Below are 286,538 nucleotides of genomic sequence, written 5' to 3' on the forward strand. Positions count from 1 at the left end.
ATGCTGCAGGACCAGGAGACAACAAAGACAACAACGGTTGTGTTTTCACATGGAAGTTGTCTCTTAGAGAAAGGATAGAGCGAATTGCTGGATTTCATAATATTGCTGTAAGTGTGTCTGCAGTCCTGTAGGCTCTGGAGTTACTGCAAAAGAGGTCAGGATCTCAGTCCCCCAGAGCCCTTAGCTGTGATGTGACACTGCACCATCATCAGAGATAAGCTGCCATAGTTGTCTTTCTACCAGTCGTGCAACAACTGCTCCTCTTTCCTTCACTTTTTCTCAGCCTAACTGGTCCCAGGCCAGTGGAATATGTACAGTCTTCTTTATTGGTTCTTCTTGTCATAAATAAGCAGTTGATTCCGCTTTGCTGACAAAGGCCCACTGCTTCCCTGTGCAAGGGTACTGCTGCCATCCATCTGTACCTTCCAGTACCTGAAGGGGGCCTATAAGAAAGCTGGGGAGGGGCTGTTTGCAAGGGCATGTAGCGATAGGAGGAGGGGCAATGGTTTTAAACAAGAGCAGGGTAGGTTTAGATTAGACATTAGGAAGAAGTTCTTTACAATGAGGGTGGTGAGGCACTGGAACAGGTTGCCCAGAGAGGTGGTGGAGGCCCCATCCCTGGAGACATTCAAGGCCAGGCTTGATATGGGTCTGAGCAACCTGATCTAGTTAAAGGTGTCCTTGCTTACTGCAGGGGGGTTGGACTAGGTGACCTTTAAAGGTCCCTTCCAACCCAACACATTCTATGATTCTATGATCTGACTCTGTACAGACATGAAAGCTCGTTCAAGAGACTATTTGGCCTTGCCCATCAGCCCTGCAGAGGCAGGAGGTGCTGCCTTGCCAGGCACTCCTGCAAAAAGGCAGGGAGAGCTTCCACAGTGGCGTCTGGATTGACATGGTCTCTCCTGCCTCTCTACTGCGATGCCCCCTTCCAGTTAACCCGTCTGTGTCCCCACCTACTTCTGCTGCAGTAGCCAGTCTTAATTTCTTTATATGTTCTAGGGAACTTTTGGAGTTCGGCATTGACTTTATCTATAAGAGACACATAATGAGTTTGAATTACCATTGAGTTAGTTACATTATCATCCCTTTGGGCAGAGATTCCGTTAAAAATTAGATTGCCTCCAAAGGTGGGGTTTTTACCTCTAAAAAGATCAAGTGCAGACTGGCCTTCAGGAAGGAGACAAGCACTTTTTGCTTGGACATTGTAGTTTAAATAACCGTGTTAATGAAAGAGCTGTTCACTTTCCCTACCCATGGATATTCTTCCTGACTTTAAGCTGGCAGTATGCAGTTGCTGAAAGAAACGTGAATTTCTTCTTGATGACATTGCAGCTGTTTACAAGATAGGCTGTTTCCAGGTAGCTCAACATCCTGTCTTTTGTTGCCATGAACAAATGGTGCTGACACTTGTGCAGCTTTGATTGAACTTTCACAAAACCTGTCACTGTGGACGAGACCGCCTTTGACTTTTTTCTTTGTTTGTCAGCGATGCCTGCTTGTGGTTTTGCCTCCAGCTTATAGTATTTCCCTGGGTTTCAGTGGCCTCCACCCAAGTCTTACACCTTCCATGACCTAAGTTCAACTGCTGGCAATGCCTTCTGTGAGCCCATTGCTGCCAGCAAACCCTCCAAGCCTTCCATCTCCAATTCACTCTTCCATTTCTCATTCCTTTACTGGTACATTAGCTGTACCAGTAAAAATGGCCATATGTATTAGACTGCATGACATATGAGATGGCTAGAAGTAATGGCTTGACATCTTAAAGTTTCCTGCTTCCTTACCCTACACAGGATTTTCTCTATGCATGCACACCCACAAAGGCATGATTTTATTTGCATTTCTATAGCTGTCTGATAATCAACCCAGTCCATGGAAACTTCTTGCTAGTAAGCATATTACAGGGGCAATAGGAGTCCGATATTCTAAAGAGGATAAAGGCAAAAATGTAAAGTTATGTCAATAACAATTTGCCAGGAAATGAAATCGCACATAAAATGTTGAGAGGGAAATGGTAATAAATCCAGAATTTATTTTTTTTTCATTTGTGAAATATTCTCACGTATTCGTCTTGTCAGTTTTCCCTTCTCCATGAGGGTGAGAAAAATCCTTCTTTTAAAAAATTTCATTCTGCAAGTTTATTTTCAAAAAGGCTGCTGGCAGGTTGTCACAGAAGGGGAAGATTATGATTAACTGAAATGTCATCAGCCTGTTATTCTCCACAGAGGCGACATGAATGGGAATTAAGTAATGAACTTCTGCAAACGGATGATAGGACAAGTAACAGGCCGATTTCCCAGTTAATAAAGGGCTTTGAAGGAATGGAAACAGTGAGATTTTCCTTTTAACTTCTTACACCTCATCAACTCCTATTACCAAAAAAACCCAAAACTCTGTCTTGTCAAAAAGAAATCTCCAGTATCAGACAGAAAGGGAAAAGTGAATTCCTCTTTATTTAAACAAAAGTCTTGTATTTCTAAGCTTTGAGTTTTCTCTTAATATTGCTGTGGCATGCATGCTGCTGAGCTTTTTTCCAGCATTGCGTGATTAAATCTTTGCAACGGTAACTGATGCATTTTACTTCGCAGGACTAGCAGAATGCTGTTTAATTTTATCCCGTGGGAAGCTCATGCCTGATTCAATCAGGCATTCTTTAACTTTTGTTGTTGTTGTTTTATCAAAGGAAAGACAGAGCAGTACATGCTAGTCTATTATGTTACACGTTATAACTCGAGATGAGTTCAAGCCATAGAATCTGGATATGAATTTCAAATGCCCGATAGAATGAGAAAGGCCGTTTTCATTATGCTGATCTGGGTATATGGATGGTGTTTGAAGTGTTGGGGGGGTTCAGAGGTGAACTTTCCAGAACTGTCTGCCCTTCTTTATTGGAGAAGATACCAAACTTTGCAGATGCCGCAACAGAGGCAGTAATTCAGCCACGTCACACACAATGGGGGGAAAAGTCTCATCTCAGAGGGCAATAAAATTGCCTTCTGGCCAGCGGTTACCATGTCTTTGCAAGTCCTTGTTGGTGATTTAGTTCCTCTGTATGTGAAGGAGCAAACTGCCCTTCAAAACCCTTTGAAATCTCTGTCCTGTCTTGTGAGGGCTGAGGAGCCCTGTGGTGCGCGACAGCCTGGGTCCCTGTAACAGCCGTGTCTGCCAGGCACAGCAGCTTCACTGCACAGGAGGAGCGTTTATTCTGGCTGTGTGTTACAGGTGAAAACCTGTTGCCAATGTGGCAACAAAGCACTGGGCTGATGAAAAGGCTGCAAGGTCGATACCATGGGTAAGATTCCTTCTCTCATTCCTATCCTTTTATGGGCACGGGTTTGAACACACAGGCAGGAGAAACCATCTGCAAGACCACTGGTAGTGTTCTCAGGGTACAGTGTAGAACTCATACAGCTGATTCTTCTGACTGTCCCCATTTTCCTGCCCCTCCCAGGAAGGTGGTGAAGAAGAGGACTAGCTCATGCATGCTGTGCTTCTGATGGCATCCTTGCTGTGTTTTGCACCAGCACCACTTAGTGCACAGTCTTTTGGGAACCAGAGTGGATGAGTTCAGTGCAGATCAGCCATGCTGGGACAGGTCTGCAGTGGACAATCAGCTTCTCCTTGCCTTCCCTTGCTCCTTTTCTTGCTATTCTTTCCCTCATTGCTGGCTGAACCAATTGGGTTTCCATGTTGCTTTCTGTAAGACCTCCTTACGTTATACGGGAGGCAACTATTGCTGCTGCCTCCACTCCCCTGGAGAAACACCGAGCAGCCTGCAGGGACACAAGGAACCAGTTACAGCACAAAACAGGCAACCCCAGCCTGCAGCACCACTGGGTTACATTCGAGCTGCTCCAGGTAAGCTGGTGGTCCACACCTTACCTGGTGGTGCACCCTTGTGAGGGGCTCCACGCCTCCAGCATGTTGATGAAGAGACAGGGCTGATTAAATCACACATTTCAAAACCTTCAGCACAAAGTCCGAGGACACATTGCAGTTTTGTAATAAGAATGTAATATTTCTCCTCTCCAGTTCAAAGCACACATTTTTCCAAGATCACAAGTGGCCCTCTAGGTCAAAGGTGGTTCAGTGGTGACATCCGTTGACACAGTTAAGAGAATTTTGTCCTAATTACTTAATATAAAATGCTAGTAGTATTATTTTATATAATAAACTCTTATAATAACGCTCTCAAACCTTAATGGATTTAAGTGCCAAGATTCCATAAAAGGTCACTTTTTTCTGTTAGTTGCTTTCTTTTCTTCTAAGCTGTGGTAATTAGAATCTAAAGAAACTCTAAGCTGAATAGGGGAATTGAAATCTTACAATTTCTCACAATCACATATGTTAGTACTTTGAATAAGCCAAATCAATTTTTGACAATGTTGTCTTTGTGATCTCTCCAAAACGCCTTCCCATCCTTCCCCCAACCCTAGTGTAACTCTCTTCAAATATTTTCTTTTTTTTTTTCTTTTTTGTCTGATAAGTAATTTTACATTCATTGGCATTGCTTGCTTGTAATCAGAGAGCCATTCCAGCAGCCAGCAGATGTTTAGAGAGAGCGTCTGCCATTCTTATTTAAACCGGGGAGGGTTTGATCCCAGGAGATATCCTAGTGAAATCAATGGGATTGTCTGCAGCAAAAGAAATGCTCGGTGGTAAGATAGGTAGAACTGAGCTGCAGAGGTTTCAAGGGAATTAAGCAGGTATGCGGAAAGAATTGGCACAAGCTGATTTCAGAAGAGTAATTCACTCAGCGATATTGATGCAGGAGGGCATTTCAGATGTATGGTGGGATAAACTGAGCTACTGGCAACACTCACTCCTGCCTCCTTCCTGTGTGCTGCAATGAGAGCAAGACTGTTTCTGGACAAAGAGCTCCAGTTTCCTATTTCTGTTGCAGTTCCTGTAACACGACAAAGGATGCTATACCGTAAAGTAGTCTACAGCAAGGCCAGGTGTGGAGGTCGCAGTAAACAGGGCTGCATCTTTGTAGAAGAATGACAAGCTTAGACACTACTTTTATATCTTTACGTGATGGTGGATTCCATAACGGGGCTCCCAGCTAGCTGACAGCCACGTAGCTTCACACCTGTGGCTAATGTTCGTAATACGCAGCGCATTGCAAAGAGGTGCTTGTGTACTTTGGTTGTTGCTGAAATGCACAATGCAGTGGAAGGTTTTAAAGGTACCTCGCATAAACATCCAATGAGGGATTTCTCACTCGCACTAGTTGTGAAGATTCAAACAGCAGAGGAAATGAAACGCTATCTCCTTTAGAGACCCTGCTGAGATATATTTAAAGCCTCCACTAATACATTACACAGATGCCCATTCCAACAGTTTATAACAATCCTCTGTGGCCGATAGCACCGCTCTTCAGGAATGTGATGCCCACAAGAGGTTTTCTTTAAGATGAATGGGATTTCTGTTAATCCAACCTGATATTCAGAATATCTCATTTGCTGGTGGCATAATAGTACATGACAAAGATGCCAAATGAATAATCGCTGGGTAAATTTTACTATCACCAGGCTGTAATACACAGTTTCAAAACGTTGTTTATCCAAGTTTACTACTTTGCTTATTGACATCTTTTATTGTGATAACTGGACACTTGCTAGTCTTGCTTCTCCCTTCGAAGGTTGTTTTTGTCTTACTAGGTCTTACAAAATTTTCCAATCTGACTGTTCCCTTTCCTGCTTTCCCATATTGTTTTAAGCCATGGCATAAGATCACGTTATAGATGTGACTCCTTTAAACCCTGAACTGCCCGTTTTACAGCGCTCTGGTAATGTCATTTATTCCCACTTTTCAGGCTGTAGGAGCCACAGAGGCATCTTTGTGTGACTGACAATCAGGCCCCGTAAATCCAAGCATGAGATCCTCTTGGCTACGGCTGTGTTTTTAGGAGTTTGATAACAGAAATAACATTAAACAAAATGAACAAATATTGGCTCATCTAGCGTCACATCAGCAGTGCTTTGGGAAAGCAGGATGTTGGAGAGACTGAGTTTGAGAGTGGTGGGAAGCCAGGCTCATCAGGGAAGACAAGTGATTTAACATGGCCCTTCATGGTAAGCGCCTGCAGCTAGCTGATTGCTAAAGCAGCGTTGAGAGGATCTGTCGAGGAGATTACACAATCAACCAGGCCAGCTAGCAAAAAGTCTGCTGTGATGGCAACAGTTGCAGCAGTTTCCATTGGAAAAGAAGCTGATTCCTGCTAGTACTGCTCTTAGACCTCTGAAGATCACCTAGAGCATGCATTCTTTACCTTGTTTGTAAGCTTTTCGGGTTTGTTTTTTCGGTCAGTCCAAAGAAAGAGGAATTACACAAATTGTTGCTCCTCCACATGTCTCTGTCAGCAAGCCTCAAGTCGAGCCTTCCCATTGCAGCTTCATACAGTGACTTGAACCCTGAGCACATGAGCTGTAGGACAAATACTAAATTCTGTGGGGCTGCTAATAATTACAGTTAAGCATCTGTCTGTTCTGTGGGGAAAGAGATGGGAGAGGATATTCTATCACAAGAACTGATACTTGATCAGCCAACAGAGGTGGCTACTCTTTAGGTAGCATTCTTAAAATCAAATAACGGAAAACAAATTTTGCAGTAGCTGCACAGAATGCTATGCGCAGACGATGAGGCCAATCCATAAAAGCAGAGTTAATGACAATATTTGATTTTTTTTCAAATGTGACTTTTCAAACCACCAGCCATAAGAGATAATAACAGTCTCAAAAAATAGCAGATAAAGTGTGTTGTGTTTTTGCCTGGTCCTGGGCTTTGATGTTGGAGTGACTGGCAAGGGTTGCATACAGTTTAAATGAAATACCCTGACAGAAACAAGATTGGCTTCTGTGTATGTTCAACAGCAAGGTTACTTGTGTCATATAGCTTTACCATTTTACCTGCAAACCCTTCCACTGCCAATAAGAAATTACTGTAAATGGTAAAGGTGTGCCAAGAGCCACAAAGCACTGTACAAACCCGGTCCTGTTCCTGCCAGGGCTCAGACGAGTAGTGACTCCTGCTGAACCCAGCCGTCATGTGCATTAAGCTGTGACAGTTTGTGCATATTGACACAAAAAGGGCCCAGATCGATACAGCCACTTGCAAAATGAAGGGTATAGACTGATATGGAACTAATATTATACAATGTAAGAGAGGAAATTTGAGCCAAAGACATCTGTGAAAATACTGAAGAGAGTCGGAAGAGCTTTGGGAAGTTTAATATCCACACAGAACACAGCGCTACAGGTCTCATCTGGAAGATAACGTAAGGAATATTTCACTGTATGTGCTTGCATTAATTGCATGTTTGCATTTTTAAGAGGGCAGCAGGGACCTATTTAAAAGCAGACAGAAAAGAATCCTCCATCGGCAACCATATCTGTTTTCTAACCGAAGGCGTTTCTCTGACGTTAGAGCAGGAATGTGATTCCTATTAAACCAGCATAAATCTCCAAAACCCCTGTCAGTCAAATTTTATGCTGGTGATGGATTTCAGTGAACAACTTTTGTCTCCCTATTTCTTAGAGGTAATAAAGACAGATGAAAAAAAAAAATGCTGGAGGATTTGCAGCAGGAAAAACCTGCAAAATTATTGCATGTGCATTTTCAGTTGTGACGATCATGTACAATCATAAACTATCTGATTGCTTGCAAAAATATGCGCAGTGGTATTTGTTCTTTACATAATTGTTATATTTGTCTCATCAAGGCTTAAAATTACTAATATAAGCGAATTTTCAAGCTGTGACCCAGTAGAAAAATAAAGAATTTTTATGATATCTGTCAATAAGTTATAACGAATAGGTCATAGAGATGTGAAATAAAGAGGGGAAAGCAAATTAGAAAAGGGGGCAAAAAGTATTGGCACATGAAACTGATTTCTTGTAATTTTGAAAGTCCAATCTCAGTAAACACCATTGAAGTATCTAGGCAAGAAATACAAGCTAGGAGAAGTGCACTGCTGCGTTTACAGCTATTGCCTTCAATTTGGAGTGCATTGCCAACGACGCCACTTACAAGGAACTTTAATCTGCTTAAATACAGATTTTCTAATGACTACCCCAGGGCAACTACCACAGAGAATGGCCACATATAGGATGTCTAGACAACTAACGCTTACCTCATTTTTACAATATGCCTACATTTCTATTGAGTCTAGAGATCACAGGAGGCCAGAACATTAATGGATTAGTAACTTTTTTATTCCCCGTTTGTTTCGTGTGAGGGTTATGAATTGTTGCAGTGTTGAAATACAGTGACTTCAGGGGTTATCAACAGATGTCTCAGATTAATGAGTCATAGTTACTGTGATTCAACTAGGTTATGTTTTTTTACAGAAAAGAAACTAAGTCCACCACACAATGTCATAGAAGAACAACCGCTGCAAATTTAACTGAAATACCTCCCTCGCTGGGCAAGAATGGAAGCTCTGTATGTATTTCAAGTACAGAAATGAGCCATAAAAAATTAAAATTGGGAAAAGAAGGCAAAAATCATAAAACTTGTAAGGGAGATGTCAAGACAGGAAGTCCTGCAGTACATGTGCAGCATAGATCAGCAGACCCATCTGTGTCATTAGGTGACTTAAGGGACATAGCAACTGAAGGAGCATATATTAGTCTGCTAAATGGCATGTGAAATCCTGACCTTTTTTTTTTTTTTTTAAACACAAAAGCTTGAAATTTGGAAAAGAAGGATAATATTTTGTTGAAACTCAAAATACCTATAGAGCCAGTGCTGAAAATATTAGGTTTTCAGGCCATTCAAAGTGAGGGGAGATGTAAAGCCTGGAGATGGGGCGTGCAATGATGTCACTAGGATGTCTCATTAAAAAGACACACTTCAATTTTAATCCCAAGAGGGTTTTCAGAAAACTGAGAGAGAAACATAAGGATTTATTCACCAGAAACTGGGACAGGGAATTCTACAGTTATGACAACAGCCTGAAGTACAAGCAGGGCAGCTGCTCTAGACCAGAACTGCTAAGAATATCATGAACTCTTTCTACGAAATTTAATTGAGGGGAATATATACATACATACAAAATAGCCCTATTGATTGCTGAATAGGTTCTGTATGGCATTATGTAGGTCTTTTAACTTTTCTTGAGTGAAAATTGAAGATAACCTTTTCTACAGTTTAAAAACTTTTGACTCTCAAAGTCCATTGTTTTCCAGTTTTGAAAATTGAAAATATTTAAATACATTTATTCCCTGCTTCCACCGAAATGAAATGCACAGTTTGGCAGCAGGGCTTTGGCTGGCATTCTGATATAGTTCATTAGTCCTTTGGCAATTGCAGAAGATTTTTTCTTAAAACAGGGTCTCCAGGCAATTTTTTTTTCTCAGCTCCCTCCCCCAGATAATTGCGACAGGCCCCATTTTACAAGCTCCTGTGTGCTTTTTTCCTGAGGTTCTAATAACACTATGATTTGATAGTCTTGAAATGTTGTCGGTACCTCAGGCTCTCAAAGCCCAGTCTGGTATTCATACTCAACAAGCTCTGTAGCCACATCCATCTAAAGTTTACGCAAATACACTTGAGCTTCCTCCTGTAAATAATTTTTGTATGATTGTATAGGCAAATTTAAAAACCATTCAGCACTGAATGAACATTTGTATCGACAAACCAGATTTCTGTACTCTGAAACCACAATTTACAATAAAAAAAAATATTTTATTGATTCTGCTTGTGAAACTTCTGGGAAACTTGAACAAGGACGGATAGGCAAGGCTGCATATTTGACCGTGAGAAGAAACGGTTTATTAAGTAGCAAGAGGATCCCCCCAGAGAATTTTGTTTTCAGGCCACAGGATACTTTCAAAGCTTCCATGATTCAGCAGACGGAGGAGCTCTGGACTAGGCCAAACCCTTCTGTTTTTCACCTTAGCAGCAAAAATAAATCTATATCAGTGCACTTGTATTACTGAAAAGTAATACATCATACTTACATGCTCATTGATTTACTTTAAATAACTTCTTATTTTCTGCAATTATGCTGGCTATAGGTACAGGTTAATACAGGTGTTATTACAACAAACTAGTTAATACAAAGCTTGCAACACATATTTGTAACCTTACAGCATGCTGAGGAGTCTTATGGCGAAGAAGTTCTATGGTACAAGACAAAACTGCAATTCTCCCTTTTCATGTATTTCATATGAACTATAAACTGCAAAAAAGTGTATATACCTGGCACTTGTCTTTTACAGATCCCTGAGCTTATCCTTTAAAGATTACTTCAGTTTCCTGTTTGCTCTTAAATTGAATTACAATTGCAGTTGTAAGTTGAATTGCAATTGCAGTTCTAACGTACTCAGTGGAGGCTTCTTTGGCAGAATATCTGGAAGATAACTTCACAGCACCTGAAGCACACGCAACAAGTGAAGAGGAAAGTGGATACTGAGGTTTGGACTGCAAGAAGCGATCTTATGAGATGTTAGTTTATCAGTCTCTTCCAGGTAATCTTCTAAATCTGCAATGAGATTTTCAGACCGTGTGGAGCTAGGAAGGCCAACCGGAACCTAAGGATGCAAGAGTAATGGCTGAAGCAAAGTCCCCCTGTTTATGGAAACCCTATGGAATGGGTACGGGGGGAGAAGAAATTCTGATATTTCCCCACCACCACCATATCTTTGTGTTGACAGAGTGGACACAAGATGGAAAGGTCTTTTCCTAACAGAAAAGGTGGGATTCAAGCCTGAGAGCTACAGAAAAATCATAGTGACCCATGGTGATCCAGCATGAGCCATGTACAGCTGAGTAACTGAAGCAGCTATACCAAAATACAAGTACAGCTACTTAGCATAGCTTGCTTTGTTGACTTAATGTACCCTGTGAGTATAAATAGCCTTTTATAATATGCATAGTAACTATAGGTGGCTTAACCCTTTCAAAAAAGTGCAGAAAATAATTTCCTGTTTTAGCCACACTCCAGAATCTTTTCGTCAGTTTTTGGATTTCAAGAATTACAAAGTGGTTTTCCCTCTTCCTCCCGCCATATGAAATCTTCAGACAAACAACAGAATGACTAACACCCTTTGCTATGGAAAGAATGAAACTGAGTATTCAGAGAGTTGCCAAATGCAGAATAAACAAACTGATATAACAATTTCCCCCACTCTATCTATTATGGTGATCTCAGTTTGAGTTTCAACATCAGCAGAGAAATCTTCACACAGAGCAGATTTCCAAACGGATAACATCTCTTTAAATGTCATATTAGAAGAAGAAACTTACTCTACTGAAAAGTTGAAGCCACTGATACCACAACATTACCCTCACTTGGAAACAGTACTATCTCTTTCTCTGCAAAGTAATTGTTTCTTCCATAACGATTTAAGCCACGGAAGCCTGCGACTGCAATTTGTGATTCTAAGAGAGTTCTCGGAACATATCCCAGAACTCCCGGTGATTGGCAGCTCTGTAAAAAGTGATAGCTAGCCCAACTATCCATCAAACAAATGAGTGGTAAGTCATTTGGAATTTCTCCCAATGCTATTCAGTTTTCTGTAGAATTTAATTCTGTTGTGTGTAGGAGAGGTTTCCCAAAGGTTAATAACTGTGTCATTTTATATTTTGCTCAGAAAACTGAGAGCTAGAAAACCATATTTCAGGCTAATTGTGTATAAAATAGTTTAGAAAATAGTCACCTTGAATTATGGACATACAAAAATGAAATGTATCTGAAGGCTTTTTATTTTGTATTTTCTTCAGAATGAGCCATTCAAGTTTGTTTAAGAATTCTGCTTAAACTTACTAGACATCACTAAGGATACTGTTTTTTGTTTTCCTCTCTTTTTACATGAGTCTGCTATTAAAGCGCAAGATAAGACTAGGAGATACTTCCATTCCTTAGTACCCAGAACCTGGAATCCTTTGCTGAAGATAAATGCTTATTACAAGTAGAAAGGAAAGGTCACTCTTTCATTTTGAGATGTTGCCAGCAGAACAGGTGCTGCTCTTTTCTTCCTGGACAAAACTTGCCCAGGATATGGGGCATTAGGGTTACATTTCTCTCTGGACCTGATGAATCTCTAGCTACATCTCCCACTTCCCAGACACATGCCATAAGCATGCTGTTGTGAGCTGCTCTTGATAAGAATGTTCTGCATGACTTCTGCTGAAATTACGCCATTTCCTAGAAAGGAAGACAGGATTTCTGGTGCCAGAGAAAGAGCATAGAAGTTAGTCCTGAGACAGTGTCTTTGGACTATTTCTGATTATCATCCAGAATGCGTTCTTCATAAAAGATAGAAACAACCCTTGGAGCAAGAACCAACATACACTTCTTCCCTCCAGCTGACTTGTCTGAAATAGTACACTCATTTGCAGAATAAAATGGACCTCCTTCCCTAGTTACAAGCTGCTCAGCAAAGCTATGAAGAGGAATGCCAATTTAGATATTACATTTGAACTCAATGTGTGAGTGCCATCAGTGAAGAACAGTCCAGAGAAGCACAAAGAAGCAAGACCTCAGGGAAACAGGTGGTTAAGAAAGGAAGGGTTGGGAAAAGTTCAGTAGTCTCAAGGTAAAAGGGCAGCTGGGCTGTAATTGTGACCACTTCCACCCCTATCATGCTCTATTCCAGCTTCTGTGAATTTTCTCTTTAAGTCTAGTCCTTCAACCAAATTTTTTAACTAAAGTTTTTGTGCCACTCATGCTAAAGTTCAACAATCACTTCTACCCAGAGTAAGCAGACGCTACAATTGAGCATCTGGCTGCAAGCTAGTGGTATTCTTCCTGCTGGGTTAGTTTCTAGCTGCATCGGTCTCCTGAGTCAGTTGGCCATTGAGTCCCATGAACATCTGTGCAGCACAAAGGTTGGGGCAGCTCAGGGGCAGGAACCAGCAGCCAGGAGGGAGAAGGAGCAGGGCCTGGAGTAGACAGATCTACTTCCATTAGTAGTGCCTATGTATGCTGTCCTGAAGTGTCGCTAAAGCCACAGCTTTACTCCAGGGTGCCTGGGTTTGATCGGCAAAAGCATTGATAGAATCATAGAATGGTTTGGGTTGGAAGGGACCTTAAAGATCATCTTGTTCCAACCCCCCTGGCATGGGCAGGATTCATAAGTACAAGTGAATTCCTGGGGAGATGTGCTTCCTTGAAAAGACGAGCCATCCCTTGCTAACCATATTGGAAAACCAGGTGCTAGCTATTTGATCTGTAAAATGTGGTTAATAATATCACCTTACAGGAAAGGGGCAAAAATGCATATGTTGCTGTTTGTGAAACATTCTGTTCTGATGAACGCTCTAGATCAACCTAGTTGGCAACACAGGCAGTGGACAACAGTGTGCAGAAAGGAAGGTGTGGAGCTGTGCTCTGATTCACCAGGCTTCAGAGAAACTGAGGAGGAAGTTGTATAACCATGTAATTGCAATTTATATTATAGAGTGTGTGTGTCCAAGAAAACTGAAATAAAGTTATAAGCAGATGGCATTTGGCATTTATTACTTTGAGTGTTTGAATTTTCACCCCTAATCTTGGGGTGAAAGATGTGAGGGGAGCTTTGTGTTAAATACAGCCTACAAAAGCACTTTGGAATTCTGCTTATGTTGTTTTTAAATACTTGACTTGTATGATTTTATGACTGACACTGTACCGCATCGCTTGAAAATTTGAAACAGAAGAACCCTGTCTCCAAAAATGTCCCTTTTGCATTATCTTCTTCTGAGACAAGGAAAATTTCTAATTTTCCTTCACTTTTCTTGCACTTTCTCCTAAGCCTGTAGTACTACAACTACTAACACATAATGCTGAATTAGTGGGCATCGATCTAACCACATATGTCCTTGTTCCAGGTATTGAATTAAAAAGAAAAGATAACACCAAAATAACATTCTTAAGAATCCTGATGTGTATCCAAATAAAATGTGCTTGTTTTTTTTTTTAACATTAGTCAAGGTTATTAACTGTGCCTTTACTATTGAAAAGCCTTCTTGATTCATAAAGTAATGTCTATGTGCATTAGCGCCTCCATAAATGCAGACTTGAGACATGTTCTGAGTGTGTGTTTCGCAATTTCTTTTCTGATGATTATACAGCTGTCTAGGTAGTAAGTGGCTCCCATTAGTACAGTTTCTGGGCCTCTCTTCTCTATTCCAGTGGTTTGGCAGTCCACTGAATGCATAAGAATAACGCAGATACTTGTAAATTATGAGAAAGAGCCTACTGACTGCAGAGCAGGACAGACAGGCTTGGCAGGAGGAAACGGCAATGTGGATGGGTGCCTCTGTGAGCCCATGTACAGCTGAGAGGTCACAATTCTGGCCTGTCATACTTGACACTGATAATTTCATTTTGTACTTCCTACTTGAACAATCCCTTTGTACCAGCCTCGAGGCTCACCCACACAGTTTCTTCCATGCTGCTGCTTTGCTGCAAATGCCCCTGCATCCTTTCTTTCTTTTCAAATCCTTTTCAAGAGAAATTCTTCAATATTTCTACTAAGTTAAATATACCACAGTCAGAAACATTTCTTTGCATTTAGTAAAAAATACATTTTTTCACACTTCTAACTAATCATAGAATGGTTTGAGTTGGAAGGGACCTTAAAGATCACCTAGCTCCAACCTCCCTGCCCTGGGCAGGGACACCTCCCACTAGACCAGGCTGCTCAAAGCCCCATCCGGCCTGGCCTTGAACACTTCCACGGAACGGGCATCCACAACATCTCTGAGCAGCCTGTTCCAGTGTCTCACCACTCCCACAGTAAAGAATTTCTTCCTAATATCTAATCCAAATCTCCCCTCTTTCAGTTTAAAACCAAAACCCCTCGTCCTATCACTACGCTCCCTGATAAAAAGACCCTCCCCACATTTCCTGTAGGTGCCCTTTAAGTACTGAAAGGCCACTACAGAGTTTCTCTGGAGCCTTCTCTTCTCCAGGCTGAACAACCCTAAGTCTTTCAGCCTGTCTTCATAGGAGAGGTGCTCCACCCCTCTGATCATCTTCACGGCCCTCCTCAGGACTCACTGCAGCAGTTCCAGTCCTGGGGTCTCCAGAGCTGGATGCAGTACTCCAGGTGGGGTCTCACTAGAGCGGAGTAAAGGGGCAGAATCACCTCCATCGACCTGTTGGCCACGCTGCTTCTGATGCAGCCCAGGATACAGTTGGCTTTCTGCGCTGCGAGTGCACATTACCGGGTCATGCTGAGCTGCTGAGCTTCTCATCCACTAAGTCCTTCTCCTCAGAGCTGCTCTCAAGCCATTCTCCAGCTAGTCTGTATTTGTGCTTGGGATTGCCCTGACCCATGTGCAGGACCTTGCACTTGGCCTTGTTGAACTTCATGAGGTTCACACAGGCCCACCCCTCAAACTTGTCCAGGTCCCTCTGGATGGCATCCCTTCCCTCCAGTTTATCAACTGCACCACACAGCTTGGTGTCATCGGCAAACTTGCTGAGGATGCAATAAATCCCACTGTCCATGGCAACAACAAAGATGTTAAACAGCACTGACCCCAGTACCGACCCCTGAGGAACGCCACTTGTCACTGGTCACCACTTGGACATACTGTATAAAGTGTTTTTCTCATCTTGAGTTTTAATGACTTCAAATACTTTATGCCCAATTAGTAATTACCCATGCCAATTAAATGGAACAGACTCACTTCAGGGTGAATTCTTGTAAGCTGCAGAAAAGGTTGCTTTCAAATGCCTGTGAAGTCCCTTAGAGAGTTCAAAGTTGACTGTATGAGTTGCACAGAGTTATAACTGGTAAAGTCAGAGAGCGTTTATATCTACTTCATGTCAGAAAAGGTCTGTTAGTGAGTGAAAAAAGAACACAGCATTTATAGTTCACAAAACGCTGCCTTTCCTGCCAAAGCTGACTGAAGAAGGTGCCTCTTATTCCTGCCCCCAGTACCCCAAAGCAAAACTGGCCTTTCTTATGGCAATGTAACTGTTTATGTGTTATAAACCGGATCACTGAAATGATCCATATTAAAAACAATCCTCTAAAACCCCCAAGCCAATAATGCCGGAAAATACTCTAAGACCCTAAGACCTTCCCTGCACATACTGACTTCCTGGGACCATGAATGAAAATACAGAATTTTTCCATATCCTGCAACTCGTTGATGTTGGGCTCTGGCAAATTATCTCTACGTGAATTACCTCATCCATTTTTCTGGTGCATTGTATATCCAAATTGTAATGCTTCTTGGAAGGGTGCGCTGTCTACAAACTTTCACATGTTCATTGTTCATCAATGAATAAATTAAGTGCTCTGTTTCAGGGCGGTGCAGATTCTTAGTCAAATTTTCTCTGTGCTTCCAGGAGCTCCAGCCAGCCCTAATCAGAAACAGTCCCACTGCTTACCCTTTCATAACACCAAACCTTCAGAGAGCAACATAAATGTTAATTAATTTACACTCACCTCGCTCCTCTGAGGTAAATAACTGTATCATTTTCTCTTTCTGTTTAAAGGAGAATATTAAAACAGAAATGAAGTGACTTGCCTACGGTAACACAGCAAATTAGTGGCAGAAGGAGGGTTGGCATTCAGAAAGTCTTGGGGTTCTTGGGGCTTGTCTACACAGGGAATTGACTGGAACGCCGACTCTGCATTCTTCATTCTGTAACAGCTCGTCAAGCAGGGCCAATGTGTGAGAACTCTACCAAAAGGAAGAGAGTCCTTTTGTTCTGGAATTAATTGTGCACTATTGAGGCAAGGTAATTATTTTGGAATAAAACCCCTCTGTCCTTCTTATACTAGATCAGCCATCCTGATGACTTCCTTATATAGGTAGGAAGAAAACTCTAAATTCTCCTCCTCTTCCCCCCCCCCCCCCAACCTAGTTAATTATTGGTTAACTATAAAGGCTCCAAAATGTTTGTACTTCCACATAAAGAAAATAAACGAGTTCCGGATATCCTGAGACCTGTGAGAACAGGCATCGCTCCTGATTGCTGCTGCCCCCCTTAACCACAGCTCTAGATACCACGCGCAGGGAGAATGTGGTGAGAAGAGGGTCTCGGCTGTTCCTCATGCTGGCAGCCCCCACGCCAGGACCCCTGCACTACCAGATGTTGACCTTTTAGACCTGGGATTGAGGGAGAGAGGGCAGGCAGGGCCCCAGGGAGCAGGAGGCAGCTCCAGCCCTGGACCACAGCCAAGGGTGTGGGCCTCCAACCGCAGCCTCATCTCAGATAGCACGTAGGCTGGGCTGGCGCTTGGTGTCAGAGCCTCTCCCTCCCTGCGTGACCCTTCTGAGTATCTCCCTCATCTTATGATCTGGCACATCAGCAGTGTGTGAAGGAAGATCATAGAAACGGTTTGGGAATGTGCTAGCCTCATTAACCTCATTAAAGAGCTTGCAAGCCATGGCTTCACTATCTGAATTCTTCTGATGAAGACAAATTCAATAATGGCACACCACAGTCCCTGATGCCGCAGTCACATCCAGCACTGCTGTGTGCATATGCCTGAGGACTGTAAGCCTCTTTGGACTTCCCTTTGTAAGAGTGGGGCTAGAGCTGCCAATAAAAAACTTTTCACTCACATAAAATACGCCGAGCTTTTCAGATGACTGATAAAGGTATTTAAATACCTAAAATGTTCCTATTTGTTTTTCTAGATATTGCAAATTATCTTTTTTTCCATGCCAGAGCAGCACTGGGATTTGTTCTTCACCCATCCAGAAGTTCCTACTACTTAGCAAGTTGAGATAGGGAGGGTTTTCTTAACCCCATAACACCTGCTGGAGACATCACCTCAAGCTGGGGGACCCGTAAGAGAGTGATTGCTCTCTGGAAATCCACTCAGGATTTAAAAATCAGTACTAGAGATCCATTAGGAACATCTTCAGAACATGGTGAGCCTTTTGGATCTGTATGTAACTCTTGTTGGTCTTTGCTGTCCAGACATTCCTGGACACTGGATGGGGATGAAGCTAACATCTCGGCAGTGGAGCAGCTGCTCCCCACAGCTCGGTTGCTCTAGCTATCACCATGCCGCACGCTGCTGGAACGTGGCCAGCCCGAATCTGAGATGTTTTCTGGGGTGTCCTAATTTCAGAGACAGCTCAGGGGAAGCTTCAGCTACATTGGTTTAACCGAGATTGTTAATGTTCTGTCAAGCCAAGGATGATAACGACAAACAGCAGAGCATTCAGAAAGGGCTACCCACAGCTGATTGGCTTCAAAATGTTGGCCATTTGGAAACAGAGCAGTGTTCCTGCAGAACAAGGGGTGACGTGGATGTATGCTCATTTTTTTTCATGTGCCTACTCACATGGTTAATTTTTTTGTTGTCTGTGGTGGATATCTAGAGAGAGAATCCAATTTGATTTGGCAGTAAAAGAGCTCAATATATACTATCTGTATAGCACCAGAAGGTTTTGCCGGTGTGTCAGCAACTACAGTGACCATCTCCCTGTAGGTCTCCAGGCAGGAGGTTGGAATGGGATGCAATGATGAAAATGGGGGGGGGAGAAGCATTTTAATGCAGAAAGTTCTGAGAGGTGCAACAGAAAGGTGCATTGGGCATGCCCCAAGGAGTCTGTCTAGGCACCAACCCCACACATACCGGTCGCTGTTATGAGCGACCTTGGTCCTGTACCCCGCCGTCGACCCCGGGCCACGAGGCGGGCGGCCCATGGGCCGCCTTGAGCCCACGGTGGGCTGCCGCCGCCGCGGTCTCCCCCCGCCCTGCCGCCCTCCGGGGCAGACACGCACCGCATCGCAGCTGCCCGCCCAGCTCGACCCGCCGGTCTCCCGTGTCGCAGCGACCCGGAGGGTGAGGCGGCGAGGGGTGGCCGGAGCGGGACGCGACGGGACGGGCGCAGGCCGCGGCCGCCCGCTAGGCCCGGCGCTTGGCCGTTGCCATAGGAACGCGCGGAGGAGGCGGGGGGGCGCTCGCCCCCGCCCCTCGCCGCCGAAGCGCGGGCGGGCGGCGGGGCAGCCCTTCTCGCGAGAGCTCTGAGGCGGCGGGCGGAGCGGAGTAGACCGGAGCGGAGCGGGGTGAGCTCATCCCGGGCGCGGGCGGGGAGAGCCGCGCACAGCCTAGCCCGTCCGCCGGCAGCCGCCGCGGCAACTTTGTTGGGTGAGTTGCGAGCGGGAGCACCGAGCCGGGGTGGGCGGCGGGGCTGCGCTCCGTCCCCGCTTCCTTCCCGCCGCCGTGCCGCTGACCGAGGGGGTGAGTGAGTGAGGCGGTGGGTGGGTGGGTGTGCGTGGGGGGAACGGCCCCCTGCCCGGTAGCCGGGGCCGCCGCCCCGCAGTTAGCGGGGGCGAGGGGGAAGGCTGGCGGTCCGGGCGAAAGTGTCCCGGAGTCCTGCGCCTCCACCGGGCGGGGGGCGTCCGTTCCGTGCCTAGCCGCTTGCCCGGGGCCGCCCCCCCCTCGCCGCCTTGCCGGTAGCCCCGCTTCGGGCGCGGGTCCCCCTCCCCCGGAGCGAGCCGAGCCGGGTGCTATTTTCCGGATTTTGTGTCTTTTTCTCTACAGGGTAAGGCAGCCCCGAGCGGGAGCAGCGCGGCCGGCGACCCGGCGGAGGCGCGGACGGAGGGAGGCGGCGGCGGCCCGCTCCCCTCGGCTCCGCGCGGCGGCGGCAGCGGCTCCCCGCGCTGCCCGTCCCCGGCGGAGGCGGTCGCGCTCCCCCGCGGGCCCGGGAGCGGCCGGCGGCTCGCCCTCACGGCTCCCTAAATAACTTGTGTCTCGCTCGGCGCTGTAAGTTGTACTTCAGTCTTCTTCCCCCCCCACCCCCCTTTACTTTTTATAGCCGGCGAGGGTGTAGTCGTGCTGTTTTTTGTTTCGAGCCGGTGCGGAGACCACAGTAATGATAACAATTAGGTAATTTGGAGGCAGTGCCGGTGGGGATGTTCCGAATGCTCGGCTCATGAGAGAGGGGGTGGAGGAGGAAAAAAATGTTTGCGGATGGTTGATTTCTTCACTGGGAGTCCGGAAAAGTGGAAGAACAGGGAATGCCTGGATCTTGCAGGGAGGGAGGAGGAGATGGTGGTGGAGAAGCAAGGTAGGGTAGAAGAGAAGGGGATAACCTTCTTCAGCTGAGTTTGTTTTGCTCTTCCCCCATTTTCTGTTGCGTGAAGTCTTGATATTAACGTTCTCGTGGTATATTTAAAAATAACTATTATTTGCACTGGGTAACTGCGATGCAGCTGCAGTTCCTTTAATGAGGAATTCACCCATTCATGTCTGGTAAAGCGGTGATACAAGATGGGAATTGCTCAACTTAATGAAGATCTCCTTGTATAACCTTGACCACAACATCTGTATGTTTTAGATGGAGGAGGCATGTTTGTTACCAAAAGAAGAATACCGAGGCATTTTTTGGATATTATTGCTTATGAGATGGCTTTTAAAAATTTTGCCTGCAAAATCGCTTTCAAAAATTTTAGTGATGCTGCTTTAATGAACCCGTTACTGCATGCTGAATGAAGTGCATCTGTGAGCATGGAGTCTTAGTTGATAATACAATGCAAATTTGTTTTCTGAGTAAAGGTGTCAGATTTCATTAGGTTCCAGATCTGTATGGATGAACCAAGATTGGCGTTTTCTTTAGAAAGCAGTCCTTTCACGGTGGAATTTTGATTGAGGGTTGTTTTTTTTTTTTTTGCTTGTTAACTGTGAGAATTAAGCATTAGTTTCCTTAAATTAAAGGCAGAAACCAGTTTTGTAAAAGGGAAAGCAGTCTCTCCCTCTCAGTTTTTGCTTGTTGTACTGCAAGTACTAACTGGATAATAAGCATCTGTGTTTTCTCTGATGGAGAGTTTGGTCATTATTTATTTGGAAGCTGTTGCTGGGCTTGCCTCCCTTCCTCTTCAGCTGGAGTGGTGGGAGAGACAGGTGAAAGTACTAAGGTAGAAGTTTGTGGCAGCTGTAATTGCAGAGAGAGATCTGTAAGTTGTGTTTCACTGTCAAGGCTTTTATGCCTTAGGCCATCAGACACCATACTGGTTATTAATCCAGAAACAGTGTGGGAACTTCAGATTTATCTTTTTCTTAGTTATAAAAACACGTGTTCTATTTAAGTAAAGCTAAAAAGAAAAGCTTAATGATTGAATACCTTATGTAAATACTATGTTTCCTCTTTATTGATAGGTAACTAGGGACAGAAGACTGCCCCCCCCCCCCCCCCCCCATTTAAACAAGGTTTATTTATGGCCAGTTGATTAAAGGATGTGCACTTAGTTGCTCAACAGTGTATTAAGAAGGTATTACTGATGCTAATAAAATGCTTAGTTCTAGCATTGCTGCTTGGGATAGGCATACTTAGCTTTCAGTTGTGGTTCGTAAAACCTCTTAGATCATGAAGTCAGAAGCAAAATGGGATGTGAATTCTGACTATTGTAGGGCTGCAAAAAGTTGCTTGACTAAAAAGGCTAGCAAGTGTAGAGGTAGGCAGTGACACAGGATTATGAAAGGCAATAAAGAATAAAAACTTAATATGGGGACAAGTAATTAATATTGGCTTTTTTCTGTAATAAAATGATTGTCATTTCAGTCATAGATTATTGGTTCTAGGTTTGAAGAGCTTCTTCCCTCTTATCTTCATCCAAAATGTTATTTTAAGGTTTGGGATTAACTTTTGGATACCTATTCTTTTAAAAACCATGTCCAAATGCAGCCTCTCACCCCCCACTCCCAAGATTTTCAAGGAGACTTTTTTTTATCATGCTTATAAGCATTCTGCTGCTGCCTCGAGAGCATTTTGTTCTTATGTAGCTCTTTTTGTCCTCTCAGTTTGGTAAATGTGTCTCAGATATATCCTTTAAAATGTCTGTTTCAAAATGATTAATTCTGCTACTGAACACATTTTTTTATTTCTAAGGTAGGAGAAGAAAACTTAATTTTAAGAACATAAAATATTCCTCCTAGTTATTTTGAATTTTAGTAAGGTCATGTTCTTCCAGTTAAGGAGGATAACTTTGGAAATACACTGGGAAAACGGGAGGTAGGCTAGTTAGAGAAAGGGTTGAGGCCCAATTGAATTTCTTTTCTGTTCCTCTGTCTGCTTTGTCCTATAGTGTGTCTATTGTAGAGAAGAGAAAGGAACAGTTTTCTCCATATCAGTAGTTTAATCCCTTCAGCAAGGGGGTTGCTGCAAGCTATTGAGTTCTTGCTGCTACTGGTTAGAAATCCTGGATACCCTATGGGGTAAAGAAGCAGAGCTTCCGTCTTCATGAAAATTTCAGTCACACAAGTTGGTTTCCCTAATGCTGACATTTTCAGGGGTTTAAATTTATTCTCATTGACCCTACGTGGTGGCTAGTCGGCAGACAGTTTTGATCTCTTGTTTCCTTGGCTTTTTTAGCTTCGGGCAGATTCCTTTTATTCCTCAGCAGCTCCTTAATTTAAATATTTAAAAAGCCAATAAGGCATGATTTGATTATCTCTTAATATCTTCTTTTATCTTTGCTTTGTTTACTTCATTATCCATCTTTTAGATTTTTATTTTATTCACTTATTCTGAAACCCATTTGTTTAACTTATTAACAAGAAGTTTTGACAGAAATAATATTGCTTATTTCTTTTATCAGTGTAAATACCTGTGTTCTAAAATCTGCTAGGCTTTTATTGATTTGGCATGTAAAATAATGCATATGTTAAATGTCTTTCTGTAAGCGAGGGAAAAATGTATTCTTCTGTGTTTTATGTTTCCAGGGAGATAGGACTTTGGTGACTTGTTTTCAAGTATATCGCCCCTAAATAGAAACTTTTAAATAGTCTGAACTTTCTATTTCAATGAGTTCACTTTAATGTTGGAATGAGGATTCTCAAGCTGGAAAGTCCTGGAGCTGTGATTTGAAAGTGGGATTTTATGGGTCTATGAGAGTTGAGAGAGTTTATGGGTCTATTTAATGAACGCAAATCAGTGTTTTCTGGGAGCGTAACCTTACTAGCAATGGTTAACTGAAGACACAGTTGTAAACCTGCAGAATATGGCCATTGATGAGGCTGAGTGATAACTACTTTTGTGGTTTTGACTAATTATGATTTTTAATCCCTACACAGCTGGCAGCACAAGACTAACACAATCTGTAGCAGCTTCAGTGTTAGCTTTGGTAGTAGTTTTGCACTCTGAACTTTGGGAAACCCTTTAGGAGTTGCTGAGACACAAGAATTGCTTGGTTATTTAACTGTGGTTTTTAACATGAATCAGCAGATAGAATGGTTTTAGACATCCGTTTTTGCATATGTAAAGCTAAATTATGTCATTGTCTCAATCTCTTTAATTTTGAATTCTGTGGCACCAGTTTGCTGGGTGGGTTGTTTGATTTAGATTCTGCCACATGTCTTTTATGTTAAGTGGGACGAAGCACTTACAAGTCTTTGTTTTCTTTATGGAAGCATGTTTTAAAGAGCACTTCATTTGAATGTGGCGACATAACACTTTCCATAATCTTGATAGCTGGTGAATTGCATGATCGCTGAGTATTCCTCAGTGCTGTTTCAAAGTAAGAGGATCCTCTCTTGCAAACCCATGTTTGATTAGTACGATCAAAACCAATCGTGGCTTCATCTCTTAGTACTATTTAATCTTGTGTTGGATGCTGCAGTGTAAAAGCAGTAGCTCTTGTTCCCTGCACAGTGGATGGATGTCTGTTTTGAAGAAAGAGATCAAGTTCCTGATAAAGGCATGACTGTATAGAACAACTTTTTTGAATGTGGGTTATCTAAAAAGATAATACAGAAGGAAGAGTTATCACTGGGAATAGTGGCTCATGCTTAGGCCTGAGAGGCATTTGGAATTTTTTTGTTGATGTTTTAATACTCTTTTGCCTTTCGTCTTGGGCTCTGTAGAAAGGGAAGAATGCTTTCTTGAGATTGATGTTATTAAAGATTACTGAAATGTGTTTTGAAGACCCAATTTTTATTTCATAAGTTGTCAAAATTTAAATAAACTACTGGCATATAGGATATAATTATTTTAAAGTTGGATTGTTCTTCGTGATTCCTTATGGTTTACCTTCAGTGCTCGAAAACCTTTTGGTGGTGTTTCTCTCAATTTTTGTGTTGTTTGTTTACCTTTCGATGTAACAATTTTTTTACCTCAAAATACTCATTTAGACCTTGGAGAGACTGGTTTTTACTGCAGCTGTGAGAGAAACATGCTGATGTAAAAGTTAAGACTTTTATCTTGGTGAAGGCATTTCAAATTAACCCTGAAATATATCTTACTTTTTGTAATTGATGATGTAGTGGATTAAAAGCCCCAACTAGCCAAAATCAGCAGAAAACAAACTCTTATTGCAGGCTGTTAGAAAGCATGGGACAGAAGTTGAACATAACTTAGAGAAAAGTTGCCTGTTGAATATGCTTGGGAGGAGACTTAGTTACTTTCTAATGTACTTGGCTGTTTTTTTGTGAATTTTAGTGCTTACTTTTCTGGGTGGGGGAAATTGCCAAGCATCTTCCTTTGCTCTGTAGCCTGCTTTGCTGCCTGTCTCTGTGCAGTGGATGGTGGGGTTCCAGGAGGTGCCAAGGGCTGCTTTTGTAGCACAGCTCGCTTCTCGAGTCGTGATGCATTTTACAGCACCATCAGCTAAACCAATTGTCTTTCGACCTTTGAATTCAAATGACAGGCTTATTGTATGCTGATGTGATGTGAAATAGGATTAATACAGAACGTTTTTTTAATAGCGGCAGATATTATCTGCAAAACAACCGCTGTGGTAGCAGAACTTTTTGTATGCCAGTTGTTCACGTCAGCATCTCTGATAGCTATCTTGGGCTTTTTTGGTGGTGGTAGTACAGACTGTTCTCTCTAAGAGTTAACAAACGCTTTTAAACACCTACATTTGTTGATTTGATCAAAAGTTGCGTAGCCCCAAAAATGCTTTTACATGTCCTTGGGACTTTTTGAAGTGATTGAAATTGTATTTTTGTATTGTCTGGTTTGGTTCTTTTTTTTTTTTTTTGTCTCATAATAAGCTACTGGTCTTACTTCATGCTCACTCAAAATCGTAACTGTACTTCACACTATCATAGAAGTATTTGGTGCAGATCCGTGATGATTGGTGTTTTACATTATAATATATAATAATATAAGATTATAATTTTCTGATTTATAACTTTTTTTTTTTCTCCTTTCTTTCTGGTCCAAACAGTGCTTTTTTCCTTCATCTAATTTCAGCATTGCTGTCTATGTGCTTGGTGTTGTCACTTGGTCTTGCACTAGCAAATAATTTGGCAGAGTAGAAGTGGATCTCTGGCTGGAGGTGGGGGTGGCAAGTCTCCCGGATCTACACTGTTAGTATTTCAGTAATTTTACGTCAGACAGAATGTAGTCTGGTCTCCTAAACTGGATGTACCCGACACAGATGTGGTTTGTTGGTTTGGACCGTTATGGCCATTAAGGGTTGTGCCACATTTGGCGAACTTCTGTGGAGAGATTTCTAGCTTAATTTCCTCTAGGAGAAATCCAGTTTATGCACACCAAAACGACTATAAAAATTAAAATAAATCATTATGAGAATGGTTAAGCGTTGAACAGACCACCCCAGAGTGACTGGTAAATCTCCATCCTTGAGACTTCTGAAGCTTGACAGGACAAAGCCATGAGCAACTTGATGCAACATGGAAGTCAGCCCTGCTCGGAGCTGGAGGTTGGGCCCCTGAGTCAAGCTGCTCTGTGTTCTGCAGACTCAAAGGCCACTGCTTAAAAATCAAGACCATCCTTATACCAAATATATATATATATTTTTTTTTTTCAGTACTAATGTGAAACAGTTTTACTTTAGTATCCAGCCCATTACATGTCTTTTGCTTGGGTAGCTGCACTACCGGCGGTGTCAGTTTATCGCAGCTTCCTAGTGCTGGCTCTCAGGTTGCAAACCTGCAACAGGAAACTTGATTTCCTTTATCTGTGGGCATGCAAGAAAGTAGAAACACTTATTTATTTTCTCACAAGAGGCCAATGTAAGAGGAAACATACACATCTTGAATGTTTGTGTTTTGGCAGGGCCACAGACCTAATTTGCTCTTGCTGAAGAAACTGTGGCAAAAATCAGGCTTTTTTTTTTTTTACATTTCTGAAGCATAACATGGCTCTGTCTACATGTTTTGAAAAATAAAAAAAGAGACAATGGGTGATGAAACTCAAACTGCAGGCTTAAAGGTGTTACTGTTACACGAAAGTCATTATGGTTCTTATCTCTGAAGGACAAGCCTTCTCTCTTCACTTTCTGAATTACCAATCTGATTTAATTTTTTTTTAATGTTTGAAAATTAAAATGCTTGACATTACTTTGGGAATATTTTTGCATGTGTCAAATAGAAGACAATACCAGACCCCACCAGATAAATCTTAGAGGGCCTTCCCTGCTTCTGTTGGATGCAGTTGGGATTTCTACCACTCTGGTTTTTTTTCAAACTGGATTTTATGCTTTCATTCCATGCAGAAGGACTGCATAATTGTGCAGAAGAAAGTTATGGTTTAACGTTCTCATGCCTTGAAAATAAACATATCTTTATGAATGACATGATACTGGCACTGATCTCCTACTTTGTAAATGTATTTAAGAGCTTGTTGCATGAATCGTAATAAAATAATTCAAGAGATTGCACTGTATTGATTATACAGCAGCTGGAATAAAGAGTGAAACCTGATGCTTTCCCTCTGCTTTTGCTAAAGCAAACATTTAGAAGTGAGAAAAGAAGGGAGATACTTATGTAAAAGCTATTTAGATAGTTTGTCTTTTCCCTGGATGTTTTTTTTTCTTTACTCTTTCCCTTCTTCTGGAGCCTTTGAAGAAGGCAGTGTTGACAGAAAGTCAGTTTGTTTTAACCTTCCCCCGTTGACTTCTGCAGCATCTTGCAGGGTAGTCATCAATTCGTACTTGACATAACTCTGGAAACTCTCATGTGTCCCAAATCTAGTATTGCTTATTGTGTTGCCATACAGAGAGACCGTAGGAGAATCTTTGCTAGGATGCCTTTGTTAATATAAACAAAAGAAAAATGCTGATGTAATCTTAAAACATGCCATTCATTTGAAATTGGAAAGGCCTTTTTGGGATTTTGAGTTCTGTGGGTTTTTAGGGCTTGTCTGTGCAGTGAAATGAATGTCCATTAATACTCTGGAGTATTGCCTGCCCCTGACACTTCCACTTTGCAATCTGAACTGTGGGAGAAGCTCCATGGAATAATTTAAGAGCCCTAAGTTAATTCTTGCCTTATTATACAATTGCCTCCCTATCTAGGCAAAGCCAGAAGATCTGCAGAGCTACATAGCTTTGGTTTTTGTTTTTTTTTTTTTTTTTTTTTTATCATGTATTAAGATTGTCAGGACTTCCTCTATTTTAATCCTGTACTATTGTACTTCTATTTTTAGCCAGAAAGTTTTTAAGGTTAATTAATACACTAGATAACATTTGAGAACAGAAGAGATTATTCTGTCTCCAAACAACAGCATTAGAATTGGGTGTGAACATGCAACAGTGTGCTGTACGTTCCAGATCTAATCACTTGTGTATATAGTGTTGATGCAGTAAAGACTTTAAAATTTGTTGGTAATTTAAAGCACATCTTCAGTAAAACAAAGGTATGATAATATGCAGTAATTAAATGTTGCAAAGGGTGATCATCACTGTTATTTTAACAGAAGTTAGTCATTATCTGCTGATTGCTGGCATCATTAAATCTCAGTTTTTTAGTATGTAAGTCAGTGCTTACATACCTGAGCAGCTGAACTGAGGTTTTCCATTCTTGCATCGTTGAAGTATCTTTTTGTTCTTGGATCTTAAGTGTAATGACTTGCCTCAAACTGCCAACAACTTTATGCCTGCCAAGGGCAAAAGTGCAAATGTTGTGAATGTGCTCTTTAACTAAGAGATATAATGCATCTCTTCTGAAAATTGGGGCAGGGGGAACAGTCAATTCAATTCAGGACAATTTAGCAGTTGTGCCGAGCTGGCCACATGAAAAATAATTGTATGCAGGGTAAACATCGCCTGTTGTGGAGTATGAAATGCCCAGAGATGGAAAATGTCTGAAGTGCTGGGGGAGAGGGGAGACTTTTGCTGTTCCTTATTTTTTGTAAACCTGCACTTTGCTTAAAAAAAATCAAAACACAAACACACACAAAACCAAACAAAAAACCCCATGGAAAAAACCCCCAACAAAACTCAAAGCAATTTATAGTAGTTGCCAACTATTCCCAAATATGATGCAGTCTAACTTTAGGTGACAGGTTTCCTCAGGTTCTTGGGGCAGGGGATTAAGTGACTTGGGGCTAAATAAGACAGGCCTCACAAACTGATACAAGGAGAGAGATTAAAGAGCAGTTGAAGAGGGAATTTGCAGATAAAATCCTCATTTCATCTTTCCGTTACATGTAATAGGAAGAGGTAATCAAACTTGAAAAAATAATTGATGAAATGGAGAGTTAGTGGACAGATTTAAAATGAAGTAGCACTTTGATCACTTATTTGTTTGGAACAGTTTGGAAGGTAGTGTTGTGGCTTTAGGGAAGGCGGAGAGGGTAATAACAATAAGAATTTTTAGATCATTGACTTTTAGACAGAAAAAGTTAGGCTCAGATGAGGAGGGATTGTAAATGATTGCAGTGTTGTTTGCCTTGTGGTTGTCAGTTTTGCTAACGCGGAGGACTAAAAGATTTTTGGCAGAACAATAAGGTTCCATTTGATACGGCATTAAAGCGTCCAGAATAAGCATGACTGATACTTGCTTTTTGGTAGATAACAGTACTGAAAAAATAAATTTTTCAATGTTATGTTTAAATATTGTAGCTGAAACTGTATGAACAAATGAATCATATCTTCTTTTTCTCCCTCCTCTTTTTCCTGAGTGTTATAATTTAGAAAAAAAGGGTCCAAAGATGTCTGTGATTTTTCTAGCTTTAAAAGTGAGAGAAGAGTTTGAAGATGTATTTGAAGAGAGGTGGGAGAAGAATCAGCACAGCTATAAAGATGAAGATAAACGCTTAAAATTGTGGCTAGTTTCTTGAATTTGAATCCTGCTTTCCTCCAGTATGCCTAGCTTTTATTCCAGGTGTTGTCAGAAAGCATGGCTAGAATTAATTCTTACTTTAAACTTAGCTACACATTAGAACTTTATTGCTTGCAACAGATAAATTACATGAGGATAACATAGACAAGTGTACCTGACTGTGTGGTCTTTCATATTCACTTTTTTTTTATATCGGGAAGAGAAAGGCTTACGGAACAGTGCCGCTCTATTTCAGTAATGTTTTACAGGTGGCATTAAAAACTCTTGGCTCTGCGACAGTATGTGGGTGTTATGTGCTTGCAGGTAAAGTCATTTAATGTTATTGTTTAACAGTATTTTTGAAAATGAAGTAATTGTATGCATAGTATAATGCAAAATACCCTTAAATAGCGGTTGGTTTCTGCGTTGTGCTATTTTCTTTTTGCTGATAAAGGAGGTACAAAAACGTTTCCATGTTAGAGGCTCAGAGCAATTTTGCCAGGTAGAAAAATTGTCTTTCTAAAGGTGGTGAGTTTTTTCTTTGTGAATCTTGTGTTAGTGCTGAGTGACTGTTCTGTTTGCACCGAGTTTCTGACTTTAAAATGTTAATAGCCGTAGCGATCTTGTTTGCTGTAACCCCTTCTTTGTTGTCACATTGGTACTTAGCTGAGATGCCAAAAGCTCTTGAAATGCATGGAAACTTCAGTTAGCTTACTGAATACTGGCACCCTGGGTCACAAGGCAATGTGTTATGTTATCCCTGTGCTCAAAATTTGGAATTGAAGATCTAGGATGCTTTTGAAGTGCCACTGTTGTTCAGTTTATAACCTTGTTAATTAGTGTTGAATGTCATTAAGATGAACATATGCAAAATTGATAAAACTGCTTGTGAAAATGAGCTGTTGTCATTATCTCATTGAATAGTCGTACTGAAAAGTTGCTTAACTCTTCCCCAGAAGAACGATAATTGAGAAGGGCTTATGGTGTCCCCCTTGAGCTGTAGCTGCCCCTTGGAAACAGGTCACCTGGTCTCAGTTACCTCTTCTCTCTGAGATACTAGATGGTCAGAGACCTGGCTGCAGGAGGAGGGACTGCTTTAATAGCAGTGTACAGCTTTGAGACCACTCTTCTCTTGTGAATAAAATGCAGTTGTCCCAATCTCATGATTACATGTGAGGAGCAGGCTGTTGCTTCTGGTAAAGTTAATAGGATCTGATTTGCTCCTTTTCAGCATCTGAAAGGCTGCTGGAGAATAAATGGTATGTGTGGGGAAGATTCTGTAAATTGTTACTACTGGTGGCAGAAACAATTTTTGTGTGGAGTTTGATTCCTTACACACCCCCCAGCTCAGTTTTAGACCATACTACCTAACTTGATTTAAAAAAAAAAGGGGGAGGGGGGGAAGTGAATCAAGCAGGGTAATTGCAACATTGACAATAGGTAAGTATTTTATACTTGTGTCTATACTTTCATAGACTGGAAAGGGCCAGAGCCCTAATCTGACATGTTAGGTAAAATATGGGATCATCTGCATAGCTACTGTATTGCAGCATAGCTGCATGATAATTGTGCAGCTCTGCATTGAGTGCACTCTGCTTCACTCATTTATGGGTACTAATGAGACTGTATTTTGATGTGACATTACTGTAATATCAGTGCCTTGCATTCATTCATTAGTTTACCTCATTGACTTTGTGAAATAAGGAAATGTAGATGCCCTTGAGCGAGTAGTTTGAACACGTACATGAGAAATCTGTAATAGAGTTCAGAGCAGAAGCTGCCGTGGGCTTTAGATTTCATCTTACTATGGACGAATTTATTCATACCTAGCTGTAAAGCTGTACTGGAGACTCTTGAGCCAGCTCTGAGGCATCTAGTGTCTATGTCTGCACTTGTCTGCATCCCATTTTCTGCTCCGAAGTGTGGCTCTGCATGGCTCAAACCCCTACTACTTGCTGGGAACAGTCCCTAGCCCTGTAGTATCTCCTGTGCATCAATGTCTGTTAATAACCTTGAACAAAACCATGCTGAAGAATGGGATAACAGTTTACTGGCACAGACAGTTATGGATTAGTGCTCAGACCTGTGCCCTGGCTTTATTTTATTTGTTACTATAGCTTTAGCTCACAGTGACTACATGGTACAGTGCGACACTGTGCTGAGTTTGTAGCTTGCATCCGAATAGGATTTAATGGCAGTAGCATAGCATTGCATACGAGCTAACTAGCCTTCCTCCTTTGTAGGGTTTACCAAGCTCAGGGACAGCATTGTGCTAATGTGGCTGCCAGGGTTCTGGTGTTAGTCCAGCGGTTTTAGCTCAAAGGTCAGAAGATCAATGGTGCCAACATAATAGCTGGCATGCTACAAATTAAAGTAATACTGGAATAGAATGCTTTGGATTTTAATTGCTTATGTTAGTGAACTTTTGTGCATCTTGACTTGTAGCAATAGAGAAAATTGCAAAAAGAATAAAACAGACTGCACATGAAATGAGTAAATGAAATGTGTAGAAATTGTCAAATCTAACACCATTAAAATATATTTAAAAGCGTTCCTTTAAATCAGGATTAATATCTGGTGTGGACTCTCAAGTTGTGTTTAGGAAGGAAGAATTGTGTTCAGAAGTTACATGTGAGGTACCGCCTGGCTGTGCTTCAGAGAATGTGTCTGCTGCCACTGTGCCCTGTGAGAGTCGGCCGATGTGCCTCACATCGTCACTCCTACAAATTTTCCATTTTAGTTTTCGTCTGGTTCTAGCAAATGTGTGGATAGTGTTCTTTATCTCAGAGCTAGCTTGTGTGTCTGTGCTGCATGGCAGTCACTGCTGAGATTGCACAGTCACTGTATCCTAGATTTCTGATAACAGGTTTGAGGCAAGGTTGCCCTTGAAGCTTTTGGTTTCCTATGGAAACCAACTTGTGTGGTTATGCTCTTGTGTTTGCCTGCCTGTTGCTTTTCTCCTCTCTAACATTTCTTCCTTTTCCCCAATCTCCTAAGTATTTTTAATTCAGTGGCTGTTGTTCTAGCCCCTTATGCACATGTGGAGTCCAACAGGCTTTGTATAAAAAGACTGCTAGGTGGGTGAGATTGAGTCCCAGCAGTGGCAAGAGCTGCAGCATGCACAAAGATGTTAGTCACCAGAGAAGCTGTGTGGTAAACAGAATTGTATGGGAGAAACTTCAGCTGGAGCTATCAAATCTGGTCAAGTTTGAAAGAGGGAGATTTGAAAGTACCAGGTTTATTTAGTTCATGTAACTACTTGTTCTGTATGGATTTCTCTTAAGTCTTCCTTCCAAAAAATAAAGTGCAGAGACAAAATGCCATGGGAACTTGTAGTGATTAAACTGTAGTGATTAGAGTATTTAGACTGCTTAATAGTTTCTGCTGGTAAGTGTCCTATGAGCTCTATTCAAACCCCCCCAGCCCCCTGAATTGTTCATACTGCTATTGTGTGAGCTGTTTTTGTGGGAGTTTTTGGTGGAGGAAATCACTCTGTATCAGGCAAATGTCTTCCCCCCTCCAAGTATAACTGTTACTGATGAAGAATGGAACATTGGTTAGCAGTAGCCTTTTCATACCAGCTTTTCTCAAGAATAATGTTGTCCAAGTGCTACTCAGCTAGGTGAATGTTTTAAGGCCAGGCTCATCCCACAGACTTCTGCGAACACCTGAGATCCATCAGAGGAGCAGAGATGTGAATGGCATCCTGCCCTCTCACAGTCCTACCAAGTCAGTGTCACCAGATGCTCCTGGCTTCCTCTCAGCTGCCTGGTGCTTACTGGCAAATGTGTTGTAAGGCTTTATTGAAAGGAGGTGATGAGATGAGTATGAAATACTGTTTTGTTCTTGCTTTTGCTTGTTTGACCAGTTAAAACTTCAGCATTTTTCTTGTCCAAATTCTTCCTGTTCTATTTGAGAAGCCAAGCTGGTTCATTTGGTACCTGGTCAAGGGATGCAGAAGCTAATTGTTTCGAATGTCACTGGACAGGTGGCAGGGGAGACAATCCAAAGAGGATATCCTGACTTTGAGAAATGTATCTTCTGCACTTCTGATGCTTTTGAACATTGGATAATAAGGCTGCAGGTAAAGCAGGATTTGTAATGATTTATTTTAAACTTGGGATTGATTACAAAGTAGGTTTGCAACATGAGAACTATCCCTTTTTAGAGATGGAAACCTGAAGTGTTTATATGCATCTGAGAGGGGAATGTCTTTGAATAAGCTGCATATTGACCTCAGTTGTCTGTGACTGCAGCACCATGTGAAGCAGTAACTGGGCCAGACTCCTCTTCGTCCCTCTCAACCCTGCATTTCATCCTCTCGATCTGAGTAGCTGCCATATGATGTGCAATCTGGGCTCAGTAAACTGTCATTTCTCTTCCCGTTGCTCCTGAGAACAGAGATCTTTGATCCCTCTTCCCTTCAGGAGTTGAGAATACTAACCTCTTCACTTGCACCGACTATTTGCAAGGCCTAATACTAGACCGTAATGATTCATGAATTCTCTAGGATAAGAACTTCTCATTTTTTTTCAGTTGCCATGCCACAGTTTTGCAGTTCAGGTGATAGTAGGCTGTCAAAAAGTCTTAACCTTTTTCAGCATTCTGCATCAATTGGCACTGGTGTGTTGGGCTGTAGAGCTGCTTTGACACATAATGCTTTTAACTTTCCTCTTGATGAAGAGAGGAGAGAAAGATGGCACAGAAAGCTATGATAGTTGTTGGGAAGCATATGTAATAACGTATTCAAACTTACTTTAAGGTTAGAAAGTGCTACAAGCAGGGCTTTAGGACTCCAAATACTGGGTAAAAGGTACAGTGGTCATATGTGAAGTATTGATCTCAAACTATTCTCTTTGCTTTAATGAAAGCAAAAATAAAATACATACCAGGTAGCATCATGACTTATTTGCATTAAGCATTATTTATTTAGACAATTATGATTTTGTACTGGATTAGATATGCACTTCCCTGCGACTGAAACCAATTTAGTGTCATGTTCTGCCACACTTGATAAAATTTGTTCATGCGCCAAAGTCTCATTTGACTCAAACTTACCATGGTCGATGATGTGGCAGTGCAGAGATTTGCTGTTGATGGTTGTGAATTCAGCATTTCATCTTCTGTAACTGCCTGACAACTTTAGCTCTACAAATGTTTGAGAAAGTTTAATTTACAATTTTATTTGTAACTAGTAACTTAAAATACTATTTGTTTTTATTCAGTGTTTGAATGATTAAAGAGATGCTCTTTGCATGCATTGTACAACCACTATTGTCGAAGTTACAGAAGGATGCTTTTAGATGTGGTAAACGCTAATCTGCATTACATTTATCTTTGTTTTGTTCGTTATCCATTCTTAATGTTATGCCAAAATGAATGCCTATTTCTAATTTCGTAAACGGGGTGGAAAAATGTCCTAGTGAGGCAGATTCTTTCTTGAATTCCTTCAAAGTATTTTGATAGATATAGAGCCATAAATCTTTTTATCTTGAGAATGTTTAAAAAAAAAAAAAAGGAGGGGGACATTACAGGAAAAGACTTTAATGGGATCATAAATGTTCTATTTGGATCTGTCTTATTAGACGTGACTTGGAAATTGAATCTCCTTCTGAAGGCTTTTACATATTCAAAGTTCTCAATAATTGACCTGATTCTACTATGAGCTGCTATTTCTGTTTCAAGACAGGAATTGGTCTTATATTTTGAGGTCTTTTGACCTTTCTTTGGAAAAAGGGGAAACATATACTTCTAGGGTTGTGACTAAGTGTATTTTTTTTTATACTCAAAAAAATTCATGTAGGACAGTTTCCAACAGAATAGGAGATGCCAAGGTTCATAGGTAGTGTCATGGGTGCTACAGAATGTGCCTGAATTCATAGTGTCAAAAAGGGCAAGGTGAGGTGATTCAACTGTTGTAATGGTGGGAAACTTTTGACAAAATGGTTAAGGACATGGCTTCAGCTGATTTTTTTTTTTAATTGATGTGTGTCAGGAAAAATTCCATTTATTATCGTAGGCATTCCATTTAAACTCCTCCCCCCCTCCAATAGCAGCATTTATCAGCAGTGTTTAGAAAGAGATACTTGTTCCTTTTAGTGTTGGTTTTTTTTTTTTTCACGTGCAGTGAACTAGGAGTGTCTTCTGTTTACATCTTCCACAAGCTGAGGAGTCTTTCCTTGGCTTGATTATTGAATTTCAGTAGCTTAAAATTATGATATCATCATGTCTAAAGGCATCAAACAAAATACTATGCAAGTATAGCTCAGATTCTGCAGATGGATGTGGATATACAGACTCCCACGTTTTTATGGAGGCTAACCTTCACTGACTCTGCAGATTCAGTTACCTCAATGATTCTGTGTTCTTAGTTGACAGGGACCTCTGGAGATCCTCTAGTCCAACCCTGCTGCTCAAAGCAGGGTCAGCTAGAGCAGTTTCCTTGGGACATTGCTCAGTTGGCTTTTGAACATCTCTGAGGATGGAAACTCCACAGGCTGTCTGTGTGACCTGTTTCAGTGTTCAGTCACCTTTAAAGTAATTTTTTTTTTATGTTTACAGGATGTTTCTGATGTTTAACATGTTTTAGTTCTAGATATTTCTGGACAGTGCTTCAGCACAGTGTCTGTCAGGACTCAAGGGAAAAGATTCTCCAGGACATTATTCAGAAATTGTCTTTTATTGTTTGACTTCTGTTCTCTTTCTGTTTGTGAGCTACATAGCAACTGCAAGCTAACGCTACTCATTGGATCTCTCCATTAGATAAGGAATAGAATGACAAATTCACTTTTGGATCTACTAGTCTGATACAGCTCTCATCTAATGTGTTACGCTTTCTGAAAAGCTATTAAGGAACATCATCTATATCATAGATGTTTTGCTGGCCTGTAGAAGCAGGTGATGTAGTCCTTCTGCAAGTATGCTCAGAAATGTCCAGTATTCCTGTGGCAGGTTGACACACATGCTTTAGGTCTGAAACTGGCATTTAAAGTCTTAGTTTCGATGCATACATGTGAGTCAGAGTCTGCTAGAGGTCTTTTTTTCTCTTTTCTGGAAATGCAGCATCTTTTTTTGTATGAAAATGGTGGTAAAATGCATAGAAGACAGTTTACTGCTTAATCTTCATACCTTCAGAAAAGCTCAGTACTGTAGTCTGGACTGAACTTCTTCAGGGGAACTCAGAGTTGTGGACTGATTTAGGCTGAAAGATGGTCATCTGGTCCAACCCCCCACACTCAGCATGACCACCATAAATTGGAGGTGTACAATGATAGTGACTTTAGTTTTGTCTTTGCTATAATCTTCCTTTAGGTAGATGTAGAAAGCCAGAGGATCCACCAAGCGTTCTCCGGAGTAACAAACCCAGGTGTCTTAGCCTGTCCTTGTTCCTTGTGTACTTCAGCCCCCTAACCACTTGGTGGTCTCTTTGAACTTGCTTCAGCTCGTTCAGCTGAGGTCTCACTGGTGCCGTGTAGAGGTGTCACTTGCTGGGTTTATGCAGAGTACTGACAAGCACTGCAAGGCAAATACTGTAACTTAATCTTCCCTACAGCTTCCGACAGTGTATTTTCAGAAATGTCTATTTTTATTCTTAGACGCATGAGGAACCTTTGATCGAATCATTTTTTTAGCATATCACTGTTTCCAGAAAGACTAATTTACATTGTCTGGCTTGAAGTAGACTTTCTAATTTGTAGCCAAACTTGTTTCACGCAGCTGCAAATTTAATCAATATATTTCTCTGCTCATTGAAGTTGTGTTCGGTTTTGTTGTGGTTTTTTTTTCCTAAATTGAACTGGGTAGCTGCATATCGTTTTGGTTATCCTACTGATGTATTTTGCCTTGTGTGGCATGCTGTATTGGCTTATATTGTATTTCTTCAAGCCAGCCATGAAACAAACCATCGTGGTTGTCTGAGTGGAAAAAGTAGTTTTCTGCCCGCTTTGTTCTTAGTGTCAGCTTTCAATTTATAAATTACTGTTTGTTTGAGCCGCATGCAGGGATGCGCTTTGCACTAGATTTTAACGTGTCGTCGTTAAAATCAATAAAAGTAATGACTGAAAAAATGCATATGGGAGAAATGTGAAAGCGGACATTCTCTGAAACAGTGAGTAGGGGAACAAAGTGGTGGTGGGGAACAGAGAAGAGACAGTGAATATCTTCTTGTCCAGGGTTGCTCAATCTTCCACGTGGACCAATGAGAAAAGACACTTTGTCCTTGCTACTCCTATCTTTTACCGCATTGCTTGTGACATCTAGCAGGCTGTAGGGTGCTGCCAGAGCAGGAGCTGGCTGCGATAGAAGCTGTCCTGGCGCGGAGTCCAGGTCATCCAGAATTCAGACTCTTGGCTCAGGTTCAGACCTCTCCTATGGTAATGTTCTCAAGTCATATAACTTAGATTTTGGCTGAAGAGTAACTTTAGCTGAAACTTGCTGGGACCTGCACAACATTATATTTTGGCAACTGCAGAACTTGTGCCGTGGGCTGTCAGCAGGTTCGATCACTAGCTTTGTTTTTAAGATACCAAGTAGTGTTTCAGGACGTAAGGACAAGTGAGCTTGCAGCCTGTGCTTGTGACAGCTGTCTTGCCTTTCACCTCATGGGAAAAAATTTATCAGGCGTAATTATGTCTAATTGAGCCACTCTTGCGAATGTTACTTTTTTTCTGTTAATTTGATCAGTGGACACAGATAAGATAAAAATGTAAACAGTGCCTATTTGAATGGCTTCATGCTTCTTGGATCATTTAAATGATTATTTTAATCTGCCATGAAATTTTGTGGGTTGTCATGTGGAGTTTCAACTAACTCCAGTTTTCTACCTCTTAGAGTGTATTTTATTCGCATTAGGAAGGTTTGGTTTTTTTAACCACTTGTACAGGACAAACTTATTTTTCTAATGCACCTGCAGCTTGCTTTCTGTAGTCACAGGCGTGGGCTTTCTAAACTACAATTTGTTCTTTTAAAACAACTTGTAAAAGCCTGCACTGTTCGTGAGAGTGTTCCGTATTAAAACTGCAGTCAAAGCCTTGTCTAGTCTGTTTTTTTAAAACTGTCGGAGTAGTGCATGTCTACTTTGTTTTTTCTTAGTTTGCTTTCATATCAGCTTCAGGTGAACATTGACTTCCCCCCTCTTTGCTCTCTTCGTGTCACCCAAAGTAAAAGAACAGCTGTGGTGTTTATGGTTACAAGCTCCTTAAAGTTTGAAACTATTCAATGTGTTTATTGCAGAAACTTCACTTGTCAGGAGCTTCTAAAATAACACTGGAAGTAAAAAGGCTTATCAGCTAAGATGTTATTATAGCTAACGGTGGTACTTTCTGCTTTTTTGATGGATTTCATTTTTATTGCTTAGATTCCTAACCTTACTGTTGAAATAATATTTATAGTAGATGTGGGTCAACTAAAACTCACTAAACTTGTAGCAACCTACTTTTTGGTTCATACGTGTCATTCACAATCACAGAATGGTTTGTGTTGGAAAGGACTTTTAAAGATTATCTAGTCAGAAAGCAGTGCTGCATTTTAGGGTGGGGGGGTCTCTGCCTTAATTTATATGAAATAGGGGTGGCTTTTATACAAGAGGCTGTAGAGATGTTACTGTTTCTGGGTGAGGGTCTGTCTGGTGTCCTGGATGTCACAAAATATAAATGGTATTTGAATTTTGAGGAACGAGGGGTTGGGAGATGAAAATAAGAGGAAGGGAAATAAAACTGTTGTTACTTTAGACGTGAGTTTCCTTTGTGTGAACTGTTGTGTATGTGGAATTGCTTGTAGGACGGAGCTGAAGAAAATTGCAGTACGGTAAACTTGAATTATTTTTTCTTTTTTTGCCAATAAGTGCATTATTAAACATTTTTTTTATTGTTGCTGTTAAAACTGTTAGTGCCAAACTGTTAGAGTGACAAGAAATATTTATGACTTGTAGACTAAGCCAATCTGTAGTTGGGAGAAGGAGGTTTGCATATGAGTGGCACTTATTGTAAAACTGCTTTCTGTCATTGTTTTCTTCTATGACAGTGGTCTATACCAGATAAACATTTAGTATATGTCTTCATCAGAATATGTGAGTTAGGAAGTTGGCTCATTTTTGCTTTTGTTAAGAAGGTTGACTTTGAAGATCTTGCTGGCTGTACTTGCTTTTCAGTATATAGCAAACGCAGGTTTAATTATGGAAGCTAAACCTGCTTTAAAGCAACTGCAGCCAAGGTGAATGCAGTCCTGTGTCTCTTTAGTCTCTAGCTTCTCAACTGGCAAACTTAAAGAAATAATCTAGCAAATGTAAATTTGTTTTCGTTTTTTATTTCCATACCCTAAAAAAACCCAAACAACCCAACAAAAAACAAACCCTCAAAAAACCTGAAACACCACCCTACCCCCAAAAAAAAGCTGCCAGGAAAAAAGAGAAATTCCTGGTAAAATGCCTTTTCTACCTTGGCAACTGTGCAGCGTGGTAGTGCAGCTCTTCCCATGCCAATGTGCTTGTAGAAGGTTTGGTGTGTCTCTGTCTGACAGCACGTGCAGTGCTTTTCCCCAGGAGCAGCTGGAGAGCAGAGGCTCCCGGGCTGTCATACCCCTTGCACAAAAAGTAATGCATCAGCCTGGGCAGAACTGAATGCCTTCCCTGTACAGCATGCATGAAACTCTTAAGGAATGCCTGTTTTTAAAGGTTCTCACACTTGGATTGTAGATTTGTGTTCTTAGTTGCTTGTGACTTCATCTGACTGATCTAAAATTCCTTGAGAAAACAGGAGAATTGGTTTAGCGCTCAGGAGCGGAAGGTCCTTGTGGGGCACTAGTATTTTTTTCCAAAGGCAACATAAGGTTCTGTGGGCAGGTAGTCTGCATTGCTGATGCTTCTTTTTTTTTTTTTTTAAGTTGATGCTTTTGAAAAGTTGTGTAAGAGTTGCTTCAATTAATGAGTTTCATTCTTTTGACAATTATTTCCATTTTCACTGGTGGGAGAATACATAATACAGAGTACTAGCTTGATTAGTCTTTGTTTTCATGTGTTTTAGTAGATAAAACGGAGACTGTTCTTAAAAGCTAAATTCCACTTTGCATAAGTACATCCACACTAAGCAAATAGATCAAACGCTAATTAACTGAACCATTGGTTAACGAGCGCTGGAAGACAAGAGAAATTAATGGGCAGGAGTGATGTGCTGCTGTTGAACTCTATACCTGTACCAGGTTGTCTTTTGGTTGAGAGCCTTTACTAAGAAGAAATGCTACTGATTTGGCATACTGTTTTATAGTGTGATTGTACTGATCACCGCATCTTCTGAAAGATAAACCTTAACTCCAGCCTGGAAAAAGGAGAAGTAAAATATATTACAGAATATATTACAATATATTCTGATATTACAACATGTGTTCCAGGTGTAATCACACTTCCATATTTTTTAAATTGAGGCTAATAACAAATATTATTAATGCTTGTAATATTCGTACTTTAGTGTGATAATGGCTTTCAGTTAAGTTGTATGTAAGAAGCTTCTTGGCTGTATACATTTGCTGGGACATAAGCATTTCATTTTTTAGAATCTACTTGCAGTTCTGTTCATGTGTAAAGTAAGAGGGAAATTGATTTACAAAACTTGAAGTAGCCCTGTACATCTAAGGCTACTGCTGTACTGCTGCTGAGAGCCACAAAACTTATTTCTGCTAATAAACATTCGGATCTAGCAAGTTCTCCTGCCATCTTAAGATATCTATTCCTTTAGAAGAATCAAGTAGTTCAGAGCTGTGTTACTCCTGTGCTTGTTTAAGTTACTGTTATTACTATGGGATGCTAATGGGTGATGTTTTCAGCAGGCAACTGTTCAAACTGATTGTTCAGCTAAAGGATGATCTTGCCAAAAGGGCTCTTTGTCTTTTGAACAAATTGCACAAATTGATTCCTCTTCTATACCTAAAGGAATATCGAAGCATATGGTGCATCCATAATTGAACTTGCCACGTAGTCTTATTCGGTTTATCAGTTCACTCTGTGAATTCCTCATATGGTTACAACTGGGACTAAAAGTTTTCTTGATAAGGTTTTTACAGAAGAAGAGAACAAGTTTAGAATACTTACTTTGGAAAAAAAAGGTTATTTGGTTTTTTTTTGTGTGTTAGTGTTGTGACTCTGTTGCCATAAAATCCAACTTTTGATGTATTTTTAGGTGAAAACCACTCTTTGGACTTGACCAGATATTAACTCTGACAGGAATGAAAATCTGAAGATTTTTATGAACCTGCAGCTACCTAAAGGAATTGATAAGCACGGTAAGAACTGACTTGCATGAAACTTTCTTTTGTGGATATTTGGTTACTGTAATACAGAATGTGCCGCTTTCTGCTGTGTAAGTGGAAAGAACAAAGGAAATATGAAGGGTAAAGACAGCAGTCAAATTCAGTCTTTTTCCATTCCAGCATAAGGTGAAATATCATCGTTCTGAATGCTTAAACCTGGAAAATGGTAGTGGAAGACATAGAGTGCTTTCCACAGAACAGATAATATGGTGGCAGAACACTAAGCTTGTTGAAGAAAAGGAAGTGAAATTCTTGGCATCTGTTTGTTTTGAACTCTAATAAAGTCAAGTGCCGTGTTGGCTATGAAACCTGGGGAAAGCAGAGCATTTTTTAAACTGGTTTTAGTATATAGAGGTCATACCTATTACGGAGTAATAACTTCAGGAAGTTACTTTTTGTTTGAAATACCCTAAAATGCATTTCATTTGAATTTGAAAAGCTTTTTTTTTTTTTCCTTGTCAGATATTAGCTTTGCCAGATAATTTTTTGGCATGCAGTAAAAAGCTAACATTTTGAGGAGGCTTGAACAGAAGTGGGCTGAGAACGAAACCTCCCTTTTCTTTTGAAGAGCTATTCCAGAGTCTATAGTTAAACCATAGCTGTATTTTTCTGTGATACTTCTCATGACTTCATTAGCTTCATAGCTGCATGTGATTCATTGTAACAGTTTCTGACCTTTTGTTCTTGTGGGCTCTATGTTGTTAATGGACTCAAAAGTAGAATGACTTTTTAAAAAATAGATTGTAGGAATTTAAAAGGATCTTGGTGGACAGGAAGGATCATCCCATGGCAAAGTTGACTTAGTACAGTAACTTTAAAGCTCTTTTGTTTCTACCACAGGAAATGTAATTCCTGCAATGCTAATGGGGATTTGGCTTCATTTTTCTTTATAAACATGAAGAGTTTCTGTGCTTGACATGATGGAGCAGGGGAAAGTAATATGCCCGTGTGCAGGTGGATTTTTTCATGGTTCCTAAAACAAGGACAGCTGAAGGAAGAATAAAGGTGGTTTTAACATACACTGTGGTGTTACAGATAAACTAACGATAGTTTAGGTCCTCTTTGCTCCTTGCAGATTAGAAAATTATTGAAAATGTTAATAACTTCTTTCAGGAGTACTTAGAAATGACCTTCAGTGTAATGAGTTCAGATATTCTTCCCTAAAATGGTTTATACTTTGTCTTTAATTGCAGTTTGGGCTGGTTTTGATAGAAAGGTATTTTGTGAATTTTCAAAACTTTTTAGTAATTGCTACCTAATCTAAACTATACAGAGATATCCCCCATTAATTTATTGTGTTTCAAATGGGCCTCTTTCCTGAATGGTAGTGAGCCAGTCTCATGTGCCCAAAGGAGCAATGCGTGGTTAAGACAGAATATAGTTTTGGTGGTTTTTGTTGTTTTTTTTAATATGAAAGCTCTACACTCATATAAGCACCTAAGACTGAAATGTGCTTAAGTGCACGTTTTAGAGGCCAGGATTTCACTTGCTCTCCTTTGCAGTTTTGATTTTGAGATGTGTCTCCTGAATTTATTTGTTTGACAGTCTAGGAAAGGGACTCACAACATACTTAGTGATGAACTAGGGTGCCTTATGTGTCAGATCTACACCTGAAACTGCATTGTGACTGGCCTGTTTCACTGGCGGTGACAGCTTATGGAGTCCTTGCTTTCTGCTCTTGTCTAGATTTTGCTTCTGGGCCTCCCTCCCAGGTACGTCACTGCTGCGCAAGTCACTGAATCATTTTGCTGTCTCTTTACCCCCTCCACCTCGTACATGCTTGCACGATTGAGAAGGCAGTAGAGAGGCAAGAAGCTACACCAAAAGACTTGCTCATCAAACCACATCCTAAAAATAGTGTGGTAACTTTAGGTGTTTCTGGGTCTTTATATGTTGCCTTCTCTGAAAGACCAGCAAAGCTAGGAAATATATTTTTAAAGAGTAGCTAAGCAAACTGGAAAAGGAAGTCACTTATCTGAAAGTCTCAAAGCTAATATAACTTTTATTTGTAAAACAAAAAGAACATCGGTTGTAACAAATGCAACTTCGCAAGTGTAGTGCATCTGCTCTCTCATTCTGAGAGAATTCAGAGCCACGACAATTCTTCTGTACTTCTTTTGTTTTTATATCCTTCTGCAATGAGGTTGTTAATTGAGGCTGCTGTGGGTCATTTTTGGATGCTAGAAACTGGGATGAGACAAAGTCACTTTCTTTACACAAAATACAGCTGTTGGATGAGAATAATCTTGTTATGTTTTAAGCTGTACTTGAAATCTATAGGTGATAGATTCCTTAGTTCTCTTCTCTTTCTTTTTTTCTTCCCTGCGTTGGGGGTGCGTCACTCCTTTCATTTCAGTGTTCTGAGGTATTTATGAATTTTCTCTGTATTTCTGTAATGAAACTTACTGTTCTGCTTTTTTCTCTCCTCTTTCAAATTTATATTACAACAGCATAGGTATCAGTGCCAGCTCTGTGCCTGGCAGATTGCTTCTGTGAATGCATTCCAACAGGTGTGTTGTTTTTGTTTTCCTGGCATTTATTTTGCAATTTAGTATGAACATAATACTTTACATCTGTATTTCAGTCTAGTTCGAACAAGTTTAGCTCAAGTAGTGGTTGAGTTGTGGTTTTAATGGAATGGTTGTTTGGCAAGCTTCGTCTGTAAACACTGTGGTGCTTTCAGCACATAATATTTTGGGGCAGCCATAGCACAATTGCATAATCTTAAATTATGTGCTTTACAAATAAGAGGTGTTTGTAAGGATTGAATGCAAGCCTTGAGCAGTTGAAAATTTGGTGTGTGAAAAAGAATCTTAACTTCTTGTCAGTATCCCAGGCTTTATTTTAAACCTTTTCTTTTTCCATTACATGCATTGTTCAACCTAATATGAATCTTCTGAAGATACAGGAATGCGTGGGATTTGTTTCAGGTTTTGTAGGGCTTCCTTAATGAAGTATGTTGTTCAGCTTGGGTTGCTAGTCTGTAGTTTCAGGTGACTCATTTGTGACCCTTGTGACATTCCACACCCCTCCCCTGCCCCAAATGGTGGCTAGAAAACTTTGATTTAATAAGAAGTAGTTCTGGAAATGCTGAAGGAAATGCCAAATAGTGTATGTACTGAAAAATGAGAGAACAACACTTCTGGTAATCTGAAAGTGATTTAGATGCTTATTAATCAAAACTATTTTACATGTATCAGTTTTTGGGACTGTTAAATCTAAGTCTGAAATACTGCTAAAACTGTACCTAACAGTGCCCCTCCCCCCCCCCCCTTTTTTTTTTTAATATGAGCGGGAAAACTTAAGAAAACAGTATATTGCAGTAAGCAGCTATTTTTGCTGTGTTCTACTAGCTTCAGGACTACCAGCACTAGAGATGACACGTTTGGGGTGTTGTATTAAAAAGTGCCTGATCTTCAGTGGATGCACTTCTTGATTCAAACTATAATTCTGACCTTTATGTTGTCCTGTGGTCAGAACTATATATTGCGGAGAAGAAAATGCTCTTAAGTTTCTTGTTAAACTCTGGTTATCTTACTGAGATTTCATCAGTTGTTGTGTATCATGGATAATTATTTCTTGTTTGTTTTCGTGATTTTAGCTGTGTTGGGGTTTTTTTGGTGTTTTTTTTTTTTTTTATCCCCCCAAGGCCATAATTGCCCATAATTTTTGTTTGCATGGAAGCTGTGCTGTATCTGATTGTTTGTCACTTTCTCTAGTCCGTCTATTATCTTTTTGAACAATGTGAGTGACAAACAGTAGTCAAGAAGAACCGCAGTAATTGTATGTGGTGATGATTTCTGTTTTATTTTCCTTTCTAAAATATCCCAATTCTTTTGATGGTGTAAAGCTGATATTTTCAGTGAATTATGCATAGTGGCTTAAAATCTTTTTCTGAAGGGTTAACAACAAATATGAAACCTGTTAATACATAGATTCACTTGAGGTTATTTATCCCTTTCTATTGCATTTATTGCCAGTGGATTTCATCTAACACTTTATTTCACAATCAGCCCGTCACTGTGCAAACCTTCTGTGGCTATCCACAGTGACTTACAGATAATTTTGAATCTGAATCTCAACCTTTTTAACTTTGCAAAGTTTACAGAAGTTTCTGTGTCTGGCACTTTACTCCATGTTTATGAGCATAGGTTGAAGTGTAGATCCTTGAGAAAGGTTATCAGTGCATCATCCTCTTCCCTTCTTTTTTGCCCCCTTAGTCACTATTTTTAAAAACCTTATTGCTTCTGCTTTCCTCCCACTTTGTATTTGTTTATTGGTTATAATTTCCAAGTAATTTGTCGTGCTGTCATCCTATCAGAATTTGGTTTTTTTAAAACCCTTCAATGAGAGATCTTGCTGTTCTAAGCTTCCATGTATATTCTTGAACTGTTTGGATTTATTACATTGAATAGTTTTTATTGCCTCCCTGAGCAAATCCTAAATGATTGGACTTCTCCTTATGGAAATCAGTGCTTTACTATATAACTTATTGTGAAGAAATGATGATGTTTTCCTTTGAACAGGCAAACAAAGTAAGATGAATAATAAAGAGTGTCTCTAGCAGAGCCAAAAGGCACACCTTGTAGTTGTGGCAATGGCATGAGATAACTCTGAATGCGTTTTAACCTGTTGCATTGTGCTGCCTTAAACCCAAGCTGCTGCTGCACAGTAGAACTGGAAATATTTGTAAGACACGTGTTCCCTGCCAGTTGTGAGGCAACCACACCCCAACTTGTTTGCTACACTTAGGAAGGTGCATTTTTAATATATTGTAAACAGTTCCTCATGGTTGCTGTGTAATAAGAAGCTGATTTAATGAAGTTTTTGAAAGGAACAAGTACTGTAAATCTCAGCTTTACTTAACAGGTTCTTTTGTTTGAACACTTTAAACTGTTGAATAAAATATGCGACTGCAATTAAGTTTACCTGTGCAGGCAGTACTGGGATACAGCTGAGGCAGCTCGCTGTGCCTGTTTCTGGGCTCAGGTGGTGGGGAAGTCTCCCAGGGTGCCACCTTCCCTACACTTTCCTCCTCACCTTCTCCCCTGCTGGGAAATCAATGTGCTGCAAATACACAGATGTATTTTAGACCTATCAGCAACTCAGTGGCAGAGCTGTGCTACGTAGAGAGGTGGCTACTATGCATGCTCTGAGAGCCAGTGTGGTAGTGTGAAATATTCATTTGCACTAGATTTTGAGGATATCTGAGAGGCATCGTGTTAACATTCAGATAGCAAGGGGAAGATACTCAGAACAATTCTAGTCCGTTTGCCTCTGAGACTTCTAGATAACATACAAAATAGTAAATCTCTGGCTGGGCTCTGGGGTTGTAAAATGCCAAATATAATACTTGTGAAGCAGTACATGAATTAACTTGTTTCTGATAGTGTCTCAAGTGATATATGTTAATTCTAGAATGATATTCTAAAAAATCACATAATAATCCTAACGTAATTAGTGTTTCGTGGATGATAATGTTCCGTGTAAGCTCATTTTGCTTTTGAAAATTAACTGCAAGTACACTATGATGCTCTGTGATACTTACTTCTGAGGTAAGTGTGTTCTTTAGTATTGCAGAAAAAATTAACCTGAATACAAGATAAACCAAACAAATCTTCCAAAGTTTCATGTTGGTATCCACAAAGAGAAAATCCTCTTTTCTGACCTGTTCTTGGGCATGAAATCATATGAATAACAAGGACACTTACTGCTTTTAGTTGTACACAAAGAATGGTTTTTATTTTTCTGTGGCCAGTGGCTATATTGCTTTCTACCAAAGCATCTAGTCTTTTATTTCTAGGTACTTTTATAGTTAGAAAATAGCGCCTGATGGCGAAAATAGATAAGTGTTGTTCTCTCAAGCAACATAATTGTTGCTCAGGAATAGAATAAGTAGGTCTTTGAAATATAATAATGCTTCTCCTGTTGTTCTGTAGGTTCCTGTGGTATTTCTTTTGCCTTGAAATGAATTCATATTTCCCAAATCTTTGTTGCAGATAGCTAGCAAACATACATTTTTATTTTTGAAGTTCTTTGCTGTTTTAATGGATCAGCCAAACTTTGCTTTAATGGCAGCTCGAGTGCTAGAACACAAAATGACAGTTTCCATAAAAATGTGCCAGCTCGTAGAACTGATGTGAAGTGACCAAATGTGGGTCTGTCTGAAGCCTGAAGAAGATAGGAAGCTGCCTAACTGGACATGTTGTTCACCTGTGCACCTGAATGCCGCCCGTTTACCTGCTTTATGATTTGATTACTGCTTGTCCTTTACTACTTTTGATATTCCATACGCAGGTAGGTCCTGGGACTCTGCTGTAGTTCAACAACAGTTCTAAGAATCTGCCTCAGCTTTCATAGATGAGATGGTCTGCAGATAAATGATAAATCTATCGACAATACTTGAATATTTTAGTTTTATGAAAGTGGGGAAACAAAAACAACCAAAAAAAACACACCAAAAAACTTTCATAGGTAAATTTCCATAATTAAATACTAGCTCACTTGTATCTATCTTTTATTTTGAAATTGATGCTGGTAAGGTTCCTGTAAGATATTTATTGCCACTGACTTGCTCTGCTGATGCTAATTGTTAGTCGTGACAATTTGTGAATAGGGTGGTGACATGTAAACCGCAGACTGAGCATAAACTGCAAGTTGGCCGTAAGGAACTGAAAATAATCTGTGAATTAACTACTGCAAAGGACTGAAAATTATCTGTGAATTAACTACTTCACCCAGGAAGTTACTGGGAGGCAAAATGGTCCCTCCAAATTACCCGGCTGCAACTATTTGTTGAAACGGAGTAATTTTGGGTAATCTAGGAGAATATAAAATTTAGGAAGCTACATGCTGTGCCTGGATTTTGAGTAAAGCCCTACTATCATTGATGAATACTTACTGTATTTTTGTATGCAAAAAAAACCCCCCACCTTCTCCCCTGTTATAAAGAGCAGTACTACTTTCTACTATTTATTTCCTGTTAAATGTTGGGGGAGGAAGTAGGGAGTGTGATATGACTAACCTACATTAAAAATAACTAAACCCATAGTTGCATAGTGCTTCTTCACTGATAAAAGAACTGAAATGTATTTCTCTTTGTTGTACTTAGCTTAATGTAACTAAGTAATTACATTTCCGTTACACTTCTACAATAATGTTAGTTTTAAAACCAGAAGCAGTATTATCTCAGTACACTATGTTATTGTGTGTAATGGTTTATAATAATAAAACAAAATTCTAATTTTGAAACTATATTGAAGAAGACTTTTCTTAGTATTTGGAGTTTTGCGTGACAGTAAAGAAATTTTTGCAGACTTTTTGTACTTGAGGAAGATACTAGTTTATTAGTTAATATTTTGAAATGAATTCTGATAATCTGAGGCATCCCTGACACATTCAGGAAAACAAATAAATATAGTATATGCACATTTTAATTGTGGATGAGGTCAAGCCTCACTAGGTACCTGATCATGGTAGTTGACACTCTACAGGTTTTAGCATTGCAGTTGAATCTCTGTGGGCTGCCTGGTGCAGAACAGTGCATTTATTTAATGAATGGTTCTATTTCTGAACTTCCCTTGGCAAGTTGCAGTTGGCTAGTGAGGTTGAAAGATTTAGTCTAAGGATTTTTGTCTTCTAAAACTACATATTAAATTTTAGGGATAGCTTGTAAGATTCCGAAATTACGAAGTTAGTAAAACAGAAAATAATGTTTCTTCCTAAAGCATTTTTGAAGTAGTCCAATTGGGGAGTGGGGGGGAATTGTAAACATGTAAAAATCATAAAACCTGAAGCTGGCTAAGCATATATGGCCCTTCATCTCCACTGACAATCAGGAACAGGTCTGTTTGATATTTCAGGGTCTTATCTGTATACTGTACTAAAGCCTCCCGACTACTTAAGAACAGCAGCGTTGTATTCTCAGTTGTTTGGAAAGGTTTCATTATCAGATGAATTTAAAAGCAAAACTCTATTGCCATGACCGATTAATGTAGAACAGGGCTATACTGCCAAAGATTATTTCTGTTAGTTTTTTTGTTGTACTCCATAACAAGATATGTTGAGATCAGTACTGGTAATAAGAATTCCAATTTTAGATTTATTTCATTTTTCAGGCTTTGCATTTCTGAGGTGGGTGAATTTTTTATTTGAAACTTTAAATTGGTTGTAACATAACAGCCTCACAAAAAGTTTTTCTAATTTCTGAGGGGGAAGTTTCAAACATACCTTTTGATCTTGAGTATGCAAATAGTTGAATGATTATTATAGCCATTTTTATTTACAATTGTACATTTGCTCTGATTAGTGTCTTAACCTGTATTTGGCAAAATATAAGTTACTTTATTGTTGCCTTTTGTTAACAATGGCTTACTTCTTAAAAAAAAAATATAACCCATAAGCAGAAATCTGATCTCACAAAATAGTGTTACGACCTCTTAAGACGGCTTGTTGACACAACATAATTTCATGCACATATACAGATATTTACACAAGGAAATTTTGAGTTGATGAGAGTTCAATGTGGATGATGAGCAGAAGACTATTTTAATGTGTGGTACAGCTGGTGACCATGAACATGTGCTTTGAGCTGGTGTTTACTCCCCTGGTATGTAACTGCCGGCCTTCTCTTTGTGGCAGTCCTGTATTTAGCATGGTAATTTTTTTGCTTTGCAGCGTAGAGTAGGGGTAGAAGATCTTCTGGAGCCAAACAGTTTGATCCAGATTCAATTGGCTTATAGATGCATAAAAACCAGGTATGAATTTAAAACAGCAAAGTAGTAATGCAAAACAAGGTGAGAACTTGGTTCATGTGCTAAACATTATTCCACCATGGCCAGCTTCTACATTATTATAATCATGTATATTATTTTAAGCATATATAACCATGTATTTTATATATGTGTATATGCATATTTCAGAGTGCTTATGGTCTTCATACTCTAGAAAAGAGTTGCTGCATACTGTACCTATAAAATTTATTTACTCTCATGTCTGGTTAATGAGTCTATTTAATCAACAAAGTTCATTAGTTCCTGAAAATAGTATTTGTTTATAGAAATCTGAGAAGCAAAGTCCATCTAATAGCTTGAGCTGAGTTAAGCTTTCAGCTGCATGGAAATACTGGATTTCAGGGAATCATCTTTTGAGGAAGCAGGGAACAGAAGACAGTGCTTCTCTTACCATGTTTCCTTTAATGGTCCTGTCAGAAGTACGTTACTCTGCAAAAGATGAGCTGAGCTGAAAATCTTTTATCACTTACTATGCATTTGTAAGGGGAAAAAAAAATGCACAGACCTCTGGTGCTGCTGTTCTTATTCTTTTTATGAACCAATCTTCCTTTCTGCTCAAGATACAATTCCTCATCTGTTTCCAATGTCAAAGGATAGACAAAGAGCTTTGAAAGCAATAATTACTTAAAGGCATGTGAGAGAGAAATAACTTGCATTGGAATTGTCAGTCTATTTTTGTTCATGCTCTCCGTGAGTGGTTTTTGTATTTTCCCATGCTTTCGTGGTTTTTTTTCCAGTTAAAAATTTAGTGTGGGGTGACACGGACTCTAAATTTTTTTTCTTTTGAGTTACAAGGCCTTTGAAGACTTTATTACTCATCAAGTGAAATGAATTTTCAGAGTATGGATTCTGATGCTTGCATACATTTTATATACTAGGCTTCGCTTTGGGGTACTATTTTACTGGCATTGGTCACCACGTAGCACAGAGCTGCTCTGTGAGGAGCACTGACTTCTTTGTAGCCTGCCAAAAAGTGTATGTGGGTTGGCAGCATGAATGCCATCCTTTGGATGAAAATTTCTGATTCCAGAATTAAGCCACAAAGAGTGGATGGAAAAAACAACGATACTCAGTCTGTTATTTTTCTAAAAAACATTAAATAAGTTAGTCTTTCAGTGTAGAAATGCTGAAAAATAAAAGCCAGCAGTTGCTTGATGTTTCTTCACGTTTAGACACTTTAACATTTTCCAAAATACTTTGAAATTTGTGAGTGATTTCTTTCAAAAATAAAACAAGATTAAGCATTTCAGTAGTTTGCTGAGTAAGCAGGAAATTTTGAAAGTGAGTATTATTTGGTTCTATTAAGCTATTTGGCTGCTGTCTTTAAGTAGAATTTTAGTGTTGTTAGATGCTTTGCAATTCAGCATTTGGTTTGCTACCTCAAGAGGGAATAATACTAAGGTCGTGTTTTGTGGTAGTTGTATAAGGCACTTACAGTTTGTGAGCACAAAAGATGGGGTGAAAGGCAAATCATGTAACTTATTTCATGAATGCAATGGGATTTGAAATGTCTGAGAATATAATGTTTTCATTAAATATCCCATTTCCTACTACATAGTTTTCTAATACAGATTCTGATTTCCCTAGTGGAAATGCATTGTTCTGAAACCATGAGCAAAAAAAGTAGTTTAGCTAAAATGTGGCGAAGAGTCATAAAATTAAGTTTAAAAGCTGTATTGAAAATGAGATTCGATCTTTGTGGTAGGTTACAGAACTGATTCCAGACTTTCTCTAAATGTGCATCATGTTCAAAAGGCAACTCTCTCAGATTGTGCGGTTGGACAATGTTCTGTGTAGTTTTGGTTTCAGCCAAAAGTAATACAGGATCCCTTGCATCAGGTGAGGCATCACAATGGGAGCAACCTAAAATTGCACTGCCGCTACGTAATTTCTTTCTGCTGAAGCATTCTACTTACCTTTCTTGCAATAGCACAAATAGGTAGGCATGTAGACAGTGAATCACATCAGCTCATGGATCTGCACAGACTTTTTTTTTTTTTTTTTTTTTTTTTTTTGCTTCTTGGCCAGAGCAGCAAAGTGATCCAACTTGCTGCTTACCACATACTACTGTGGACACAAGGGAGGATTGAGGTTGTGTGGCTGAGATGCAGCATCTTCTGCCAAGCAGTGCAGTGTGAAACTTCAGTATTTTACTGCTTGTGGTGTCATAAAAATTTGCTTTTGCATATCTTCTTAATATAATAAAATAATCAAGCTATGTAAAAATTAAGCCTGAATAGCTGTTTTCCTTCCTTCCTTTTTCTCCTTTCTAAAAACAATCTGAGATATCGTCTGTAGTTTTGTTGCATCGACTTCCTTTCTGTGTCTCATCATGCTATTTCCAGAAAGCAGAGACCTATGATAGGTTGTGGGTTTTTTATTAAAAAAAATAAATCCATAAGACAAGAAAATGCTGTATTGGCTAATGGGACCTGTGCAATTAAAGTAAAAAAGTAAAAAGTTTTAGTGATAAGCACAACACGAGACATGTATTATTTTGTACAGTCTATTACAGTGTATTTTTGAGGGAATGTACTCAAGTAAAAGTCTGTAAAAGAATTGTATCAAATTTGTAATTGGTTTTTGAAAGGCACACAGCATTTCTGTGTATTTAATTCATTATTTTCTTTATATTCCTGTTTGGTATTTTGTTTTGCTTGCTATACGTCTGTAAAAGTCTGCTGTATCACGCCTTCACTAAACACTAAATGTTGCTTTTTATAAAATGCATTGTGTAACTTTGTTTGTTCCTTGGCTTTCTTATGGAAAGGATGTCCTGTATTTGTTTACATTTCTGGATTGTCATCAATTTTGTGAATGCCATTCCATTTAATATTCTCTTTTTATCTTACGATAAAAAGATTTGATGAGAGTGAGTTATTGGACTGTTCCTTATTACAGATGGCTTGAAATGAGAGCTAGAGGAAAAACTAGAAGTAAGCGTGAAGTTAGCAAATATTTCTGAAATGAGTAGTGTGTTAGACGGGGGGGTGGGGTGGGGAGGGAGAGTGTGATCGACTGCGGAAAGAAAGGTGTAAAGCAGACAAAAAGTCACAGCATGTAAGTGTTGTTAAGGGAAGGAGGGCCTTGTGTAGGAGGCTGATGTGACCTGGACAAGGAGGTGCGACAGTGTTGTGGTAATACTGGATGTGCATCCTCCTCCTTCCCTGTTTATACTTTAAAAAAAAAACAAAAAACGAAGAGCAATTGGGCTATTCAGTAGAGCTTCTTCTAAGCACCAAATACACTTATTTGCAAAGTAAGAATGGCAGAATGTCTCTGGGTTTGTGTCGGTTTCTCTATCCCTTGCTTCCAAGTGGGTGGTTATCAGGAAATCTTGCAGTCCTGTGTCTGGTAGAGATAAGAGTAAAGCATGAGTGCTGGGAAAGAGCTTAAGTCACTTACATGAAATGTAACTTAGATTTTGCTTTAGAAAAAATGGCCATATGCTGAAAAATGTCAACACATGTTCATAGAAATGAGTAATTATGAAGTGGAACATGACTTAGTCTCTTTTAATGTTCATATTCATTTCAAAAATATAAAATTACTTCTTCTAAAATAAATTGCTAAAGTTTGTGTGTCCAGCCCTGTAGATAATGAAATTTTGCAGTTGATACAGAGTAGCACATAAGACTAGAAACAGAAAAGATAGGGATGGATTTCTAAATGAATATGCTAAAAATAATTTTCCAGAGTGTAGACACAAGTGCTACTGTGAAGATGGTGCAGATGCTCATAATTGGATTATTGAACATCACGTATTCTTACCCTATTTTAAAAAATGGCAATGAAATGTGCTCAGTCACTGGTGTTGAATGCACTGTTGCGTTAGGAATTCACAGTTTTGTCTCTCAGTTTAGGAGGATCGAGGGCTTTAGTTTGTCACGAAGCTGAAAAGACTAAAGTGACTAAAGTGGTGGTGTGGGACAGACAGGGCTATATCCAGGGTTATCTGACCTCTGTGTTGGCATGGAAGGGCATTAGCTACTTCTCCCCTGCCTCCCCCCCCCCCGCCCCGTATTTGTAGCAAACAGTTTGCTGTCAAAGCTACTGCCTATTTTGGAACTGGGGGCAAAAGATTTGCCTTTGCCTAGTAGCTCACTCATGATTGAAAGTTTGTTTTTTCTACAGGTATTGGGAGACTCTACCTGTGAATAGATAAGGAGCAGTGAGGAGTGAAATAAAGATTGGATGCTTAGGCTTGTTCTGAGATGCTTGTGTTCATAAATGAGCTTCTTGTTTCCTTGGGTTCCTCATGTCTTATGTTTTAACTGCATTTCAATTTATTATAAAAAGTATTTCTAAACTTCCAGTTGGCATATTGCATCTTCAACTGCAATGCTAGCTATTTAATAATAGCTTGGACTGTAGCGTAGTGAATGTTGTAAATTTTATTATGCCTTTTTTGAAGTTTTATTAATTTGTTCACCTTTGTCAGGTCACCATAAAGAAAAGGGTGTTGCCTTTTAATTTTAAGTTTAATATCTGGTAAATTACTTTTGGGCATGTGGTTCTTTTTAAAGTATAAAACATTATAGAATGGTGAAAATGAGAGTTTGTCTATACAAAGCTTTATTAGAGACTACTTTCTGCCTGTCTTGAGAAAATTTTATGAAGGTGGGATGATGTGGTTTAAAGTGCTGGATACTTTCATTAGTGTTACCCTACAATTCCTCATCTTAGACCTTTGTGCAGATGAGAAAGATGTCTGCGCCTGTTGGTGCATGCCATCACAGTATGACTTCTCACGTTCTTGGAGAAAAAACGCCGCATCGAGACAGACCAAAGGTGTCTTTGAAAAAAGCTCTGTGCTCATCCCACCACCAAATAGTTCCCCCTCCCCATCTTCCCAATGTCAGCTGCAGGGATTGTGCGAGTGCTGTCTATCTAAGATAGGCTGGCTTGACTCTTTGCCTAACCTGTCTGGCTCATTTTGCCCTTAGTAGGTTAGGTCTCGCTCATGTCATCCTTGGCTGTAAGCAAGTGGTTTGGGATATTAATATCCCCAGCTAAACTGACTGGGTGCAAAACAAGTTTGCCTGGGACCTGGATTTGCACAGTGAAGTTAAGTTAGATTTTCCTTTTCTGCTTTGAGTAGATTCTTCTTTCAGTGCTTGCTCTGTAGGGCACAAGATGACAACCAAGGTTGCTTTTATTGTATGCAGAGGTGATAATAGCATGTCTAAGGAAGACAAAGGGCCTTGTTTTCAAAATACAACCTTTGTCTTCTACTGTTTTCACATGCAGGGGATGGATTTGATGTTCCCAATTATTCATTTTATGTAGTGTTAATTGATTTATATTAGAATGGTTCATGGAATAGTTTGGGTTGGACGGGACCTTTAAAGGGCCCAAATATTCATCAGAATATTGCTGAAATGGAGCCTGGGTATATGTTTGTTGTACAGGCACGTTTTCATTGTGGTATGCTTTCAAGGAAAGGAAGGGTCTGAAAGCTTAACCTGAAGGTAATGTCCTTTGTGGCATGTTCAGTTCTGACAAATCTTAATGTGCATTGCTGAGCTCGGGAGCTTGTTTTAGCCACACTGTTTTTTAGAAGCACTGTTGTTCAGATGCTTTGGTCCTAATACAAAGAAAACCCTGCAGCTTTCTTCAACAACAGTTTCTCTGCAGTTAGATAGGTCTGGTAAATAGTTTTAAAGTGTATGTTTAAATATGTGTAGTAAATGTTTTCAGAGCTCTCTGAGAGAGTCCAGGAAGAACACCCAGGTGAGTTCCGGGCAGCACAGCAGTGAGGAATGTATAACACAAGTTCTGGTTGAGACGTGGCATTGTCTTCAGTCAGGTCCCTGTCTGTGAGTCGTCTTTGTTTGGAAAGATGGAAAACTACTATTTCTTTTATAAGCCCTAACTAGATGTTTATGAAAAGCTTTGAGAAGCTTTTGATTAATGACTGTATGTAATATGTGATTATATCACACCAAATAATAGAGGGTAGGAGGAGGAAAATTTGCAATGTAATTCTTGCAGCATTGTGAAAACTTAAGGCTTTGTTCTTTTTCCAGTGCATTTAAACATCATTTCTTCTGCTGCTTCCCTCTAATCTTTAGCTCCTCCAAATCAATAACAAAACAAGAGAGAAGCCTATCTACCTTCAAAAAAAAAAAAAAAAAACCAAAAACAAAACCAAAAAAAAACCAAACCCAAAAGGAGGAAGAAAAAGGCCATATGTATGCAGTTTTGGCTATTTGGTTTTGGGTTTTTGTAATATTTAAACTGTTTTTGCTGTATTCTGCTATTACCAACATTTGCAGCTGGTATATAGCAACTCAGTCCATGAAAACTTGCTGCTTTTTTTTTTTTAAAGAGACCAGTAACTGGTGAAGTTGTTTGTTGTCAAGCTTTTCAGTACTAGTTGCTTAACTTCATACAACTGTAGAGCAGCACTCTGCTCCTCTAAGTTTAAAATTTGAGTGGATATTGGTTTTGAACCTCAGATGTTGATTTTCCCCACACTCCATTTTTTCTGATGTGCATTTAACATAGTAACCTCTTGGCTGTAGGTTTTTAGTCAGGTTTTGCCTTTAACCATGCACCCAGCTTTTTTTGCAACAGCAGTTCCTGAGCAGATTCATCTGAGGAGGTGTCCCTGGCAGCTGTGGATGACAATCTGGGCTGGGATTTGGTAGGAGACTTCTTGGAGGTGTGGTGGAAAGACTTGCTTGGGAGAGCCAAGGATGCTGCACTGCAGAAGCTGGCCAGCAGAGAAGTGGAGATGGCTGCTCTGCCATCTGTCACATGCCACGGGGCAGTGAAGTGTATTTGTTAAATGTGCCGCCTGAAATAAGAGCCCTAGGTGGAATTCTTCTTGAAGAATTTGTGTTTCTAATTTTTTTGGTATTTTGGAAAAAAAAAAAAAGAGGGAACCCAGTAGGTGCAAATAACATGCTAGAGGCAGAAGCCGGTGGGAGAAGTTAGAAACTTAACTACCAAGGTGCTGACCAGGGAGTACTTCTCTCAGCAAGACTTCTGCAAGAGAAATCACGGGTGGTTTGTCAGCTGAATGCAGGGGGCTAGCAAGCATTTAATGTGCATGGTAGCATTTTTTGTCAGTAGTAATGCTGGAATATGATGAAAAACTAATAATGGAGAATCATCACTTTTATGGGAGCTTACCTGTGGGAGGCTTGTGACAAACAGGAGACTTTCCTCTTCAGAAGTTTTGTCACCAGTGCAGTTTGAGAGAAGGAACGGGTTGCTTTGGTAGAAATACTAACTTACTCTCCAAAGGTCTTGTTTTTAATCTTTTTAAAAGCCTAAGTTTTTGCCACCGAACAATAAATTCTTGCTTTCTCCAGTGAATTTGCCTTTGTGTTTTTGAGAAACACACAGCAATATTACTTTTTATACTGTATTTAAACAATGTCTTTGTAGTGGGTGAAGAAATGAAGCAGCTCAAGTATATGAACCTCTTGAAAAAAAGAAAAGAAAACCCCAACCCAAACCCTTCAGCTTCTTCCTTGTCACAGTACAATTTTCTTTGTCTGAAGTGAAACACATTTTGGTTTAGCTGCTAAACATTCAGCTCCATTATAGTGGCACAGTTTCACAGACTGTTTCTCTGAGGGGGTTTGGGTAAGGGTAGAAATCCTGTAATATAAACATGTATTGTGGTTGAATTAGAGGCCAGAAGGCAGTTTTAGATTGTATTTTGGCCACGTGATTTAGTTCACAAAAATCTAAATTGCAGCATTAGACTTGGCATGTCTGCTTTCTTCAGAGTGTTAATAGCACTTAAAATTGTTAAAAATTAATTTAGCATGCAAGAGACACCATTTAGCTGGAAGAGACACCATTACACATTTTTCTGAAGGTAAGACTCCATTATGTTTTATGTATCTGGCAATACTTCTGCAGGCCTTTATCATATGAAAAAAATGTAAGACACCCTTCTGCTCGTGCAGAGAATATAAAAGTCAATACATAGAATGTGGAATAAACCTTTCTCTTAATATGGAAAATATGAGTGGTGAAGCAAGAATTTTCAAGTAGCTGCAAAAAATTAAATGGAAAATGCAACAGAAGGAGAAGAGTATGAGGAAAGTGGAGGTAAACTAGACTGTAAAGCTATAACTTGAACTGTTGTAAGGGAGGCTTTATTTTCTTTCTTTCAGGTTGTGACAACAGGGTAACAGCAGCAGCAGCAGGGTTTTCTCTTGAATGAACTCCAAACCTTCTTTAAAACCTGTCCATTTTATTAGTAACAGAGTGCCAAAACATGCTGTTTCTGCTATGCTAACATTCTTATTGCCTGCACGGTTAACAGGGGGTTATGGATTTCTTTCAGGTGGAGGTGAAAAAGGGTTCGAGGGTAGATTCACATTTTAATCTACTTAAAATTTATTCTTTGTTGCAGTAGGACGTGGACTGCTTTTTCGTAATGATCAGCACATTCAGCGTGGTGGACTCAGTCTACTCTTGGTAGAATTGAAAAGCAGAGTGATCTATTGTGAAAAAAATATATAGGTTTTCTATAGTAAGGAAATCTTGGTCAGTGTCAGGACAATGTTTATAGTAATTACAGAAAACAAAAGTCATATTCATTCTTGATGAAAGATTTGGCTGATATGCGGGAATTGTTGTATACAGAGACCAACAGTAATTACCAACTCATATTTCAAGACATTGTACAATTATCAGTGGTGCCAAAGTTCAGAGGCTGGTGGCCAAGAGACAATTAGAAGTTTATCACTTACCATTTCATTGGCTTAACTTTATACCTTCTTCCTGACTCTTGCTATTTTTTTTAAACAGTAATAAATTATGTGAAATTAAAATACTTTATCAACCTGTTCATTTGCATTGTAATTCTTGGCTTCCATGCTCCATGCTTTTTTTTCCTTTTCTGGGAAACAAAACCAAGGAAGTTTCCATATAAGCTTTATTTAGTTAACTAACAGAGATAGTGCTGTAATTTGTGTTGAATTTTGTCAATTAACATAGTCAATAATGCTTAAGTCTATCCGATGTTAACATAACAAAACAATTGTGTAGCACACTAAAACCAAATGAGTTGCAGTTATTTTCAGATGGGATAAGTCCAGGTTAAGGATAAGGAAGACAACGGACAGAAAATATGACATCACGTGAAAGGTATTCACAGTCTTAGCAACTTAAAATTGGCTTTGGAATATTTGCACTTTTTTCCCTTCATGAAGTTTAACATAAGCGACATATTTGATAAAGTGGTAGGAGAAAATGAACTCTGTGTGCATCAACTACTTGGTAAAAGACTATGAACTTCAGTTTGGGCAGTAGCTCTGTCTTGAGGCAACACTATACGACCAGGAAGCAAACCTAGGAAGATGCAACAGAAGGTTTAAAACTTCTTGTGTAATGATGAAAAGTCATAAGGTGTTTAAAATGGAATTGTTTACACTGAAAGGCATGCTTCCTTGTAAACTTGAGCAGTTTCATAGGCCAAAATTCATGTGTACCAAATAACACCAAACAAGCTTTTTAAAAATTAAATGTTTGTTAATGTTTAAGAACGGAATGTTAACAGGGAAAGATTAGCTTTCCCTCATGAGCAACGTGAGTGGTATTCATACAATTTTAATGCACAAATTTTCCTCTTCCTGTTAGAAACTTTCGTGGGCCCACTTGGAAAATTGTTACTTCTTTTTATTTTGTCTTGTAGTCTTTTGCCATTTTTTGAAATTGAAAGGTAATATTAATGTTGTCATCTTTTAAAAAATGAACCTCTTTTGATTAAACTCCAAGTCTGAAGTGCTAGTCAGTTGAAGCTACTGTCAGAACAAAAGCCTGAGACTCAGCAGAGCCTGGGAAACACTGTGTTTGTGCCCTCTGAAACAGAGTCAGGAACTTTTTGATTTTAAAGATAACCTATCAAAAAAACCCCGTGAAAGCTGGGCTTGTGCAGTTTTAACTTTCTGCTTTGAAAACCATTGCTGCTTGCTTTTTCATAAAGCCTTTTTTCCACCCCGTGTCTGTGAGCATTGTGTGTCTTGGTTCCCTTTTTCTTTAGGGTTTATGTGCTTTGTAGGGTCCGTTAGATTTTACTTGTAAGTGATATCAGAGGTGCCAATATATATCTATAAGTAACAAACCCCGTTATGAGAGAGTTGGAAAACCCCTCCATAACTGCTTCTCCAGTACCTCATCTTTCCTCCCGTCTCAGGGTGTTAGCCTGTGTCGGACTTGACACTGTGCAAATCAGCTAAGCCACAGAGAGGTAACCCAGAAGGACGGGGTGTGGAGGGGAAATAAGCTGTCTGTCAGGTTATGGCTTTGTGGCGATAGCGAACTGTTAGCTAATGTGACTTGAATTAATCTGACTTCATCCGTTTAGGGGTGTGTGTGTGTATTTAACTGATGATATTTCATTCAGATTGTTGTTATGTTTCTTTTTTAATGTCTTCTCCAAGAGAGGGTGGTAGAAATGAGTGCTGAAGAAACTGCGAGAGGAGGGAACCGTGCTTCTCTGTCATGACGGGAGCTTGAAAACTCCGGGATCCGGTGTTATCTCTATTTGCTTCAGTTGTTACGGTTCACAAATACCTGAATATTGCTAAATCTTGCTATTTTATTCAAGGAAATGACACCTGCTTTCATGGCAGCAGGGCCAGCAGATTATTTTGTGTGACTGAGATGGGGTGTGAAAACCACGCTGCAGCTGTATAACCATTAAGCTCTTTCACTATAGTACTTTGATTGCCTGCTGTTTCATGCTCTATCACTTGGCCAAATAACTGCTAGCTGGGCTTTACTTTTATGTCTTATTTGCCAGGCAATACAGCCTTATAGGGGAGGGCTGTGTGGGAGATGGCGGTGGGGAGGGGAAGTCTTTCTGGAGGTGAAATATATATATATATATATATATATATATATATATATATATATAAAAAAATAAAAGTTCAAAGAATCACTTTTTGTAAGCATAGGCTAATCTGTTATTTTCCCAGAGGGTAACCTGGCTTTCTGTAGTTAAATTGAGTTAGCCAACAGCATTTATGGGGATAAGATCAAAACAATATGGAAGTTATATAGCTCTTTTAAAAGGTTATTTTCTGATGCTCATCTTAAACTGTTGAAGCACATAGTCCTTTTTTTATTATTTTTTTGAGCCTCTTAAAAATACGTTCTCCCACTTCTGTCAAAGTTTGTGTATAAACAGTCCCCATGTGGAGTAAAAGCCTGAAAGATAAATAGGACAGCTGCTACTTATAGCAGAAGGGGAAAAAATGTGCTTTATGATTCTTGCATACATGTAAAAATTGGTTCACTGGGATTTTTCACTAATTAATTTTGTAAAGTAATTTGGCCTTTGGGATAATTTTAGGGGGTTGTAAATACTCAGCGTATTGGAGTTGAAAGAGTATTTTTCATGTGTTTGCAGAACTAATTCATTAAATGTTCTCCTGACAGTTAATTTTTCACATCATGAATGGTGGTCATAATCAATATATTGCCTTTCACAGCTGCTCTGCTGCACCCTTTTTTGGGGAAAAAAACCCTGCACCTGAGTTGGATTAATAGAGTTGAGTTGAGGCAGCTTTGCTGAGAAATTGTATACCAGTTATTGGGAAAGGAATACTTTTTTTCTTTTTTGCCTTTGTAAGAAAAGAATACAGTTCTGTTAATTGGATGGATGATGAAATAGCAGCTTTCTTGTTTCTTGGAAATAAAGGCTCCAATTTTGAATATTGGAACAGAGTTTGATTACAAGATCTGTTATAACTGATTAAAGGTGAGGTATTTGCATATAAAAAAACCCCTTAGCAACATCTGTTTTGCTAGAGAGGTTAGGAGGAGTCTGTGGTGCTCGACTGTGGTAGTTCCCAACAACAAAGCAGAATCATCTGAACTTTTTCTGTATTTCTTGTTCCCATTCTTTTTCAAACTACATATGTAGAAATAGATGCTGTCACTTCAGAGGACTTTTGGATGTATTGAATGCATTGCAGTCCTGCTGCATCTTTTCTTTTCAGGGGAAATGTTATCTTTGAAGAAGTTCACCTTCAGGCAGCGTGAGAAGTTGCATGGCATTTGATCTCATGGTGCCCCTGGACTGATATTCCTGTCTCCCTCCCCGCCCCTTCGATTAACTTTAGATGTAGTCAGGAGACATTAAGGACTTGAATGTTCTGCCTGAATGTTAGCAGCAATATTTGTCAGTATTTATCCAGGGGTCATACTTAAAGGGAAAATGAGGTCAACGACTGCTGCTGGTACGGGAACTGGGCTGTGAGCTGGGCTGCAGTGATGCTTAACAGCCAGGGCAGAGGATGGCAGTGTCCTGCAGTGTGGTCTCTTCAGGCAGTGGTGCTTGAGGAGCACCAGGTCACAGTGTGGTGAGGTGGCTCTCAGGGATGCCTTAAGTTAGCCCTGGGTAACTTCCTTTGGATTGCTGCTCCTGGTGTGATGACAAAGTCGGCCAGTTTTGATTTTTACCATCACCAAGCAAGGATGGGTGTAGTAGTTTGGCTTAGATTGGTGCAAAACACTCTGAGCATTGCTGGAGCGGAGGGCTTAAAAGCCCAAGGCTATGAATTTAGTCATCTGGAGCAGATTTCCTTCACCAGTGGGTAAGGTCTTTTTAAAGTCACTTCCAGAAAATGCTTTTGCCTGCTTGCGTTGCTGTGCCTGTGCCTGAGTCTGTTCTGGATCAGGTGTGTGTTACTAGGGAGACGATGAATTCCTGTGCTCTGACTGCATCAGCTTAAACCAACTGAAGCATAGGGATTTGCGTACTGCATAATTAAATGATAACTTTACAGAATTTATGCAGATCAGATAGAAACAAGCAATCCAAACAAGGCATTGCACAATAGAAAATGAACTTGTACATCCTTAACTATATGGCATCTTTCCCTCTGGCGGAGACAACACAGTTTCAGTATTAATTGCCTAATCCTCACAGTGCGACAAGTAGTTTAGGTAATTATCTCAGGAACTTTGTCTTTGTTTTTGCTGCACCTAATACAAAATAGGCCCTACTTTGATTTAATTTGTTATGCACTGTGGTAATAGAAGTATTTAATAGTGTTTAATTCTTACTATGTGTGCTTTAAAATCACAATCATGGGCAATTTTTATTCCCCTTGAGAAACATTTTGATACTCTTATTCCAGAAATCTATCCAGAAGTACTATGTTTCACAGTAAAATTAAACACCTTTGTTACACCCTGTATCTCATGTAGCTGCTGTTCCTAAGCATGGTGTTCACGTTCCTCAATCGCTCTGTGACTATTCAGACATAACTCCTTTACCCTGTACCGTCTAAATCATCTTGAGGGTGGTGGGTTTTTTTGTGTGAATCTGTATGGTATGGCACGACAAAGCATTAATTTACCGTCTGACTGGCTGAGGGCAAACTGCCTTTAGACAGTCAGGTGGCATAACTTGTTATGTGAGATTTTGTAGCTTACCAGAAGAGAGAATCGTGATGTGCTGTATTTATGCATGCCCACATCCTTCTTCTGGTGTTTGCCATTGTGATTATATAGTGCGTTTCTTGGGTTTCATCGTCACATTGAGGGGGAGTTGGAGCACTTCATTGCGGCTGGATGGATGTGAGTAATAGCCAAGCCTCTCTCAGGGAGGGACCTGCAAGCTGAGCTGCTCAAAGTTGAAAGCAAATCTTTCCTCTTATTTCTGAACTGACATCTGAAAGAAATAAGATTAGCTGGAGCTTCAGCCCCGTTTCATGGATTTTTTAAAAATAGAATGAATGAAGGAAATCCCTCCTTGAGCCAAGAGCTACATAAAAAGATTCCTCTCGCATAGCACATTATCCTTGCTCTTTCTATTCTCTGCTTTAAAGGTGAACACAGAAATGCTGAATGAAATAGCCATTTAATGTATTTTCCTCTCGTATCCATGGGAAGAAGAGTTTATACAGTAAAATTAACTTTTTACAAATAAGACATTGATTGGTTTCACTAATTCTTTTGAAATTGGAAAATAACAGTATATATTATTAAAAGAGGAACCGGTTGTGTTGATTAGGTGCTCAAAGAAGTGATAGCATGCTGTCTGGCTTCCAGAGGTGTGTAGGTGTGACCATGTCAACCGTAACTGCCAAGAGATATTCCAAAAGAAAGGAAAGCTGTTAAGCTGGAGAACAGTATTTAATTTGTCAGTAATTTTTTTTTGTTGGTATTTCTAGGGAGCTAATATTATGGGGGGAAAAAAACGTAGTCCAGGAAACACGTTGTACTCTGAAACTTTGAAACTTAAGTAATAAGAAAGAGCACATCCCCTTTGTGACCAGATGTGGGTGTCCAAGCCCAGATTCAAACCTTGGTTACAAGATGAAAGAATCTGTCTGTCTATAACGGAGGAGGTTTAATCATACCTTTACATCATTTCTGGAGACTGTCTTTTACAGGTGACTGAGGCAAAGCTCTGAAGTGTTCTGTTTAACTTGGGTATTGCAAAAGTTTCTATAATCCAGATTTTATAGATTTGTGGATACATGTTACGCTTATAATACTGGGCATTGTGTTCCCATCTATTCTTACAACTTTGGAAGCCAGAGATGCAGACAATAATTTTAAAGAGTTTCTGCTTGTAAATAAATCTTTAAATGTTATTTCATCATATTGTGGGTAAAATTACCCGTTTGATACAATACATTTTTTCATAAAAACAAGCTGTCTGGTGTTTAAAATAGTCCTCAGTTTTTGATATCCACCCCCCTCCTTTCCATAAGAGGTGTTTTCTGTCATTTTCCAAATGTGGGAGTTCTCAAACTGTTGATTCTTCCCTCTTTTCCGTGAGGTTCTTACTGTCAAGGTGTCTTGCAGTCCTTCATGTTAGTGTCAGACATGCCATTGAAAAAGAAATGTGCAAATTTTTTTATTATTATTTTTTTTCTTTAAGAAAATGCGTGCCAGTTGCAGGGTGTTCTAGTCAGCTTTTTGGATAAGATGCACCTTGAAATAAAGCCATTGCATTGGATTCCCCATTTTGGCAAAACTTCTTTCTAGGAAATACGCAGAAATCTTCAGGTTCTGAAGTGTGAATGAAAGCAATTGCAAATCACAGTTTCAGGCCTCTTTGCTGCCCTGTGGTATCCTTGTTACAGGATGTCCCTGCCTCTTGTGGAAACATGTCTTTGTACACTTGCATTTCAAAAATTTTTGGCTTGTTTTTGTTATGGATGGGCTGTATGGTTGGTCTGCAGATTATTTATCTGTGGGCTAAAGTTTGGTAATAACCACTGAAACACTCAAATACTTAGTCATGTGCTGGGGTTGGGGGCTTGACTGATCTGTTTGTTCACTGACAGTTTTGCAACAACTACAGTCATATGGTGTCTTCAAGACCAAAACACAAAAACTCCACCCCTCTTCTTTAGTATCTCCAAACTCAGTTTGTCTATATGCCTTAAAAGTTGGCCTTATTGTAGCTCCTTTTCCAAATGAGTTTGTTGCTTTTAAGCATTTTTTCATTCATTTTGTTGAAAGGCATGTCTTGTTGCTGTTTCCTCTGCCATTTACGTGTGCTTTTTTCTCCAGATACATGTTCTTACCATTTGTTATAAGTGATACAACAATGAAATAATATAGTTGGGAATAGAGACTGCTCTGGAAGGTTTCTTCAGAGGTGTGCAGAAAAGCACGCAAAAGAAGGAAAACTACAATACTGCAGCAGAATGGTCATAGTAGTGTGGGTATGAAAAAAATAGGTCGCATTTTAGGTTACTCCTAAATGGAGAAGAGCAGGATTTCTCAGAAATAGGGACAAAAATCCCAAGTGATACAGGAGTTTAAATCATCCATAGTGTGATGGTGTGTGGAAAGAAACTGAAGTTGGTGGAGGCTTCAAGCTAGTCTTCTGCACTAACTATCCTGCTTTTAGGATTATCACAGTCCAAATCTAATGGCTTATTTAAATTACCTGCATTTTTGTAGTTTGATCGCTAGAATTCCTATGTAGATACTGATTTAAGTATTTTGATGTGAAGGGTGTTGAAGGACCACAGCAGTCATCTTTTAACGTGTATTTGAATCTCCATATTGTGAGATACCGGTTTCCTTTTTAAAAGGAGATTGAAATACTGGCACTTGATATGTAGGCATGCGTTTATTTGTGGTCAAACAGGTATATTTATTCATCTGTCTAACCTGTTTGCTTTTTCTCATGAACAGGGAGGGAATTTGAAATGCACGACAATATCAAGGAACATGATGATTTCAGTGACTCATCTGTTTACTCTAAAACATACTGTGAATAGGTTCCGTGCTAACTGACAGGGCTATGACTTCAATGAAATTCTGGCGATTTGAATATCAAGGTCTGAATATACAAACCCAATTAATATGAGATTGGTCTGAGCGTGCTTTGCACTGTTGGGACCCCATAGAGGGAAGTTAGCCCAGTGCAGTTAGGAGTGCTCTCGCACCACTTCCTACAGCTCTGTCATTGCTCCAAAATCTTCTAAGGGTGAGGCAAGAAAATTGAATATGGCAGTCTCTGTTGCCTCATTTCTGTCCAACCACAACAATTTTGCTCTTGAATTTCAGATCAGAACTGCGACCATGGGGAGTGCCAGGTCTGACTGATGTGATGGACACACCCAGGGTGTATGCCAAGGGAGTATCAGGGGTTTGTAACTCCCGCTCATGATGTTTCATTAATTTATCTGAGTTAGACTAGAAGAGTATCTCCTAGCTCATCTGTTTTTACCCTTTGCTGCCTGGACTGTAGGACTGAAAAGGAACCTGTAGTTATCGTCTACAAATGCAAAATCTGGAATCAATTATTGGGGGGGGAAAAAACAAACCCAAAATATAATAAAAAAAACCCCACAAACCCAATCTGAAAATATTAGCTACAGCGGCATGCAGCTGAATCTTTTTTATGCGGGGCTGGGTGTAGCTGCCAGTGAGGAGAGAAGAGGGAGAGGTGCAGCTGTGCATACATGAGCCAGAGCAAATCACTGCCCTGGTGATCCCAGTGCGGCTGTGTTAGCCCTTCTTATGCCACACTGGTGGACCTATGCTTATCTCTGAACATACACCTGGGACCAATAGCAGCATGGCATCACGGAAAGTGGGCTTTTTATTGATAAATTTAATCTTTCTTGAGAGGCATGTGAAAGTTGTTCTCAAGCAATAAAGAGCGCTGCTCATTTTGTCTGGTATGGCTAGTGGATTTCTCAGTTCAACCAGGAGCGATTTGGATGGGGAAGTGATGAGATGTTCCTTGCTTCATTTGTTGGTTAACAGCTATAAAAGAGCCCTTTTATACTGGCAAAACAAGTTAGAAGGTTTCAGCCTCTCGTAAAAGGCCCAGCATACACTGGTTTTCAGACAGGGTGATATTTTCCTTGGACTGCACTGTAAATTATTCATTTTCAATTTGTTTACTTACTAATATTTTTTTTCCCCCCAAACCTAATCCTTGTAAAGGAAAAACTAGGCAATATGTCTGAGATGGTTTTGGGGTGGTCTTTTTTGGTCTGTGTTTGGTTTTTTTTGGTTGGTTGGTTTTTTGGGGGGTGGGGGTTGTACATTAAAAAATAGGATTGGGGATGGTATTTTCCACAAATGCTTTGGTTGAAGTAGCTAAAATCAGTGTATTGCATTTCTCTGTTAGTATTTCAAATTGGGAGGCAGATTATGTTTAAAAATACACCTTCAAGTAAAAACTTCGCATTCCCGCTCTAGGTTTAAAAAACAGAGTATAAGAAAATGGAAACGTAGGTTTTATGCTCAGTGTGTCTTCTTACAGATGTCTTCCGGCAGATTCATTGGTTTGAATCCTGCTACAGAACATTCAGATTTGGATAGACAACTGGTGCAGTCTTTTCCTGCTTACAGAATTGGGACATCCTGGGAATATTTTTTTTTTTATGTATTATATAGAGTTCATTAGTACTGAGGAATGGGTGATTGGGTATTCCATGATAGTGGTAATGCAGAAAGAACATTTCAGAGCAGTGGCTGTTGAGTTTCTTTCTTTATTCTTTGCACACCCTTGTTTATGCATTGCTGTTTACCTGAAATGGCTAATTTTGTGATTGTAACTCTCTCTGTCCTACAAATACAGTTTTGGCTGCATTTCTGATGATCCTTGTTGTCAGGTGGGACTAAATTCTATCGTCTTAGTACAATGTAAGCAATGTTGGAAAAAAGAAGAAAACTCACCATGAAAGTATCTGATTTTTAGCTATAAAATAGCAACTTTTTCTTTTTTCTTTGAGAATGGGCAGAATTTCCTGAGCAGAGTACCTGAAAGTTGTTCTGAATTCCTAATATTCTACAATATTCTAATTACCTAGGGCTTACTCAAAGCAAAGATGCTTTCCTTTGACCAAACAGGAAAAAAAATTGTTCACTTCTAAAATATTTTCCATTTTATACAGTTTAGCAAAAACTTTGTTTTACCTTAACAGTCAGTAGCAAAGCTTAACTGGAATTTGAAGCAGAGAATCGCTAGTACAAAGTATTAGTAAGGAATAAATGGATATGTTAAAGGTACTCCAGGCAACATCTGTGAACAGGTTTGCAAAATAAAACTTCATGCAAGTTTTCTCAAGTCAGGTATACATATTTTTGCTTATTGTCTGTTGATTTGCAGGTATTTTTTGGGAGGGGTTTAGGATTTTTTTTAGTTAGTGCATACTTTTATGTTCAAACCCCAATATGATAATTTTATGGTCACCTTTAATATTTGCTTCAAATGGATGAGCTAATTTGTCATACAAATGGATGAGCACGAGAATATTGAAATAACATGTTCTATTTTGGATCTCCCCCCTACCAGAACTGACTTGTTTTAAGATTGTGAAATCACTTAAAGTTTGGTTTTTGTCTAAGAAAAGGTATCTGCCCTGAGAATAACGTTAGTTCCTGATGGTAGCAACATGAGGGCACGTATTTAACTTGTGAACAGTCCAGTTAGCTTCAGCACGAATATTCCTGTAAGTAAAATTACTCATGAGCATTGCAGGAGTCCGTTGGCTTTTTTTAATCTGGATTTTGTAAAGTGGTAGTTTGTCGAGGGTTAAGTAGCATTGTTACCTAAGGTTTCATAGGCAGAAACTAACCTGAATTTTTCTTGTTTCTGGAAGCCAGTTTAGGAACTGTTAACACTTTGTGTTCTGTTCTGATTTTGAGACAGTAATGGAACTGTGAAGAGCAACTGGCAAACCTCTTGGAGCGCTGGATTCCCTTGTTGCAAAGCAGAGAAGTTATCTGTACCTGGAGCTTTTATTTAATCTGGGATAAGCCGAGTGACCAGTTCTACCAGCCACAAAAGCCAAAAACCTGCAGTAGTCTTTAATTTATATTCACACATGAATGCTGTGTAATTCTTGTTGTTTGCCTGTTCCAGAAGTTCAGTGCAAAGCTTCCTTCCTTATCCTTTTCTATTGAGACCTGGAAATCTAACCCTTTATAAAGGTCATGTGTTAAAAAAATGATGATTGTTTCTCAGGGTGTAACTCTTATGAGCGCTTTCTTTAAAAGCAGGAGGACTTATCTATGATTTAGTCTTCACACTTAGCTAGCAAGTAGCTGTCTCCACGTACTGTTTCACAACTTGCTCCAATTCAACCTGCTTTTTTTCAGGCTTGTCCCCTTTTCTCTGAGCTCAGAGTACGTTTTAAGGTGACAGCATTTATCATGTTACAAGTTGGAGGGAAAGAAAGATCAGACACTTTGTTCAAAAGGAGGTATTTATAGAAACATTGCAATGTACAAATACTCCATCTCTAAACTCTAGCATTCCCCTTGAGACTGGTAAGATTTTTTTCCTTGAGCTTGGTTTGCAGAATTGTTTCTTTGTAGTTTTTGTCTCTTTCGTCTGTTACATGTGTAAGTTTAAGTGTTTCCAAATTCCTGCTTGGTTTACAACGTGCCATTCCCAGCGGTGGCTTTGTTGGTAATGGCAAGATCATCATGTGGTAGGCATAAAGCTTCAGAGGCAACGCTGTCTGTGTTGTATGACTAGGAGTAATTTTGGTAAATGCAATCTTTGCCTTGCTGCGGATGTGTAAAGCCAGGCAGGGTGGTGTGCCTGGTAACATGAGATTCTAGTTGAGTAAAGTATATGTAAAGTTGCCTGTAACTTTACTTTTTAACTAATGTTGTCTACCGGAGTTGCCCAATTACCTCTGCATTATTAGAAACAATACTTTTGTTTGCTTTGTTTGTCCAAATCTACAGGCTTTAATGTATTCATACCTTATACATTCAGTTCTGGTATTCTCTCTAGATGTGACAACAAGCTATGGGACTTGCCAAGTTCACCAAATCCAGTACTTGCTGCTATGATTTCAGTGTTTTGGTTTGGTGCTAGGATTTGTCTGCTTACTCATGGGAGAAAAGACCATGATCACCAGCTATTGTAATGCCTTTTTGTTTGGAGTTAGGAATTTTACCTCTTTTTTTTTACCTGCATGGCAAAAGGATGTATTTTGAATTGCTGTGTTTTTTAAATTTCTGGTTACAGGTTAGAATGACACAATGAGCCTGGTCCTAAAATAATCTTGTGTGACTTCTGGTTGATATTTAGCCTTTTTCCCCTACAGTGACAGTAATGCCTGTATGTATGCACATATTTGAGTAAAACTGATTGGATTGGATTGCATGAGAATTCAAATAATTATTTCCCTTCTTTCACCTCCCCAGAAGGAAAAAGAGTCAATATAAATGAGCCATGGCAGTGTCCTGCAATGCCCTCCAAAATCAGTCACTCATTGATTGTTTCTATTTTTATTTTGTCGGTTAAAAGGAAGATGACAGTGTGCATTTTATTTACATTTTAGGAAGTCTGTTAAAATGAGAAATGAGCATGGATTTAAGTCAACGTAATGTAGATTTGGTTACATGAAAAAAAATCTGGGGAAGAAAAGCCTCTTTATTTATAAATATTTTCTTTGGATGTGAGAAATAGCATGATGTAGAAAGAAGCTTGATTTTGTTGGTGGTGAACTGATAGTTGACCAGCCTGTAGTTTGAAAGGTGGTGAGAGTAGCTTGGTTACTATAAATGACTCGAGCAGCAACAGCCACGTGGATTGCAGTAGGGTGCAAATGAGAGCTGTGAATGAAATGTCTGGGGCACCTGAAATGCAAATATCCACCGCTTCTGGACTGACTTATCAGTGTCTTGTGCGTGAATATATTTATATGTGGGCTTGCAAATGTAAGCAAAAGGTATCTGAAAGAAACATCGTTTTTCCAGCCCAGTGAAATTGGAGAGTGCTCTTCCCACAAGGCGGACTGAGTGCTTCACCTCCAGCCGCAGCTGAGACCACAGGTGAGCTGCAGCTTCTGTCTTCCCATGAGGGCCAATCATTCTTCTTGCCAAAAGTGTGCAGCCGGAAGATCATACATGGATCTCTTTGGCAAAGTTTCCGTTTGAGTTTACAAAGTTCATCTGGTATCTTCTTGTGCATTGTATAGGTCCTTAATCTTAACTCCCAGCATTTTTTGCCCTTAAAACAGAACAAAGCAAATGCTTGTTTCATCATCAAGCACCGGATGTGAAACATTCGGAAAAAGGTGTTAAAAGTATAAGCAACAAAATAAGAAAAACTTGAAGATTTGAGAGACAACTTGTTTTATATATGCTATAGTCTCTGCACCTAAAAAAAACTGTTGTTTTTTTTTCTTGATCACTCTGGATTTGTAACTTTTATCACAATGGTGAGATATTTTAGTATCTTCAATGCCCTGTTTCTACATAGATCACTTCTTTAAAGTAGCTCTCATGTTAATACGGCCCCAAAGTGTCCCTCCTATCCAAATGATATACAATCCCTGCCTGTTCCCTGGAATCCAGTCCTCTGTTATGGCCAGACCTGCTGGAATAAGATGCTATGAGCACCTAACATTGGAGTAAGGTAATGCAGGAGCTTGAAGGTTTTTTTTCTGAGACCTGTTAGCTTGCATGATAACTTATTCCTTGGGAGACTCCTTTCTATGTAAGAAAGAGCCTCCTATGTTTCCAGATCTTTCCCTGTGACTGCATCTAATATAAGAAATATGGTGTTTTCTTCACTTGCATGGTGTTTGTGTTGTCCTGGTATGTCTCTTGTTCTTCTGAAGCATCAATAATTCACTTAACCTATCATGTTCTCTTTCGGTACATGTGTTGGTCAGTACGTGTCCTTCAGATACCTACATACAAGTTCTCAAGTATAAGTAATGGTTCTTACAGATGTGAGTTGTCTATTGAGGGTACTTACAGAATGTTTTCAAATACTTGTTAAACACAATCCTGTATTGTTATAACTTTGAAATATGCAAACATGCTTTTTTGATTATTTTTTTGTTTTGTTTTCTGCATACCTGATTTTATCTTTCTTCATTTGCCATTCTTTTTAGGATCTATCATTCTCGCTAGGAGCACAGATGAGTACAGAACTGTACAGATGTCTCTGTGTATATATCTTGATCCGTGGAACAGATTTCATATTTTCTGGTTCCCTGATAAAGTGCATCTGCTGCTTAGGTGGCCTTCTGTATCTTTGTTACTGCAGCAGCTATGCTCTCAATTCTTTATATTTCAAGGCTTAAAATTTACAGATTAATTTGCTTCCCTTTGAAAAGCCAAGACACTCTTTAAAAGATGTAACTTGCTGTCAGTAACTGCAGAGCTAACGATGTCTTCTAGATACTAGGGCGTTGAGATGATGTGACTTGCGTGGAAACTTTCTTTTAAGAGCTGTGTATCTTCACGTGGGAGCCTGCAAGTCATCTACCTGTTTCATCTGTCGGTCGCTGCTGAAATTGGTGATAGCATACTGTTCAGAAGCAAATTGCAATTCATTGACATCATGTGTATTCTTTTTCCACCTTCTTCCTCCCCCCATACAGTATCAAGTCACTGCATAACATTATTAATTTATGGCCTCTTCAGGGCATAGTAGTCATTTGATAAGATCTGCTTTGGTCTACAGGGAAATTACTGGTATTCCAATCAGTAAGAATGATACCCAGTGAAAAGTACACTAGTTATCCTTGCTAGGTCACAGACAATTAAAAATCCTTAATACTCTTTTGATTTCCCTTGTTTTAAAAACATGAATTTGTTCTCTAGAGCAAAATATATGAGATATTTATAATTAGTATGGTGTATATGTGTGACAATTATGTTTATAATCCAGTTTGAAAGTTGCTGAACCTGTCAATTATCGTTATTTTATGGCTTTCTATAGATGGTATTTTTCTTTTAGAAGTGTATAAGTTTAGAAGTTATTTAGTAGTTTCTTTGTAAATATATATTAATATAATCAATACAAAAATGTACAACAATATTTTATTAATATTGGGGGTGGTTTTAGGAGATAAAATACAGTTTAACATCTTTAAAAAGTGAAAGTCTTTAGTAGAGGTTTTTGTGAGCTGTCACTTTGTGGACAGTCAGCTCAATGTATAGTAAGTCTTAGTTCATATATTGCAGGACTTGGATCTACTGATTTAAAGAAGAAAAAAAAAAAAAAGATGCCCGGGGGCGGGTGGGGAATTCGATTATTACACTATCTCAAATCTGAGAAATGCTTGCTTACCCTTTATAACCAGTATTGCCATCCCCCCTCCTGAAGTTTTGACTAGCTATGTCTGTAGTAATTGTTTCATGTGGATCGTAGTCCTCTTGACCTCTGTGAGATGTACTTTTATTAGGCTGTGGTTGGATGGCTGTGTGTTGGGTGTGCTGAGTTAGGCCCTGGTGTACCTGGTGGTGTGATGGAAGAGGATCTTGTTTAAAAGCCCAGATCCAATTTTCTTGTTTAGGGATTCTTAGGCGTAAGATAATAAAAATTCTCAACAGGAACAGAAGCTTGGGAAAATGACTTGTGGAAATTTAGATGATTAATACTGTAGCCCCCTGGGCAATTTGAATCCAGCCTGAATTGACTCAGTTACTGCCAAAAACTGTCGTTTTGTACTCCCCCTAGCCTCTTGCTAGCATGGGCATTCTGTTAGCCACTCAGTGAACGTGGCTGGAAACTGCCTTGTGTTAAAGCTAACCTGACAAAGGTGGCATTTCAGCTTCCAGTTGAGTTGGCTCTCTTGATGTGGCTCACCATGTCACCAGCTGGTTTTGGTTGCCCGTAAAAAGGCTGAGAGAGTGGGAAAAGCCAAGACTTCTTTCCTTTGCAGCTCCCACTTTGCTCCAGACTAATGTAAGCATGGAATTAGAGTCTGACAGCTTAACCCTGAAGGGCAAAACTAGGGTTTGGCATGCCACTTGGATGCTTGTGTTCAAGTGCTTTTTTTGGGGAAGTGCATCCTTTTGGGGAGTCAGGCCTTAGTGTGTGGTGGTGTGTGAGGTTTTTTGTTTTGTTTTTTTAAAAGATGGTTCTTTTCCATTAGTGAGTAATTGGAGGACTAGCTGAAATCTTGTTAAAATGCACAAATAGCACAAAGTGGAGTATGATCCCCTAACGATGACAATTATCTTGCATGTGTGGAAGTGTATGGTATTGGGCTGTGGGTTGGCTGCCTTGGGGGGAGCCTGAAGTGGGGCTGGGTGTCCCCAGTGGGAGACCATCTGACCCTCAGCTTGCTTACCTTGGTTATACCTCTCGTAAATGGAATAATTCTTCTTATTTCACGAAGTGTCATAAGGAAGGAATGCTTGAAGATTCAAGCAAGTTATATACGTAGAATATGGATTAGTCCTGGCCTGTAACGTTGAACAATGTCTTCCGTAACCCATGCAAATCCAGTATGCTATTATAGCTTTTGTTTTGCTGTGATTAGTGTTACGAAGTTTATGCAGCTCTGACTGTAACCTGCTAAATAAGTTTGCCAAGCTTTCTGTCTTCAAAAAAAACAACAGGGTGTTTAATCAAAATTGCACTATGAAGACAACCGGGAATTCATAAGTATTTTGTTCTTAAACCCTGAAGTCATTGGGGACTGTTAACTCCAAGAGTATTGTTGAAACTTACTCTGAATTAAAGTGGTGCTTAAATACAACAGAGATTGAGTGAAGGTTGTATTTTGGGTGATGTAGACCCAAATAGGTGTAAGACGACAGCTTTGCAGATGTGAGTGCAGGAGCACTATTTTCCAATTATTTTTTAATTAAATTTTTTGAATGCATTACACATTCAGTACTTGGATTGCTAAAAGGCATTGTCAAATGTTTTTATTAAGGCACCAGCCTCTTTAACCTATGAAGGTTGGTTGATAAACATCCTCTATTACTATAAACATCCTCTTGACCATCTGCCAACTAAGGCCTGAAAGGAAGGAGGAGGAAGGTAGGACCTTTTACTCGAGAGCTTGTTTTAAGGCAGATAGCCCATTATGTATGTATTTTACAAAGAAACAGATGGTTTGTGAAATGAACCTAACAAAAATACAGCAGCAAAAAAATCCCCTTTGTGAGTCCTGCAGTGTGGTATTTGTGCTGTGAATATAAGCGTGATTAAGAGACTATTAACAGCTGTAGTTAAAGGTGAGTTGTTTGAAAGCCCTAGGTTGTATTTCTCAAATGTAAGAACATACTTACAAACTTTCTGAAGTCCACCAAAAAATCTGAAAAAAGAGAGTAAGCTTCAGCCAGTAATTTCTTAAAGTGAGGGGTTTGGCACCTTACAGGTTCTCCCATTTCTTCCCCTTTACTTCTAGATCTAGGCACATTTGTTGGCAAATTAGTGAATGTGAATCAGAAAAATTAAGTGTAAACACAGCAGACACATGCTGGTAGACAATTTCTTAGAGCAGAGTTCCTATAATATTCTCTCAATAGCTAGATCTATTTTGCGTTCAGCAACATACAGCCAAATTAGTCTTCTGTTACACTAGGCGTGTTTTTTTTTCTTGGTGTGAACTGACTTGGAATAGAGTTTACCTTGGTTTTGCTTAGAGGGTAAGGTCACCCCAGGCCTCACGGGTGTCTCTGGCCCTTCCTCTCCCTGTCTGCTGCAGGGAGGAAGGCTTTCAGGACTTGTGCTAATTGGTGAAGGGGTTTTTGTTGTTGTTTTAAGTTACCTTTGTTTTGAAGGGGTATTTTGTTTTAGTTATATTGACGTTCTTTAATTACCTCTGATAATTACCTCTGAAGCTCATAATTACAGCTACTTCTTTTTCCTGAAATGGTTCTTTCATATGGACTCTAATAGTTTTCCTCTAATTACTGTGCACAGTTAGTAAAGACTTGATTGGCAACATATTAAGATTTATTTTCTGTAACTTGTATAACACAGAACTAAGCCACATGCTTGAGTGAGAAGAGCGGCAAAGCGTCGAATCTGTGAGCACACACTAGCCTGGTGGCATTCTTTGGGGTAAGGTAGTTTTCCTTCAGGGCCTTGTGCTGTGTTGATATTCCTGTCCTCTCCTTAGCGAAACCATGTTTGCAGCCTGCTGCCCAGCACAGAGATGACAAGGAGCATTCTTTTGGGGAAAAGCAAACACTTCTGCCTGGAAAAGTGCGCTCAAGTAACAGTTGGGTTTTTGGGTGAGGCTCATGATATGAGAGGTTTTCACGTGTTGAGTCGAGATATGAGGAAAGGAACCCTTACCAGTGCTTTGCTGACACCAAAGTATTTCAGAAAGCCAGGAAGATGTGAGGAATGCTTATGATCAAGGTATTTTTGTGTATGAAAACACTTTTGTGTATGAGACCTGTTGTGATGTAAGGAAAGAACTGAGTGAGAAGCATGATAGGAGCCTGTTCTGCTCTGGAGAAAACTTTGTGTTATTATTGGCTGCTTTTCTAGGGTATTTTACCAGCTATTTTGGGTAAGCAGTGGGCAACTAATCTATCTGGAGATAATGTTTCAGAAATTCTTAGAAATGTGTTAAAAAATCTATGCATCTCGAGAGTGCTGTGTGCATGTGATGACTGCAGTCCTGTGCAGAGTATGGGTTTGCTTCCCTGTGGTCTCATCCCTGTGCAGCAGAGTGCTGTTTTCTTAATGCTTTGGCTTTATGTTCTTGTAGTGGTTGAGATACTGGCGATGGGGAAGTCCATTTGGGTCACCATCTTACAAAGTATGTCGTACCCTCTAAAATATCATAAAAAATACATATCTTTAGATTTGGAAATGTTCCCTTGTCAGGAAAAAACCTTTCTGTTTACTGAGTCAAAACTACCACTCCTAATTATTCTGTACCCGAATAATGAAGTGATATATGGGATGGGGGATCTCTATTCTGAATTTCAAATACCTTTCTATGTAACATGCCATTAATACTGTATTTTCCAAATACTTAAAACTGGACGGCAAATTGTTCTTGAATGTAATTGCTAGATAACCATTTGTGACCTTTCTAAAAACTAGTTCAGCAGAGCAGTTCCTCATACGAATTACGAGATTGCTTGCCATAGGTCAGGAGAAGGTCCATTAACAGAGTGCACCAGTCTGGGCTGATTTGATTTGTCTCCCATCTATGGGACATCAGGACTGCAGAAGCTCATCTTCAATTCCCCTTACATCAGTCATGCTAAAAAAGGAAACTGTGCCGTGTGTGGAAACTAGATCTGCTGTGTATTTTTCAAATGCTTCTGCTGAATCTCTTGGAGTAAGAGTCAAGCTATATCCAAACCTAGCTTCGGAGTGTATTGACAGATTTTAAGCTTGCTTGTATGTGGTAAAATTAATATTTTAGCTAAAGTTCAGGTGTTTTGTTCCTCAAAATTGATCAGTAGTTGTCTGGGGTAACTGATAAAGCCAGTAGGATGAGATCTTTTCTTCGTGTGTCTCGCAGCTCAGCCCTCTGTCTTGGTAATCATTGTTGTAGCAATATTGGATAGGATCTGTATTTTCATAGCAGAATTGGAATTTTCCTCCTTGGAAGCTCAGGGTGCGGAGTTGTGGCCATGCCAGCCTGACACGAGCCCGTGCAGCCCCTGGAAGGGCACATCTTGCTTCTGTCCTCCCCCTGCTCCAACTGGGCTGCTTCTCCCTACCTCCTCCAGCTACAGCTGTGCGCAGCTGCAGGGGGGCTGAAGTGAGGGGTTGATCCAGCTGAAAGGTAACACTTCCAAAAAAGGGAGGGAGAGAGTTCTCCCCCTCCATTGGCGTGTGCATGCTTTATAATGGGTTGGACTGGCCCCGTATGGCCTTAGTAGGATGTTTCTGAACTCAGCTGCCGCTTATGGTATGTCTGGTTTTTTATAAGCAGGATTTGTTAAAGTTTGCTTGTGCCCCACGTCCCTGCTCTAGATTGTTTGAATTCCATGTGATGCATTACTGATGTTTTCTTTCCCATGCTTTTCCTAATCCCATCAGGAGCTAACCATCATGCATTTGTAGTGATGCCACTGTCATGTTGTTAGGATTGGGTGCAATCATTTAAGGCCTGCCTTAGGCTCTTCATAGACACTGCCAGTGGACGTTAAGGATCATATAATAATCTTATATACATGGGCGGGGGAGGGGGAGGAATAATCTGCTGGTGGTTAATTCAAATAGCCACAATGCAGCTGAGATGGTCTTTTCTCTAAAGTATTTTCCTATTTGTGGAACAGTTTGAAGTTTTGTGTGTTATGAAGACAGTACATTTTTAAGCTAATCTTGAAATTTAAAAATTTTAAATAAAATTTGCTGGTTTTGACTGCAGGCATCCATGCAAGTTTTTTTTCCTAGATAGGAATAATGTGGACAGTATCTCAGAGTGATTACTTGTCACTGAGTTTGTTCTTATTTAAGAGAATAACCATATTTTTTTCTTACTAAATACTTGTACGCATTCAAAGGAACAACATGTGTTGTGGAGTCCATAACATCTAGCTAATAGAGCTGATTTCTAGCTCTCCTGTTAGTACAGCTCACTGAGCTGTGCAACACTTCAGTTGTCTGATAGGAACAGACAGATATTTTTATGAAAAGCTAAAGAACAGTCTGTTAATTTTTTCCCTCAAGATTTATGGTCACTTTTTATTTTTACATTCAGCTGGTGGAATGTAAACCTTTGCAGGCATGTTTATTTGAATGAATCACTGCAACAGGCTTTTCTCAAGGCTTTTATTTAGAAGAGTAGTCATGTTCTGCCCTAAAGGATATAAGGAAGCAGGTGAAGAATTGATTTGTTCCTCTGTATTCTTGACTGTGATGGACAATGACTCAAATGGACTAGAGCACAAGATGCTATTTAGATTGTGAAATTGCTGAAAAAGAAATGATCATTAGTCATGGGTAGAGGTTTTGTGCTTATGTTACTAATTCTTTTATATTTGAATTTTTTAGTCTGGCATAAGATTAGAGATTTTTCTTCTCTTTAATGTAAATCTCTGGTGTACACAGTGTATTTGATTAAGAAACAGACATGGATAGCGGGTGCTTCTGGGTGGTGGGCGAGTAGGGTGCTTCTGCTGAGGCTGAGATGAGCTGCCAAGAGCACAGTGGCTGCCTCCTGGAGGAGTGCTGCTGCTGGTGGAGGTGTCATGCTGCTTCCACAGGGTTTCTGTGGCTTGGGGAGCGGGGGGGGTGGGGGGTGGTGGATATTAAATTATTTACTGGCCTCTCTAATTGCCAGTGTTACGCCTCCCCCCACGCCTTTTTTAGCTTCTGCAATTTTGGTAACTACTGATGAATTACATTGGCCTGATGCTGCAGGTTTGCAGTTACTAACATTCGTGAACCTTTCCTTAGAGTATCTGTTTGTAAAGTAAAAATAAACTCAGTTTTCTGCATTTAAAGAAACAAAAACTGCAACAAAATCTACATTATCACCTTTATGCTACGGCATTACATTAAGTCACTATTTTGCTTCTCTTCTACATCTAGGTTATGTTTTTGCCCCAGTACTAATGAATACTCACTGAGGTGTAAAATCTCAATTTGTGTCTAGCTTTTTGGTATTCCTGTTGAGATCGTGAGTTGCTCAACAATGGATTTTTCTCTGTATCCAAGGGTGTTAGTTACAAAGTGTTTTAACTCTAGCACTTGTAGATAAACAAATAAGGTATTTTAGCTCCCTACCTCTGCCAAGAATAATAGCAAAAAATCCTATCTTCCTTCTGTACACATCCCCTAACTTGGGTTCAATCTTAAATCTTGTAATTATTTATTTACCTTCTGACCGTGGTACTTTTAATGATGATGCATCCAGTATCAGGGTCTGTGTCAAGGTGGTATGTATCCTATGACACTCTGGCCATAATTGCTTTGACAAAGGCAGTTTTTCTTAAGATTTTTGAGTATCTGTCAAACATACTCCAGAAATTAATTTAAAATACACAAAGTAATCTGCCTGAAGTAATTTCTTAGTGCTTCTTGCACAAAAAAAAAGCATGAAAAGTTCATATTTGTGAATTCATGCTTCTGTATGTTTCCTGACAAGTAAGAGAAGCCTATGCTGAGCGCCAGGCATTCAAAATCACTTTATTTTTAACAACAGAAGAAAAGGTGTGAACCAGATTCTCAGCTATATCTGGTCAGCTTGGGTGCAAATGGTTCTGTAATAGTGAGACCACCTTAAGAATAGTGTTTGAATAATTATGTAGTACACTCTGGACTGGGTAGTTTTTCTGGCCTTGAGTTGGGCAGTTGAAGCTGGGCATAGACTTTCATGAGTCCTTAATAGTTAGCTATATTAATGGTCTCTGGATTCATGAGGTACTTTCTTGTATTTCTCTTTTGGTTTGGGTTATTAAAAGTAGTATGTTCAGAGTGTTCTGTAACTCTCTTCCCTTCCTTCCCGTGGGCACTGTGTTCCCAAAATATTAAATCTCATTTTACTAGTGAAACTGTGGCAACTTTGGAATGGACAAGAATGATGGCAGATTCCAAAACTTCTGTTCAGATAAAAATCTGTTGTTGAAGAGTCTGCCTCTGTTCATAGCTGGACACAGAAGGCTGGAGCACCTCTGCTATGAGGACGGACTGAGAGAGCTGGGGTTGTACAGTCTGGAGAAGAGAAGGCTCCAGGGAGACCTTATAGTGGCCTACCAGTATCTTAAGGGGGCCTACAAGGAAGCTGGTGAAGGGACTTTTTAGAATGTCGGGCAATGGCAGGACTAGAGGGAATGGATTAAAACTAGAGATGGGTCGATTCAGACTGGACGTTAGGAAGAAGTTCTTCACCATGAGGGTGGTGAGACACTGGCACAGGTTGCCCAGAGAGGTGGTGGAAGCCCCATCCCTGGAAGTGTTCAAGGCCAGGCTGGATGGGGCTTTGAGCAGCCTGGTCTAGTGGGAGGTGTCCCTGCCCAGGGCAGGGGGGTTGGAACTAGATGATCTTTAAGGTCCCTTCCAAACCCTAACAATTCTATGATTCTATGTAGTTTGATGAGACAAGTTACATTAGCATTGAATTTTCTTTATTGTGTGTAATTTTGCTAATATTCTTGGAAATGCAAAAGTAGCTGGTTGTGCTGCAACTCAAATATTTTCCTCATTTGAAAATGAATATAAAATCTAATTTGTTTTTCCTTCACCCACTCTCCTCAGAGATCTATCAAATTACCCTCTGTTTTAGATTCAAGCTCTTCATGGAAATTAATCATTCTGACCCCTGTGAAGTAAATATTATTTTCATTAATGGGAAAATTGCAGAACAGACAAGTAAAATTGCTTATTTGAATTATGCAGAGCTGTTAGACTTGTGGTCAGATCACTAGACTGTGCCTGTTTTCAATAATTTCTTTACAAAACTTTTTTATGTAAGCTGTAATAATATTGATGCTGTCTAAACAGACAGAAAAATGCTGGTTTTGTTTCCTGAAGAGTTGCGTGACCAAGAGGATAAGACTGTGAACTATTGTTTACAGAACAGTGTATCTTGAAATGCGGATAAATGAGCTATCTACTGAGAAGAGTACAAAACCGTTTGTAATTTTCCTGGGAAAACAGGCAAAGAACCCTTTTAAATTTTATCTTAACCTGGCAAAGAGTGTGAAGCTCCTTGAATGGGCAGAGAAACCCCCACTCTAATGGAAATTACCAGGTCTGCCATGTGAGTCAAATGGGGGTGGAGACATAGCGTGCTTGTGTTTTATGGAAGAATGCATTATCAGTTCCCATGAAATGCAAGCAAAACAGGGACTTCTGCACTGAAAATGGAAACCTTGCGTGCAGGAGGGGAGAATACCTTGAATTACTTTTCTCTTCTTCAGTAAGATGGAAATAATGAGTTCCTCTTAATCCGAAAGGTGGCATGGATGAATGTGTTCTTTTCCTTGAAGAAAGGCTGGTAACATAGGAAAGCAGAAGTTTGGTTACATATGCAAAAAACTTTCTAGCTGAAGAATTGTCTTTTTATCATAGTTGAATTTTAAATTAGGAATAGAAGAAGATATGATTTATGGAGTGTGAAACTTCTTAGAGATGACTCTGATTTTCAGTTTGACACCGTTTCAAAGCTTTTGAAGACTGAATAAATTCTCAATGGAGTGGAATTTTTCATATGCTCTTGGATTTTTTGAAAATATAGTGATGTAGTTAATGCCTCTTTTAATGAATTTTATGGGCAGTATACATCGATACAACTTTTATTGTGAAGCTTCCTTTTGTAGCAGAGGTATGGTGTACATTTCTGTTGTGCTGTGAAGGGGGGATTGGAGGCTTAGAGAAGTGGTGCTCACAGAACATATGCAGTTAACCAAAATCTGCATTTGGATATTCCTGGCTTAAACACCTTTTGTGGTAAAGGGTAAAAGAGTGGAGTTTCTGCAATATGCCAGTATATTTTGAAAGACTGGGGAACTTTGATTTCATGTTTTGTTTGTTGACAGATGTTGGTACAGGCCAATGGAAACCCACTGGATCAGTGTGTGCAAGTGCCCTTCAGTAACGGCGCTTCATGGCTTTTAGTTTGTGCACTGTTAGGCAGTTCTCTGCCTTCTTGTTTAGGGCGTCTAATTTGTCTAGCAAATGTATCGTTGCTTACATTTTGTGTATTATCAGTTCATCAAAGTGCTGATGAAAGCCTTCATATAAAGAGAAGTTGTTGTGGCCATTGGCTAGAAGTTGGAAGAGTAATACTTCTGACTGACAATTGGCTGCTGGATGACCTTGAACAACAACTTTTCTTTCTTTTGCCTTGATTTCCCTTTATTTGTATTTGGTTTAATGATATTTACCTTATCTGCAAAGCACTGTGAACCCTTATCAGTGGAAAGCTTCCTAGCAGCGGCATATCCTCTATGATGCTTCCTCTGTTTCCAATGACAGGCAGCTTTAAAATTCCAAATGCAGAAGTCAGTCAAGACGCCAGCTCAGTTTTTCATTTCTTTTAACAGCAGTCAAATAGATTGAAATTACATATGAAACAGGGAAGGGAATAGAAAAAGATTGAGCTTTCAAATTGTGAATTTGAATATTCTTTGCTAAATTTGCCCTTTATCCTTGCTCCTCCAGTATTTTCTGCCATACACAGATTATTAGTTCTTTGCTTGACAGCAGTAACTTCTTCGATGGTAGAAAATGCGGTCGTCTTATAGCTTAGCTGTGACAGAGAGCTAGGCTGAAAAACAAACAATAAAAGAACTTTTCCGAAGAGAAAAACATAACTTTTAAAGAAGGAATATTGGACAGCAAAAAGGATGGGTCACTACTTTCTGTAAGGGGGGAGGGGGGAAGTGGACTTTGTCTGCATTTGTTGTTGGTTTTCTCCATTTCGAACTTAAGTATTTGCATTCCTTACTGTAAAGTGCTTACTGTTGCCAGGAATAACTCCGAAGTTCACATTTTCATGGTTGTGCTCTATAAATTCTCTGATGTTTCACTTCGGTTAGTTCAGCACTGGACAAAAGCATTAGCTCATGGATGAGAAGCTTTTCCCAGTCAGCAGTATCTTCTTGGTACAGGTATTTTACTTACAGGATGTGGAATCATATTAAAGGTAAACATAAAGCCATTTATATGCCATTACAGTCATATGCTGCGTGGCTAGAAAAACTGGCCTCAGTGTGAAAGTGCGTAAGCCGTGCTAGTTTTGAATAATAAGGAAAGGTTATGGCTTACTGCACTAAAATGATGATGTGAACATCAGAAGAAGCCTTTTTAGGTGAAATGAAAGTAAATGAAATCTTATTCAATTACCCCTTTTGAGAAAAATGTTAAGTATTACAGTAATTGACTCCTGTTGACAGGGGAGCAAAAGAGTTAATAAATTAAGTGCAATGTTACTAATTTTGATTGATACTGTGTAATTACGATGTCAAAGGTATTTGAATTTGTCTCATGCTGTAAATCTGCATCAAACTTCTAGCTTATCCTTGATGAGAGCAAAAAAACCAACACAAAATGAGAAAATCCAGACGCGCCCCCCTGTCTGAGCTGAATCTCCCTTAATTCAAAAATTGAAGTATAATTCAATTTCAGATCTCTTTTTCCATACTACTATTTTACAAAAAGGTATGAGAAGGTAAAAAGGTTTCACTAGTTCAGCTTTCTTCCTTGTTAGTAGCTTATCTCTGAGAAATTCATGAAGGTTTAGTGTCTGAAAAGGAAAAGGTAAATATTCTCTTTGAATTTTGATGTTAGCAGCAACAGAGAATCTCCTGACAGCCCTCCGTGCTCTTCTAGGGTTTTTTCTTTCCTAATAGCCTTAGTCTGACTGGAGGTTTTAGAGTTTGACAGTAAAAGGTAGCCTTCCAAACTACCTTGAGCTGTTCTGTTCTCGCTAAGAAGAAATAAAACTTAATTTTACCTAAAAGTGAAATTTATGGAAGAATACAAGAGATCAGATTATTCTGGCAGTAACTCTTGAAGCAAATGTTCTTTAGCTTGACAAGCCGAACATGAAAGGATATGCTTTATTAGGATGCAAATTCTATGTATGTGATTCATTTGTTGTGTAGTATTTTCATGCGTTTTTTGGGTTATTAGAATTATACATGTATTAGTATGTAGAGAGACTTTATTAATGGGTCATAAATAGCATTTCACTATTCAACAGGGTGAAAGTCAAGATGGCTATAACTTCAAAATTTAATAGGAGTCTGTATACCTTCTTTTATAATGAATGACTCCAATTTTCCTAGAATAAGGGATTTCAATTTGTACTACTTCTTGTAGACTCTTTTGTACCTGTTTCTACATCGCCTTGCTTCTTTTCTTGCTTCTGTGTTTTTCACTATTTCATATTCATTGTTCCAGATCCTCCTTTTTTCTGGAGGTTTTGCTGCTGCTGAGTTTTATACTTCCCTTTCATACTTATCCTTTCCTGCCTTTCTGACCCAGAAGAATTTGTGCCTCAGCGAGTTTCAGGAGCAACTGTCTTGTGTTTTAAGAGTAATTTTGGGAGCTTAGCTGTGATTTCTAAGTGTGCTGCCATTGCTTGCCATATAGGTTTGTGCAAGTTAGCTGGGTTGGTGCTTTTTAAAACCCAGTCTTACCTGTGTTTCTGATGTGTAGGAGTAATAGCCATTAGTGCTTAGCAGTCATATAGTTGAGAAGATGTTTAAGCATGGAGTTTACTTTGTAGTAATGTTTTTTATCAGTTTCTGGCATTCAGCATCTTCAGTGACAGCATATGTTTGGCTGGAGATGAAACTAAGAGCCCTGTGAAAGCTGTGGTTGGAGGTGTCCTTCCAGCAGTACTGCTCTGTGGGCTGTTCTCCGTTGTGGCAGCATACTGTGGGTGCAGGAATTCACTCACCTGCTAGGCACAGGGCTTTAAAAATACCAGCCTGAACACGCAAGGGAATTAGGTGCTGAAGTCCCATCTCCTTGTGACTGGGGTTCGCAAAATAGGTTGCAGGCTGGTGTCCAACGCCATGGGTGCAGCAGCATCTTCTTTTCCCTGCAGTGCATCATCTCATGTTTGTTGAAGTTCATTGGTGAAACTTGTCCTGGCTGTCTTCATTCCTCTGTTAGTAATTACAGTAATAATCAGCTAACACATGTGTGTCAAAAGCCTTTGTTTTCATTATGAAGGGAAAGACAGGCCTATTAAAAATATTTTCATAGCTTTATGATGGCACAAGAACACTTTATGTAGACTACTTTATTTAGAAATAATAATGTGTATCGCCTTCCTAAGGAAAACTGAGAAGGATATTTTCCACTGATTAAAAGGGCATCCCAAAAGGCCTGCTTACTTTTCTTGGGAGATGAATGGAGTGAAGTCTGTGCAGGCTTGGGAGGAAAATCTTTTGGTTTTTTTTTTTGTTGTTTTGTTTGTTGTTTTTTTTTTTTTAAGCATCTATAAGAAAAAAACATCTGAACTTCTTGTAGCTATTTTTTCAGCATTTTCAAGTACTGTTAGATTCTGCTGAGAATAAATGCTAGTTATTCTTAATGTTTATAGAGAGCATTCTCTTTCTCCTTTTTTTGAAAAGGCTTTGGCTACAATTTCAGTACTTCCTAATGTTATTAATTATACAAGGCTTTTAAAGCTTTGAACTGCTGTTCTGCAGGTGACTTGCTGCTCTGTGAGAGTAGCTTCTGCAGGATGCGGCAGAGAAGTGGGGAAGTGAAGCATTCCTTGGGTAGGTGATGGATTCTGAAATCAGGGGGATGGATCTGCAAGGTTTCCTCATGTTGCTTGTAGTACTGCATACAGACATCTGGAAAGTAGCAAACAAAACGTTCAATTCTCTTCAAGTAACACATTTTAGATTTCAAGGGTGATGTAAGAAAATAGCCTTTTTCAGCAGAACCAAGTTCTTTCTTCCCTCCCCCCCTTAGGTACGCCTACACCAATGTTTTTTCAGCTCTGCAAGTGTGTTTTTTCTCACTCTCTCTGCTGTGTAGGCGGCCTTCCCAATCACAATGGAGCTTCACAGGCAATCTTTCACAAAAAAAAAGTTGACTTTACATAGCTTGTCTATAATTTAACACCAAAGAAAATGGAGAGTTCTGGGTTAGAATTACGATGCATCTCAGTAATGCTTGAATAGGTGAAGAATTTCACCTTAAATAAAACAAGGAAAATATGTCTTGACCAGAAGGCCACCATCTGTGGAAATTATTTATTTACTTGCTGCCCATACGACTTGCCAAAATGTCAGTAGCAATCACAAACAGGTAGATTTTAAACCTTTTGCTTGCTTCATTTGACTGAGTTATAATTGAACTTCTCTACCCCAAAATTAGAATGGGATTCTACTTGAAAGAGACAGGCTCAGTTTATTGGTAATATGAAAGTTAAAATACAGTTCTTCCTGGAATGTTACCTTTTTAAACATGAATTTAGTTCTCTCTGCCTTTTGGAAGCTGCTTTTGCTGCATTTGATGACAACTTTTTCAGGTACTGCAGCTTTTTTGATGATGCCTCTCATTTTTTTTTCCAAGGTCTTAATTTCACACAATATTTTGTAAATAAGCCTGAAATCTTTATTTTTAATAGCTTAAAGGAAGATAGCAGTACTTACTTACTTGAGCTCTGTTGATAATGTTGTCTGGCACTTCTTAAAGAATTTGGTTGATGCTAATGTTCTTGCCACCAAGTATTCAAACTTCATTCAACTCTACCTAGAAATAACTGTTGGGAGAATAGCAATGAGTGACTTAAAATTATTTGCTTATCAGCCTATCAAATTTCAGAGATCATTATTATAAAATAATCAGTGCTTGTACCATGGTTTTATGTGCAGGTTAAGCTGGCATTGTGGCTGAAAGCAGCCATCCTCGTCTGCTTATCCTGTCCCGTGCCTTTTCTGCCTCATGTCAGCACAAGTGCTTGTGTAGCCATGCGGTGAACTGGATTGGGGAAAACCAGGTTGAAGAAATGATCTAGGTCTTCTCCAGTCTCCTTATTTAGAATTGGGTTTTAATCTGTCTCGTTGATATGATTCACTGCATATCTCCTCTAACACGTGAGCTTGGTGGGAGTAGAGAAGGACAAAAATTCATCGGTGGTGTGTGCTCTGCCTCCAGCTTGTGCCTCTGCAGAGTTCTCGGGACTCCAGCATAAATCTCCATGGTTACATCTGTTTGCCTGGTCTAATTTTAGAGGGCGCCTGTCATATACAGATGTAAGCCTTCTGTAGCAATAGACAGAGGTCAGATGTTTAAGCTAATGCTGAAACAATACAGATTTCGTTACAGGACCTGGTAAATAGGAAGGACCAGCTCTGAAACTTTTTTCAAGTTGGAGACTTCTTAGAGGACGGCAGTTGGTAACTTAGATAAACCCATTCCTGCTCTCCTTTGTGTTTGACATGTGTGGCTTTATGTTGAGTAGTGAGGAAAGAAGTGGGCCACAGCACTGCGAAATGTACCCTTTATTTCAGGTGTAACCAAACGGAATCTCCAAATGCCTGGCAGAATGTGTTCTGGAAGAAAATGACTTGGTTCAGAGAAAGGGTGATAACAGAAGGGTTGGGATTGTTATAGTGGAAAACTTCTCATGCAGGCTCTCTCAGATGAGTAAGTTAGCTGCAAAAACTTCATAGGTTCATGGTTTTATTAAGTCTTCATTGTTGCTTTTGGCTTCTTACAAGCACAATTTCCACAATACCCTTTACCTTTTGAAAAAGACTTGACCCGTTTGTTTCCCAGTCAAATTTTGTTCATACCCACGGTCTTTCTGCTTCTAGGTTTCACCGTGCTATGATTCATCTGAATCTGGTCGTGACAGCCACCAGGAGTTTTTGCTAAAGCTGCATGTGCCTGCCTTCTCAGGAATTTGAATAGGTAAGAGAGCAAGCACCACTTTCTGTATCGTTTGACAGTCACCCTTTGGAGTGGTGCTAGTTGCCACAAAATTATTGTTGGCTTAGTGACTGCTGATAGCACGTTAGTGTTTTACAGAATATATAGGGGGTGGTCTCCAGCAGGATGGTTTACCTGGGTAGGCTGGCTGCCCTCCGAGTGCCAGACTGTGTCCCAGTCTGTTGCTGAATGTGTCCTCTATACGTGAGAGCTTTTTTCAGGAGGGAGAGATGAAAGGGGACTAGACGGCTACTCCCTCATCCCCTTTCACACAGAATCACAGAATGGTTTGGGTTGGAAGGGACCTTAAAGATCATCTAGTTCCAACCCCCCTGCCATGGGCAGGGACACCTCCCACTAGACCAGGCTGCTCAAAGCCCCATCCAGCCTGGCCTTGAACACCTCCAGGGAATTTCTACTAGGTATTTGTAGAAGTGTTCGTAAAAGCAGGTTGGACTCTGTTCAGGATGTGACAGAATGCCTGGTTTTGTCACGTTTTCTAAAACACAGTAGTTCTTGTAGGTGGTTTCTTTTAATCTACTTGTGAAACTAAACTCGTGTTGTAAGGAAGAAAGGGGATGATTATTCTGAATGTGCCTGATTCTACTGGCGTTTAGTACATGATCTATCCTTTCACAGAGAAATATAATCTACTTTTAGGGAGTTTGTTAAAAGATAAAAGGTACACTGCAAGCGTGAGATACTGCGGATCTGCCTGCGCAGCTTTGGCTTCTGCCTTGTATCAAATGCAAGTCCTTTGCAGGTGTGTAATGATCTTGTGCAAGAAGGTTGGAAAATTGCTGTGTGTGACTTTGGGGGATGGAGGGAGGAGGGATGGGGAGCACTGGTGTTGGTTTTGCAAAGATGGGCAGGAATGGATTTCTTTACAGACAAATTGACTTCCTGAATTAACTCAATGTGTTGTGTAAGCCATAGCACTGCCTGAATGGAGGTGACCAGAATACTTGGTAAGGACTGCAGGGAGAACAGCATTGAGACATGAACTTAGATCAGTTTAAACTGATTTGCAACCAGGCAGCAGAAACACAGCTCCCTCCACTGAGTAGACTTTGATCTGTTTATTAACACATTTTGAAAGCTATAGGTGTAAGGTATGCAAAGGAAATCCACTCTGGAAGTGACAAGTGGTGTAATAAAAGTTGCTATTAAAGAAAAAGCCCTCCCTTGTAACGTTGGTTCAACAGTCTGGGGGATGTCTAAAGAAACAAATAGGTTTCTTATTTGAGAGGATCTGCCCTGTAGTTGTTGCTGCACTTGTTTTGGACAATGTTGTTGTATCGAAAGTGTCAATTTACATCTGTTCTTCTGAAATCTGTCAGCAAAAGTGCATTGTGTTGGTGGAGGACTGCTTAGCCTCTGAGGTTTGATTTGTTGTAGCAAGAAAACATTTCCTTCAGAGGACATATATATTGGAAACAAACATGTTTCCTCGTGGCTCTAGAGGAGCCCTTGGAAAAGGCTGTTTTTATTATTTTATCTTTCCCCTGGAATCATCTTACCTTTTCAGTTGGCACCATCTTTTTACACAGAGTCATTATTGTGATTTTCTTTGATATGTAGCTCTCAAAGTTACAGATAGAGGAGAAAATGTTGCGTCCGTCTCTTTCCCACCACACCATACAAAATTTTATTTTGTTTTGTTTTCGAAGTTTGTGGTCTCAAGAGACACATTTTGATCCTGAACACTCTTTAGTGGGGCATGGACAGTGAGTGAAAAAGGGCTGTCTTGAGTGATGAAGTAAACGCAATCTCTTGGCTATTCATTTAACTTACTAGTGGAAAGTAAGTGAATGGTTTTTCCACCTTGTTATGTTTGGATTCCACAGTTTGTTTTTCTGTCATATACTTTTTATAAATAACATCCAAGTAATTAAACTAATTTTGCCAGTGATGGCGTCACCATGTTATACCACTGAAATACGTACTGAAGAGTGTAAGTTCCTTTTTATTATACACGTGGAATTTTTGTTCACTAATGGAAATTGTTTCCCAGTGGAATTTTTTTAAAATCGTTAAATTCCAGCTTGTAACAAGTCTATGTCTACAAAGTTGTATTTAAAACTTCATTTGTTGCACTAGTAACAGTTCTGGTTGTTTATGAGCTCATAAGCTCATGGTCCCATAGATCCAGTCTCGTTTACTGAAATTCATGGAAAAGTCTTACAGTTGGGAATTAAACTTTTTAGTAAAGCATATCCGTGATAACAGGTAGCTTTTTTGAAACAGTAACGTGCTCCAATAAAGCTGATTTTTGCTTACATGGTATCTAATTGGATTTGTAAAGATATTTAGGTGCAAGACATTCAGCACCATAAACTTAGTTTTGTTAGATTCCCCACATTCTTCTGTTGATATGGACAGAATAAAACTTGTAAAATTCTGCATACAACTTAGCCTGAAACTGCTTATTTCTCTTTGTCCTGGACTTAAAATAAAGATGAGGCCTGGGGGGAAGGAAGAGGAAGGTTGGTCCCTGTGCCTGAGTGGCTGATGCCGATATTCAAAGTTATATTTTGTAGGATAGCATTTAAAACTGCTGGTTTTACCTGTGCTATTCTTTTCCTTTTGACAGGTTGAAGCCCCGTGGCTTCATTTATCACTGATAATATGGTCTGGTTGCGCAAGGTGGGTTAGGGTGGGAAAGGTTTTGCCTCCGAGATCCTTGCTCTTTCACAGAGATGCGCTTAAGGGTACATAGTGCTGTGTTCCCTGTAATGGGAGACGGCAGCTGTTTGGGTACCGTTTCTCTGAATGGCCAGGAGGAGGTGTACAGTGTTGTGTTCCTTTCTTAAGTTTTGCAGGTTTTCATATTTATTCTTTTTCCAGAAATTTCCCCAAGGTTTAGTTGGTGATTATACAAATAGTTTCTGTTATTAGCATTGTGTAGGTCTGTACTTCAAGCTGTTTCCCTGAGGAATCTGAAGAAAGTTAGGGAAAACCCCCTGCAATTAGTGCTTACGGTCTTGGCCTCCTTAAGTGTTGCTTGGGGAGTGCATGTACGTATTTTGTGTGCATCCATGTACCTGTGCACACAGTGCACCTGAGACACAAACGGAATAGGGGTATTAGATACTCTCATTGATGCGGGTATGTTCACAAGTTAACAGTTGCCTTCTGTAATGGTTATGTACTGTGGTATTGCAATGATAACTACAGTTACTATCTTTAAATGGAAAAGAAATGGAAAGCGCTTAGTATGTTTTTACCTTTTCTGTGTTTAAAAACAGTGCAGTGAATTACCAGAAGTTGGCATGTGATAGTTGGAAGATTATTTAATGTACTGTAGAACTGGAGAATTGCAACTGCAGCATTCAACAAAACTGGATAATGTTCTTAATAGCTAAATATGTCCATTGTAATAAGAAACAGGTGTTAATGAGAAAAGCCTCACCTTCATTTCATTGTGTATGATACCAAAAGAATTGTATATTCAGAAACCAAGCGTATATGAGTGAATGAAAAGAGAAAAGCCTGGATCCCATTAATTTTTGGCTACCTGTAAACTGGCGAGGGTTTTATGCTTTGATTGCAGTTTTCTGTTAGTCCAGAATGACTGACGACTTAGTGGTATGGATTGTAACAATTCACTTTCTTTGCTGTTACAGGCAGCTGTTGACTAGGCAGGCCAAGAATGAGAGTACATATGCTATGTCTGCAAACTTCCTGATCTCAAAATGGTTAGGCACACCCAAGTTAGCTTTAATCTAGCTTGCCTGGATTAAAAAAGATTGTAAGGATTTAACAGCATGGATTTTAGCATAACCTATTTGAGGCTGTCAGGGAGTCTGGATGCTTAATCACTGCAATCCTGTGCCTTGGAAATTGAGTGGGTTTTGTAAAACTCATATTATTGAGTTCTGTAGTTTGCATAAATGTGGAGAGCTGTTAGTAGATTAAATACGTATGTTATTCTGTGGATGAATTTTTCTTACTTCTACCTTTAAAATGTGGAATGTAGTATAACTTAGACCTAGTAACTATATGCTTAGTACTAAATACGATTACAAGTGTACACTGCTTAACAAACAAGATGATTTCTGTAGTTGATCCTGTAACATTTTGTGAGATTGGCTGATGAAGAATGAGCAACCCTGGTATTTTGAGTTTCTGCATGGCTCAGCTTGCGTATTACTAAAGTACTACGTGCTCTGCTTCAACTTAAATAGCAACAGATTTCTGCAGGTAAAATATTCTTCATTTTTGCAGGTTAGCAATAAGAATTGGCTATTAAATCTGAGACACAGAACAGAAGTGGAATCTGTGAAGAAGGAAAAAAAGTAAGTTCACAGACTGAATTAAAAAAAACAAAAACAAAAAACAACCAACAAACCCACAAAACAAAAAATCACCCAGCAGCACCCCCCACCTCCTCTCCAAAACCCCCTCGAAACCAACCAAAAAACAAAAACCCAACAGAAGGGTCTGTAGAATAGCATAATTGGAATTGGGAACTGTGAACTTTGTTCCTGTGCTGCCCTTGACTACCGGTGTTATTTCTCTGCTTTTTTATCTGTAGATGGAAAATGTTTGGTTTCTTTGTTAAGTGTTTTGAGAACATGTGCAACTACAACTGCACTGAGTATTAGATTTCCTAAATTCCTGCTTCAGAACAAATACACAAAGATGAAATATAACATTTATTTGGGAAGCATCCAGTTTCAGTGAAAAGATTTCTAGGAATTTGGAAATGAGCAATACGTAAATGATTCCATCTATCTGAAAACAAAAGAATCTTCATTTCTAGCCTGATTTTATTTATGTGTAGTTTCCAGTCACTGGTGGTTCTTTTATCTCTCAGCTTGATGAGAGATCAAATTCCTTCCTTCTCTTCCTCTCTGTGTTCTTCCTATAGGCATTTTAATTTTTTTCCTCCAGCTTTTCAGCATCCTTCTTGAACTGTAAAATAAAGAACTAATTGCAGTTTCTCTGTGCCAAACAAAGTAACATAACTGCTGTGCTCTCTTATTTGATATTCATGCTTGTTTATGCATTAGTGTATTGCATAAGATTAGCCACAGCAATGTGTTCTGAGTTTTCCATTGCGTATGCAGATTCAAGGAGGCTAACTAGTAAACTGGAGTAATGCACAAAGCTGTCACCTGTGAAGATCAGAGTTCATGCTTTCCACTTGAGATCAGAGAAGATCAGCTTACTTTTCAGTCTAATTGTATTCACTGCTTATGCATAATGCAAGACCACAACTTAACTCTGCTCCATTTGATGAAAGATAAAGATCAGTGTCTACTACACAGTAGATGCTAGCTTTACAGATCCCATCAGCATGAGGCATTAGTCATGTCTTTTTATGTATATAACATAGCATACATGTATATACATATCATAATGTGTGTGATGCTGTATAGCTTTCACATTAGTAGTTATGCAATTAATCAACAGTGCTTCCTGTTAATCTTAATTGGTATAGGGGTTTTTAGCATGTTGGTCTCTGTGCCTTGTTATATGTTGTTATATGAATATATGTAATCTTCATTAGTTCATACCATCATTTCCATATTTGAAGACTTGATATGGTTCTTTGGTACCTTGAAGCTATGCTATTTATTATATTGACCTGTAATACCAGTAATACCTTATTTTTCTCAGTCTTTTTCAACATATGTAAATAATTGTATCTTTTTAAACAAAGGAAGCTTATAATTTGCAGAAGTTGCAAACAATTTTCTAACTCATCAGCGTAGCTGAATACTCAGCTTCGGCTTTATATGTGGCCTTTTTACAGGAGTAGGCTGAAAGTCTTAACATGTGCTTGAGCTGCAACCTCTCCCATGCCTGTTACGTCTTCTGTAGGAATAGAAAGAGGGAGGAGTGACATTTCTCATTAAATTTTTGGATCTATGTATATTTAGATATATACAAGTGGAGAATTTTCTCTAAACTGTGAAACCTAGGCTGGCAAAGTCTTTTAAAGTTGAGAAATTGCTTGGATAAAATTAAATTGTGATGTGGTGTGGTGGATTTTTTTTTTGGTTTCATTGCTGTTGGGTGTTTTGTGTGTGTGCAAACCTTCACAGAGTGCGTGAGGATGGCTGAGTGTCTGGACGTGTCAACAACTCTGGGATGTGTTTAGAGCAGTGCTGGCCTGTCCAGGCTTTGGTGCCTTTAGTTCCTCCACTCCGTAAGCACACAAAATAAAGGCAGGAAAGCTGTTTCCTCATCTGTTGTTTGGGTCAACCTGTTTACTTGGTCCCACACATTTGAAATTGTTTGGAAGCTTCTGGTTAGGTAGCTGTGACAAGAACAACTGGAAAAGACAACATTTTTTTTCTTTGTTTTTTTTTTTTTTTTTAAACCAGACTTGTCAGTATTGGTGTAACATGGCTCCAATTTCTTGATTTCTTGATACCTTGATTTCTTCATACCTTAGGGGCAGAGCCACTGCTTCTTCGTGCTGCTGCACTGTTGGTAATGTGTTTGTAAAGCTCATAGCCCAGAGGTGCTATAAGTGTGTGCATGTATATGTAGTAGTACAGATATGACTTTCTGGGAGATGAGGAAGCACTGAATTATCATTGTTTAAACTCCAATTTAAGTTTTATATTTCTTTTATTTGTGCATTTTCTTCTTCTCTTATTCTGTTGTTCTTTCCTTTATTTTCTCTACTGCTTTTAGGCATGTATTTTCTTCAGCAAAACCACCTCTTTTTATCTCTCTTTTCCTTCCTTCTGGCACCAGTGCTGGAGCTCTTTGCAGAGGCTGGCTGAGCAGAAAGGTTGAATTTGGGAACCAGCGCACCCTTCCTTCCTCTGAGAAGGGGTAACTCCGCCTTAGCCTCTCTTCTCTGAAAATAATTGGCTCTTGGGAGGAGGTTGTTTGGGATGAGGATGAGCTCCAAAATGACTGGGGCCTGAGCACCTTCCCAGCTGGGATTAATTTAGAATCACAAGTTTATAGCATTCTTTAAGTGTTTACATGCTTGGCTGTGAGGGAGTGAAGGGGAGACAGACGTGTGTTCCTTGCAAATCTTTGCTCCTTGCATCTGTCCTTGACTATAAAAGGGAAGCAAAGGTAGATTTGGTATGACCGAAAACTTGAAAGAGAAGAGCAGGTAAAGGTAGATATAATTTTGCTGTGGAATTAAGTTGTGGGCCAAGCACACTCTCTTGGATTATTCTGCAAAGCAGTTGTCATTTCTTCATTAGTAAAGGCTAATTGGGATTTTTTTTTTAGCTTCGCTTTTATTAAAATGTAGAAAAGAATGTTGAGGCTCATGATGATCTTTATAGATACTGTAAAGATATTCAAAAGAGCAGGTTAAATATTTGGACAAGTTGGTTGCATTTTCTCATACATTGAAATCTTAGCTGTTGTCTTTCATCCAGAAATCCAACGTTACAGTTAGCTTACTGTATTTGTTGAAATCAAAGTTCTCTCTGGCTGAGTGGTGCTGCCTCAGAGGGCACAGCAACAGATGTAAATGGAGGAATCTAGGACAGGTTTGCAGCTGTAGTCTTAACTTGTAGTCTGGTGACTTCTAGCTCTGGACTTTCTGAATCAGGGAAATTTTATTCTTTGTTGCCTTTCTCTTATCCGTTCTAATTCTGCAATATCTTTAATTGGGAAGAACAGAATTGCAGTTGGTAATGAAGGTAGAAATTTTATACAGTGGTATGATAAAGGACCAGCGTTCTTTCCAGAATAATTCCTAATGCTGTCTGTGGGTGGGTTTTGTTGTTATGGGCTTTTTTTTTTTGTTGATGAGAGTTGGAGTATAAATTGATGGATACAGATATCTTCGTGGTCTTCAGTGTAATGAATTCTGCAAGGAATTGAGAAATGCCAGGTAGTACTGGTAATGGGTCTGCTTATCAGATTTGACTATCTGTTTGGTACAGTCACCTAACGGTGGGTGCTTTAGAGCTGTGAATCATTGCAGCATGTAAAATCTTCCAAGTTTTGGGCCCCTGCATTCATGGTTAGGGCTTAAACTTTCCTATGCTTACCCCAGATGAATAATACCTGTGCTTACATATCCAAAGGCGTGCCTGCTGCATTTTTATTACCTTTTTTTACTGTTACTCTGTGTTCACCAAATAATATGGCTCTGCATTTTTCTCGGTGCTCTACGGTCACTTCTGGAATTGTTCATCTACAGAGCAAAGAGGATTGTGGCTGACCTTCTTTTAACGTTTTTATATAATCAGGATTTAACCAGTTTTCTAATTTTGCCTATTAAATGGGAGTGGAGATTTAGCCTTTCTGTTAAATGAGTGAATTCTGAAGCAAATCAATGTTAAGAAACCTTTTGAGACCCTTAAAGCTTTACTGTGCATGTGGGAAATTGGAAGAGCGTATTAATACATACTCAGACATTCTGGTATGGAAGGTGTTAACAATCATCACCATTAGCCAAAATTTTAAGGTGCTACAAATGCTGCTTAGTCTTTTATAACCAAAGGACTACAGTTACTAGGTTGTTTTTTTTTTCCGGACAGACTTTTTTTTGACCATAATTCCATTATGGCAAAAATATGAGAGGTTTTCTTCCTTGTCCTTTGGTAAGCCGTGGAGGACTGACACCTTTCTATTCCCTTTTTCAAATAGAACCAACCCTTGAGGCCATGGTCTGGGTTTGGTCATCTGGCTACGAGCCTTACAGAGACTTCTGTCTGTTCTGTCATCTCAACTACAAATACAGTTTACCTATAAAACAATTTTATTCTGTGTTAATACCTGTGCAGTGATTATGCTCCAGTTCTAAATTGACTAGTGAGGCATTTTAATAGCATCTCTTGCTTGGCCTTCAGATTGTCAGTGCAGCTCAGGATCATCCTAATCATGGCCAATATGAATTTAAAAATATCTTTCCTTCATGCCTTTTATTTCGGCTGATCTGTATAGGCATAAAAAAAGGTTTTCATCTTTTTCTTACTTAATCTGTATTTGCTTGCTTTTTTACAGTTTAGCTTCATGGCTTACAGTATTAGTTTATTTTTAGCAGAAGTGCACCAGACCTGCTATTTCAGATTTTGTGTTTGAAAAAGTGTTTGTACAGCAAGTACTTCTGACAAGGAACTGCAGAACTAGATTGAAATGTTTTTGGTAGTAAGTATTAATCAGAAATCAGAAACAAAAAAGCAACGTGGCAGGTGTCATGTTTGGTGGTGGTGGTTGTGTCTTAGTGTTGGTTACAGTGTGATAGTACAGAGGTGCCAGTATTTGTGAAATCCGTACAGCTGTTAGTACTTCTTTGCTGATGCAGTTCAGTTACTGCCAGGCACAGCTTGCCCTTTCAGTCTTTGCTTTGCAGAATGATAAATGTTGCTCACTGTCTCATCATTTACAGCAGCTCTTCATATGTTATATTCAGGGAAACGATAAACTCACATTCCTTCATTTTTCTATGTGGTTCTTTATCATGGAAGTGTCCCACTTGCCACGCTACTGACTTCTCTGCATCTAACTCTTACAGACATTTAACAATTTGAGAAAGAAATTCTGTAAAATGTTTTTTCCTGCAAAACAGTTGATTGTACATATAAAAATGTTTCTGCGTATAGCGTAATGTATACTCAGAGTAAATGTCCAGTATGTGTTATTTGAATTTGTAAATATAGGTAATTCAAATCAGAAGAAAAAAATAATTGGAAGATGCTTTCTTCTGTAGCTTCAGGGTTTGGAAATACATCATTGCAAAGGTGAACAAATAAAACATACTTGGATTTTTTTTCTATTATTTGTTTGAGATACTTTTGATAGGGGAAGTTTAAAACAAACAAACAATTTCTATGCTCGACAGAAATGCTCTTACTTTGTATATATGTGCTGTTTTTTAAACTTGCTTTAATGATGTCTACGCTTTCCTAACAGCTTTTGAACCTTCTCATTTCCATCAGTTTGATGGATAGATACATGTCTCAATTATATTAAGTTCTGAATAGTTTGTGCAGAGTGGTAGTTTGATTGGAGAGAACTCCAATGTATTGCCCTGATGGGGTGTACGGTGTGAGCAGTTCACGGGGAATGGAGCTAAAAGTATTAAGATGTGGAGATGGAAGAAGCATTGAAGCATAGGGCACAAATCAATAAGAAGCTGAGTTTTGGTAGTTTTGTTAGTCATGATAGACTCGCTTTTACTACCTTGTTTTTACATTTACCCCATGTTCACTAAATAATTTGGCTCTGCTTGTAATCTAGCATTGTCCTCTGAGAGATGTGTAATTAGTATTTTTATTAGTGGCACATGCGTATCTGGATGATCTTGGAGAATGTTTTGGTTATATAGGATACTCTTTAACAACAGATAAATAAAGTTCTCAAATTTTGGGGACAAGAGTCAGATTGGATGTTGATTTGAAGACAGACACATACAAAGAAACTGCAAATTGTGTTGCAAGATGTAGAGGCTATGGATTTGTCAGGTAGTGGAGAAATATAGAGAATTTCTTCCTAATATCAAGTATAAATCTATACTTTTTCTGTTTAAAACCGTTACCCCTCGTCCTATCACTACACTCCCTGACAGAGAGTCCGTCCCCGTCTTTCCTTTAGGCCCCGTTTAGGTACTGGAAGGCCACAGTCAGGTCTCCCTGGAGCCTTTTCTTCTCCAGGCTGAACAACCCCAACTCTATCAGCCTGTCCTCATAGGAGAGGTGCTCCAGCCCTCTGATCATCTTCATGGCCCTCCTCTGGACGCACTCCAGCAGGTCCATGTCCTTCTTATGGTGGGGGCTCCAGAGTAGGATGCAATACTCCAGGTGGGATGTCACAAGAGTGTAGTAGAGGGGCAGAATGACCTCCCTCGACCTGCTGGCCACGCTTCTTTTGATGCAGCCCGGGGTGAGGTTGGCCTTCTGGGCTGTGAGCGTATATTGCTGGCTCATGTGGAGCTTTTCATCCATCAGTACCCCCAAGGCCTTCTCAGCAGGGCTGTTCTCAATCCCTTCATCCCCCAGCCTGTATTGATATCACGGATTGCCCCAACCCAAGTGCAGGACCTTGCACTTGGCCTGGTTGAACTTTGTGAGGTTCACGTGGGCCTACTTCTTGAGCTTGTCCAGGTCCCTCTGAATGGCATCTCCTCCAGCGTGTCAACCACACCACTCGGATTGGTGTTGTCAGCAAACTTGCTGAGGGTGCACTTGATCCCCCTGTCTATGTCATTAATGAAGATACTGAACAGTACTTGTCCCAGTATGGACCCCCACTTGTCACCGATCTCCATCTGGACATTGAGCCGTTGACTGCTCCCCTCTGTCTGTGACCATCCAACCAATTCCTCATCCACTGAACAGTCCACCCAATGATGACCCTGAGTGTAAGATAGCATTGTAAATTTCCTTATTAGTCAGCTAAATATCTTGTATTATCAAACAGATTTAGTAAATATTTTCTTAAGTCCCTTTTATTAGCCTGAGAGTTTTTGCAGTGTGTGTTTTAGTGCATGAGTTACATTGATAAGAGCATACAGACTAATGACAGATCTGTCATAAACAAGAACAGGAGAAACCTCAGCGTCATTTTTCTTTATTATAAGAATATGATCGATATAAAATGTAACACATCAGGCCAATATTTTGTGGTTTTCATATAAAGCAGATGGTGCTTTCTTGTATTTGGACAGGTACAGACTTCTAAATCCAGTAATAAACTAACTTTTATTTGGTAGTCTCTCAGTGACATCTGTGATACAAGCCTCTGGTTAGCAGCACACCTCTCTAGAGGGTGCATCAGGCTGGCAAATGGGTGCCTCCGTACCTATCAGAAGAGTCGCCTACTACTATCACCCGTTGCCTTTTCTTAGTTGCACTGGTTGTTATATGGGGAGCAGATCGGGCTGCCTTAGTCAGCTCCAGCGTCTCTCCTGATGTGACAGGTCTTTCCTCTTCAGCCTGCAGAGCAGTGAAGCAGTTCTGCAAGGGCACCTCAGGCTTTGGGGGAAGTCTTCCTTGTGCTGGTCCTTGCCATCGTAAGCTTCCATTCTTCTGCGTTATTGGCCTCTCTCCCCTTCTGTGTGTGCTGGTGGGGGAGTTTTTGGTTGTTTGGCTGGCGGTCCATGCAGACTGTTCTTGGAACCAGCTATCTGTCTCCTCCTCAACCTCCCTGATGCTATGCAGCCTCCTCACCACCTGCTGCAGGAGGTCCTCCACCGGGGCACACAAAGGGGCATCTGTTTGGTCACCTGAATTAATAATGAAAATATGAAGCAAAACCTGCTGCAGGTCAAGTTCTAACTGGACCAACCTGAAATGGATTCTGTTTTTTATACTGAGCCACTGCTTTAGTTCTCTTTTTCCAGGAGTTATGATGCTTTATCTGCACTGGTTGTTTTGGATCTCTAGGTCATACTGAACAGCATCAGAAGTGTCACCTGCTGCTTCACTGAGACATTTACCCAAGGGAGAATATTTTATTGGTTTGTGGCTTCCTGACTGTGATTTATCTTTCTCCTCTAACTTAAATGGATTTTTACCACTCTTCATTTTCCCCCAGCGATATATCCAAATCTTCCTAAGCATCAGAATTCTGTCTTACCACTTCTTCAGTCTTTTCCCACTTCTTCACTTTTGTTAAAGGACACGTACCCTGTTTCATATTGCCCTGAGATCTGTGTTTTACTAGTTCTCAAAGCAAATCACTAATAGTTTAGAAATTATTTAGACTAGTTATTTATATACATTAGTACACATTATTGTAAGCCGCTGGATAAAACTGTGTGTTAATTTTTCTTACAGAAAGATCAGGGTTTTTTGAAAGGAGAATGTATTTTGAGTGTTACTTTTGGAAACTTTCTGCCACTTCCTTGTTGAGCCTTAGAGTATTGGGATCCCTTGTTATTTAGACCAGATTATAAAATTGGCTCACAGTGCTATGTGCCACCATAGGTTTAGCCTTCTTTGTAGACTTTGATGGCCCGGGTGAGATCCAGAATAGACGTGAGCTGTGCAAGCCAGCATGCTATTGAAAAGCCGCCATTATGTAACTCATTCTTAATGAATTTGAGAGCAGTGTTGTTATTTTTCAAAATTAAAAAGATAATGCTCCTCACTTTTTGTTGTATGTGAGTGCGATTTGTAGCCCACCACCCCCAAAACTGTCTTGCAGAGCTTTGCTGGACTGGTATTTCACTTGGGAAGACTTGGAGGGAGTAACAAATTCTGTGTTGGTATTGCGAACCACCTACTTGCATGTGTGATGTTTTTCTGCAGTTCCTATCTGGGCAAGACTAGGACTGACTTAAAGGTCTTCTTGCCTGAGTCAGAACGGTATAAAAGAGCGCAGAGAAGGAGGTTCTTGGCTTGCAAAGATATAAAAAGCCAGGCAAATGAGTAGCCTATGTGACTATTTTTGTTGTACTATATCCGAGATTTGAGCAGACTTGCTGTAACTTACAGCAACATGCAGTATTGCTAGGTATCTTATAAATGTATGCTGTAATATAGATCTTGGGACTGCCTGGCCGATAGGTCTCCCCCTGTGATGACTGGAACCGTTTAGTAAAGGACCATGCTTCAAAAACTCTGTTCAAATAGCCGTAGCACAGCTACATGTGCTGCAAGCTGAAGCCACGGTGACTGGAGACTATCCAGAAATCTCTAATGTCTCTTTCCCTAAATGGTTGCTGTTTGCCAAATTTCTTCTGTGAATTATTGAACCAGTATTGAACATCCTTTACTGGTTCTGACATTTACATCCCTCAAACAGCACAAAACCCCTACTCCAAGCAGATATTATATCTCTTCCTTTATTTAATTGTATGAAATAGACAATACTGGTAAAATCAAGACAATGAACTGCAATGGAAGACAAACAGATGCAAATTCAATCTGGTTTAGTATTTTTTTTCCCCTGTAGGTTTTCTGATAACTTCTACTTGATGCATGGGCTTCTGTTTAATCTGTCATGTCTGGGAAGGCATTTTAAGTGTGAAACAAGTAGAAAATAATTCCAAATGACTGGAGGACAAAAAACATAGTTGCACAGCACAGTTTTGCATTAGTTTGCTTTTTTTAACTGTAAAGAAAATTTAAGGATATTTGCTAAAAATAAAAATTGCACGACCTAAGCCAACAGAATTATGTTACTGACCTTAGGAAAATGTTACGCTTTTGAGTGAAGGTTGATTTTTCTTTTCTATTTATGTTCTTTTCCCCATCGTTAGTGGAATTAATCTCACTTGTGAACAGCTGTTGAAATAATAAATCCTGCTACTCAAATTGTAGTTATAGTTGTTCTGTTTTCTTGAAAGTTCCAAGCAGATTTAAAAAAGCAAAACCAAAAACCTCAGCTGGTAAAGCCATTAGAGGACAAAGTAGGTAGCTTACACAATAGAATTTGCAAATGGAAATAATTATTAACTTACAGAGAACATCCTTGAGTTTGGCCGACATCTTAATTCACTGAATGCTTTTAAGCTGGTGCCGCCTTTGGAGAGGGTGGTCTTGTCTCCCCCCATCTGCTGATTTGATGGTTGTTTGAGGGTGTTTCACCCAGGAATAGTGAGAGTGGTTGGGTTTGTGAAGTCTGAACTCCAGTGCACAGCACACGCGCTTGTATTGCCTCGTTTAGCACAGGGGGCCTCTCTTAGGTGTCTGGCTTAGTTCAGCTAATCAAATATTTCCTGGTGGGTTGTGTTGCAGCACAGGTTCTGATGCATTTGGATAAAACTGTCCCACACAAGATGACACTGTACGGTTTAGTTCTTGAAACTGTTATATTGGGGTTTTCATGAGATTTTGTACTACTTAAAAATGATCCTTTTCTGAGTGACTCTGCCTGATGAGTGAGGGTAGCGTGTCTTGAGTTGGCTGGCTACAGCTACGTGCTCTGTCCTGCCCTGCTGAAAAGAAGGCAGACTTGCTCATCAGTCAGTCCTTAATCTGCTGAGTTTCATAGCCTGGTGTATTGTAAGGCAGGTCTGCATTGGTGATCGTTTGCCTAAAATGCCATTCCGGAAATGTTAGTACTATCTTGACTCATTGGTCAGAGCTCCGAGGCTTGCAGGGCAGGGAAAAAAATGGTTTTTTTTTTTTTTAGTTTGAACTACAGTTACTTAGATGAGTAGCTCTAGCAGTCCCATCGTTTGTAACTTAAAGGGAGGTGGTTGTACCATTAGAAAAATAAAAAAAAGGCTTTCCCAATTTAAGCCCTTTTTGTCAAAAGCTTTTAGCTTGGACAGATTTCGCACACTGTTTACTCTCCTGGCACCGAAGTTTGCTGAAGGACCCTCGTTTTGCTTCGGTCACTGTTTGTAGCCCTGGCTGGACTTTTCAGGGTTCAGTGGGGCACCTGAGCTTGCCTCAGTGTGTGTCTTCAGTGCCCGAGGGTGTCTTCTCCTCACATCGCTTTCCTCTGAAATATCAGCCTCGATGAGCTGTGGGTCTCCGAAATGAGAGCGCGGGGACAATCTGTTCGGTACTGGTAGTGCTGTCTGTGTTGGCATCCAGTGCAGAGCAGAGGGAGGAAACAGTTGTGGCTCAAATACCAGAGGGCTGGAGAACGGAAAGAAAGGAGAAGATGCTACTAGGCTGGGAGACCGGGCCGGCCACTCCGAGGGGAGGAAGGAAAGAGCCACAGACTTTTTAAAAAAAGCAGGGAGAGGGGGGGCTAGAAGAAGAGAGAAGGAACAAGACAAGGAAAGGTGGGAGGAGTTGATTTCTAAGCAGTGAGCAGGAATGAGTAACAAAAGGAGGTTCTGGGGCTAGGGTAAATGCAGATAACTACTTGTTTGGTTTTTATAAGTCCTGGATGGCTTGGCCCGTTCTTCCATGGAAGTACTGCTGTGTGATACTACTGAGGTTTTGTGGCAGATGCTCTCAGTGGGAGCTTCTTTTTTTCAGGAATATTGTTCTCCAACACATTTGCTGCCTAGATCTTGAATTAGTTAAGTCTGAAACAAATTATTTTATCGTTATATTTTGTTTAGTTTTGTTTCTATTTTACCAGCTGCTGCATCTTTGAAGAGAGATTTCCTGTGCCCTTCTTCAAATGCCTGTGATATTTCCAATAGGAGCCATCTTTCTGTAAGTGGAGCTCTTTTCTATGAATATCAAATTCCTAGTATGAATTAATTGAATGCATTAGTAGAAATGTGTGTGTGCAGAGAAGTCTATAAATAGTTTAAAAACTGTGTGGTTTTAGTACGTAATATGGTTTTCATGATTCGTAATTGAGAATAATGATCCATGCTCAGGGGTAGTTTCTTTTTTTTTTTATTTTGCTTTGGTCATTTTGGTCTGTGATTCTGTGAAATGAATAGTATACTTCTATTATAAGCTTAGACAGCGATAATAAAAGCAGTACTCGTCTCTGTCAACATTAGTGGAAAAAAAAAAGTCTCTGGAGATTTCTGACTGTTTTATTTAATGACAAGAATAGTAAATCTGTCCTGTGTAGTGTCTGGGTGAGCTGTCTTATATCAAAACATGATTAATTGATTTTTATACTTTACAGCTGTGTTTTGGGAATAAGTACAGGAATGAAAGCCAAAAGCTCCCCTCTGGATTGTAAGAACCATATTGGAGAAGAGTTAAGGGATTGATTTGTTTTTCTGGTTTAGAAATTTTGAGCAGCAGGAAAAGGTAGGGACTTGAGCTGCCTACTTAACTTGGTTTGCCAGCAGTCTCAGAACTAGTTAGATTGTCAGAGGAGTACAGCTAAGCAGATCTGTGCAAATATCTAGCTGTGTGAAGACGAAGATAGGCACCCATTGAGATCTTTGTTTGCACTTAAATCCATTGTTTAACATGGAATCGTGAAAGTAGGGGTTTACTGGGGTTGCTGAAGAAGTATTTGCTTCTTTAGGTATGAATACTGTGAAGGCCAGTCTTCAAAGCTTCTCTTTTCTAGAAATAATGATTTTTACACTGTGGACACATTGTATATGTTGATCAGTTCCTTAAACATTGTGTTTGGTCTTATTTTTTTTCTGAAACTCATAGGGTCAGCAGTAGTGTGGCTACTGTGATGGTGTTTGTGCTTTGTGTATGAATAAATGACTATGCATGCTTATAATAAAGCTTGCGTCAGCTTGAGTAAAAGGAATTGCGAGACTTTTCTCCCAGTTCAGAAACGTACGTTTTCAGGGAAATAAGCAGCTTCACAAACAGCTATTCAATAGGAATTTGTGGGGTAAGTTGACACTTCGATGTCTTTTGCACTCACAAGGAGACCTTCATTTGAGAGTTATAATGCAGGCTAATTTCAATGTAGCTGAACAGGAGTTTTCCATATGTATGTGTTGTATTCTGATTTTTCTCCTCTAACTTGGAAGGCATACGCATGTCCTTAAAATCTTTACAACATAGTAAAATGTATTAAAAGTGTCCATAAACTTAAATTATGGCTGGTAGTTTTGCATTACAGGTAAGCAGTACCCTGAAGGTCTGAAGTAGTTTTGACTCCTCTGTCTTCTGCTCCTCTCCCCATCTCTTGCACTTATCGTAAGTTGATCTGATGGATTGTCTCAGCAAAAAGAGACTGATTTAATTCTTGTTACTGGGTTAGTTTTCTACTGGTTTGGAAGCTGAATGTGTTTGTAATGCAAGGAGGTGATTGTGGGCCAGAAATAGAGAAGGGGGCAATGGAGCACGGGATGGGAGGATTCAGTCTCCACGTTCCTGGCAGCGGCAGGCTGTCAACTGGGCTGAAGCTGTAATGTTAAACTGCAGTCCTGGGCTCAGCGTGGGGCCCCTGTGGGCCTTGTAGATGTCAGTATCTGTTTTGTCCCTAACACAGATTGGAGAGATCAATGGGGTGGCATTTAGACAGCTCGAGACTACAGACACATACAATCGACATTGTTTCACAGTGCAGAAAACCATGAAAGTCTAGGAGAATACAGCTGCATATTTTTCCACTCCTAAATAATTTTAGGAGACTGTTCAGATTGAGACATTGAATTCTCCGGAATCGTGGCTATTAAGAGTTATGACTGTGTGTAGTACTATAATTACTTTCTTTTGCGTGTGTGTGTTGTGATGTAGGTGTCTCATGTTTCCCTAGCTGCTATATAGCTCATGGAAGAGCCTTCCTGTTAGGACCCCATTGTTCTCTCTTGAAATTTATACAGTGTTTAGCTGATAAAACAGCAGTTCCTTTATGATAGGGTGGGCCTACTGAGGACATGTAGCATGTACTGGAGAAGGGATTTCCTTTCTCTCCTCTCAGCCCTTAGTTTTCTCCTTTCAGGGAGCCAGAAAAATGATGCTGAGCTGGGGGGACCAGGAGACAAGTAGGGCCAAAGTTTGGAAGCGGGGAGCTGAGTTAGCTAGTTTGGCTGGAGTTACAGGGATTGGGGTGTGAGAGAGAAAAGGGATACAGAAACCTGGCTTATTAAATTGCGGGAGATTGGGTAACTGGGGATTGCAAAGGTTTGGGGCAAGCCAGAGACAGTCCTACTTTCCCATCCTCTGTGATGTGAGAGGGAACGCAGGTCTGTATGTGAAAGTCCTGGGAACTGCAGTGGTAATGGGTGGATTTTGTGCTGTTGCTTACTTGGAATGAAACATCTGTGGTTTTATACTCTGTTTTTCTTCCTACCTTTCAGTAACAACAACTACCCAATTGTGTTTTTGTACACGTGCTAATGTTTGGGAAGAATTGTGTGAATGAGTTTTTCTTTAACTAAGTGAATAGTGGCTGTTCTCTATTCTAAGTTTTGTGTAGAAAAAGAACGGAAGAATGTTTGTTGGTTGTGTACTAAAAACAGGCCCTTGTATTCAACTGTTAACTAGGAAGGATTTTCATTTACTATAATTAAATAAACAACAAAGTAGTTAAACTGAACAGTTTGTGCAGCACGCATAGCTGAAAATGGCCTCCAAATGTTCTAGACAACAGTTAAGGATTAGGACTCATCCCTCTAAAAATTGCAATCAGTTTGCAGACCACTACAGGAGAAAAGGGACTGTCTGTAATAGCTGTCCTTTGAGAGGGAGCTGGCTGGTGGTTATGAGAGCAAGCGTATGAACTTTGTAGTCATAGTAGTGGTACCATAAAAATGCCAGTTGTGAGCTCTGTTACTTTCTGTATAATTCAGATTTTAAAATTCTCATCAGGCTTTTTGGTATTTGGAATGAATGGCAAATGTAGATGGCTTACTGCATAAACTTCTCAATGGTAAAAACAGCAAATAGCAGCAAGATTACTGAAGCGTCCAACACAGAAACCTGTACCCTTTCTTCTGTCTAAAAAAAAAAAAACCCCACCCCATCCCATTAGTGACAAAAAAGTTGAAGCCTTAGTTATTGGCTTAGTTGCTCATATTTTATATAAAAGGATTTCATAGTATTTCAAGTGATCTGGTTTTCAGATGTGAAAGTATAGGGAATAATTTGTGTGAAGGAATTTGAACTGGGAGAGGATTTGGCAAAAGGTTTGATTTCAGCGCATCTAACAAAAAACGCAGAGCTTCCAGCTTCCTTTTTCTTCCACTTGCTTTATGTAAACACTCCGTACTTGTACCAAAACTATTTTGGTTTCACAAGTATAATTCTTACGTACAATCTCATCTGATCATGCTGTTTTAGTTTTTAAAAAAAGTGCACTAAATTTACTTTTAAAAGTTCAGACTTATGAACTTGAAGACATCAAAGGAGCAGGTCAGTGACTGGGGAAATGGCCACAGTACAAAGTATTGAATAACAGGAGAATGGCTGAGAGCCTGTGCTGTCACATTTCAATTTAAAATAACTGGAGACATAAGGGAATAAGCAAATTATTTGATGGGTTAGCAATGAGCTTAGCTGGAGCAACTTGCCAAGAAGCAAGGGCAGCCAACAGCTTGTCAGTTTGATGGAGTACACCCCAAAGTTTACTTAAAAAGAGATCATTAAAAAAACCCTATTGCTTTTATATGGTTTACCATTGTTTGTTCTCAGGTTGTGGTGTGTGAACCAGTAGTGGAATTTAGAGACTGTCCATCATCTGTAGACCAAAGTATTTTTGATAACCATGCAATTGAGCAATAGGGTAGGAATAATTCAGTATGTCCTACAAAAATGCTGAACAAAATAATCAGAAGGAAAGAAAAAAGAAAATCTGAAGGTCAGCTTGGAAGCATCTGATATAGTTGTCTTGGTGTTCCCCTAGACTGGGCAGGATGATAGTTGATCTCTGACTTCTTATCAGTGGGGCTGCACCTGTTTAGCTTCAGTCGTAAACCTCCTCCTTCCTTGTTTGTATTTTTTGCATCATATTGTGTAGAGCTGGTGTTGTGCATGCTCCTGGTGCTCTGGTTGCAAAATGTGCAGAGGGTTCTGAATGTTCCCCTTCCACCCCAGCCACGTGTGTCTCCATGATGCTGGAGATGCTCTTCAGAGCTCGGCCCTTAGAGGTGTGTGTCTGATTAATGAGGACAAGGGTGTTGGATCAGGGCTTCATGGAAAAATTGTCTTGAAAGAAGGCAGGTAATTTTTCATGAGCTGGTGCTAACTACCTGTTTCCTCCCAGAATTTTTCTGGTGTTGCAGAGGGAAATATTTGATACAGTTATGATTTGGCAGCAATTCAAAAATTTGAGGTAGATCAAGAAGTTAAGTTTTAGCAGCACTTAATCATTTACAAGATGATTTAACCAAATAATGGAACAGCAACTTAACTGCAGATTTGAGAATGGCAAGATTCACACTAACTTACTGTAAAGTATCCCAAATCAATACATACACATATGAGCACAAAAATACAAACACACACCACTCGAGGGGTCACAACTGAGTTTTTAACTGCTAGGACAAAAGGTCCCATCACAACAGGTGACTCCAGTGAAGTAATGTGTATATGGAGAGATGGACAAAAGAGAAGCTTAGCCTATAATTAAAATTTCTCTCTTTGAGTTTGGAGTAAATACTCCCAATACATTGGCATTCCTCAGTGTGTGATAATGAGACTCAAGGTGGGGTTGGCTCACCCCGGCCTTTTAATCCTCAAGGCATTTACCTGAGCAGTGTCCCAGCTCAGGGGAGATGCTGGTCACAGTCTGCTGCCATCCAGAAGAGCTTACAGGGTCTCACAAGGATCGCTACGTATAGGGTCTGAGATAATTGACTTTTGTCAAGTATTTTTCCCACTCTGTTACAGCTCGGATGATGGGATATTCTGGTACTTTCCACCAGTTGTGCAAGTCTAGGACTTGCTAGATCTGGTATCACCCACCTTTGGGCCATGATCCAGGTACAGATGTATTTGGCTGTCAAGTGGTGAGTGATTGTCATTGCCATTTCCAAATGATACTGGAAGCAGGAGCCAGGCACTCCCTTAGTGCTCTGGTCCTTTGTCTTGCACAGTTCATGCCTGACTTCTCCTAGGTTGGTATGTGGCCCAGGGATGGGGAATCACACCAAGCACTGAGTGACCAAATGGTTGAGGCGGGGGGGAGAAGGGGGGCGGAATGGTTCTTAAGAGCCTGAGAAGAATTCTTTTGCTTAGCTCTTGTACACGTTACTGGAAACTGCCTTATGTGTGAAGATACAGGAGAGGTTTTTTTAAATCAGTATAAATCATGGATATTGATAATTCTACTTTCCAGCCAGTGTTAGGATACTTTAAGTTGCTGTGTGTTGAAGAATATGGAAACAAACCTATTCTAATAGGGATGTATTCACAGGTGTAGGAATTTGAAGGTTTTTCTGTAGCAAATAATATACAAATACCCATCTGAAACAGCAGCCAGTGAAAATCAGTACTGTAAAGTTTATTTTGATGTTTTTTTTTCCAGTCGGCCTCCTATTAAGTTTTGAGACTTTTCAGAAACTATGGGTTGAATCTGCTTTAACTGACATTAAATTTTCAGTGCCTACAGCTGTGTTTAATATTTACAGAAGTTATACGTGATAGGTTTATATCAAACCCTCAAAGTGGGGCTCAGTAAGAACATTAGCACCTCAAGTACCTCCTTGATGCTTAGCAGCAGCATTTTAAATTGTTATGGAAAATGAAAACAGCTTCAGCATTGTATTATGACAGTCAAGTTTACAGCAATTCCAAGTGTAACTGGGTATAACCAATACTCTTACATGGGTATTTTCATTTTTTTATCACTGTAAAATATTTTCTTTTCTTCTTTATAAAAGTCTGCTGGCTGTCAGTGTCTTTCATGTGCCTGTCAAGGTATCACCATAGCTCTTTTCAAGTTACTGTATCCACAAGGAAAATATTTTAATTGGAGAACTTCCTTTTAAATTTTCATAGGCAAAAATGTATCCATAAATTCCTCCCTCCTTAAAAATAACTGCAATAAGGTGTAGTCTAAATCAGAAATGTGGACTTAATTCACATCAGCATCCAGTGACAATATCTGTATTTAACTATGCTATAAAATGTGGATAGAATTTACCTTTTGTGGCTAATACAAATTGAGAAACAGAAGTTTCAAATGCAAGTTTTATAGCACAGTTTCTGTGACAGCATAATAGTGTGTTTTAACTTAGAGAGTGTGTATGTGGTGTGTGCAAGAGGAAGACCTCAGAAAGCTTTAAAAAACCCAGAAGGGATGGGCCACAGTGACTTGTATATTAAATGGAAGATTTATAGATGAGGCTCGTGTTGTATTTTACTATTAGTTTGTTATTGCCTTATGGATTCATATTTGATTTTATTGTTAAGTACTCTTAAACATTGCCTTAAAGAGCATGCTGCAGACTTTTTACTTTTTTCCTTTTTGCAGATGTTTATTTTCCTTGATTCTAAAGGGCTTTCTTGTGTCCTAATAACTCATCTTTTCCTAACTCTGCTTTCTAGCTCTTTTGATGAGTTGTCTGTTGCCCTGTTTCTCTTTTCATTGATGCCCTCAAAGAGGCAGTGGGGGGTGAAGATGTTGCAGGTGGCGTAATGATCAGAACTGGGCCACAGCGGAGTACTGCCTTACCGGGATGTACAGTGTCAGTTTGAAAACCCTTATTATGGGGTGAGAATGTAGCCTGCTCTCCGAAAGGTGCTTGGGTTCAAGGGGAGTCTGGAATGATTACAGATCTCTTTCTTTTCTTACAGCTCTCTGCACCAGACTGTCTGGAATGTGTGATCACAGCTTTTTCTTTTTCACAATAGTCCTCTTTTTAATCAATTTCAGTAACATTTTCTGTTATGGACACTTCAAGCTTGTTTACTCTGTATTTTTAAACTCACTGGGAAGAACTGGAAAAAATAAGAATTCTTTTAATAGTTTCAGGAGCGTGGCATTATCAGACCTGTTTTTCTCATGGCATCCAATAATTCAATACTTAATGCAGGTATATTTAGATTGATACAGAAATCTGTATGCAGCCAGTTGGTTTCTGCATAGTATTTTCTTCAGCTTGTATAGGGGCACAGTTAATTGTGCGTCCATGCTGTGGAATGTCAAATCATAAATTCACTGTAGAAAATACATAGGAATGTCTAGTATTTTCTTTTTCCTACAATTTAGAAAAGATGGTACCAGTCCTGAGTAAAAATATTCCTGGTAAATAACACGATAAATTGAAAAAGGGACTTAACCTTGCAGAAGAGCATTCATGCACAGGGATGACATTGGTTTAACTAAGTCAGTACAGCGTGACTTCATATATTCAATTGCTGTCATTTGCATGTATTGAACTCGCTTCCCCCCCAAGGTATTTTCGGACACCCATTTGATCTGTTTTTTCTATGTCAACTTCTCTATGTTTAAGAATACCTTTGAATATTTTTCAATTAATGAGATTAAATAATGGATTTGAGCTAAACATAATTAGTTCTTTTCTGTTCCTCTCCCTGCCTGTGCCCTCATCAGAGACACGCACAAATGGGATGCTTAGCATCATATAGTGGAATGAATTTTTGTTAGATTTGGGGTTTTTTAACTTCTGTATACAGTAGAAAAGTTGTTATTCAGTGGTAAATGATTGTGTGAAATGTGCTCTTTAACTGGCACCCTGGTGAGTTACCATCCCTGATGCCAAATTTGTAGCTCTAGTAGGTGTGTCAGGTAACCAAATGATGAGGAGTTTGACTTGAACCAGTCACATTTAAAGGGTTTCCGTAAGTGAGAGTACAGTTTAAGTGACAGCCATACAAAAGTCGAGCACTTTACAGCTTACAAGTTATGTTAGAAGTAGGTTTTAATATTAGGAGAATAATGCTTGAGAAAGTAAATGACTGGTAGAATGGTCTGAAAAGAAAAATGGCAGTGAAAAAGCTTTCAGTAGTGTATTTTAAGGCTTTATTAATACACAGCCTTAAAACTATTTATCTATAAATCAGTTCCAAGATTGTGGTGAAAATTACCTTTTAAAAAAAAAAAGGCACATAAATAAAAAAATCAAACACTATGAATGGCGTGACCCCACCTCTTCCTTCCCAAGTGGTGAAATTTTTATGAACTAGCAAATACAGAAAGTTGTGAGCAGTTTCTCTGATGCAGGTTAATGATGTCCATGTTTCTAGTAGGTAAGGGGTGATGGGCATAAGAGCAGCCTTCCTCTCTGCATCTGGGAGATCTGCAACATTAGAAATGTCTTGGAGACTTATGCTTTCCTTCTGAGGAATAATCTGGAGATTTTTCATTACACTTCCCAAGTGCAAGAAATCAGCTCATCTGTCTGGTTTTTTTTTTTTAGAGAAAATTAGTAAGATTTGTATAGGATGCTCAAAGTACTTTACTGTCCTTGGTAATGGTATCATAAAATTGTATTAGCCATAGAAGAGATGCTTTGCTGGCGTGTGCTGCAAGGAGGCTCTCTCATGGTGACTAGTTGTCTGCTGTTGCTGATTCCAGATGAATGCTGCTTCCGAGTTAGGTTGAAGAGCATCTTTCTGGTATCTTCACACAGAATGCCCTTGTAAGCAGTTTCACTGTTGCTTTGGTCTCCTTCGGGTGCTTTTTAATTTAAGGACGTGTATTAATTCATTCCCTGTGACTGTTTCTAAGTGGGAAGGGAAATTTTTATTTATTTTGTTGCAATAATTATTTCCTAGCAACTTAATGAGGTTGATATGCACATTTGCAGAACATAGGCTCATCAGAAGCTCCTGTGACTCTTGAACATACAACTTTTCATCCACTTTATTTCCACACCCCCCCCAATAGAGTATTAAAGAAACCAACCATACAGGCGCATACTACCAGAGCAGCCTTTTTACCAGTAAGATTTCTTGAAGAAGGAGGGACATTACTCACTTAAAGAAAAGAACTGTACTTTCTTTCATATGCTACTACTACCTTCTTGGCTAATACCTGTCTAGCTCAGATCCTCTTCTTGTGCGGATTAATTATTTCAAGCTGTCTTCTCCATCTACTATCAGATTTGGGAATGCAGCTTTCCACAGCGCACCTGCAAGTTTTCAACCTGCACTTAAAACATATAGGCAAAAGTATGCCTTCTTATGCGTTTTATTTCCTTTGCCTATGTTGTTTTCTTCATTTCTTTTACTGGTGTATGATGACCTTATTAGAAGTTTTTATACAGCTGGAATAGCTACGCTTCACTAATTTAACGTGGAAAAAGATTCTTTTATTAGCTTAGTAATTATGTTTCTGGAGTTAAGTCATATTTGCATCTGGTGGAGTTTATGGAAAGCTGTTTTCTCAGTACAGAGATTGTGGAAAATACATCGTATGTAATCTTCAAGAATATTATTTTCAAGAAGTGTCATATACTAGATGGCTTTCAGACCTGTTTAGCTATCTGTTTTTGTTAATCTTGCTTTGCTTGCTTGAGACCTCAAAACTTAATTTCCCCACCTGCTGATAAATGTAGGGTCACAGGAGTTGCCATACTGGGTCAGACCATCTGTTCTTCAATTAGGAGTAATAACGGATGCTTGGGATGATGATGCAAAAAAATCTACAATAGGCAGTTATGACAATAGTATAGTCCAGGGTATATCTCTCTGGGATCCTGTTAGATCAGCTCGTCACATAAAACTTGAAAACACTTGTATCTCACCCAGCTCTTTGTTTTCAAATATTTTATATTAAAATGTAATTTTATCTTTTTTTCTCCACTTTAATGCTGCTAAGGTTTTGGCTTTGTGATCTTGTATGCCTCAGCAGTCTGTTCCTTAGTTAGAGGTATGAGGAAGTAACCCTTTTTGTTGGTGAATTTGTTAGCTTTCAGTGTAGTTGAACACCTTCTCTTGCTCATGCAGTATTCCTGGAAGGAAGTTCTTGCTCTGCCTTTCGTGTGCCATTTTCTATCCTATTTGAGGCAGAGGGGAGGGAATCTTATTCTTCCTGATTTTTCCCCTTCATATTGGTATTTCCGTGCTGCTTGTTATTCTTAGTTCCTGTCTGCAAGGCTTTCAACTAAACTGCAGTAACTAGATGATTCCAATTTCCCACCCTGCTTCATTTGAGAAAACACCATTGATTCCCATGAGAGAAAATTTTTCTCATCTTATGCCACTGAAGATACATAATTTGTACAGAATACCTTCAGAATTTTATCTTTTTATTGAGGAATATATGCTTTGTTGTACTGGTGAAGGTGGCTTTGCAAGGGAAACATCACTAAACCTGCTGCAGTGCTGCAGCAAAGTGCTGCTCTGAGCAGAACGTGGCACAGGACAAGGCTGGAGACGAGTCCCTTTTTGGGAGTAAGGGGGGGTGTCTGTGCTTTCCTACATTCAAAATGAGAAGTAGCACTTTTTTCTTTTTTTTGTTACTGCAACTAGAGTGGTATTTAGAGGACTGATGAATTGGGGGGCAAACATTGTTTGCTGGTAGTAGCAACATTAATATCAAAACCGCAATTCCCAAACTTGCAACAGGAGCGGGGCAGATGCTGGCGCCACAACACAAGCAGGGGACAGAGGGAGGAGGGCTGTGGCTGTTGAACACCTGATGAATCCACTCCTGCCACCTGCTTTGCTACACAAAAGATAACCTTTCAATGCTGCTGGTTTTTCATATCCTGTGCTGATCAAGAGCAATTGGTATAGAAACCAATTGATGTAGGTTAAGATTATAGTTTTATCTATGTCCGCAAAAGGGGTCTTAGTTCTTCTCATTCTTGCCAGTTTTGCAGGGGGAGGCTTACTTCTTAGTGGAGTGTTGGCAGCCTCCTTAAATTGCTTACATTTTTCTCCATGTCTCTCATTAAACCTCAAGGTGAGTGCCAGTTAGCAGTGGAGGAATCGGTAGGATTTGAGTGAACGGCAGTGAAGGCAAGTAAGAAGATTAATGGGGAAGATAGACAGATTCTTGTTAGATGCATTAGTAAGAAGAAACAAAGTGTTGAACCCTATCCTAACTAGCAAGGGAATGCAGTTCTCTTTCTAACCTGCTTCTAAGCTTTAGAGCCAGCAGCCTTTGTTGTGTTGTGTTCAGGTTTCCAAGGAGATGCAAGATATTTTTGTGAAACTGAGAAATTGAGAAATCATGAGAAGAGGAATTTTAAAATGCACGTCAAACCACAAAGTACAGTGGTAGGGAGGACTTGTAATACGCAGGATTTTAAGGGTAGAACTTAAATGGCATACAACTGAAATTTGTCTTTTTCAGCAATGGTAATGATTAGTATTTAACTGAGAGCTATTTTAGGATGATAAACAACATTCCTTTCATTTTTAACTGCTCAGAGGGGACGCTAAGTGCCCGTTAATAGATGCTGTTTATTCCAAAGTCTGCAAGAATTCTTTACTCAGGATCAAAACCCTCTAAAATGCTACTAAGAAATAAAGTTTGTTTAAAAATGCTGGAAATCTAATTCTTGAGCCAGCTGTTTGGGTTGCGAGTGTTTAATGAATAGATCTTGCAGATTGAGCAACCCAGGAATGTTCTGTGTCTAGGATGTTAAGAGCTACATAAGACTATATGAAGTGCTTAAGTCAACTTCTTGAGGAAACTGGAAATTTTCAGTTGACAACAGCATGTGTGTTGCACACTATTATATTTTGCATCCAAAAAGTACTCAGATGCGGGCTTATGCTTAAGAGTTCTGGGTAGTTGCAGTGAGTACTGTGAAGCTGATGGAAGAGTGGGCTAATTTTGCTAATAGTGAACACATGCCATTTTAGAATATTTTAGTGCAGCATAGTTAAGGTTAGATAAATGAATCTACAGCAGACTTATCAACAAAAGGAGAGACTGAGTAGCATCTGTGCTTACATAGTGCAAATTGCATACTTGCTGCTGTATGGCCTGTTTGGATTTGAGATTTATTCTAGTCATACATTGCGGTTGATTTGTTGTGGTTCTCCTGGCTGTATTTCTATTCCATCTGTTTATTTTAATTCTCTTGTGGTTTCATTTCCATACCTATGCTGTCACTAAGTGGGATGATGAGTGTCTTTATCACTCTGGTTACTACACTATGTGTGCACCCCTTTTATGGCTGGCAGGTTGAGCGGACAGGTGGGGCTTGTAGTAGGAAAACATCGGGAAAGTCACTGAATCTCTATGAAAATTCAGGAGGAGCAAGGTAACTGGAAACTAAAAATACTGCCATGTGGATTAGAATTTGAGCTGGAAGCATGGGATGACTGCAGTAGGGACTCTAGGTAGTATTGAAGGGGAAAAAGAGGAGCTTTAATGGACATGGAGAAAACATTGGCTCCAATTTAAGTATAATTCACATAGTAAATCAATCAGCAACAAACTAGATGTCTATTGGAAATTAGTCTTCCTCAGTATTACTTGTTTAGGGGAGACAGCAACGCGTGGCATTGTTGGATCCATAGCTGCCATAGTTCTGCTTCTTATTTATTCCATAGATTAATGAGGGTTTTCTTTTTAAGCAGGCAATAATGTGACTTTTAAAGATATACAGAATATGTGATCTATTTTTGTTTTTAAAGTATTTATTTTTAGAATGTCACTCTGTAAGAAAATGCTTTGCATTTTTTTTCTTAAACTTTTTGGTAGAAGAATCCTACCTTTTTATATGTTTAAAATATCTATGCTCTAAAATGCTTTTAGTTGGCATATCTCTTTGTGGTGGTTTCATGATGATTTTCACCTTTAAGACTTAGGTTTTGTTTTACTGAATATTCTAGGAAGGATTCACTTACATTTTCTTGTAATGTGTCAAACTCTAATTTCATCCTGTCACCCATTAAGATATTTTGAACATTGATGGAAACAAGCGAGTTGAAAACATATTTTGTTTGCATTAATGAAAATATTTGTATTATCATATTTGAAAATGCTGCTGTTCTTGGGAAATCATAGAGTGCAACGAATTGCAGAAGTTTTGAAGAGCACAAAACTGTTAAAGATTATTGTATTGATACAGAAAAAAGGACGTCTTGATCAGCTATCTCTGTCGTTTTCACTTAAACGTACTGATTTCTTAAAGTCGCAAAAATGATGTGAGTTTTGTCTTTGCTCGAATATTGTGATACGTTTGAGACCAAGATAATGTAAAAAAAAGCTTTAGTAACTTCAAAAAAGGATTGAAAGTGCAAAAGCTTTGGGAAATAGTAACAAATATTACTGAAGGTTACATTACCTGGTGCGGAGGGGCAATTATTACATTGTTTCTCATGAATTTGTCTTTATATGTGTAGAAATGGTGAAAGTTGGGGGTGGGGGAGAAGGGGGGAATTATATAGGGGACAACCGGTGAGAAGAATATCTTTTTTTCTGTTGGTTTTGGCACCTGAGCTACCTAGTGCAGAGTGAGCTTCAGTCAGCACTTCCAGTTGTGCAGACATGCTATCCCATCTTCGCTGTAGACAGCAAAGCAATGATTTTTAATTTTTCTTTTTTTGTAGTAAATGAAGTTCCAGTGAAACCTCAAAGCTGAGAGGAATTTCAAAATGAAAATAAAATGATCATCTGTCAGGAGAGATTCATTGGCTGCTATTCATTACAGAAAACTGTGCAAAATGCTTGTGGCCAGCTAAATGAATATGAATGTGTTACATTATTTTTTTTTAACGTGCATGCATAACAGAACATGCCTAAATCATTTCCATTTAGGCATGATTGCAGTTGGTTAATGCCCACTTTGTATTTAAAACTTTTCTGAAAGAAAATACATGTTTTTTCTGAAAAGCAGTTTTATGCTAAAAGAGTGATAAATAGAATTCTTTACATTTATGATGACTTCTTGTCTCTTCAGTTATCTCCCATATAAAACTCAGTTCAAGTTTCATTGAAGGTATGGTTTGCTGCTGTGAACATTTAGCTTGTTAGAGCACGTGGGGTAGCCCTTCCTAAATGTAGTTCTTTAATAATATTATCCTTGAGGACCAGTGTGTAGGGTATCTCAAATTGCACACATCTTGTCCAAGGAAAGGTCTTGATTGCAGCACGTATTTTTAAGTTTCAGAAGAACTATTGTCTACATTAGATTTAGTAATTAAAATAGTAAATCTAATTCTGCCAAGTGCTTGTATTAGCTATAGAAATTAACGTACTGAATGAGGCAGAGATTTTGCAGCAAAAAGTGGCTATCTGAAGAATTAATTGAGCATTTGTATAGTAATAATCTATGTATATGAAAGAAAAACTTGTCTAAATAACAATGCAACAGCTTTTCCAGATTCGTCTTTTGGTTGTGATGTTTTAGAAGTTTTACTTGATCGTTTGTTTTAGATAAAACCGAAGGTGGCAGGCAAAATGCTGTGGTCCCCACAAAGCTTGTACATCAAGCAAAGCTTCTGACAAGCTATTTCTTCTCCCATGTGAGAGATCTCTCTTCTCTGGCCTGCACGTGAGTGTCATAGAGGTGAATGACAATTGGTACTCAGATTAATGAGTGTTTCTTGTGTAGCGATGTATCGGCTGCCCCCAGCCCTGCTGGTTCCCATATGAGGTCCCGTCTCCCCTCTGGATGGGCACGGGCACGCACACGCACGCCTGCCACCTGGGAAGCTTGGGGCGTGCGGCAGAATTCTGGAGTAAAGGTTTAACCCTTGGATTTAGGAACGTGGTTATGCTCTCCCGCATAGAGCAGAAAGGAGGTCTGTCTGTAAGCAGCTGTAACAGTATAGGCTTAATGCTTTTCCCGCCTGTCTTTTGCAGAAGGTCAGTGTACCTTTGTTTTCAGTTGGGAGAAGAAGGAAGGCAGCATACTTTCCAGCTAACTACTTTTCATACTTTACGCAGGGAATTTGTTCCACATTGTACTTCCAGGAGCATTTCAGAGCCACACTGTGGCTGTCACTCTTGTACAGTCACTTCTCACCTCTGCCTCTGTCTTCTCCCCTGAAATGCTGCCAGTGGTTAGTTCAGTTGGATAAGAAATGAGCTCGAATTTGTCTTCATAAAGCCATTAATTAGGTGCATACTTTAAATCTGGATCAGTTCTTCAGTCCGTCTGCCCGTATGGCTGATGGTAGGGGAGAGGGAGCGTATTATTTTGCTGCTGACCTTTCCATGTGAATCTTGACTTCTTGTCCTTAGCCCAGACAAAAAAGTAAGTGTTTACAGAAATTACTTACTACTTATTTAAGCTTACTTTTTTATTGAAGGAGCAAGAAGTATGAGAAAGGGTAGGCTAAGAACAAAGTATCAATCCTTTTTTGCTTTCCTGATGTCTGACGTGGTTTTTTTGTGTGTTTAAAAGCAAAGATGTAACCCCAGTCTGTCTGATGGCTCTGAGCCATGTGCATGTCTGGCCCTTATAGACATGGCACTGAGGAAATTGTTTCCTTTCTCAGAGAGCTCCGTTTTGAAAGGACTGTGAATTTGGCTATTCGACATGTGTTACCATGCATAAGCTCGTCACTGGGGAAGAGAAATATTTAGTTGGGGTGCCTCACAAACTTTCCCATTTCCAGCAAGATCTCTAAGGCTGGACTTTATTAGCTACTGGCTTAAAAAGAAAAGGACAATGGATTATGAGGAAGGAGGAGGGAAATATATCTGCCATGGCATAAACGTGTCATGGGTAGTAATATAATACAGTAATACAGAATGGGTAGAAAATGCAGGGGTGTGAATTAATGCATATAAAAAATACTGGTAAAACAACATTGCTTTAAGTAAAAGGACATTGAGATCTTGAATGTGGACCTACCTGTGGTGGCACAGCATCCGTATCTGCCTTTTTTCCTTGCCATTCTCCTTGAGACTTCCCGTTACTGTGCAGTGAAGAAGTCACCTTTACGGTGCTCCATGGATAGCATTACCTGTGCCGTTTGCATTATTATTCAGTTTGTAAAATGAGTATCTCGTGGATGTCTTCGGAGCTAATTAAACGTCGTTCTCCCAGGAACCAATTCTCCGTAAGCAGAAACAGCAGAAGCCTGATACTGTGCTGCAGCCCAGAGAGGATGAAGCATTTCCCTAACCGCTGCTTCTGCCTTGGCTAACAAGTCATATCCATTTTATCAGTCGCATTTGCATGTGAGAGCTCTAAGCAGAAACCTCGGGGCATAGTAGTGCTTAATGTATAATAAATACTATTTGCTTTTTTTAATGGCTAAATGAAATGTGCATTTTAAGCTTTTAACAAGAATCTTTGTAAACATTTTATGCAACTTTAAAACTAATATTTAATGTGTTTTTTGAGAGGTCTTGTTAATAAAAATGTATTTTCTGACTAATTTTCTAATTTTCTAAATGAATTTTCTGACTAATGCTGTCACCCACAAATTTGAAGAAAAAAAATAAATGACTGCAGCTGAAAGCTGTTTAACAGTTTTGGAATGGAATGGTGTTAAGAAGAAAACAAGAATGTTCTAGTAGTACAGACCTTTGGCAGTTTCGGGAGGTGAAAATAATCAGAGATGCCAAATCCAGAAGGTGACTATACCAGACTCGGAACTGAGGGATATTGATGGGGCTCTGAGAGCCCTGTAGTACTTATGCACTGGTTCCAGCAGTCCGTTTCCTGTTAAGTTACTTGGATGCTTATGACTTTTTGCTACAGTTTAACCTGCAAAGGGCTAATTTTAGCTGCTTTATGATGTACAAGAGGCATGCCACAGATTACTCCAGTTCTTTTTTTTTTTTTTCTTGTCTTTACAACAAAACTAGGGAAGTATTTGACTGAGTCTTTCCTAATTCCTCAAAACAAATCTTTCAACAAAATGTTACTGAACAAAAAGCAAGATAACTTTTTTTTTCCCCTAAAACTTCTCCCTTAGCTATTTAGCATTCACCCTTGTCTTGTTTGTCATCAGTCCTCCCTTCAGAGTATGGTGTCTTTCAGCTGCTAATATGAATAGATAGTGAAGAAAACATCTCCCTTGTTCTACATCTGTTCCTTTCTTTACCTGTAGAGAAGTGTTAAGATCTATCTCTGTATTTCATGAAGATTTTAAAAAATGAATGAGGCTGTTGTTTCTCCATAGGGAAATGGCATTTCCATTTTCTGCTTTTAGCTCAGTGTCACGCTGCTGTAATGATTACTCACTGTTAGTTAGCCCTGTAGGCTGTTCTGATGAAAGTGTGTTTGCAGAGCTTTAGTGCATCTTAAAGAAGCTGCTTGAGAGCATGTCTGAGGTTTGGGGTTTTTTTGTCATGTTGTTCCCCCCCCTTCCTAAGATACCACATGCTTCATCCATGAGAGTTTTCAGCGTTTGAAACTGTAGATTCCAGCAAACAAAACGCGCTACATCTGTAAAGTGAATAATCTCTATAATGGATGGCGTGTGTTATGTCATGGTGTTAAGGAAATCGATTCCGCCAGATGCTCAGCTGTCTCCTAGCCTACAGCTGCTGCTTTCCTTATGCTTCACACCCAAATTGCTTGGAAAGTATTTGTGGTAATAGGGAAGGTGGACTTTAGTGTATTTTAGGCATCTTGCACTAAAAAAAGAATTTGATATTTCTAGCGGGGCTGTATCACTTCAGAATTGTTTGGTCTGAGTCCATTTTTAAATTAGACTAATGTTAAAAGAAAAACAATAGTAACAATCAAAAAGTCTGTCCATTTTTTTTTGATCTGTTACATAGTTTCTTCTGACACATCTTCCTATGGGATAATCCTTTTTCTAACATGGCTCCTCTGTATCCTAAAAACAAACCACAAAAGTGGTTACTGTCTTCAGGGTTGTGTATCTGCAGTCTTCTTGTGGAGCTTTGGAGCTTAGTGTGTTCAGAAAAGCCTTGCGCAAAACAAAATGTCTTTTTTTAAAAAGTTCTCATGAGAAGTGATGTGTTTGACTCCCATTTTTTTTTTGTTATCCAATGAACTATTAGTTTAATACAAAGATATCTGAAAAAAAGAAATAATTGGTGTTCTGATTTGCTATTACTGTCGTTCACATTGGCGGTCGTGAGGAGTGGTGGAGTAAATAGTTGAATCCCTGAAGTTAATGTGGTTTAGTAATAAATTCAGTGATGGCTTTAATGGTAATACTGCATAGGCAGTCTTTTTGCAAGGAAATTCAGCAGTTACCTGTGTTATAACTTGATCTTTTCCAGCAGTCATTAGGCACAGCAAAATTTACAGCACAGTGGAAAAATGAAAAGTGACAGTTGCGTGTTCCAGTGTAAACGGCATAATAAAAAATTATGATCCGTGTCAGAACTCTTAATTGATCCTTTTGTACATAAGTATTAATAATTATGCTGAAATGCTACTAAAATTAAGGTGACTATGAATGAAATTACTGAGGTTTTTAGTTAAATGCATGGATTTATTTCTCATACCATTCTCCCTGAAACAACACTGCTGTAGAAGGCTGAATTTAAAGATGCTTACCAGATTTTTGGGATTCTCCTTTTATTTAAATATCTAAAGTAGCTTTGTAAATATGTTAACATATACGTACAAAGCTATGGTTTTAAAATATTCATTTATTTATTTAAGAGGTTCTTAAATTGGCTTCCTGCATATGATTTTATATTTGGTAAAATCTGCCACCTTTTTACCCTTTGGCAATATATTCATTACATTTTGTTGAGTTTTTGCCCATACTGTACTGTACTGAAATTGTTGTAGGACTGTTGCTGCAGAATGATGTTCGTCTTCGTCCTTCTTCCTTGCCAGAATTTTCTTGTAGGTGTCCAGTGAGCTATGTAGGATTTCCGCCTGCATGTAGATAGTTGATCTTTCTTAAATATGTATATAGCATCTACATACTTGTATCTACATTGATATATGTGTGCAGAAATATAGTTGTGCATGTTATATGTTTCATAGCTATGATACAAATATCTTAAAAAATTTTCTGAAGCTTCTTGAATTGACATCTTCAATTATTAGGTTTGTTTCTCACTTGCCCAATCTTTTCTCAGGAGTTGCAGTAAATGTCAGTGTCTGGTGGGCAGGAAGATGGGAAATGACAAGAATAATGTATAGAGAAGAATTTTTTAACTGTTATTACAGTGCCACGTTCCTTTAACAAACCAGAATTTACAAGTATGTCTGTTCAAATTGGAAGTTGTAGTCAATTAAAATGACGTTCTGTAATAGAAGTTTTTGACAGTCTTCATGATAGATGGTGTTGATATCCCAGCTTTTAATGCTGCAGATGTGTTTTTCAGAGTACCTTTTGTGATGAGTTATCCTTAAAACGGTTTATCCTTGTTTAAAATATTGATATGTTTGGCAGTTCACAATGCTGAACGGGCATACCAACGTTTTACACTCTTGGAGTTTAAAACTTAGAGATTCCTCTAGTTCAAAAAGTAGAGTATATTAGAAATTTTGGTTACTTCAAAGAGTTAACTTTCTTGATTAAATGCATTTTATGGTTTTGAGATACAGAGCCTGAAAATAACTGTACTTTAACACATCTGCCTAATTTTCTCTTCTGCTGTACTAATCTCTTGTGGAGCTTCCCAATTAAACTGAACGTGTCTTGCTTTCAGGTTCCTGTTGCCACTCTTATTCTGATGCATATGGATTTTTTTCAGAGTAGCTCACATTACATGGAAAAGCTTTGGAAGGCAGCTACAGACAGGGTGAAGTATTTTATGTTGGCGTGAAAGTAATGCTGTATCTGCTAAGTAAATACCACACAGCTCATTTATCATTTTCTGCTGTGTGATATCTATGCTGGCTAGAACAGAATGAGTATTCCTGGGCAAATTTGCTGCTTTGAATGCACTTTCTGCCCTGTTCTAGTATTTAGTTTACCATGGCTTTCTGCATTTCTCTTCGAAACACTCTGCTTTTTTCTCTGCTTTTTGTGCTTCACCTCTTGCTGCTGCTCAGTACTTCTGTAGGGTGTAGAGTTGCTCACCCTGATACGTGCTCACTAAATGGATTCAGCTGCCCACTCGGAACATCAGCTGTCTGAGCTGATCTGTGATGACTTTCCTGAAAGGGAATGTTCTGTGCTATGGTTGTGTCCCTGCATGTTTTGAAAATCAGTAAACTAGTGAATGGTATGCTCCATTATATTTCAAGTGTAGGTTATATAGTTTGTTTTGTGCTCAAATTTTTTTTTTAAATGAAGTTAATTCTTCTGTTGATGTAAACTGTTGGTAATTTTGGCATCAGTTAAAACAAACATTTGTGCTGCTGGAGTTAAAAGCAATTTCTATTCCTGCCTTGCTGTGCTAAACTTGAGCATTGTTCTAAAAATATGGATCGTCTTGTCTTTTTTGAACGTTAAAAATCCTGTAGTTGTCTGTATATAATTGCTTGTTGAAAAAGAGGATGCTGTTGGTTTTGGAATCCTTGCTTAGCATGGTAATTTGATCTTCAAACTGTGATATGTACTTGGTGTCTGAAAATGACCTTTTGGGCTCACATCTGAAACCTGGAGTTCTGCATCCATCTAGAAGGCAGTGGCCTAACAGGGGTAAATGGACCTGCACTTGGAGCTTAGATATGTAAAGCACGTCAGCACATACTGTCAGGAAAGAGGAGGGGAAGGAGCCACCTGCGGTTCTTCCTTGGCTTGAGTATATGCAGTTACCCTCAGCATCATCATGCTGTTGTGATTGACAGAACCATGGCCTGCAAAACCATACACCTGTACACACCCAGCCTACAGTGGTACGGTCTTAGCCAGGGTGGTAGTAAATCTAGCAAATGGTTAAAAGCTTGAAAATGCATCTCAAGTATACACCATTTTTAGTGTTTTTCTTTCCTGGGTTTCCTTGCATATTGTTTAACATCAGGAAAAAAAGACCAGACTTGAGTAGAAATGTCTGTACCAGATGTCTGAAATGCTTAGAAGGAGAAAGAGCCTGTGAAGTGTTCTCTGAGGTAACGTCATTGCTCAGGCCTTTTTTTGGTGGGGATTTCTGTATTTTTTTAGGGTTTTCTTAACAATTCACTTGGCTGGTATCTGTTGCAATTTTCTTCCACTGTCAGTGAATCTGCTCCTTCCTGGCCAAGACCATATCAGATAAAAATATTTCCAAATCACAGAATCATAGAACGGTTTGGGTTGGAAGGGACCTTAAAGATCATCTAGTTCCAGCTCCCCTGCCATGGGCAGGGACACCTCCCACTAGACCAGGCTGCTCAAAGCCCCATCCAGCCTGGCCTTGAGCACTTCCATCTACAACTTCCTTGGGCAACCTGTTCCAGTGTCTCACCACGCTTAAAGAATTCCCTCCCTGATACCTAATCCAAATCTTCCCTCTTTCAGTTTAAAACTGTTACCCCTCATCCTATCGCTACACTCCCTCATAAGGAGTTCCCTCCCTGTCTCTCCTATAGGCCTCCTTTAAGTACTGGAAGGCTGTTACAAAGTCTTCCTGGAGCCTTCTTTTCTCCAGGCTGAAGAACTCCAGCTCTACCAATTTGATGCAGGAATTCTGCATCACCTGGGTTGTCAAGTCTTTGAGACGTCCAAAAGGGTGTAGAGCAGAGTCAGGACTGATTTTTCTAAACAGGGCTGTTACTGCACTTAATATCCCAGGAAGAGACCCATTATGAGTGTTTCTACATGCCTCAAATCAGCCAATTTTTGTATGTCTCAAGTTTCAGGGTCCTCAGAGTTGGTGATTTGTTGAAGTTTCTGGTTTTGAGCTGTTATTCCAGTAGATGAGCGTCTCAGAAATTTCCTGGGAACCCTGTGGAGCCATCAGTCTGTTCCACATTCTCTCCAGGCTGATGGGAAGGGTTTGCCAATGGGAGGTTGTCTCCTCTTCTCTTCAGGACTTTATTTTTGCAGGGTAGGAGCTGTCATAACTTCGCTGATACCTCACAGGATGGTAGTGTAGTTGCACAACGGTGGCTGAAACATCCACCTAACTGTTTCCTTTCTAGCTGGTCTGAAATTTTTGCTTCAGGAATACTGTATTAATGAGTCTGGTTTTAATTCAGAAGGATGACTTTGAGTTTATGCAGTCTCACTGACTCTTCTTTTGTAGTTTGAAGAAATTCCCTTTCCTCAGGTGAATAAGAGGAAATTTCACCTTCTTTCTATCTCCCAAGGATTTCTCTCTCATCTTTTTGATATGCTCTAAGCCTACTTGAATCCTACATTTCTGCCCCAGTGTAGCCAAGTCAGTTATGCAACTATTGCTTTATTAATACAGCACTAGAAAATCTGTTGTTTGATCTCCTTAAAGCATGTGAGACATTAATGTTCTTGGAAACATATCTTTATTTGATCATCATAGGTAATAACCCTTCCAATATCTCATAAAGAGAAATTAAGTGACATGCCAAGATGAGATTTGTCTGCCACAGGAAATCAGTGTGTTTTCTTATTTAGGAGTGACTTCAGTCTCCATTTCTAAGGTTTGACTTTTCTTGAGAAGACCCTCTGTATTTATTCTGCTAGCAACGTAAATCAGCCAGGCTGTTTAATATGTGTGAATTAAAATAAAATACTATTTTTTTCTGGTCTCTGGGGAAATTACTATAGTCAATAAAATTGATGAGTTTTTCCAGCTTTTACATTTTTGAGAGAAGAGCAAAAATTGTTGCTGATTTTTGTATAGCAAATTCAATGCAAATATTTGACTAAAAAGGGTGACTGAACTTCATGGCTTTTTCCAGCTTTTGTTGCTTTAGGTAACGGACAGCACTCTTCAAATTTGTATGAAAGTATTCCAGCAAATTAAGAAAATTCAGGAGTCACCTGGGAGTTGTGGCTGAAGTGACTCTCCTAATCTGATACAGGAGTCCTTTGGGGTTTTACTAAATACTCTTTTCCTGGACAAAAATCTGTTTATGCCCTTGAGTTCTACGCTCTGTTATTCATTTCATGATCTCTTTAGAGTTGTCTTGGTTTCTCGATCACTTAATAGGATAAAGGTAAGATTCACTGAGGTTATTAAAGCACTGTTTCAATTTTCAGTCCAACTCCAGTCATCTGGGGAAAGCTATATGGTGTGGTTCAGAGTTTAAATTGCTTAACCCTATTTTGCTAATGGTTGTTGTATTGAGAAGTTAGGTAATAGTGATGAATCTGTTATGTCACTTCTCTTTTTGAAAACTGTCTTTATCGTAAATGTTTTGATGAAGAAAAAAATTAAATGGCTCGAGTAAAAAGCTCCCATTTGATATGTGATTAAATGAAGAATCCTATCCCTTTCCAAGTGATAGGGGAGGTAGTAAAATAATTACATGTAATGTGGAACTGCACTGACTGTAAGGCAGGATGGTATCTTCCGTGATTCAGTGATGGGCAGAAACCATTTCCTTGCTTGGTGTCATTTTCTTAGTATACTGATTTCTCAGAGCTTTGAGAGCCACCTTAGTTCTTTGAAAATAATTGCTTTGTAAGATAGTGCCTTTGGGGAGCTTGGGTCAGTAGTAGTGGTTTGAAAGAATATTAAGGTTACCGAGAATCAGTTTAATAGATTGAGTTAAATCTTTAGTAGTCGGTGAGCTTTGCTTAATTTATCTTGTGTGATTTCATATGCTTAGAATTGCCTGGACCACCAAACTGGTGTCAAGTTAAACACTAGCTTCCCTCTATCCTTCACTAATATAATATGCCTTTTGAAGTCTGTACTACCAAAAAAATAATTAAAATGGTATCTTTTAAAGGGTATAGAAGGCCCCATCTAGCAGATCTAAAAAGGGTTCCAGAACTCTAATTTGTAGTTTTTAGCAAAATTTGAGAGAAATGCTGACAATAAATAGGCATATATATATCAATGATCAAAGATATGTCTGGCTTTACAGCTGAGGCAGTGTTCGTAATCTTGTGAGCCCCAGAGATGGAGAATGATGCTTTCTGTCCTTCGGTTCTGGGTCCAGTAACACAACATCTTGGCCTAAAAAGAATTTCATCATTGAAAAATATTTATAAGCGTATTCATAAACCTTGCTCTCAGCACCTCTGCTGTTAGTCACACCTGAGTCATTATCCTTTTCCTCAGATATCCCCTTGAAAAATAGTTTGCATCACAGTGAAAGTAAAGTGTGAGCATATTTATAGTTTTGGTGAGTTTAGTACCCCAGAATTTGCACGTTTTGATTGGGATTCAGGTCAGATGCTCTTCTGTCACAAAGACACAAGGTTTATGTTTTCACCGTGATCTCCAGGAAGAGAGGAGGAAAAAGGCAAGCTATAGCTGTTCCATGAATGGTCAGGTGAAACTTTCCGTTGATAATGTCAAATTGTCATTAAGTGCTGCATTCAAGGGCCTGAAGAATAAACTCTTCTAGGTACAAAATGCTTTAAAAATTATGAGAATTTTTCATGCTTGTCATCATCAACCTAGATGGAGCTCTGAAGTACATTGTTGATGTTAGTGAACTTTGGCTTTACTGCAATTTTGTGTATTATGTAAAGTGAGACTTTAGATTAGCCTTCTATTAATAGTTGTCTCTTATTCCCATGTTTCAAGGTTACATTTGTCATTAGCATTTTTCTGTCTGAGCTCCAGTTGCTGAAGTATCTTAAGGGTCACAATTAGGGATGCTGTCGTACCTTTTTCGTTGTTTAAATAAATACTCTTTCTATGACATGCTTTCTTACAGTGCGCAACAGCACACTAAATGGTTTGGGAAAAGCTGGCTGAAGCTGTGCCTTCAGGGATGTGATGGCTCCACAGTCAAGTCATTGAGTGACAGCATGAAATGCATAAGTTGCAAATATGTTGTAACCTTACTGAAATCCTGGGTAGGTTGGATGATGGTATGTGCTGCAAACGTTAAAGACAATAGTATTTTTACCCCTCTCACTGATGAATTGTATTGCTGGTTTGTGAAGCACATGCAAGGTACTAGGTTAAGTAGTTAAAACAGTACTTGGTAGACAGTACAAATGACTTACCATCGCATTTTTGACAAGGTTAGTAACATTGCTTTTTACAGTGAAGTGTATTTGAGAGTCACCACTGTAAGTGCTTGATTGCAGTCCCATAAGTCTTTCAACTGACTTCAGATAAAATTCGTCAAGTTCTAAGAATGAACCTCTGGGGTTTTGGGGTTGTTTTTTTGTGTATGTATGTACTGTTCTTTCAAACTAAACTGTAGGTTTTTAATAATCCGAAGTAGGAACTTTAAAAAAAAAAAAAGTAAAATTGTTTGCATTTACCTAGAGAGACTCTCGAGTGTTTAAACAGTATATCCACAGATAATAGTCTTCACAGAGTCTCTCTTTGATTCCTACTATTGACCGTACTATTAATCTGATTTTCCCCTCTGCAGGAAAATTGGTCAACTTTCTTCACATGTAGACACTCAAATGTGTTTATTAGTAATTCTGTAATGAAAAACTTTCTGAAACTTGCTTTAGAGATAATAAACTTAAAATTGAAGACTTCTAATCCCAAAAAAGGACACACCCCTCAACCCTCAAACTCTCAAAGTTATTCTGGGTTGGCTAAAGCAAATATTTGAGTCCACGGTTATTGCTTAAAATCCTAAATTCCTGTCCCCATTCATAAATTGTTGATAAATGCACATGTTCAAATAAATCTCCTTGACACTTCATCTCAGTTCTTGCAAGACCGACTCTTGCTTTGCTTTGGGTTTTGTTCATTAGCTTTTCTCTTTTCTTGGATATCAGTTATCAGGATAACTTCAGCAAAACTTTTGGAAGTGGGGATACAGCATGTGGGAAGAGAGGTCTTGGTTTGTCCCTCTTTCTTCTTTGTAGAGAATAGTTTTCTAACTCCATCTCTGTAAGGGAATAGTTTTGCCCCCTTTTAGCTGTGCTAAGCTTTTCAGGCATTTTCCAGCTGTGGGCTCTAGAGAAATTGCACTAAGAGATTCCTTGGGAGCCTCTTAGAGGACACCTGGATTTGGGAATTTAATGGTCTCATGGAACAGCTGATTTGAGCAGCCATCCTCCTTGTAGAGAAATCAAATTTTGCTTCAGTATTTCCTTCAGCATTTTAAAATGTTTACCTATATCTCGGGGGAAATGTGATGCTAGAGCAATACCGCACAACATTCCTTTGAATCTACAATGGAGAAAATACACATATCTACAGAACTTACAGGAGGATTTGCAGTGGGATTTTTTCCCCTTTTGTTCTTGCTTCTTCAGAGATATTTAGTTACCATAACAACACAAGGTAATCGTTAAATGCATGCTGAGGTGGGTTTTTTTTTTTAGTTTCTTTTGCTGCTTATGTTTGGTGGGTTGTGTTTTTTTTTTTTAGTTTCTTTTGCTGCTTATGTTTGAAAGTGTATTATATGTAGAATAAAACCTCAGTCACAATATAATTCTGTTAATGGCTTTTATTCTGAAACTAAAATATTGAATTGATAAATGTGGTGAAATATTTAGGAGTGGCACCTTGTTTTTTATAATATGAAGCTAACTTGAGGCGTAGTGCTTACTTAACGTGTAAATCTGGATTGCGTCTAAAAAAAGAAGTGCCGAGTACGATGTCTAATGTCAGTCTTTCAAAAAAGTGAAGTCTTAAACTATGTGAGATGTTACCAGGGCTTACACAAACATGGCATTGTGATACATTGCAACTTGAATACTTATCTCCCTGACAGCTTTTCAGGCACTAGTGAAAACTGCTGGTCTGAAATACCTACCCCCAAAAAAGTGGTGAAATGGTATTCTACGCTCATAGTGGTTTCTGGTCCGTACTGTCTATGCCTTTTAGTGTGCTAGGGTGAAAACTGCAAATAATTGTCTTTAACAACAGTAAGCATATTGTTGCTGATGAGGAAACGCTTTTGTTCGTATGCTTAACTCTGTCTTTGGCACTGGCTTGTGAAGGTGAGGGGAGCAGGACCGGTTACCAGGCTTAACAGTAGTTAGAGCAATCCACCATGTAGCTGAATGGAGCAGAATGTGACGGTAGGAAATACATCTGTTCTTCTTTGTGTGACTTGGTGGTGGGTAGAGTGCTGCATTGGCTTAACTTCAGACTTCCAGAAAGGACATAGCTATTGCGAATTCAAGCCAAAATGCTAAGTTTTGAAAGAAAGCAAACGCTGTGTTTCCATTTTTGCCGGGTGCTGAAGCTGAGGAGCTGACATTTCAGCAGCAGAGTGATGTCTTCATAGAGATGATGAGTACAGGCTGAGTCATGTAATCTTCATCTTCAAAAATTAAAATTAATCTCTGTACATAAAGTATATCACTGCTGTCAGCCCACTCTGAAAACTTAGTTATGCCATGTTTGCCAGTGTAATTGCAACAGTTTTGGCTGTCTTTTCTGTTTTTGTTTGGGTTTTGTTTTTCTTTCTATAAAAGAGAAAAGTGTACATAGTTTTTCTAGCAACTTGCCAACAAATTGCATCTAAACAACCACAGTGTCACCTTCTCTGTGATTTACTATGCCAGTTCCTTATGAACTTTAGGCTTTTCCTCTTAGCAAGCTTGACTGATAGCTAATTCCAACTCAAAGTCCAAATGAACGCTTTCTCTTTGTGGGTCAGTTACAGTCACTGTGAGGTTAAACGGTAATATGGATTTTTTTTCTTTTCATTCAGGGGTAATTTTTTTTTTTAGTATTGTAAGCAAATATATTTTATTCAACATTTTGCTACAGGTCAGTAATATAAGGTGGAATCAAGTTTTAGGGTGTTTGATTTTTGCCTGAAAGAAGGGTATACCCATGTCTAGAAGGGTATACCCCTTCTTGGGCAGGGAAGGGGAAAATATGTTTCTCTTAGCCTTTTTCTGTTGGTCTTTCTGAAGTGGATTATACAGTATCTTTGTACATCAGGGTGTGTTAGAGGGTTAGGGCATGATGTTGGATGTATGGAATACTTTTGAAATCTGGGTGGCCAAGGGAAATGAGGGAAGATAATTCAGTGGTTTGAGAGTTGGACTCTGCAGTGTAGGAAGTTTCTTATTGTGCTTCCATCACGGTTTTTAAGGAGGAAAAAAATAAAAAAGGAAAAAAAAAAAAACTTGAGAAAATGCTAGCAATAAGGATCAAGATATAAGCTTGCATTTAAATTTTTGGCTCTTGTCAGCATTCTGGTTTATTTCTTATTTTACTTACTACAGTCATTCTGTTTTCGTCTCAAGTTATTTGGATGTCTTAAAGTACTGATGAATCCATGTGATGGTGTTCCCATATATGAATTTCTTGACAATGCCTATGTGCCTGGGCAGCGTTTCCAAATTCCTGCTTGCTAGCCTCTGCCTGCGTCCACCTCCTGTATACCATTTTGTTTTGCCTTGGAGCACAGTCACACTTTACTATTTAGCCAAGCTGATCTGTTTCCTATGGGGTTACACCTACTAGTTCTTTGAGTAAGGTGAAGTCATGTTTTCCAGAGTCCAAGATACGTGCTCTGCTACTCTTCTTCCTTACTTCCCCTCAGGCTCTTAACCACCTCTGTTTGAGGTTGCTGCAGCCAAGGCTGCCATTGAGCATCACGTCCCCGGCCAGGTCTTCCTGGTTTGTGAATAGCAGATCCACCTGTGCGTCAACCCTGGTTGGCACATCCAGTACTTGCATCAAAAGCTTATCCCTGTTGCTCTGTAACTTTGCAGTCAAGTTTGAAATAAGAACATTTTTTCATTGTGTTAGATACTAAAATGAATCCTAATTGATTAAAAGAAAATGTGATTTTGTATACAAAACTCTGTATAAATTGGTATATTCTGTAGGCGTTTGCTTTTTTGTGTGAAATAGAAATTAGGACACCTCTTGGATGGTGGTAAAATACAATAAAGGGAATTTCTTTGCATATATCATCAGTATTTTATGAAGCAGAAGCAGAGGCAGATTATCTGGAATCAATACAAGCTCTAGAATCAACAAATTATTTTTCATGCGTGCTAAATAATCATGTGGGAGACATTCATTGCGAACAAGCTGGTAATATTTTTCTCCACACAGTTCTGAAAAGAAATTTCTGCAGTAACAGTGACATTTGCCAATTTGGGTCTTAAAATAATTCTTCCACTCTGCTAAGATGTTGTTTGTCCCAATGGGGATTACACAGTTACTCTATAGAGAATCTTTTTAGAGAGAGATGAACGACAGCCTTGCAGGCCATTTAAGTCATGTTGTTCTGGTGGGTTCTTTTTTTTTTTTAATCTCTGTCCTTTTAAAGGAAAGAACTTGAAGAAGGAAAGAAAAATCACGAAACATGAAATTTAACTGTGTTATCTGTGGTTCATGTTTTCAACTCTGATGTTTTAATGGAGGCTGGAGAGATCAATGAGTGGCTCACTGCCAGGAGGTGTTAGCATCATAGAATCATAGAATTGTTAGGGTTGGAAGGGACCTTAAAGACCATCTAGTTCCAACCCCCCTGCCCTGGGCAGGGACACCTCCCACTAGACCAGGCTGCTCAAAGCCCCATCCAGCCTGGCCTTGAACACTTCCAGGGATGGGGCTTCCACCACCTCTCTGGGCAACCTGTGCCAGTGTCTCACCACCCTCATGGTGAAGAACTTCTTCCTAACGTCCAGTCTGAATCGACCCATCTCTAGTTTTAATCCATTCCCTCTAGTCCTGCCATTACCCGACATCCTAAAAAGTCCCTTCACCAGCTTCCTTGTAGGCCCCCTTAAGATACTGGTAGGCCACTATAAGGTCTCCTCAGCGCCTTCTTTTTTCCAGACTGTACAACCCCAGCTCTCTCAGTCCGTCCTCATAGCAGAGGTGCTCCATCCCTCTGATCATCCTCCTGGCCTTTCTCTGGACACATTCCAGCACATCCATATCTTTCTTGTAGTAGGGGCTCCAGATCTGGATGCAGTACTCCAGGTGGGGTCTCACAAGAGTGGAGTAGAGGGGGAGAATCACCTCCCTCGACCTGCTGGCCACGCTTCTCCTGATGCAGCCCAGGATACGATGGGCTTTCTGGGCTGCTAGTGCACACTGATGGCTCAAGTTGAGCCTCTCGTCCAAGAAAAACCCTTTTCTTCTGGGCTGCTCTCAAGCCAGTCGCTGCCCAGCCTATATCGGTGCTTGGGATTGCCCTGACCCAGATGGAGGACCTTGCACTTGGTCTTGTTGAACTTCATGAGGTTGGCATGGGCCTACCTCTCCAGCCTGTCAGGGTCCCTCTGGATGGCATCCCTTCCCTCCAGCATGTCAGCCACCCCACACAGCTTGGTGTCGCCAGCAAACTTGCTGAGGGTGCATTCTATGCCACTGTCCATGTTGCTGATGAAGATGTTAAATGAGACCGGTCCCAGTACTGATCCTTGAGGGATTCCACTCATCACTGGCCTCCACTTGGACATGGACCCATTGACAGCCACTCTTTGGGTGGGACCGTCAAGCCAGTTCTTTATCCCCTGAATTGTTAGTCCATCAAACCCGTATTTTATCAGCTTGGAGACCAGGATGTCATGCGGGACAGCGTCAAAGGCTCAGGTCCAGGTAAATGACATCAGTTGCTCTCCCCTTGTCTATTGATGTTGTGACCTTCTCATAGAAGGCTACCAGGTTTGTCAGGCATGATTTGCCCTTGGTGAAGCCATGTTGATTGTACCCAATCACCTCTTCGTTATTCTTCTACCTCAGCAGTGCCTCCAGGAGGATCTGCTCCATAATCTTACCAGGCACGGAGGTGAGACTGACTGGCCCATAGTTCCCTGGTTCCTCCTTCTTTCCCTTTTTGAAAATGGGGATTATGTTTCCCCTTTTCCAGTCAGTTGGGACCTCACCAGACTGCCATGACTTTTGGAATATAGGGGAGAGCGGTTTAGCAACCTCATCCGCCAGTTCCCTCAGTACCCCTGGGTGTATCCCATCAGGTCCCATGGACACTTTCAGGTTCATCAGATGGTCTGATCTTCAATTACAATGGGCAGGTCTTTCCAACCCCTGCCATTATCTTCTGTGGCTCCGGGAGCGTGGCTGGAGCCCTTGCCAGTGAAGACTGAGGAAAATAAGTTGTTGAGAACCTCATCCTTCTCCATATCACTTGTCACCAGTTCTTCCATTTCCTTTCTGAGGGGGCCCACACCTTCCCTAGTCGTCGTCTTACCATTAATATACCTATAGAAATTTCTGCTGTTTCCCTTGATCTCCTTGGCTAGATTCAATTCTAACTGAGCTTTAGCTTTTCTCACCAGGTCTCTTGCTGCTTGGACAGCTTCCTTATATGCCCCCTATTCTAGCTGTCCTTTCTTCCACTCCTTGTAAAGATTCTTTTTGTGTGACAGCGTGTCCAGGAGCTCCATCTTCAACCTGGTAGGTCTCCTAGCATTCTTTCCTGCCTTCCTCTTTGTCGGTATACTTTGCTCCTGGGCACGGAGAAGGTGATCCTTGAATACTGACCAGCTATCCTGGGCCCCCCTTCCCTCTAGGGCTTTGTCCCACAGCACTTTGGCCAGTGGATCCCTGAAGCAATCAAAGTCTGCATGCCTAAAGTCCAGGGTCATAAGCTTGGAATACATCCTTCTAGTTGCCCTGAGGATCTTAAATTCTATCGCTTCATGGCCACTGCAGCCATGGGTTATCCCTGAGCCTCACATTGGTCACCAGCCCTTCCCTGTTGGTGAGAACGAGGTCCAACATAGCACCTTTTCTTGTTTGTTCCTCTGCCATTTGGAGGAGGAAGTTGTCATCAATGCATTCCAGGAACATTTGGATTGCTGGTGCCTTGCTGTGTTGTCCCTCCAGCAGATGTCAGGGCGGTTGAAATCCCCCACGAGGACCAGGGCCTGTGAACGTGAAGCCACTTCTATCTGCCTATGGAGGGCCTCATCTGCTTGGCTCTGCTGATCAGGTGGCCTGTAGCAGACCCCTACTGTAACATCGCCTTCCCTTACGTTCCCTTTAGTCTTAACCCATACACTCTTAACCAGCTCATCGTCCTTCCCCGTGTGGAGCTCCATCGAATCTGGCTGGTCGCTGATGTAGAGGGCAACACCTCCCCTCCCCTCCTACCCTGCCTGTCCTTCCTAAAGAGCTTGTATCCATCTATCCCTACATTCCAGTCATGGGAATCATCCCACCAAGTTTCAGTAATGGCCACTATGTCATGGCTTTCCAGCAGCCCAGCAACCCTTAATTCATCCTGTTTATTGCCCAAGCTGCATGCATTCACGTAGAGGCACTTCAGCTGGGCTGGCCATGTCACCCTCTTGTGCAAATCCCCCTTGATTCCCTTGGGGTGTCCGGTGCATCATCCCAGTTTATTTAGTGGTACTTGCCTGAGTGTAAATGCTGAGGTATAAATAAATAACCTAACAGTTTCTGTGGGATTGAAACCTACGTAGGTTAAATATCCTTATCACATGATACCTTTGTCTTTCAATTGAAGCTTGCCTATAATGAAAGATCCTTTCTGTATGATGCATTGATGTTAAATATTGCTGATCTTGTTTCTGATAACTTTTGAACAGTTTTCTATTTAATAAATATTTATATTGGAGATAAAGTTAAAAATATTTCCTAGCTATAAGACTAAATAAAAGGCACTAGAGAAAACGTGACTTGCAAGTGGTGGGTATTTTTCCCAAGCACGATTATTAAGTCAAGATGTGGGCATCACATCTCAGTGCTGGCAGGGGAAGAACTGTGAAATGCTGTAGTATCGTTCGTTTAACCTATACATCACCTGTTGGAGGTGAATGTGTGGCAGAAGGGAGCCTGAGTTAAGAGGCAGCTTATGGGCTGCAGTTCTCTTGACTCTGACAAACCACCTTTCTCTTCTTACGGAGTTGCCCGTATTTTCTTCATGTCTTCTATCTGACCTCATCTTCTGACACCACCATCTATGATCTGGTGGCATTCTAGTTATACAGGAAAGATGTATTTGTTGCCAGTGGTCTCATCCATGATGTCTCCTTTTCTTTTTAAAATGTGGTTTATACAGCTGAGTAGCAAATGGAGTTTTGGCTATTTTTATCTTCCTAGGCAGACAGAAATGTCTTTATTGTCATCCTTGAGGAGGAAATCCAGGCCTGTAGTTCTTAAGTCTTTACTTAATCCTAACCCACTTACCCAGGTAGGGCAGTCATCATTTTGTATGATGGCCACTCTCTTTTAAGAGCAACTATAATTAAAGTGTTTCTTCTGTGTGACATAGGTCAGCTGTCTTGTAGATTTGAAGTATAGAGTTCGTTTGGCTTGCCTCCATGAAACAAGCTCAAGGTTGTTTGTGGGTTTTTGGGTGGGTTGTTTTTTTTGTATCTGACTCATCACATGGAGCCTTTTTTTTCTGTATTTGAGAAAAAAAGAGATATTTCCCATTGTAAATTTAGATCCTTTTCTTAGTATTTAACATATGGCAAACCTTAAAATCTGTATAGTTTTTTTTATCTTACAGTCAGACTTTTTCTTACAGAACTAATTAAGAACACTGTATTTTAAAATACTTTCGTTTATATATTGGTTGCTTTTATGGTCTATTCATTACTATTCAACTTTAATTTAAAACGGATGACAATTCTCTTGGAAGGCCAATGCTGTCTTAGTTACTTGCATCCTACATACAAGCCATTGAGTGATGTTTTTGACAACCATATTGTATATCATATTCAGAAAAATTTAAAAAGCTATTTTCTGCTCTTTTCCCCATCCTTCCCTCCCACCCTGACTTGGTAAGTCTTGGTCTGCTTGCTAAAGGCAAGACTCACGTACTAGGGAAAATGTCATGAATTGCTGGTACATTTGGGGGGGTTGTGTCCTGCTTTGTCATCTCAGGTTTCTTGAAAACTTCAGGTTTTAGCAGCTTCTCTACGCAAAGACTTGATGTTGGTACTGAAGTTACTGCCCAGTACGTAAGTATGAACATTACTGCATGCTAAGATGCAGTCTGTAGAAAAAAATAAAATTAACAAAAAGTAATATTGCATGCTGACATTGTACCCAGATACACAAATCTCTAGATGTGAGATTAAATCCCTTGAAGTGAAGTTCGGACATCAGCACACCACAAGGTTGATTAATATCACCTTCTGTCAAATAGCATGTATCTCCGGCAGCTCACTGTAGACACTAATCTCCGTTTTATTTTTAGCAAACCATTAGTCTCTCACAGGAGAGTGTGGGAGTAATTGTCAAAGCTGGTGAAGGACTGCTGTTAAACCGAATTGCTGAAGCAGGTGTTGGGTGGGATCTCCTTCACTCTTATCAATTAGCAACTAGTGGCTTCACATTTTAAAGACATGTGAAAAGCAGCCCTGTCATGCAAAGATTTCCTAGCCTTCCTTTCGGCATTGTTCGATTGGGTCTTTTGACAGGTATTCCTTTTGAAGTTTCTGTTCTTTGTCAACATACAAGAATTTGTACTATGTAAATCCTTTCCCTAGTCTTTCAGTTCATTTTTTGAGGGAATCTTTTGTAGGGGGCTGCGTTTAGCTTGGGTTTTCTAAGGAAGTTAGGGCTTTGTGACCAGCCTTGCCTATCCATCAGTCCCTTTCTTTTACCCCACCTCCCTCACTCCAAAAGGAAAAAAAAAAAATAAAATGCACCAACACTTTAGGTGTTAACTGGCTCCTGATTTCCATCGGTGACAGAGGTGCAAAGCTCTCAGGATAGAGTAAATTGTTGTGAAAACTGGTGGTTAAGTAGAGGAGAAAAGTCCAAACGTTCGCTGAGGTAAAAGCTAGACCATACCTGTAATCCTGGGTGGCCACAGATGCTGCTGCCCCTCGCTTTGCCGAGCAATGTGCATCTGCAGGCTTGGTTATAGTAGTGTTTTGCTTTGTCCACCTTTTTCAGTCCACTTTGCTATTCTGAAGCCAGTGGTGTTTGAGGAGTTTGTTCCTTCAATAATCTTGAAAGTTGGAGCTTTGTTAAAACAAAAAAAAAAAGCTGTGGTTGCATAGAAACTCCTCAGTTATCTTTGATTTATCATTGTTGGAATCCGATTAAAAAAAAAACAAACCCAAAACAAAACAAAAAATACTGAGTTTAAGAAAGGCAAGATAGGAGAGCAAAAGATCGTAGAAAGCAGAACGGAGGCTCCTTGCTTTGCGTGTACCTACACCTAGTCCTGTGGTTTACCCAGACTACTGCTCCTTTCGTGAGTACTGCAGTCATGACCAATTACCTTTGACAGGAGACTTCTGTAACTTTATTGATTCCTTTATTCCTACGTCTCTGAGAAGCTTGTTACACACACGTGGATATTCAGGAAGCTTATGGCAGCAAAAGACAACAACTCAAAATAAACACAGTTCCCAGCAGGGGAACTCTTAATCAAGCACTAAGTTGAGAAATCTTCTGCAGAGTGATGATCCAGCTCTCTTTGGTGATGGGATCAAAGCTAATTAGGATTAATGCTCTCCTCCAGTTCATAACTGCCTCAACTGCTGTAAATGAAAAGCAGCTGTTAAAGCACCATAAACATTTGTTAAATAATTGGCCTGTGGAGCCAGCTCCAGGACTCTGCGAATGATGAAATTCCCTAAGTTTTCAGTTTGTAAGGAGTCGTAGAGACAGAATTCAGTTTGGAAAAATCTGGAAGTGTAGGTAATGTTAGTACACCTTTTTTTTCCCTGTTTGCTTGTCAGAGCTATGGGTATTGGGTAAAATGTGGTTGATAAAGCTGTTAATGTATTGTAAACTTGGATACTAATTGTATAACAACACAAGTTCTGTGTATCACTGAGATTTCACAAGTGAGTGTTCTGAGTAGGATTTTAATGGTGCACAGGACTTGTGCTTCAGTCTCCGGAATCTCTGTAGCAAATTCTTTCTCGGTTACTAAACCAGAGCAAATAATATACTTCTGCAAAAGGTGGAGAAAAAATTTAGTTTCATGCTGTTCTTCTCCAGTTTCAGTGAGGTTTTTCCCTCTTACTGGAAGTTCTTCATCCACATAGCCATAAATGTTTGAAATATCACTGCCTTTTAAGAACGTTCTTGTCTCCTGTCACTGAAGTAGTGGATACATGGTGATGAAAACATAGTACAGGATTACTAAAAATTTGACCTAAAAATTAAGGTGGCATGATATGTGAGAAGATTAATGTCCCTATTGCTGTAATAGGATTTTTATATCATTTTTATTTAGTTCTAATGACACATCAAGGTTGAAAATGTACGTTTCGTTGGGTTTTGGGTTTTGTTTTTTTTTTTTCTGAAACAGGTTACAGGTTGATTTCGAACCTTGTCAGGTTTGTCAAATTATGTGAGTAATCAGGGAGAGACATTCATATTGACAATGCTTGTTTACTTACTGCAATATATCAAAATACCCAATTTCACAATGCAGGACACCTGATTCTTGAGGTTTTGTTAGGTGGTTTAATTAGAGGTTACTGGACAAACCAGTGTTTTCTGTTTTCATTTCTAGAGAATTCCAGTGCCTTATTTAGTAGACTAGAAAAATTAATTTCATAATTTGGAAGTATTAGAGGAGGTGGTTACTTTTGCAATTCATTGCACCATCTTTCAAATACGTGGTTGTCATGTTTCTATTTTGGCTTTTTACTTGATAAGTGAATCAGAGTTGTTCTCTTGTGTATTGTGAAAAGCTTTGCTATATTCCAGTGTGCATGCTTAGGAAGGACCATGGAAAGAAAACCGGTTGCTGGGTGGGTTGTCAGAGCCACTGACTAAAGTTTCTGTCTTTACTTCACAAGAAACCCCATAGAATTCTTGATTTGTTAATGCTGCGTGCACATTTGTATATGCCAATTGCATTTCTAGGGCTTGATTGTTTTGCTTTTTCTACTGAGGATTACAACTAAATCCATAAAACGTTTTATGGATATAGAAATCAACTTTGGCCCTTGATTTTGGAGAAAAAGGAAATGACGCTATGGTTTTGAGGTAATGAGAAGAATATTGAAAATAAATGTGTGTAATTACATTGAATGAACCTGCATGTTGGTTTCTCAGGTGGAAGATGAACTTGTGAAACCCTTCACGCTCGATTTTTCTCGGTCTTGCATTAATGGTTGATTGTGCCTTACTTTCTTCCTATTTACAAAGTAAAAAGATACAGAAAGGACCCCTACCTTGGAGAAATCCATACTGTTAAGAAGTCTATTTTGGCTAATGACTTCACCAGAGAAGCAGTGCATAGCATGCTGCATACCACAATAGTGTATGGCCAGAAACATAGCCTGCTGATAACAGGAGTTCCTTAGTGATGAACAGGGTTTTTTTTACCATTTGCTTAAAGAATTTAATACCTCTCTATTGCACTTCTTTTGTGGTACAGCCTGGTGAAATGCTTGGTTTGGTTGCGTACAAAGTGTTTTTTCAAATAATTATTTGACTTTGCAGTCATCTTTGTTATACTAAAAACATAACTTAAAACATTTTTTTAACAGTAGAAGACCTGTCATCTTCATCCTATCCCCACATTTACATTTTAAAGGTATAACAAGTTAGGGGATGAATTATATTAATTCAGGTTCTGCCAATAAGGTGCTTTTAAGCAGAAGAGTAGAGTGAGTATGGGTTGAAAGCAAATCAGTCCACTTTTTTAAAGCCAAGTGCTTATGAGTCTGAAGTTTGATTTACACTTCTTAACCTGTTAGTTCCTAGACGCTTTTTCTGCTCTCAGAAAAAGACATTCCTACTTGTTAGCAGTGTGTGATAAATCAGGTTGCTTAAAAGGATCACCAAGTCATAATGCAATTGTGAGTATAACCAGAAGAAGGCGGAGGGGGGGGGGGGGGGGGGGGGGGACAGTCTCTGTATCTTTTCCTCCTCTTACCGAAATCAAGTCTTTTAAAACCACTTGTAGGAACTCTGCATTTTTGTAGTGTCTCTCAGTTTTGCAATCATAACCCTTTTACCTGAGAGCACAGGAGCATTTGAAAACTACTTAAACAATTTCTCTAAGAGTGCAGAGGAGTCTTTTCAAGAGTTTCCACTGTATGTGAACTGATTTTAACTGCAAAATATTGTAGTACTACACTGTCTGCTTACTTATGTTCTGATTTGAATAGTGATAAGGATAATAATGATTTATGTTGCCAGTTCATGCATAAAAATACTGTATTTTTTACTAAAGTGATGTTTTTTCCCCCACTCTTGTTGCCAACGTGTTTCATTTTGCGCAAGTATTTCAAGATATCTGGTAATTCTCTCTACACACCAAAGGCTTCTCTCTGCTCATTTTCTTCTCTGCTGATTAGCTATTGATCATTAGCTGCAGGAATTATGTTCTAATACAGCCTCTCTCTGCTGGAAGTTAGGCTGTTGATATAAAATAATATTTGTTAGGATCAATACCCTAGAAATACAGCACTTTGCTACTGCTGCTTCTTCTCATTATCAGTCAGCATCTGTTCAGACTACTCACCAGATTGTTACATCACTATATATTAGTAGCAGCTCAAAAAACAATATAGTAATTTGTTATCCACTGGTTCTGTTTCTCACAAATGTGGGCATAATTTTTTGGCCTGCTTTTGTAGGCATTCCTACATAGGAATGATGATAAAGTTCTCTTTTTCATAGTGTTTTACGTACTTTTGAGCTGTTGTGCTAATACATAACTAGTTCAGTTAAGAAATACTTTCCTTATTTATTAATATTTTGAACAGTTTTCTGTTTAGGAACTTAATTTTTCATGTTAAGTTTGAAAACTGGAAGCTAATCTTGCTGGATGTATTCACACTCCTTCAAAATTAGTTCTCATCATCGTTTCTGTTTCTCAAACTTCTGCTTAATCTCTGCACTGTGGGTTGCCTTCCGTCTTTGTAAAGTTCAATTTTAGGTCTCTGGTCTCTGTTCTTGATGCTGTTGTTTTCTTCTGTGGATATGTCTTAAGGGTCCTCTGACCACTTTTTTGAGGACACGTGGATGTATTATTGTGGATGAGAGTTGGGTTCTGTAGGTATCACTAGTGTGGATTAATGTACTGCTGCGGAAAGTATCAAAATGAAAACAGTGTCTAAACGATGGAAATAAATTACACTTTTGAATTACTGTACTTTAAAATAAACTTTCTTTTTCAAAGCTAATTTGATCTCTTCTACTAATTCTTTAGTCAGATAGGATTGCCTTAATTTACTTGGAGTCTGTAATTTAGATGGAAACACAATGCTAAGTAAGAACTGAAGAATTAGAAGATTCTTATATACCTCAGTAATGTTTTTTAATCTGTACTAGGAACATGCATAGTTTTCACAAAGATATCAGATGTATCCAATCTCAATAAAAATTCTTATAGGAGCAATAATCATCATATTCAGTCTATGAAATGTAATGAACTGGAAAATTTAGCATCCTATAACTGAGAATATTACATATATTCAAGGGGATGTTCTTCCCTGATTCCCAGATGCTGTAATCTCTCATTGTTCTTTTGCAGGAGCAGTGGAAGGAGGTCCATTAATTTTATTTTCACATGTGTTAGCCCTAATGCAGCATCCCAGTTTCTTTCCATGTGACTTGTGTCTGGCTTATCTTCTGCTTTTTTTTCTCACTGGGCTGTCTTCCTTTGTTCACATTCCACATATACTTACAACTAAAATATTTTCTCTTTCCATACTTGGAACTGAGGACTTTTCTCCTTGAAGTTAAGTAAAATAGAGTTAGTGGGGGTTGATGCAATGACTTTAAGAGTGGGAAGTTATGATATCAATTCTAAAACAACGTGGTTTGAAAAATGGCAATATCAGTCTGTTCCCAGTGCACTGTTTGCACAGTTCATTTATAATATGTCAACATCATACACTGATTTTTTTAAAAAAATAATACAGTACTATGGCACAGTAGCAGTGCACAGCTCTGTAACATCTCCTGGCATGTGCAGATTTTTCAATTTAAGATAGGTATTGTTGATGATGTAGCTTGGTATATAATGTACTTTTCACCTTGAAATCAAAGCTTTCCTTTCTCTTTTAGAAAGGAAAGCTTTGCAGTAGCTTCACTATTAGCTGTGATAAATGAATGGATGGGATAAATAACATTAAGAAAAAAAAGCTAGTATGTTTCTGTCTTCCCCAGGCACATCCTTTCTGTTCTATGTTTATTTTCTTATTATCCAGGTACTCTTAGACTGTTAAAATAGTCTTGTACCTTTCCATTCCTCTGTTTTTGATTTACATCTTCCCAGTGTTTCACATGGCTTTGCAAAAAGGTCTTCTGTTTGGGAGCTGTGGAGGCTGCCACTGACACTAGCTAATGTTAGCCTAATGAGTGTGGTTTTGCAGACTTCATCTATAATCAGTGAGGAGAGAGCCAAAGTCTCCTTTAGGGGACAATTCAGAGACGATCTGACTTAAATGCTCATGTTTTAGCTTCAATAGGGTAAAGACAGACAAGGTTTTCAGGGAAAGAGCTTTTTGTTAGAGCAGTTGCTGTGATAGGAAAGGTCCTCAAACTAGCTTTGAAAATATCCTGTTAGTTATAGGCCTCTTACTGTGATTGCGTACGTTTGCAAATGCCAAAACTTGAAAATGCTTATTTCTTTTCTGATTTGACAGACAGTCTTGTGAACAGGTGACATCTGAGCAATAGGTCTTAAATGAGTATTTTGAAGTCAGCTTATTTCTGAAATTAGTTTAGTTTCTAGAAGCTGCATATTAATCAGTACCTCCCCAAAACTGCCATTGGCATCCTTTCCTAATATGTTCCTTATCTTGGTGGGTTTTTTTTCCTTCCTCAGTTTATTGGCTTCTCTGACCTAAAGACACTTTTTTTTAAAAAAAAAAAAACAACAACATTATTTCAGTAGAGCAGCATGTTGATTATGGGAGATAAATTTGCAAAACAGAAGTAATAGTCAAGTTTTCAAACGTATAGCCAATGCCAGTGTAACAGTCTTCAAGGGCTTTACTACTGCTTTTCATCTGTGATGGTAATATAAATAGCATCTATCCCTTTAAACTAGTTTCTCATACTAATAAAACCTGGTAGTTTAATAAACCTTAGGTAAGAACTTAAAAATACCTGTTCTGAATCGGACAGCTGTTATATTTCTTTGTATGAATAGAGAAAGTGGGAATGGTATGTTTTCCTAGTTTCTAGAAGTCTGACTGATGTTGAACTATTTGCACTTGAAACCCTTTATGAGATTTTTTTTTTTCTTATATTAATTTATCTGGCCACTTTTTCAGTTCTCTAAATCTTGGCATCCATAGGTCATGGTTACGAGATTTATAGTTGAATTATGTATACGTGTTGTTGCTTTATTTGAAATTTTCTGTTTCTAGGGTAACAGAACTGCTTGTAATATTTCAGTAGACACACCATGACTTCATATCACATAACTACCTTCCCCCCTCCCCCCGTTCCTTTTCCTTTCAGAATTTCTAAGGTTCTTCTTGGTTTTTGGTGCCCTGGAGCATGGAACTATGGTTTTTCAGAGATCTGTCTGCAATACCTGCAAACGTTTTCTTAAGTGACAAGATGCTGATTAGGCCTTAACCATTCTGTACGTATGGTTAGAGAACGTCTCTTTCTCTTCTTTATCAACATTGAAGCAGCAATAAAGTGACATATGCAATTCAGTCATTATCAAGAGATATCTCTGCAACTCTTTGCATTCCAGCTGTTGTTGAGTCTTTTGTTACCAGCTCAAATAACTGTGTATCATCCGCAGACTTTGGTGTCTTACTGTCTTTTCCAGATTGTACACAACAGCGTACAGTGTTCCCCAGTGTTGGTAACCTCTCTACTCTCTGGAAGTGACAGTGTGAAAGTCCTTTCCCTTGTATCCTGTCCTTATTCCTTTAGCCATTCAGGAGGACATTCCCTTTCATCTTCTAATGGTCCTTTTTTCTTTCACAGTCTTTAGCAAGTTATCTTATTAGAGAATGTAGGAAATCAGTCACACGTGAAACAGATGTGTCTCATACGGAATGATTCCTTGCAAGAATTGTAATAGATCTACAAGGCAGGACTTCTTTCCCCATTACATTATTCTGTTTTTATCTACTAATTTTTGTGAAATGAATTATTGTATTTATTTTTCTTATGTTCAGTTTAATGATCACATAGGAGACTTGCAACAATTTTTTACCAGTCCAGAACATCATGGGTAATACGAATGTCTTGTGAGAAATCTTACCCAATGTCATATTACATTCTGTAGCAGTAATATTTTCAGTTGCTTTCTTGATAAATCCTATCTTTGCAGTATAAAGAATTACGAACCGTATGTAAGCAGTCAAATTGTCTCGGGACTATGAATTCTTCTTAAACTACTTGTTGTTCCTGTTAGCCTGTAAGAAAGGATGACTTTAAACTGTTGGCCTATGAACCAAATACAATAGGGTGAGTTGCCCTGAGCAGTTGTTGCATCTTTAATAAAGATTAAAATGAATTGGAAACATCTTGTCTGGCTGTAAAAATTCTCTGGTGATATTTTTACAGCAACGGTTTACAAAGAACAGACATTTAATTATGTATGTGAAGAAGTCTAAAGACTCAAAAATCTGTTTTGCTCCACTGCAGAATTTTTGCCTTCCAGTAATTGTATTTTTTCGTTGTATTAAGAAAAAATGATTCAACTTTACTCCCTCTTCTGAGGTAATGCATGACTCCAGAGTATCAGATGTTTCATGTGTTTAATTTTAGAGAGAGATTATTTACTCATTCCTCACTGTTTAGATGTTTGAAATTTGCAACTAGAATGACCGTTTGTCCTCAGTGGAAACTTCTGACAAGTCTGTATTAAGTACAGGTGAGCAGGAATTTATCTAAAAGCTTTACTTTGAAGAAAACCAAATATTTTCATTATAGTATTTGAAGCATTTCTGTGATCTTAGGAATCCGTGTTCACCAAGCAGTTTTAAATTTGTGTTTTTATTTTGAGCCATCTCTCATGACTCAAAAATCAATTTTTTGGCTCACTGACTTTGGTAAACGACAACTGGATGGTTAGGATGGAGGACAAAGTAGTAAAAAGAAAAAAGTACCCGTAGAACTAGCCATGCAATGATTTTAGGTGTAACAGCTTTTTGCTGCATATGACCTACTCCAAATAGATCTGTCTGCTGTAATCTCTTTCTGTGCTCGTGGTAGGCTCGAGGATTAGAGGAGGTTTAGTGAGGGTTACAAACCAAATTGAGCTGAGGGGTCTGATTTTTTTATTTTTTAATTTTTTTTCCTTCGCTCCCAAACCTCCCCCAAACACATACATGCACATAAGTCAGCTTAGTTACACTGGCATCTTTGTGTAAAATCCTAGAGGCTTAAACTTATGTGGGTATTGAAGAGGATTTCCTTCAGCAAGAGAATAAATTATTTTGGGAGCTCTGGTTTCCCAATCTGCTTGGGTTCTTCCTCTGTTGGAAATCTCCCTTCTCACCAAGCCTGTGGAAATTCAGAAATTGACACCAATGGCAGCAAAGGGCTTTTGTTCGGTCTCATCTTGAGAGGCACCTCTCACATTTGTGTTTCTGCTTAGATTCAAAGGCTGCGGCTTGACACTATGGGGCTTATGAGTGAAATAATGGTAACCAACGGAGTTCTTAAAAGTATGTAGAAACTGAATTTTAGAAGTCTGCTGGTGTTGTCACTGTCTCTGTGTACTGGCAAAGCACTGATTTAAGTGTGACATTACTATGTTTGCCTGTGTTCAAACCCGTGGTTTTGGGAGTAGATTTTGCCTCAGGATCCTTGTCAAACTAGACCCTACGCTGCTGCTATCATAACCAAGGGGAAATTTTGCTTTATGACAAAGACTTAGCAGTGCTAACATCACACTGGATACTGAATCAGCTACTGAAATTGTCATAGAAGACAAGCATTTTTCTTAAAGATTGTCCTCAGGAAAAAAACTATCTTCCAGTACAGAAAGATGAGTTGCTTTCAACAGTGATGATTGTCACTGAGCAAGCTTTCCTTAATGGAAGGGGGTGTAAAATCATTTAGTCTTTACAGGGTGAAATCAAGACCTAATTTATCTTGAAATGCAACAAGCAGATTGTGGAACACAGGTACAATCCCTTTCTGATCAGAAATCCTACCAAGAAACTATTTGCTAAGCTTCACAATTGCTGACATTTTCAAGTAGTTTTCAGATATTGATCTGCTGAACAGATAATACATGATATTGATAAAATCCCCATTTCAAAGTAATAGAAGAGTATATAAAAACCAATAAAGAAAGTGTGCATGCTTAAGAGAATGCAGCATTGAAGGCTGCATTGAAAAGCAGAATTGAAGGCATGTTTGGCTTCCAAGTACCGTTTGTGTTTCTAAAAACTCCTGAGAAATCCTAGCAGGGCTTTCAGCTTGTGAGCAAGGGATGTGGCTCCAGCTGGTGCTGTGGGAATCGTTTCAGCTCTGTGTGAGCGGGGAGGTGCATTAGCCTTCAGATTCTGCCGTCTCTAGAGGCTCTGCAAGGCCCCGGGGGTTGCAGTGGCAAGCGGAGCTGAGGAGGATTCTGCAGGTGTCACCATGCTCAGCGCAGGGACAAGCCACGGCCTTTGTACCAGCAGATGGTTCAAGCCGATTCCCGTGGTTTAAAGTTGGCTGTTAAGGCTTTTACAAAGTCCCACATGACTGGGGGTACTCACCCCCCACGTGCACACCTCAAGGTTGAAAACTGGTGCAAGAATGGTATTTCTCTTTTTCAGAAAGGGTTAAGAAACAGTCTTGCTGAACTGTTATCAACGTGATTTTATATAATGAACCATAATCAGAAATAGTATGCAAGGCTGATTAAGGCTGTTGATGCAGTGAAACAGGAATACGCCCACACATGTACTTTCTGTAGGTAATTTGCTTTTGAAGGTTTAGTATTGGAATCTAAATGATTACAAATCTGTTTTCATTTTATAAAATGTTTTGCATGCATGTAAACCAGGAACAGATGTAGATAGTTCCTTTTACTGACCATAGCCAGGGGAAAAAAAAAATCACATAAGGCAAAAAGGCTTTTTGCATTGTACTTCCTTAGTTTTGCATGCCAAAACCTCAAGTAGACACATTGGACTATGTATCTTTGGGATTCAGTTAGAAAGAGGTAGGTTTATTTTTCTTGTTTCTGCCAGATACTGTAGCCCAACTTACAGAAAAGACAATAATAAATCTTCTAAAGAATAAATTCACTGGTCTTGGGCTGAAGGGCAGTTGGTAAGACATCTATGGTGTTGTGAAACCTGAGGTGTACCTGCATGGACAAGTGGGCAGGTCAGACACTTAAGCTTTGAGATAACTAGCAGCATTCAACCATCCATGTAAATTTGCCTCTTCTGTTTAAAGATGTCTGGATGAAGTGCCAGTACTGCTGGCATATGTGTGCTTGTAATAGACTGATTCTTATTTAAATTGCAAAGTGTGTTTTTTAGGTGTCAGTGCCACCTTGCTTGCTCTTTTCAGTTTGTATCCTGCTTTGCCAGCTTGACTGTCTGGATTCGTGACCAGAATTACTTATGTTGCTTCTCCCTGGTATTGCAGTTTGGTGTAGGTTGCCTTACACAATGGGTTGTGACCAGTTTTCACAATCACTCCATAAGAACTGATGTATATGGTCAGCTAGGTATTATTTTCTCTTTGTAGTTACTGGAGATAACTCTGTGCCTTCACAGGGTGACTCGTATAGCTATCTTAAAAAATTAGGTACTATTCTATTTGGATGTTTTCAATTGCTTTTACTACATAGTGTATGTTAGGACTATAGAACGTAACACACTTACATCATGAAACCAAAGGGTGTCATCTACCTGTTGGTCACTGCTGAGATATCTACACAAGAGAGAATTTCTAAATAATGAAAATCTCTTTCTTGGTTTTCCACAAGTAAAGAGTTCTTCCTCTGTTTAAGTCTTTTGAAATCCAACCTGAACACCCACTCGTACTGCAGTGCTCACAGGAAATGAATCAACCAAAATATTTATAACTAGCTTTTATTTTCTAAACAATACATGTTGCAATTATGCAGCATGCAGATTTCTGCTGAGTAACTACATATTTTGGCAGGTAACTTTTTTCTCTTTCCACACTGTTTTATTCACCCTTATTAGGACTTGAAACATTTTAGATGTAGAATAATAATTTCTGTACAACCGGTCTGTCTTTTGTTTTGTATTCTTGTGTACATTCCCATATGCAAAAGGAGGGTTCCTTTGGAATATTCGTTCATTTAGTAAAGTACAAAGCTTGTGTAGTTGTACTCTGTTCCCTGCTAGGTTTTTAGAGCTGTTTACTGGTTTAGCCATCAGTTTTTTGCTTTTCACATTGAAAGCTTCAGACATCTCTTTCAGTTTTTAAGGTGATATCATTAATGAATGTAACACTCATTTTTATCACCAGATGCCTAGGACTCAGAAATTCATTTCAGTTGTGTACGGATCCCATTCATATTTTTCGATAGATTTTCATACCCCCAAAAATGGTGAAGGCTTGCTTAAAATAATGTTTCTTTTAGCCTTAATTTTAAAGGGCGTTGCAAGTATATACAGGAAAACTAACTAGAAAAGCTATAGAGTCCTATGTGGAAGCTGAGCTGTCTATTCCTTTGTAGCCATAAAGATGGCATTTTGGGAAATAAATGTGAAATACATGTGGTTGTCAAAGGACAAAAAGCTCTTTTTATGTGTTTTCTCAAAAATAGCCAAGTGAATTATCCCCATGACTCTCTGATGTCATGCCTGCTTATGTTATATAAGAGTTGAAAGCCTAAAAGCTTTTTTTTCTGGTGGATTTATGGTGCCTCGTAAGATCAGATGTACACAACATGTGTGTCAAATGGTAACCTAAGTTGGTTTTCCTTTTTGGTCTGTGGGATGATCCCCATGAATGAAAATAAACATAGTAAATAAATGTATTCTTTGGACAAAGATCACGACCTTTTTAGTTGAGGAATAGCCATTCTATTGGAGGACTGAGAGGGGTTGCCATAAGCACCGCACAAAGAATACGTAGTGACTTACTGAATCAGTTGCCATGCCTTCTACGTGAACAATTTAATTGTCTGAAGACCAATGTTATTTCATCTGCTTATAGTTTTTATTTGCACGTGTGCATAAAGTACGCTTCAGGAAACACAAAACGTGGTTCCAGAAAGAAGAACGTACCCAATGTTCAGTTTCCCCCTTTGGGGTGGAGTATATTGGAGAAATTCAGCATATAGTAATCCATCAAGGTCAGTAAAATACTGGTCTAGATGTTTACTGGTGGTAGTGATTTAGAATCCTTTGCAAATTAATACATAACTAACTATGAAGCCTCTTCCAATGAAAGGACACGAGGGTCTGGCTTATAAATGGGATTGCCTGTCTGTGAGTTGAACGTTTGCAGGCAAAGTACGAAGCTGATGGTCTTAGAGAAAAAAGAAAATAATGGAAAACATGAGAAATTGAAGAGTTGCTGAAGTTATTCTTGCTTTCATATAAAATCTGTTGCTTACTAATTTTTGTAGTATCTAAATAAGAACATATTTATAACTTTTTTTTTCTTTAAACCCTTTCTTTTACCCTACTTTATTATTAAGGAGGTTTTATTTCTTTTGATTTTTTTTATTCCATGCTTTTAAATTGAGTTTTTTTACACTGATATACCAGTATTCTTTTGAGGGCTTAAAAGTATAGTAATACAAAACTTGTCACTTTAAAAAAGTAAATTGGCATTTTGTTGGAAAGAATATTACTGAGTTTTCAGGGTTTTTTCCAAAAGGATTTATAGTGGAAGGCTGTGGAGGGTGCAGCTGAGTGCATTTCAATTTGAATGTTCCGTTTGCCCACAGTCATTAAAAAAAAAAAAGTACAAAATATTGTCCAAGTTTTGCTTGCAAGTCTGAGGTTTTTAATTGACTTCTTTTCTCAGTGTTGCAGTCTATGGAAGCGGAAGCTGCTGTACTTCTTGCAAGGATTATTTGAGGATTACATGCTTCCCTATATGCTCAGGCCTGTGAACTGTTAAAAAGTTCTCTCTCTTACTCTCTGTAGCCCTTTTATGACTTCATAGTCTGGACTATCATTTTCAGTATCTTTAGTTTTATGCTGTCTTTACTTGACCAAAGTTTGAATAACCTCAATACCTAATACGTTTCTGTTGTGGAGCCTCCTATACTTTTTTTCTATAGTATACTCAAACTTGCTTTTGAGAGATAGCATTAACATCTCGTGTGTAAATATATGTAGATACAAGTATACAAAAATATGCTTGGTATGTGTACCTATACACAAAAGCAAAACACCTTTTTTTTAGGGGAAAATAACTTTGTGTATGCTATCCAGTTAGATAGACCAATGGACATTTTTAATAGGTTGTATGGGGAGGCATTTTTTTCTCTGTCTGCTTTCAAAATATTGTATTTCAAGGGTAGTTTGAACTTGTTTTTCACTTTACAAACGTAGCGCTTGATTTTTATCTATGTAACTTCGAGTTGCTTTCTGTTGTTTTTACTAATATGCATGAACTCATGAACTGTAATAGACTCGTTGGTGTTTTCAGACCAGTAGATAAGGATGCAAATTCATTGAATAGCTATTAGTTATTTGGAACCTTGAAAAAAACCATTGTTTGCTTGATGAGGTGCTCAGCTGTTTCTTTTGAGTGGCTTTTGTTGAGGGAGGAAAGTGAGGTCTGAAATTCAAATTGACGATGTCGGTGTTGAGGGCCGCTGTGTGGCAGAAGGGTCCCTGGCTGAGGAGGAAGGATTGTAGAGGGCAAGAGCTGAGGGTGCCAGCAGCCGGGCTTAGAGTGAAAAGACAGTATGTGACTGGTGCTGAGGCCGCCTGGGGCACAGGTGAAGGAGTGATGGTCATGCAGGAATTGGGACCACCTCATGTGGACATCAGGTAGTAATCTCCCTGCTCCTAATTCTCCTCTCCAGTGTTGCAGCAGCACTTGGAGCAGGACAAAGCAATAGCAAAAAGGAAAGCAGGAGCAATAGTTGCAGGAACATGTTCCAGGAATGCGTGTGAATATGAAACACTCTCTAGAAGGTTAATAAGGGGGTTGCTGGGAATAAAGCCTATTAATTTTAGGTAAAATTTAACTTTCACTTCTGAAAAGCTGCATTTGTTTCTCCCTTAAACGTATGACTCTGTGATCAATCAGGCTATGGAGAAACAGTACTCTGGAATTTTGGGAGCTCGATGACTTTCATGAAGGCAGCAGAACAGCTCCTTGTAATTCTTTTGCCAAATCATGAGTTTAGGGGCAAGCAACTGCAGTGATAGAGCAAAGGAATAAAATGGTGTTGGGAAAAATATTGTAAATGCTACCAAAATGATGGGTTTATATCTTTTAATAATCCTATTATAAAATTAGTGACACAGTCTAACACCTGGCATTAGAAAAATTAACTTTGAGTTGCACTCCAAACTACTTACAAACAACAGGAAGTTTAGAGGTATTAGGTTAAACACCCTCTTTGCCCCTCTTCCGGACCGAGGTCTCTCCCTCAACTCTGATGTTAGTGGGACGTCATGAGACGTGTGGTGATGACTGCCAGCGCTAGCGCACCAAGTGTGGCCGACAGGAACGTAGCACAGAGACCACAGGTCTCTGCAGCACAGAGACCACAGCCTGAGCTCTGTCTTTGGGTTGGTACCGAAGTTGTGCTGGAGACAAACTCGTGACCAGGCTGGAGGAGGAGGGTGGCATACGAGCCTTTCTGCTATGGAAGTATGAGCAAGGATGCAAACCTCAGGCAAGTGCATCCGTGGTGCTTACTGTAACGTACGGCAGTTAGGCTGAACTATACCCATACCAGCAAGTATTGGCCCATTTCCTTTGGGGTTTGTTTCTTTTTTTGTTGGGTTTTGGGGTTTTTTTGTGTTTGGTTTTGCTTTGTGACTATTTGTAGGTCAGAGTCTCACAGTATCAGAAGTTAGTCAATGATTAATTTGGGCGCTTTGCAGATAAGTAACTTTTACAAGAGTCCACACACTGCAGAGAGCAGTCTGTCTCCGGAACCATTACTCAGGGATGTAATATATCAACAGCTAGAAACTCAAAAAGAAACACAGAAGAGAAACATCTCTTAAAAAAGGAACGGGAGGGGGGGGTGTAAGTGGAACTCCCTTTTGTAGTTGCTAAAATTTTTTTCTCTTGAGAGATGGTATCTGGGACCTAAAATATTTTGCTCTTGTGTTTTGGCACTGGTTTACAGTTGCTTCCTAGAGAGCAAGTGCTGCTATCAAAAATAAACTATTGCTGTTAACAATCTCTTTCCAGGAATAGACTACAGTATAATGTACAGTAAGACTTGTCAGCGTATTTTTTTTAGATCCTGTAAGTTAGCTTCCAGGAAAGGGATTCTGCATTTAATTAACTAAATGAGTGACACTGGTACCAAAATGGAACGTGAGTGTTGAAGTGGGAATGACCACATGCAGTACCTTTTTCTCTCTCTCCCTCTCTGCCTCAGTTTAAAGGGATTTTAAAGGGTTTGCTTCAACAACAATTACTTATACATTTGAGTGTTGTGATATCGTTGTTTTGGCTAATGGTTACAAAATTGATATGAAAAAAGAAGACGTAATTCTGGTTTGAGATATTCAAGTGTTTACATGGAGAGTAACGAGTAGGAGAACATAATGGAGCGAAAAGTGCTGAAATGCACAGGTAGGGGATTACTGTCCCCTGCGTTCCTATATCTGTCTCAATTTGGTAGCTTTTGTTATGCTTAATTTACCATCCTGTTATGTCATGACCATTTTACCACTGACTGCAAGCAAGTATGATTATTGAGTGTGAGTGACTTCATGGTCTTCTGCACAGGGAGGCCAGCGGGTTCGCTGTGCTCTGAGCCGACCGACAGTTTACAACCGTGGTTAGCAGGGCTCGAAACCTGAGCGAGCAAATTCTGCCGAGTGCCGCAGCGTGTGAGCTCAACCCCGGCACCCTTCTCTAGTGACCGCACGCCCTCCGGTTGTTTCACCATGTGGCAGAGGAAGCTTGTGTTTGCCTGTAGAAAGGCATTACTGCAAGAGTGCAGAAACCAATGGTAGTAATTCAATGTAACCTTGCCTAAGTTCATATATTTTAATGCGAGCTACTTCAGCAGAGAATGAAGTTAAGAATAAAGCACTATTAAATAAAGTACTAAAAAAAAAACCCCAAAATTAAAAATTGCAGTTGATCCTTGTGTACATGGCAACAGATGGCACTCTGTTTCCTTAGATTCTCTTCTGAGGGTTAGGGAGCAAGGAAACGTTCAGAGAAATAAAGGCAGAAACACAGGCTTGCTTACATGTAGATCAGAGGCAAATTTTGCAGATAACATAAATTGGGGAGGTGGGGGGAGGAGAAGGAAAAGCTATTGGGAATCATCTCTCATCCTGTGCAGAGCTGGCAATTGTCACATTCAGTTAACACAAAACCAGCTATTCCTCTAAGTGTGACAAAAATAAAACTGATAAGGTAGTAAAATCCAAAAACACTATTCTTCAAATAGCCTTTCAGTTGATGAAAACTTGCTCTGAAAGATGAACCTTCAATTATAATGATGAAAGTAATCCTGGGAAGAAAAGGATAAAGTTAATAATAGGTAACCACATAAAGCCAAGTATTTCTAAAGATTAAATTGAATTTTTATCCTCCGAGGAATTAATTTTATGAAATTAGACATTATTTTGTGCATATAATGACTTAATTGGCTGATAAATGAATATTCCTCCCCCGGGATTTGATCTGTGTTATAATTCAGGTAAGAATATACGCCACAAATAGGTAAAGCTTTCATACATAAAATATTTTTCATTGTTGTCATTTATTTTTCTGGTTTCAGAGGAGCTACTAGTTTTCAGGTTTTATAGCAATGCCAGTTCTTTTCCCGGTAAAAGTTAACAAAGGTTACTGTTGCTAACGTGTATTTGTTGCAGAGTTTCCTAGTTGGCTAAACTTCAGTAAACCCTGTGGAATAGAGATGATTTAATTTACATTTTTAAAAAATACTTGCTGTAAAATGCTGTTACAGCTATAAATGCTATTAATTGCTCCTTATCCTACGGTTTTCAGTATTTTAAAATATCCCTGCTAATATGTTGCATTTATGACCATGTACTGTATTATATTGTTTTGACTGGGAGGTTGGAGAGAGGCGTTATGGAGGCTTGGCAAAAGTGAGAGTTTTCTAGAATTTGAAAACTGGTTCCCTCATTCCCAAATTTTTAATTATAAAATGACACTTTCTAATGAGGGCTGATGGTGAAATATGAAGTCTTGCCTCTGGAATATTATGCATCATAAATAATTTGGTGCCCCCAAATCAATCTCTGTCAACATCCAAGTATTAGGATCATTAGCATCTGTGATCCCGCATTCTGAAGTCTCAGCATGTTCCCAGCAGATAAGAGTAATTATTAAATCCTTCAAGTAAGACTCGGTTGTGGGTGAAGTTACTACTTTGTAAGGAAAACCAGCATGATCTCACATAAACTAAATCCAGGAAAAACTGGAATAGGAGGTCTGTGAATTTTGATGCCTCAGGCTTGATCTCCTTTTTTCCATTCATCTGGACAAGTAGATGTTGAATTATCTTATTTGGCTACCTGAATCCAAGGTAAAGACTGATTAGTGTGCTGTAGTTGGGCTTCTTTACCATCCTGAGCTGATTTGAGTGAGACACTTCTCTATCACTGCTTATATTTGCTTCTTTGTATTCCAAAGGCCTCTGAATGAAATATTGGCTGGTAGGTCTCTGTGATTTTCCTGGTGGCTAACTTCAATCATAAGGAATAATAAATCAAGATCTGTTGACTTACCTGACTTTTCAGAATGATGTAGGACTGCAAAACTGTCTTGGGATTGATCTACAAGGACCTTTTCGTTTGAACAGAATGGTCCTTTGTCCTATGGCTGGAACCCCAGTTTTGGTGGAGGGAGCAAAGTTGATGAGAGAGGTATAAATAGAAAGGGAAAGAATGAAAACAGATTTGTTTATCCTCAATTTAAAATGAGCTACACATGCAAAGTACTCCGGTACTGGTGAAAAATAACAAATAAACTTTGTCCTAAGAATGTGAGGCCTATTTTGAACAGATACTTGGCTTGCTTTACTAGTTAGTGCATTCAATCTGATAAACAGATCATTAATTTTCCAAGCTTGATCTCTTAACTGGTTTTTAATTGATATATTCACTACTAAATTTAAACGTACCTCTTTTAGAAGTTTTTGCATGTGGTTTTCATTTATGCCTTTTTATATGTATGAGTTCATCTGCGTATTTTGTTGGCTTCTTCTGTAAGTTCAGATGAATTGGAGAAGCATAAGTTTCTTTGCTTATGCTAGTTTGTCCTTAGCATAGTCTGTTCGTATAGATATTCATAGCTCTACCTTGAATTATTATTTTTTTATATTGAAATAGTAACAAAATTGGAATTGTTGCTCTTCACAATTACCGCTGTCATCTTTAGAAGTAGGTACCATACTGCCTATTTTGTAGTTGTACCTAATTTTAATACACTACATATTTTGTGTTAGCAGTTGTGCTACTTAGTATTTAACTTTCTGCCGGTTTTACAGTTCTTAATATCATCTGGTTATTGGTAACTGTTGGTCATTTAAATCAACTATGATTCACCTTGTCTTTGATGCTGTCATGTTTTGCAAGTAATGAATATGAGAGAAAATGTTAAAGTGCAGATTGCCATTATTATTTCTTTTCCATTAAGTCCAGTGACTGGCAAACTCAGGACCTATACTTTTGGAGTTTTTAATGTTATTAAATATAATACTCTCACTTTATTTTTGGTTCAAGGTAATCAAGCATTTTAGATAAGACTGTCGGGTCTCCAATTAGACAGGGGGATAGGAAAGGCTAGGGAAACAACAACAGACAGGTAGTTACAGTCTCCAAAACAATGGACTTATGTGACTTATTTCATATAAAAATAGACACAAGCAAAGGTGGAATTCAGTTCTTCAGAGTATGGTATCAACTATAACCTTAAACATTTATTGCCTGTATTCCAGCTGCTACAGCAGATGAAAAAGGACGGTTGCAAAAACCTGTAGAACATGAAACAGCTGGTCCCCAAAGTGAGACATCCTTAATGCTGAGTCAGGAACAGAGAAAGTACTTCCTTTGAAAAATGTACTTTGTCGTCGTGTAACTAATGACTGTACCGTACATATAACAGGTCAAGAATAAATTCCACAGAGTACTCATTTTCTTATATATGATTATATGGCTATATATCTTTATTTAGGATGGTTGTCCCTGAAATTATTAAAGATAAAAAAAAGTAACTGGGGGGAGGCAGGACAGGACACAACACCTGGGTAGCTTATATGGTTAACTCCAGGCTTGAGAATTTTTTAGGGCTACTGCGTGGACTTCTGCCCTTGAGTTAATGAGAAACTTGTACTAGTAGGTTATCTGTTTCTGTAAGGACCAGCACTTGAGGGGGAGGCGATGTATACTTTTCTTTCAGAGATATTGATGGGGAAAGAGGAACAGTGAAGGGCAGAAATCTTTTCATTGCAGGCTATGAGGAGTGTGTGGTAGCGGTCACTTGTACTTCTGCTTGTTTTGTGTTCCACCCTCAGCTGGACTCTTCCTTTACTAACCCTTTTAGCCTGTCGTCTTCCTGCCTTTAAATCCTTATCAGTTTTTATTCTATTTTACTTCCATTCTCCCTATAAAAGCAAGTCTATATAGTTCTTTAGAAAGGGCTATGCAATGTTCCCATTTCATAGAGTTTATTGCATAAACCATACTTGCTATGATGCCGTTGAAAAGCACAAGACAGAACATTAGGTTATACGATGGCGCACAGTGTTGGCATTTTTCCTTCCTTGATGCGATTCGTCCATGAAGTTGTTTCACCAGCTTGATCAGCTCTTAAACTGGAGAGCATTTGAAATTTGTAAAAAGTTACAGCTGAAAACTGAGTAGTTTTGCAACAGCTGCATGGATAGACTGCGTTTCTAAAGTTATTCTAATTACATGGGTAGAAAAAAAATATTGTTTCAGCAGTACCATTGTAGCAGAATTAGAAGGAAAGTAACTGTGCTTAGTAAATAGCTGTGCAAATACAATAATACCCTAGATCACTTGCACCGCTCTTGTTGTATGTGATGCATTCAACTTGCATTTTTAAGTTTTCCTTATGTGTTCAGCTTTATATAAATAGCAGCTATTTCAAAGAGGTGCTGTCTATGGCAAGTGAAGTTAAAACATGTTGCCTTTGGAGGCAGAAAGTGCCCTGGCTTAATATTTAATTAGTGTGGAGCAAAGTTACTCCATAGTTTTGAGAAGAGACTACAGAAAGTACTAGTTTCCCTGGAAGCATCAGAAAGCCTTGATTCCTAAACAATACTCTATTGTCAACACGATGCTGGTTCAGCAGCATCTCTCTGCACACATTTGGCAAATATTTAAAGGCCACATTTTGTGTAATTGGTTCAGCCTTTGAAAATTATTAACTTCTTTGTGTTAAAGGATGTACACAGCAATGCAAGATTCTATCTTGACAGTCTCATGCTTTTGTCTTCTACCAGCAAGGAATGTTTTGTGGATTATTTTTTTTTAGCTTCTCAAAGAGTAGTATACTAACTGCTTTGTAATCACTTCGGTACTGATGAGGTATGGGAAAGCATTTAATTTCCATGGCTTTGGAAAGCTGGATCATACAGGAGCTATGGCAGACAGTGTTTTGTTAGCCAGGGAAGTAAATGGAACTTTTCGTCTCAAGTTATTTAAAAGTATGTGTTTATACATGTTGTGAAATCTGGGCAGAGGGAATACGTACTTTCTGGACTATCCATCTAATCTGCAAATAAGGCTGTGCAAAACACAGAATAAATGTTACTGACAGCCATTCTCGCTATTATAATTTTGTAATCTTTTTGCTAATTAACTTCCTTCCTTTTTTTGTTAGCATATCATAGTTATTTACATTAATGGAGAAGTTGAATAGACATTGTTAATACCTAATTGCAACCAAGGATGTATGACCTTTAAATGGTAAATTCTTTAAAGCGTTTATAAACAAAATTTGGAGTCCTCATCTGGCTCCTCTATAGTTTCTACAGGAAATGTATGCTGTATGTGTCCTTCAGCTGAGGAAACTAGCTCCCTACTTACCTTTTGTAAAACTGTCCACTAACCTAACTAAAAAGTATTTTTTCAGAAGGCAAACCAACAATACCTAGAAAACTCTTCAGCACCATATAACACAGCTCTGCATTTTTGAGATGATGATCGACAAGATTTAAAAGCACGTTTGTTAGAAATATTAGTTCTGTGTAATTATTACTTTGATAGGTTCAGTTACAAAAAAATATATATGAAATGATTAATGCTTTTATCTCCCTCTTTCTCTTCTAGGCTTAAAAGAAGCATAAGCGATTGGATTACAACTCTGACGTTTTGGAGCACAAGTGATGTTAAAACAATTTGAATGTATTGGAGCATGGCAGCTACTTAAAATGCAAAAGTTAAAGGAAATTATTGCTTATCAAAATCTACTGAATATCTGAATTTTCTAGACATCCTGCATTTAACTGTGTCCTTAAATGTCCATGATCAAGATCTCATGCAACCATTGTATATTTTGGAGACTATTCTCCAAAAGAGAACTGTGCATTTAAAAAGCAGAAATGAGTGTGTTTTCTCTTGGAACTTACTAAGGTCGAACATACTGAAAGATCATGACCAGCTTGAAGCGGTCCCAGACCGAAAGGGCTGTTGCCACTGGGGTATCAGTCGGAACAGATGGCACCTCAAAAGTCCACTCGGATGACTTTTATATGAGGCGATTTAGGTCACAGAACGGCAGCTTAGGATCTGCAGTCATGGCGCCAGTTGGACCTCCTCGGAATGAAAGTTCCCATCATGTTACCTCTACCCCTGGAGTCCCTAAAATGGGGGTCAGGGCAAGGATTGCCGATTGGCCCCCAAGGAAGGAGAACATCAAGGAAGCAAGCAGATCTAGTCAAGATATTGAAACATCAAGTTGCCTTGACAGCATGTCTTCTAAAAGCAGTCCTGGGAGTCAGGGAAGCTCTGTTAACCTGAATGCTAGTGATTCCGTCATGTTAAAGAGCATCCAGAGCACACTTAAAAACAAGACCAGACAATCTGAGAATCTAGACTCCAGGTTTCTTACACCTGATGTCTATCCCAGTTCCCCAAGGAAAGCTCTTCGCAGAATAAGACAGCGCAGCAACAGTGACATTACCATAAGTGAGCTTGATGTGGATAGTTTTGATGAATGTATTTCACCCACTTTTAAATCTGGACCGTCTCTGCACAGGGAGTATGGCAGCACATCTTCCATAGATAAGCAGGGAACTTCAGGGGAAAGTTTTTTTGACTTACTGAAGGGCTATAAAGATGAAAAATCTGATCAGAGAAGCCCAGCCACATCTAAGCTCAGTGAACTCCTGATTGCCAGTGGAAGCAAGGGTTCAGAATTCTCTCTAGATGTGATAGATGGACCTATTACTCAAAGGGAAAACCTGAGACTCTTTAAGGAAAGGGAGAAGCCACTCAAGAGGCGCTCAAAATCAGAGACGGGAGATTCGTCCATTTTTCGTAAGCTGCGCAATGCCAAAGGTGAAGGGGAGCTTGGGAAGTCTTCAGATCTTGAAGATAACAGGTCAGAAGATAGCGTCAAGCCTTGGACTTGCCCAAAGTGTTTTGCTCATTATGATGTACAGAGTATTTTATTTGATTTAAATGAAGCAGCAATCAACAGGCATAATGTCATTAAAAGAAGGAACACAACCACAGGTGCATCTGCTGCTGCTGTCGCATCACTTGTCTCTGGCCCCTTGTCGCATTCTGCAAGTTTCAATTCTCCAATGGGCAGCACTGAAGACCTGAATTCAAAAGGAAGTCTCAATATGGACCAGGGGGATGATAAAAGCAATGAACTTGTGATGAGTTGTCCTTATTTTCGTAATGAAATTGGTGGGGAAGGGGAGAGGAAGATCAGCCTTTCCAAATCTAATTCAGGTTCCTTCAGTGGATGTGAAAGTGCCTCGTTTGAGTCGACTCTCAGTTCTCATTGCACAAATGCTGGAGTAGCAGTTCTGGAAGTTCCCAAGGAGAATCTGATTTTACATCTGGACAGAGTGAAAAGATACATTGTTGAACATGTAGACCTTGGTGCATATTACTATCGAAAATTCTTCTATCAGAAAGGTAGGTAAATTTTATTTCTCCTTGTGTTTTAGTAATGATTTTTTTGTTTTACCAACATACAAAATTCAGCTGATGTATAGTAGTATTTGCAAGAATTATGTATTTTTTTAATCATCAGTGCTTAAACATGGTAGATTTTACCAATCAGTACATGCTATGTCTAATGGTCTCTTGTGGTGTTGGAGTAAAAAGTTGTTGATGATTTTAGTACTGTTATACATAACAGTTAGCAGTGGCTACAAATCATAAATGTCTTGAGACACAGCTTTGGTGTCCATGGGAGTGAGGGGGGGGCTGGCATTTGAAAGATTGAAAAAAGGAAATAAAATCTTAAAATATGAGAACTTTTTTCCCTCCACATCAAGACTTGATGTGCTGAGGATTTAATGGAATGTGCAGCTTGGAAAGTTAGCATTTACAATAATCTTTGGACATTTTAGTATCTTAATCATTCATTTCAAAACGGGGTGGGGGTGTACTTATTTTAAGTCAATAATATCATATAAATAAAGATGAAAATCTGTCTTCCTCACTATTTTCATTATAACCATCATTCTAGAAAGAAATGTCTGATTTGTTGGATTCTGCAGAAAGAAACTGTCACTATATACATAACTATACACACACACACATATACGTTGCAATTACAACAGTGTATCTGGAAAACCAGAATACAGTTCTCTTATTACATGGTTCTACTGAAACCAAGGATTATAATTTGCATTGGAGGTATGCAGGAAAAAAACAAACAACCATACGCGCACAAAAAACCCAATCCAGATCAAAGATTTTTGACCTATAGAAACAAGCGAAACTTAAACATTACCCAGATATCCCCCCCACCAAAATGATGCTGGCACTGCAAGATGCAGATCTCATTGTCTCTTCTTCCTGATTCTGAAAATGATCAAAAAGGAGTGCAGAGCAAAGTCCTTTAAAGTTTGAATTCTCTCTGCAGGATTGTGTGCCTTGCTGTGGTACCTCCCGATGGACAGGATTGGTCTAATGACTGACCTGAAGGGTGCTTGTTCCTTAGCTACCAATGGATCAGGATTGGGTTTCATCTCTTTAGTGAAAGCAGCTCAAAAGAGCTTGTTTCATACAGATTAATGCAACGGGGATGTCCGGTTAAAATAAGTCATAGTCAGTTCAAAAAAAACTTGTTACAGCTAATAATCTCATCTCCCATTTTTCCCCTTGCCTCAAAACATGTCCGTATCTTGCCACCTCTTCCCAGCATTGTCTCTTGGTTGGGTGGCTCTTATCACACCTGCAGTCTTTCTAGGGCTGAGAGGTAGCCATTGCTGCATGGTTTTTGAGAGTGCGGATCCACGTCCTTTGGAGAGAAAAGAGTGAGGAAAAATACTAGTTTTCTGAGAACAGTGAACCAGGTGCATAATATAGGATGAGGTACGTTTGGAGAGGAGAGCCTGAGATTAGAGACCTTTGCCTGTGATTACCTTCTTAACTCTCCCTCTGGAACGATTTGATTCCTTATCACTCTGGTGAGTTTTGCAATCAGCAACTAAAGGTGCAGTTTTGTGTTACAGCTGACCTGATTTAACAGCATTTCAGCACTAAAAGGGGAAGACTATTCCTCCCCCTTTCTTGTACCAGTTCTCTTGTTTTCTGAAAACTTGATAAGCCAGTTCAGTTCACTAACCAAGCAGAAATCTTGCCATCACAATAAATTTGCTTTTCATTGCTTGGTTATTTCTCTGCAGTTTTAGTGGGTCAAATCAGCTTTCCTTGCAGTCAGAGAAGTGTCAAAGCCTAGTTTCAGGTAAGAAATGTGAATGAACAGCAGAAGAGGAAGGAGGTGTGAGCAACAGCGATTTATTAGTTTGGCGTATCCTTAAGGGCAACCAACTGTCATGCTACTACAGTGCCAGTCACCATTATATCTCCTTTTCTTTCTAGTCGTAATTAAGATGAAATAGAGAAAATTGACATAACCTAGTCCTAAGGGTATTGGTGAGGGGTAACCAGATATAAAAGTGTCAGTATGTGTGTGGAGTGGGTTTGGAGGGAGAGAAGAAGCTGTGATTATTTTTATTTTTCCTTAAGCCCTAAAACTGGATTTTAAATTCGCTGTGCTTGTGTTCAGTCCAGCAAGCAAGAGCCAGGGGCGTTGTTCCTACCAGAGGTTTTTGTCTGAAAAGAGGTATACTTCAGAAACCTCATCAGATGTGCCCAGACCCCACAGTTCTACAAGTACCAAACACATTTTGTTGGCCATCCGGCGTATCGTCTTTCCCCAAGCAAACATGAGACTAATCTGAAGGAGATGGGATAGTGAGAAAACTTAAAGCAGCATTATAGGGAAAAAAAAAAATCAAGGCAGGCAGTTGTAAATGAAAGTTTTTATAACATGAAGCAAGTAATGATGCAGAAACTGCCTTATTTGAAGAGGAGGTTGAATCTTTGTGATGTTATGAATGGAATAGAAAGTAACGAAAGACAGTTTCAGTGGGATCAGCTAGTCAAGTCAGCAGGCCTCAGGTAGTTTTATAGTCTTAAAATTATGAAGCAGAGAATTCTGATTCAGCAACAATAACTTTTAAAGATCTCAAACAAGGAAAATCTCATAGAATTGGAGAACTACTGAAGTAATTCTAAAGCTTGTAACGAATAAAAAGCGGTGACCCATAGAATTGTAATCCTTTAGTTTGTTTTCATTCTGACTTGAAATAAGAAGGCAGGTAATTTGGGACTATATCAATAAAGAACAGCCAGTTAAAAAACATTAATGATGCCAGTCAGCATGATTTAATGAAAAGTAGGTCTCCTCACAAAAAAAAGCCACACTATTAATCTTTCTTGTCTTAGAAAAAGAAGGAAAAAAGAATAAAAGTCATTGTATTGATATAGTTCTTTTTAATTTCTCCAGGGTAATTTGGTGAGATGCTGATGGTGACTTGACTGAAATCTTTAATTATATGGAATTAAAAATTTTTTTCCATCAGCTTGTCTAAGTGCTGCTTAAAAAAGAGAGCGTATCACTCTGGAGGAGCAGTTGATTCTCTGTCCCCCCAGTTGTGTCTGAGAATTGCAGTTCTCATGGAAAGAACCCAGAGCATCCGTTTAGCTTTGGTCATCAGCAGGCAGTAGTCGCTAACATCGTTACAATTTAGGAGAAATTTGAGTTACTGGCTTAGAATGAAAGACTTGACTGAGAAGTTAATAGTTTCCTGAGCTGGTTTTATAACAAATGAGCTGTAGGTCAGCTTTTCCTTAACAGTTGGCAGCCAATAAAAAAACCCTTTGCTCTTATGCTTTAAGTTGCTGCATATTCTATACCCAAATCACTACCTTTCAAGTATGTGGCTAGACTTACAGAAAACTTACAGTTAGCAGTCTGGTCATGACCAACAGTCTGAAGACATTATAGGACTAATGTGTAAAAATGCTGCTGTCTTGTTTCCGGAGAACTGCTGGGTAGAGTTTTCCAGCGCTGTAAATGCTGCGGTAGGATTAGAGGAAAATGCTTGATGCAGAGTTTCATTCTGAAGCTAAATGGGATTTTTACTTCTAGTCTGATTACACAAAATACATCAATTGAACATGATATCCAAAGGTAAATATCATAAAAACATAAAACCCCTCCTTGCTCAAAATCAAGTGCATTTTCTTGGATTTCCTTTGCAAGGGAAACTTGTAAATATCTGCCAGGAAAATGAGTATTATCACTTAAATTCTTTCACTGGAAGTGTCTTTTGAATTATATGATAACTATTTAACTATTTTTAAAAGAATGTATAATCTGTTTTAATGACCAGGTGCAAGGAATTAATTATTTCCTTTTGGCATGGATTTACAAATTAATTTCTGGCTGTTGCTAGTTGTCTCCTGAATGTCTTTTAATGAAATAATTTTTCAACAGTAGTTTAAATGAAATACTGTCAAGCTTGAGAAGTGCTCATTTCAATGAGGTTCTGTGTGGGGTGGAGGAAGAAGCTGTCTTCTGTGCTATTCATGTTTGGAATAAAATTCGTGAATTATAGTTGTGAAGTAGCCCTTGTTTTTACAATAGAACTCTGAATTAACTACCTTTAGGTTGGATAATAAGCTTTGTGCACTTAAATCCTGCTACTGCTTTTCCTACTACAGGAAAGAGAAAATGATTGGAGGCAAGGAAATTCAGGATGTAGCGGAAAATCAGGTGGAGATGCAATAAACTCTGTACCACAGGGAAAAATAGTCAGATAGGAGGGTATATACTGTAGGTTGCAGAATGAATACAGAGGTGGGGTAGAGGAGGAGAAAGAGAATAAAGGCGAAGGTGAAGAATGGATGACCCTGTAGTAAATGTGAATAGAGAAGAGGACAATGTGAATAGAAGAGAGGACTGAGGAGATGTACAGGAGAGCTAGAAAGACAACTGCCCAGTGTAGAGTGAAGGGAGAGAGGATAAAAGACACTTCCTATTAGCACAGAAGTGTAAAATTTCACACTTCTTAGTGCGTTTTTCAAAATGAGTAGGAGCTAGATAAAAAGCTTAATCAAATGATACAGAATTGCATGTGTATTTTCATGCAGCTTCAAATGATCCTCTTAACTATCTTTCCTAATTCTTTTTCCAGATGTAGAATAATTTATCCTCAGAAAAATCCCTGTCTGAATTGCCGGCTAGACTGGTTACAAGATACACACATTTTATCATTTGTGCAGTTTTCAGTACAGAAAACTAATGTAATTTCTGGACCCTCTTAGTATGTATTACCAGCGTATTTTCTTTCTTTAAAAGTTACATCAATGTTTTTAAGTCACTAAGCAGTTTAGTGTGGAGATGGCCAAGCTATCTCGGGTTGTTGAAGCTGCTTAATGTGCTCATAGAAAATTGATCTCACATTCTCAGTGATTGTGCATCTGCATTGACCATCTCTGCATAAACTGTTTGGTGAGCTATAAGCATCCTGAAAATAGCAAGTTACTTAATGGAGGGAGAAGAAAAGCTAGGGTGCTAATGGTTTGGGTTTTTAAACAACAGAAGATCTCCGTGGCTTTTACAGGGCTCGTATCAGTGGAGTAGTATAAAGATTTAATTAGGCTTATGTGGATGGTCTAACTTGTTCATAATTTCCCCACTCACGACTAACTCAGTCACCCAAAACTTACGCCAATATTTACAGGACATTCCACAAGATGTTAAAAGAATTTTGAATCTTAATTGCCTCTGTGCAGAGTATTGGCTTTTGGTGACTCGTGGAGGAATTTGGTAGAAGGCAAGCTGTATAAAGCTGTGAGCACGTTCCTTTTATGTCTTGTATGCTCTGAAATATTAAGTGGAAAACTTTGAGGAAAGGGTAATGAAATACCAGATACTGGGGAATAAAATAGAGCCCCCAAGGGCTTAAAGGGGTGGACAGCTGTGTGAAAGCAAAGGTGTGATTCTAGGGCACAAGTGAGCTCACAAGGAGAGAGCACCTACTTTAAAAGCATTTAGTGTGTTGGAGGAAAGTATAGCAAGAACCAGTAAGTATAATTTTAAAAAGAAATAGCAGAAAAAATGAGGCACTCAAATTTTTAACACTGCAAGTGATTATTCATTGGGAAAAATGACTGCCGTCGCTTTGGATGGCGTGTATTTCAATATCTATTTTTAGTATCTTTAAAGATGCCGTTCTTGATGATGATAATAAAATATTTCACTTTTTATCTCTATAGCTCATATTAGACTGCTTTTAAAGTTCTGATTTTAAGAATAACAAGTGATCAGAATACAGTTGTTCAGGCAGTATGGTTATGTTTCCTTTCAGGGCAGTTACATCTTTTTTTCATTCCACTGAATTTCACATTTCTTCTTTGAATTGTTGAATTTTCAGATAGCTCTAACTTTCTATTTTTGTGCATGTATAAATTCATATATGCAGATATGTAGCATATGGAAAGTGATGACATAGGACTTATTTTTCTTGTACAATGCTTGAATTCTGTTTTTCAACAGTTGCTCTTAAATTTTACTATCAGGTATTGTATGTTTGAATTCAGTTGCTGTCACTTGAGATACGTGCAACATATCCATTAGCAACTAAAGGAGGGCTAAGGAGAATCTCCATCCTGTATTGGATGTTGGGGGGAAGCATAGTGACCGAGGATGAGGAAAAGGCTGAGGTACTTAGTGCTGCCTTTGCCTCAGTCTTTAATAGTAAGATCGAGTATTCTCCCATTACCCAGCATCCTGAGCTGGGAGACAGGGAGCAGAATGAAGCCCCCATAATCCAAGGGGAAATGATTAAGGAAATGACCTGCTACACACACAAGTCTCTGGGGCCAGATGGGATCCAACCAAGGGTACTGAGGGATCTGGCGGAAGTGCTCACCAAGCCACTTTCTATCATTTATCAGCAGGTCCTGGCTAACTGAGGAGGTCCCAGTTGACTGGAAGTTAGCAAATGTGATGACTATCTACAAGAAGGGCAGGAAGGAGGATTGGGGAACTACAGGCCTGTCAGTCTGACCTCGGCACTGGGGAAGGTTCTGGAGCAGATCATCTGAGTACCATCATGTATAGGACAGCCAGGTGACCAGGCCCAGTCAGCATGGGTTTATGAAAGGCAGGTCCTGCTTGACTAACCTGATGTCCTTCTGTAACAAGGCGACCCACTTAGTGGATGAGGGAAAGACTGTGGATGTTGTCTACCTAGACTTTAGGAAAGCCTTTGACACCATTTCCCACAACATTCTCCTGGAGAAAACTGGCTGCTTATGTCTTGGATGGGTGTGCTCTTTGCTGGGTAAAAAAAAAAATAAAAAATGGCTGGATAGCTGGGCCCAAAGAGTTGTGGTGAATGGAGTTAAATCCAGTTGGCGGTCAGTCATAAGTGATGTTCCCCGGGGCTCAGTACTGGGACCTATTCTGTTTAATATCTTTATCAACTTTATCAATGACCTGGACGAGGTGATCGAGTGCACCCTCAGTAAGTTTGCAGGTGACACCACAGTGGGCAGGAGTGTTGATCTGCTTGAGGGTAGGATGGCTCTGCAGCAGGATCTGGGTAGGGTGGATCGATGGGCCGAGGCCAGTGGTAGGAGGTTCAACAAGGCCAAGTGCTGGGTCCTGTACTTGGATCACCACAAACCCGTGCAACGCTACAGGCTTTGGAAAGTGTGTCTGGAAAGCTGCTTGGTGCAAAAGGACCTGGGGGATATCGGTCAACAGCTGGCCGAATATGAGCCAGCAGCGTGCCCAGATGGCCAAGAAATCCAATAGCATCCTGGCTTGTATTAGAAATAGCGTGGCCAGCAACACTCGGGAGTGATTGTACTGCCCTACTCAGCACTGGTGAAGCTGCACCTTGAGTACTGTGTTCAGTTTTGGGCCCCTCACTACAGGGATGACACTGAGGTACTGGAGCATGTTCGGAGAAGGGCAACAAAGCTGGTGAGGAGTCTAGAGAAAAAGTCCTATGAGAAGCAGCTGAGAGAACTGGGGCTGTTTAGCCTGGAGAAAAGGAGGCTGAGGGGAGACCTTGTCGCTTTCTACAACTACCCGAAAGGAGGTTGTAGTGAGGTGGGGGTTGGTCTCTTCTCCCAAATAACAGGCAATAGGACAAGAAGAAATGGCCTCAAGTTGTGCCAGGGGAGGTTTAGATTGGATATTAGGAAAAATTTCTTCACTGAAAGGGTTGTGAAGCATTGGAACAGGCTGCCCAGGGAAGTGGTTGAGTCACCATCCCTGGAGGTATTTAAAAAACTAGTAGATGTGGCACTTAAGAACATGGTTTAGTGGTGGACTTGGCAGTGCTAGGTTAACAGCTGGACTCGATGATCTTAAGGGTCTTTTCCAATCTAAACAATTCAATGATCCTAACTTTGTTTATGTGTTGCTGCATTCATGGTAATGTACCTCTGTCATCAGTCAAGATAGTTCATAATACTCAGAAGGCTCAATAGAAGAGCCTTCAACACCAATCTCTTAAATCGTTAAGCTTTAATTTTTATAAATGCACTCTTCTAATATTTTTTCATGTAAAGCTTGGCTTTACATGTGTATAGTTAAACAAATATAAAGATGTATCTCAAATAATCTACTGTTGAGCTAGTGAGCAATTTCTCCAGCCCTGTATTCTCCTCTCTGCCATCTTCCCAATGAGGCTAGTTTTAGACTCAACTCTTAGCACTTTAAATTTAATCCTATGGTTCTTCAGTGCTTCACTGTTAAATATTTATGCTAGTCCCTATGTTTCTTGTGCTTTATTCTGTTTTTCTTTGGTTTGATTATTATGCTTTTGATTATTATTTTTTTTATTATGAACAAGTCTGTAACTTCTTTTTCAGCTTCGTCAGTTTTTCCCCTTTTATAATTGGGTAACTTGTTTGACTGTTTTTTGCTTTTTCTGTATAAAAATAAATTACATCCTTTGGTAAGTACAATTGTTTGCCATTCCCATTTTAACTTAAGAGTGTTGAGTTTCCCACTTCGGTGCATTTGGCTTCCTTGTTTTTATTTCTAAGGGGGGGAAATTCATTGTACTCAATGTGAGTGAAACAGATTTTGATATACAAGCCAATGTAAGAGGTGTATCCTGGTTTAGGTCTGTTTAAGCAGAGATGAAATGTTGGGTTTCAGCCTTCTTGTATAAACAGAGCTCATTAGAGAGCTGAAGCACGAGAATGAAATCCTGGTACCACTGAAGACATGCTCTTACTGACCCTAGTTACGCGGGCAGTTTATTTCCAATATAACAACTAAGCATGAAAATAGAGTTGAAGTGTAAAAGCTAAGATGGAGTTTTATCTCTTATTTCTGTGTTCTTTATTATTTTTTTTTTTTGTATGCAAGAACACTGGAACTATTTTGGGGCAGATGAGAACCTGGGTCCAGTAGCTGTGAGTATAAGAAGAGAGAAGCCAGAGGAAATCAAAGAAAATGGACCTCAATACAACTACCGGATCATATTCAGAACCAGTGAGGTAAGCAGTTCAGGAATGATAGTAAAAAAAGCTAGAAGTCAGCAGGCAAAACCTGGTGGTATGTGTGGGTTTGTGTGCTTTTCAGCATTAATAATAGATTTCTGTCTCCTCTACTACTCATAATCCAGGAATCTCCTGACAGAGTTATGCTGCATGTTTATATTACACAGAATACGAGTAAGCTTATCAGTGAGTGAGTTATTCTGTAACATCCAATACAGAGGAAACTGTGAAGGTTGTTTTGGTTAAAGCTTGAGAAACTTACAGGAGCTCTATTAGCTACAAGCAAACAAAGAGGAGGAAAACTACTTTCTCCACTCTTTTATGTGACAGTAGGTAGACCTGGGAAGCATGCTTTTATTACTTGGAAATGCTCTGCTAGAAATACTGTTGCTAATCTTTTCCAGGTATTAGTTTCCTCTAAAACTTAAATCTGTTAAATCATTTGAAATATTCTGACTACTCTTAGCTATCAGAGTGAGTGACATATTGCGTATCAGTGTGTTTCATGCAACATAAGTTACTTAATGTCCTCAGTCTCTATTGAGAATTAGAAAAACAGGACGTTTTGCTCCACTGCTATTGCTAAGCAACCCTTTCTCAGTGCATAATTCAATATATAAGCTAGTTTTGTTTTGTATGCTTAGCTTATGACATTAAGAGGCTCCGTGCTGGAAGATGCTATCCCTTCAACTGCAAAGCATTGCACAGCCAGGGGACTTCCCCTAAAAGAAGTGCTGGAATATGTGGTTCCTGAGCTGAATATCCATTGCCTAAGGCTGGCCTTCAACACTCCGAAAGTCACAGAACAGCTTATGAAGCTGGATGAACAAGGGGTAAGTGCAGAGTTACAGAACAAGACAGATTGCCGTAAACTGTCAGATTATTGCCATAAACTGCAAAATTGCCTTTTAGTTTTAAGTGATTAGAGGCAGTCAATTAAAATGCCTCATTTAAACTAAAGCTTGTCATCTGTAGGGAGAGTTGTTGCATGTCTTTCCCCCAGGTTTTGCAGAATATTTGGTATATACATTTGGTATGTATGCAATCAAGTTAATTGGTCTAAGTAGTCTGAAGTTTTAGATTAATATTACGGCAATTGTCCATTCTGATTTACTTTAAAAGAGACTAAGTGATTGTTTTTCAAAGAGAGTTGGGGAGGAGTGAGTTCTGTTCTGGTTGTTTTATTGCTATTATAATGAGACTAGAAATCTCCCATGTTACTATATGTTTTGTTGTAATATTGTATTGGCACAACCATTGCTAGGGTACTGCCTGTCTTTTTTTTCTTTCTTTTTTTTTTTTCTCCTTCCCCTGAAACCAAGCTACATCGCAAAATATTCTACGCCACTTCTTCATGCGAGCAGTTTTCAATTAGGTAATAGTCCCCTGGTGTCTTAAAGACGGAACCGAGGCTCTTTAGCTGTATAGCTTAGACTTAGCAAAATATGAAAGACCATGAGTAAAGTGATAAAAAACTTTGACAGTGACATTTAACAGCTCTGAGTACTGAGACTCTCTTTCTCCTGGTCCTTTTTGCTTCTCGTGATCAGACTTTCCTGCATGGAATTAGTATCTATGTTATTATTTCTTCTTGCTGTCAATCTGACATTGCCATCATAAAATTGAAAAAGGTCTAATCATCATCTGCCTCACAAGGGAGAGCATGTAGCTATTCTGAACAGATTTATAAGTGATTATTATGAAGATTTTGTCAGCCTCCTTGTGGTTTGGTTGTTAAAATGGACAAGATAGAGAATCCCCAAATAAATACCTACCAGAAGCAAAACTTGAGCAAAACACCTTTTCCTCTAGTTAGTTTCAAACCTCATCTATTTCACTAAGAACAAGATACAAGAGGATGAGGAAATGGGTAGCTGTGGCTATCACAGAGCATACATGCTAACCGGGAATTGGTTATCTGTGGTCAGCCCAAGGTAGGTGCAGCCCAGTGTTGTCACCGACCACGACCAACGGTGGCGCCTGGCTAAGGGTATGAGAACAGGAGGAACATGGAGGGATGCTTTACTAGCTCCTGATAGCTTGTAGGCTTTTATAGGGCTCTCTATCCTACCCCTCTGCTTTACCAGCTTGATGAGTACTAGTTTAGTTAGTTGTCATGCAGAAGTTGTTCTGTACTTCTGGTCATGCTTTTGCCTTTCTCTGGAGCTTTCCAGTTCCCCTCCTCCTCTCCCACATCTATTTCAAAACAGTGCAGCTTTGAAAATGGGGAAAAAATTTGGTTTACTATGCTTTCTTATGCTTTCTTCTCTCTAATATTAACTAATACTTTTATTTCATTATGGCTACTACTGAACACTGAAAGTATCTTTTCATGAGCGCTTAAGATCTTGTTCCTTATGGGTGTCAGAACTCGTTGCTGTGGATACAAAGTTGGGTATCTTTGTACCACATAGATCACTTCAAGCTTTACTTGAATAGAGGTTCATCTGCCCAGTTACCCACCATCATAAATTCCTTTGGTAGCTCTCATAGCCAGTTGTCAACTCCAGTACTGTAGAGTAATAATTAGGTAATGTTAGCAAATTAGTTACCTTACTATTCATCTCATCTATCAGATTGCTAAAGCGTGTGTCGAATACTGTATATCCAAGTTCACGTTCCTGCCTTACTGTACTGATCATTTTCTTCAGCTCCTTTTTGGTTTTTAGCAAGTTACGCGTCTAAGTGAGCTCCTTTTCTGTACCCTGGCTATTCAGGGTTTTTAAGACTTTCTGAAGAGGAAACTTTGTTAAATGTCTCTTGGAAATTCAAGTATACTCTGTATCAGCTGTATCTCCTGCATGTGCTTATTGGCTCCCACAGAGAACAACACTGCGATGAGCCTGCAGACAACAAGGTTGAGGAAGGGAGGTTTACCATATAGCCTGCTAAAAGAAGGATGGAATTTTTAGATGCTTATGCTTCTTACTATAACTATTCTCTTTCACATGATGAGATCCTAGTAAGTTGGAGGCCTGAGTGTTTTCCTTAGATGATTAGAGCAGTGATTCCAAATATGCACATATTCAGTATTTATGATTTGTTATCTGAGCCTAAACCTAATCTACCCTTCATCCAGAATCAACTTTATCAGGCACTTGAAGACTCAAGGATATCTTTCGGTCTCTTTCCAAAGTTGGAATTTAATTTAATATGGCTCCATAACTGAGCCTTTGGATTCAAGGATCGGTACTTTCCAGATATGCCCATTGAGAGTCTGCAAGTCCAATAGTGCTGATGGGAAGACTTTCACAAACAAACAAAAAAAAATCTAGCAAAAAGTTCTAATTAAAGAAATAAATTCAAAAATTATTTCCAGTAAATACCTAATTTGAAAAGTAATTTAGTGTAACTTGCTTCAGAAGTCAGTTATGTCTAAAAAAGTGTGAGATTAAATTATGTTTATTTCATATCCTGTATGTCATTAAGCTCCCCCAGCATAGCGTATAGTATGATTTTCTGTTACTACTTGAACTTTTGAAAATCATTAAGGACAAGTGATAGTTAAAATTGTATTATCTACATCAAAGTATTTTCTGTTTTTGTGTGGTAATGAAACAGTTTGACACTTCTAACAGAAAAAGATAAGCACACTCTGTACTAATTAGAAGCTGCATTTTTTTATCAATTCCAAGCTAACAGAAAAATTTGGGTAACAGCTGCTCCACTAATTAGGTATACAGAATGTTTATCACTTCTTGCTGAGTGTCGCACTGTTTGATTACTGCACAAACAGGTGCCTGTTTGATATAGCAAACAAGATGTTTTGTAAATTTAAGAGTTAAGATTATAAAGTGACCTTAGCCTGACTTAGCAGTTAAATTTCACCCAGTAACCCCTTCAGTGAGCAAATTTGCGTGCACCAGTTTTGATTAAGATAGGCTCTCTTTTTATATATTTTGAGTGAGGTTTTAAAGCAGTTGGTTGTTTTCATATTTAAGAATTTGCAGTTCTTTATTTGAATTTATCTGCTTTCGACTTCCAGACTTCTGATATCTTTCTCTGTTACATCTTAAGAGTCATTATGGTGTGAGATTTTTTCCAGCAAAGGTTTTTGTATGCAGCAATTAAATCATCTGTTGGTCTTGTTTATGATAAACTAAACAGATTGCACTTTTCAAGTCTTTCACTGCAACATATTTTCTCTGAATTTCTTATCACTAATATGGCTGAGTTCTGTCTCTTGAACTTTTTCAATATCTGAATATGACATCTAGTGTCAGAATGGGAATATTTTTCTTGCCCCAATTTTGTACTGGTGTTGTATGTCAGGTTGCATGATCCTTACTTCCCCTTGGATTGCTAGAGTCACGGGAACATCTGCTGTTCTGTACATATGGCCCACATTGCTTGTCATCTAGCTGTTCTTTTATTGGCTTTATTAAAATGCATTCATCTGAATGGTTCTGTGTTAAAAAGCAATCCAATCATTCCGTAGGGCTGCGCTAGCTTCCTGGCTAATTACCATCTACTAATCTTTGCCTTGAATGCAGAGTTCATGGTAACTTACTTTAGGTTTACTTCCAAATATGATTTAAAAATTTGAATATCAGGGCAATTACTGATTTATTCCAGAAGAAGTTTATCTTTATGGCAATTCCTTATTCACAGAAATACTGCAAAACGTCAGTCAGTTTTTAATATAATTCCGTATTTATAATATGAACTTGCTGACTGGTTAAATCCAAGATGTGCTTTCTGCTGTCTTTCACTGAGTGCTAGACAAATACTTGGAGTGCACTTTTCCCACATATAAATATGTAAATACTTTAAGATTATTAAAATGAAGCTGCTACTTTAGGAGTTTTACCACAGCAGAATTCATCCTTCAACTCCTTTTTTAGCTTTTACTTGGAGTTAATACACTTTTAAGGACCGTAGATTTATCAGAAGCAGGTGTAGTAATGGGGACTGCATGCCTTTCTTCCCTCAGATCCGCTTTTTTTGATTCAGGAACACCAGCTTGTGTTGTCCTTATGAAACTTTTTTTTTTGAAGTTCAGCAAATCTAAGAACACAGCTAGAAGGCATATCATGCTCTTTCTGTAGCCCTTATTTAGTTTCTTAGGCTGACATTTTTGAAGCAATAAGGGACAGTTGTTTGGTTGCTCGTGGATGCTGCAGATCCCATTTATGTTTATGCCCTTAAAAATACTTCCCCCACTCGAAGCTTAAATTGTGTAGGCATGCTCAGTGAGCATGTTTTTCTTTGTCCCAACTTAAGTTAAATTACTAGAAACTACTGTAATTAGCAGTGCAGCTAAAGCATTGTGGTCCCATGAAACATTTCGCTGGGAGTGGAAAGAGAGCGTATCTGAGAAGTAAATGTTGCCGGAATGGTCCAAGAAGGGACCTGCTACTGATGATATGGGAAGTGATGGCAGTTGTTCTGGCAGAAGCAGCAGCAGTGCTACCTCTTGCCACCCGTCCTCGCTCCCCTCCTCTCTCCTCCCTTCCCACGTGTCACCAGTAGCTGGTCCAGGTTCTCTGTAGAGCACATAGCCTGTTGGCCAAGTTTGGCTTCTGTGAGGCAATCAGCTTGCAGTGAGTGGGATCATGTAGTTTGCTAGCTAAGCAGAGATCGTAAAAATGTACCTGCAAATCCCATGTAGCTCCTGTGATTCCAGAAAAAATTTAAATCTTAATTAAACAGTTATCATGCAGAATATATCACCACAAAAAAAAAAGCATGTGCCATCCATCTGTGTCGGGATTGTTTTGAGCATTGTGTACACTGACGGTTGTTTTGAACTTTAGTTTGTTTTTTTTTTTTAGTGAATAGGGAGTTGAAATAAATAATCATAATAATAAAATTGTAACATTAATTTGCATGTGCTTGGTATTTGTTTTAACAATAAATGTCTTTGCTTCAAGTCTTAATATCTTGGTGCTCAAATTATGCAGTGTTCATTCTTCAAGGTGAATATTTTTGGTTGGGTCTGTAGTGCTGAAAGAGCATATTTCCTTTATAGTTACACAGAAAACATTTAAAAGAGTTAACAATGAGAGAAAAGGAAATAGAAACATGACTTCAAGGCAAAAAATTGATAGTTTTTTTTAATCAGTATTCCTTTCAGTTGCAATTTTGGAAGTTGGCCTGTGAATGTTTCTTTTTGATAAGAAATATATTGAGACGAGGACAGTCTGGGAGAGTTTGGGTTGTTCAGCCTGGAGAAGAGAAGGCTCCAGGGAGACCTTATAGCAGCCTTCCAGTACCTAAAGGGGGCCTACAGGAAAGATGGAGAGGGGAGTCTTTATGAGGGAGTGTAGCGATAGGATTGAGGGGTAACAGTTTTAAACTGAAAGAGGGAAGATTTAGGTTAGATATTAGGAAGAAATTCTTTACTGTGAGGGTGGTGAGACACTAGAACAGGTTGCCCAGGGAAGTTGTAGATGCCCCATCCCTGGAAGTGTTCAAGGCCAGGCTGGATGGGGCTTTGAGCAGCCTGGTCTAGTGGGAGGTGTCCCTGCCCATGGCAGGGGGGTTGGAACTAGATGATCTTTAAGGTCACTTCCAACCCAAACCATTCTGTGATTCTACGCTGTAGATACGATATTTTATCATAAGAAATTTGGACATATTTAGAAGATGCAAGTCGGGTAGTTGTGTCAGATGATAAAATGGGGGACGTTATGGAGGGTAAAAAAGACACAACCTAGAACTGTGAATCATTACATGTGCTTAACTTCTTCAGTGTGAGTAATCAAGCCGGGTTGGTCTTTACCCTTCTTTTTTCCCTCTTTATTTTCCTACTACTAATACTTTATCCCTTGCGTCACTGATCCTTGGTAGTAAAAGAAAAATACAATAAAGCTGCAAAAATACAGTAAAGTTCCAAAAGTGGTCCTAGTGACAGAGTAGGACCACTTTTAAGGGCTTTTATATTATCTCACTGTAAATATAATAAGTTGAAGTTAATGCATTTCAGTTTAATTAAGTGTGTCATTCCAGCAACTTTCAAAACTTTTTGTGTCACAGCCTGTGACAGAAGCTTTGAGAGCAAATCAGAGTATACTCAGATCACTCTGTTTCCAGTGCCTCTGCAAATAACTGTTTTCACTTCCCGATAAACTGTAGCTCAAACTTGTACATCTCATGCCAGTTTTGATAGATTTTCTTGTAACTTTGCTTTGTCGGATCTGCTTGATATTTATTTAAAATGGAGCCTCTGCAGAAATTCGTGCATGGGAGGGAAGATTATTTACCCTGCAATAAGTATGCATTTTTACTAGATGAATTACATGCATAAACTCCAAGGCTCTCCTTTGCGCTCTGACAGTCAGAGTTCCTGCCGATGAAATTGGTTTTGGAGATGGCAGTAAATGGCTGTGGGTGCTGCTTTCTTCCCTTCTGTAACTTCTGTGGTCTAGACATAAAGGGCACAGATGCGGTCCTTTTGTGTGTGCATCAATTTGGAATTGGCGCGAATAGTTTGCTCTGAAGAATCACAATTATGGTTGTGTAAAAAATTACTTCATTGAAATCTACAGTTTCTGCTGTTTTAGGGACGTCAAACACCAAATTAGAGGAAAAATGAAACCAAAAAGCACAGATATGTTTGAAAGTCTATGGTGGTATATAGTATCTTCAAAGTATTCCCAGGTTTTCTCAATTTAGCTGTTTTCTTCATTACTGCATTTTTAAGTCAGAGAAGGCCAACTGAATGCCATGGACTCTTCTAACATTGCTAACAGATGAATGCACTGATAGGTGAATAATTTTTATCTTTTTGAAGTGAGGGAATGTTAGTTTTGTCACTTACTATGGAAATGAGCACATGCTGTGCCCTATCCTTCTGCATGGAAGGTTTAGTATAGGATAGTAACCATGGAACCAGCCTGAGAGTTGAGTTCCTGATGTTTCTCAGCCAACACTTGTCACGTGGCTCAGTGTAAGACGTTCATCATTTGCCTGCTGCAGTGTTGTCCTCCTGAAAATAAGGCACACTAATGTATGTTTCAATTCAGGAAGCATTTTGACATCTTCAGATTAAATATGCCATCATCGAGGCAATTACGGTGTAAAACAATGAGAGTATTTGGAACTAGACTAACATTTTAAATTAGACTGGTAATTAGGTGGGGTTTTTGCTTTGTGAATTATGGGTTTAATAAAAACTCTGAAGTGAATTCAATAAATAAGTTGCTGCATCACTTGGTGTACATATAACATTTTCATCTTTTTCCCTTTGCAGTTAAGTTACCAGCTTAAGGTGGGTATCATGTACTGCAAAGCTGGGCAAAGCACAGAAGAGGAAATGTATAATAATGAATCAGCAGGTCCAGCCTTTGAGGAGTTTCTTCAGCTCTTGGGAGAACGGGTTCGACTCAAGGGATTTGAAAAGTATCGTGCTCAGCTGGATACAAAGAGTAAGGCTTTTCATTTGTTTTCCCATAAGTGAACAAAATGCATCATATGGTTGCTAACTGACATTTTGTAGAGAGGTCTTAAAAATCACCACTTTGCTATAGGAAGGCAGTTGCTCAATATTGGAAGTGAAAGCAGAGCAAGTATGTAATTTGACCCATACCCATATGGTCTTTCAACCCTGATACTTACTGGATTTTTGTACTAATTTGTTAGGAAATTATCACCAAAGCTGCAATAAGAAACCAGTAACTATGGAATCATTATCAGCATTGCAAATCCATCATGAGGGTGTTGTTTAATGAGAGTAATCAATGCAGTTGGTATGTCATAATTTTTTTTAATGATATGCTAATAGGCAGCCTCAAGAAAAGTTTTGAGAACCCATCTATGTAACTCCACCTTGACAAGTTGATCAGTTGCTTTTCTGCTGTATCTCTTGCACGTAGTTTTTCTTCTAGGCAGTTTTGTCTTATTCCTGCTATCAAATGTATTCCTCCCTCGGTGATTTTTCTTTTGAGTTATGGAAATTAAACTGGTTTTGGCAGTTATATTATCAGCTTTAACAGTAAAACATATTGCAAAAAAAAATCCAGTGGAAAAGATGATCTTGGATGACAGTATCTATAAAAGAAATTCCCTACTTTTGGACTCAAGCTTGTGAAATACCTGTTTGTCAGCTAGTGCATGCTATATTCAATTTGTAAATCTATTTAAAAATACTCAGAGGAAAATTTTGGCCTTTTCTTTGAGTATTGGAACTAACCAATTCCTATGGAAATCTTTTGTTATTTTGCCCACTTGCAGCGAAGGAAATTAAATAAGGAGTCGATTCATGAAAGCTGAAAAGCATTCATCTGCTTCAGTGCAGCAAAAACTGTGCTCTTGTCATGAATCTCCTATCACAAGTACAGTAACTTGCTGTGCTTTAGTGCTCTGCCATTCTGCCTTGTGTCCTGATTCTTACAGGGATCACGTTGCCATCTCCTCAGGCTGTCTTGATCAGCCTAATCATGACTCCTTAGAGGGTCGTAAAACTTCCTGTGGTTTTAAACCTAAATGAATACCTATTTCACAAACACTTACCATTGAGACAGCTTTCTTTTAGTTGCAATACTTATATTCTCTCTGTTGTGGTTATTCCCTTGAGTGGATGCACACACAGCAGTTGTGTCTCCTCTGATGTTACCCTTAATAAGCCAAGTCTCTCTTATTGGTATGGGAGACGTGGATTTCTCTGCTCCCGCTCTCCCCCCGCAGTATTACCTGGTAACCTTCCTATGCACTCGTCCAAGTTTGAATTCAGTCTCCTTAATTTTAGTCGCTAGGATTATATACATGATTCCAGATGAGATGCAGGCAGTTTCTTGCTGTAGCATTTCCTTGCCTGTACTGGAATTACACAAATTGTCAGGCTGGGTTTTCCTTTTCTGCAGCTCCAAAGCATTATTTTATCAGTTGTAAAAATAAGCTAGGTCAAAAATCAAATGTGTATGGAAAACAGATAAAGTATTTGTTATTTCATAGCCTATGGTTTTATATTTTGACCTCCTGGTTACTTTCAGTAGTTAAAGTAAAATCCTCTGTTCCCTTTCTTCTGGTTTAGGTGTTTAAGACATCTGAAAAAAAAACCTCTTTTGGTGTCAGTCCACACACTGGTTTCTAGTACATGTAAATGCTGTATGATTAAGAGTTGACTCATCTGCTCAGATATGCCGATGAAAGCTGTAACTGTGTCTTAAGCTCATTTGAAATTTTCTTTTAAAGAGCAGAATTTTCCAGTAATGTTTGAGTTCCTTCTTGTTGCTTCTGACTCAGGGAGAGAATTTTGTCAGGTTTTGATTTTATGTACTATCAATGTAGCAGCTTTTGAATGGACAAGTATGTAAATTTTTAATTGCCTGAATCTCTCTTGGTTTTAAGAGTTGTCTTCTGGTAATGAAGGTTTTCTACTCCATGTTGAGAGCTGATGTGTCTTTCACATTGCCCAGTAGACCTACCAGCTCCATTCTGTATTTAAAAATACAAAAAATAGAGAAGCTTTACAAGAGGAAGGGGGAATGCTCTGAGTGGAAACTGCTTCTTTCACAAAGGGTTTCCTACATTTTCTTTCATTCAGGGTTTACAGTCTCACATGCCTGGGACCTCATCAGTTGGAACTGTTTAGGAACTCCTACATTGTCTGAAGTTTTTTTGGGTTATGTTGTCTGCAGGCTCACTGAGGAAACACGTGGCTACACAGCATAAATGAGTTCTTTAACAAGCAGGTTTAGACAGCAGCAAATGTGAACAATGGCAACAAACTTTTATAATATAGCTTGACGGTGCTGTTTTCCTTTCTGCCAGTACGCAAAGCACAGACTGGAAGTGGTGGAAGAGAACGTGTTGTTTTGGGGGTACAACACTAAGCTCTTTGGATAGCTACATTCAGAAACCCTTATTGCATATTCTGCATAGGAAATGGCAAAAAAAAAAAAAAAGCCACCTTGAGGTGGGCAAAATGCCAGACCAGAGATGGCTGCAGGGGCTGCATCTTTGTTATGGGGAATATGTGAACGGTAGAATACAGACAGGTGGTACATCTTCAATAGCTACCCGAAGTAATCAGTCAGTCCTTTCTGCCTTGGCCCTAACACAAAAAGACCTGCAAAGGGAGGAGGTTGTGGTTTTTACCATGAATTAGGTTTATAGGGTTTTGTTGAAACAGCTAGGTCTACAGCTAGGAAGCGAGCTTCTCCCTTTTCCAGCTCTCTGCTCTTCTGTTGCTAGAGGTCACTGTCATGAAACAGTTCGTGTGGTCTCATTACTTGGGAAATTTTCCTGCATAAAAATTCTAATGTCAGTACAGTTGATTGCAAAGATGCTCTTAAAAACAAATGTCTATTCATTAACTTGCAAGAAAGGTCAGAGCTATGTAGGCTATTTTGCTCGTTCCTGTAGCTTTGGCAATACTTTGCAACTTATGAAAAGCAGATGCGTGATGTAACACACGATGGAAGATTTTCTCAGTGTGGAGGAAAGCTGATTTGTGTATGTACTCTGGAAATTTTCACAAGATGTTCTTAATTTATGCAAAGTTAGAAAAGTAAAGTTACTCTAGCAAAATGCAGTTTCAGAACAGTTGTTGTTCTTAGAAATTTTTAGAATTAGGGGCCTAATTGGTAAGTATCCGTAACAGAGCCAGTTTTTAAAAAGAGGAATCTCATGCATCCTATTAACTGAAAGCCTATTTAAGTATATTGGATCCTTCAAGGGCTTTAGCTTTGGATCTTTGCCAGCGCCACTGTGGAAAAGAGCTGCTACTTTTAAAGTTTGTTTGTATATTTCTAGAATTACCAGAGGGGAAGCAGTCTATCTCCTGGCAGCCTGCAGACTTTGGATAGGAAACAGACCTTGAAAATGTCATCTATCCTACGGTTGCTAGGAAGTTTATGGGCATCACTTTAAAGTAATAAACATCACAGTAATCTTTCAAATTATAACTTCAGTCATTTTACTTTATTCTCTAATTGTAATGCATGCTCTATTTCTCTCCCCCTCATTTAGTCTTGTTTCTCAATATTTTAGATTGGTAAATGGGATCAGCTGGGTAATGCTAGGCCTGGTAACCTGGCATGTGTGTCCACAGAGTGGTTGGCGCAGGAAATGAAGGAGATTGATTAATGGGAGTTGTAGGAGTTTATGAACTATCTATTTGATGAGATTATAAACTTAGCTAATAATGGTAGGTTTCTGTATTAGATGTTTATACTGCATGACATTTGGTTAAGACATGCAAAGAACATAAAAACAGCACAGAAGATATATAGATTAAAAATTTAGGGAATTAATGGACTTCAAATTGACTTTTCATTTAGGGGTTTTCAGTAAACCCCAACGTTTCTAATGAAATAATACAGATCGATTACCTTCTTAACTTGTACTATTTAACATCTTTTCAACTACGTGGAAGCTGCTGGGTCTCAGACATTTGCAGGGACACCAGTGGCCAAAGAAGGTCAGAGGTTCCTTGATTGCTTAAGAAGCAGAAATAAAGGATTCTGTCCTTAGGAAATAGTGTCGTAAAAGAACTTGGGTACTACAGAAGTTGAACATGGGTGCTTGGCGTAATCCGTGTGTATAACAGAAAGGAGAGCAGGTTTGACAGGTGCTGAATTTGGGCCAATAACTAGGAGAAACTAGAAATAAGGCAGGGCATTTTAACAGCCAAGGTAGATGGGAACAACATTAAGCTCTGAAACAACAACTTCTTGTGCCTTTAATTACGAGCACTGCTGCAATTTTTAGCAATGGCTGTTCCTTCTCCTGCCTCATTAGTATTGTTTATTTTATCATTTATTTATTCCCCTTTGAAACAGTGAGTTAGATTTTCTACTCGTACTGCTTTTTATACAGTTTTCTAGTGCAGAGGTTTTAAAAGCTGCCATAGAAGCAGGCTGACACTGAAGTCCTGTGGCTTCAGTGAGGTCAATTTATCAGCAGTACGCTGTTGGCGTTGGTCACAGTTTTGAGTGCTGTTGGTGTTGGAAAAAACACTTAAATGGGAGTCTGTTAAGACAGGCCTTGTGAAGATAACTGAGAAACATTGGAAGGAGAGAAGAATAAGGTGGATTTTTAAAGGTGAATAAGGATGGAAGGAAAAGAAGATCAGACAAGTCCTCAGCAAAGTAACAAAGTCCAGTAATGGGACAAGACTGAGAAGGCAGCATCCATAGGTATGCCATAAGCTGATGGGGGGAGGCGGGGATGTCTTCAGTGTGAAAAGGTGCTAATGAATTTGTAGCTCCCTCAGGCCTCCATTAAATACAAGCAAATCAAAGTAGATTGCAGTGCTAGTTTACAGTTCTGACCTTGAAATGATGGATACTACTCCAGTGCACAGTCTTGGCTTTTACTGCAATGGCAATGATTTGATTTAAAGCAAACACCTGTAATTATTGTGTTGTACTTCAGAAAAAGTATTCTGGACTTGTAAGAACAAAGAAATCTGAATGATGAGAAAGATACGCACTCCGTAATGGTTACAGGCTTCTCTTTGTAGTTGAATTTGAATAACAGGTATTTAACCTGTGAAGTACTTGTAAATAGTTGGAACCATTAAATGTGTCACTTGGATTGTAGCCTTATTACTTAGTCTGCAGAACCAGTGCTGTTCTGAGAAAGAGCTCTTTCTGCCTGAAATGAAGTCTGTCCAGGAAAGCTGAAAGTTTGGCTTAAATGCATAGGTGTTGTTTTGGCATATTATTTGTCAGAATTGCTTTATTCTTTTCCTCTTCCCCCCCAACCCCATTTGGCCCCCTTCCCCTCTTTTGGGGCCTTCCTTCCCCTGTCTGTCTTCTTACCCACTTCCCTTTATTTTTTGCACCTGCTCCCCCTTTCCAGTTCTTTGTAATATTTTTGTATGCTCTATTGATGAAAGATGATGTACAAATTACCATATTTAGTTAGACCCAAAAAAGCCAGTTTGTTGATGTTTAGGGGACTTCCAGGTGCATCTGCCTCCTTCAGTGTGCGTTGGAATGATCAGACAGACAGTAGAGTGCAAGATGAAGTTATTCCCTTTCAGCTGTCGCGCTGTTGTAATTAGCGTTAAAAGGAAAATATTTAGCAGTTAGCTAGTTTTTCATAAGGGCAATGTCGAGTGCTAGAAAAGAGAGCCCAGTCTCCTTGAAACATTAACGGAATTTTTTTTTTCTTACAAAATTCTAGGAATCTCCCTGCCCCCCACCTTATTCCCATTCTGTTTTATATAGATGATATGGAAATGCAAAATCTCTATTCAGCTGTAATGTAGGAAACTTTCCATTTCATTTTGTGGATGGTGTTGTGGTTTTTCATTTACAGCAAAGCTACCTCAATTCAATGATTCTGAATTTGACAGAAAATGAAAACTTCTTGTCAAAGCTAATACCCAAAATCTGAGTAAATAAATTGTGTATTTATGTTATTGTAAATGCCTCATGAATCTCTAAGCTATTATCTCCTTAGTAACAGGATCTCTCTGCTAATAAAAAATGCCAAGGTGTAGTATTTAACAGCTTTTTAAAATATATTGCTATAAATAGCTGGATTATATAATATAGTAGCATGTTTATATAACTTCAAATAACCAGGATGCTTTTTTCCATATATAAATTTTGTTATTTTTAAAATTCTGTTTGAAACCGGGCTTTTTGCACTGTGGACAGCAGTTATATTTAATAGAATATATTCGCTATTTCAGCTTTAAATGCATTACTACTTAAATTAATGGAACATTTTTCAAGGTCTCTTTTTTTTTGAGAGAGAGAGAGAAAAAGTAAAAACAGAAGTTCCCAATTTGTCTGTAATCAAGTGTTGTCTTCATCCAACACTTTAATAATATCCCCTCTTCTTTTTTTCTTTCTAAACTTCATAATCCTAGTTTTTATCATTTTCTCTCCACATGGAAGTCTCTCCATCCACGTATAATTATTTTTGTGGCCTGTTTCTGGATCCCTTCTCTTTCTTCTATAACTTTTAAAATAGGGTGGCCAGAACCCAAAACAGGTGAGAGTACCTTTGATTAATATACTAGCATCATAATGTCATTGTTGTGGGCTTTTTCCATCCTCAGCTGTAAGCATGCCACCATCCTCTTCGGGTTTTTGACTGCACCTATCCATAAAGCACCTGTTTAAGTGAAGGTTTTATCTGACTTTGTTACAGTTAATTTAGAGTCCTGATATTTATGTTTAAAAGAAGCTATTCTGTTCTTTCATATATATTGTGGGTTATGTGTCCATTGATACTTAATTATGCATGGTATTCATTTGCAGTATCTGCCTTCCTTCCTTTCTGAAGTCCTTTTCACATTCCTTCCGGTTCAGTTTCATTCCGGTTAGCCTGAGATATTGGGTGGTGTCTGAAAATTACTTCAGACTTTGTTACCACTTTTCATGCTTAAATAGGCTTTCTTCAGGGTTTTCTGGTATAAATTCCCTATTCCTAACAAGTTCGTTTTTGGGAAAAGTATGCAAAATTATATATGCCATCTATATATGTTGTTTGCTTTGGCAGGTGAATGAACTCCAGGTAAGTTTTTACTTGCTGACATTTCAGCTAGGATCAAGGATGAGTAGGAATTCTTGTCTTGCCTGATGATTTTCTTTGATAGTAATGAAAATTTGTTTTAAAACTTTTATTTTCAACGATGCTTTTGTTTTTTCTTTTTTTTTTTAACTGAAGCTGATTCAACGGGTACTCACTCTCTGTACACAACGTACAAGGACTATGAAATTATGTTCCACGTTTCCACTATGTTGCCATATACTCCAAACAACAAGCAACAGGTAAAGTGGACCATGCCTACTTAAAATTAATTTTTCCTCCATCTCAAAAGTAGCCGAACTTTTAAAAATGTAGGACAACTTTTATTTGTTACTAGTGAAGAAATAATTAAATAGAAGACAGTCCTATGGAGAAAAATCTGCCTGTGATGTACCTACAATGATCTGATCTGCTCATCTTCCTGACACAGAGAGGGCTAGTTTCACTTTTGATACTTCTGATTTTTAAAGTGTTTAATGTGAATACTGTGCAATAATGTCAGTAATACGTCTGTGTTACATAAATAGGAGTTCATGTCTTATGTCAACAGGATCATAGTGCGTTTGATGTGATTTTTTCAACCTTCTGCAGCAAAATCCGTTGCACTTTAAGGATTATATTCAGCCTGAAATTTATTAGGTGAATAACTGACATTCCAGTACTTGTCATATAAATCTTCAACTGATTCAGTTTCCAGCTTGAAGGATTTGGAATAAAAAAAAATGAACAATAGTAATTTATAATAATGACAAATAAATAACTGAAAATTGTGAAAAGGCTGTGTTTTAACCTATGAATCTCTTTTTTCTGTTAAAGCTTCTGAGAAAACGACATATTGGAAATGATATTGTGACAATAGTTTTCCAGGAGCCTGGAGCACAACCATTCAGCCCAAAGAACATTCGATCCCACTTCCAGCACGTCTTTGTCATTGTAAGAGTGCATGGTCCCTGTACTGACAGCGTTTGTTACAGGTAGCTATCCCTAGTTTCACTGAAAACATGGAGTTTGAGTGCAAAGGGAGGTGTCATTCTTCTTTTAAATTCTCAGTAGGGAAACATAACGAAAGATAGGTGTCGAGGAGATTTTGGGTCATGTGAATTCAGAAACCTTTTTAAAAAGTAGACACATATGAGTATGTAAAAGAAACACACCCAATGAGGAAATTAGTCCTGGCAGTATGTGTGTCCACACACACACGTATATGTACATATAGAATCAAGCATTTGGGAGTGGTTTTAAAATGCCATTTTCATTTCCTTTCTATTCTCTTCATTAAGAGTATGCTAGAAGAATATTTCTAATTTGATTCTTAATAATTCACTCTTTTTTTTTTTTTTTTGCATCTGGGCTTATATTCCATTTTTGAAATTAAGACAGTAAAAAAGTATGACTAACCTTTCAGAGAGAAGCTAAGATCTAGGAAATATTTTGCCTTCATTTCATATCTCATTTCATTCCAACAAAGAAATTCCAGAGCATTATGCAACAAAAAAACCAACTTGGTGTGACCTTAAAGTCAATATGATTAAAATAGAAAATGGTAATGGATAGTAACTATAATAAAGAATTGCAAGATGAGATTCCTATTTAACATATTTTTAAAACCAAATTGAAAGCATATAGAAATAAAGTTTTTGAGTTACCCTTCTTTTTATGATCAGTAAAACTTCTTACCTTTGTTATGTCCTGAACTCTTACTGTATTTTTATTTTTAGATATTGACTGATATCAGCAATCTTTTCTAAAGCTTCTTTATTTAAAATATGAGGTGTCAGAGTAATTGATTTAGAGTATTTATCTTGAAAATGAGGTAGCCTTAGAATTTACTTGTCTTTACTGAAAGACAAACGTTCACCTAAGTGTTTCATTCAGTCAAGTGCTTATTTAGAGGAAGAGCTGAGACTGCACTGTCTGAGGTGGTATATTCAAGTTTTTCAAGTAAGTATAGTTTAAAGGCTTTTTGCTCACCTTAAGTTTTTGGTAAAGCTCACGCGGCACTTCTGGAACTGATGCTGAACTTTGTACATGCATTAAACTCTCCTGGAGCAGACATGTTCATGTTGATGCCCATTTTAAGGCAGCTTATTGACAAATTCCACTGCTGCGTAATTTTTGTAGACGTAGCCTGTTCTTAAACTTTAGACTCTTACTCTGTATGGAAACTGATTTTGAAGTAAAGGGAAAGTAGGAAATACATCCACAAGGGCTACAGATACATTTTCCATTTGTCTTGGGTATTACAAACACAGATAAAGATCTGCTTGTGGTTATTATTTTAAATAATACGACTGCATATTTTCCATTTCTTCCTTTTAAAAGGCATGGGAAAGATTTATACTTGCTATACTGTAATAAATTTAAATATCTCAGGATTCTATTTTGGACCTTCAGCCTACTGAATTGCTTTCATTTTTCAAGTCTTCACAACCACAAGGGCTGGAACCTTACTGGTTGCTATTAGTGAAGAAAATATCAGAATTTTAGCTTTAGCGATGCTATAGGCTTAAACTTTAAGGGGAGGGTGAGCGGGTATGGAAAAAAACCTGTGAGTGTCGGTGTTCATTTTGATACAGGAGACCGCCAGAGCATTGTATGTTCTGTATACTGTCTTTAAGATTAAAATCCTTTCTTTTCTTATCCTCTCAGTGCAAACACTTGATTTAAATTTATAGAATTCCATTATGAAAAGTTTTTCTAGGAAACTTTTCAAAGTAAATTTGACCTCTTTTTGCTGAATTATTTGGAACACTTTCATAGATTCATAATTCTAGACAAAACAGGAAGCCGTATAGCATAAAAATGTACTGGAATTTATATTAAAAACTACATAAAAGGAATAAAATCAAGCACTGTCTTGGCCAGTGATTCTCCCTCTCAACTAAGATAAACAATATTTCAAAAGCCTGGCTTCTCTGTCAGCATCATTCACTTTTTAAAACTTCTCCTGCATATGTTAAAGATTAAATTCTTATGCCTGTGATTCATGATATTGAAAACCTAATCAAACAAAATGTCACTGGTAGTTTTTCATTACATCCAGTAATTGTGTTTAACGCTGAGGCTTCTGTCTCTTAACAATAGACCCTTTAGGGCCACTGAAGATGATCAAGAGTCAGATGGTTGCATCATGAGCACCCCCTGTTGTATACTTTTCGATATATTTGAAGCAAATATAACAGTTGATGACATCTTTCAGTATTAGTTGCCAGAAAACATAATTAGAAAAACCAAAACCAACAAAACCAAACAAATAAAACACCCCACCACCCAAAAACAGAAAACAGGGTTAAAGATTGTGTAACTTAATTTTTATTTTTGGTGTTTCTGTGTGCCCCCACACCCCCAAAATGAACCCTTTGCTAGTATTTCTGCAATCTCAGTTGTTGATTTTTGGGTGCATTTCTCTGATTATGTTTAAGGATTCAGATAAGTTAGAACAAAGTGTGAAAATAATACCCACCAGTCTTTCAAATGAAACACCACATACATTTCTAGTGTGCTCAAGTTCCATCCTGTTTTTCTTTATGAAACTCCATTGCCGTGATATTTTGGCCAAATATAGTTAATGCTTTTTCAGATTCAGTTATAGCTACGTAGCAAATCATATTCAAACTGTTGGAGCGTTTCTTGTCTCAAAATCGTTGAAGTACAGCAGTCAGTCTCTTCTTAGGATGGACTGCTAAGTGAATGATACTGGACTGGAATGGCAAATCTTCAGTGATGCCAAACAACTCTCATCCGCTCTGTATCAAAAGAGAATTGACCAGGGAGAATAGTTAACCTCATCGGCATTGCCTAAGGCAGTCTTTTTGTCAGTCCATCACTTTGTACAGGAAGTAAAAGGAAGAGTTGAAAAAGGAAGCATCTATTAATAATATATGTCTCCAAACTTCTAAGAAATTTCTTAGTTCAAGTGTTTTTGGAGTCTGCTTGTATCACTAGCTTGCAATATCAGCTACTGCAGTTTTCAGTCCAGAAATTTAAAACATGATTAGTAGTGTCATGTATATATGCATTCAGTCACCAGAAGATGATTCTCTCGGTGCAACTGGCATTGTGAGACGACTTTATTGCCTTTATCTTTTTAATGCTTCCATTTTATCTATATTTCTGGTATTGATTTTTACACTTACATTGCTTTCAGATGAGCCTTTCAGCTTTAGGTAGCTAAATTATAAGATAGCCTTTGTAATAGTGTGTATTAGAAATTTTCTGTTTGTAGTGAAAACAAAATTCAGAACTGCCATACGTGAGTGATTAGTTTATCAAAAGAGCACAATTTTGCACTTGAAGTTCTCTTTAAGCTGTGGTACTGTGAATGGCTCAGAAATGCCTAGATGCAAAAATAAGTGGTAAGGGGGGCATAATCTCCACACCAACAAGATTAAAATATAAGTACAGGCATATTGCTGAGAAAAGGAGAGAAAAAATGAGGGCTTAAGGAAAACAGGAAATGTGTTTTCTGTATTCAAAACCCGGTGAATTTGCATACAGTGGAACACTCTGCTTCTTCCTTTTTCTTTTGTGTCTTAGTGTTGCTGTAACAAGATCCAGAGATGTACCATCCTTTGGACCACCTATTCCAAAAGGTGTCACGTTTCCTAAATCGAATGTGTTCAGGGACTTCTTACTAGCCAAAGTCATTAATGCAGAGAATGCTGCTCATAAATCAGAAAAGTTCCGTGCGATGGCCACCAGGACCCGTCAAGAGTACTTGAAAGACTTGGCAGAGAAGAATGTCACCAACACACCTATTGACCCTTCTGGCAAGTTCCCCTTCATCTCACTTGCTTCGAAAAAGAAAGAAAAGTCCAAGCCTTATCCAGGAGCAGAGATCTATAGTTCTGGTGCTATTGTATGGAGTGTCCATGCAAAAGACTACAGCAAGGGTATGGAAATAGACTGTCTCCTAGGCATCTCTAATGAGTTTGTAGTCCTCATTGAACACGACACGAAAAGCGTGGTGTTCAATTGCTCCTGTCGAGATGTGATAGGGTGGACTTCAACGGACACAAATATCAAAATATTCTATGAAAGAGGTGAATGTGTTTCTTTGGAGAGCTTCATCAGCAACATTGATGATATCAAAGAGATCGTCAAAAGGCTGGAGGTTAGAATGTATTCTCTTGTTTGGTTCCCCTTCTTTGCTTTCTCCTCTCACCCCATGGCAGAGTAAGGCTTCAATTTGAGTAATGTTTGGGATCCCTAAATCTGTTCTAATTGTTTATCATGAAATCTATACTTCCCTGCTTTTTATTTCTCAAATGCAATATTGCTTTCACTTTTATCAGATATCAACAAACCTCAGTTTGGTGTGTGTGTGTGTCAAAAATGTCTCAATATATTAAAACCAAAAAAAAGCAGGGCCTTCAGATGCATAAATTACTCCCACACAATAAGTACAGAAGTGTTGCCTTATTTCTTTTCCTTGTTTTCCTTTCCTTCTCTGTTTTATAGGCTTGTTGTATCTTGTTTCAAATGAAGCTGTAATATCCTTGAGACTGACTTATTACATTGCCAGCAGGGTGCAGTCCCAATCACTATTGCAACCTTCAGATATTCTCAGAATGCATGTGATAAAATGCAGTGAATCATGGTATCTGTCTATAAAACATCTGTCCATGCTTATTTTTTATCCAATTAAGTTATGAAAGAATGTGTTATGTTTTGCTGTCTTTCCTGTAATTTCACAACTGTAGTTGTATAATGACCAGAAAAAAGGGGAAACCATGCCCTATTAAATTGCCCTTGACGGTATTCATGCTCATGGTACATAGAAGAGTTGGCATAGACCCCAGTTTACTGTGCTTGATAGCTGCCTGCCACCACATTCTGACTAAAAGTAATCTTACAGTTTACTCAAACAGCTGGAGATGTAGAATGGTTGGTTGGTTACCGAAGTGTCAAATATAAAGTAGAGATGCTTGTGTAACACCATATGGTTTTTCTGTTGTGTGCTGCCATGTATCTCCTAAAATTTATATGGTCTCAGTAAAAATTTCAAGACAATTGGATAATCGGACTCTACTGAAAATTCTAGCTTGAGTGATGAGACCCATTTCAGATGATTGTGTACCCAGGACTGTGATATATATTCCTTGATCGTGTCCGACCATTGTCTTGAGAGTTGGTTGATTGTACAAAAATGGAGCCCTTAAACCTCTATTAGCACTGAAGGTCTCTCCATGCATTAAATTCTGTCTTCATTTCAATTCACAGCTCGTGACTAAGGGCTGTGAAACAGTGGAGATGACTCTGCGTAGGAATGGTCTGGGCCAGCTTGGTTTCCATGTAAACTATGAAGGCATTGTGGCAGATGTTGAGCCCTATGGCTACGCGTGGCAGGCAGGACTGCGACAAGGCAGCCGGCTGGTGGAAATCTGCAAGGTGGCTGTGGCCACTCTGAGTCACGAGCAAATGATTGATCTGCTGAGAACATCAGTAACAGTGAAGGTCGTCATTGTCCCTCCGTATGAGGACTGCACGCCACGCAGGTATTGTATAATAGCTATGTTTGGGCTGAAATAATATGTTGATTTTTAGGGTCAGGGCGAAAGAAACACCACAGAATAAGTGGTAACTTCCAAAAAACATGGCATAGTTATAATACAGTATCCAGTATTGTAAGGTGAAAAAGGAGGGCAGGAAAAATTGCCCATATTCAGACTAGAGACCCTACAAAATATTAATTGAATACCAGTTTAATAAAATCTGTGAGGAACCTCATGTATCCTTTAAATTCCATGGAATTTAACATGGAAATCAAACACCTTTTTGTTTACAGTTGTGTGTTTATGATACATCAGAATTAATTGTACATTTCCCTCCCTACTTTCCCATTTCTTGGTAGTTTGCAATGTCTGTGGATGTAATTCTTGAAAGCTAAGAATAGGCTTAAATTCTCTACTTTCACAAATAAGTAAGGCTGTAAATGATGAGAGTTTATCAAAGGTGTGGATCTGGTCAGAGAAATTGCCGCAGATAGTAATTCTTCTTTACTCAGTAGTAGATCTTGCTGCATCTCTCTGGCTTCTCATCCACGTTAAGCCTGAGGCTTGTGTCAACTGTATTATTGCTTTTATAGCTTTAAAATGTTGCTTGATCAGAAATAAGCAGTAATATGTGCTTTTTTTGTAAATTGGACATTAAGTCCCTCTGGTTTTCCTGAACTCACACAAAAGCTTTTCATAATTTTTTCTGTTCCCATCTGAAATCTCTGCAGTTGTCTGTAGCGTTCAGCCACATCACTAAATCTGATTCCCATATTCCTGACATCCCGTATTAATATCTTGCAAGTGCTATATGATTAAAATGGAATGATCTTTAATAGACTAAATTTGCCTGCAGGCTAGCTCAAGGTTTAGGCTAGATTTGCCAAAAAGAAGCAAGTACAGTTATCAAAGTTCAGTGTGTTCCTTGCAGTGAGAGACTGGCTCACACTGCTGTTTTCTAATCAGGAAATATCTTTGGTAGGGGTATATGCTAAATCTGTGTATCCTTAAGGTTGGGGCTAAACTTCATTGCATATTTATTACATTGATATGAAATTGTGTCTCTGAGCAAAGACCTTGTACTTGCATAAAAGAAGAATCCGTGTTTGTTTTTACTGTGAACCATATTAACTCCTTTTGCAACTGGTAGCAAAACAGGGCCAGAGAGAAAAGGAGTTTTATTTGTCCTTTAGTTGTCACTGGAAAATTGAATACATGTCAGGGATTAAAATGAGCAGTGGCATAAGGTCACCCATGAGGTATTTGGAAAGCTTTTGTACAGTATTTAGCAGCCCAAGCAAATGGAAAGTTCAGCTGCAATCATAGCAAAAGGATTAGAGCAGAAAAATCTGTGTGGAAAGCACAGATCCTATTATTCCTGAACTAAATTAAGTACAGCCAAAAGCAGGCTTAGCTTTAGTATATCCAAACCCATAGCAGAAAGACAAATTACTGTACTTCTTGAAATACTATACTCGGCATCAGTGAGTTTTGTTGTTGTCTTGTAGTGAGCAAATGTTCATGGTGAGTTATTGCCTAGTTATAAAATTTCATAAAGCAACTCTTTATCCTGCTTGCTGTGTCCAAGATCATTAAGGTTTAGGAACTGTGGCTTGAATTTGTAGGTATCCTACATACATTACCAGAGACTCAACTTAAATCTTTGCACAAAGTAATTTCTCTTTTGGCAATCAGTTTTACAAAATTGGAGCCCTTTCGTTGTGTCCCCTGGAGGTCATTTAGTATTTCAGGAACTTCTACAGACCGTAACTAAAATGAAGATCAGTTCTGCTTGGTATAGTACATTCATATGAGAAGCAGTCCCTATCCTAATAAATCGGCTGGCGTGAAGTTGGAGGAAGAGCAGGGGTGCCATTAGATAAGATGGCTTGCCAGCAGGCACATGTACAAGGTCAGTAGCAGATACAAAAATATATCCAAATACCCTGATTCACAATCTAATGCCCTACACAGAGGCGGGCCTTCTTATGGTTATATCTCTACTAAAAGATGGTCGTTAAAACATTGCCACTAAACTAATTTAGTGGACTGATTGCTGACCTTGAAGTTAAGGACACAGCAGCAAGAAGATATTGTGTATTCTTGCTTCTGAAACTGTAGCTATCTCTGGGGGAAAAAAAAAAAAAGAGAAACCCAAACAACTAAAGTATGTAATAGCTAGGAAAAGAGTAGCAGAGACTTAAAATAGGAAGAGAACAGAAAAAACAAGAGTATCGAGATTTTAGTTAGGTTGTGAGTGGACTTTGAAAACAAATCTCCTGATCATCTCCATCTACCATGGAGTGGTTCACATCACAGAGTGCCCTGGGAGCACACAGACATTTCTTTTCAGATGAAGCTGAATTACACGTGCCTCAGAAGCACACCTCCTGCCTTCCAGCTGCTAACTTAATCTGCAGGTCAAGACTAGAGGATAGACCAAAGTAAAACCACAGAATGTGTGTAGTGTGGACAGCAGAACCTCAGCATCCCCTTTCACTTCGTCTGCTCCTATTAGACCGCACAACTTGCTAATGTCAGGATAACAAGTTAACTGTTTTGTTTTGTAGCTGGGAAGGGATATTGATATCTCTCAGCACTAACAGTGTAATCACTTAGAGGAAGAGCTAGAAGTAGAAAATTTTGTACTGATTGTTTGTTTTGCTTTCCCATTAGATAACGATGTGTGTAAATAAACAAAGTAATCACAATAAAAAATTCACTTAAGTAGAGGTATTTACATTCGTCAAGAGAAGTACCAAAATTATCCTTACCGAAGTTCAAGGTCACATCTACTCGTCAAATCCCCTTTTCAATGTATGTGGAAGTTTGCCCTGCATCTTACGTGGACTGCATTAGCTTATGTCCTATTTTACTCCAATTTTTATGCTGTCCTGTTCCTGTACATCCTCAGGAAGCAGAGGGCATCATTTGGGCTTGGCATCCACAATTTTTAGCAAGTGTTTTGTTTTCATAATGTGCAAATTTATCAGCTGAGATACTCCAAAGCCAAAGATGTTTAAAAATGAAGTGTAATGCATTATTTGATGGAAATATTGTCTTTTCATGGGTATCTGTGCATCAGGAAGATTTATCTCAAAAAGAACAAACATTTTGTGTCTTATTTGTCTGTGTGCTGGCAAATTCTAAAGCCCATTACTTCTTTAAATTAGGAAAGGGAGATACCCTTCTAGCAGATTTTTTTTTTTTTAGCTTTTATAACCAATAATCAGCTGAATAGTATCAAAACTAGTTAAATACATGTTTCTAAAAAGCAAAATCTTACAGGTACTGTTTCATAGAATTGATTCAGCTTCTGTCTTCAGGTTTCTATCCTTGTGAACAGGATATATTTATTTTATTTTTTACAGCAGCATGTTAAATTCCTTCATTTCCAGGAGTTCTTCAGAAAACTACCGTATGCCAGTGATGGAATACAAAGTGAATGAAGGAATGTCGTATGAATTCAAATTTCCCTTCAGAAATAATAACAAATGGCAGCGAAATGCAAGCAAAGGACAGGGACCTCATGTGGCTCAGGTACCATCCCAGATACAAAGTCCAGTAACATCTAGGATTGGCTCTGGAAAAGGAGAAGGGAAAATGCCACCCCCAGAACGAGCAGCCAACATCCCACGAAGCATCTCTAGTGATGGGCGCCCGTTGGAGAGCCGGAGGTACGTGTGTTCTTCACTAATGGCTTTACATTGCTGCTCAGAATCATGTCTGGAAAAAAGCACAATAGATATTATCTAAGTATCTGAAGACTCCTTTTAATCTTGGTTTTAATGAGCCAAAAGCCAACATGAATATGAGCGAAACAGTAGCCAAAAGGAAATACCTTTCCTGGCATGATTAACCACAAAATGAAGCATTACGGGGTTGTTAGGCTACATTTCCCTTTGTTGGGTGGTATGCTAAAACTGCTGTATGGTTATTAAAGTTTTAAATGAGTTACAATTGAAGTTTTAGATCTAAGTGTTCCTGGACTTCTGGATTTTGAAGAAGTAAATCAGAATTTTAGCTTGCTTATAGACTTGGTGGAATCACCTAGAGCTCCCAGGGCAGCAATAGCATCCAACAGGGTGTTTAGCAAGAGAATTAGCGTACCTAAACAGCAAGAAAGCAGAGAAAGCAAATTTATCTGATTTGTGAGTTTCTGAACATTTTAGGCCAGAGAAGAGATTGGTTTAAGTTTGCATTTCTCCAGGGTGATTTGGGTTTTTTGTTGTTTTGTCTTTTTTAAACAAGAAAGTGATTATTATTAAGATAAAAGGTATCAGGCACATCCTGTCACAGTATTTTCATTCTTTCATGGAAAAAGATGTATTTGATAGTATTCAAATGAACTGCCATTGTTTTGATTATCTATACAAATCTGTCACTGTCTCTGCATTTACAAAGAGATCTGTTGAGGGAAACAAGCTCGTAGCTTGTATTTCTTATTTTGAACAATTCCTTAAAAAAAAAAGAAGCTGTAGACAGATTCTAATCACACTTTACGTTGCTGAAAAATATAAAGCAGTGGAAATAAGACGGATATTGTAGAAAATATAAAGAGTTCTAATGAATTAACTGAAAGCATTTTTCACATCTTGAAGAACTGGGGATAAAAAAAAACAGTTCAAAGATGGTACAGCCAAGACCAAGAAACTACCAAAGTGAAATTGACATTTCGGTGTAGGACACCTTGTTAAGAAATTGCAATAGTTGCTAAAGACTTCATTTTCTTACTTCCTTTTTTATTAGACGCTACCGTTAGACACTATCATACTTCTGCACTCAAACTGATTAGAGAGTGTCCCCCCAGTTGTAGCTTTATTTCAGTTCAGTAGATGTGTACTTAAAGCTCCCATCAGCGTGAGTTGCAAAAGAAGATTTGCAACACTGAAAGCACTAATAATTTCACAGACAACCTGATAAATTTGTCTGTGAAAAAGGTTGCAGAAGCCAGTGAGACACCGGACTTAGCTCTCTAATGGTATATTTGGACCAACATAAAAACTGCGTGGCTTCATGCCATGTCTGCCTGTTACAGCTGAAGACAGGCAGATGCTGAATTTGAAGGAATAGGAGCTGGGGTGATGGGTTTTTTCTGCTCTCTCCAGTGCTGTAGAATGTCACTCTGAAATTATGGAAGGCATAGCAATACCTGGGCAAAGTTTGAGGCAGTGGCAGAAGATCAGATGCAGTTGAGTTGCTGTTTTTTTTCAGGCACTTCCATCTCTCCATGTTATTAACCAAAGAGCTTTGTCTGGAGTCTTGAGTTGGCTGTTCCCCAACTTGTGCCAAGGAGATTGAGCCTTTGGCTGCACTGAGAGATGGGTTATTAACAACTGTGGCTTTCTTCTGCATAAAATCCTATATGGGCAACATCGCACACCTAAAGCATCCAAGATTTTGCCAGTCACTGAATGCTTCTAGAGGGGGGTTACGGCCTGACAAATGTTTGCAAAGTGAAAATTAAATTTCCATATACTCAGCATTTGTTTTCAAAAAGTGAAACTTTAACTTTCCATTTCCTTCATTTTCAAGGCATGTAGCTGGGGTTTTTCTCCTCTAGACATTCTTTTAAGTATTTTCATTATTATTATTCAAAAAGGGTTCTATTGGATTTTTTCATCCTTAAAAGTATATTATCAAAGTAGCTTTTAAGTTTGCCTGGGAATTTTTTTGGATGCCTGAAAAATGTCTTCTCTCTTATCTTTCTGGTCTGCTAAACATGTTATTCTTGGCTGGATCAAGTTTAAATATAATAGCAGCTGCATAAGGGTAACATGTTTCCAGTTAAAGTGAGGAAAAATACATTTTTGTCATTTTAAAGGACTACTGGAGGGGGAAAAAAAGGCATTAAGCTTGCTCCAAGACTCATTTTTATTTTCTCTGCATGATAAAAGAAACCTTTGCTTTTGGGCAAGTTGAGATACTTCTATTCTCATTGTGTAAAATCTCTAAAATCAACAGAGATGAGATTTGCGTAGCCCTCTTAACTACTGTTTCATTTAATTTTACACCACTAACTTTCATACTTTCCATAGTGTAAAAATCAGCTATGAGGAGGTGCTGGAATCTGAGTGTTTCTGGTGCAGGTCACAGCGACGGTGTTCCGCTGGCCTTTGCTCCCTACGATTTATTCTTTGCTCAGCTCTTGGTTGGAGAAACGGAGGACCAAGGATAACCTTGTAATATGGGTACCGGCATCTGTACTGGTGGTCCCTGTGATCCAAAAAGGGCCCTCATTAACATGGTTATAAACATGACCCCACCATATACAAAATGGTTACTTTGCAGTAACCAGTCTCTGCAGTATTTATGTTCTAGATAGAATTTTAAGGAGTTTTTTGGAAAAAAAGCAGCTGTAATTACGGCTCATTAGCAAAGCAGTACAGATAGCCTAGATTTCCTTACTACCATTAGAGCTTCACTTTCGAAAAGGAGGTACTAGCTAAGTGTCAGTGGGGCTGGAAACTTACCTGTGAAGCTCAGCATCACTAAGTCATTTCAGTACAAAATTAAAGCTGTAAGCTCCATTTTAATCTTTGGTTGTGGTCTAGATATCACTAGCTATCACTTGTGTCTCTGCGGTGCCAACCTGCAGTTCAGATTTGCTGATGTTTGATCTTAATACTTAGTTGGAGACTGGAGTTGGCATTTATCCTTCTGTGCTCTGGCCTTTTGACCGCACGTTCTTCATTTAGGGAGCCAGGCGCAGTGACGGTGGTGGCAGACCTCGTCTGCCACTAAGAAACAGCAATCTATAGTTTGTGATCTATGTTTTAAGGGACGTGGCAGCTGAGAAAGCCGTAGTAAATTCATCCATGTGTCTCTCTGAGTTCCGAATCTGAGATGATTTTGGAACTAGCGCTGGTAGCCGTTGCCCAGGAGAACAGAAGGTCGGTACCATCGTTAGCCGTAACTCCAGAGGGTGGGATTTCAAAGAATGAAACAGAGGCGTTATAATATTTCTGATGTATCAGACCTGATGTGGTACTCCTTTTAATGGTAACATATCAGCAATAAATCCGTGACTTATATCAAGTATTCAGAAAAAAAAACCCTGAAGTTTTGAGGGATTTAGTTTAGACAAAACCAGCCTAACAGACAAGGGTTTCCCTCTTTGAGTACAAAGTGTTCTCGGAGTATTGGGAGTACAGGTGTAACCCTTTTGGCGTTACCTACTAGTGATATCTGACTGACGATCACTTTGTATAGCTAGCGTCTCTAAATATGAATACTGAGTGAAATAATAATTTTTGCCCCAGTTGATATTTTCACTTTAGTCCATTTAACAATGTTAAAAACAGATAAAAGCTGCATTACTGGTCCAGAGAACAGGGGGACTTCACTTCATATATGGGAAAATATCTTGCCTCCCTGGGGGACCTGGTATTGTAGGTGGGAGAGTAACTTGCTTGGCAGTCTGCTGAGAAGGCAGACAAATGCCCAGTCCTCTGCCTCATCAGCAGAGTACTTAAACTTGCCTTTATTGGTTTGTCCTCGTGTATCCAACTCACTAGCTTATAGTTCAGTTCTCCCTGTTTCTCATACTATCCTGGGTCCTTGAATGTATTAATGATTGATGTGCATATTTGTAGGCAGGAAAAAATAACCAAAAGTTTATAAATCTTAAAATGAATCTCTAATGTTACTGCAACATTAAAGACTGAAAAGTCTAATAATGCAAATGCAATAAATTCCAAGTTATGGCTTCTTTCACAACATTAATTAGTCCACACGGGACCCTATGTAGCCTATAACCCAGAATAAATATCAGAGTGATACCATAAACCACATATATGTGAAGTACGTCAGAGCTAATGTTATTGGAGAAGATGTCGTTTTAGAGCTTGATATTATTTTTTTTCTCCTCCCAGTTTTCAGTTTTTGTTTTGTACACTTGGTTTCCAGACTTACTAAGAAATAAATGTGCAGGGAAAGGAGATGAGATAGTGTTAGATGATAATCTCTTTTTAATTAACTTATCGTAAACTGGAACCAGTCTTAACTAAAACTTGATTGAACAAACGTTTGGGAAGAGTGCGAACCAGTGAGCAAAGCACGCTGCTGGACTCATGCACTTCACGTGCACTTCAGTGCTGTTCTGGATGGAAGCTCAAGGCTCTAACTTGCAAATTTCTGAGCACAGTCAATATTTTAAACCAAATGGAAAACTGAATTATGGCATAACTGCAGTCAAGCACTGGCTGTAAAATTCCACTGCATGGAAGTATCAGAACAATACTCATTGAGACTGCTCCTAAATCTTATTGAGGACTTTGGAGCACAGTCTTGCCCTACACCTGCATGCTTCTTTGAACGATGCCTGTGTGTAGTCAGTGACAGTAACTGTACCAGTAGTAGTTTATGGGTTAATTCCTGCAGATAGATTCTAGTTTAAACTGTTTCCACATTATATAAAAATCCTAATCTGCTGCTGCCTAGCTTTGATCAGCGACGTTTTTCCTAGTATAAACAAGCAGGTGTCTGTGCTCATCTTGCCACCTGTCAAATGAGCATTGTGGCACATGCACTGCCTGCCTCACAGGGTCTGAGGATTTCTTACTTTAAAGTTTTTATCACATTCGTCAAATTAAAACATGTACTAACATGAGATTATATATTATGCATTTCCTACCGGCACCAGGACCTAGAGCTGGATGTAGCCGTGGAAAAGGAAAGGTTTGTTGGTGCACCTGGCTGGATGGCCAAACTCGTGTGTTCCAAAAACACCTCAGTAGAGCCATGCTGTGTCATTTCAAGAGCTGATCTCTCCTGTTTGGCAGCGGCCATCAGCAGGGACCAGGGAAAAGCATAAGAAATGCTTACAGGTATAAAGAAAGGATCCTTACCAGGTCGGACAGTCTCCTGGCTGGCTGCACTTTGAGATCACCTGGGGCCAGATGGACCTGTACTGCTGTGTTTAACAGCTGTGGATGGCAGCTCTTCATCCAGGGGCCTGCTAATTGGTCTCTTGATAGTTCCAGGTCTCCTAATTGTTCTTTTGTCACGAGGGATAATGAAGAATCGTTGTTTACTTGGTCCAATATAATTCATGTTTGGATGGATTGAAGCAGATATGGTAAAATTCTCTATAATCTGTGCAGCCATATAGGCTGTTCAGTGTTTCTTCATACGGAAACCAGTTTCTGTCTCTGGTTGTTCCATTGCCTACGTCTATATCTTTTCTTGTTATAATACATATTTTCTGAAATGCAATGGTCAAATTGAAGAAAAGTACTTGAGAGGGTGTACAATGTGGTGTGAGAGGGTACAATATGACAGCATACCTGCATTTTCTCTTTCATTCGCTCTCCCCCTTCCCCAAAATTGCCAATGTTCTTTTTTTCCTTTTTGAACGGTTTGGTTTCCTATTTAACATGAGAGCACTGAGTCAGTGTTTTCAGAGAACTGTCACATCTTGCGGTATTATTAGGAGTGCAAAAATCAAACACGTGGAAGGTAAGCATGCCAGAATTAAGATTTGCTGTGCAATTTTATTCAGAACTCTTGTGTAACTGTATTTTCTGATACTTCCTTTGATTAAATTATGAGAATTTCTTTTAACAGAGTACATCTGCCTCATTCAGTTCACACAGTGAATGCAGCTCATTAAAAGAGCTATTTAATATTTTATTTTCCTCTTCATTACTCCATCCCTTATTTACTGGATGGCATTCAAATCCTCCTGTAAAGATGCAATTATTAATTCCCCTCTAAGCTTTACAGTGGTGCCCATTACTGTAGTTTCTGAATGCTTCACGGGTATTAATTAAACTTAATTTTCGAAACTCTTCTGTGAGAAGAGATGTCTTTGGCCCTCTTCAGATTAAGAACAAAGGTAGAGACAGAAATTATGTTCTAATCACTTGCTGTGTCTTATTTTGGGCATCTCATGTTTGGAAGTGTGCCCAGCATTGTTAATGTTTTATATATTCAAATTACAGCTTCAATTGACTTCAGCTGCTTCCGTAAGTTTTCAGCTCAGAAGTAAATCGGGCCTTGGAATCAAATAAGGCCTTTGAGAAACTTGCAATTAGTGACAATGAATGAAAGATTTTCCTTAACAAATATGCCAGTGGTCATATCGGAGTGCTGCAGCAAGTGCAAGATCAGAATTCAGTTTGCAAAGCCAGCGCTGAAATGCCTTGACTATAAGGTCACCCTTCCTTTTCTGCCAACTTCTGCCTCCTTTGCTTCCCAGCTGGTCAGCTCTGGCAGGAGAAGGTGTAGCGCGGAATAGAAGTGCATGGGGCAGAGGTCCTAAGGGAGAAGGCACCTGTGTATGGTCGTGTAACTAAAGACTGCCTTAGGCCATAGGCACAACGTGTGCCAGACGGACGTTTTTCTTGTGATGTGTATATTACATACCTATGCATACTGAAGACGTGAGGAAAATTACAGCTAATGACATGGAAATTAATTTGTTAAGAGCGAGGTGGATGCTTTCGATGTCTGTGTTGTCATACTAAACACAAAAGTATGCCCATCCCACTCACTGCCTTCACAAAAGATGATTTTCTTCCCATACTTGGCAAGGCTCAACCAGTCCTTTCAGGATGAACTAGATCTGTTAGAACTAAGTCATGCGTGGTGTAATCCCAGTTCAATTGTCTGCAATGTAATTGTATCTGTTTAATGCAATGGACGCTTGGCCTATTTTTAAATTCAATTATGGGACTCAAGCGCTTAACCATTTTGGAATTTCTTCTTAAAGCTGTCTTTTGAAATAGATAATAGCTTGTTTTAGTTTGGTTTTTAATTATAAATAAAAGAGAAGCACAGAATATCTTAACTATAGGGGCGTACTGCTAACACAGTACTCCTTTTGTCTTGGGAAGTGCCTTTCATCAATAGATTTCAAAGCAGCTCAAAAAGTCAATTCGAACTAATTTACTCTAAAGTTCTTTTGTCTTATTTATGTGTTTCACATAAAATTAAATGTCTCTCACTATTAAAGATTTTAGTGCTATTGTGACCTGTATCAACAAAATGTATTGCTGCTTTAAATAACAGGATGTCCTACCTGACTGGTTGTTCAGTGCTGTTGTTCAGATTACATTTATAATACAATTTTGTTTGCCCTCGAGGTCTTTCATCTTTGTAAATGAGTTATAACTCCATGACATAGTTCTGAAATCTTGACATTCCTTCTGAACAGTGCTGTCACTTTTTGGTAAGGCGCAGGAAGTAAAGAAAAGGCATAGCTGAGTCTGAAGTGAAAATGTAAGCATTTTCCAACAGGAAATCATTTTAGAGAAATTATTCGAGAAGTAATTGGTTTCCTGGCCATAAATTCTAATTTAGTATTGGGAAAAAAGGTCACGCTTTTAAACTGTGTGTTGCTCTGCAAGCATAATTGAGTTTAAACGTGTGTGCCCACACAGGTGAGTGAATGCTATTGAAAGCACATATTTTCGTTGCCTGAACTGTTTTGGTTTTTTTTTCCTCTTTATAAGAGTGTCACTGGGAAAATGAACTGCTTGGCTTATGGCTCCCCGAGTTTCCAACTCTTGAACTGTGTTCTTTGCAATCAAATGTTTCAGAATTGTTGCTTGAAAGATGTGAGAAGTTCAATTTGGTTTGGTAGACTAGAAAGGAATTGCTGGATTTGGTATGGTACTTGTGATGGTCAGGTGTTAGATCATTCCTTTCTTGTCTGGGAAGAAGAGTTATTCTTAGTCATATGCGCTTTATGAAATTCCAGATGATCAAGATGTTTGGTCCAGTCCTACCGCTCTTTCCATTTTCAGACTTTATTTACTGCTTTTTTGCAAAGTGTTGAGGGGGACAAGTGCACATTTGATACATGTACACACACCCAGTCTTTGGATATATACACATACATAAGTAACATTAATTAGTGCGATGTTTTTTTCATTTTCAAAAGAGTTTTTGAATTTTAAAAGTTCTTACAGTATTGTGATGAGAGCTGGTTAAAATCTGCCACTCCTTTACCAATTAGGCAGCTGGGCTAAGGTATTGTAAATCCCCAGACCCCAGTTGTCTACTGAGACAACTCCGCGTGTTTCACTGAAGTCAGTATGCATTTTTTAAATGTTAAAAGTTAAATTGCTATTTAACTTGTGTAAGTTATAGTATTTTTCCCAGTTAAAATGAATAAAGGTTTGCATTCACAGTAGGATTTTGATGTTCATGGATGGCATAATTCAAATTCCACTTAAATCACTGCAGAAGTTCTCAATGGCTTCAGTTACCACCAAGTAGAGCAAAGAACTAGCTGGCAGCAGTGAATTCAGTTGGGGTTTGGGAAACAAAATGCACAAAGGAGAAAATGATCTAAAAAAGCCTTTAACTACAGAACAGGATATACGAGTTGAGCAGTATAAGCCTGCTGCTTCCAGCCATTCTGCCCAGGTACAGGTGTTGCAATTCTAGCCCATTTATTTGCTGTGTGGTTATTCCGACAGGAGAAGGCTTCATGTGACTCAGGTCTGTATTTTCAAACAGAGTTGTGATACATTGAGATGTTTTTATGTTAGAATGTTAAGTTTTTAGGGGGTGGGGTTAAGGTATTTATAAATCACGTTACATTTTTTATTCCTTGTGATTTAATATGGACAAGCTTGACGGCATAGAAATAAGCTTGATACTCTTGAAAGAGTTCACAGAGACGGCTCACTACAGTTAGTTTAAATTTCAGGCAAGTGTCTATTTTGAGAATTAGAAATATTTTTACTGTTTGTTATTTGTGTGAGGAATGTCATGCTTCATTATTCCTTACAAGCAATCTGTAAAAACAAATCAAGACTTGAGAAAATGGGGTGTTTTCCTAGTGTGTGTCGGGAATTTCTTCCCAGACTTGCCTCTCTTCATTTACTTCTCTGCATTCAGCTTTTTAGAGCTGATTTTCCATGGTTTCCAATAGGTTAATAAGAGAAAAATGTCTGATCCTTCAACTGACTTCATTTCTGCTGTCTCCATGGTGCCATGTTCTTTGCTGATGTGACAGTTTGCATAATGTTGTCCTTCTTGCTTTGCGCTATGATGTTGCTGTTCAGTATTGCTGATTTGACTGGTTCATTTGCTCTGAACAGGTTGTCTCCCGGTTCCGATGTCTACGTCACAGTCTCATCCATTGCCTTAGCAAGATCGCAACAATGCCGTAATTCTCCAAGCAACTTATCATCCTCAAGTGAGACTGGCTCTGGTGGGGGCACATACAGACAAAAATCTATGCCAGAAGGGTAGGCACCAGACTTTTTTCGTACTCTTTTTAGGCAGGTTTTTTGTTCTCTGTTCCATTTGTTGTATATTGAACTAAAGGAGTGCTTACACAGCCTCCTTTCAGCTGTTGTTTATGTGCATTAAAAACATGCTTGTTTTCAAAAATCACTGTCATGCTTCTTGGAAAAACTGTTTTAAAAATCCCTTACTTCCACCTTTTCCCTTTGCGACCTAACCTCTCTCTCTGATCCTAGTCTACAACAGCTCAGGTTACTATACAAAGGGACCTTAATGTATTTTAAAATCTTCAGTAAAGGTACTGGTTTCGTGTTGCAAATCGCTTCATTTTACAGGCTTCGATTCTAAAATAAAATAAATGATCTGTTTGGGACTTTGCAGTCTGTGCTAATAGTTGGAGCAAGGTAGCGTTGAGTGCCACTAAGGCTTCAGATGTGTAGGCACAAAAGTGATAAGGAATCCACAGCTGGCATTTTTTTCACATATTCAGAGTCATCCTCTTTTAAGGTGCTCTCTTCCAACTTCCCAGAAATCTTCAAACTCTGAAGTGATCCAGTGTCAACGTAAGGGGCAACTTGTAGAGGAAGAAATTAAATCTGTATCATTTTCAGAGAGCACTGAAAGGAACAATAAATCAAGCATCTCCAAGTAGGGAAAAAAATAATTGGCGGCAGAAGAGCTGTCTACCACATTCCAAATTACTTCCTATAGAGAAGATGAAGTGTCGAAACTGCTGATAGTTCACACTGCAGATCTTCTCTCTGAAGTCTTCTTGAGCACGTTGCAGGTCATTGTGTGTAATCCCATTCTAGTTTGGGTCTTTTATAAGGTAGAAGTGTCTTTTTCTCTATTTAAAAAAAAATAATTAGTAGTTTTCAGGAACTGCTTAGCACAAGGCACTGACTTTTGCCTGTTTAGGTGCCTGTTATGGGGACAGTGCTCTGTGTTGGGCCAGAGAATTCTGTTCTGAGCATGTGTTTGAACAAGGGCTACTTCTTGCTCCAGAGCACTGAAGCTTTGTCTTCCCTGTCCTTCTTGCAGCTCAGTGTGAGGCTTTCTGAAAAGACCTTCTCTTCCGTGCTGCATGCCTTCATAAAGGCTTTGATTCATGAGAATATCAGGCCTGTTCGGGTCATTATTTAAGTTTGTGCTTAAGTCATGCTGACTATTAGGAGATTGGCTCTGAAGCCATTAAACTTTGCTGTAAGGAAACTAAATAGAAATGTGTCCAGAGCTCTGCAGCTGGAAAAAGCACTTAACCTCTTTATACACTGCGTACTTCCAGGCTCATTCATGCCAGCAGCACTTGTGTTGCCTTGAATTCTGAAGAGCAGCTTGTGCTCCCGATATCTTGTCTGCTCTTTTCCAACTACGTCATTTGCTCTACAAAAAAGGTATTGCTGCCATATGTCCTTTGACCATCACAACCATAACAGCTTGAGTAGGAAGGGATTTTCAGACACGCTGGGATTTTTGTTTTGAATTGGCCTCAGAGCACACCAGCACCCATCCCAACCCTTTTCCATCTTTTAAGTTAATTATACACATACGTTCACTACAGCATTCTTTGGTTCAGCAGAGATGTGTCCTAGAAACCTTGCGTATATAGTCTTTTTGGTTTTGAAGTTTTAATTTGGTGCAAGGAAACCCTGTTTCAATGGAATAATGGAAGAAGTAATTAATACGTGAACTTTGCATGCTTCTTATTGGATGCTTTTTTTAAGAAAAAAAAAAAAGAAAAATCACTTATTAAAGTCCAGTTATTTGACTATTATGTTCTATTCTTATAGGAAAAGCATTTTGCCTCTCATACTGTCTGTCCATACACACGAATCATATTTACTCAGGACTTGCCAAACATTTTCTACCAGGCTAAATGGAAAACATGAAAAATGTAATTATGCAGGAAACTTTCCCTTGCCTCAATAAGTAAAGTAATGTGTCACATTACTAAAAATCATTGCAGTTCCCTGTCCATCTTCTGTTGAGATTTGTCTGAGAGACCAGATTCAGGGCGGCGCTGTAGCGATGTTTGATGTACCAGGCAGAGCTGTTCAACAATCAGCCCATATATCTTGTTAAAATAGGGGAGAGATATTGTAGTGTTCAATTGCTAAGAAGTTGGAGAGAAAGATGGACTGGAGTAGGGGCCGAGGGGGCACCACGTCCTGAAGGTAATCTCCCCCAGGTGAGGCTCCAGTGGGCTCTACGTCTGCCAGTCCCTGAGATTTCCCAGCGCAGGAAATCTCAACTGTATAATTTGTGTATGCGTTTTTTTTTTTTTTGTTGCATGATAGATTTTTGGCCAGATTTGGAAAGCATGGGTATGAGTCCAACGTCTGTCAGACATCGGTAAGAGCAGTAACTGCTGCCTCTTCCAGATTATTGGTCCATATCCTGAGTTGGGTATGGGCAAAAACTTCACTGACTTCAAGAATTTCCAGATTGGTCTTGATCTATTTCTGTGCGTTTTGTATACTTATCCTGCGTTACCTGAAGGTATGTATATGTAGTAATGGGCTGCAGAATGTAAAAACAAAATTAAAAAATACTGAAGTAATGAGTTTCTTCTTATGACATATATATATAAAATTGAATATTTAAACAGTTTCACTGATCTTATAATCCAGATTGATTTCTCCTTTGAGTTTTTTGGGTTCATTCCTACATACCGTGTTAGACTATATATTTTATATATTTAAGCAGTATAGAATATGGCGCCACCTGCATTTATTATTCCTGCTTTTAGATAGCCCACTTTGTGTAAAAAGAGCCATCTAAAGACATTTCTTGCTCCTTAATTAGTAGAGCAGTGATTTTAATGAAATAAAATGAGAAACGTGGTGATTTTGTGTATCTCTAATCTTGAAAAAAAGATCCCACTCCATAAAATATGCCAAATGCAAACCTGACTGCTTTTATACGTACGAACATTATGGGGTTTAGGTAAGAGGACAATGCTTAGAAAGTAAAATATTGGTGCAGCACGATTTCATAACACCAAGGTTTCTTGGGGTTTGGGCTATTTCTTTTAGATACCAACTTCTAGTTATTTTATCCTGAAAAGATATTCTTCCCAAAATACAAGTCCTAAAGTTTGAAAACTACCTCAGATCAGTGTTTAAAGATTCAATCAGCTTTTGAAATGTTGTGTTTGGACTTTTTATGTACCTGTCGAATTGGTATCAAATTCATCGTGTTTGATTTAGGTATTTGATTAAGTGAAATCCTAGCTAGTCCGTGTGAATAGAAAAGGAAAAGCATTACTCACTTCATGCAATTTCAGTGTAAATTGTTTGCATTCAGAAGGCAAATATACCCAGGTTTTCTTCACTTTTTTTTTTATTCATCAAACCGTATGTTGACTGTACCAGGGAGTGGTGAACAAAAGGGGGAAGTAGGGTCATGTTTGGTTAAAATTTAGAAGGCCCGAATTTCAAAATGTGGCATTTTGGAGCTGTGCTGCATGTACAGGCGTGTTCCAGCTGCTTGTCTTTAGGGGTGGGAGTGAGATTTTGTTGTTCTGAGTCATACGATGTTTCTTTGGTGGGTTCGTCTGAGTTAACAAGTACATGACCTTTCAAATGGCACAACCGCATTGAACTTGTTCTGGCAGTTTGGCAGATGTCCGTTCGACATTGGAGGTCGTGTGGGGCAGTCTGTAGCGAGTTGAGTGAGTAGAAAGCACAGTTTGAGTATTTTATTTTCTGTTATTACGTTAGACACTTTGAGATAGAGAAACTGCTTGATGTATATAGAATATATCGGCTCGTAATTCTTTTGGGTGTTACTCTGTGCATGTAGAGTTTTGGGAATTGTTTTGCCTTCAGGGTATGTCTGGTACAAAAAAAAAAAAGCACCTCGGAAATGCATTATTCTTGACAAATTCTTAATGATTGATCTGCTAATTCTGAAAATTATAATTCATATAGACTTGTAAGTGATTTTTATGCAATACAGAATTATAGATTTAATTCTTACAGGCTTTTAGGCATATAGGGCATGTAGACAGGTATGGCACAGAGGCACTGTGTGTGTCCTTTGTCATTAGATCGTTCTTGAGTTTACTGTATCTTCATTGAACTTTCCAAAATCCATCTGACTAATCCAGCAGGATTTGCAAACAAAGTCCATTGAACGCAGTTTTCCTTTTGCTCTGTATGCTTTCTTCTACAGCAGTAGGTGTACTTGTCTCACTGCTTTCCTACAACTGTATTTAGTTTACAATAACCAACTCAAATTATTTTATGGTCAAATAACTTAATAATTTACAGAATATATAACCCCCGGGTTTTGGGAATCCAGAACTAATACAGTCAATTTTATAAACACTTATTTAAAATATCTGGCAGTGCCAAATGAACCTATATTGTTTGTATATATGTCTGCATCACCTAGGTATGACCTTACTAGTCTTTTGCTTAGAACCCAGGAAAGTGGCTGAGATCCATGGGATTGTCCCAACAAACTTTCTGATGCTCATGTTGACTAGTTCGAGGTAGTGCCTTCCCAGTTAAAAGGATCCATTCTTGATATCTTTTCCCAATAAACACACCTCATTTCCATATGTGGCTTTTATCCAAACTTTTAAGTTTTACTCATTGTGGTCAATTTTCTGTAACCGTGTAACGGTCTGGTTACCTCTCCATGTAAACATCTATGTAAATGAAGACTAATAATTTTATTTCTGGATGTTTTGGTCTGTTGTTTTGGTGTGGTTTTTTTAATGCTATGCACCGTAACCAGATGTTCTTGATCAAAGGTGCTCAATAAATTGTGTACTGTAATCTTATACATTAAGGGTGCTAAATGGGTCCTGAGAGTTGGCACAAAAATTAAATGGAAAAGCATTATAAATCCCTCACTGCTTTGTTTTTTGGGATGTCACAACAGGTTTGGAATTAGCCGTAGATCCCCTGCTTCCATTGACAGGCAGAACACGCAATCCGATACAGGTGGTAGCGGCAAATCCACACCCAGCTGGCAAAGAAGTGAGGACAGTATCGCTGACCAGATGGGTAGGTAATTAATTCTTTACAATGAGCAAGTGGTGCTAACCACAAGGTGACTTTGGCAATATCTCTCCATGCAGAGAGAAAACCCTCTTAAGCACCATGTTTTCAGTGTCTTTGAAAGTTAACCTTGTTCATCAGGATGAATAATTAGGTCTGGAGCATATACTAGCTTCTCCAGTCTGTTTCCTTGAGATCTATGAGCATCACCTGAGAAAGAACTGATTTCAGTTCTTCATTTGATTGCGGAACTAAATCTACCTTAATGCTCTTACCCTGAAACACTCTGTCTGTTTAGAAGAGGTTGGGTAGGCACACTTACTAATTTGTCTTGCTGGTTGAGGACTTGTTTGACCTCACCTACTCTCCCGAGTGGCTTGGCTTAGTTTAATTTTTGCTTAGTTTGTCTGAAGCGTTTGTGATGCTCCCTTTCAAACGGTGCTATATAAATGCAAATTGATTGTTTGATCATTGAAGCTATAAAAATACCATGTACAAAAATGTAAAAAATGCAATTAAAGTTTAAATAGTGAAGTAAATCTATAGCTTGGTAATCGCCTTCCGCCAGTGTATACATTTTCATTGCACTTGGCAATTAAGCTGTCAGCTGAGGGAACATATTAACTACATAAAACAGCTGGGTACTGAGAATTTGCATTGTTAAGCCTTCATTTGAAGTTTCTGCACATAGACCTTTTGCTACAGCTATGACTTGACTTGAGTGGATACCGATGAGATGACACCCATGAAATGTCCTGTCTACAAACAACATTGATCCAACATGATGACCATGGTCAAGATTGCTACATTGGTTTTTTTTAACTTTGTTACCATAGATTAAACAATTTGATAATTTTTCTATTGTACACATAGAGCATCATTTTACTGCATCACAGCTTTTGTTCCATATAAATGGACTAGCGTTGAACACAGAATAAGGTTCAGTGAGATCAGCAGGAGTTTAAGGCAAATGGCAGCCTCAAGCTCCAGAGATGTACTTTGTTCACATACCTTCACAGCCTCAGTGAGCTGTGCTTTGTTATTGGAGCCATCTGTCAGTCCCTCCCTCACAACTCCCCCCCATACCTCTCACTGAAAAGCTGTGATTATACTCATCTGCAGTTCTGATTTTGACAGAATGATTTTTAATCGCATATGTTTTGATACTGTTGTGATGGTAACGATGCATGTAAAACTGATCTTTTGCTCAGCATTACTTTTGCAGACCAACAGTTGGGTGTTGATGCTGGCACTGCGTGGAGCTGCCAGCAAGTTCTGTTGTACAATGTCAGGTGTCACCGTATTAGCAAAATAAATAAATAAATAAACAGGAAAGAACAGGAAAAATTGTGTGGTAGAAGCGATGGCTCCGGCATTTGGCAAAGGCTGAGAAATGCATACTGACACATAATCCCTTTATTTTATCTCTTGTGTATTGTCCTGCATTCATAGAGTCGCAGTTGGAAGCTGCATCTCTGACTGGAGACTTTATTGCCAGTCTGGTGAATCTAGGTGAAAGTTTGGTTCTTTGCCAAATAAGCACATTTCCACTTGGGATAATCTGTCTCAAGGTAAATAAGGCATCAGGTGCAGTGAATCCCCACGCTCACTCCTTTGTCGTCCATTCTTAGCTACAGAAGACCTTTGTTCTCTGTGCACCAACACTGCTTGCTACCACTTGCCAGGGGGAATCAAGTTTTAATTTTTTTTATATTTTTTTAAATATTAAAAAAATATTAATTTTTTTTTAAAAAGCTAGTAATGCTGCAGATCAAGGAGAACAAACTGAACTGTAGTTGCGTTGGGGAAAGCACTGCTAATTTCCATGCATATTCTTAAGTACTTGATGTTCATACGCACATATTCTATTTAAAAATCAGTGTTTTTAGCAGTGCGGAATATTGCATAACCACAGGAGAGAAGATACATACAAAAAGTCACAACTCAGAGAGGCTCTTTAAAATACTGACCTTGGGCTCTGAGAAGGCACTTACCTGCCTGATGGGCTGTGTCTGAATACGCTCTAGACCTCCATAGTTATCTCCTGGGAAAAAATAAGTTTAACTGTCAAAGAGCACTCCTCTGAGCGTCCATGTAAGACAGCGATAAGAATTCCATACACTTTCATCAGGTTTAGTTTAATAAATATTCCTTTTGTACATCTATGCAGTTTCCACATTCACAGCCATCAATTTTTAAGGGAATATTGTGATTTCAACAGATTTTTGCTATCTCTTCAGTTAGAAAGTGTTTATTTAACTCACCTTAACTTTGACAGGAAATACGTGTACTAGTTGTGGAGAAAATATGTTCATTTAAGTGATCACTGTAGACTTCCGCTATTGTCCTGCCTTGCGTAGAATACAATTTAAGGAAATGTGGATCTTCAGGTTTTTTTAGTCTCTTGTCCACAAGCAACGTGCATATAGAGATGCAATGTCAATACACTGTGAAAAATGAATATTCTGCTGTTTTAATGCTCTGATACAGTGCTGTTGGACAATGGGGGCATGGTACCATTCAGGTTGTTCTAACAAAAGCCAGGGTGGTGGCTGCTGGTTTTTCATGAAGTCTTAATGATTTACGCCAGGCAGGAATTGGGCCCTCACTTACTCACCTGTCTTGTTGTAATATGTATTTTTTTTTTTAATTTGGAATGAATTTTGTATTAGGTATCCAAAGTTTTTTGGCTAATGGTAGTCTTGGGAAAAAATGCAGTGTAAAATTAGGTTACGCATTTTCTTAGCTTGTTGCACTGCGTGTGCCCTTCAGTACATCATTGTGTGCTGTATTGCAGAACCAACGTGCCATCTCCCAGCGGTATCAAAAGTACTGCCATCCTTCAGAGAAAGCCCCAGCGGAAGACTGATGAGACAGGATCCTGTGGTTCACTTGTCTCCAAATAAGCAGGGTCATGTAAGTTACCCTAAAAAAGGAATTAATTTAATGTTTCAATGCTTCATAAGCTCTTGATACCAAAAGTGTTGTTCAAAGTTATATTTAGAGTGTCAGTTAAGAAAGAAAAAACATCCTCAAGCCCTGTTCCTTACTAGAACATGGAGGAAGCAGTAGAGCAGACTTGTTATTTTCTGAATCCTACAGAAGCTAAGCACAGCCTACTGAAATATTTATTAGTTAATAAAAGTTTTGTTGCCAGTTGAACAGCAATGTCTTGTCTGTTGTCTTGTGATAAGTAGAGGATTTGTGGGAGTTTGCAGAACTATTCCTAGGCCTCACATGTGAGACTTAAAGTTTACTAATATATTTCTTAATGCAAGACTCGGAAGGCTGCTGCTTTAGAACAGAATAGTGATCTTGCTTTTGGTTTTGTATTTTCTCCACTTTCCTCATCTCGTGCAACTTCATTTCCATAACCTACCTTGCACAGTGTTGGAAGACTTTGTCTGAAAAGTCTGCTGGAATCCTTCTGGAAAAAAGTCTTTCTTGTTTTATTTCTGTTTAGTGGCTAAGTGGTAAATTCTGCTTTTCTGTCTTTGCAGAGTTAGATATTTACACCTTTTGGAGACTGTTGCTTCCTGATTTACAAACAGATAGATAAATGCAGTAATGGTCATAAATTCAAAATGTCTCGAAGATTATTTAAGTCACTAGACTCAAAAACCCCACCCTTTAAACTTTAAATTACCTAAAAAGCTGCATCACTTGGGTTTTTCTATTTATTTATACAGTCAGCTAAAATACAGAGTTGTGTTGCATGATTATGCTGAAAGTATTAGTTGCATTTATTTAGGTGTGAGAAAGTCTTTAATTGGTTCCTGTTACTTGCTCCTGCTTACCAGCATTCTTCTTTCAATACAGTTGGCAGTGTTGCTTTTAGGATATTAATTCATAACAACACATCTTTATTATTTATTAAAAAAGAAAAAAGAAACACAAACCACATGCACACACCCCAAAAAATCCCAACACCACCACACCTGTCTTCATATTTTTAGGAGCACAAACTAGTTTTTATATTTAGATCGTCCTGTTTTCCATGAAATGTATTTGACCGTATAATGATGTCATACATAACTCATTAGCTTGCGTGCAAAGTGCAGTGCTGGGATTATTAATGCTTGCGTTCTTCTCATTTAGTCATTGTTAAAGTCTTTATTATGTGGACAGATGGATGGGGGGGAGTGATGCAGTTCCTAATGAAGAGCACTAACTTTAATTGCAGATAACTATAAGTCCAGGTCAGCTTAATATTCCGCCTGTTTTTCTGCCAGTTCTTTCTTTAGTATAATAAGAAATGCAAATGCTGAAACTTCTTGCTCTCTGTCCACTGTACATCCACTGTCTGTTTTCCCTCTTTTCCAGTGAAAACAGAAACTGTCTAATCTTTTATACTTGGCTGGGATCTCTGCCTGTGCCTGTTCAGTAAAACTCCAGGGGCAGACAAATAGGAAAGGGGGTTCTAAGTCTCCTTTCCATCCCTCCCCTTATTCCTGGGCCATCTGGTCACCAAACAAGGCCATTGTCTATGAAAAAACTGCTCTGGTTCTGATTATATAGGCGATCAGAGCGTAGATAAATTCTGTAGATGGAGACTAAAATTAAGGAATTCAGATGGATATAAATAGCTCAAAGGGAGGTGAGCTACTAAGCAATGATGAGTGTATGGCAAGACATTCTTCCTATAATGGGATATTCCACCGGTGTCCACTATGGAATTGAGGGCTTCCGGTTTCTTCATAACAGCTGTCTGTAACCGAGGACAGAACACACAAACCAGCCAGACACTGGCACGTGCTGGTGGGACAACTTCAAAGCACTGCATTAAAGCTTCCTTTCTTGCAATTTTGCCTTTTGGAAAACCATTTCAGATTAGTTAAATGGCATTTCAGTGGTCATTTGCAAAGAACGCTCCTGCTGAGGAGGAAATACACCCTACTACAAAGGGGTGAGAAGAGCAGTGGTTATTTTGCCCTGCTTTAACCTTTTGATAGGTAATTGGATTATTAAAATAACATGTGTGCTTTCTGTGGATTAGTTATGTTTCATGTTATAAAACATTGGATTCTTAAAATCAGAATATTTTTAATTATAGTGGTTATAAACAAAGGCAAAGTCTACACAGCTCAGCCAATTTCATTGGACTGGGCTGAGCAGAATAATCTAAAGACAAAATACAAACAACTCAGGCTTTCCCTGAATACTTAAGACATGGCTTCTATATCCATATGAAAGATTTTTTTTTATGTGCACCCAGAACAGAGCACATGCATTGTGTCGGAAAGAAATTTTTAGAGTTTATTACTCTCGTCAACGTACCTATCCAATACCTCAAGGGTAGAAGAGCTCCTTTTGTGCAGTGGTGACTTCTGTAATCGTTTATTTCCTTTTCTTTTTTATTGCCGTAATTCTGAAATAAACCTACAAGTGTTGGGTTTTTCTGATTGTTGTTGCTTCTGTAGTCTGACAGCCACTACTCCAGCCATTCCAGCAGCAATACTCTCTCCAGCAATGCCTCCAGTGCTCACAGTGATGAGAAATGGTACGACAGCGGAGAGCGCACCGAGTCAGAGCTGAACAGCTACAACTACCTTCAAGGGACTTCAGCCGACAGTGGCATAGATACCACTTCTTACGGACCTAGCCATGGCAGCACTGCCTCCCTGGGAGCAGCAACATCTCCCCGTACGGGGCTAACAAAGGAGAAGGTGGCACCCCTGTGGCACAGCTCCAGCGAAGTGGTCTCCATTGCAGACAGGACACTGGAAAAAGACAGCCACATAGACCGAAAGACCGAGTCTTCACTGAGTCTGGATATTCACAGCAAGAGTCAACCAGCCTCCAATCCTCTAACGAGGGAGAATAGTGCTTATAGTCTTAGTGATGCCGTCTCGCATACAAGGTAATTTTCACCTCTTATGAGATTGACCCCTCCACACTCGTTTTCCCATTCTCACTCTCTAGCCTATCAACAGTGAGAAACTGATGTTGAACAGAGGTTTCTACTTATGCTAACCAGTGTTTTGAAAGATCTCGCTGTGCAGAATGCTTGAAAATTAAGACCACCTTTAGTCTTCGCATCTGCTACTGCTTATGACAATAAAGAATGTCTTTGAGAGCATATTCCATACTGCTGCTACTAAACTAACATAAGACAGACAAGTCGGATGTGTTTATAAGGAATATATTGCAAAAACTGCGGTTCATATATGGATCAGAAAGGAGATGAGTTCATTTTATTAATGAACATAATATTTAATATGTGTGTGTTTAATATGAGGTTCTTTTTCAGTATGCGTTTCAGATGTTTTGCATTTTTTTCCCCCAGTCTTTGTTTAGAAATCTGCCTGCAGTCAGTATGATCAAGGCTGAGAGCAAGTTGCTTGGAAGTCCTAGCGTGTAGATTTTAATCTCATTCTGCTGCAAGCTTGTCGGTATGACACATTGCAGTCACCTTCCCTTTCTCCCTCAGTTTTGCCACTTGTAAAATTGGCAATATCAAGTACATGTATAATGTGCTTGAACACCTCAGATGGAAGATACACACTTTACAATTTAATCAGAGCTGCAAGAGGCAGAAAATATTTTAGACCATTTTCCTAACCCATTTCCCAAGAAGTATTCAGTGCGCTTTTTGAAAAATACTCATATTGTGTCACATTAGCAACAAGAAAAAACCACGGGTCTTTCAAGGAAGATGTGTGATCATCATAATTTGTTGGCCTTGCAGAGCCTGAGCGTTGCACTTTTATTTTTAAGGCACATCTGTTTTGAGTGTGCAGCTAAAATACCTACAGGCTGTAAGTCTGAAGCAATTTTTGTTAATTGTTTCGAGCAAAGCTACGTTCATACAAGGCTAGATGTTTATCAGACAGTTTTAACAACTCCTCATACAGTAGCTGCAAACAGGGGGTTGTCATAGAGACTCTAATGCAGTGAACGGTCTCCATGTACTTTGTCATGGTAATTTTGACTAAACAGTCTATCAGTGCTGGTCCCGCTCTGTTTTTCTGCCTCTTGTGGTTGGCCATTTTTAGCACTAGAGTTCATGTTCAGTTGGTATAAATCCCAGCCAGGTCTTTGAGACTGGTGTTTCCAGTAGCTGTGCTTGCATGAAGGACTTGAGCAAGTCTGTAGAAAAAACTATGCGGAGGGATTTACTTAGATTTTGGGCAATGTTAGCATGTGCCCCTTTTTTGAAGGTAAAAATCTATATGGTGGTCATCTACAGTTTTATACCTTTAATTTTAAGACAAGTATGTTTATATGCATTTTTTAACGTTCATTAGAATTTGCCATGTGCCCTGTGATACTTGTCTGAATGTAACTAGCAGTAGCATTAAATGTGAGATTCTTGTACAAAATGCTGATTGTAATAAAGTTGTTAGTAGCATTTCCATTTGGAAGGATTTTTTCAGAAGTGACTTAAAGAAGCCTGGAAAACGTACATGTAACTCTTGGAAGCTTTATTGTAAAGGTGTGCCTAATGGCATCTTTGTACATCTGAGGTTCTGGTTTCCTCTTCTCTGGACACCCAATAGGGTTAGTTCAGTAGAAAAGCTGAGAAAATTTAATAGAAACCTGTCTTTGCAGGGCAGGCATACCCTGACAGCTCTCATCTTTGTCTTCCATGGATATACTTTTCAATTTGATTGCAAACTTAAGTCCAGGATGCTGTCTCATTGTTGATTATATGATAGCATTGTGTCTCCAAACATGGTATTTTCTCTGGTTGATTTGGACTAATTTATGTGATGATACTGAAATGATTCTCTAGTGGTTTTGGGGGGCTGTTACTGAAATTTCCAGATAAAGGTTCCCCAGGCTTTATGCTAGAGAAAAGCATTGGGTTCTTTTTTCCAGTTCCATTTAAAAATCAGATGTTAAGAACACAGCTCTTTGGAAAGAGGAGTAGTAGCAATTTGTAGAACACATGTAAGGGCATGATACTTGAGAAATACTGTGATCCTTGCACCCACATCATTTATTTTGGTGGAGAAAAAAACAGATTGACTTGTGTTCCTTCTTTATTATTTCTTATTTTTGAAAACTAGAACATGTGTTTCATGCCTCACAATAAAGCAAAGGCACAGTCTGGGCTAAAAAAGCTTTCATTTTGTTTCTCATGACATCCTCTGTTGGTGGTTGCGCGCTGAACAGCAGTGCGGGCCTGAGGAGACCCTGGCTCCAGCTGTTTGCTCCCAGCTCTCCCATAGCTCTTTCTATGGAGGCCCAACAGCTTGGAGCTGGAGGCTTGTTGAACTGGCACTTCCAAAATGTAACCACAGCTGCCTGCATCAGGGAGGTGAAGGAGGGGAGGCTAAAGGATGATTCTGAACTGAATACTTTTCATGAGAAATGAACAGCTTAATTGGTGTGTTTCTCTATCAGTTTCTAAATTGTTATCCGTTGTTGCTTCTCGCTTCTTTACCTTTTGCCTGTGGATGCCAGAATGTCTGTAATGTCTTTAGAGTCGGATTTCTGAGCAAGAAGAAAAGGAATTTGGCCCTAAAAAGAACTCGGTGACAAAAGAAAAGAAAATAACCACAAATTAGAGTGTTTGTGTCTGTAGAAGACAGGAGCGATAATTAGCGTTCAGATCATTTGATGGTGCATAAAAGAACTTGTACCTGAGAATTGGTGGCAAAATGTAAATTATAGTGATTAACTTCTACAGCAGAGCTTCTGGCTGGGTTTTATTTTTCTTCTCCACCCCCATTCCTAAAGTCCTTCCTGATGATTGTGCAGATTTCTCATAGCATCCCAGGAGAATTGCATTATGTAGGCCAGTAATTATACAGAATCATTATAGCTGAATGTCATTAAATGAAGCCATATGCGCTGATGGCATGAATTCCCTAGGAAAAAAAATTAAATCAAACTTTCATTTCCACCTAAACTACATGACTTCTTATGGTCCTCTTACCAAACTAAAAGGAAAATCGTGGCTATTTCTAGACAAGTATCTTTTTCATTACTTCTAATAATTTTAAGATACTTAAAATATTATTTCATGATTGTAGAATACTTTTATGAATGGCTCATCTGCAATTCTTGCAGATTGTCATGTAGTTTTTGGATTTTTCCTTAATCCTTGATGTCTCGATAATTGAGATGGGGAGGTGGGGGACCAACAGTGGCTATCTCTGTGTCCTGAGACTGAGGACTGAATTTCTTCCAGAAATAATCAAGCTAATCCAGGTGTCTGTTACAGCATGGGGACTCCTCTGCATGCTTCCTGGTGTCGAAGACTCTTAATAACTTCCCATTACTACTACAGTGCTCCAGCTCCGATTTAGTTTTTCTAGACTTTATCTAAAGCCTTTCACTCTCCAGATACGCTCTCAGTTAACAAGTGTGGCGGTGTCCCATTGCCCTGCCTGTCTTTACTTGTAGGGTGAAAAGCTTCAGTCGTATCCACAGGTCTGTGCATAGTTCCTGAAGCAGAGCATCCTCCCAAAATACTATATTGGAAAACCACAGCTCAAAACATGCAATGCACTTTAAAGAAAAGTGTATTTAAAACTGTATGCTAATTTTCTTGCTTATTTGCTGAGCTGCTCTTGGCATCTATTATATGATACATATTATAACATATTAAAATAATAATACTTAAAATACACAATGTGTATACACAATATTATATCTAATTATGTGTTATAATTATTTTAATATATACATGTGTTTTATATATAGGTTTTATGTAGAGCATACTGAACATCATTTTTTACCCTGTTTGCCTAGTAATATTTAAGGATCAACACTACCGTCCTGTCTAGTTGTTGGTGGTTTTTATCATGAAATGTTTTCTCATAACTAGCACTTCCTTGAGAACTGCCAGATAGGTTAAAGAATTCTGAAACAAGATCAGAACTTCGCGTTTCTTACACTGAAGCAAAAGACTGTTCCACTTCTTGAGTGTATTTAGAAGGGGGTAAAAATGAAAAAAAAAAAAAAAAAAAAAAGCCCCATACATTTTCTTCAACAACGTGCATCTTCCCTAAATCTTGGCGGTTTAATTTTGTGGTGGTGATGCCGCACAGATGGGCTGGTTTACTCAGCATGTGTAGGAGTTTTCTTTTGGTATTGAAAAAGAAGGGAGAAGGGGGAATGAAGAGAAATTTACTGCCTCTCCCCCTAGCTCTTATTTTTCTTTGCTTTCTTGCCATAAATTATGTTTACTTATATCCGTTACGAGTGTTGTGATGTGCAGCACCAAATACATGGGCTTGATAGACAGGAAAATCTCTTCCTATATTTTCCCAATCTGCCACCTTTTGTATAGGCCTTTCAAATGTACAGATGGAGGGAAGAAACAAAAAAAATAATTCTATGATACAAAATCTGTATTATTGTCATTTGATCTGCATACATATGGGGAGATGCATCTTGCCCCTGATGTGAGGGACTTCCCAGCCACCTCCATGTACATTAGATGGGAGCGTGGGCTGCAGCAGCCGGTGCTGTTTGAGGTGGGGAGACCACAGTCCACTGGGACTCCTCATTAAATCCACAGCACTTCACTGTTGGGACTCATGGCACTTAACTTGAGCCATATGAAAATGAAACGTAGTTAAAGGTGACTTTTTAGACGCCATCTGTTGTCAATAGAGAGTGAGGAGTAATTCCAAAGCATTAATTCTTCCTGTGTATCTGAGACACCTAATTTTAGATGAGGAGAATCACCTCCTAAGGATATTTCTCCATTGACTACAGCAGGAGCCAGACAAGTGGCATAGATTAGATAACTGACTGCTATAAGGCTAAATGTAGGTGAGACTATTTTCCTAGGTAGCAACATAAATTTAACCTTAAATTCTTTTTTGTGTTTCAGTAAGAGAGAGAGATGTGAAAAAGCATTGTTTAATCAAGATATGAAAAGAGTGGGGAAGAATTTTTGGTTAAGCTAAGAAAGAAAAATGACTTTATTCAGCCTTCCAGCTAATTTTTATTTCTCAGTCAGAAACCGTTCTTTACCGCGGGGCCATCTGTTTCAAATTCCTTCCTTGCAGTGTTGGATATGGGGATGAAAATGTGGCTAAGTTGTATAGAGAGCTGATAGAAAACTGGTCTCCAAATATAAAATGCTATTTCAGTAATAAGGCAGTACACAAAGTTTTCCTGTAGCTCTGCTAAGAAATGCCTGACCTTTTAAGGTTGTTATAGTAAATATTGTCTTAAGCCCTAGTGCTCCTGGTGTTACGCAAGATGCGTCGGTTTTGAATATCAGCATAACTGAAGAGTAGCTCCCATCTAAAGCCACACTCCATCTTCCAACAATAACCTGCACTTGGTCAGCCCAACTCTTTTTTCTGTCTAGACGAATTGTGATATATGTTAGAGACCTGCTCAGACTTCTCAATTTGATTCTTTTTTTTTGTTTTTTTGGTTTTTTTTCAAATGGTAACTGCTTTCCAGTCAAAATTCAGGAAGCCCTCTTTTGAAAGATGTGTGGGTTTCTTCTTTGGTTTGTTCTGGGGTCTTAAAGAGATGTTTCCTGTTGCTTAAGTTCCTTCAGAATATGTTTTCTTCCACAGCCAGGAATTCCAGCAACAAATTGGACTTGGGTTCTTTTTGCTAATTCAGCTACAATCTCTTGTGTTATTTTTAAGGTGCCTAATGACAGTGAACCCTAGATTTCCCATTTGTGAAGGGAAACAAGGGGTCGGTGGTATATTGCATCCTTAGAAGTTGCTTACAAAATTTTTCATTACTATGTGAGATGTTTTGAATGAAACATTGGTGGAAGGCCCTTTAAGAAGAGCAGACTGATTTTGCTACTCTACCCATGATTGAGTACTGCATCCAATTCTGGAGCCCCTACTACAAGAAAGATATGGATGTGCTGGAACGTGTCCAGAGAAGGGCCAGGAGGATGATCAGAGGGCTGGAGCACCTCTCCTATGAGGACAGACTGAGAGAGCTGGGGTTGTTCAGTCTGGAAAAAAGAAGGCTCCGAGGAGACCTTATAGTGGCCTACCAGTATCTTAAGGGGGCCTACAAGGAAGCTGGTGAAGGGACTTTTTAAGATGTCGGGCAATGGCAGGACTAGAGGGAATGGATTAAAACTAGAGATGGGTCGATTCAGACTGGACATTAGGAAGAAGTTCTTCACCATGAGGGTGGTGAGACACTGGCACAGGTTGCCCAGAGAGGTGGTGGAAGCCCCATCCTTGGAAGTGTTCAAGGCCAGGCTGGATGGGTCTCTGAGCAACCTGATCTAGTGGGAGGTGTCCCTGCCCAGGGCAGGGGGGTTGGAACCAGATGATCTTTAAGGTCCCTTCCAACCCTAACAATTCTGTGATTCTATGATAAGAGTAACATCTTGTGCCCAGAGTTCTGCTTTAAAAATCAAGGTGCATATATACACATTTGAGGCAAATTTTGTCTTTATTATGTTTTTCTCCTAGTACCATGAGCTCACGACATTCTGCCAGCCCAGTTGTTTTCACCAGTGCCAGAAGCTCACCTAAAGAGGAGCTTCATTCTGCTACTTCTCCCCAGCTCGCACCTTCTTTCTCCTCCTCCTCTTCCTCCTCATCTGGTCCTAGGACTTTCTACCCTCGCCAGGGTGCTACTAGCAAGTATCTGATCGGATGGAAAAAGCCAGAAGGGACAATAAACTCAGTGGGGTTTATGGATTCAAGAAAGTAAGACTGTTTTTTGGTTCTCTTGTTTGATTATTTGCTTTAATTGTAAAGAAGCATTGGTATCTGTGACACTTCTCTGTATAGAAGAGCTCAAGTCCATTTAATCGAACGCTTAGTCTTCTGTAGAACTTAATCTGTAATCTAGAGTTCTGCAGTTAGGCTTAAATATTTGATAGTTAGCTAATCTCGTTCCCTGTTAAGTTGTAAAAAAATTTTTTTTTATATCATTTCTAGAGAGCTGTATGGATTTCAGTCCTATTAAAACTTATCTTTCCTTGGGACTTCCTAAAGGGTACTCCAATTGCTATTTGAGCAAATATTAAAAATCCTCTTAACGTAGAGCCTGAGTTTTCCTTAAGCCTGTCATACATGCAGTAGTGCCGAGCGTGCTGTGCATTAGCTCTTTGGCACTCCCATGTCGCCTTGTTAAGATTGTTGCCAGTATCCAGTCTAACTGGCTTAAAGCAAGCCAAGATCTCTCTCCGTTACAATATGCAACCATCTCCTTCGGAAGAGAAATTGAGAAACAGCTTACTAGTGAAAGTATTGTTCCTTTTAAGTCTAGTATGACTTGGAAAGCAAGTGGTTCAGAAAACCCATTTCAAAGTAATTTATTCAACCCTTCTTGGCTCTTACTGGGTCAAGCACAGTATCCCTAGATGATGCCAATAACTGGCTGTCAAAAGGAGATGGTGAATCTTTGTGATAACTGCATTTATAGAAAGCTAGTTAAAAGATTAAAGAAACTTAGGGATTTGCTGCTTTTGGGCTCATTGAAGACATTTATATTTTTTAGTTTTGTACAAAATACACAATATTTTAATAAATTCAGTCCCTTATTGGGAAAATCTATTATGATAACCTTTAAGTGTATTGCTAGTTGATGTTTTTAAACAAGTTTATTGCTTCAACAGGTATTCATTAAGATGAGGCTCTGCTGTATTAGTGAAACTCCTTCCCTCCTCCATGCCCCCTACCTAGGTTTTTTCTTTGGAAATCTTGAGGGTGCTATAATTCTTGTTTCATTCGTGCCTCCTGCCCCAGGGCTTTGAGACCTGAATGTGTCTGTTCCATTTCATTTAAGACGTCACCAGAGTGATGGCAATGAAATGGCCCACCCTCGGCTGCGTGCTTCAGCAAGAGATTTACGAGCATCACCCAAACGAGCATCCAAGTCCACTGTTGAAGAAGAGCTGAAGAAATTGATAGATCTTGATAGCCCAACACCTGAGTCCCAGAAGAATTTTAAGGTATGTTAAAGAGAGAGTCTGTCATCTGGCTATCTCTTGTCACAGTTAAGTGAAATCTGAGAATACCTGAAGAGCATTGCACAGGTCCTCTTCTGATGCAAGTCATAGTTCTGTTGTTACAACATAGAAATGTGTAAAGCTACGCTTTGTAAGAATGTGATGATTCAGTTCATTGCTGCCTAGGCATATCAACTAATACAGCAAATGCTTCACAATTTGGAAGAGGCTGAAAGCCATGAAGCTCAGATTTCTGTGTAGAAAACGCTGAGTGCTTTCAAAGCAGTCAAAGCTGAAGCGTTCATTCATACAGAGCTTACTCAGTTGGACTTTGCGTTGGACTCAAGAGTTTCTCAGATAGGATCTTTTCTATTCTCACCCATAACAGGAAAATAGAATGCAAGGCATTCCCTGAATTTTCATTACAGACAAAAGGTCATCCATTTGTCACAGACTTACCTACCACAGAAATACCTTTGGAGAACAGTTCCATTATTACAGTCACTGAAATATTATCACAGTTTTTTGTGCAAATTTAAGACTAGTATTATGTCAACTTGCAAAGAACATTTAGGACTTCTGGCTCATGGAAAATCCTGTAGTGTTGTCTTATGGATTTGAATTGTTCTCTGATTGCACCACAAGGCAGTGACTTGTTGACAGTATTCAGACTCCTTGCAAAAAGCACACTTTTATGCCTCTAATCCTGTTACTATGCAAGGACCAAGAATGCTCCCTAAACTTCAGCAAATATTTATACAGAATATATAGTTAGAAACATTTCCTGATGTGTTTCAAAATGTGTATAATAACAGAAAAGTGCATATATTAATTTTAAAAATCCATCATTTTGAAGAAAACTTCTTCCTTTCTGCAGTCTCCACGTATAGTCAATGTTTAACAGCTCAGGCTCATCACCTAGAGCCCAAATGGTTTCCACAGCAACCATGCAGAAGAGAGAGCTGCAACTTCTTTCTTTGCTTGTAAAAACCCAAAGTGGCTTGTTAAAACTTGTAAGTGCTAGGTTCCATACACAGATTATTTCAGATGTTACCTTTGAGGATGGAGAAAAGAAAAAAACCTTGCCAGTGGCGAGATACCTTTTTCTTAGGTTTGTGGTAGTTCTGAGTGGAGTGGGACATGGGCAACATGAGCGTCTCCTGTTCGTTGTTTTGAGCAAGGGGATTGTTCTCATTCCAAGAAATTCCATTCTGTTTAGAGGTGACCTGAAGACTGTGAGAAGTGTCTGTGTCTGTTGTTTTTCTGCTTTGGGAGTTAGTGAATCAATTCTTACCCTGATCTTTATTTCCTCGTGACTGCACCAAGTATGTTAACTCAAGTTACACTTTTGATAAATTTCAGCAAGTTAATAACATTCTCTCACATGAATAAATTAAATCTTTTCCATTTTAAAAGTAACTGTAATTTCTGCCCACTGCATGATTTATCTTCCAAAAACAGTTGCTCTTATGGCATAAATTTTTTTGACAGTTAAAAAAGAAAAAAAACGAAAAAGAATTATAATGTCCTTCATTAGTTCACTGTACGAAGACCAAAAATCATCCTCCTTCCTGTCTGTTGGCTGCCAAAGGCTTTGTTTGCTGGTGGAGTTTGTTCTAGGCTGTGATTTTGTGTGTCTTGTGCATCTTTTTATTATCTTCCTAGCCTTGCTTATCTCCTTACCTACTACTTATGCATTATGTCTTCTCAGACGAGTCACCCTTCTTTTTCTCTTCCCTCTGCTCTATCACCATTGTGTTGCCTCTGTTCTGACTCCATCAGATGGTCATATCTGTGCAGCCTTTTAATCTCAACGTCTGATATTAACCGGTGGTTCCAGCTCCTAATTCTTTAACACTAAGTGAACTATACCACCCTTGAGTAAATGCTGCTCGACGTAGCAGCTCTTTCTTTTCATTTGCCACTTCAGGACGGGTACTGGGAGATTTCACTGGATCAGAACATGAACCTGCTGATAGAGCTTTTAGATTTCAGGGAAAAAAAGCAGCTTGATTTTCAATGTATCATAGTGACAGCTGTGTATCAGAAGTTGTCATTTTTTAGTGTTAACTGTATATGCAAGGGTCATACTGTCATGGTCGTGTCCTGCGGGAGGCAACGCAGAAGGGAGGATTTGATGAAATAGAAAGTTGGCGTGGGACATGGCTTCTCTTTCCTTCCTTGTCTTTTGATGATAGCAGGTTTTTGGAAGTAATCTTAATTGTTTCTGATCCTTAATCATACAACCAAAACATGCAGCAGTCTTTTAATATTATTAAAATTTGTAACATCTTGGCAAAAGAAATGTCAGATTGTCTTCAACTGTACAGTACCAATAGACCCTCCTCCACGTTCTTCTCCCACCTTGTAGCGTGGGATTCTGATCACAGGAATAGAGTACCGTCTGTTTACCTCTTTCTGAAAAGAAAGAACTATTTTTATGTGCAAATCGGCAACTCTCTATAATGTTTAATCGCTCTTCCTGGAAATCATATTATCTCCTTTTTTGTTTAAACTTGCCACCAGAGTAAATGAAGGCAGCGAGGTCTTCCTTTCTGATTGCCATTTTTCCATGACAGCCTCTGGACCAGATTTCAACGAAACCATAAAGAAATGTTATGTCTTGGAGATAGTTATGTTGCTACACGTTTCATGAAAATCAGTGGCTCTGCTGATGGGAATGGTTATGTGTTCTTTGATAGCAGCTCACTGTCACTGGCCAGAGTACGTAACTCCAGGCTAACCACAGCATTCCTTTCTCCTTTGTGGAGCATGGAGGAAGCTGGGATGATGGTGGGGGTAAGGCACAAGTTCTCTTACTCATGGGACTTATTTAGTTAATTTTGATTCAAATTCTTCTGAAGATTCAAAGCGGTGGTGAGTGTTCCTAAGTTGTTCAGTAATATGAGGCTTCTGATTAGTTGGCATTTGCTGGTGTTCTGCCCGCAGGAAGGCAGCCTCCCCCAGGCACGAGGGAGAGCACTGGTTTATGCTGCGTTCAGTCTGTTTCTGTAAACATTATCTCTGCTACACGTCAGCTCTAGAACCCATACGGCTGCCTGAGGTTTCCACTTCAGGAGAAGTTTGAAGGGTTTTTAAAAAGTAGAATGTGAGATAGGCTAAAAACGACCTATATATGTTATTTAGTTATAATTTCCTTCAAAGCCGATTCCTTTACTTCTTTTTCCTATCCACTCTGAAAAAAATACTATGTTAACACTTACTTTCTTATGTAAAAAACCAAAAAGTTTTAAAAAGTGATTTCAACATAGACTGCAGAAGTTTCTTTATTGATTTCTTTTTTCTCATTTCTTTTTATTTGTTTTTATGAATGTATAGTCACACACTCTGTCCTGTCAGTCTCCCTTTCCCAGCACTCCTACCACAAGGCGTGCCTTGCAAAGGACTTTGTCAGATGAGAGTATTTACAGTGGTCAAAGGGACCACTTCTTCACCTCGCGGGCCTCGCTCTTGGACCAAGCCATGCCAAATGATGTCCTATTCACCAGCACATACCCTTCTCTCCCAAAGTCGCTGCCATTACGGAGACCATCGTATACTTTGGGAATGAAATCACTACATGGTAAGTGGATTTCCCATTTTTTCTTCCTTTCAAAGGAATCCTTTGTGAATCATGTCAAGGGATAATGTTTATTACAGCAATTAGTACTTCCATCTTGATTTTGCTAAAATAAGGAGAGTCAAGTCAAATGCCTGAAAATATAAAATAGGATGGGAATTTTTTTCCCTCGCTTCAGTGGGTATAAGACTACGCGACTGGTCATGCAGTTATCTTGTGGAGGGAGCATAAAAATTTGCCTCATTGGCTGTAAGTTTTCACCATGTCTTCCAGGAGTCATTTGGACCAATGGGCAAATAATGTGTGCCTGGTTATCCACCAGTGACAACTTCAGGTGTTGGTTCCTTTAGCGTGGGATTATGGGAACAAAATACTATTAGGAAAACAACAATTAAAAATGGATAAATACTAGTGGACATTCGGACGTACTGCTTTTATTGCACCAACTGTTCTTAAATTCACGCCCTTACCCTATTCATTTTACAGGACTCGAGTTACTTATTTTAGGCACACATCAACAGCTACCAAGAAAAAGTTACTTGGTAAACTGCTGTCAAGAAGGCGCTCAGCTTTCCCCCATTAGTTAACTGAAAAGTCTCAGTAGGATTATCTGATAGGTTGTGTGTTGCCGCTTGTGAATGTCTCAGTTGGTGAGAAAGGGAATTTTCACAGGTTCCTGCTGTACCTCATAACGAAATGTGTACTAAATGTGTTTTCCAGAAATAGAGCCAGATCTCACAGTGTAGGATTCTGCAATGTTTGCTGAAGTAGTACATATCTGCTCTGATTTATTCATGTTTTAGTATGTTTCAAGAGGAAAACACAAGACTATCAATAGATTCAACTCACTATAGTGGGTCCTAAGCACGGTCTGTATTTAGATACACAAGATACATTTGACAGTGAAGGCTGCTGAAGAAATCTATTTTAAATTCTTTTCATCTGTCTGTGATCACCAGGCATCAGTTTTCCATGTTGAACCTGACATTTTCATGAGCTGTTGTTTCTGCATAACATCTTTCTTGCATAAGAGTTAGGAAACTGAGCTCTCTTCACTTCTGTTTTTTATATGAACTAAAATAACTTTGAGTCTTGGTTACCCTTCTTAACTGGCTGGTGGATTTGGCTTCTGAGGGCTTGGGGTCAGAAAATTAATGATGCCATCTGAGTAGAAGTGGAAAGCAACACTTGGTCTCTTTTTGTTTAGATGCCTGTATTTTTCCAAAAGAAAACCACAAAACCTTTCACTCTCATGGTCTTTTCCACACCAAGCCAATTACTTCTGCTAGCACATAAGCTTTCTACATTTGTCAACAAAATAAGATTTTTCCATTGCCTACAAAATGTAGGACCTGCATCATTATAGGACCAGCTATTTGAGTGACACTTGAATTGTCCCCCACACACACTTGCCTTTGCTGAGAGAAGGATTAAATAGAGTTGGCTATTTAATATCACAAGTACTTGTTGGCTTCCAGCTATTCAAAATTCTTTTAATTCAAAGATCTCAGTAATAAAGAACAGCCATTCCAGAGCACCTTCATTTGTGTTGAAGAGGGAAAAAAAAGAACTAAAAATGTTATTTACTCATCTGTCTTAATTAACAATTGAACTCACACTTTTAAAACAAGACACTTTTCAAATGGTTAATTTTTTCTTCTAATTCTGTGTATCTCTTCATTAATTATAAATATTTTCATGTTAAGAACTTCCCAAATAACTGCCCTCTTCTGGGGAGATAATACAAGAATCCTCAGTGTTAGTACTGAGCTGAACTTGCATTTATAAAATGTACAGAGCCAGACAAATGTACGCACAGAGAGAGAAAAAAAAAATTTAAGATTTTTGAGCAAAGAAGTGAATGCAGTGTAGCATTTCTGGTCATTCTTTCCCAGGCAGCAATATTATTTAGCTGAATTTATTAAAAAGTTATATTAGTTATTGAAGTTCCATTTTTATTATACTGTTGGGGAGGGGGGACACAAAAATAAACAATACAGCTAGTGGCATTTGCCTTCCAATGGGCTTGTATCCTGCCCGCCACACTGTATTTCTGTTCTCTGTGGTCCAAATGGACTCTTTCCTATACTCTTCTCTCTGCAGCTTCTTCCCAGGTGCCCAGTCCATCTTCTCACCCCTACAGCTCTGTCGTTCTAATACCACCTACAAATTTTTCAAAACTTTCTTTACGCCCTGACAAGAGGGCATGAGGAAGAAAGTTGTTGCTGCTTCTGTGCTTACACGTGTGCTGACTGATGAGGCATCGCACGTTTTTTGATTGTCCGGCCAGTAAACTGAAATAAAGTAGATAATTGTTGCTTCACAATCTTTCCCTCATTAGTGGCAATAATTCAGGTGTTTCACTTTGCTAGGCATCAGTTTGCACAAAAATTACAGGGCCTTTACACCCTTCTTTCAAGCTTGCCAGTGTTTTTTCCATAGCAGGCCATGTACCAACTTAAGGGTGGGTGTGGGTAGTATTTTTCAGTAAAGATCAAGAGGTTTCACTAAACTGCTGAGATGTGCAATGCTTTGGAAGTCATTTTAAGGGTTTTCTTGTTCTGATTCATCTTGGAAGGCCTAAGTCTGCTCCCATTGGTTTATGAGGTTGTAAAGAGAGGAGGGAAAAAAAACCTACAGTTTTTGTATTTTTATAGGAGCAAATAGGTGCCAGGGAGCGTAGAAGCTGCAGAGCTCCAAAGTGTTTTCAGCTTGTGCAGAGGCAGAAATTGCTGGGTAGAAGAGTACCAGTGCTGGCGGCAGGCAGAGATTGGCTTTTGATGTGCTAAGCTGCAAAGATTCAGGCAGGTTAGGAGGGAGCCGAACGTCCTGGTGAGGAGCACTGTTTCAGAAAACTGGCTTGTAACATGCTGTATCTGGTCGGCTACAGTTGATCAAACATTCTACTGAGACCTGGTTCCAAAAGTGCTATCCTAGAAAAATCTGAAATAGGGATGCATTTAGCATTAGGAAGGGAATTTGGGAGTTTTTTTAATGAAGTTCATAATTTGTTCTGTGTTACTCTAGGAGAGTTTTCTGCTTCAGACAGCTCCCTCACAGATATCCAGGAGCAAAGACGGCAGCCTATGCCAGACCCTGGTCTGATGCCATTGCCTGATTCTGCCTCTGATCTGGACTGGTCAAACTTGGTAGATGCTGCCAAAGCCTTTGAAGGTAAGCTTTCAGAATATACTACTTAGAAAAGATGGCCTTTGTGCATGCTTCATTAAGGAATGGGGGGGTTGGTTTTGGTTTTGTTTTTAATATGGACTTTTGCTTTTGCTGTTACTGTTTCTACTTAGTCTGAAGCTTAAGCTCATTTAAAATAGCAACTCAATTCATAACAGCCTAAAACTTTGTATGTAATACTCAGATACCATTTCTTCTTCATACTGGAATCCCTCTGTGCTACGGTTTTGCCAAATCTCTGTGAAACTGGCTAGTTTTCATTTCATGCAGAGCAGTTGCAGACATCACAGCTAGAGTGGAAAGACATCTGGCACGAAAGTGCAAAAGTAAAGTCAAATAGCAGGGGAAAAGCCTATGAGCACACTAATGATTGCTTGCTTACTGCACTAGCAAGAAGTTTCTGCAGTGCAGCTGAAGTGCGCTGCCAAGGTAATTTGGGAAATATGCCTTGTTGGCATACCCTTTTCCATTGCCGTTCTTCCCTTTGCATACTCTGAATACATAGACTTGCACCTAAGTGTCGTTTCATCCTACGGCACTTTCCATCTCCTTGACACTTAGTAAACTGAAGAGAACTGTAAGCTGCCTAGATGTATTTGAATTTAAAATTAAATACGCTTCAGCCCAAAGGGAGTTTACCTTACAGTTACTATAATCTGATGGAAAAGTCTTCTAAGTGCATTAAGCAGAAGTGCCTTTTCCTAATCTCTGCATAAACGCTGTCCCACCTTCATCAAAGTGTTTTGGCTGATCCTGAATCTTTTAGACGTTATTCTGCATGGTTGGAGAAGGCTGTGAAGTAACTTGCTTTCTTGGCTGTTCTCTGGTAGTAGCCATATACATCATTAAGACAGCGCACGTCAAAGCTGGAGTTCAAGATGTACATGTGTGCTCTGCTCTATTGCCATAGGAGTTGTAGGATCAGCATGTCTCATATTTCTGCTGTGCAGTCTTGGGAAAGAGTATTTGAAGCGAGTCTTATCCTCAAGAGGAGATGAATTGGTAGCGATGGTTTTTTCACCACCACATAGGGATGAAACCCAGATTTTAATGCATTTCGCTGTGGTCGGCAATTTCTATTTAAAAGATCCCCTTTTTTGGTTAGATTTATTTGGCTGTCCTCATTAACCTGAATCTCTCGCTTTTGTAGACGCCAAACTCACTTGTATTTCTCCCTAGAAGTGTGAACAGAGTCAGTGTGATGAAGGTAACAAACTGGCAGGTCAGATGAAGAAAAGCTGGGGTAATGTGCTGGGCTGACACCTTCACCACACTGCTGTTATACTAGGATTTGACTTGGAGAGGGAACAGCTGTCGGATGTCAGTATAATCCCAGTCTCTAGTCTCTGCCAGGTGCCAGTAGGGATTGACAAGTACCAGGCAGCCTAAATTCTGATTTGTGATCCTGGACACCTCTGTTCTACGTCATTGGCTGGCGTCTTCAGCACAAGCCCACAAAGTTTACAGATAGTGATATCTGTGGTCAGGTGAAACAAAAGCTGCTTGGATCTCTGAGCTACACCAACCTTCAGTATTTTCATTCAAAGGAAAAAAAAAAAAGAGAAGCCGGAAAAATTCCATCAAATACCAAGGCATGTTAATTTCAGCCTTGTTGAAAGCAAAGAATAAAAATTTACCAAGCAGAAAAAAACAATACTGTTCTATTTCCAGCAACAGGCCAGCAGCTGCTGTGGGAGAGTTTATTAAACTAAAAAGTGTTTATGTTAGTGTTTGTACTAGGAAACTCCAGAGGTAGGGATGGTGGGTAGTTTACAGTCACAACTCATGTGATAGCGATTTAGAGATGTGTTAAAACAGATGAGCAGTTGTTACAGGCCAAAAAAGTATAGACAAAAGGCAGCAAAGAGGTTTCATGTTTCAATCTGAAAACGTTGTTTAAGGCATAAGGAAAAAATTTTGGGTACTGAAAAATTACATTGGTCATTTTACTGGCCGCATGTAAATTGCGCACAGTGAGCTCTTCTTTCCTCAAGAAAAAAGGGATCCTTTATGAAGTGAAGGAAGCTACATACAGTTACTGAGTTATTGAGTAGTGTCATTCAGTTGTGCTCAGGAAGTTCTGCACAGCTCTTCTTGTTCCAGCTTGGCTTCTTGCCTTTCTTGGAACTGGCCTTGGGTGGACTCTGCGAGCGCTGCTGGGGTATCTCTGCTTTGCACTCCCTAGCATCTCCCTCCGGGAGAGCTGCTTAGCCTGAGGGTGATGCACGATCTGCGTGAGCTTCCACTGCTGTGCCAGAGCTAGCGCTTGCTTGTTGAATCCCATACAGTGAAGAACCTGGCACAAACACTTGCAAATGCCAGTTTGCTCCTGTCAAGTGGATATTGGTATGTCATATCATCATCTTCTCTTGCTTGAGACAGACTTCTTAGATTGCTTTGAGATCCTGCAGTGTAGCTGTTGCGCTGTGCATGAACAGATGATCATTACTGCTGCCATTGTTTTTCTCTATATGTTTGCTTTCTCAGTTCAGCGAGCTTCATTCTTTGCTGCTGCTGATGAAAATCACAGACCTGTGAGCGTTGCCTCCAGTAGTGACCAGGCTGAGGACCAGCTTACTGCACAGATAAAGCCTTATACAGGGTAAGTAGATATACCAGATACCCAGGCTTCCTCTGCTACAAACTGAGGAAAAGAGTAGGAGTATCTTTATTTGGAAGCCATCTTCAGGCTTCACAGAACTCTTCATAAGTTCTCATGAAGATGGTGGTGGGTAGTGAAAATAGAAGAACTGTAAGTACAGTTGAACCTTTTTGCAGGTCCGTTATTGTCTGAGATGTTCCCGAATGCTTCCAAAGCAATGGTAATTCAAAGCACATATGACGAGTAGAAGTAGAGAGAAGTCATGTGATGGGATGGCCCCAGTTAATCATGAGTTAAATTTGTTCTGTTGATTAATGTGCTGCATGTGTCCCATGTACTCTTTGTCAGGTTCTTTTTGTTCATTTTGTGAATTCTTAGTGTACCTGAGTGCATACCTACATAAAGCCGCTTGGTAGAGTCAAGGCTGTTAGCTGCCCTATGTGAAGACAGTAAATCATATTCTTGTTTCCTGCTTTCAACAGTAAAGAATCTCCTCCAACTCTCGCCTCTAAAGTGGACCAACTGGAAGGTTTGCTGAAGATGCTGCAAGAGGATTTAAGGAAGGTAAACATTTCATCTACGGAAAATCTGTAAGATACATATTTAGTGCTGATAGGTGATGCTAATAACTGTGGAATCCTGCTTTGCTGTGTCTGAGCCTGTGACAGTCTCGTCCTTGTATAAGAAGACAACATTTCTTTACTACTTTTCTCAGGCCATACTTCTCATTATTGCAAGGTTAGGGTGGAGTGTCTAAAGTAGCAGGCATCTGATTCCTGTGCTTAAATTCGGAGGGTGATTCGGAGTACCTCCGCTCCTAATTCAGGTGACACTGCAGAAGGCTTGAAGTTAGTCTGTGTAAATATATCCTGCTGATGTTGAAAAGTGAAAGTATTATCTAAACATATAATTTCTACTGTGGAAACTTCCTGTATTGTCTTACTGCCTGCTTTGGTCCAAGAAGGATCTACTGTGGCCAGATAAAAAGTCTCTTAGCTGGGGAAGTATTTGCAGGAGTATTTCCTATCCCTTATTTAGTTGACCATCAGCAGTTGTACATACAAAACACGGCATGCCCAATTTTATTTCACCACTTGGGGAGCCAGCTTCTGTATTAGAATGTAATATAGAGAAGTCATGCTCATTCAAGCAAGAAGTGAGGAATGAAATGTCACAGATGTCCCTTATATATAAAAACCATGCGTTACCGCACAAAAAATCCGTATAAAAAATGAGACTCACGCTCTCTTAAGCGACTCTTGCCTCTCTATATAGGTAGGAAGCATGACCTAAAATTTCCACTAAGATCTGTATTTTTCCTCATGCCTAAGGAAAAAGAGGACAAGGCCAGTCTTCAGGCTGAAGTGCAACATTTGCGGGAAGACAACTTGAGGTTACAGGAGGAATCCCAGAATGCAACCGAGAAACTGAAGAAATTCACCGAATGGGTTTTCAACACAATTGATATGAACTGACAACAGCGTACGGGGCAGGAAACTATCTGTTATGAATATTATTACTGGGACTTAAGCTTTAATGCCACCTTAATCATGACATGTGAAAGTATAGTCAGAGCACTTCTCTGTCCTTCATCCTCCAGTAACCCTTTTTTGCATCTCTGCGCGCACTCAGAACAATTGCAGATCAACAATCAGTGTCTGCCTTTTGTAGAAAAAAACAAAGTAAATAATTTTAAAAAGGTAAAATAAAAGTTTAACTGCTAAAATGTGAATGTCTATTTTTTGCACATTGTCTCTTTATCTGTTATGTACAAAATGATTTGGAGGCGGGATCAGGCTTGCTGTTCCATCTGCCTCTGTTTCCATTAACTCCTTTCTCTCTGTTTCAGGTAATCTGCTTTTCCTTGCAGCTTTGGCAAATATTATGACATCTAGAAATTTAGAAAGAAATGTTTATTTTACTGCTCTTCTTACATTGTTTTCTGAAGTATGCCACAGACAAGGGGATGTAATGCAATGTTTTAGGTGTCTCCTTAGCAAATTGCGCTTGATTGCTAGTGCTACCTTCCCATACTTTACAGAGAACGCGTGTCCATCGTGTATGGTACAGTACAACCAGCGTCATAACATTTGGAGAGAGACTAGAGACAGGAGCCATGGGTGAGGCATATTATCACACATCTATTGCATTAGCATTTCTGGTAGCCTTTGTTTCCCGTGGAAACAATGGCTGCAAGTAACTTTACAAACAGCAAAACTAGGCATGCTGCAGTTCATACTGTATCAGGCAGGCTGAGAGATACTGAGTACTGTTGCTGTACCACTTAAGTATAGTCCCCTTCCCTTCCAGGGGAATCCGGTACTTGCATATGTGCAGAAGGCTTAGGCTGAAGTTGTAAAGAGATTAAGATTTCTTTCCCCTGACCTGTTTCCATGAAGCCCCACATAAACCATCTCCATGCACCTGCCCTCCCATTCCATTTCTCTGGACTTCTCAAATCACAACAGATTTGAGAAATGTTTATTCAGCTTGTGTTTTATTACACGAGAGGTCTTATAAAATCTTTACTACGGTAGGCAGAGGAATATGTGAAGGTGAATTAGAGAAGTATATTTTTCAAAGTACTGGGATAGGATTGGAGCTCTGAAATCCCCAATCCCCAGTGAAAATGTCTAGCATGAGATTTCCCAAACTGCCTCATGCCAGGAAAGTTAATTTCTTGTTCTTTGAAGGAACAGCTAACTTGCCACAATGTGTTACCTCTCCAGAAAATACCTTTTGGGTGTTCAGAATACGACTTTCAAGCGGCGCAGTCTGCACAGGCATTGAACTGCGCAGCGTGCTGAGAAACCTTTTCTACTCCCTTCTGAGGATACAGTCACCACCCTAATTAATATTGCCTTGCATAAAGTGCAGTATATTTAGGGGTTAATTTCAAGAGCGTCCACTCCCTCCCCTTTACCACATTCTCCAATAGACAGATTAAAATCATCGGGCATAGTCTTGTCATGGAAACTTCCATGTTCTTTTCAAATCCTTTTTTCATGCTCTTTAATCTTGCTCCACGCAAGTACACACTACACTTCAACCTCAAACTTCATTTGTGATGCTAATCCCCATGGAGTTCTTCTCTAATGTTTTGTCATGGAAATGGATCTCTTTGGAACTATTTCTGGAGTGCTTTTGTAAAGGTTTAGAATGTCTTGGGTTTTTTAATGACTTGTATGAAGGAGATTTATATAATGCCTGATATTATTTGTAAATGGGAAATATTGCTAACATCTCTGAGCATCCTGAAGTCTTGCTTTTATTCTCTTTTATTTTTAAGTTTGGTTTTTATTTTATTTCAAAAAATATTTTGGGACTTGGGGCAGACTATTTATTAGAGTTTTGCAACAGAGTTCTTCTTGTATGATGCCACTGAAGGCTACTTGTAAAATTCTGACAATAAAACTCATTTTAAAGGCTCTTCTAAACCGTTTTCTTCTGATTTTGTTGGGTTTGTTGTTTAAGACTTTCCAGAATGTACATTTCTTTCTGCTTTCTTCTTCTACCACTTTTCTCAGTGCTTGGCGAAAGAAGAGTTTTGTTCTCTATCAGTTTTCTACTTTTTATCCCTTTGAAGGCCGTTACTCGGTATGTTTGCACGCCCTTCATCCCGTGTCTTTTTACTTCTGTTACTGCACAAATGTATTTTCTTCCTCCATTTACAAGGTTTTGCTACCTTTAACAGTGACTCTGAGCTTCACCAGACTGATACAGTAACAGAGGGGTAGTGCTTTGTTTATTATTTGTCAGGAAAAATTGAAGCTGATTTAGGTCAAACCCAACCTTGCCGGCACATCTGCCCAAGAGTACACACAGCTTTCAGCATCCCAGAGCCAAACCTGTGAGCATGCAACAATAGGAGTTCAGTTTGTTTTGTTTTCCAGATCTCCTCCGTTGACTTGGGATATGACCGTGGACATGTTTTGAACAGAGCTTTTTTTGGCCCAGTGGATCACTGTTCTGCATGGCTCAAAAACATGGAACTAGGTTGGTCTGCAGGAAAGCATCTTCCAGGTTCACCGCATGGGTCCTTAAAAGGCACTTGGGGAAAGAAAATCTGTCTCTTTCTATCGGTGTAGTACTCGACCAAGAGAGCTCTGACGCAGCAAGAGCAAATAGAAGCATCTGATTGAAAAATAGGGGTTGAATCTTGGAAAGAAAACTAGATGCTGTCTTACCATTTGTAATTGGACACTGGTAATTGAGTTGAAGCAGAAAGTTTCCTGCAGGTCAAGGAGCTGCCCTGCCCACACCCATAATGAATTGATGCCAGAGGTTCCCACACTCCACCATGCACACGTGGTCAGCCTAGACCAGGGCAAGATCTAACTTGCAGGCATCTCCTCACAGCCTGAGTAGTTACTGGCCTAAGCAGAAGGCGGGTGGCTGTGGGAGGAGCGTGGGTAACAGGGGCTGCCTTCCCATTTCACCCATTTCTCCCAAGCAAGTGATGTTTTATATTCCCAGAAACAGATTTGTATTCCTTGTCTACGTTTTCTTCCTTTTGTGGGAAAGGTCCCCATGAATGAGGCACAACTTGGGAGGGTTGTCTTGTCTGTTTTTAAAACCTTTATGTAATTCTTCTTTCCTAGTGCCGCCTTCTGGGTAGACAGTTAACAAATCCTGTTTTAAAGCAGTCGGCTGTCTCCTAGCAGACACTTCAGTATGGTGTTAGTCCTGTATGTGCGCAACTTGCTTTGCTGCAAGACAGCAGGGGAACAGGGGCGGTTGCTGTTAACCACCTGGTATGGCATCCAGAACTGTCCCTCCTCCACTGCTACAGCTGGAGCAGACACATGGGCTTTGCTGAAACAGTTACTAATGGACAGGAGGTGGGCAATGAGATGATAAGGCTTGTACAGATGCCCTCACCTCTTCCTGAGATTAGCTGTGGTGAGCAAATCTTGGCTCTGCTGTTTGAGGTAATGCTGGAAGAGAAAAAAGCTTCTAGAAGTACTTCCTTCAGAGCTCTGCAGTAAGAGCCCATTCCACTAGTAGAGGCTTCAGCTTCAGCTGGGCGTGAGGGGAGCGAGGCTGAGGAGTTTGTGCGTTGGGACTTGTTGGAGGCCAAGGTGTGGATTTGGAGCCCCATTTCCCCAAGGCAGGTGGTGGCTGATGGCAGCTACCTACACTGCCCTTCTGTGTTAAAGACTGGCTGCAGCCACTGGCTGGGAAAGGCAGACCCCGTGTTCCACTGCCACAGTCTGGGGGGGTCGTGCTCAGCTGTGGGGAGACCCAGCTGGCTGCCAGGGGCCCTTGGGGGTTTTGCCCCACTTGGTATGCAAGGTCACAGCAGGCAAGTGCCTCTCTCTGGCTTCTCCTGCACTTGCATGGACCTGTCTCCCTCCAGGTGATTTCAGTGTGTCACAGCCAGCTTGTGTTTCTCCCACGTTTGGTGTCTGAATGATTTAAAGTGGGCTGGGCTGTTTGTGGCACAGCGAAGTGGCCAACTCGAGTCAGAGCTCCTGCAGGGAGTAAAACTGAGGTGCTGCAGCAAGCTGCATGGCCTTCCCAAACCTCAGGGCTGGGGGCTACAGAATTTGTGATCTATCACAAGGTAACTCAGGTTGGAAGGATCCTCAGGAAGTCTCGAGTTCTCCAGCCTCTCAACAAAAGCAGGGTCAGCTCTGAGGTCAGACCAGGTTGCTCAGGACTTTATCCAGTTGGGTCTTGATAAAAACCCTCCAAGGATGGAGACTGCACAGTCTCTCTGGGCAATGCATGACTGTCATCAGGAAAAAGTTTTTATCAGTGTTATTAGTAGAAACGTGTAACCTCAGCAGCAGTTGCAGGCTACGTTTTGCCTACATTCCTCCAAGAGCTCATGATGCAGGAGTCTGAACTCTCCTTGACAGCCTGCAGGCCGTCTCCTGCCTGGGGCCAGCAGCAGAGCACCCACATTTGCTTTCCCTCTGTTGAGCCTGGCAGGAAGGAGGCCCTGCGGCTTGGAGTGTGCTGAGCTTGCTCCCCTAATGAACTTCCTACAGTACAGTTCTGATTATTTTTTTTTTTTTTCCCTCTAGGGATTTCTCATTTCTGTGCTCAGTACCACTTATCCACGCTTTAATCAAGGCCTGGATTGAGCCCCCTGGTTCTGCTTCACTCTGCACTGCCTGCAAGCAGGAGGCGGGGAGGCACAGCTGCCGGGCTGGCGATGCGCTTGGCAGCATGTGGAGACCTGTCAGCTTTTGGCACACCAAGAAGTCAGAGACTGAAACTAGGATGTGTTCAAGGACTGGGCCTGAATGTTCTTTCCTAACCTCACGTTGTGATGGTGGCAAATGCCACCAGCTAGTAACTGAAAAGAGGTTTCATGCCATGGGAGCAAAAAAAAACCAGGGACTCGTCCTGGTGCTGTTTTAAACTTTATTCCTGTTCTTTCCTTTTGCTTCCTCCCACCTCCTCCTGCACACTTCTCTTCCAGCAGAGTTTGTTGGTTTTGCCTGGTGGCTACTGACAGCTGTTCTGGTGCAGCAAGAGTGGCTGCTGGGCTGGTCCTGCGTGACTGCCCGCGGCTCAGACTGAGTTGAGCAATGGAAGCACTTGGCTGAACAAATGGGCGACTGCTCGCCTGGTTTTTGTGAAAGGGGTCGAGGCGCATTTGCATCATCTTTGCATCTCGCACACAAGATTGAGTTTACTTAACTGGAGCTGGGAGGCTCAGCTGATAACTTATCTGTATGGAAAGAGCGGGCTGTGCCATGCCCGAAGAGCTATGTGCCAGAGATGATGCCGTGGATGTGTCTACCCACAGGAGCAGAAACAGCCAGTATGCGCTTGCCTGGCACTTCGTGGCTCCGGGGTTTCAGCTCAGCCCGGCTCTGCTGTGCCAGCTTCTGCTGCAGGCATGGCATGGATGGCAGTTTGGGGAGATTTCAGTTTCTTGTTTCCTGCCTGACCCATCACATTTGATGCTAGTAGTGGGATAAGATAAATACACATCTATTTGCTTTTAACATTCTTTGCAACACTTTTCTTTTTTTTTAAGAGGTTAGGTTTTTTCAAGCTGTGCACAAGCATTTGCCAAATGCCATTCCTCCTTGTGCCTGCTTCACATTGGTATACACGTCAGTCACCACAACCTGCAAGTCCTAATAGTATTATTGACTGGCAGATTGTTTTATGACCTTTCTTGCTTTACATTTTTCCTCAGCTCATACTCACCACGCAGCTTAGGGAAAAGGAAGGGGCAGAGAGGAGTACATAGAACCAGCTTCTTGCCTACTGAGTATTTGCCTCTTAATGTTGATGCTTGCCTGTGTTTTGCCATATTTAGGACTGTTGAAACTGGAGAAATTTGCATGTGTGAAGTTTTCAAGAGGACTTGGAAGTCCCTCATGGAGGGCAGACATCTGAGAGCTGCACCATATTCTGCTGTTACGGCCCAAAACAAGAACTTGCTGCCTCTTCTTGATGAGAAGCTTGATGAGGTTACACCTATAGCATAGAAAACATGAGTTTCCCTCTTGTCTGTGATTTCTCTTTCAAGGCTTCTGCAGCCTAAAACCAACACTGAAACTAGCATTAGTTCCACAGCTCTGATTTGTTTGCCCTGATTTCCCAATTAGATCTCAGCTGGCTTTCTCCATTAAAAACCTGTAGGTTTTAGCTAGATTTGTTTTAACTGAGCCATCCTTATTAGGCAGTCAAACCACAGGTCGTATCTCAGCCTACGTAGAGCAGACTCATCAGAATCAGCACATACTGGGTTGAGTGTGCTACCGGCATCACATCATCTTTGTGGCTGGAATGGGCAGAAATGATGGGAAGTGCCTCAGAGAGGTGCTGACAGGCAAAAACATCCCCGTCTGAGGTCAAGAAAAGGCAGACAAGTTCTTCATGTAACAGTCAATAGAGTAGCAACAGCCAGCCTGGACAAGAGCCCTGGAGGTGTTTTCCCAGCAACCCAGTGGCCAGCAGAACAGGAAAAACCAGGGCTGCTCTCTGTGAGACTGCGACTGTTTCACTACAAGAGAAAAGGGAGAGGCAGAGTGAAACCCTGCACGTAAGCACACACCAGTCTCTCTCTATTACTGAAGTGTCCCGAGTGAGAAGTGACAGAGTAGTCGTGGAGCAATTTTGCTTCAGCTTCATGAAGTGTTTTTTTTGGTGTTTGGGTTTTGGGTGTTTTTTTTTTTGGTGGGGAGGGGGTTGGGGGGGAGGGAAGGGCAGAGGGTGTTAAGGCAAACTGTCCACTTGCGGTCTAGTCTGTTTTAACATTGACTACATTTTAGTGGTATTATACAGGGCAGACTTCAAAAGATCAGTTGGCAGTGTCTAAACACAGAGGTAAAGGCTGTTATTGGTTTCACAAAGCGCCAAAGTAAGTGAAATGCTGAATTTCTGCTGGCTCCTGAACTTCACCTCTGCCCCATGTGACAGGGAGCGACAAGGGTTTCCCCTTACAGAGCTTTGTACTTGTGGGCTTTGTAGCCATGATTGTCTCAAACAGAAGGCTTGAAGGGAAGGGCTGCACTTTCAGAAGAGCATCTCTATAAGTCAGGGGAGAAAGCAGAACCTGAGTCCTTTTTGGAGACTACAGAGAGCGCTGGAAAAAGGTCGGAAAGCAAGAAAACGGGCCCAGATTTCTAAAAGCCACAACAGGGCTGATGGAGCCTGAGTGGGATCTCCCACAGGGGCTGAGCAGGTGAAGTGCCCAGCCAGCAGCAAGCCCAGGAGCCTGCTGGGCTTTGCCCCAGGCGGGATACGTGTCCTCACACCATGGCTTGAGCCAGCATGAGGGATCCTGTGCTCCAGAGCCAGGCTGCTGGGCGCCCGCTGGGACGGCTGTGCTGGGGAGGCCGGGTGCCCCTCTCCCTTGCGAGCAGTGATGAGCCGGGGTGGCTCACTGCCTCTGCTCACTGGGCAAGCGCGAGTCCCCGGGGCAGTTGTTCCCCGCACATCCACCAGCCACTGCGCTTTGGCTCTGGCTTGTATTTTAGCTGCACACTGTACTGATGGATTTGGAGGAACATTTCTGGGTTTGTTATGTTGCAGTAAGAAATAAACCAGGAGTGTGACTTAAATGAAGCTTACTTAAACAGTTGCACATAATTGCTGTTGGATGCACAGAAATCCATTATAGAAGGTTATGTTTTATTCTGTCCTGTGCTCAGACTTTTTACATGTTTTGCTGAAGAAGGATGCATTGATTCTCACTGAAGCATGCTCATTTGCAACTAAACATTGACTGTTTGTACTGTGATAACAGTATATTTTCTTAATCAGGGGATAAATTAATTACTGAAATACAGATTGCTATATGTATTTTAACAAGTCACGTTTCTGATGTCCACATTCATATGTCAGAAAATGATGGATGATGTATTCCTTTTTTAAATTTGATTAATTTACAAGCCTGGCCTATGTCTGAACAGAAGTAGAAACTTAGTATAACAAAACAGGAAATTTTATCAGTTAAAAAGAATAATATTAAGTGAGATACAATAGAAAACCAAATAACTTTATTAGACCTTATTTTTGTTTGAAATGAAAAGGCATTATTTTTGGCTAGGTAAGTGAAATGATTGATCCAGGTGCCCCTGTCCCATAACTTTTGGAATTGCTAAATCTTTTTTTTTTTTTTTTTACTAGATTAGAAAAAATGAGGATAAACCTTTCTTTTTCAGTTTCCCATTGGTTTCTCAGCTTTAAATGAGCTGATCACTGCATTACTCTAATTGGAAAACTGAAATGAGGATTATATGGTATGCACCCGCACGAGGGGTACCTGTCAGACAAGACGGGTGTAGAGCTTCAGCAAACATTAATTCCAGGTTCTTAGTCGGTGTTTTCCACCAGTTCATTGGATTACCTGTTTTTTCAAGTGTCAGTAAAAATGTCCTGTTGGAGTTATAATTTCAATACTGTTAGCAGGCTGTAGCGTATTTCATATGTACTGGTCTATGCTGGCATTATTTTAAAGCCATAGGATCAGGAAGCTGCATTTACACACATGAGCAGTGTCAGGAGCTGGGACTGGGGAGCCAGGGTTGAAAGACACTTCCCAGATCTGTCAATGCTCTGATGTGGGACTGGAGGGGACGGCACAAAGCTCCCCTGCCAAAGTGCTCCGTAGTTCTGCACTCCCAGTCTTCAGGGCACGCGCTCATCACTTAACTGCTACTGTGTACTTATGAGGCCGAAGCCTTGTATCTAAGGCATGACCAAAAAGCACTTCCTACAATGAATTTACGAATTAAGGCATTCAAAATTAGTAGCAACCTTTGCGGACATCTTAATTTCAGTGACATCCACTTTCCTAGAAGTTCTCTGCAGTCTTGGTCTGATAACACAAACCAGGAGCTACCTGGCAAGCAAACTGTGGGATGTACAGTAATCCATTAATTATTTGTTCATACAAGGCTTTGGTAATCAAACTATTCAGTACTTGTCACGCTATTTATCAGCCAGTCTTGCGGAGACTTCTTAAATTGTGATAGCATGTTTGTGTTTGCCTGCCATGGAAAAATGCGTTAATGCCAAATCAATTTGTTTTCACATTTTCAGGGAATGATAGAGCATCACAGGTAGAACCAGACTGATTCTGAAATTAAAAAAAAAATAAAAAATAAAAACGTAGAGACATAGGATATTATGCCTCTGGCCTGTCTGTAGCATCTATATATTTAACGCCTTGCTGATGGCAGCTGAAAGTTTCTTGTGCTGCAGTGTCTATGCTGTGAGCTAGTTTTGGTTCAATTTCTGAGACCAGATATATTAATAAATTCTTATTAAAATGAAAAATAAATCTGTTTTTATTTATTTGACATAAAGCAAGTATTCTACTTGATCTGAAGCAGCACTCCCCATCCAGGGCACATACAAACTGTCAGCAGGTTGGTAGTAGTGGATGAGGTGGAAGCCAGCCTGGCTTGGTGCTCACTGGGTGTTTAGCTACAGATACAAGAACAGGGCACATGTACAGTGTTATTCCCCTACAATATACCTACAGTAAGTTGCTTTAGCGACTTCCTGACCATAGAGGTCATGACTGTATGCAAAAGCCCCCAGTGGATTTTCTTTCGTTTTACATCTTTCAGAACCCGTGTAAGCTTGTAAACTCCCTGTGTCAGTCCCACAGCGACGCTACAGCTAAGCCCCCGTTAGCTTATGCTGAGTTTCCACCCAGTGGTTGATGTGACTCTCCTCAGTTTACGCAAGCAGGGACAGCAAATGATCACTCCTTATTTACTGTCCCCAAACAATTCATGATTTAAAATGCCTTTATTGTATCGTCCTTCAGTTGTCTCTTTTCCAAATTTAGTCTGGCCTTAGTCTTACTTTTTGTATGGAAGCACTTGCAAATTTTTTCCTGTTGCTCTTCTAGCCCTTTACCTTCTGCTAAGTCCTTTTGCAGATCGCAGGACCAGAAGTGCATGCAGTCTTTGGGATGCCGACGCACCACTGTGTTATCCTGACATTATCCGTCCTGTTCTCTACCCCTTCACAAAGTATTCCGAACACTTCATTTTCTAACTGCTACTGAACATAAACTAAGTTGATGTTATTTCTAAAAATCAGCTCAAGAGCCCATCTTGATGTAATGAGGTCAGCACTACTTTTCCCATGTCCATTATTTCGAATTACTAGTTTGCAGTTTTTCTGCTGTTTTCTCACCTTGTCACTTGGTAGCATATGGTGGTTTTTCAGCTCTTCACAGCTAAGCCTTCTGTTTTTACTCAACATATCCTCATGCCACCAGGAGGTTTGCCACATTTATTACCCACTCATTTGCCAGGTAATTTACGAAGTCCACCGAATATCGCAGCCTTCAACACTCATCCCTCTGAAGCTGGCTTGGTGAACTCCCTCCATTGTGAAAGATTGCTGGTTATTTACACCTTTTATTTCTCATCCTTTAATCATTCACCCATTCTTTATCCCATGAGAGTTTATATTCCTAGTATTCCTAGAGAACCTTTGGGGAAGAAGCTTCCTTCATGGCCCTTCAGTAGGATAGGCAGGCGCTTGTATGTACTGAGTCTTTCTTGTCCATGTACTTGATGTCTGCTTCAAAGACCTCTAATAATGTTTCCAGCAAGAAGACAATGTGGGAGGTGGAAAGGGAGAGAGAGGGCGAAAGTGCCAGTAATTACCTCCCGTCTACCAAACACCCCTGTGGGTATAGAGTTTGTCCAGGATGCTGAAAGACTCTGCTGCATCACCTCCTATCTCTAAGGGGATTTGGTATTGCATCTCCCAGGGAAGCATCCTAACTATAAAACTATTAGCTTAATGTGTATTTTCTCCCAGCTTTTCTTGTTAGATCTCTTTCATTTGACTTAAAATATGCATTGACTCAGGGATGGGAATTTCTAGCCTGGTCACTGTCATTTAGGCTCCTTTTTATCCATTGCTGTTTCGGTGAATATTCCAGTCAAAAATGGAACCAATGGCAATAAAAAAGACTGACAGCAGAATGGCTTACAGCCCACACATGAGGATGCTTGATTAAGAGAGTGAGAGTTGTAGATCTGAAAAGGCTTGTGCTGGCTTTTGCAGCACTGCCAAATAGAGACTTCAACCACCTTCTTCTCAGTGAAGTCCAGATTCCATCATCCACCTGCTCCTATTCCTCCCAGAGAACATCTTAATCTATTGAACAGTCTTGATTTGTCTTCAGACACTTTGGAGGGATGATGTGCATGGGGAAAAGCTTGGGGACAGAACCACTGGATGTGGGAGCAATGCAGGGATGTGTGTGCCCAGAGCTCCTAGGACGGGGAAACAAATGGGGAGCCTAACATGTAGCAGGCAAGTTGGAAGGAGAGATCCCAAAACCAGGGAGGATTACCAAATCCTGCAGTGCACTTGGAGGAGAAGGTGGAAAATCCAATAAAAGGAAACAGGATGGGGAGAAGGCAGGTTTGGGGCACACAGAGCTGTCATGGGGGAAGGACCTGCAACTAATCCCTGGAATGGAGGATAGGACAGCAGGCAGAAAAATAGGTAAGGGGGTGTGCTGAGGGACACAAAGAGTCCCTAGCTGGTGTGATGTCCTGGGAGCCCCCTGTTGACACCTCACCATGTCTGAGGCCTCCCAACACTCTGACAAGCTGCAAGCCAGTTTTCAGCCCCACTTTTGGCTGAAAGGAGAGGTCAGTGCCTGGGTTATCTATTCAGAGCATTTGCCTTTCTTCTGGATGTCACCGCTCTGAGCAAGCGCATTGTGGATATTCACAACCCCTTGACCTAGCCAGATCCCAGCACGTGTTATGGACAGCTTCTCCAGCAGAGATAGGGAAAACAGTGATGAACATTGCCAGCTGATGGGGAAAAAAGGATGTGACTGAAACTAGGTAGGTATAGGAGGATTATAATTAAGTCAAATGGCAGTTGATCAGCAAGGAACTGTTTTCCCTTTGGGCTTGCAGTAATGGTGTAAAGCTCTGGACAGCAGTAGAGAAGCACTTGCCTAGCACAGCTCTTCAGCACGCCTGACATTAGGACCTTGCAGGTGGGAAAAAAAATCACAAATCTCTCTTGCCTAGGTAAAACAAAGTACTTGCACTTACCCTACAGAGACTAATCCTGCTGTGTTCCCCAGGGATAAGCTAGGCCTAATAAGATCTTTTCTGTATACCTGATGCCTGTGATAAAGCCAGAAACTCTCAGTAGGGTATTAGCTGACACAGGGATACTCTAATGCACTTTGTAATTTACTCTTTATTCATGAGGTCTGACAGCTGTTTCCAAAATGTGCTTCAGGACTGTTTGGGCTCCTTGGAGAGGTTTCTTCTTGCTGTGTCAGGTACTTTGGGTATTGAGAGACAATGATAAAAATGTTTGTGTGTGGCAGCTTTCCTCTGTGTTTTTAAGAAGGCAAAAGATAGTGGTAAGCTATTGCCAAGACAGAGCCAGCAATTTGGCTTCAGGATTCTTCTACTAAACCCTTTGGCCTCAGATAATAATTTGGACCTAACCGCTTCTCCTGTCAGTGCTATGATTTCTTCAGATGTACTCAGTGCTCTTGGAAATTGCCTGGTCCAAGTGGCTTTCTGAGTGCCACAAGGCTGCTTCTGTTTAACTCTCCAATTGCTGCGGTTACCAAGCAGCTAGTTCTGGGAACTGCCTTGCAATGGCTGGGAGCTGCTTGGATGGGGGCAAAAGCCCCTTGACTTGGGAAGGACTTTCAGCAGCGGAGAGGGCTTCTGGTCCATGCTGGCTGAAGCTAATAGGAAGATCTACACTGAATTCAGGATGTGCCGGCTCACATTGGGTAGGATTTTGGCAGCTTGCGTGGCTGTCAGATTGCGACATTGTGTGCCTTCAGTGGCAGACAGGAACTAGGAGAAGAAGCGCAGATTGTGGCCTGCCAGGCAGCTGGGAGGTAGCTTGATGCAGTAGGAGGGATCAGACATGGTTGAGAACACTAACTTTTGTAATGATGAAGAGGAAGGTGGGCAGGAGCCACGAAATACTAGTCTTGTCTTTAGCATGTTTTCCTGACCATAGTCTGAAAACAAAATCCATTAGAAAGATGGAGAATTCAACGCCTGAGAAATGCCTGACCTTTGCCTAGCAATTTTTGTAGATCTAGGGTTTAGGTAGAGGTAGAAACTTTGTTAGAAATGCTAGCTTTTCTGTAAGTATTTGTCCTGAGCTGGAGAGGTGGCAGAGGGCACTCTGGACCAACACACAGGGTGCCATGTGCTCTCCATTCCCATGGCAGCTCAGTTAGGGCTTCTTCCAGCCAAAGCCTACTGAACACAGGATCTTTGACCATGACCACAAGAAATCAGTCCAGGTCTATCTGTGGGACTTCTGCATAAGCACACTTCCCATACTTTGACCAGAACATGTCTACTGCATCTTAGAGATGTTGTTTTGTAAGTGGGCCTGCTGCTCTAAACCAGGCTACTTTCAGCTGTTGCCAATTCAGCCTGCCTAAGGTTTCAGGCACCTCCGAAGGCTTCTCGAGCTGGCCTTGCCTGGCGCTCTGTCCTCTTACCTGTCCCAGACAATCGCCAGTCTGGGTCTGCATCCACACGCAAACTTACCTGCGGGAGACACACGGCGCTGGACTGGGAAGCAGGCTCCACGCTGGATGGGGTGAGCGGTCCTTCCCGCCCTGTGCCTGACACCCCTTTGATGGCAGACAGAGGGGCTCCTCTCGCAGGGGGTCGGAGAGCCTCTCAAGCAAGCGGCGTGGAGAGGCCCGGTGGGGAGCTGCAGAGAAGAAATGCCCTGATAAGCCATGTGGGGGGGGTTTTCCCCTGCTGTGAAGTAAAATGAGAGAAAAGGGAGGGAGGCTCCTACACTGACCCTACGGATGAGGAGGTGGTGTGGCCAGTTTGGTCAGTGACAACGGGCCTGTAGGAGTTTGCCCGAGAGACCCTCTACCTGCAGGCTGGGCTGTATGCCATGGAAAGTGCTTTGGCCCAGAAGGAGTAAAGCCATGAGATGCAGCGTCAGGCGGCCGGAGCCCGGCGGTGAGGGGAGCGGAGCCGCGCCGGTGCTGAGGGGGCCCCCGTGGCAGCCCGGATCGTCGCCCCGCTCCGGTGAGCCCTGCGCACCCGCTCTCTCCTCGGGCAAGGTTTCCGCGGCTCAGCCCCCGGGCTGAGCGCTTCCCGCGGGGGCGGGGAGCCGGGGCGTCGCAGCTTTCCAGCAGGGAATGCGGCCCGGCCCGCGTTTTCCACCCTCAGGGAAGCTCCGCAGCGGCGGGGCGCGGGAGGGAAGGGCGCGGGCGCCCTCTGCTGGCGCCGGCCCCCAACCGCAGCGCCCGCGCCGCCCGGACGGGCGCCCGGAGGCGGCAGCGGCCGGGCCCCGCTGCCCCGCACCGGGCTCCGCTGCCCGACCGCGGCCCCCGGAGAACCCCCCAGAGGCTGGAAGTCAGTGCAGGGAGCCCAGCTCGCCCCGACTATCTGCTCTTCCCGCTGGAGGCCAGGCAGGGCCGAGGCGTGAGGTGCTGACCCGAGGCCCCGGGCTCTCCAGAGCCAGGGCGTCTCTCTTGCCAGGTCACGGTCCCTTCATATCCTGTCGCTGCCTTCTCTTTACACACAGCCCCTCTCCCTTTGGTTGGTTTATTTGCTTTCCTCCCCTTCTGCTGCTCTCGTTCCCTTTCTTCTCGGTCCCTGTGGGAAGAGCAGACACCGGCTGAACATCTCTCCTTCATGGTGGTTGCATCTAAATGCATGTTAAAACCAAAGGGCGAAACCCCGAGCTCCTCAGGGCTGTGCTGACGGCGTTGACTGTGTTGCTCTTGGGATCGGTTTCCAATAATCCCCCCTCCCCAAAAGTCATCATCCACTTTTAGCATCCAGGAGGCTGCTTGTTCCCAATGGGCAAGAAAAACACTAGTATCTCCCCGCTCTTCTACCTGCAGAGCTGGACACAGCCCCTCTACATCACACCTAGGTGAAAAGCTTGGCCCCTTGGTTACAAGGACAGGCAAGCGTTCTGGAGGTTTGTGCTTTTTTCCCAACAGGGTGGTCATTTTGGGGGAATAATCTTGTGCAAGTCATTTCGCGTCTCTGTCTCAGGTTCCCAGTGAGCAGAACGGGTACAGGAGCCCCACTTCCCTCGTGATGTGTTTTCAAGTCCGCTTATAAAAAGGCTTCTATAGGACCAGCGCACTCTGCTAATGAAAAGCATTGCACAGGAACAGCATCACTGCTGGCCTCATGGAAAGAGCTGGGGCAGCCACACACTTGGGGGCTGCATTGCAGCCCAGGGTATCGTAATAAACTCTTCTCCTCTGTGGGCCTGAGTGCTGTCTGCTGGGAACAAGCTCACGTTGCTTACAATTATAGTTTTTAATCTATGTGTCCACACGTTATGTCAAGCATAAAAGTTTCAATTTCTTTCTTTAAGAAATCAGAGCTGATTTATCTTTGGTTTTGCAGCTGTGTTTCTGAGGGGTAACTGTGTTTCTCAGCTAGTAAATGCTATTAATATTACATAGCTGTCATGATAAAGAAAAGAGTATGCTGGTACTTTGGCAGAAGTTCCCTGGTAAAAGAAAGCATGTCATGGTCTTATTGCATGATTTCCCTTTTCTCTTCTTGTGTCACATCTTCCAGAGATGCAGGCTGGAGATGAGAAAAATTGCACATCCTGGTCTTGCAAAACCCACTCTCATCTCGAGAATGCTCCTTTAACTTTTTATAAGTGGCAGCTCTGCTTAGTCCTTGTTTCTCCTCCTACCTTTTTATGGTTGTAAAGTGTTTTAGATGTGTAGTGTGGTTGTCATAGGCCATTTTCCTCCTGCTGTGCTGAATCAAGGCTGTAGACAGCAGAGCTTCTTCTCAGCGGGTGGAATCAGCTGTCAAGTGATAAGAAATGTGCAGTTCCTGCTTTTTACATCCACTGTTGCGGGCTAATGGATGTGGTCGCTAATCTTAGAGCAGCAGCAGATGCAGAACATAGCTGGCTGTGCCTTAGTGTTTCTTGGGATGAAGTTTTCAGTTGTTCAGCTGGGCATAAGGTGGTGGTGGGGTCAGTTTAACCTATAAGCATCATCTGTAAAATTGCTGCTGCAAGTCTTCCTCATCTAAAAGAAAACTGCTTGCTGTTTTTTGAAACTTACAGCAAAGTTATGTAACCATGAAAACAATGCTGGAATGTATTGTCTGTAGATGAACAACTGGAAACTTGGTTTGCTCACAGGGTTTATAAAATAGAGCTTTTGCCACACATAGTGGGTTCTTCCCTGGGGCAGCTGGCAGCTCACTGGACCCAAGGAGCATCCAAGCGCAGTGTGAGGCTGCTACTGCTGCCTGGGACCGTGACTTTGCAGCTACAGTGAGCACATTAATTAAGAAGAAAGGGCAACAGGAGGAGGTGTATCCTCTGTAGGACAGTGCCCCAATAAAATCCTGAAGGCCAGCCCATTTTTCCTCCTGTGTGTGTCTCTTGCCATCACTATCAAATTTTTTCAGCCCTTTTCCTACAGCAAGCTCAGAGGTGAAGCGCTCGGCTGTATTCAGTTGAGCAAGCTGAAAAAGAACAGGCTGCTTGATGCGTGGTGAAAAATTTGTCCTTACAGATTTGGCTGAAGAGCAGTCTATCTCAACGGTCCCCCCAGGGCACGCAGAGCAAAGCCAAGGTGCAAGATTTGGTGATGGGGTGGTATGTAGTATACTCTAGTCTTCTCGGCAACAAGCAGCAAGCATCAGAGCCAAAACTGCATTTTCCTGATGCTGGGAGCTCATCCTTCTCCGGCGCCTGTCTCTCTTCTGCTGAAAGGAAACGTGTGTCAGGAAAGCTGCAGGTACTACCAAAAGCTGACTCCACTCCTAACTTCAAAATGAAGGCGAGTCAATACCAACATGTAGCCTGCCAAGCCAGTGTCTTTCACTGATGAACTTTGCTTCTTTCATCCTCATTATCTTTCTGCTTGTAAGGCAAGTCTTGAGGATCTAATTTGTGTACTTGATGCCTAGTGAGCAAATGCATGCCCCCAAAGTCCTGCTAACGTCATGGTGGGAAAGAGGCAGTAGAGTAACTTAGCAGTAGCAACTCATGCAGAGTCCTGTCTGTCCTCCTGACAGCTGCAGCACTTTGCACCGTTACTACTGCCATCATGGCACGAGGTTGTTCCTTATCTTGTGTAACGTGCAAATGCTGCAGTCCAGCAAGGAGGACACAGGGTAATTAAACGCTGAAAGTCTTTCTAGAGAGAATGACAAATGCTCAGCCAATGCAAATTATTTCAGGTTCCCTAGCTGCTCTTCTCAGGGAGTCCATCAGCTGCACCGTGAGGAACCAAAGGACCTGCCAGCAGGCCAAAGGTGATGCAGTCAGCAAGGCTGGTCCAGAGATCACATTGACACTCAAGGGGACAGCTTGACACACATCATCTCATCTTCCTGCTGGGCTCGTTCTTTGGACCAAAATGGACTCTTTGGCCACCTCTGGCAGATTGCATTTCTCTGCCCCACAGAGCTCTCAGCGTTTGAAGCCAGGTTGAAAAGGCTCATCAGTCCCACAAGAACTTCTTAGGCAGTGCATAGCCAGCACTGCACAGTATTACAGAGCAGAGAACACGTGTGTGTGCAATAGCAATTGGGAGGCTTTTCACCTTCCTACAACCATTTTATTCATCTAAGCCGTAGCTGCGGAGCAGTTTCATAAAGTCTAGTGCTGTAGGGCTGAAATGAATGTGTTTCTTGTACATCCTTATTGCCAAGGTGAGTAGATTATTAATTATGCAAACACAACAGTTATCTTGAGAACATGGTCCACACTGTGTCAGCTAGCCCAGGTTGGAAGCACTGTTAAAACCTGATGTGAATGTGGAGAGGTGATTCCTGCTTAAAAGCTTGTTTTAATGCTGTAGTGAAGGCATGCTAGGGATGGGTTCCCCTGGCTCATTACCTTCCTCCCCTGGCCCACGTCTTCTCAGGGGTGAGAAGCCTGTCCTATGTGAAAGCCTAACCCCAGGTGGTTCCAGGTTCCAGTGCTCCCCTGTCCCCTGCAGTGGCATGTTCAGCGTGTTCCCAGCAGCCCGGGGGAGCCAGAGGAGGTGATCAGAGTGACAAATGAGAGTAACAGTGTGAGCAAAGAAGTTGCCTGATGTTGCCAGGCCCTCCATGCACCCAAACCTGAGGGAGGAAGGCATCAAAGAGCTCTGATCTCGATTCCTGGTCAGCAGAGAATAGTACCTGACATGCTTTGTTACGAACTGAACTGAACCACGTGCTGCAAACGCTTGTTCTGCCTGCCTGTTGTAAGGCACTGGAGATGCTTCAAGGGGGCACTATCAATTATAAATCTGTGCAGCACCTTGTACAACTCAGGTGAAGTTTCCTGATGCTCTCGCAGCCGTTGCAGTATATAAAGCTGTCAAATAATAATAGTAACAGCGCTCTGCTCTACCACAGGAAACAGACTAATGTTGCAGACTCTCGCCTAAAAATACAAGGATTAGATCATGAACTAAGAGCTGTTTTGGCACAGGGTGGTCTGGAGCCATTCTAGTCTCCTGCAAAGTACATCTGAAGGTTGAGTCTTAACTGGCCAGTTTCTGTGAGGAGCACAGCTCTTTCCATCCAGAGCTGTTTGTGTCACAACACTTTTTAAATCTCCCTTAGGTTTATCCCTTTGCAGAAAGGAATAGGCAGAAATCCCACTCTACAACTATTTTTCAGTAACCTGTAGTGTTCAGTGGTTTATTGTCCAAGTTTACCTCCTTTGAAAATAGTCCTCTACTTATGTTCAACCTTAAAGTATTTCTCTAAACTAGATATCCTCTGGCCTTGTCCCTCCTTTGAGTTATTATCCTCTCCCCGGGGGACTCGTCCGTTAACATTTCAGAGTTGACATTAATGAGGCTGGCCTGGACTGCCTGCCTGGGTGAGTCAGCAGAGCAGGAGCACTTCTGCCCGGGCTTCACATCATCCGTCGGCAGAGCCACTTGTAGTGACTGATACAAAAGCCTGCCTGCCTGTGCCTGGTCCTAAGTGCATACGAAGGAAGGGTCAGGGCATGAGCAGAAGTGCTTTTTCCTGTCCCTCATCTATCAGTAGGTTGTGGTTCTGCTTTGCAGGGATGTGTTCAACACAAAAACTTTAATTAACTGGGCTACTGAAATTAAGGACTGCTTTTATTCACAGCCAGCCTTCATGGGGTGACACTAGCACAAATACGTTTGCACTCTGCTACTTTTGGTAGCCTTCCCTGTCCCAGCTGTGGTGGCTCCATCATTCCCTTGCCAGGGCTATGTGCCCCACGTGCTCCTGGTTGACCAGGGCTCTTGACCCACCACTGTGGGTCCCCCCACCCCCCGCCCAGGGACCCTGGCTTTCCTCATCTGGCCAGGGCAGAGCCCATGCAACAAACCAGCATCCAGCTTCAGCTTCACAAGCAACAAACTGTCCTGGGTACAGCTTTTCTCTGGGTTCGGATCTGATTTCCCAACTGCATCGCGCCACCTGGAGCGGCTGTCAGACGGGACGTGATGGGGTGTGATCTCCCCCAGCTGAGGGAAGGGGGTAAGCATCCTTCCCTCGAACTCCTTCACTGTTTCGGGGTTTCTGCGCTTTTCTGCTGAGGACGCCTGTGCGGTGCCTGCTGCTTGCACCCACTGGGTGGAGCCGCTCCCTGCTTAATGCCTGCTGGCTGCGCATCCCTGGCCAGAAAGGTTGTGTCCAAAAATCGCAAAGAAAGCAGAGATGGGGACAGGGTAAGGCAACACTGAAGCTGCTTCTGGCCAGCTAGGGACAAAGCTGAATATTACCAGAAAAAAGGCTAGCAAATGTGTTTGTATAAAAAAAAAAAAGGTGGGAAAACCAGTCTCCATGAACAGCTATCACTTAATTGGGAGCGAAGAGGCCACTTCAGGGCCTCAAACTCCCTTAAACTCTGTCTTGAAAAACAAACAAGCAAATGTAAAAGCCTGGGTTTTCCAAAATATTACCTTTGCAAGTTCCACAACAGCCATAACTTAGTGCTGTAGCACTAAGGCAGAGCATCAGTCAGAAAGGGCTCCGTGGCTATAAAAAGAGCTAGTCAAGATTGTTTAATCCAAATCATTTTCTGTAAAATTTGGCTATTAAGGTGAATATTTAGGGGGGTGTTAAATGTTGATTTTAGGAACAAATTAAAAAGTAAACAAAGCAAAGAAAATCAAAGCATTTTGACAGGAAATAGCTTAAACATCTGAACGTAGGGGGTTTGCTTCATTTGTTTGCTTGATAACCCCATTTCCTCCGCTTGTTCTCCACTTCAGGAAAAGATTGCAGGGAATTTTTTAAAATGTTGGCTACCTGAGAAAAATCAGCTTGAATATGTTTTCTTCATCTTTGTTGTGGTTACTACAAAATAATGAACAAATTCAAAACATATTTCTTCTTTCCACAGTAGGGGAAGGAAGACACCCCCACATGCATTCTGTCACAGACAGCAGCATTTAAAGGATGCTTGGGAGGTTTTTACAATTATTTTCTTTCTTTTTCCCTGGAGCTGCACAAAGTATCTAGAGAAGAGCCCAACGGGAGCAAATGATGCTGCAGCTGCCATCAGCTCCATCCCATGGGCAAGGTGTCCAGCAGAGAAACACAAAAGCGTGACTCAGGATCCCCAGGGCCTGCTGAGCACTGCAGGATGGGTGGTAAGGAAGTTCAACTATATTGTCGTTAAAGAAATGGCACTCCCTTTATCCCTTTCTTTTTCTGGGTAGCAGCTATGCATCTATTATGCGCAGATCTCTTGGACCAGTCATCCCTTCTTCCAGACCTTTCCGCTGAAGCAGGTCTAGCCACAGGAGGGACAACGGCCCTGTGGGGGAAAGCCTATCCTATTTTCCTCTAGTCCCCAGTGGGAGTGAAGGTCCCCTGAACTCACACCCTTCCTGTACATTTACTACTCTGCTTTGCTGAGAGATGCCTGTACCTCCTGTAGGGATCTGCAGTAGGTGTCTGTGGGATGGACAGGCTGATACAATGACTGTCCTGTTCCTGTGACTGTCAATATGGAAAATCTGTCTCAGCATCAGCCCAGCCCCAGTGAGATGGTTGGGTTTTTCGCGGACTAGGTCAAATTTTTCTGGTCTTAAACAAGAAGATGTGGTAAAGCTCTGCCTATGGGAGGCCATCAACGTGGCTCAGTTAAAAAATATCTTAATGTCTCATTAAAAAGGTATAGGTATCAAAGTCTCTGAGGTGTTATGAGTCTTCATTAACACCAGTGCGTATTCTGGGTCCAAAGCAACAACTGTCTCCCCATTATTCCCTCAAACCCCCATGTTTTTGGGATCTGCTGTGGCAGAAGGACCACAGAAGATGAGAAGACATCTGGAACTAGAAAATACTTTAGCAACAGGAGTGCTGCTGCCAGATTCTTCTGGCCTAGCAATGTAAAAAACAGAGAATAATTTTATCTTCCTCACCATTGCATTTTTTTTCAGTGCCCAGTGCAAGCCAGAGAGGTGTCAGTCCCTTTCTCAGTTAAACTTCCAGCTTCCAAAATGGTCTGACCTGTTCCTTATCCCTTTTATGCTGTATGAAGTTCTAGTAACATGGGAGGAAATACAGCCCACCTACAGCTTTGATCTAACCTATTTCAGAACAGGGAAAAAGCTAATAGCACTTCTTTAGCTGGAGTGATCAAAGTGGAGACCATGACAAAGATCTGCTCTATGCTTTGGAATAATATTTGGTGTAACTTTGTTGCACGTTTTTGTACCGTCACACATTATGACTCCTGGAGGTAGATTTTCCTGAGGAGGGAAGTAGGAGGTAGACATAACTCATGAGTGGTTTTTACTGGAATGAATGAATACGTGAATGGAGTTATCCTAGCAGTAGGATGGCAGACCCATGAGTAGACAGCAACTCTTAGTAACCCGTAGCTGAAGGAGGCAGAATGTGCTGAAACCAAAAGAAATGGCATATCAGGGTGCTGTGTAGGAGCTCGACTACTCAGAACAGGGAGGGAGATGGGATTCCGGGTGCTGGGGAGTAGAGAGGCAAACAGGAGATGTAGTTCAGATCTGAGCTTGCTTTATGGACCCAGGGCAGCCAATATCTCCTGTGCAGAGAGTAAGCAGAGCCCCTCCCGATGATGTTGAATGATCTTCTGACAGTTGAGAGATGCATTTTTATTGTCACAGAATGCCTGTGTATCAACACCTTCCTTCATCACTTGTTCAAGAAATTTGGTTTCTCATTGAGTCCTCCTTGAAATGCCTGGTGCAGGCGAGGGAGGACAGCTTGTTAAAATTCTTTTGCTGTTTAATTTCTTTCAGTGGATCCTTCCCTGAAGAGCTTCTAATGAGACTGACCTTTATTAGCTAATTAGGCTCATTGAAATGGCACAATCACATTTAGTGTTTTTTCCTTCTGTGCGTATTCCAGATTAAGTTCTCGTCATTAGGCAGGTTGGAAGGGGACTTGTAACCATGTGTGGAGGTCAGCAGTATGGAGTCCACTCCACATCCCTGCCCCAGCTGCAGAAATTGGCATGAGAGCTGTGCCGCATGCTGCCAAATAACGGTTTTGACTACACTGTGGTAGTATTGACTTAATTCTGTACCTATTTTTAGCAAGTTGCATGCTTACGTATGTGCAAAACAGTTGCTACATACCAGAGACCAACTCAGAGTTTACAAATAAATTCAGCATTAACAGTGTGTTATAGCAAAACCATCCTGTTACAAAAGCAGTCCTGTCCACTAGCCTGTGCTGTACGGTCCTGCTTGAACAATGAATGAAAAAAGGTCTGAAGGTTTAAGAAATATTGGAGTCTCTTCGAGTTGTCATTCAGTCTGGCTGTCCCTATGGAGGCCCCAGATTGGTTGTGGTGGGCACTGCTGCCAATCTTTGGCTCTTCCAGCAGACTCCTTCCTGATTTCATCCATCTTTCCCCACACCTGGAGATGGAAGTGGCACATGAAGCAGGGCAGCATGTAGTACTAGCAAGCTGGGAGAATAGTAAAACCACGAGATGACCTCAGTTGTCAGTTCCCGATTTTTGCATCACTCTCTTCCACTTTGGGAGCATCAGTGGCGTAACTGCTGAACCATACACCTTTATAGGGGGCAAAAAAACTATAGCATCCATCAGATGAAACTGAACCTGCATTCACCTGCCAGTTTTAGAAAAGAATTCTTACTACAGCATTAGTCCATGCCGAGGAAAAAAGAAAAACGAAGACAAGGTTTCCTTTTGATCATGACTGTTAAATGAAGCATTTTGATGCTGGTATTGTTGATTTCTTAAGGACTTGTTGTTTTCCTGAAGACCTAAGCATGAATCAGTTTTATAATCTCAACCTTGGCAGCTCTTGCTGTTTGAGAAGTTTGAACTGCGTTGCAGACGCTGTCGCACACGTGTGTGGCTGAGCTCCCCCTAAGGATGAATGGGAAGTATTCCTGTGCTCAAGGCTCAGTCCCAATAAATTGGTTAACATTTTAGCCATCCACCAAAGTGCTTAAACACATGCTTAAACTTAGGGGCATTGTAATCCTCTTGCCTTGCATATTTGACTGTCTTTTTTCTACACAAGAAGGACAACTCATAACAATCAATTTTAATAGGAAAGTTTTCCAATAAAGCAAGCCATTTAAAAAAGGAAATTACAATAATGTAAGAAAATCTTAGTAAATGGCTTGTTCTTAATAGTAAGTGCCTCTGCTGTAACATACACAGTAAGTGAATCTTAAGGGAATTAATGTAATTCCCCAAGGTCTCATTTTTTTTTCTTTTGTGCAAAAGCAAACTGTATTTCATTAATGTTTTATATGTGTAGAATTTCCATACTGCTTCAATCTCTGCTTATTATCTTGTGGGCTAGATATGGTGTTGCTTTATCAGCCTACCCTCCCTCCATGCTGATCTTGAGCTGCAGGACTGGCAGCATCCCCTTTGAAGAGGGATGTCAGAGAAAGCCACTGCCAGTTTGCAGCTTCTGCCCACATGCAGCTCCAGAACCTCTTCACCGGTCTCTCCTGCTTAGGGAGTTTTATGTGTTGCCAGCAGACTTAGCATTTGTCCACTGTCAGTAAGTCAGATTTATATTTATATGAATTACTGTAGCAGAGAAATTAATAAATGTAGCTCCCAATCTGCTTTCTGGAGGACTTTTGCATTGTTAATGCCCTCCCCCTCTCTGCTGTGTCCACTCCTTCCCTCCAGAGCAATGTGGCAAGTGGGATAAGGATAGAATGGCTGAGCCTTGTATCAGCTAATGACAGGCGGCAGAAAATCCAGGGTATTCTGGTGAGATGGCTTGTGGCATGGTCCAATTACTGCAAGTAACCTTGGTAGTGTGCAGTTAGTGCAACAAAGTTACTAGACAGTTTCTGTGAAATTTCTTTATTAGAGTGACTGCTATGATTTCCCCTGGACTAGAAGCACTTAAGGAAGCCTTCCCAGCAATTTTCTTGCTTAGCAGCCCTACTTTTTGGAAAGGCAACAAAAAACCTTGTGTTCACGGAGAGGGCTGAAAGCATCGCAAGTCTGACAATAAATCCAGACCTATTCATGACACGATCCAATAACTGTAGAAGCCACAAAGACTTCCAAAAAACCCTGGCAGAGTTCTCCCCCCGCAGAGAGGGGAACTACAGCGTTTGCCAGAGACAGTGGCTAATGCTGGTTCCTGGCAGCCTGAGCCATGGTGAGCAGCTTTAGAGCATTTTACTTACTGCTGGCTAAGCCAGGGAATCGTTTCATATTTGCATATCCTCCCCAGAAACAGACAGGGATGGATTAAGGCATACTCTTGCAACCCCATCCCCATTCTGGAAGTTGAGATTATTTGCTCTGAATTAAACCGTCTCAGAGACATCATGCTGGCGCTCCCTGACGCAGCTGGGAAAGCTGGGCACTGTCACGAAGAGATGTCCCCACTCACATGCCTGGTTCTGCTGGACCAGCAACTGCTACAGCTGCATCGTGGGGACTTCTGGGTGTGCGGCACCGGCTCGCTCCTGACTGATGTGCCATCACTTGGGAGCCCTCAGAAATGTTTAGAACATAGGCTGGTTTTATCCTCTTTTCAGAGTTAGTATGAAATTCCTTTATGCAAGTTTAAGCTATGATATGCACTCGTTATCCACTAGCCACCTTTGCGCTTCTCAGAGAAGTGGAAGACATCATCTTATTTAATAAGTGACCTGAAAGATTTTCCTACAAGACCAAGAAAATTGATGGAAATGGTGCTTCCTAAAAATATGGGGACAATGGCACACACTGTCTATCATAATTTGTGCTCTACACTCACTGTAATTCAAATTGACCACTGTAGCAAAAGAACTCATTGCCCTGTGACTCAAATAGATTTTTTTTCTTTTTTTTTAACTGTTATCTTGGTAACAAACACTCCGCTGTGGCTATAAAATACAGAAGATGATCATGATCTACAGAATACGTTATTACTCACTCCACAGCTCATGTTGCTGTTGCTTGTTTGTGACCTGAATATGGTCACTCAGCATAACTTCTTAATAAAGACGCCACAAGGCAGTTAGAGATGCCATTCACCACTGTTCATGGGCACAACTCATCTTCTTAATACTAGCAAGTATCCTGTTTACGCTGGATTTTCCTGACCAACGTTGGCAATGACAGGCACTGCTGATTTCTTAAATGGAAATGTGTATGCTGGGTCATCCATGTCTTCCCAGTGACTTTATTGCTTCAGCGGAGCTCCCTGTAGGAACTGTGGAAAATTCTCTGTGAGGATCTTCTGTGATCCACCACTACCAGATTAATGCTAATTGTTGCCTGGGTAAGGAGGAGCTGGAGCAGAGAATCAGGTTAAGGGACACTTGTAAGAAGAACTGACAGGACTTCTGTTGGGATTTGTATTGCTCGTGTTGTTACTGCAGTAACTCCCACTTGGATGTATGTAGATTTTGGAGGTGATAGCCTTTATTCTTGCTCCCTTCCTCGTTGCTCCTTCACAAAGTCTGTTTGCAAGGAGCCCCAAAATAGATATAGCTGCTGACTGCAAGGTGTCAGCAGAGCTTTTGCTGCTTCTTGTAGACAGAGCAAGATGTGCACATTGCTCAATCTGAACGTACATCCCAGGACACAATACAAACTAAGCTCTGCAGAGACCTGAAACTTCACACTAGCATTCCTCTTTCCAACCTTTCTGTTTTACTCTTGTCTCTTTTTTATCATTATTTCTTTGCTTTTTCATCTAGTTTATTTTATATGAGTGTAACTGATTTTGCTGTTATCTTAAATATCCTTAGGCTTTGGACTGCAATTAGTGCTTCAGCTTAGTATATTTGCTATCTTTTATATTTATAATTTTTCTGGATCCATTCTGAAAACTGTATTTCAAGGTTATTTTTTTGAAGGGGTGGTGGAGGCTGAGTACCAGAGATTCTACATCAAACAATCGCAGTATTTGCCCACTGTTTGGATAAAAGCTGTAGAAAGCCCCAGGGATTTGTTCTGGGAAGTTGTGAGCAGCCATTTCCAAGACATATTGTCATATGGTTTTGATCTGCCTGAAATTTGTTTGAAACTCATTTGAAATCTGGACTGGTTTTGAGGTCAAACTATAAACCAGCCACTCAATAGTTCAGTAAAGTGTTGAAAGAGCACTTCAGCAATCTGAGGCAAAATAAGGAGCTTTGAAATATCTGATAAAGCCTATGATGCCGTTGGTTTTTCTCACTGTAGTAATGATGTAGATTGTCTATGCAAAGAAGTCTGGGTTCCTTTGGGGGTCAAGATCTAGGTCTTGAATTTCGGTTTCAGGGAGAGGAAAACATGAAATTCTCCATCCTGAGATATCACATTAGTATCAGGCACATAGTTTCCAAAGTCTGATGTTGTTTAATTAGGGTGATTTAGTATTTGCGCCTGCCTGCAGTATTTGGCTGGGACTCCAGTTGCACTGTCTCATGCAATGAAAACGACTCAGCCCCGGGCGTGTGACTGGCCGGTGCACAGTGCTGCTCCGAGATTTCACCATGGGGCCCACCCTTCCTCTGCAGGACAGCTGGGCCACCACAGTCCTTTCTGGCAGCACCTCAGGGAGCAATGCCCGCACCAGGACTGACCGTGCAGCAACTCAGTGTCGGCAGGCTGAAGCTGCCTGCCAGCACAGAGCTGAGAGGGAAAAAGTTCCCTTTGTCCTTTGTCATCTTTTCCACCCTGCAAAGAAAATCTGGCCCCGAAAGCCAACAGTGTTTGATGTGGCAGCAGAACTGAAAGCTGGACAGGACCTTTGGGATAGGATGGAGCGGATAAGCTGTCTCTTGTCAGACCTATAAAGGGGCATTAAAATCCCTCGTTCATCCTATTTGCCACCACTAGCTGGGATAACACAGAAACAAAACTAAAAAAGGACTGTGAATCATTTTAATTTTAATTAGGGCACTAATGCTTAATAGAAGTGTAATGCAGAATAAATTATCTTTAGGTCACCTCTTAGGAGAGCTCACAGGTGTCCCCTGAACTGGAAAAGGATGGTTGGACCTTTTTTCCCTGCATACACTGCTTAGCCCTGCAGTCCCAAAGGGCAGTTGTCTTCTCCCAGCTCCCTGGGAGCAAGCTCTGCCCTCTTTCTAGCACTGGCAGTGTTAGCTCTTAAATGTCAGGAACGAGTTCAGCAGGGGGATGCAGGGAGCCAGTTGGAGGGCAGCGCTTGCCTGGTCTGCCCATCTCTGCTCTGCTATTTCATCTTACGCGTCGCCTTGCTCTCAGATAGTGGTTTCTTATGTCTGCGATGAACTTGCTTCAGAAAGGACCCCACCAGCACTCCATCCAGGGATGGCTGTCCCTCTGGCCAGCACTGCCATCAGCTTTCTGGAGCTCTCCCGTGGTGGTTTTGCTATTCAGATAGTTCTCTGAAGGGAGAGCCATCACTTTACAAATTCACCTGCCTTCCTCCTCTTCTTTTACCCTGTGTAATATAATGTGCATACATATATATGTGTGTATATATATATACACACACATGTATACATATGCATACATGTATATTTGTCCTCTTCGTGGTTGCCAAGGGCAGCAGCAGAAGTTTACCACTGTTTCAGCTGGAGCTTCCCGCAGGCCAGTAAGTCCTGGCTGTGTTTTCTCCTTGTGCCAATGAAGAGCCACAGGCTTCACTGGCTATAGACATTGTTTATATCACACTGATTTGAGCAAGGGTGAAAAAAGAAAAAGCGCAACATTTTCCTAGTCTTCACCAATCAATCAGGATTAACGTGCACTGGTAAAATGATGGGGGAAGCTGGAACACTAAAGAATACTAAAGGACACTAAATTCACCAATAAATATTTAAAAGTGGATGATGAAATAGATGTGTTTTTCAGAAGAAAAACAAATCTTTGCAGCAAAGGGTAGATTGGGGGAGAGGGAAGGAAGAGGAAAGAATGCATTTTTGTTCTGTATAATTTGGGACCTTTGAAAGAGGGACTATATTTCCTTTTGTGATTTGTGTAGACGGGCAGATAACAACCTCAACGCTTTAATTAACTGTGCTGAAAGTCCCTTCCATTATTTAGATCTTGGATTGTGTATGCATTTTTTTTGTCTCTGCTTTAAGGGGCAAATAGATTCTGCGCGATCTGTCAGTTTGCTGAATGGCTTTATCTCATTCCACACTTATGACTACAGGAATGTGTTTTAGGTAAATGGAGAACAGATTTTGTACTCTTCAAAAATCCACTCTGTTAGTTCCAGGGTCTTGGCCAAAGGCGTTTAAGTTGTCGATGCAAACAAATCATCATATGGCTGTCCTAGCTTTACAGGACAGATAGAAGGAAAAAGTGACAGGAGCATGTTTTATCCAGTAGCATACCATTTTACTTGAAACACACATCTCTAGAACGTTTGTTGAGTATAAATGTGACATGTTTTTCCCAGCTACCATGTGTGTATGCAGACTGGCACTTTGATCGTTTTTCGTTCTTGTGTTGGTGTCACTCACTCAAACTCCATACACAAATGCGTTGACTCTTCTTTGTCGTGTAATCTTTATATTTGCTTACGCTTATGGAAAATAGGTTTGAGCACATACATACCTATTCAGAGTTTTCCACTCACTGGAGACGGAGGTCATGTTATGCACTCAGTTTGAACTCTCTTTGCCAAGACAAATGTCAGCATAACACGAAAGATGATGGAGAATCAGATAGTAAAACCTTTTTGCATTAAACAGCTTCTGTCAAGTCATTTTATTGCCCTGTCACCCGTACACAACACACCCCGCAGCTGAAGCATGTGATCTGCTTGCTAGCCTTAGAACTGGTACGAGTTCCCCTACATGCTTTTAGCTCCATAGGTCAGGCAATCCTTACCATCAGCACCTCACCTCGTGAGACCTACCTATGCTTTGTGACAGACACACCATTTTTGCCAAAAAGGGTTGGTGTTTCTTCCAGATCACTGAACACACTTACACGTACGCACTCCAAAACTGTGCTTCCCTTTGGCCACCGAGCAGCTGACTTGGATCGTGTTGGCACAGGGGGTTGTGACCTGCCCAAGAATTTCTCTTTTGTGTTGTCAATATTGCATGAAATTCAACTATTTAAATTTTGCTATTTTACTTATCATTTTAAATAAAACCTCAAGCTGACAGTAGCATTGTCATTTCAGGAATGTAGGGTCTGTTTTTTTCATTCCCAAGTGCCATTACACATCCCTCTCTGAATGTGGTATTTTTGTGTCATCTGAAAACATGTTTCTTCAGTAATTTGTTATGGATCTTTAAACTTGACTGTATCTGTTTAAGGCAAATGACAGGATAACTGTGCCAAATTTCCATTATTTGCTATTTTCTGAGTTACTAATTATAAAATCATAGACAGGAGGAGGGTGAGCGTGGAGGACACTGGGTGTGTTTGGAGACCTCCAAGGCTACTGCTGGGATCAAGGAATTAAAACCTGGCATGGTGTCAAAGAAGATGAAAACACCTGCAGGCCTTCAGAAAGGAGAAGGACGTGGGAGGTAAGTGACTATTTTGAAACAGGGCGGCAGTGCCGACTGTTCTGGGAGAGACCACAGAGGGCCGGGAGGGTTTGACAGCAAAACAGGGGAAGCTGCATTCAATGGAGAGCGCTGTGCCTTAGCAAGTGTTTGCACCAGGGAGGAATAAAAGGATGTTTCCGCACAAATTCAGACTAAACTGAGCTTCCTTTTCAAAGTCTGCGCTGGTCACATACATACAAACCATCTCCAGTACTTCGTAACGCTACACAGTGCCCATGGGGAACACTTCTGGTTTGCCTCACACATTCAGTTCAACTTAAATAATTTTCTGAGTGAACAGCCGGCTCGGACTCCGTATTACTCTAATACGTTGCTGGGCTTAGTGCAGGATGAGGGTTGTGTCCTGGGACTTCTTGGTGGATAAGGAGGAATTTTTCCATGCATATTTGTTTTTTATTTTGGACAGCAGTGCAGGACTGACACTGCAGACATGAGCCCTAGGTTCTAGTTTCAGCATAAGACCATGAATACCCAGTGCGTGCCCATATTCTATAGGTAGCTCCAGGGAAGCAGTCAGGTAGTTTGAAGCTTTTAGTGAATATACAGTAAGGAGATAAACTTCCTCTTGCAGCTATTTAGCTTTCATACAAGAGGATGTCTTGCAAATCGATCACAATCTGATAGTAACCCTTCATCAGAGGGGAGTGGTGGAGAGAATCGTGATCTGCATGGTGAGAATTGCGGCCGTTAATTACCAGAGCAGGTGAGACAATCTTGGAGCCTAATTACACCTGGTGTCCTCTTATCTGGTCTGTCTTCTTGTAGCTGCCAGTGGTAATTCTTCAGCTTGGTTTCAAGTAAGTACACTGTGCAATGTGACTAAGATAGTGCAATCACTCCCATTACTAATGTATATGCATAATTAAATCCAGAGGGCTAATTTGCTGTTTTGCAAGCTTTTTATCATCCGAGTGGAAAAATCGGGTTCCCAGGCAAAGCTCACTTGCAAAGTAGAGGCCAAGTTGTGTGGAGAACTTGATTTTATTGTTTCAGTGCTTAGTTCTTAGGTGCCCTGATGCCCAGTGAAATGAACAGCCTGATTAAGTGGATATTTAGGTGCCTAATTAGAGCTACAAAAGCTGCCATGCAGAGTCAGAGACCCTGTGAGATGGTCAGCAGCAAATGCCATGAGAGGAGCAGGAGCTACATGTTTAATTTTGAATGATGGGGGCACCTTCTTCATTCATGCTACTCATCCAGGGCATCAGTTACTTAGGTGGCTGCCCCAGCTGTTATCCAAATATATACTGGGTAAGCAAAATCCTCCTTCTGTAAGATTGAGAATAGGGATTTGCTGCTAAGTCCAGGAGTGACAGAAACACACCACAACCAGCTCTTTGGAAATACATTGCTCCTCTTTCTTCCTCCCTCTTCCCTATTATAGCAGTGGCAGTTTATACCACCTCACCATCCCTTTCCTGCAGCTTTGGTCTGTGCTAGCTTTGGGTTGTCGAAATTCCTATGGGATCCCAGTTAGCAGATACAGCTACTAGAAGAGCAACAGCTTATCTGTGAATCCCTGTAGGACTGAAATATTGAGTTATTCAGTGCTGTCAGGACTTGAGTATATTTGGGCAGGCCCAGAGGCATAAATTTAAGCAACCAGAGAGCTTTACTGATGGGATCTTAGGCATCACAGGGATTCAGCCATCTCCAAAGTTAGGCAATAGCTGAAAATGGGGCTCTGAGGATTTGCATTTTGAATGAAGGAAAAGTCTCTCTGTAGACTTAGCCTTCATAACTATGCAGGATGGGAGGCATTGGGGAGCCAGCATTATATTATATTAATTGGCTGAGCAAAGTGAAGCCTAAAATTCCCCTCAGTGCTCTTCTTCTGTCTGTCAGAGGTCTTGTTCAATAGCTGAAGCCTGTTTAGTTTAGAAATGCATGTGACAACGTCCTCCAAGATGCGCTGTGGGTAACATTCCTCCCCTGGACCTCAGAGAACTGGCTGATGGAAATGAACAGGACTTCGTATCATGATCCTCTGTGACTCTGGGTCTGGATACAAGGTAAGCACTACATGTAGTTGAAATACATAAATCTGCTGCAAATTGATCCTGCTTCACAGAAACTTAGTTGCTTTCCTTTATTCCTGTATCTTTCAATGTAATGAACTGGGAGCATTTCTGGTACCAAAGGACTTTAAGGGCTAATATAAAGATGGAGCATGAAAATCTAGATTCCTGCAGGAGATAACTGTGGAATGTAGTGCTATACTGGGAACAGAGAGTGATGGGAAGAGCAACCAATGGTCTTTGGAGGATGGCAAAAAAAATACATGTGAAAGACTAATTTTTATGATGCATTTGGAGGACCCCTAGTTGTCTGAGGTCCAAAATTTAGATTTTAGTAAATTTTTTAGGAAAAGGGCGATAAAGCAGATAAAATACCTGTTAGTTCCCATTAGAGATACCCATGATCAGGGCTGGTGTCTCTCAGGACAAGGCTCGGCTTTGCTGTGGTATAGGAATAACGTACGCAGCTGATTTATCTGGCAGAGTTGCAAAGACAGGCAGAGCAGGATAAGCAGCCAGAGAGGTCAAGGGGAGCTTCTTTGGTCTTCGTGTCCTGCTGCCTGGGAAGCGGTCCTGCTACTGTACCGGCACCCTCCGGCTGCTGTGAGCCTTGAGGATCTCTCCCTCATGCATGTATGTTGTCTTGGGCAAATGCCCAACTCGATCTTCATCTAAGGTCAGCCTTTGGGACCTCTGACCACTTGTTGCCAGCTGAGCTGTTTCACACACCTGATTTTTGGAGAGGTGCTGCTTCTGTTAATCACGTCCTGCTTAGACACTGCTGTTGGGAACCTAAAAACAGAAGGGCCCACCTTCACCTTTTAGACAAGATATTTCTCCATCAGGTTTGCAAGCAGGGATAAAGAAGACAGCGATGGTGTAAGCCGAGCCAGCAGGTTTCACTGCCCACCCTGACAGCAGTGCCATAATAAGCCGATACTAGCAGGGACCAGCAACCCTCTTCTATACGAATCATAGAATGCACACACGGTTTCCATTTCAGTCCTTAAAGGTGAGCTCTCTGCGAGTGAGGATTTTCACCTTGTCATTACTGCACACCATACATGTTCGTATCGAAGATCTGCAATTCTTCCATGTTGCTTTTTTTTGTAGTTACGAAGTGTCAGAGGTTACTGTGCCCAAGCAGAGATGCTCTTCCGAGTTGGAAACTAGGAAAACTAGGACAACGGCCCTCGGGCATGCTGCTAGTAATGAACTGCATTTGAAAAATGTAATGTTTTTTCTAAGGCACTGCACATAATTCTCATAACAGCCTTTTCATTCTGGCATTTATTATCTTCATCTGAAAGTGGCTGGGGCTGATGAAGCACAGATAGTCCATGCGTCCAAGATGAGGTTGGTGCTGGAAGGACATCACAGGTAATGGTCAACGCTGTGCTCCCTTGCTATCGAACACCAAAAGAGGAATGGGAAATAATGGCTGAAGATTGTCAGAGCAGGTGGAAGCTACATCAATAGATCAGAAAAAGACTGGGGGCTGAGGGAAGACTGAAAACTGAACATGGATCCCTTTCTGATTGATAGTTTTAGATTGAAATCTTTCACTTGAAAGATTTGTGGAATTTAACACTGTTCCATGGAGTAAGGCAAAAGTAATGCCCAGAAACAGCACACAACCAAAACCAAATTCTTAGGGTTTACTTTCCTAGGTAAAAAAAATAATTATTGTGTCTTTCCATCTACATCAATCAGTAGTTAGATTTTTTTTTTTCTTCAGAAACGGCGTTACTGCTCTGCATATTCCAGAAATTTGATTGAAAAACCTTAAGCATAAAGAAATGGAAAATATTATGTGCTATCTATTTGGCTCCAGCAGGTACAGTATCTGCTTTAATTAATAATGATGTATCTCTGCAGATCAAGAGTAAAAATACAGTCCCCGCTATCAATCCTTACATTAAATATTCAAATCATCCATTCAATATTACCTAAATATAGTTACAGTAAAGAAGCAGCATTCGTTTATTTGTTTATACTCTCTCAGTTATGCAGGACATTATTCTGTGTGTTGCATCAAAGATTTCCTTTCAAATTCACCTGATTTGAAAGGCAGAGTTTCTCCTGACTATGCAAGTCAGCAGAGAAAGTGGCTGTATTTTATCAAATTCAGCTGCACTTTTCTTGCTGAAGCATGTTCAAAAGCCAACAGATCTATTTTTGTGATTCATTGCAGTCCATTCTGCTGCTGTTCAGTTGAAGGGAGCTATTTTTGTAATTATTCAGTAGCAAATTTATCAATTTAGTTAGTAGTGAAAAAGTTCCAGACACCTCTCGGATGAAGGCTGATAAATGGATCCAGAAGAAAACTGTTCCTCTACAAAAAGGAGCGAGCTGGCCTGGGAGAGGCTTGCACACAGCTCTGAACTAGCGTCACAAAAAAGAAAAGCTCTACTTTGAAGCAAGAGAAGGACAAGGACTGTCTTTTGCATATGTTGAGGCTTTTGCATGTAAGTTATTTGGTATTTTATTAATCAACCTATTGTATTTATTATGAGACAGGTCTTGAAAATGCTGTCAAAGTATTAGTCTGATGGTTTTAGCCAGTTCAAAGGAAAAAATCGGGGCAAGGCTGAAAAATGTCTAAGAATATCCCTTCTGGCTGCTTGAGGGAGATGAAACATTTCATTTTTTTTTTTAAACACAGGAAATTTGCCTCTCACCAAATTTAACTATGGTGACCATTAGAGCAAAATCTAACCAGCATCGTCATGACTGGTCTGTGACTCTGTCTCCCTTGTGGTCTGAACAACAATATCCCCCTTCCAAGGAGGAGGACACCAGTTAGCACACCAGTTCTCAAGCCCAAAAGCAAGCAACTAGTTGTCATTGTATTTAGCATATAAGAAACCTTCCTTCTAGAGCTATTAAAAAACTGGAGAACAAGGGAGAAAATACGTGGATGGGTTCACCTTTTGAGATGATGTGATATACATTGCTCCAGGCATCCCAGTGACCGAGGGCAGCTGTGCTCTCCAACCCTCTCACCACCCTGTAGGCTAGAGCCCTGCCAGGACTTACAGGAGTAAGGGAATACAGCTGGGGAGATTGCCCTAAGGATGGTGATAACTGGGCCATGCTGGGAGGGTGGCCTTGCGCTGGGATGGGATAGTTCAGGCCGCAGAGGTGGGGCTGCAGCCTGGGGGACACTGGCAGCACTGGATGGCAGTGTTACACAAGTTCAACCAGGTTTTTCTTTCTTCCAGGGTTGGGAATAAGGACAAAGCATACCATGCCTGTGACTGAAATGTGTGTTTTTAAGAAGGAGCATCTGTAAGTCCTGTTGTGACTTATCTGTTGCTCTTCTGACCAGATTCCTTTCATTTTCTTCTTCCATCCTGGCTCTTTTCTTTGGGGGCTACTTTCCCATGGTTTCTTTCCTTCCAGCTTTTTCTCTTTTTCTCAGTGTGTACTAAAGTGTTTCCCATGCCTCTTCTGAGCTGACTTGGCACTGGAAAGGTCACAGAGCTAATCAGCAAGCTTTGCCACTGCAAAAGCAGTATATATAAAAAAACAACAACCATAAACCCAACAAAAACATTCTCTCCTTCTCCTTCCAGTTCTTTAGCTTTAGGCAGAAAGGACCAGGATGGGGAGAGTGCATTGGCACCAGCCCAGTATATGTGCATTTAACATTAAGCCTGCTAGAACTAAATGTACTGCAGGGAAAATACAGAATTTGTGCAGCCGACAGTTTGCTCCTGTTATGGAATTTGCCTGTCACTGCTAATGGCACAGAGTAGCGATTCCAGGGATGATATTAAGCCAGAGCAGTGTGTGTGTAATCCTGGTACCAATACACGCACCAGCACTCTCACTCCAGAGACGTGTGGAACATACCGCTGGCAGGGAGATGGGGAGGCAGTGAAAGCAGCTGAATAAGTAGCATTGTGGCTTTGTTCCGCCTGCTTGGAGCCTGAGCTGGGATTTTTCTTCTTCTTTTCATCGCATTTCTCATTGTAATACCAGGGTCACACTTTAATACAGCAAATATAATTACAGTGCAGTTATACCGTCTGACTCTGTTTCATGATACCTATAATTACCATTAATTCATGTAGCTAGGAGGTTAGTTAATGCAGTGAACGCATTACTTATCAGTCTACTTGCTGAGTTACTATATCACATTTTAATTGCAACTGTGCTTTTTGCACATATATCTGAGAGTTCACTGCATGGCAGTCATTCCTATTTTGTTAAGCTTATGATTCGGTTCAGCCTGTTTACAAGTATATAGTATTTGTTTTTGTGGCAGTAGTACGTAAGGTCAATTAAAAAAGTTAAATCACTATCCAGACTGGTAATCCGTCCTATCTGAAGTCCCTGCCCGGCTGAAAAATGTGTGTACCCAAAGAGTTTAAGAAGTGTAGTGGGGTTGAATTTTGTTTTTATTCGCCTCCTGTTTTATATGCACTTCTTTAAAGGTGATCCAGAGCTGACTAAGTTTCAAATGATTGGCAAGGCTCATGACGCACTGCAAATCTTTGGGATTGGGAGAAAAGTGATGAAAGGGCATCGCTGTCCTCCTTCCCACCCCCTCCATAGAGCCATGGGTGTCCTTCTGCTGGATTCAGCAGCACTTGGCTTCGGCGAGGATTATGACTTTGCATTCCCAATGGTGACATTAGTTTGATGTAACTTTTTTTGTTTAAAATAAAAAGGTTTTGCCCACTTTAGTAGCTTATGAAGATCAGTCACACTTCAAAGGGTGCCCAGGCTGAAGTCCTGCGGCCATTTGATGTTAGAAGGTGGCAGGAGGCATCTCCCTGCTTCCTTCCTTCCCCTCCTCTCCTGCCTTTGTTCTTTATCCCCAGATAAAGTTGGAACAAGCAGCAGCAGCTCGGCCAGCAGTGAATGTCTGCCATACATTGCTGAAGAGCTTCCTCAGCCAGCCTGGAGCCACTGCAGCATGGCCAGGCCAATAAGCCTCTTCCTCTATGCTTTTCATCGGCTTGACTACCTTCCCCCATGCCAGGACCTCCTTCCAAAGCCCTGTGCACCTCTCTCTCCCCTTCCTCTGCTAGTCCTTTTTCTCTCCCCTTACCCTCACCCTGCCTTTTTCTCCCCCCAGCATCCTGAGCTGGGTGTCCAGCACAGATCAGAAGGAGGGGGTGGCCATACGCAGCTCCTGCACAGCCAACATGGGACCACAGAGCCGGCAGTAGTCAATTGCACCCATTCTGCCTCAGATGTCTCCATTCCTTCTCCCTCAATTTTCTAGAAAAGTTTTATTGACTTTTCAGGCAAAGAAAAACCAAAACAAATAATTGAGAAAAAGGTATAGGAGCCAAGTAGAAAGCAATGGAAAGACTTTTCAGTCTTTGGTACTTTTCAGCTTTTATTCCTACACTCCCCCTTTTGATACCTCCCCGTTCTCCTGTTTCTGTTCTTTCCATCCTTCCCTCTCATCATTTGCTTTTTTTACTTCCCAATTTTCAGTTCATCTATCTATGCTCTTTTTTATAATCTAATATTTTTCTCCTGGGGAATTAGATTTCAAATGCAGAGACAAACTGTCTCTGCGCACTGGAGGAAATTTTCACTTGGTTTATATTTCTTTGTGGGTCTGTGACTGGAGGATTTTCAGAGGATCCTGGAGTACAGAGGCACTTGCACTTCTTTAAGGCCCTAAGGGAGGACCTGTCTGAAACCTAGGGATGGCAGGTGCTGTGAAAGGACCAGGGGAACACAAACCACTTCAGTTCATCATGCCAAAGGGCCTGGCCTCAAGTCTTGCCTTTCTGCTTGGTAAGTGCCAGCTGCTGGAAGGGCAGGTTGCCCTGGCGTGGAGGGAGGCAGTGATGGGAGCTGTGCCTTAGCCAGCTTGTAAACCATCTTTGTACGTGTACAAAAATTAGGATAATTATATCTCATCTAATAAGAGTCCGTTTGTGTGCTTTTGCTGTTTACATGTATCGAGAAGGAAATCACAGACAAGCGCCTGCCAAGTATATCCCTAGAAATATTTTTGAAGCTGTCATCTACCGGCATTGAATACCAGAGGCAGTTTAATCTCTCTTCCACTCTCTTTCTCTCTCTAAGCCCCCGCCTCCCACACTCTGGCCTGTTTTCTGTAGAGATAAGAGTTTGGCTTTTTATTGCAGTGTAAAGAATTAGTATTTTACTATACTGGTCCCGTTTGGTGCCACCACTAGCACAGCTAACCTTTGGATTTCCAGCACTGAGAGACAGATGGATTTGTGGAATGGATATGCTTATTCTACAGCCATCAAATACCTTACTCATGATTTGCATTCAAGTGGCCATTATGAGTGACTTGGAGAAATGAAATCCAGAAGGAAACCTAGAGAGGAATGTGTAAGGAAACTGAGTCAGGTTCATGGCACAAACTTACCTAAAAATCTGTTGAAACTGTCCAAACCGATCCCTGTACATTCATGTCCTGCAGCTTGTGGAAGATGCTGTGTTCATTGTTACGAAGAATAGAAAACTTGAAATCACCTAGACCTCCTGGTGTTCGTCACAGTGAAAACAACAGGAAACTACAATACTGACTGTCAAAATATAGTATGGGGAAAAGGAAAGGTGGCACCTTGGAACGCAAACACAACCCTCTCCAATAAGCACTGACCAGTCAGTTATATACCTTAAAAACACAACTTAGAGCATATTACTTGTATTTGAAGGTAGTGAAAACACGAAGAGTGATCCTAAACTGGACGCAGGCATAGATCAATTCATTGCAAAGCTAGAATAGGGAAACAGAGGATCTGGCCTGCAATGTTGGTGGTGTCGTATGCTACCAGGAAACCTTAACAGAGAAACAAATATTAGTAGGGGTAGAACATTTTCTGACATCACGCAGTGTGCATAGTGACTTCAGTTTAAGAAAAAAACAAAAGGCAGCTCTATGTGCACTCTTCTGTGCACATTTCCATCTTTTATTCAGTACAGAAACTCCAAGATCTGTTTAATTTTTTTCTACATGTTTTATGTGATCCAGTGCTTGAATTGTTACTATTAGTGATTTGGATTCCTGGAGATAACAGGATCCCCAAACACAGAGCCAGAACTGTTGTGCTTTACCCCATCTATGGAGTCAAAGTGTGCAGTGTACAGTTAAAAGCACAATCCATCTACACTTTGGAGTCATGGGGATTTTTCCATGGAATAAAGTGGAAATACCAAGTCAGAGTGAATGGGGTGGAAACTACTTAAAGAAGGATGGACTCAGACATCCTTACTTCTAATTGTGTTATTTTAGATACTTCAGCAAAGGATTGGATCATTTCTTATTCTATCTATCTGAATTAATTTGTCCATCTTTTGTTCTTTCTTTATTAAATTACAATTCACGTATTGTCAACTTCTGAATTTCTAGGTGAATCTAATAGCTGTGAATCTTGGGTTACAATACACAGAGGCAAAAAACTTAAGTTAATGGTCTTCTGAGGAACTGAGTAATTTGCTGTCATAACTGGATATATAAACATTAATTATGTTCTGAAGAGCTTCAGCTATTAAAACTAAGTTAGAAGGAAAACCAGGACTGTCTAAATTATCAGTTCTGGTTTTAACAGGGATGGCCAAAAGCGCTGATGACCTTGGTGCTCCCCACTCCACACAGTGCTGTTTGGCACCAAGCTCACCTTGCATAAGGTTGACATTTAAAAAGTTGCCCACCACATTCCTTACAAAGCTCTGTCACCAGGCTACGGGGACTTTGGTCAGTGACACTTATCTGCACTTTTCTCTACAATTCAAGTTTTGGAGAGAAGTTATCTCCAATATTGTGGTTCACTATTTTACCTGATAGAGCAGTTTTTATTACTGTTATTAAGTATTTACTCAATGCTTGCATCATGAATGATGCAGTACCTGAATAGGACAACACAGTGGATTGGGTGTGTACCTACATGTATCTGCATCAGAGGTTGCAGAGAGGGGGTTGGTGAGCTGTTGCACTAGGTGGACCTGCTGTGCATGGGAAGTGCCCGGTTCATGGGGCCAAGGTGCTGCAAGTGGGATGAGACCCCACAGCTCTCACCAGTAGCAACTACCAAGAGCAAATACGTTTCCCTGGAGCACAGATTTTTACATCTTTGCACAAATAAAAATTAGTAGTTACAAACCATATTGTATCTTCCTTGACAGCTGAGTGAAAATCAAACAAACCAAGTCCTTGAGTCACTGCTCCTACAGGTACTTGTTGACTAAATTAAAAAGCTGCAGATAATTAAAACTAAAAACTGCAGAGGAGAAGGACTTGGGGGTGTTGGTGCATGAGAATCTCAACATGACCCAGCAACATGCACTCGCAGCCCAGAAAGCCAACCACATCCTGGGCTGCATCAAAAGAAGTGTGGCCAGCAGGTCGAGGGAGGTGATTCTGCCCCTCTACTCTGTTCTCGTGAGACCCTATCTGGAGTCTTGCCCCCAACATAGGAAGGACATGGACCTGTTGGAGTGAGTCCAGAGGAGGGCCACAAAGGTGATCCGAGGGCTGGAGCACTTCTCCTATGAGGACAGGCTGAGAGAGCTGGGGTTGTTCAGCCTGGAGAAGAGAAGGCTCTGGGAAGACCCAGTTGTGGCCTTCCCCCTTAAAGGGGGCCTACAGGAAAGGTGGAAAGGGAGTCTTTATCAGGAAGTGTAGCAATAGGATGAGGGGTAACAGTTTTAAACTGAAAGAGGGGAGATTTATATTAGATATAAGGAAGAAATTCTTTCCTGTGAGGGTGGTGAGACACTGGAACAGGTTGCCCAGAGAAGTTGTAGATGCCCCATCCCTGGAAGTGTTCAAGGCCAGGCTGGATGGGACTTTGAGCAACCAGGGAGGGTTTCTCTAGTGGGAGGTGTCTCTGCCCAGGGCAGGGGGGTTAGAACTAGATGATCTTTAAGGTCCCTTCCAACTCTAACCATTCTATGATTCTATTTCCTGTTGGCGTTAATGAGCCTTTCATTTGGGCAAGATGGTGCACATCAGGACAGTTATCAAATTGTATTTCCTCACCCAGCTGTCACATGCTGCTTCAGCTGAGTGCCACAGTTGCCTCTCAGCTGCTGCTGCATTTCTTTGGGCCATGGGGTTGATCTCTGCTTTGACTGAAGCTGTGTTAAGATGCCCACTTTTTAATCAGGTCATTTTATGGCATTCCTGGTCGCTTACGTTTTTTTCTCTTCCTCTGCGTTTTAAAGTGCATCTTTGCACTTCAAGAAGATGGAAATACATTCAAGACAAATGATGTCTGCAAGATAAGAATATAGCCATTTCTCATCCTTAGTTTACTATGACAACGTACTGTTGATACATCTCCTTTAGCAAGCAAAAAAGCAATTTTAGTTTCTTTCAGCTCAAAGTTTCGCAAAATGTCAAAGCAGTGCTGAGTCTAGAGCAAGAGTAAGATTGATGGCAGGTTCCCAGCCTGTCTGCTGGATGGGAGTACGGTGAGACAGCTTTTGCAAGCTCCTCTAAGAAGCCTGAACCTTGGGAAAAATTGTCCCATCTTTTAGGTCCTACTGCTCTCCCTGAGACCCTATTTTACAATATGTTGCCAAAGGAGGAGCTAAACAATAATACATGTGTATTCCAGTTTTTAGCTCCTCTAGTAAAGTGCTAAGAAAGATGCTCAGAGACGTAACGTCTAATACAGGTTATGTTTAATTAATCTCCAAACAAATCCAAAGGAAATAACTGGGTCTGTCCCTATAAGCAATAAAGCATGTCAGAAAATGGATCATTATTTCTGATGGGTTTATATTTACCCTTTTTGGAGGGGATTAGGGGGCCCCGAGAGGAAAAAAGGGATAGGGGTTTTTTTCTCCCCAGCTACTTGAAGTACTAAAGAAGTATTCCCCCCCATTATGGAAGAAAAGTGTGAAATGTTCTTTTAAAAATGTATTTTCCCACAAGTCTAGCACAGTATGGGACACTAAAGTTTCATCCTAAGACACATCTTTCTGTGACATTACAAACCACAATGCTCACCTAATCATATGAAGGAGAGGAAGCTTCTTTTCCTGTTGAGATACAAAGCAGGGAATTAGTCTCAGAAGTAACTGGTTACAGCTTTTCTGGGAGTGGTTGCATTACCCCATCCCCAAAACAGTTAATGGGGAGACTGACAGTGTATTTCTGCAATTAACAACCATTTAAAACCCTTCCCTTTAGAGAGGAAGAGCCCCATGCTGATTTGCAGTATTGGGGCCGCAGAGATTTGGTTTCTGTCGTGGGGGCAGGCTCGGACCACCAGCCCCAAACACGCACGTTGCATTTTGGCAGGCGGAGCTGCTGATGTTCCCCATTAGGTCGGGAAATGTGTGGGGTTTGCCAGTCTCTGCAAGGTAAGTGCTGTTTTGGCCAATGTCCCAGGGCTCTGGAGGAGCTACAGCACAGCGAGGAGGTGACGTGGCACTGCCTCTCCTGGCCCTGAAGTCCCTTTTCCTTGTGGCCCTGTCCTAGCTGCTCCCGGGCTTCTCCCCGGTAGGCAAAACTCCTGCTGGGGCCAGGAAGCCAGGAGCTGGGAACCGGAGAGAAAATCATGTTCTGAAAGAATTTTGGGATATGAACTAGCAGAAAATATACAGCTGCTGCTCCTGGGAGAGCTAACAATAGCAAATACATCTGCCTCTGGAAAACTACCTCATCTTCTCCCAGGATGCAGCCCTCAGTTCTGGCTACCCATCAGAAAAAAAATCCATGAAACATAGAACGGCCTCAAAACAGGTAATAATATAATTTGGAGACTGGCAAGATTTCCATATGAGAACAGATGGAGCAGGTGAAGCCTGCATATTTTACTGAGAAGATAAATTAGTGTATACGGTTTGCACAATGCTAAGTAATACAGAGAAAGTACATGTGGGTCCTGTGCAAGCTTCTGAGTGCAGTAACAGGAGAGTGCTGAAAGCAAAGGGAGGAAACCAAATGGAAAAAAAAAGAGAGAAGGGGATAGTTTTATCCCTTTCAGAACTAACCTGCGGAAATCCTTGCTGTGAGATGTTCTTCAGGAGGTTTGTGGAATTCAAGACCAGCAATCACTTAGACGGTCTCAGTTGCTTTCCTTGGGCAGTTGAGTAACTGCGTGACCGTAAACGGTGCTGTGACAAGCAGGGTTGTATCAGGATCCATCCTCCTTGGAAGTCTTGGAAAGTGTTATTAAACAGTGTGTTGGGTGATATGAAGACTGCTGAAAGATTTCTTGTTCTCTTGTTATTCACAGGACACCAAGAGTTTTGGAAGCTTCAGGTCCCGATTCCAACTTAGTTGTGACAACACATAGGAGGTTTGGGGTTTTTCTAAGTATTAATTTTTTTGCTTTAGGGTGTGCTTCAGTGAGCAACTCTCTGCAGAGACAGGAGAGGAGGATCAGCTTGGCAGGTGCTGCTTGTGGCTGTACTCATCTTTCTACAGAGGCTGAGAGGCTGCTGCTCTCCAGGAGAGGATCTTCATCTCTGGCATTTTAACAAACTTGAGGCGTCCCAGTGACTTTCCCCTCAGAGTCCAAAGCCCATATAGCATTCAAAAATCAGTACATCCCAGCAGTCCTCTTTTGGTAACCGATGAGAGCTGAGGCTGCGTGCTGAGGCTCTCCATCCCTGCCAGGGAAGGAACTTGGACAAGAAGCATCTCTGAACTGAACCAAAACTGAATGCCCAACTCCATGTCCATATTCTACACAACTGTGATGCACTGTGTAGGCAAAGAGACATCTCGTCTCTCAATCGCGGCAGGAGGCCATGCTTCTGTACAGGTATGGAGGGTCAGAGCTGACCCTAATGATGGCGAGTAGTGGAGGTGCGGGGCGTGTGGACAGAGTAATATCTGAGGAGAGATGTATCGTGGCAGTAGAGAATGAATGAATGAATGAATGGTGCCCTTCAGACTGAGCTTCAATTAAGAGAACGAAATAAGAACAAAACTACCAGCTTTTCAAAAATGAAAGGTAGGAAAATACCATTGCGAACAGCACTGCATTTGCTTCTCAAATAAAGGGAGAATGAGAAAAAGGAATCCTGTTGGAACGTAAATTAGTTGTGGTCTTTATTTCTCGAGACTGTCAATTGCAGTAAACGGCAGCCTACATGCAATGTCCCAGGTCTGTGAAAGCACAGGTTTAAACAGGAAAGTGCATTTCTTACAAAGGGGACATTGCAATTTTCTTCTTAATAATGAGGTTGGGCAAAATGCAAGGTGCTGATAGCCTACGTACATATATATTATCAGAATCTGTAGTACCTGTTAACATTAAGGCAGAAGCACTGAAGAAGGAAGAGAATGAGTAAAACCTGTGATGCTCTGGGGAATTTTTGTAAAAGGGTAGTATTTACATGTATAGTAAAAACCAGATGGTGCAACACTTCTGAAAAGGGACCTGGACGAGCTAGAGAGCTGGGCCCGAGCAAAACTTACGAAGTTGAACAAGGCCAAGTGCAAGGTCCTACACTTGGGTCGGGACAATCCTCATTATCAGTACAGGCTGGGGGATGATGTGATAGAGAACAGCCCTGCAGAAAAGGACTTGGGGGTACTGGTGGATGAAAAGCTGGACATGAGCCAACAATGCGTGCTTGCAGCCCAGAAGGCCAATTGCATCCTGGGCTGCATCAAAAGAACTGTGGCCAGCAGATCCAGAGAGGTGATTCTCCCCTTCTACTCTGCTTTTGTGAGACCCCACCTGGAGTACTGTGTCCAGCTCTGGAGCCCTCAGCACAAGAAGGACATGGACCTGTTGGAGTGGGTCCAGAGGAGGGCCACAAAGGTGATCCGAGGGCTGGAGCACCTCTCCTACAAAGACAGGCTGAGAGAGTTGGGGTTATTCAGCCTGGAGAAGAGAAGGCTCTGGGAAGACCTTACAGTGGCCTTCCAGTGCGGGGGAAGGGGGCCTATAAGAAAGCTGGGGAGGGGCTGTTTGCAAGGGCATGTAGCGATAGGACGAGGGGCAACGGTTTTAAACAAGAGCAGGGTAGGTTTAGATTAGACATTAGGAAGAAGTTCTTTACAATGAGGGTGGTGAGGCACTGGAACAGGTTGCCCAGAGAGGTGGTGGAGGCCCCATGCCTGGACACATTCAAGGCCAGGCTTGATGAGGCTCTGAGCAACCTGATCTAGTTGAAGATGTCCCTGCTTACTGCAGGGTGGTTGGACTAGGTGACCTTTAAAGGTCCCTTCCAACCCAACACATTCTATGATTCTATGATTTTACTCTCCATTCTTTTTCATTGTCTCTGGATATTTTTCAACAGTTGCTGTAGAAGTGTTCTCTGTGTAAGTAGGGTTGTAGGATAGACAATGGGCAATTTAAGACTACAGGACGTTCCCATGGCCTCTATGCCCCACCATGGTTTTTTTTTCCCTGCGTAAGGCTACTTAGAAATGTAAGCTGGCTTGGACCAAAAATGCTTCCAATGTGGAGATGGGTCTAGCTGCTATATTAAATCCAGATAATTTCCAGCTATTTGTAACTCTCTGAAAAGGCAGTCTTAAAACTTTGACAAATTTTTCTTCTTAAACTGCAATAGCTAAAACATGAATACCTGCACAGGAACTTTTTAAAAATGCTGGTGCATACCCAGGGTTGTAACACTTCAGTGGGGGCAAAAAAGGGCTTTAAGCTAATCAGGTGAAAACTAGGAAGATAACTCCGTACAGTGGATTATATCATGACCATGATAGCATAGTGAAGGCAGCAATTGAAGGGGTCAGAAAGATAAAAACTGGGGTTTTGATTAGTCTCTCTCACTTCTGTTTTCGTCTCTCATGTTTTCTTTGTGGTTATCAGTTTCCTTTTCAGGAGTTTTTCCTGAGAGTCCGGCAGTTGCAGTTAGAAATGCAGTGTACAGGCACCACAAATTTTCATCTGCAGGGTCAGTCACAATGAAAAATTGTTTGATATTACTGACAGACTAAGCCTGCTGTGCCTGCAGCCAATGCTGTGCGCAAGAAGTATCTTTGAAGCCGGTCCTGTTTTTCCCTAGTGTAGTAGTTTGTGTTGCTGTGTATGAAAACTGTTATCCATTGAACTGCTGGTCTCATGATCTCATTCTAGTGGTGGCTGCAAAGCTAGAAACTTTGGATTTCTTGAGATCTCCTACATGACGTCTATAAGGATGTTGCAATATTAGGATAGTTTTGCATTTTCCTTTGTAATTTTTACCGCTTTCTATTAAAAATACATAACAGGATCAGTCATTAATTGCCAAAAAAGAAGTGTTAAGCCCCTAAGAATTAAGTGAGGCATGGTTCAGCCCACTTTTTTTATGGTCCATTTCTCCTCAGATTTAGGAAACAATCCTGAAGGCTAATGGTTTGTCCAAAACTTCTGTGAGAGCTCAGAGTGCTTTGCAGAAACAAGTCCCTTCCGACTAAAATCCATTGTCTGAGTTTCTTCTTCCCCGTCTCCTACCCTTTAACAGCTGGTCTGAGCTGGTTGTCCAGGCCCTCCCCAAAAGAAGGAGGAGCTGGTGTCAGCTCCAGAGGGCAACGCATCCCATCGTCAAATCTACATCTAAAATAGGTGAACTATTTGCCCGCCTGGTGATTATAGAGGAAGTCTGGGACATTGTCTTAGAGGAGGACCTAAATTTTTGCCCAGCAGAGGTCATAATGCGAACCAGTCACTTCGTGTAGGAGAGCAATCCTACCACCTGGGTCTGTGCACCATCCCCATCAGATAACATGGTCCTTCAAGGCTGAGCTGGAGAATGAGCAAAGTATTTTTAGCTTTGTTTGGAATTAATTTCTGATAATCTAAATTACTGTGAAATTGACTGGAAGATTAATGTACACACTGGTCTAGCAAAGACCAAACAAGTACGTCTGTTTTGAAAAAGATGAACAGCCAGGGAAGAGCCGAGACTGGGTTTTGTCATGGAGCACAGGATTTCAAACTGTAGATTAAAAAAGAAAACTGCATAAAATAATTAAAAACAGACGACAAAACCTGTGGGCAGGGGCTTATGTGTGGAGGCTAGAGGGTAGGAAGCAGATAAATATGCAGAGAGAAGGCAGAGGTAACAGTTTGCGCTGCATCTAAAATGAGCTAAGAACTAGTAGCCTTTTTCAAAGGCAGTCATGCCCCCCTGTTCCAGCTGCAGAGTCATCTTCGTTCGTTGCCTTTGTTTTCCATCAGATCTGCTAGCCAAATTGACGTGTCCTGTAGCTACAGGGCCACTAGATTGGTCTGATGGAAGTGTGGGGAACGTGTGGCTAGGACCTGGGTGAGGAGAGAGCATTTTGATAGCAGGTACCTGTTAGATCAGTTGTATACCGAACTCGCGCTCCTCATCCCAGTGGACTGGTGAGCTAGACTGGTTGTTGGAGGCTACATCCATGGGGATGGCACTGGGTGAACATGCAGCTCCATGCAGATGTGGACAGGATGGCAAAAGTTTCATCTTCATTGAGTGCTTTCAGACCTACAAAGCAAAACAAAAGCATGAGATCTAATAAAGAACAGAAACTTGGCTGTTATTTCAAGGTGACGTCTGAGCTCCCAGCTAGGCTAGATCTCCAGAGGTGGTTGCTACACTTTTGATTCTTGATATTTTACTTAGAACTATTCTGTTTGGAAAGTCCACCTATGAGACATGCAGAAGCAATGAAGACACAGCCTGCTGGAGAGGTAGAGACACTGGAAATACTTTTGTGTTTTCCTGATCATTCCAAAAACTGAATAGTTGAGCATCTAAGAAGAGAGATTTTACTTTGTGTTCTGAAAGGATGAGGAGGACCAGCTGATTACAACAGAGTGAAGAGAGTTCTGTTTTTTTAGCATGTGTGGGTAGATTATAGCTCACAGCCACATGAGCTGATCTGTGGGCCTTTTCTAAATATGTTCTAACTGTCATGAGGGGTATTACTCCTTTGCACAATATGGGGTTCAAAGGAAGAAAACTGCAGCATAAGGTCTCTAAGTCACTGCAAATACAAAGTTTTTACTCAAAGTGAAGCGGTCTGATGGAGTATTAAGGACTTTCTTTCTCCGTGTTTCAATATTTATGCTTTCCTGTGTGTTACTGCCGTCAGCTGCTGAGCTAAAATCTGATAAACCTTTTTGGAAGTGAGGACAATGAGAGCCAGGCAATATCTAAAGAGTGACTACCTTTTCTGAATGCTAATAAAAGTGCACCTCAAGATATTGCCCACAATTAAGTATTTGAATGAAACATTGAATTTGCTTCACCTCTGCTCAATCTATCTCCTTTGAAGTCTGAGTCCCATTAATATTTAATAAAAGAATTTCCTGTCAAAAAGGAAAATAAAAAAGAAAGAATAAGTTTTAAACAAGTATTTTGCAGAAGGTAAATTGTGAACTTGCAAATATTTGTGCTGAAAATGTGATGCTGAGTTGCATTAGCAGACCATACTCAAATGGCAGTTATAGATATTTCATTCTCAAAATGTAAGGAGGAATTGCAGGAAGTTCCACAGAGGATTGCTCTAGGTCTGGTAGTATTCATTAAACTCATTAATGAGCTGGATGATGACACAAAGAGAATCATTATTAAATTTACAGATAATTTCAAGCAGCAAGAGACTGCAAGTATGTTAGAAGCCAGGATTAAAATTCAGTGATCTTGATAAATTGCAGATATGATCTGAAAAAATGTGGGTAGCATTCAATATGAATAAGAGCCACATTTAGACACAAGCAAGGAACCGCAGAAACGCAGGACAGCAAAGAACTGTTGTCACAGCAAATCCGTGGGAAAATAGTGAGAATATTTTCCTAGACTACAAATTGAACAGGAGGCAATAATGCTGGGCTGGTGCAAAAAGAGGGACGCCACCCTGGACTGTTGGTGCAGGCGTAGGGTGCTCTGTTCGGCACTGGTGAGGTGTCAGTGAGAGCGGTGTGAACACTTGTGGAGACAGGAAAAATGTGGAGATGGTCCAGAGGAAGGCAATCAGCATGGCGAGGCATTGAAAAAACAAGCTGTAAGGAAAAAAAATTGATGCTGTCTAATCTGATACGGAAAAATGGGTCTTAAAAAAAGTGAAATTCTGCTCCAAAGAGAAGAGTGATAATCTGGTTCCTACGTCCATGATGGAGGACGAGAAATAATGGGCTCCAATTTTAACAAGAGATTTAACATTAGGATGAAACTTTATACAGATAGTGGTTCACTAAACGTTAGACTAAATTGCCCGGGGCGTCTATGGCATCTCTAGCACTGAATGTCTTTAAGCACTTGTCAGGAGTAACTTAGGCATAGCTGAGTCTACCTTGAGCACTGGGACAGACTCAGTGATTTTCAGTCCCCTTCTGTGCTGCAATTTGATAATAAGAAGCAGAACACCCCCCCACTCCGCCCCTCCCCCGAGTAATTTACATGTTTAGTTAAAATTAACTATACTATTCTGAATATGCATCACTGCAAACGACTTCTGGGAAATTTAGCCTTCAATCTCTAAGAATGTAAGCAGGAACAAGTTGAAAATTTCAGACTTTGTAACTTGTCAAAATTTGGGCAGATTTTCACAGAACGGCGTATCCTTGTCACCAAGGCCCATCTCCCTGATACATTTTTAACAATAGCCTCAAAACATCGGCATATTCAGTTATAAGAATATATTTAACATGGGCAAAAGCCTTTTTTCATCAATTCTCCTTGGAGTGAGTGAAAGTGGTTTTGCTGAAACATAAAAAAAAGATAGAAAATAAGAAGCCAGCCTTGTGCCAGTCCATGAAATGAAACACTTCAGCCATAGTTATTTACCTGCAAGTGGATTTGAGGACTCACTGTTCCATTAGGGTTTATAATGCTCTTTGAGATTCTGACATGACGCATATTACATCTTTTAAAGATTTGTGGAGTCGTTAATGGTGGTGCAGGTCTGAAGCAGTTTCTTGGATAATTAGAAAAAAATATAATTAAACTCCTGTTTTTTAAAATAGGCCCTATGCATTATTTTGGATTATGCATTGTGCAAATGTGTTGTTCTCATGTTATAGATTAACAAAGCAGAACAGTTTGAAACATGTTTTAATTGAATCGGGCTGTATCAGTGTCTTTATTGTCACAGCTTCGCAGGCTGAGTATTGACGTAAGGAGTGTGTTTCAAGGAGAAAGCTGCCAGTGGAGTTCTTCTGGCCGGAGAGGTGGAAGATGAGAACAGAACTGAGCCCTGGGATCCATCTCATATTTCACACTGCTGAGATTTGCAAAACTGGCAGGTGGATTCCTGGCTTGGTAGGCAAAGGGGATTCACAAAACTGGGAAAGGTTGACTGAGTCCAGTGAGGCAAACCGTCTTATGGTCATCTTGCACTCAGCAGAGAGGAAGAAAGATTCTTTCTGGCA

The 286,538-nt window shown here is 40.1% G+C and overlaps 1 protein-coding gene across 10 annotated transcripts; it reads left to right on the forward strand.

The window, feature by feature from the left end:
- The first annotated feature begins 18,931 nt into the window (after positions 1 to 18,931).
- Positions 18,932 to 238,255, forward strand: SIPA1L1 (signal induced proliferation associated 1 like 1). 10 transcript variants are annotated; one of them, XM_063331428.1, is made up of 26 exons: positions 19,048 to 19,157; positions 19,461 to 19,682; positions 41,093 to 41,195; positions 88,412 to 88,508; positions 92,754 to 92,824; positions 104,451 to 104,527; positions 160,715 to 162,535; positions 171,321 to 171,451; positions 172,099 to 172,287; positions 179,649 to 179,823; positions 187,028 to 187,131; positions 187,706 to 187,863; positions 191,426 to 192,002; positions 193,112 to 193,386; positions 196,782 to 197,060; positions 206,439 to 206,588; positions 211,480 to 211,604; positions 214,396 to 214,514; positions 217,019 to 217,458; positions 223,967 to 224,206; positions 225,291 to 225,456; positions 228,793 to 229,036; positions 232,061 to 232,207; positions 234,710 to 234,824; positions 235,307 to 235,388; positions 236,156 to 238,255. In XM_063331428.1, exons 7-26 carry the CDS (start codon positions 161,038 to 161,040, stop codon positions 236,297 to 236,299), a joined length of 5,358 nt encoding a protein of 1,785 aa, XP_063187498.1. In that variant the 5' UTR covers positions 19,048 to 19,157; positions 19,461 to 19,682; positions 41,093 to 41,195; positions 88,412 to 88,508; positions 92,754 to 92,824; positions 104,451 to 104,527; positions 160,715 to 161,037; the 3' UTR covers positions 236,300 to 238,255. The 10 variants fall into 10 exon arrangements, with proteins under 10 accessions (XP_063187496.1, XP_063187497.1, XP_063187504.1 ...); XM_063331426.1 differs by lacking the exon at positions 92,754 to 92,824 and having other exon boundaries at positions 18,932 to 19,064; XM_063331435.1 differs by lacking the exon at positions 92,754 to 92,824 and having other exon boundaries at positions 19,041 to 19,157; positions 228,814 to 229,036.
- The last annotated feature ends 48,283 nt before the right edge of the window (positions 238,256 to 286,538 follow it).

Source organism: Chroicocephalus ridibundus, chromosome 4 (assembly GCF_963924245.1).
Source record: "Chroicocephalus ridibundus chromosome 4, bChrRid1.1, whole genome shotgun sequence".
Taxonomy (NCBI): domain Eukaryota; kingdom Metazoa; phylum Chordata; class Aves; order Charadriiformes; family Laridae; genus Chroicocephalus; species Chroicocephalus ridibundus.

Coding starts and splice junctions, on each gene's coding strand:
- SIPA1L1 (XM_063331426.1), top strand. CDS start 161,038: ATGACCAGCTTGAAGCGGTCCCAGACCGAAAGGGCTGTTGCCACTGGG. Junction 171,452..172,098: donor TCATATTCAGAACCAGTGAG/GTAAGCAGTTCA, acceptor TTGTATGCTTAG/CTTATGACATTAAGAGGCTC. Junction 187,132..187,705: donor CTCCAAACAACAAGCAACAG/GTAAAGTGGACC, acceptor TTTCTGTTAAAG/CTTCTGAGAAAACGACATAT.